The sequence below is a fragment of the Crinia signifera genome, chromosome 5 (assembly GCF_055691185.1).
Source record: "Crinia signifera chromosome 5, ASM5569118v1, whole genome shotgun sequence".
In the NCBI taxonomy this organism is placed as follows: domain Eukaryota; kingdom Metazoa; phylum Chordata; class Amphibia; order Anura; family Myobatrachidae; genus Crinia; species Crinia signifera.
Window position 1 is genome coordinate 86659267 of NC_139221.1, and position 288358 is coordinate 86947624.

The following is a 288358-nucleotide window of genomic DNA, read 5'->3' on the forward strand; positions in this document are numbered from 1 at the left end:
TACAGGACAGTGCTACCTATGAAAAACTCAAGGGAGATCCTACTCCCAAATTCAAGCGTACCCTGGACTCTATGTTGGCTACAGCTGTTAAAGATGGCATCATCACCGAGACTGTGAGCAAAAAATTACAGACAGCGTACCCGGTTACGCCGATCTTTTACACCATACCTAAAATACACAAGGACGCACAGCACCCCCCGGGCAGACCCATTATCTCTGCCAGGGGGTCGCTGTGCAAACCCATAGCGGTGTACTTGGATACTTATCTCCAACCCTGTATCCAATCCTTGCCCACTTACCTGCGAGACTCCACCTCACTGTTACAGCTCTTTGCCAACCAGAGTCCCCACATGGAGAATATCACGCTTGCTACTTTCGATGTAACCAGCCTGTACACCTGTATCCCTCACTTAGATGGGGTACAGGCAGTAGTCAGTCTCATCCATGATCACCCCTTGTACCAATGCCCCACGATTAATTTTTTTAGCAATTTATTGAGCTACACCCTAGCCCATAATTACTTTTACTTCGACGGAGGCTATTATTTACAAAAAACGGGGTGTGCCATGGGATCCCCGGTAGCTCCATCCCTAGCTAATGCCTACATGTGGTAGTGGGAGAAGAACCAGCTCCTTAACAACCCAGCAATTAACACCCAAATTAACACATACAAACGCTATATAGATGATCTCTTCATCTTATGGCAAGGTCCTGCTAGCCCACTGGAGGAGTTTGTAGCTGAGCAGAACAATTCCCATCATCCCATTAAATTAACGCTGTCCACCAGTACCACTTCGATCCCGTTCTTGGACTTGGCCATTTCAATCAGCAATGACACACTGCATACTACGCTATATGTCAAACCGACGGACCGCAACACAGTGCTGAGGCATGATAGCTATCATCCCCGCAACACTGTCAAAAGCCTCCCTTATTCCCAATTTTTAAGAGCCCGCAGGATTGCTGACCTCTATGCAGAGGCATCCGCCCAAATTGACATCATGATTGACAAATTCCTCCAACGTGGGTACCCCCTCAATGAACTACTCCAATCCAAAGCTAAAGCCATGGCTCAAAATCGCAAAGACCTGATTTCCAAAAAAACAGTTAGCCAAAAACAACCCAGTATTCCCTGGGTCAATGAATTCTGTACCACCAGCCAAAACACCACCCACAAAGCTAAAAGGTGGTGGGACATCGTACGCACTGACCCCGATCTACCCATCTTTAAGGACACCAAACTGATGCCTAGCTACACCCGTGGCCCTAACCTTAAAGATCTGTTAGTTAAAACAGAAATTACCAACTTCAGCACCCAGGCACGGCCTAGCCGCAATAACAGGGTTGGTTGCTTTAAATGTTTGGGCTGCACCACTTGCGGCTACTTGGTAGCCTGCAAAGATGTGGCTCACCCGTACACTGGCAAAAAATTCAAAATTAAATGGCCCCTAACATGTTCTACAGAGTTCGTTGTGTACATTATCCAATGTCCATGTGGACTCAATTATGTCGGCAAGACAGATTGCGAATTCAAAGTCCGCATGGCACAACACCGCAGTGCCATCAGAGCTGCTTTGGTGTCTGGCAAAAGTCAACAACCAGTGGCCAGGCACTTTGCCATGGCCAAACACAGCCTGGCGAGGCTGCGTTATAAAATCATTGACCACGTTCCCCCTTCCATCCGGGGTGGAGACCGGGCCAAGAAACTTCTCCAACTTGAATGTCAGTGGATATTCAGGTTGGACACACTGGCCCCAAAAGGGTTAAATGACAGCCTGGGTCTGCATGCCTTCCTATAAGGCCCATGCAATACTCCGTTTCACCCGTGGATCAGTCTGACACAGCAATGCAGTTTACTGCATGACTGATCGACACACGGTCGACTCCTGCTGCGTGCTGACATGACGGCCTTCCTACTTTCATGCTCCTCAGCGCAGTCTCCTGATGCACCAGTTACATGTGAGGCACAACTTCGTTTAGTGCTGCTTATTTAAGCATTTTTGTCATAACATGACGCTTTGCGGGTCCTCCGCAACCCCTAGAAGTACAGGGTTTTTAATTTCCCCTCCCATTTTTCCCATACATTATTCCACCTCATCCAATGTATTTCGCACCACTTGTTATTTGTTTTTTGCTCACACTGTTGTTTTTAGCATCCTCGTAAATGTATGCTGTATTATGGATGCGTTCGCATTTTTTACATTGTTGTCAATAGCCCGCTCATGTGTTTGTATTCACGTCACTGTTGCCATAGCACTAATTGTTTGTTTGCCTCCCCAGCAGCCAGCCTCACGTGACCCCAGGACGGAGCCGAAGTGATGCGCCTGCCAGACGGCGCTGTAAGCAGCGGTGACGTCACCAGTGTGCGATCGCACCCGGGGCGACCCCGAAACGTTGACATATCTATGACTGTGTAATAAACCAGTCCACTTGCTTTCACCTATCTGAAGACCCTGTGTGCCCTTTATTCGGCTGTATATATATATATATATATATATATATATATATATATATAGCTGATTTATTAAATTCAAGGACAGACATGCAAATCACTAACATGAAATTTTAATTTAATTTTATAAGTTCACTTCTTTACCCTTTTTAAATACTAGGTGATACTAGGAGGCTAACCCACTTGGCCAATACACTTTCTGTGATGTCATTTTTCTTCCGATTTTCCCTGAAGCTACCTCCTACCAGTCTCCATGTATGTCCTCATGTTCTAGTACTTCATTTCCTTTAAAGATTGTTCACCTGCTGTACTTTGCTAAAACCCTTGATATATTTAAAGTTTTCTATTATGACCCCCCTTTCTGCTCCAAAATATGTATTAGATCTTTTAGTCATTCCTGGTAAGCTTTATGGTGTAGGCCATGCACCATTTTATTTGCCCTTTTTTATCCACACTCCAATGTATTTATATTCTTATGGAGATACAGTATGGTCACCAGAACTGGGCAGAAAATTCTCGATGAGGTTGTACTAATGACAGTGTCATTATTACTTCTATTTTCTGCTACTGTTTGCTTTGTTACATTGCTTTGTCTGTTTTACCCTCTGTGGGGTGTATTCAATGCTTTCTGCGAGCTGTGACAGCGAGCAGTGCTGACTGCTCGCTGTCACAGCTCGCAGGGTCAGTATTTAACTACACGCCGTTTCCCCCCTCGCTAGGTTTTTGGAGCGAGGGAATCGGCGTATGTGGCCGCTGAAACAGCGAGGCTCGCGGCTAAATGCAGCGGCCCCCCTGCATTAGCCACGAGCCTCGTTGTTTGGGGGAATCCTCACTGTCCTCTGACAGCAAGGATTCTCCCGGAACGTTGAATAGGGTGAGCGGCCGGCACGGGGTTCAAACTGCGTAGATCGCTGGTTTTCAGTGATCCCCGCTGTTTAACCCCCTCGCTGGCCGCATTGAATACACCCGTATATATCTACAATGTTGCATATCTTTGGGTCATCTGCAAAAAAGGCTTGCCACTTACAATGTCACCAACAAAGAAATGAAAGAGACTGGACCAAGTACAGATCCCTGGGGTGCTCCACTGGTAACATTTTCCTTCATACAATGCACTCCATTTACTACAATTGTCTGTTTTCTTTCCTGCAACCAGGTTCTTATCCATTCAACTGTTGTATAATGCAATCCCACGCTTTTCATTTTATTTAGCAGTCTGTGATTTAGTACCATGTCAAATGCCTTACTTAAGTCTAGATAAGCTACACACAGTTTGATTTCATTGGTATGATCCATGCTGCTTTGGATGTAAGGTTTAGGATTTATGTTACTTTCCCTACTAATGATGTAGGGCTCACTGGTCTGTAGTTACTGGCTTCTTCCTTGCTTCATCCTTGCGCAGTGGTACCATATTCGCTCTTTTCCAGTCCTCTGGATTTACTCCTGTCGCTAGTGATTGGTTGACTAAATCTGTTAATGGTGCTTATAGAATATTTATAAGCTATATTAGTAACCTTGGATGTTTCCCACCTGGCCCCATTGATTTATCCACTTTAAGCTTTGAGATTTATGTTAGGACCTTTTCCCCTGTAAATGTACTTTTATCCACCTTATTTTACGAATGTCCTTGCAACGCAACTGTGATCTGTCCCCATCTCCCTCTCCCTCTGTAGTAAATACTAAGCTAAAATAATTATTTAGATGATCTGCTATTGTCTTGTATCCATCCACCAAGTCCTCACTCTCTGTCTTAAGTATTCCCTAAGATGGAATGTATGTAAAAGCTTATTATATATTATATAACAAACGAGTAGTAACCAAGCGCTGTTCTTTTATAAACGGTTGTGTACACAATCCTCAGCTTCAGAGATGGAGATACTGTATATCCCATAGATGGATATACAATTGAATTCAATTTGAAGTTCAGTATGTCCCTGTGGCACCACACTAACCTGAGTGTTGGTCCCTATGTACATATATATAGTGGTTCTTTTTTTTTCATATCCTTCACCATTAAACCAAGCTGAAATTCAGTGGCAACTTGTAGATGTGTACAGTGATAACATCACATCACTGAAACAGGTTTGATGTCAGCCAACTGCAACCATGAGTTGTTACGGCATTGCCATTGGGAGATACTAACTAGACCATCCTCCATACAGTCTGGGACAGAATGATTTCCATCTCTTTAGACCATTGAAGAAGCACCTGGGAGGAAGCACTTGGGAGGAAAGCAATTTGCAACTGGTGGGGATGTTCAGCAAGCCGTCCTGTCCTGTATTCAGGTGCTTGATGCTGAGTTCTTCTATGCCAGGATAGATGTCTTGGTGTACCCTTTGGACAAATACTTAGGATACATTTGAATGACAGGCGGTGGGGACGACAGCAGACAAAATACAGGTGCCTAACCCTAACACCCATCAGCCGAAACCTAACCCATCGGCACACAGCCTAACCACCCCTTCTAAGAGCCTAATCCTATCCCCCCTCCCTGCAGCCTAACCATAACCCCCCTCCCTGCAGCCTAACCCTAAATCCCCCTCCTAGTGCCTAAACCTAACCCCCCCACCCCTACTCCGGTCTTATGCTACCATTCACTACATACAGTACTTACTAAATACTTACGATTAAGATGCCAAAAGTTGGGATTCTGATCGGTACTGTGACTGTTGGCATCCAGGATGCCCTACACATTCCACTTACACATGTATGGCTACCCGATGGAAAACGAATCTGTGCCAACGCCATACTACTGATAATATGTGTATATAAACGAGTTGAACAAATGTACGTCATTTAGGAGCTGACTGGTTGGTATTGTATCTCTCCCCACACTCCAAGGCTCACGGAGTACATCTTCCCCTTCATCACTCAGGTAAAATACCTCTATTTTACCTTATCCAGTTTTGCCAAAAATAAAACATAGTCACGTAAAACCAATCTGGGATGTTTAATTGAATAAAAAAAATCATACACATTTGAGAAGTTGTAGAATGATTCACAGTAAACAAAATGATTCAAATACTGTCACTTATTCTGCGTCATCCAGCAAACAAATGAATGGTGGCAGTAAAAGAATATAATGTAATGCTAACATTATGGCACTGGAGGTAATTGTTGTGCACACATCTTTCAGTTAAACAGCTAATGGAAATTGTGTGAAATGTTTTTCCTGAGTTGGAAATGTGTTCCAATGTCTTTGTAACACACCTTTGGGTATACAGTAATATCATATAATGCTATGCTATTGTATGTGGTTGTTCCATCACAGAGCCTGTGTGAGGAAATCAATCACACAGCCTCACACAGCATGTACTGACGGTATCTCATGTCATACCATCACCTGTTTGCATAAATATACCTTTTCTCTACATGCATGGCCTAGATGCAGCAATATGTCTTGCTACAATTCTGGTGCTGGACAAGAATAAGGGAAGACTCCGCGCATGTCAAATGCTTTGCTGAAATCATTGGCTTCTGTCTGTGTCCCCTTCACCAGCTGCATGTTCTTTATGCATCCTCGGAATGACGTCTGGCTGGTCAGGCAGTTTTGCTTCACCTCAGCTACAAAAGATTAAAAAAAAATAAAGAACCAATTGTAAATGTCCTTGGAATGGATGTTTGTTTTAATTAGATTACAAGCAGCTATGTTCTTGCACAGGGACAGGCAATGCCCAATCATACTTCACACTCCACTTCCCTCAGTTAGCCAACAACTAGAAACCTCATCATTTATTTAAAGTTACTAAAATGTATGCATATATATATATATACACACACAAAATAAAGTATAACGAGAAGAAACGTTTACATCACAAATAGATTCTATTGCACAGTAAATTGAGTCACCTATATAATATGCTGGTGCTTTATATACATACGGTAATAATACATATACTGTACCACATATGAATGGACAATCTCTTGAACAATTGACAGATATAGATATTGCTGTTCACCTATTGACTACTTTGTTCCAACCCATGACCAGCAAAGCAGCCATGACAGTTTTCAGTTTCATGTATAAAATGAGTGCGGGGTACGCAATGCCACCAATCCCCTGAGTCAAGGGGGGCTCAAATTGCACATCCTGCACTCATTGCAATTATTCTCTCCGATGATATCTTTGGAATTATGGCACGGTGCATTGCTATCCATTCTACACATACTGGCGCTGTGGTTTCAAGCATGGCAGTGGCACATGAAAAATTTGGACACAGGCCTTCTACTGACTCAACATGTCTTTGACAGTAGTCTTGAATTACTTAAAGAAACTGCCAGAGGATTTAATGTCATATAAGGTGTAGAAATGTTATAATCAGATTCATTCAGCAGTGTAGTTAGCTGCATCTTACGAAGCTGACTATACATTACAAGTATGGGCTACTTGGCAGAGGGGGAGCTCAGGCTAAGAACACGGAGCTGAACAGTGTCATTAGTGATTCATCCTTTCTTCTCTGTGGTTACAGCAAGTTCCAGATCTGCTCTGATCAAGGCAAGTTCACCGAGGTCATTTATCTGAGTAGAACATCAGACATGCCACTGTCTGTGCCCAGGGAAATGATTTTAATATGCTTAAGATGAATTAGTTTGTTAGTTAAAATGATCCCAAGAAAAGTCAAATGAAAGCTATGCAGTGCACAGGATCAGCAGCCAGGCAGCGATTCGCAGAACAGTGATGTCTGAGGGGAAGGAATAGCCGGGAAATATCAATGCAGCTGCTGCAGATGTCGCTGGTTTTGTCATTTACAGGATAAACCAATAATATACAAATATGTCATTAATGTGCATGAAGCGGAAGGTGATAACGCACCAGTCATTCAGCTACTAAATGTGAAGTTACAGGCTGGGTTTGAAAAATGACAGGACTGGCTGCTACATTATTACATTCCCCTTTATCACTCCACCAGGTTTAATACATTTGCCCCAGTATCTATGTTTGAAGCCGTATAAAACAGATTAATAATTATCAGTGCTTATTTCAATACTAAACAAATAAATTAAAAACATCACTAAACAAAACAGAAGCAAAATATTAATAAATACTGTAATTCTACAAATATAAAATGTGAAATAGTCTGAGCTGTTCTTAAGGTGAGTACACACGGGTGCAATTTCATGTAAAATCGCTGGGAATATGGTCGCTGAGTGACCATATTGCCAGTGATTTGATGCGCAGCTGGTGATAAATCGCCAGCTGCGCGCTCCCGCTACCCACACTGGCCAGTTGCTGCATTCTAATCTGTGGTCCAAAGTGTGTAATTCCCAAGAGAAACTGGAAAAGGTCAGATTATTACTGCATATACCCAGTACTGTAGTGGGAAGACAACCATCATTATCCCATGTGTGTAGTCACCTGTCAGCCACACAGGTGACCGGCTTATCCACTTAGTGTTGCCAAGCTGGAAATAGCACTCAGACTATACAGAAGGACCTGTTTGTGCATGGCTAACTCATGTCTTCAGAATGGATAATAATCCCTGTGTCCAGATGGGCTCAGTATAACCTGGTCAAACAATGAAATTTGAGAAGTCATCGTTTCACAATTTCACACAATGAGTTGGAGCTGCTCGCTGCTGCTGCTGCTGGGCCAAGCACATATACACTTATTTCCTCACATATCTGACACTTCCCCAATTGCACCACAGTATGTGGACAATACTACACACCTAGCACAGGCCTTACCTGGATAACCACCAACAAAAACTGGATTATTTGTATCTGCCGAGGTTGACTGGACATAAGGACTCTCAGCCAGAACGGTGTTCCCATCCACTGTTAGGACGATCCTATGTTTAATCTTATTGGCGTGAACCAGGTGCCACTTCCCATCACACAGTGCGCTGGCGTCTTCTGGCTTGTAAATTGCTGTTATTCTTCCAGCACCATTGTTTACATGGAACAAAACCTGTCAGACATGAAAAAAGAAAACGTAGATATCCAAAGTTCTTTTTGCCGCCATGTTTAATAAGTATTGTCTTCACTATTTGGTGTGTTTGGTAGTGTAGTGTATTGGGATGCGGTCATTTGGTCTACAGCGCGATGGTCGACAGTCATTAGGTCGACACCATTAGGTCAACATGGGAAAAGGCCCTACCATACACCACCATGCCCTACCATACACCAGGGCGTGGTGGGAGAATAAAATAGTGTGCCCGACGCATTGCGAGCGAGGGATGCGAGGGACTGCGGTGCACTTTAAAATGTGTCCATGTCGACTGTGTTGACATTCAGGTAAAAAATGGTGAAAAACCCCATGGTGACCTTTTGACTGTCGACCTAGACATTGTCGAACTAACGATCTGTCGAACTAATGACCTGTCGAACTAATGACCTTTCAACCTAGAACCATGTTGGCCTTTTCCCATGTCTACCTAATGGTGTCAACCTGATGACTGTCGACCATCATGCTGTAGACCAAATGATCCCAACCCAGTGTATTAAAGGAAGCCTCTCATTCACATATTTTCTTGATATGCCACTATGAACATATTTGTATTTAAATGAAAGACAAAACAGAGAAAAATAGAGTATACTCTAGTGCAGGGGTAGCCAACTCCAGTCCTCGAGAGCTACCAACGGTTCACATTTTCCAGACAACCTAGCTGCTGCACAGGTGCATTCATTACTCACTAGCACATTTTAAATGATCAACAGGTGGAGCTAATTACTTCACTTGTGATTCTGTGAGGAATCTGGAAACCGTTGACTGTTGGTAGCTCTCGAAGACTGGAGTTGGCTACCCCAGGTCTAGTGTATAGGAGACATGTGGGGCTACTGAGTGTAAATTGCAGTAGAGAAAATAAATAACTTACCCTGCCATTTACTATCTCCAGGCCAATTGCATCCACCTTAGCACTACTTATTCCTAGGAGAACCCCGCTCTTGGCAGTAGTGCGGAATTCTAGCGTTATATTCAGATCTGATCGTACTTTGTAACCCTCTTTCACTAGAGAAAGTGTAAAAAGCACACATCATTGTATTAGTTACAATGCAAAAACAGCACCCATGCTTCCATTGCACTTATTATTATTATTATTATTATTTATATAGCGCACACATATCCCGCAGAGCATTACAGAGAATATTTGAACATTCACATCAGTCCCTGCCCCAGTAGAGCTTACAATCTATATTCCCTTAGCACATGCTGGGAGCCAAATAACCACCTAAGTACCTGAAAGAAACCTATGCAAGCATGGGGTGAATATGCAAACTCCACACAGTTAGGGCCATGGTGGGAATTAATCACATGACATCAGTACTTTGAGGCAGTAATGCTAACCATTACACCAGCCTTCTTCTAATATAGCAGCTCTGCTTCTTAAGGCATACACTGGTCTGATTTGTCCTAAGGACAAGTCAGACCAGTTTGCCCTTGAGAGCCCCCCCAAGCAGCTCCCCAGGAAGCTCACATGCGATTTGGCACTTGATGCGCCATTTTTACATGCAATAAATTGCATGCGATTTATTGCATGTAATACTCCCGGGGAGCTGCGGCAGCGGGGGGCGGGCAGTTTGGTCCGGCCAGCTGGTTTGGCTGAATTCTCTCAGCCAATCAACATCCGGCCAGTCAGTTCAAAATATTCAGAAGTCGCATCCCTCCGCCCGGCAAAATGCGGCTACATGCACCCAGCCGCCACCGCTTCTCAGACGGACCACACTGCCCGCCATTAGGAGCTGCCCGAACCACTCTGCCCGCCGCACAGGAAGGAAGGTCCGAGGTTGAGTGGTCAGAAGGCCAGAAGGTCTGACCATCCGCTCGGGTCCGATGCACACGGGACCATTCATCGGACCTGAGAGGATATCAAACTGAGCCGATTTGGGCCTATTTCATTTGGGCTCAGTGAATAGGCACCTTTAGCGTTTCATCCTGTACTACCATACATGCTAGAAAAATGAGCAAGAGAAACTTAATTTATGTGGCATATATCTATTAAACAGGGCTTAATTCGTTCCCATGGGTATAATCTGGGTGTAATACTGCCATAAACACAACACAACTAACAGCAAAGGGCATTTTATACAATGCCAATGAGAAAACCACAGGAGGATCATTAGTACAACCGCTCAGGTAGATTTCAGTGCAACTTACCTAAAGCAGCAAATCCAGTCCCATCAAAATAGGTTCCCTCTTGTGCAGAGGTATAACATTTATTCACAGCCAGTATGGACAGGGGCCCCTCCTTATCCACTTGCTTGCTGTTAATAGTAACGTTGCTGATGCATGCTGGGATGCTGTGTGTCACCTAAACACAAGAAAATTCTATTCAATAAAATTAATTCAACATGTTGTCCAACTGATACAGTATCAGGTGAATATCCAAAATGTGCAGCTATGGGGGTTATTGCAACCATGCTAATGGCTCCTGTTTAGTTATGTATTCAGTGGTATAGGTCATAAGTAATTGGATTACAGGGGGTAAGGGTCTGTCACAAGGAATTGGTATGCTGCGGTAAGGGTCAGTCAAAAGGAATTGGAAATCTGGGGTAAGGGTTAGTCACAAGGAATTGGATAATGGGGTAAGGGTCAGTCACAAGGCATTTGATTCCAGAAGTAAGGGTCAGTCACAAGGAATTGGAAATCTGGGGTAAGGGTCAGTCACAAGGAATTGGATTCCAGGACTATTTAGGATCACTTTGAGAACAATGCAAGTCATCATAAGAAGTGGGCATGGGTGTGCAGGAACAAAGCAGTTCCAAGAAGAATATACTGTAGCATACTGTACATATATAGCCTATATTCAAAAGTGCATTTATCAATACTGACAGAAATGTAATCCCTCTTCACTCACAGACAATCTAGACCAGGGGTGTCAAACACAAGGCCCGCGGACCAAATCCGGCCCGCCAGACCTCTTCATGTGGCCCGAGCAGCCGCCGTCAGCCTTCACCTTTTATTCTCGATTTTTTTTTAAACAAGAAAGCTGCCTCTTCAGCGCATGCGCGGCAGCCTACAAGCCAGAGAACGTCTGCCCTCTAGCGCAGTGCCGCCGGTCGTCAACCCCATCTCCGCTCCCACCTGCTGTATAGGAGCCAGAGAGAGGAAAGAGCAGGTCCGTCGTGGTGAATGGTGCTGCTGCTGCTGTGCACTCAAGGTCACTTACTGCTGAGTGCACTGCATAGTGACCGGGAGCACGCTGCCCCCCACTCCTGGATAGATAGTGCGAGGAGCGCTACTCACAGGAGGGAGGGGGAAATGCGCCTGTGTGAGAGCGCAGCTGTGTCCTTGGTGGTGGAGCAGCTCAGACTGGAGTGGACGCATCTGTGCGGGTAAGTGTCAAACTCTCTGCCTACAGTATGTGTGTGTGTGTGCACTGGCACATTGCAGCCCATCATTAATTGCTGTGTCCCATGATAATAAGCAGGACATATGCCCTAAGACTGAGTGCTGCCCCCCTGTGCAGGCAGCGTGTGCCCTAATGCACTGCAGTTCACAGCAATAGCAGGAGGGAAATGCTACTGCTGAGTATACAATAATTGAATGCAGTGACAATAATTTATGATAATAAAGAGTGGACACATAGTCCTACAGATACAACCGGCCCTTTGAGGGTGACCAAACTGCTGATGCGGCCCCCGATGAATTTGAGTTTGACACCCCTGATCTAGACAATGACATGGATCTGGGGCTTGCACGTGTTGATATAGTATATGAATTGCAGCATGGAAAGCCAATGATTTTGTTGTGCTAATGTGGATATGTAGAAAGTGGGATTACTCTGTGCATGTATTAGCAGATCAAAGTCAGACTTACATTTCCTATGTTCTTAGCTGTATAGGTTGGAGGCAGCCCGCCCAGGTATAACTTTCCCTCCACATCCAGAGTGTTACTCTCCCCAGGTGCAATGACGGAGGCAGATTCTTGACCATCTACCGTAATGGTGCTTTTTCTTTTGATGTATTCAGTGGCAATCTGGTCAATAAAAACATGACAAACATAACAATGTGAAACAAATTTCTACTGGTTCAAATGTTTCCATTACAAAGGACATGCCTGAAATTCAGAGGTAAATTAGTGCTTTAGAGGGCACTGGCACTTAAGATTGGTGTTCCCTAAAATCTAGTCTTTGCCCACCCAGTTATGTTTTCTGATCAGACCTATCGAGCAGCCGGTTGGTATAATTCAGTAGCTGTCTTTTCCAGCACCCCCTCACCAATGTGTACAATTTCCACTCTTGTTTTATTTATTCACAAGTGCATTGTTTACTAGTGCCCCCTCCCCCATCCCCATTCTAATTGCTTACACCTTTCATTCAATTCTAAATGAAAACAAAATAGTTCCCTGCAGTCCAGACTCCTGAGAGTCTTTCTCCCATTTATAAAATGTTGCTGTGTGGGCTTTATTATTAATTACATTTAATTATTTCAGTAGTTGGTCTTTGATGCTGGACAACAAACCTGCAGCCTCAGTGTGCCCCGCCCCCTTCTTCCCTATGCGGCCAGTGTCCATGGACAGCCACTGCCAGTGCAAGTCAGAGTGTGACTGCTGTGATAATCCTATCCACAGCAGCCGTCTGCCGATGCTGTGGATAGGATTAGTTATAAAGGTCTGATCTGTGGCGGGCAGCCGGTGGCCCTCTCAGAGAAGAGATTTGGCCCTCAGTGCCCCCACACCCCCTTAAGCTGGCCCTGCAGAAACTGAAACATGATGAACACATCTCCATTACCTAGAGCACAGCTACTATATTATTACCATAACATTGTATTGCTGGCATGTTAACTTAATAGACATCAGGGGCATTTGTGCTGAAACAACTAGAAGAGGGTACTTACATAAATGTCCTTGTAACTGTAACAGCTGCAGATATATTAACCCCTTCCCGACATTTGACGTACATTTACATCATGGTCGGGATGTACTTCCCGACACATGGCATAAATGTACGTCATGACTTGTAACTGTCACCGCGTCTATAGACGCGGTGACAGAGGGACGATGTCTGCTGTCCCTGACAGCAGACATCTTCCCTCATTGCCCAGGGGGGGCACCGATGCCCCCCCTCCCTCAGCGATCGCTGCGATTGGCTGTTCAAACGTGAACAGCCAAAAGCAGCGTTTACTGTGTTATGTGCATAATTTTGACTCTGCTGCCCCCTAGTGTCCAAAAAAATTAAAAGCAGGTTGAAATAATGATGTCATAATAAAGTAGACATATGGTCTATGTTAGTTATTAACTATTTTGAGTGGTATGATTATTTGTCTCACAAGCAGAAAATTTAACATTTTGCAAATTGCAAAATGTTCAATTTTTTTACGACATTTTGGTATTTTTCACAAAAAAAACAGACTGTATCGACCAAAATTTACCACTAACGTAAAGTACAATGTGTCACGAGAAAACAATCTCAAAATCACTGGGATAAGTAAAAGCAAAAAAAAGTTATCCCCACTTAAGTGATACATGTCAGATTTGAAAAAAAGGCCTCTGTCAGGAAGGCAAAAACAGGCTGCGTCGGTCGGTAAGGGGTTAAGCTGGGTGAAATGATAGTGTCTGTTACTTTTTCACCTGCCTATCTGCTCCTAACTGTTAAGTTACAGACAGTTAGGAGCTGATTGGTCGGTGATAAAGTACCAGCCACTTTATCACTTCACCTAGCTTAATAAATCTGCTCCAAAATCTGATTAATATAGGGTATAGATATATCTGAGCACCCATTGTCCTGGTTGAGGGGAGTTGCCCTGATATATAGTAGGTCTTTATCTAATTGGTGTGACGAAGGGCCCCTAATATTTCCTTGGTCAATTAACAAAATGGTAAAATCAAACGTACCCCATAGTCTTGCATATAGTAATATTGGACACATTACTGGCTATGACTGCACATGAATCCTATTCAGAGGACTGAATTAAGCTGGTACTGCTAATTAAGATCCTACTGTCACATAGCAAACAGCAGTTTATCCGGTAGTTCCTGATCTTTGCGGCCACCACTTATGCTACTGAACTTACGCACTGATCTTTACGCACCACCACCCTGGGTCCACGCCACCACTCTAGGTCCACGCCACCATATATTACCTTTCGTAAAGTTGAGACGAGCGAAGTGGAGCAAGCCACCAAGTTCGAATCGTGGCGAGTGAAGCAAGCTTGCAAGGGAACAATGGTGCTGCTAAGTAGCGGCTAACGTAACTGGCGTAGCGGTGGCTACAAAGATGAGGAAGTACCGCTTATTCCAGTGTAATGTAATGACGTAGCATATGCTAGCATAGAGTAGCAAGTTACCTGCAACCATAGAGTTTGGATGCTAAATATTCTCTGACTTTTTTTTAACCCAAATAAATACTCTTTCCATTCACAGTTAATCTATAAGCCCATAGGAAGACATAGTATGCCCTTAGGATATATGAAACATGCGCTTAAATCAATGTTTTAACATGACATAAATTATTGATACTTTTTATTTCCCTTTACACGTGGAAGCAATGCTTAAGAGGGCAGAACCGGTTCATCTGCAAATATTGCAGTAATGAGATAAACGGAACATGAGTGTCATTACTTAATATACATTTCTAATTAACTTTAATAGCAAATATTAACAGAATTCCCAGTTGTAGAATGTAAATGCTATAAATACTTGAGAATGTGAGCATTAATGAGTCAGACACATGTAAGTGTCACAGCTTAGTGCTTGCCAATCAGAATAGCAGTGTGTGTTACATACCGTGTGCCATTTGCCATCACTGATAACAGCCGGATGGACGGTCTCAGTCCGCCCCTTCCCCATATCAAACAAGAAATGCAGTTTCCCTTCATGTAGCTGAAGTGCAGCATAGTCCACCTGGTTCTGGTGAGCCATGTAGTAGATGAGACCGCTGGTGGCAAATGTCCTCAGGGTCAGCTGGACAGATAGCCTAGGAGAGACATCATTATTACACGCATTTTGTGTGGGGATTTATTACATGCTTGCTCCTGTCTTTTGAGAAACATCATCTGCTTTGTTGAACTACACATCCCAGCATGCTCTGCATCAGATTTAGCATGGCCAAAATAGCAAAACTGAAGCAGAGCATGCTGGGATGTGTAGTTTAAAAATATCTGTAGTGTCAAGGTTAGCAACAACTAGATATAAAGCTGGGAAGAGCAGATGGAATAAAATGTAGGCTTGATATATTAACGTGCAATCTTCCTACAAAATCTCCCAAACAATATTCCTAGAGAAATATGGTTTCTGGTAAATGTAAGTGTGGCACTCTAGAATTGGGGTACCTTATGCCCCGGAACGCCATGGATGGGCAGCCTGCCCTTTATCAAAATGGTGGCCAGGGACTCGGGGCTCAGCAGTAGCCCATTTGAACGAGGGACCACTTTGATTGGTGGCTCAGCAGGGCGCGAGATGGCGGGGGCCGGCCTAGCCTGTTGCCAGGCAGAAGATAATGTTACAAGTGGCGCGGGGCTGGAAGAAAGGAGGAGCGGAGTGCGAGGAAGGAGGGGTCGGAGAGGAGATCGAGGCAGAAGGGGTCTCCACGTGGAGAGCGCGACAGCAGAGCGGGAGGCTGAGACGTACCTACCCGGAGCGCAGTGAAGCTGAAGCAGGACGGAGGTGCGACATCGTGACAGCTAGCCGGCAACGCAGAGAGGAGAGAGAGCGAGAGCGGCGCGTGTCCGACTGCAGAGGACGCCGGCGGTGATTGACAGGACCTGACAGCGTGGGAGAATCGCAGCAGCACGCCGCCCAGCACCGAGCACAGCCGCAGGGTCCATCGCCAGCACTGAAGACGCCCAGGAACTGCAGCATCGCGACCAGCAGGCGCTGGCATCCTGTAAGAGAACTCAGGTACCTGGTGCCCCACAGCGATCCCTGACCCCTTGGGCAGCGTCCCTGCTAAAAGTACAGCCACTATACTCACAGGCTCTGCCGGGTGCCCTATCCTGCCCCAGGAACTGTGTATCAGTGCCCTATCCTGCCCCAGGAACTGTGTATCAGCGCCCTATCCTGCCCCAGGAACTGTGTATCAGTGCCCCAAGGCTACCCAAGAAACCGCCTGCCCAGGGCCGCTCCCCCCATCCGGAGCCCCTTTCTACCTAGGCCTGCACTGCCGTGTAGTGACGCATTGCCCCTTTCCTCACGTGAAGATACCCACACACACACCAGCGGGACATTTAAGTAAGAGCCTGGCCACCCTACAGTGAGAGAGACAGAGTGTTTTCCTAGGACCTTGTTTTAATGGAAAGTTAAGCCTCCAGTGTTCCAGGGACTTTCTGTTGTGGATCACAGGACCCCTATTAGTTTTTGACTTATCCACGGTGCACCTAGGCCAACGGGTACCCTACTACTTTAATGAACTGCGCAGTTCAGGGACTCAGTATCTTTTGACCTATGGACCTCTGTTATTGTTTGTGCTAGTGTACAGTGTTACAGTTTTATAGAAATTGATTTGCAAACCCTTGTTTTCTTTTATGTGGGATCCTCACGTTCCGCCGCGCACAGATTGCTGGCGGTACTGTTGAAACAAAGTATTGTGTGAGTTGTGGCCTACGGGTATTATAGTTGGCCCCATTGCGCACAATATTTCTACTGTAGAACATTTCCTATTACTCTAGCAATACTTGACAACTGTAGTGTACAGATTGTGTACCTGTTATTGATCTTCTGTTTTATTGTTATTACATCGATAAATTCCTCTGTGATAGCGGTGATTTTGCACTTCATAGCAATATAAATAAAATATTCTGATCACCGCCCTAGCGAGTGCTGACCGATTTGTGGGGTTGTTTTGAGGTATTGCTTTTCCCCGGGGAGCTTTGTCCCTCCACCCTCCGAACTGCAGGCGAGTGAAGTCGGCAAGACCCAGCAGAGCAGTGCCAGACGAGGAGTCCGGAGTCTCAGGTACCGGCCACATACACCTACCCGTGATTGGGTCCTATCACACTTGGCGTCCGCGAACAGGATTCAATGATGTCGGACTCGGACCAATCGGAGGCGCCCACATCAACCAGAAGGAGGAGACGACTTCCTGCATCACCTGGGGAAGGAAATCCAGCGGCACCAATCACCATGCCATACTACTTTGGCGCACCCTGGGTACCGACGTACTCGGGAAACAACACCCCAGGGACGCACACGCTGAAGGAATTCAAAAACCGGATACTTTCCATGACGCAGCTGTACCGGCTCGGCAACAAACAAGCGGTAGAAATATTGGTGGGGCAACTGAGAGGCCCAGCGCTACGGGAAGTAAGGACGTGGGAGGCCAACGAAAAAGAAACGGCAGAACAAATCTTTGAAAAACTGCGGGAGATCTTTGAATCAAAGACGATAGCCGATTTGAAGAGCCGCCTGAAAGCAGCGACCGAACGAGCCTCTGCGGGAATACGCGCTAAGCTTACAGGAAGCCATGAAGGCCATACAGCTGAGGGAAAAGACACCGAAGGAACTGGTGGATGAAACATTGACCAACCTCTTCATCAAAGGAGCGAGAGAGGAGGCAGTCAAGTCGCAATTGCGCATGTGGAGACGGCAACAACCGGACAGCTCCTTCGCCAAATTTAAAGAGACCGCCCTACAGATCCTGGGCATGAACCAGAGTGGCCGGGATGAAGATGAGGACTCGACGGAAGGAGAAGCCTGCTACCAGGCCCCAAAAGGGCAAATCACAGACACCCTATACCCGAACAGGGCCGTTACCCAACAGGCACAAGCCCCCGCGGAACCAAGCCCGCTCGAAGTGCTGACTCGCCAGATGTCCGAACTAACGAATAATGTGACGCGAATGTCGAAAAAAATAGAAGACTTAGACAGAAACCAAGGCAGAAGTCGACAAGGGGAATGGCGGCAAGACCGTGGCCCGAGGAATCGCCCAAGATGGGAAGTCACCCGCGAGTCCGGCCGAAGATCATCTGATCAATTCGACCAGCAGGGGCGACCAATCTGCCGAAGGTGCCGGCTGAGTGGACACATTGAGAGAAATTGCCCAGAAACGACTTTAAACGAGGGGACCCCGAGGCAAGGGACCGACCCTCGGGAAGAGATTCACTAACCGGTCCGGCACCACCAGCAGAATGGTGGCCCCGGTACGTCGGGGAGTGCCCCCACCTGAGCATCAGGGTGAACGGGGTACAGCTGACAGCCCTGTTGGACACAGGGTCACAGGTGTCCACCATCAGGATCGCAGACTTCCTACAGCACTGGGCACAGAAAGACATCGTGTCTCCCCCCGCAACCTGGTTACACCTACTAGCCAGCAACGGCCAGCCCATCACCTTCCAAGGATATTTTGAAACGGATGTACAAGTGGAAAAAGCCACCCTGGACCAACAGGGGTTCCTAGTCACCACTAACTCCAATGAATACCTACCGCCGGTAATACTGGGCATGAACGTGCTAAGAAATTGCCCGGGTGAAGTAGTAGAAGCATTACGGTGGGAAATGAGAACAGCCCCCCCCCCAAGAGAGGAAGGCTTTGCAGCAAACAGTGCGACTGATCACGGGTCAGCAGAAGTTCATCAACGAACAAGGAGAAGTGGGAAAGGCCCGAATCGCAGACCGCCGCCCGATTCTCCTGCGACCAAACTCAGAGCAAGTCGTCTGGTGCAAGGCCAGGACGGGCCCAGGAGGCAGGGACTACGAAGCCCTGGTAGAACCCTGCGATTCCGACGGTCGACAGCCATTCGCGGTTGCCAGAACCCTGGCGAAGGTGGTCCAAGGGAGAGTACCCGTGAGGCTGCTGAATCCACACCCATAGTCAAACTATACAAGTACTGTCAAGTGGCCAGGATTAGCTGGGTGGACTTCCAGGACATCTTGGGGCAAAGCGCCACGGCGGCTCAACAAGGGGTGATGGAAGGAGAGAGGGACGACAGCGAACCCCCCTGGCACGCAGCCATACAGATCGGAGATGGGGACACTCCGGCCGACAAGCGAGAGGGGGTCCTCCGCGTTGTGGAACGGAATGCTGCCGCGTTCAGTCAACACCCGAGCGACTTCGGCAAAGCCGAAAAGGTATACCACCATATCCCTACAGGATCAGCTCCCCCGGTCAAAGAAAGGCACTGACCCCTCCCACCAGCCATGTACCAGCCCGTCCGGAACATGATCACCGAAATGAAGGAGGCTGGTGTCATCAAAGAAAGCCATAGCCCCTGGGCGGCCCCCCTTGTGATCGTCAAAAAGAAGGACGGTAGTCTACGCTTCTGCGTGGATTACCGCAAACTGAACGCCATAACACACAAGGACGCCTACCCGCTCCCTAGGATCGAGGAATCGCTCACGGCCCTGAAAACAGCGGAATACTTCTCGACCCTTGACCTGACCAGCGGGTACTGGCAGGTCCAGATGGCCCCAGAAGATAGAGAGAAGACGGCCTTCACGACGCCAATGGGCCTGTTCGAGTTCGACAGGATGCCCTTCGGACTCTGTAACGCCCCTGCCACGTTCCAGCGTGTGATGGAGCACTGCCTTGGGCAGCACAACTTTGAGATGGTGCTCCTCTATCTAGACGACGTGATAATCTTCTCAAAGAGCTATGACGACCACCTGCGGCACCTGGACGAGGTCTTCAAACGACTGATACAGAGCGGTTTGAAGCTGAAGCCCAGCAAATGTCACCTGCTAAAGCCCAGAGTACAGTACCTCGGACATGTTGTTAGCGCGGAAGGCGTGATGCCCGATCCAGAGAAAATCACTGTCGTCAAAGACTGGCCAGCGCCCAAGACCGTCAGGGAGGTCCGCAGTTACCTGGGGTTCGTGGGCTACTACCGAAGATTCATTGAGAATTTTGCAAAGGTAGCGTCCCCCCTGCATGAGTTGTTGAGAGGCCAGTCGGGCCAGGAACGAAGGGGGTCGGCCTCCGTCGCCTGGGGAGAAGACCAGCAGCAGGCTTTCGACCAACTGAAAAGATCCCTGATAGACGCCCCATTATTGGCCTACCCCGATTACGACAAGCCGTTTCAGCTTTACACGGATGCCAGCAACCGCGGGCTCGGTGCTGTGCTCTCCCAGACCCAGAATGGGCGTGAACGTGTAATAGCATATGCCAGCAGAGGCCTTCGCAAGACCGAAAGGAACTGTGAAAACTATAGTGCTTTCAAGCTAGAGATGCTTGCCCTGGTGTGAGCCGTGACGGAAAAATTCAAGCACTACCTCGCTGCCACCCCGTTTGTGGTCATGACTGACAACAACCCGCTAGTCCACTTGCAAAATGCCAAACTTGGGGCCCTGGAACAGCGGTGGATGTCGCGCCTCGCTAACTACAGGTATACGACAAATTACCGCAGCGGCAAGGCCAACGCTAATGCCGATGCTCTCTCCAGATTGCCTATCATCGACGCCCCTGAAGAGGAAGGGGACCCGAGCGAAGAGGTGGAGATGCCCTCCTTCGGGACGTACAAAACAAGGAACGTGGTCACCTCCGACCCCCTGTCCGTCACAGAGCCACGTCTCCAGAGAGGTGGGCTGCTAGACACCCCTACAGTCGACTGGGGGAAGATTCAACGCCAAGACCCAGTATTGAAAGAGCTCCTGGTGCTACTACGCCAACGCCGTCAGCTAGACAGGCACCAACGCAAAGACGCTGACCCTGAGCTTGTGAAACTGCTGAGGCACCGCGACAGATTTCGTGAAGAGGAAGGTATCCTGATTCGGGACAGCGTAGATCCCGGCACGCACCACCCCGTGGTTCAAATAATTGTCCCCAGAAGACAGGCCCCAGTGCTCCTGACCGCATACCACGACAAGTCCGGCCATTTCGGGGTGCAGAAGACTGAAGCCATACTGCGCACCCGATATTTCTGGGTGGGTATGCGGGAGGATGTGGAGGCATGGTGCCGAGACTGCATCCCCTGCAGCTTAAAGAGGTCCCCTGACGCTTCCCAGAGGGACCCCTTGCACTCCATCACCACCCAACGCCCGTTACAGATCGTGGCCCTCGACCACGTCAAGCTCAAACCCAGCTCCAGTGGCCATCAATATGCCTTGACCATCACCGACCACTACAGTAAATTCCTGGTGGTCGTTCCAGTCCGAGATCTCACCGCCAGGACCACCGCGGAGCAATTCCTCAAGCATTTCGCCCGACCCTATGGCTACCCCGACTGCATTCTCACGGACCAGGGGCCCGCCTTCGAGTCCCAACTCTTCCACGAGCTATGCTCCTACTACGGCTGCCGAAAGATCCGGACGACAGCTTACCACCCCCAGGGGAACGGACTCTGCGAACGAGCTAACCAGACCATCATCGGCATGCTCCGCAGCCTGTCCGCTGAAGATCGAAATAAGTGGCCGACCTTGCTTCCAGAACTGGCGTACCTCTATAATAACGCCGAACATTGCTCCACCGGCTTCACTCCGTACTACCTAATGTTTGGCCGTAAGGGCCGGCTTCCACAAGATTTGGAACTATCCCCGATGGAGGGCCCCCCAATCCGGCCTCAGACCAACTGGGTCTGTGAACATCAGCAGAGGATTGATGCCGCTCGAGAAATCGTTACACAACGAATGGAGGGCGCCCAGCGCCGGCAAAGTAGGGATTACAACTCTGGCAATCGACCCGTATCACTGAAGGTGGGAGACCCTGTGTGGAAGAAGCGGAACCACCGTTCGAGCAAACTGGACGCCATGTGGGAAGCGGAACCGTACACCATCGTGAGAACCCCCACGGATGACCGCCACACCTACGAGATCCGGAAGACCCCCGAGGGGCCCATCAGCGTAGTGTCAAGGGAACAGCTCAAACTCTGCACTGCCGAAGTCCCAACAGCATCAAGAGTCTCGCCTGAGGTGGAGGGGCAGGGAACCTGGGGGGGCATGCCTTGGGATAGCCCTACTGATCTGTTAGTTTTCATGAGTGCTCCAGTACCTTTCCTTCCACGGGAGCCCCCTGCGCCGGTGGCTAGCCCCCCTGTAGCAGAAGAGCACTCACCGGTGCCGGACCACGGTTCCCCGGAGGTACCTCAGCCCGCGATCTGGACACGCAAGTCAGAGGTATAGACAGTAAAGTGCCTATCTTTATCGGTCATTGAAAGTTTTTTTTTTTTATGTGTTCGGACTGTTTCCATGTGAATGTACAGTTGTTCACCCTGCCATAGACATTTGTGGTACTGAACGTGCTGTTCAGTGGCCCGGAGACTATTAGACCTCCGCTATAATGCCCGCGGACTGGCATTCTTCAAGCGGGGGAGCGTGTGGCACTCTAGAATTGGGGTACCTTATGCCCCGGAACGCCATGGATGGGCAGCCTGCCCTTTATCAAAATGGTGGCCAGGGACTCGGGGCTCAGCAGTAGCCCATTTGAACGAGGGACCACTTTGATTGGTGGCTCAGCAGGGCGCGAGATGGCGGGGGCCGGCCTAGCCTGTTGCCAGGCAGAAGATAATGTTACAAGTGGCGCGGGGCTGGAAGAAAGGAGGAGCGGAGTGCGAGGAAGGAGGGGTCGGAGAGGAGATCGAGGCAGAAGGGGTCTCCACGTGGAGAGCGCGACAGCAGAGCGGGAGGCTGAGACGTACCTACCCGGAGCGCAGTGAAGCTGAAGCAGGACGGAGGTGCGGCATCGTGACAGCTAGCCGGCAACGCAGAGAGGAGAGAGAGCGAGAGCGGCGCGTGTCCGACTGCAGAGGACGCCGGCGGTGATTGACAGGACCTGACAGCGTGGGAGAATCGCAGCAGCACGCCGCCCAGCACCGAGCACAGCCGCAGGGTCCATGGCCAGCACTGAAGACGCCCAGGAACTGCAGCATCGCGACCAGCAGGCGCTGGCATCCTGTAAGAGAACTCAGGTACCTGGTGCCCCACAGCGATCCCTGACCCCTTGGGCAGCGTCCCTGCTAAAAGTACAGCCACTATACTCACAGGCTCTGCCGGGTGCCCTATCCTGCCCCAGGAACTGTGTATCAGTGCCCTATCCTGCCCCAGGAACTGTGTATCAGCGCCCTATCCTGCCCCAGGAACTGTGTATCAGTGCCCCAAGGCTACCCAAGAAACCGCCTGCCCAGGGCCGCTCCCCCCATCCGGAGCCCCTTTCTACCTAGGCCTGCACTGCCGTGTAGTGACGCATTGCCCCTTTCCTCACGTGAAGATACCCACACACACACCAGCGGGACATTTAAGTAAGAGCCTGGCCACCCTACAGTGAGAGAGACAGAGTGTTTTCCTAGGACCTTGTTTTAATGGAAAGTTAAGCCTCCAGTGTTCCAGGGACTTTCTGTTGTGGATCACAGGACCCCTATTAGTTTTTGACTTATCCACGGTGCACCTAGGCCAACGGGTACCCTACTACTTTAATGAACTGCGCAGTTCAGGGACTCAGTATCTTTTGACCTATGGACCTCTGTTATTGTTTGTGCTAGTGTACAGTGTTACAGTTTTATAGAAATTGATTTGCAAACCCTTGTTTTCTTTTATGTGGGATCCTCACGTTCCGCCGCGCACAGATTGCTGGCGGTATTGTTGAAACAAAGTATTGTGTGAGTTGTGGCCTATGGGTATTATAGTTGGCCCCATTGCGCACAATATTTCTACTGTAGAACATTTCCTATTACTCTAGCAATACTTGACAACTGTAGTGTACAGATTGTGTACCTGTTATTGATCTTCTGTTTTATTGTTATTACATCGATAAATTCCTCTGTGATAGCGGTGATTTTGCACTTCATAGCAATATAAATAAAATATTCTGATCACCGCCCTAGCGAGTGCTGACCGATTTGTGGGGTTGTTTTGAGGTATTGCTTTTCCCCGGGGAGCTTTGTCCCTCCACCCTCCGAACTGCAGGCGAGTGAAGTCGGCAAGACCCAGCAGAGCAGTGCCAGACGAGGAGTCCGGAGTCTCAGGTACCGGCCACATACACCTACCCGTGATTGGGTCCTATCACATAAGCATTTCCCCAAATCCACCATGCATATGATAGACATAATATTCTTCCCCTCTCTGCTTTCATGGCAGTCAACACTAGCCAGTTATCACTTGCATCCCGGCCAGGGACAAATTAAGCACTGGGCGACAGGGGTACAGGGTAGCGCTACTAGTTCCCATCCACCACAGGGACCTCACCGCTGACTGCCCATCTGCCGCAGGGACCCCACTGCCTCCCCAGTGCTGCACGGACCCCGCTGCCCGCATCCCTGCTGCCCAGATCCCAAGTACCACCTGCCTGTGTGTGTGTGTGTGTGGGGGGGGGGGGCAATTTTGTTGTCCAGGGCCCCCACAGACCTTAATCTGGTCCTGATTCCTGTGGGGAAATATTGGCACAGATTGAATAACCCCCTAAAACTCTGGCATCTAGTCACTGGGAGGCGGGCTGTCAGTATGATACAGTCATATGACTGTCTGCCTATCATCAATGCAGGTGAACACCTGCCGGAAAGTGATTGCCTCATTGCAGACATGGCCCTGTATACATACAAATTCCATAAAACTATACTTCCATTACAAATACTGTTCTAGCCTAATCTCCCATGCAAAGTTTTGCAAATATTGCCAATATGCAGCTGAATACTTTTAATGCTTATTTGATTCTTTTGACGTATTGTACTTACTTTCTTCTGACTGTAGATTGGTCAAATGGCAAAATGATATGGCTTCCAGTGGTAAGCCCGAACTGGTGAGCATTGGGCACATGGCCTGGCAGTACATCCTGGGCACACTGTAATGGCTACAACCAAAATCCCGTATTATTGTTTATATAAAGTTTAATATTTAATGAGCATATACTATACATTAAAATACATAATGCATTGTTTGCAATAATGAAATAAATAAATATATTATATATACATATATTTGTGTATATATTTATACTGTAGTTACACGGCCAGTTACTTGTGCATGAATAAAAACTTCCAGTTTAAATCATTTTCTTTGTTGCTAAGCTGGTTACATTTAGGTGCTGCTTGGATATATACAATTGGTGATCCTGAACCTTTAACTAAAATTATAGCAATTCCAAAAAAGATGGTTTGGGACAAAAGTACAAGTCTTGGCCAAGCTTGTATCAAGCTTCAAAAAGTGATAAAATGGGGAGTGATAAACAGGCAGCCAGTCAGCTCCTAACAGCCATGTTACAGGCTGGTTTTCAAAAATAACAGATAGGAGCTGATTGGTTGGTTGTTTATCACTTTTTGAAGCTTGATACATCTGGCCCATAGAACTTATGTCAGTGTTGTAATATTTGACAGTATCAATTTTTGCTATTACTGCACATTTGAGTCCCTCTGTATCTCAGTGGGTATTGATTATTCACAAAAATATTACACACTTCCAGGTACACTTTGGGTATACACAACAATTTAAGTTGCTTACTTTTGTGGCATGGGACCTTTGTATTGGTGTGGTCAGAACGGCGTTCTTTAATGTGATAGGTCCAGCAGGAACGGCTGACGGTTGTGCTTCCTGTTCCACAGTGCTCCCAGTGGGCTTAGCTCTCCCGGATAGCATGCAGCTGTCCATTTGTACTTTCTCATACTTTATAACAGTGGTGAAATTTATTTGCCTAATTATTATAAAACAGAAAGTACCGATTTACATACTTATACATACTGCTTACATGACAACGGGTAAAACATATAAAATCACCTAAAAGGCAAGTTAAAGATGATTACAAGGTATTTTCATTATTTGGATATGCATTATTCTAAAGGTATTCAGAAATCTTAGTTTTAATTCATAGATAGTTGTACCTTCCTGTAGTAGGCAAATGTCCTAGGGTGGCAGTAAAGTGACATGTAAAAACTCGCAGGGAGATTATTGGGCAGATGTATTAACCCTCTGAGTGCCAAGTAAATTTGTCAAAATTGGTGTGAAAATTGCCACGCACACATTGTTTTTCATCATGACCTGTAATGTTCACCTTATGTAGGAAATATCATCTTATTTGACTCAACATTTTTAATTTGAATTTATATAACAAATGCGATCGACGCTGGTATTTTTAGCAGATATTTTTCACATCTTTCATGGAGATGTTGGCACTGAAAGGGTTAATGTAGTGATGCAGAATTATAACAAAGGTCAAATAAAAACTGAATGAGTTTTCTAATGATATTAATTGCACGTCAGCAACATTTCACTTTATACACCATAAAAGGGGAGATGTCAGCAAGTCAGCAAATATTTCTGAGCTGAAAATCACCAGTGTATAACGCATGGTAGGGCAACCCTTCTGGTATCAGTTATATTCACACTTCACCATGTGCAGGTATATAATTATGGTTTGGTTACCATGTAATCCTAGTGAGGATGGCTGCACTCCAGCTGATGTTGTTTTCATGATTGTAGTGGCAACACTGGACTATGGGGGTGATTCTAGTTCACCCGCCACATTGCAAATTCGCAACAGGGATGGAGGTTGAAGATCTGCGCATGTGCATAATCACTTATGCGCATGCGCAGGTCTTTACTGAGGGCACCCTCTGAGACTTGCTTAGTCTCTGTGTCGCTCACAGTGGGGGGAGGGGGGCGTGTGGGGGGAGTGCTGGAGGCGGGTGCACGGGGAGCATCAGACAACACTAGATGTCAGCTGCCCGCCCTGTTCTCGGAGCAGGGCACCACTCATCTAGGTCACCACGGTGTGACACATTTGCGAGCGCTTCAGAACTCATTTGATGGCAGGCGATCATCGAATGATTTAGGCCACCCACGCAAGCCTGTGAATGGACGTTTATTCAAAAGATCCATTCGCAGGCCTGCAGGGAAAATCGGCGACTAGAGTGGGGGGCAGGCATTCGCATGCCCGGCGCGCGATGTTCATTGGCTCGCAAAGCAGCGAGTCAACCAGAATCAGAGATTATATACAGTGTTGTTCCCCTTGCGGTTATTTCTGGACTACAGCATTAGAAAGCTTTTATATTTGTATGTGTGCTTGCAGTGGTAATAATTAAATGCAGCTATGGGGACATAAGCAATCAAATAGTGACTAATTAGAAACACCCCCACATCTATCACACTGTCCCATCTGAGTACACTCTACACCAGTGGTTCCCAAACTGTGTGCCTAGGCACCCTGGGGTGCCTCAGGACACTTGCAGGGGTGCCTTGGGTTGGTGGACCAAGATCAATTCATATTATTTATGGTCAATGTAACAGGCAAAACCAGTGCTTGTGGCTGCCAATCATAACTGTGACATATACACACTATGCACTTCATTTAATTTTTTTTTTCTGAATTTCTCGATAAGAAGCATTTGGCCTAGGGTGCCTTGAAAATATTTTTATGCTCTAGGGCGCCGTGATTCAAAAAAGTTTTGGAACCACTGGGCTACACAATGTTCTGCTTGGCTGACACTGACCGTAAGGCTTACAGACACATATCATAAAGCCACAAGGAAAAGTTGGATAACTTTTCCCTGCCTTGTCTATTAAGCACAGGAAGTGTAAGATTTTTTACTGCTTGCCCCACAAATGTGGTTTGCCTGAGCTAGTTGGATCAGTTGTCAACCCTGGTTTTATCATTTGTTTATAAGTTGATATAATTTCATGTTTGCTATAACCCACGTTTAGCATTCTACCACTGTTTAAAGATTTTCAGAAAAGAAACTTCAGGTCCCAGAATTTTGATGTATAATTTCAAAATAACACTGCGTTACTCATTATAATGTTTTTCTGATAAACACAGAAATGATAACTCACTTATTGTTACAAAGGCCCTTTTGATACATATACTGTATTATTTACAGGAGTTTATACAGATGTGCCTTCATACAGTAAACTGCAGAAATGCCAAGCAACCCTTCTTGGTACGTTATGTCCTGTGCAACTTGTCTTGTGTCTTTTTGCTTGAATATGATGCAAAAAAAAAACACTTAACAAGAGTGAACTGATTAATGTGCCACTTGTATATCTACTGTACGTGCAACTGAGTCTGAATCTGTATATGAAGACTTACAATTCAGCAACTGCGTCTTTTTCTCATGCCAAGTTCTGCTGTGGTTTGTATCCAGATTCAGACACAGGGCGGGGTGTATTATGCCTGGGCAGTACATTCCGCCAAACATAGCGTACATGCTAAGCACATATGTACTATCATATGCATTGCAAAGTACAACTCTTTTCAATAAAGCTGCCTTTACAAAGCCAGGACTTCCAAGTTTCAGCCCTAAGAAAGCAAGGGGTGCTGGGGGGATTCAATTGGATCCATCTCCGGAAGAAAGCGGAAAGAAGCCCAAAGGCTTCTACCGGGTATGTTGGGAGGGATCCATATACGATCCCTCTCACTAAGATGCAAAAAGAACTTATGCGAAAAATAACCCATAGGCTTCTATAAGGTTCTGATGAAGCCGCTGACACCCCATAAGAGGCTTGCGCCCAGGGCTTAGTACACACAGAAAATGTGGCCAAAGCACCGAAATTTTTGTTTTTCTGCCACATTTTGCTTAAGTACATCCCGCCCTCAGTCTCACACAGATATATAAGTATCACACATCAAATCAATCACTGCAGTCTTGTGAAGTGTTTCTCACACTGCATTCTGATTAACATGTAACTGGATTTATTTTTACCTTAACCCACCATCTAATCTTAACTGTCCCTTCCTGAAGCCTATCCCTAACCGCCTTCCCCCATACCCTAACCCACAGCTTAATCCTAACCCTTCCCCTCATGCCTAACCCCAGTATTTACAGTTGGAATTTGTCAAGATTCTGAACATCGAGATTGATTCCAATGTCAGGATCCCGAATGACAGGATCCTGATCCCATCCCATCACACACAGCATGGCATATTGAGGCTAGGTTATGAGGACATACAGTATCTGTACATACATTGTAGATACATTGGCATCATTTGTGTAATACTGGGAATAAGAATACATTTTATGTGCTTTCATTTATGACACCTCTGCTCACTGCTCAGTGATATACTTACTTCATATTTAAAATCAAATTTCGAATGCATCCGTAGAAGGAATGACTTGTTCTCAGCATGGTGGCAGCCATTTTGTCAGGAACTCCACCAATGAAAAAACTAGTAGCATTTATGGGAATCAACTCAATAGATGGATTTAGCTTCAGTTCTGCTGGTTTCCCTTCATCAACCTGCACACTTAGAAGTCTAAGAAGGATAAATCAAAGATGTTAGTTCCCCCCTCAAGCCAGGAATATGACACATTGTGCAGACATACTACAGCATTCTACGTCAAAGGATATATGCAACAACATGGGGCCTGATTCTGTTTTTGCTACTGTGCATGTAAAACATCCTCAGAAACTCTTACTGTGCGCACGTGAACTGCATATGTGAATGAGCACACAGTTGTGTGGTATGCCCGCCCCTCTTTGCATGCCAGGTTAGTCCGCCCGGCATGCGGATGGATGTTTAACATAAACATCCATTCACATGCCAATGGAAACCTCCCCCATCTTTTGATGGTCGCCGACCATCGAATGATGCTGAAAGCGCACGCATATGTAAGGGTGGTCCAGACCACTCGTACATATGCGTGTAGAATTCCAGGGAATGGGAGCGGGCAGCTGGTATCTGGTTATGTCAGCAGTCCGTCCCCCGCATGTGCGTCACAAACGCATCAGCATGTGTACACCCAGCGTTTTCACGGGAACACCCATGAAATGCAGGGCGTTCACATATGCTAATGGTCCTGCCTGGCACCCAACGCCCCTCTCGATCCCCGCTTGAAAGGCAGGGAGCCTGCACTCGGCGAACAGATTTAGCACTGAGTTCACACGCTCCCATCGTATGAAAATATGCAGAAATGCTGCTGCGCATGCGCATAAGCAAAACATCGGTCCACCTTGCGCAAGAGCGAATCAACCAGAATAAGGCCCATGGTCCATACAGAGGATCTGGACAAAACACAGAAAATTAAAGTGGGTGGTTTCACTTTTAAACAGTCCATCTCACTCTGATATGTGCGGAGACTGAATACAATAGCATTTACCTACTTACTTTACTAGTACTTTAGCACTCTATCTGAGTTAGCGATCGCATCTGCAGCAGCATTAGTGCATACCTCCCAACAGTCCCGATTTTATCGGGACTGTCCCGCTGTCCCACCCGCGGGCGGCAGTGTCCCGCGGTGTGGGGGGGCTGTTGGGAGTCCCCCCTGTCAGCTGCTAAGCAGTGGGGAATAAACGCTGTGCGCATGCGCACAGCGTCTATTCCCGCAGCCAGGGGGCTGGGGGCATGGCTAGAGGCTCACAGAGCCTCTGGGTCATGCCCCCATAGCGGCAAAATGGGGGCGTGGCCTCGCGAAAGAGACGCAAGTGTAGGCCACGCCCCCAAATTAGGCCACCCCCCGAAAATTTTGGCGCGTCTCCGGCGCGCAGCAGCAGCGTCCTGCCTGCTGATGTGCCAAAGTTGGGAGGTATGTTAGTGTACAAGACAGAACCAGGCCCATAGTGAACGGAATAGTGTTTGTTACCAAGCAGAACACTTTACAAAAACTTCCAACTAGATATCTAATACCTCAAGAATGTTATGAATAATTTAATGACTTAGATTTGGATAAATAAGATATAATGGGGTTATTTTCTCAAACAGTGAAAATACTAAACCAATGGGCCAGTTGAGAAGCATAGCAACCAATCAGGTTTGAGGTAGTATTTATCAAGTGCACTCTATAAAATGATAATTGTGATTGGTTGCTACGGGCATCATCTCCACAGGTCCACTACTCCACTCTTTTCTACTACTTGATACATCAGCCCTAATGTATTGATATGCTATAAATATAATACAACCATATACCTCTTGTTACGGAGAAGAATAATAGAATGTTCTTGACCATCACTATATATTCCAGCAGGTGATTTAACAATTACTTTTTTTGTATTAACTCCATTCATAGCATTGATATGTAGTTCAATGTGGCCATTTACCAGCATTATAGCAAAGAATGGCTAAAAAAAAAGAAAGACAAGGTAATATAACATAGTCCAAACAGTTACATGGATGTGCTTAGCACAACGTAAAATGAAAGGCTTTCATACAACACTATAAAATAAGGAGTGGACAATTATTTTAGCTGCAGTAGGTGGCACATTCGAGTAAACTGTTAACGGCTACACACAAATATTTTCCTTTCCAGGACCACAGTTTCCTGGTGCCGCCATTACTTGCTGTCAGGGAACTCCTTTGTACCTAGGGAGTTTTGAAGCAGTGCAGACCCTTAGCAATGCTCTGCATACATAAGAACACAGCTGGCTGCATACAGAATCTGGAGCCATAAGAGGCAAAAGGCCACATTTGGAGGTACCCAGTTGACGGATCCACGATGTCTAGATCAACCATGTTATGGCCCACCACCCTTAGTTGAACCCATCTAGTTAGAAGCCTAAAGGTAGACTTTACCACATTTGGACTGCAAGGTGCATTTTGTCTACCCCAATTCTTACGCTACCAAAACATGAACAACACAGAAATTTCACAAAATTCTAAACCTCATATCAAAAATCTGCCAAATATGTTTTCTGATGATACCGTTTACACCAATATGCCACTCAGTTGAGTAATGAGTACTTCAGAGACCCTAATGAAGTAGGAAAACAAGTACGTTCTAGGTCTAAATCCTAAAACGAAGCTTACGAAGCTGGATATTACAGATTTATGTGCAGTAAATACATATGAATATTACCAGCACCAGATCTGCACACTATGCAGCAGCTACAACACAATGTATGTGGAATAGCGACTCTAAATAAAGAATAGGCTCACGGCTCTGTGACCTTATTACACAGAATGATTGTGCTTCAAGCTCTGCCTTGGGTTATTGAAGTCTGAAAATCTAATTTCCAAAAATGCCTGAGGCTTTGTCAGACAGCAGTAATTCTCTGACAACAGTGCTTTCAATGTGAAATCACACACATGCCGAGAGGCTGCTTTATATGCAAAATACTCAGGGAGCTATTGATTTTTTTTTTCTGGACAAGAATTCAACATGACAAACATACATGATCTATTTACTGTATTTTCCTGTTATATGCTACCTAGGTGTAATCACACATGTAACCAATCACCTTCAATGTGCCCAGTTAGCATCTCTGATACAAGGGTATATTCCATGGAGGGCAGACAACTAATATTGTTTTGAATCTAACTTAATTTGGGTGTGGATCAGTTGGTCACCAGCAAGTTGTTAGACAGTCATTAGGTCGACAACATTAGGTCGACATGAGTCTAGGTCGACAGGGTCATAAGGTCGACAGGGTCATTAGTTCGACAGGGGTAAGGGCGACAGGGTCATTAGTTCGACAGGGGTAAGGGCGACAGGGTCATTAGGTCGACATGGGTAAGGTCCACAGTGAAAAAGTCGATATGGTTTTTTTTTTGTTTGTTTTCTATTATTTGTTTTTTATTTTTGTATTTTTACTCTTATGTCGACACAGTCAACATAAACACTAAAACGTACCACCGCGTCCCCTCGCCACGGTTCGGGGCACGGTGCCTCGCTATGCTCGGCACACTATTCTATTCTCCCACCATGCCCTATTGGATGGTAGGGCATGAAATACCGCCTGTCGGCACATGTCGGCTCAAAAAACAGTAAAAAAAAAACATGTCGACCTAATGACCCTTTCGACCTAATGACCCCGTCGACCTAACCCATGTTGACCTAATGACCCTGTTGACCTCACCCATGTCAACCTAAACCCATGTTGCCCTAAACTCATGTTGACCTAGTGGTGTCGACCTAATGCTTGTCGACCTACTTGGTGGTGACCCAATGAATCTATACCAGTGGTTCCCAACCGGGGGTACTAGTACCCCTGGGGGTACTCTGCAGACAAGTTGGGGGTACTTGAAAATAATATTGGTAATGGCGGAAGATGAAAAAGTATTTTGATGGCAGAAGAAGAAGACCCATTGCTATGGAGAAGAACCATGTTGTGTCACTTATGGTTCTGTTTTCAGCGTCATCAGTGTCTCATTGTGCTTTTGCCTGACCAGCAATCCACTGGTAGCTACCCGTGCTGCCCTCAGACATCAGCGATCATCTGCCCCGCGCTGACGTGGAAGAAGCAGCGGCTACAGGTGTAAGTGGGAACCCTGGAGACAGTACACAGCCAGCGGCCAGACATGGAAGGGCACGATTCCTGTCCGCTACTCCTTAATTTAGGATACGCATACCGCTCACTTCCACTCCACTTTCTATATTTTAAATTGAGAGGAGGGGGTACTCATCAATGAAAAGCCTAATCAAGGGGTATGGGAGAAAAAAAAGGTTGGGAACCACTGCTCTATACCCTTATTTCATTTACAAAGAGCTGCAGTGGCTAGTGACTGGTAGGCCAGGCCCTGATAAAATAAATGGGGTGTGTCCTCTGGAGGGGGTGTGGTCACACCTGTTGGGTGGGGAACTGTAATTTAGCAAGGTGGTGGGCGAGTAACTCCTCGCACAGTCCCTTATTCAGGGCTGGAAGCGGCACAGATGTAACAAGTGCATATAAAGTTACATTTGTGTGTGTGTGTTGAAACTGAAATATAAATTGCAGTGTAAAAATAATGCAGCCATAATTTACCCTGCACAGAAATGTAATAGCTCACACAACTCTAACTCTCTATACATGTTACATCTGCCCCACCTGCAGTGCACATGGTTTTGCCCATTTTGAAAACAAATTTGTACTGCGATCAGATAGTATCCCTCTAAGTAGGGCCAGATGTATCAAGCTTCAAAAGTGATAAAATGGAGAGTGATAAACAACCAGCGAATCAGCTCCTACCTATCATTTTTTAAACCCAGCCTGTAGCATGGCAGGTAGGAGCTGATTGGCTGGCTGTTTATCACTCTCCATTTTATCACTTTTGAAGCTTGATACATCTGGCCCTCAATCAGTTATTTCCAACACAAAACAAGATTTTAAAACTGCCATTGGTCACGATATGAAAAAAAAAATAAAACAATAACACTAGTCCCCACTAGTAACAAATATAAAAAATATTGGCCCTTACATGAAAACAAGAGACCATTAAATAACAGTTTAGCTGGTGGTGATGGCTGTAAACTGGTGTGGACATCTCTAGCTCTGATGGAACACATGAGGGCAGCTCAAGGCACATTAGTGTACCATGGCGCAGTGTTTGAAAATGTAGCTCTAAAGAAACGCTGCATAAAGAGAAGCCCATAGAAATTAGGCCATGTCATCTATAGATGGCATTGTACTGGGTCCAAGCACCATAAAGGTTCACTTTCCAGAGCTTGGTACATATGGGGTACATGGTCAAACCTCCTAAAACAGCATTTATGGAGCTATAACCGCATTTTGCCTTTGAGGCATGCACCCTCAGTCCTAAATACATCACCTGCTATTACTATTGACACGGAAATTGAATCCACACAATGGTAAATATTACTTACAAATGACTTCATACTGTACACAATATTGTAGCAATGCTCACCAGTTGGGACTGTCGGCGACTGCGGGTCTTTGCAGCTTTGCCAAAACCGGCTAAGATAATTCCTGTGTCATTGAGTGTGGAAAAGGACACCATGAGTTCAGATTCAGGTGACAAGGACACAGGAAACATTTCCACATAGCCATCATTCAGGACAGTTACGCTCTGAGCAGGCTAGGTAGGAGAAAGAACATAAATACATTTCAATGCGAAATTTATTCTCTTGATTAAATTAAATATTACAGGGTACCATATTGTACCTTACCTCAATTTTGCAACCTTTTTGCACATCATAACCAAATTTTTGCAGGTCAAAGTTTGAGCGGGAAATCTCCAAGTTCTTAATGCAGCCAACATAGGATCTACTACTTAGTTGTCGTCTACAAAAAGCAAACAAGTGAATATTATGAATGTTACTTAGACAGTATCTTATGCTTTACACACTATGGAGCTGATGCAGAGGGGAGCTATCGCGTGTGTTTTCCCACTGGGCAACCATATAGTGTGTGCTGACAGAATTGTTGGCAATGCAGTGTTGGATTGCTTGCATTTGTAGATGAGATTTCACTTGCTGTGCAATTAGTACTCAGATGTCTTGTGCATAGTGACACCCACTGCCAGCATCTGACATCCACTACTTACATACAAAAGCAGACAGTATGGCTTTCCTTAGATGCAGGGGGATATCCAGCTGCAAGCGAATTTGCAGTGGCTTATATTGGCATGCCCAGAAAATGGTCCTTACACACCTATGTTTTTCAAGCTGCCCCTGTCTTATCTCCCAAAATGCTGACTACAGTACCTGTCACTTCTATTGCAAATAAAACCCCTTTGGGCCTTATTCAGACCTGACCAAAAGAGTTTGCAAAATAACCAATTATCGAACAACTATGCATGCGTACCATTTGTATCAAGCATGTGCGAGGGTGGATAGCAACACAAAATGCGTATGGAGTGTAAACTTGTATTTTGGGGTAGAAACCTGGCATTTTCTGAATGTGTCTGAAAAAACACAGGTGTACCCAGGCATTTTGAGGCGGGTCTCTAACATCAGTAATAACCACTTCCACCCTGTCTCTGTTGCAGATTAGTAGAAGCCTCAGAGTTACTCAAAATAGTACAGATGCCAAATATTGTTCGATGGTTCGGGAAGTGCAAATGGATTTGCAAGTGGACGCCGTTTAGCGAACCATTCGCCATTCTCTCACAATTTACCAAGGGGCGTTTACTCTTTCTGTCCGGGCAACAGCTTACACCTCGCAGTCCACTGCGAATTATCACTTTAGCGGTCAGGACTGAATTAGGTCCTGGGGTGTGCATTATTGCTAATCAATTTCTGTGCATCCACAATGCAGCATTGGTGCTCGTGCCGTGGCAAAATATCATTCCAAAACATGGACGGTGAATCAGGCCCTGCACCTGGATGATGATGGCTATAAAACTAAGCATATAAATAGGTGCATACGAATTTATGGCATATACGTATAGGAATGGCTAATAGGCGTACTCGTAGCTATTCGTATTTTAGTAAATTTCCCCAGTAGAGGCCAATTCAATTAACCCCCAAGTGCCACTAAAACGGATTTGTAGAATATTAATCCGTTTTAAGAGGTTAATATCTGCTTGTAGCCTTTGAAGGTATAAGCATAGATCAGCTTGCCATAATTATACTTGTAAGACTTTGGATGACTGATGCTAAGTCAATAACCTCCACAATACTTGCCACGTACTTGTGCGCGATTCTGGGTTTTACAACTAAAATAATCAACTTGATAAATGGTCTCATAAAAATACGATTGGTATAGCAAGTATTCACCCCTTAGACCTGAAAGTGAGCATCTAACTAACAGACTTGCAGTCTTCTTGCTAACAGAAATATGTAGAGTGATTTAGTCATAAACATAAGTGAAATTACATTTTACTATTAGTTATTTTGATCTATTCTTCTAATCTCAGCATAAGACCAATATAAGGTAACAGAGGATTACCTTTCCTTATTAACATAGCTATAAAGCCGGGTACAGCAAGTGTACAATGTATCACTGGAATTATCTACAGATTATTACAATAATAAGTACAGTAGTAATGACATACCTGATAACCCTGGAACTAGGAAGCCCACCAATATATATGGGATCCTTATCTGACCTGTTAAGGTCAGAAGCAATACCTGGGGCTTCTCCCTGTTTGCTTTCTCGCTGACTGGAGTTGTAGGAATCCATGACAATTAGAGTACCTTTGTAGCAATTAAAAAGTCAAATTATTATTTGAAATCTATAAAATACTTTAGTGTTACATTCATGCACCTGAGAACTATATGTACTGTACTACTATGTATATTATTGACTTTTGCTTTGCAGATCATCATAAATCACAGATGTAGATCCAATATTCACAGCAACGTCAATCACTCAATCACACAATGTGACATTACTAAGTGAGCCTCACCATATAAATATTTCTCGCTGACACATTTATGAACCAGTGCTGTCAACTAAAATGGTTAATTGACATTATAGTATGCAGGAAGAAGATTCCACAAGACTTTTACTGTACGTTTAGTTGCTGCAGTTAGAGCAAAGGTCTAAAGATTATTTAAGGGGTTTGCAATACTTTTCAGCACTGGTATGTCTACAAATCATTACAGGCTCCATGTTGAGAATCATTCTGGTATGCTATAACAGGGTTGCCGGCCCGGAGTCTCGCTGTCCCCCGGATCGCGGCATTAAAATGCCGCAATCCTCGGGTCTCAGAGGAGGGGGTGGAGCTAAAATGACACAATCGTGTCATTTTAGCCCCGCCCCCTCCACGGAGATCCCTGAATTTGATGGTTTAACATCATGGGGCGGGGCTTAGTGATGTCACGCTTAAGCCCCGCCCCTGAGCGACTGCTGAAACTCTCCTCCCCGGGCTTCTCTCGGAGAGGAGAATAATAAAGTCGGCAACCCTGTGCTATAAGTAGTAGGATATTTCTTACTGACTACAAATGTGCTATAAATGGAATATGCAAATATTGGTATCATTCTACAATATTTGGTACATAAACATTCTTTTTCTAAAGCAATGAAATGATTTCACAGCACATATTTCACAAATTTACAAGAATGTAATATTTACCCAGCTTTTTGTTTCGATTAAAGACAACTTTATACCACTCTCCATTATTGTAACGACCATCTGTTGTCAGGACCAGAGGACCGGAACCTAATTCCACCGATAGTCTCAACTTTCCATCCACTATCTCCAGAGACAGGAAATCTCTCTGACAAAGGAAATATACATTAATCACATTGGAAATGTGTCATTATTATAATTCTGGCAATGTGAGTCTTAGTTTATGTTTCTAAATTAAATTTAAAAGGAGGTATTCAATTAGCAGTGTAATGGGGCCTACACACACGGAGCGACTGTGCTGAGAGATCTGAGTGGTGCTAGAACATTTAGATCACTCAGCATACAGCACTGCACAGCTATGGGCCTTATTCAGATCTGAGCTCAGTACACATTTGTTTGGAAAATGGGCAAAACCATGTGCACTGCAGGTGGGGCAAATGTAACATGTATAGAGAGAGTTAGATTTGGGTGAGTTATTATGTTTCTGTGCAGGGTAAATACTGGCTGCATTATTTTTACACTGCAATTTAGATTTCAGTTTCAGCACACCCCACCCAAATCTACCTCTCTCTGCACAGGTTACATCTACCCCACCTACAGTGCACATGGTTTTGCCCATTTGCCAAACAAATTTGTACTGAGCTCAGATCTGAATAAGGCCCTATGTGTCAGCGTTGTGTACTGAGTGTTCTCCAGGGAGAACACTGGCCCTGAACGGCAATCTGAATAGATTTATCCTGCATGCAGGATATTAATCGCCCAGCGATATCGATGCGCGGGGCCACGCATCGCTATCGCTATGGCCCCTACACATGGAGCGATGTAGGGGCAATTTCTAAGCAATCTAGTCAGATTGCTTAGAAAATGGGCTGAAGTTGCCCTCTGTGTAGGCCCCATTAGATGATTATTCTGGTACGGCACAACCACTAAGAATGCACATTTCCCACACCACACGCAAGAAAATGTGGGCGATGTTGAGGTACAGTACTGTAACCAGTCCACAGCTGTGCATCACAAGCACGCAGCAGCAATTAAATACCCCTTATTAATCTAATGCAATGCTAAATATTGTGCACTCTAAACCTATTGTCAGGGGATCTACTGACCACAACAAAGTCTCAAATGCTGTACCTCATCAAAGGGCTATGCTATTGTTTTCCAAACACGTACATCAGTTTCCAATTGAAAGGAGCTTCTTTGGTCATATTTTAAACATATTGTGACAATTAATAAAAAAATCCCCATATATTTTATTATGGACACATCAAAAACAAGTTATTCTTTAGGTGTATGTAATAAAAATGCGATATGACTAGCACTCGATCTTACTGTTCCGTCGGAGGCAAGATAAAGCAGTAGACCATTTGGTGAGAATGTGCGGAAATGGATGATTATTTGTGTGGTGGTAGAGCGTAGGGATCGTTCTACTGTGGAATATGCGCTGCCATCAAAGTAGAAAGAAGGATCTTCATCCTGAGGGCTAGATAGAAAGTATTGTAGCATTAGCCATTTCATTTAACAGAAAACATTTCCACATGTTCAGTGTCAGAGTCAAGTAAATATAAAAATAACCTATATCATGATCAAATATAAAAAAACATAGGTCCCAGTTCCAGCAGAAGGGACAGTGAGTATAGACACAACAGGGGAGATGGAAGGGACCATAACCAAAAACAGCTCAAATGTGAATCCCTCCCTAATACAGGACGGATGTGGCATATTATATATATATATATATATATATATATATATATATATATATATATTATTTACACAGAGCTAAAATATGACATTCATTAAGTCAACATTACAATGTTGACAATGATCTGGTGTCAACAGTGTTGAAATGGCGACAATGTTTTTATTTTTTGCTTCTATATATTATCTAAACCATAACAAGGCAAATGTTGCAATTTCATGTCAACATTACGTTGTTGTCAACATTTCCAAGTGTCAACATTAATTATATCAACATTTCAACCGTAGTGGTATTATGAATGTCGATCTTCTTGTATGAACATTTGAATTTCTACATTGTCACTGCTGACTAAGGGCCTTATTCTAGTTCACTCTTTCTGACAAAATCATTCTTAGATGGACAAAACCATATGCACTGCAGGGGGGGCAGATGTAAAATGTGCAGAGAAAATTAGATTTGGGTGAGTTATTTTGTTTCTGTGCAGTAAAATACTTGTTTCTGTGAAGTAAATACTGACTGCTTTATTTTTACTTAAATATAGATCTCACTTTGAAGTAAAACCCCACCCAAAACTAATTCTCTCTGTACAAGTTACATCTGCCCCCCTGCAGTGCAACATGGTTTTGTCCGTCTAAGAAGGATTTTGTCAGAAATAGTGAACTAGAATAAGGCCCTTAGTGAGTAAACATTGCACATTCAGGAGGACTAAGTTGTATCATGTTTGGAGAAGGTTTTTTTTGTTGGCAGCTGAATAATAGCTACTATGATTTATAAGTAATGACACAAAGTAGGGGTGGCCATCGACCATCGATGAGTCAAAATCATTGATAGTTTATGGCCGATGCCAAATACTTTTGCCACCAATGGGGGAGATCCAGATGGTTTCCCTACATCGATGGCACAGCATAAACAATGTTTCTTTTTTTTCCCAAGTTGCTGGGACATGGAGCATAGATCTGCCCCCGATACCCAGGAAGGCCCACCCCCATGTTCTGTTTGGCCTATGTGCCATTCAGTCAAAGATAATGGATGATTATCGATAGCTAAAACTATCGATTGTTGTCCATCACATAGTTTGTAACTATTGATGGCTGGTTGCAGAATCAACATCTATGTCAACCAGCGATGGGGACTGCACCGATGGCCATCCCTAGCACAAAGACTGTCCACAACTTTGAAAATGGAAATAATCAGTGGAGGCTCCAGAGGGGGGCTGCAGCACAGTTCAAAATTCAGATAGGGTAGTCACACCAAGTTCCAGTGAGTCAGCTTCGAATGGCAGTTGGTGGAAGTTGGTGTGACTTACCTATTTGAATTTTGTTCTACCTCATAAACCAGTCCACCAAAACTTTCATCCACACATTCCCGTTTCCCACCCAGATTACTGTAACATTCTTATCCCTGAATTACCCCACTTTGGTCTCCTCCCACTTCAATATATATGTAACGCTAAAGCCCGACTCATTTTCCCCTCTCATCATATGGCATCAGACTCGCCCTCTGCAACCGGCTTCACTGGAGTGATCTAGTAATCCAGTGTGCGCTGATTACTAAGATTGCTAGAGGTGCAATGCTGTCATGTTAAAATTAAAAACATTTTGTAGGCAAGAATTAAAAAATCCAGCATAACGCACATTGCTAAAAAAATAACATACTTTAATACACTTTTACAGTATTGTTAGTTCATGTTTGTGGGTCTGGAATGATTTTGCAGTACATAAATATAGCTTACAATCAACAAATAGGTCAGCAACAGTGAGTTGGCACTAACTTCTGAATAATGTGAGGCTACACCAGCCAATCAGGTCAAAGTAATTGATGACTATCATATGTGGTTACAAGTCAATGCCATTTTAAAGGCCTTGAGAACTGCTTTCTGTGTGACCTTATGTTGCCATCCTATTTACATATTTCATTCTGTGACTTTATATATGACCTGCAGCAATAAAGTACAAATAAGCACACAAATACCTATATTATTAATATATTAAGAAAGTGTGCCAACTTATGTTGTGTTGAAAGACACATCTAGGCGCTGGCTTACAACTGCAGTGCATGAAGATGCAGTGAGTTATTGCACAGCACCATCTGCTGGCTAATATCTATATTACATGCTGAACTCTCCAAACTGGCATTTACACCATCAGTGCATTTCTGCAGATAATGTGCAGGTTTCAACAGTTATGTGCATTATTTCCTGGTGAGGTTATTTTACATTGCGCATAAATAGAAAATCTATTAGTACTTACTTATACTTTTGTGCCATAATTTCACATTAAACAGTAATAGATTTAATAGCAGATATGGAATAATCTTATTCATAAGGAAATTCCCCACAACAATACAGGAATACTATCAATAAATACCTTCCAGAGCACCCGGCACACTTCCCATGCCTCTGTGCATAGTTCCATAAGCCAAAAGATCTCCCATTCAGAGATGCTTCACCCATACAGCCTTTAAAATCAGTTGTTTGGACGGCTGGTGATTTCTAAAGGAAAAAAATATAAATTCACCTCAAAACAAAGAACTTCGATGAATAGATCAGTGGTTCTCAAACCCGGTCCTCAGGACCCCACACAGTTCATGTTTTCGAGGTCACCCGTCAGGTGCACTCATTACTGACTGACTCATTTTAAAAGATCCACAGGCGGAGCTAATTATTTCATTTGATTCTGTGAGGAGACCTGCAAAACATGCCCTGTGTCGGGACCTGAGGACCGACTTTGAGAACCTGTGGAATAGATCATGGAAAATATATATATTTATATGTGCTATATTTTAAATGAATCAGTGCAGTCTATTGTAAGAAGCTTGTCACATGCTAAGTGGCCCTGGACATGGTGCACAGAGAAAGGATGTTTGGCATGACTGCAGCCAATAGTATGACTGGACATATGAAATGTTTTTATATTTATACTTATATTTATAATTAAATTTATATGTATGTGTGTAGCTATACATGTATAATAATATTTTTTATATGTATTAAATAATTGTTAAATCAACTCAGTGCGCTCTCTCAAATGACAAATGTCTGTCTTCTCTGCCCCAAGGGCCTGATTCAGACTTGACAGCGCACTCCTACATTGCAGCTGACTGTGAGTAGATGGGCGCCACCAGACATAAAGAAAACCTGCGAATGAATTGCAAAATGATCACAGATTGATATTCATGCGCAATTCACCAACCATCAAATGATGTCTGTGCAAATGTGAGTAAGTCTGACTCTTCCACAACTCTGCAACACAGACAGGCTGATGGAGAACCCTCCCTTAAAATGCCTGGGCAAGCCTGTGTTTTCTCGGACACTCCCTGACAACAAAAGTTGTCCGCTGTCAAATGCCGGCTTCTTGTCAGTCAACCTCGCTATTTGGGCCAACCCGTGCACAAAACGATCATTATGAATGTGCTGTCTTTTGATCAACGCTAGATCTGTCAATTCACTGATCAGCGATCAACTCTGAATCAGGCTCAAAGCATTAGTGTTAAGGCCCATACACACTGGGCGACTTTGTGCTGAAAGTATATTTTGGGATTATTTTCAAATACTGATAATAATATTGTGGTCTGCGATGTGGGGTTTCTTGTTTGCAACTATATAGTCACTGTGAAATGTATTTTCTTCTCATTCAGCACAGTACACAATAAATACAATAAATTCCAAATGCAATTTAATCTTGTGTAAAGTCAGGCCGAAGCGTACAAGTATGTTTTCAGTGTATTAAATGTTATTTTATTGTAAACACTGGACTGTCTGTGTCTTGTGGGCACTACAGCATGTATATTTATTTACATTATAGCATTAGCCAAATCAATATGGACATACTCTTATTAAACAAATATGTTTAACTTGAGAAAAATTTCTAACAAAAATTAATGGTGCGTACACACGGAAAGATTTGGCAAAAGATCTGGGCGTTCCTGACAGATTGAAGCGACCAATCGTTCAAATCGTTCCGTGTGTATGAACGATATATCGGACGATGAGCGTACCCGCCGGTCGTTGGTAGAGGTTGCTGATCTTTCCTGCATACAGAAAGATCAACGACCAATCGTTAGCGATGTTTACCAATCGTTACATGTGTAGGCACGATGAACGATTTGGTAAGGCTGATTGACTGGCTCCCACTCCCGTCCACCATCGTTAAAGATCTGTCATTCATGTGTAATCGTTTGCTCAATCGTTCATCATTTGACACCAAATCGCTTGTGCAGGAGTTCAAAAGAAATTGTTAAAGACATTGAATCGTTGCCCAAATCTATCCGTGTGTATGCACCTTATGTCACTCACTACTATCAGCAGCATGCTATGAATGAAACAGCAATAACCAGAAGTGATTTTCCTGGCTGCAGCGCAGCCACTATCATGCAGTACCTGTATTCCACCACCAATTCCTCCAACAAACATTAGCGTGGAATTATCAACATGGAGAATGGATGATGTTCCTGGGGAAGCTGAAGATTTTGCTGAGGTTTTCTGAGATGAGATGACTTCTTCTACACTCAGTGTGCCTGATCTACCGAACCTGGTATAAGAAATAACAGATGGTAAGGAATGGCACAGAGCTAATTGTCTCTAGTTTGCTAATTAGGGCACAATGAGAGATCCTAACAAGAGAACAACATAGTCTTTGAGAAATCATAACTGTGAATGTAGGAACAATGAGTACTTTTACCTTGTTGCATGTATTTTATGCCATTTGTTGTTATTTATTTGGATATCTGGGTCTTCCAGCCTTGTTGCTCCACTGCCCATGTCCCACACTAGAGAAACTTTGCCCTGACGCATTTCCACAGCCATGAAATCAGCCTATCAAGCAGCAAAAAACAACACGATAAATCATGAACTCTTCTTTTATATATATATATATATATATATATATATATATATATATATATATATATATATATATATGTTTTATATACTAAGCAGTGTATGACACTAAATATTTGGGTATACGAGTTACCAATAAGGCGGAGGAGTTTATAAAAATGAATGTTGAACCACTCATTAAGACGTACCAGAGTAAGGTAAAAACATGGATCAGGTTACCCTTGACAGTAACAGGGAGGGTAAACCTGATAAAAATGGTAATATTACCTAAATTCTTATACATTTTTCAGAACTCACCAGTATACCTACCCATGAGTATACTCAAAAAGGTAGACAGTATCACAGCCTCATTTATATGGGGGGCAAAGCGGGTAAGAATAAAAAGGGATACCTTAATAAGACCAAAAAAACTGGGGGGCCTAGGCCTACCACACTTCCGCCTGTACTACGTGGCAGCCCAACTAATTCATAATCAAGCATGGATAAGGGGGCAAGAAAGGTCCCGGATAAATGAATTAGTCACACAGGAATGTGGGAATGTGGGAAAATGACTCCAAGACAAGCCATTTTAATAGGGAATAAAAAAAAAAAAAAAGAATCCACTAATCAAACAGGCCAAAATAGTATGGGAGAGTGCGAACAAAATAATGGCATATAAAGGCTTAGACCCAGAGACTCCAGTATGGATCAAAAGAGCAAAGGGAGGAAAGAATGAAATAAGCGTGAAGAAACTAGGACATCGTGGAAAAGAATAGGGATAGAAAAAATTGGCCAAATGTATCAAGACGGGGTATTGAAGACTTATAGCCAATTAGATCTGGAATATAAGCTACCTAGGGGCTATTTTTTCCGATACCTGCAATTGCGGGGTAACCTCAATCAGTTATATGGAGGAAGTAATGTAAATATAGAAGACTCCCCAATAAAGAAAATGTTAGATAAAGAGAGAAAGGTGAAGGTGGCAGAAATATATAAGAGATTAGTAAACGAGCTTGATAATCCCCAAATAGACAAAATTAAACAAGAGTGGGAGAAGGATGTGGGGGAAATCAGCGATCAACAATGGAACCGAGCAATAGCCTCACCAACAAGGGCCACAGAGTCTATCCGGTTCCAACAGATCCAGCTATACATTTTACACAGGGTATACATCACCCCTACAAAAATAAAAAAATTTGAGCCAAATAAAGAGGATGTATGTCCTAAGTGTAGGAGGGCCTTCTTCCATATGATTTGGCAGTGCGAGATGGTTAAAGGATTTTTGGACCAGATAATCCACATAATGGGTAACCTAGGGATGTCGGAAAGGCATTACAACGCTAAGACATGCCTATTAGGTATCATAGAGGAGGCAAGAGATGGGGAGCTAAATATCCAACTGATGGAAAAATTAACAGCTATGGCCAAGGTCATAATTGCCAGAAAGTGGACGCCACAAGAAAGACCCGAATTGGGAAGGTGGGTAAAATTAGTTAATGACACAGTAGAACATGAAAGACACATGTATATTAGAAAAAGAAAAAATATAGGCAAGTTTGAAAAAATATGGACACAGTGGATACATTCACAGCACTATAAGGTATAAAATAAAGAGTATGCGGAGTGAGTAGCACAAATAACAGGCATAGTGAGAAGGATAGAGGAGGGTAGCCTGGGGAATATATGCAACAGGGGGGTGGAGGGTGGGGGGTAGATGTCGGTAGGATGAATGGGACAGGTAGAAGAATGTATATAAAAATAATGAATGGTACAACCACAGGAAAAAAAAAAACACATGCGAAATAATACCAATTAAGTATTAACGGAGTATACTGATGCATACATGTACTGCGATGATTTTATGGTTGTATGGTGTTGGTTTGTCTTTTGTATATGAAAAAATAAATAAAGAAATACTAAATTTAAGCAGTGTATTAAATTAGTGCAAATTTTCCGCCTAGACAAAAATCGTCAATTTTGCTATTTTTTTGAGTACATTTTTCTCCCATGACTTTTTGCGCCCCCTGAAAAAAAAATTCCGAAAAGACATGGGCGAAAAATGACAAAAAATGCCCGCAATTGCATACACTGGCTGTGAAAAAAAACCCCAGGACTAATTAAATACCCCCTAAATGTTTAATAAATATATAGGTTATATATATGTTATAGGATATAGGTTACTCAGGAGCGAGCTTTATATATACAGCTTGGTTTTGTTTACTTTTAAAAATAATACAGTGATACAATTATATTTCATCTACCGGCTGTTATTCATACGTGCTCCTTGGGGTCAATCTTGTCTTTCCCGAAATATGTTCATGTTGCTATATATTATTAAATGAGCTATTTTCTGCACTGAAACAATGTCATTACAGCCTGGGAACTAATGATATCACATTCCCTGACATATAACACAGCACGGTATATTAGGGAGGATGATAGACATATGTTGCATACAATCACAGGAAACAGATGGGGAAGAAGGTCCGCTACACACAAGTTTACAGTCAAAGAGCTTAATGCTTAAGTCAGTGGATTAACAATTGTAGACGCTAGAGGGTGGCTATTGCAGACAGCAGCTTTATAAGCCTCCAATAGTGAAGCAGACATTGGTCTGTGCAGCTAGTGGTGGTATGGTGCGGTTTGAGTGAGATAGTAGAAGGCAGAGACATGAACCACGGAGCAGTCATTGGGGACATATCTGTGCGGGTAGTGGTGGCGTGGTTGGAATATTCAGTGGAAGGCAGAGACATGTACCACAGAGCAGTCATTGGGGACATGTCTGTGCAGGTAGTGATGGTGTGGTCCAGTTTGAGTAAGATAGTAGAAGGCAGAGACATGAACCATGGAGCAGTCATTGGGGACATGTCTGTGCGGGTAATGGTAGTGTGGTTGGAGTGAGACAGTGGAAGGCAGAGACATGAACCACAGAGCAGTCATTGGGGACATGTCTGTGCAGGTAGTGGTGGTGTGGTGCAGTTTGAGTGAGATAGCAGAAGGCAGAGACATGAACCATGGAGCAGTCATTGGGGACATGTCTGTGCGGGTAATGGTAGTGTGGTTGGAGTGAGACAGTGGAAGGCAGAGACATGAACCACAGAGCAGTCATTGGGGACATGTCTGTGCAGGTAGTGGTGGTGTGGTGCAGTTTGAGTGAGATAGCAGAAGGCAGAGACATGAACCACAGAGCAGTCATTGGGGACATGTCTGTGCAGGTAGTGGTGGTGTGGTGCAGTTTGAGTGAGATAGCAGAAGGCAGAGACATGAACCACAGAGCAGTCATTGGGGACATGTCTGTGCAGGTAGTGGTGGTGTGGTGCAGTTTGAGTGAGATAGTAGAAGGCAGAGACATGAACCAGGGAGCAGTCATTGGGGACATGTCTGTGCAGGTAGTGGTGGTGTGGTTGGAGTGAGACAGTGGAAGGCAGAGACATGAACCACAGAGCAGTCATTGGGGACATGTCTGTGCAGGTAGTGGTGGTGCGGTTGGAGTGAGACAGTGGAAGGCAGAGACATGAACCACAGAGCAGTCATTGGGGACATGTCTGTGCGGGTAGTGGTGGTGTGGTTGGAGTGAGACAGTGGAAGGCAGAGACATGAACCACAGAGCAGTCATGGGGACATGTCTGTGCGGGTAGTGGTGGTGTGGTGCAGTTTGAGTGAGATAGTAGAAGGCAGAGACATGAACCATGGAGCAGTCATTGGGGACATGTCTGTGTAGGTAGTGGTGGTGCGGTTGGAGTAAGATAGTGGAATGCGGAGACATGAACCACAGAGCAGTCATTGGGAACATGTCTGTGCGGGTAGTGGTGGTGTGGTTGGAGTGAGACAGTGGAAGGCAGAGACATGAACCACAGAGCAGTCATGGGGGACATGTCTGTGCGGGTAGTGGTGGTGTGGTGCAGTTTGAGTGAGATAGTGGAAGGCAGAGACATGAACCATGGCACAGCCATTGGGGACATGTCTGTGCGGGTAGTGGTGGCGTGGTTGGAGTGAGACAGTGGAAGGCAGAGACATGAACCACGGAGCAGTCACTGGGGACATGTCTATGTAGGTAGTGGTGGTTGTGGTTGGAGTGAGATAGTGGAAGGCAGAGACATGAACCATGGCACAGCCATTGGGGACATGTCTGTGCAGGTAGTGGTGGTGTGGTGCAGTTTGAGTGAGATAGTAGAAGGCAGAGACATGAACCATGGAGCAGTCATTGGGGACATGTCTGTGCGGGTAGTGGTGGCGTGGTTGGAGTGAGATAGTAGAAGGCAGAGACATGAACCATGGAGCAGTCATTGGGGACATGTCTGTGCAGGTAGTGGTGGCGTGGTTGGAAAGAGACAGTGGAAGGCAGAGACATGAACCATGGAGCAGTCATTGGGGACATGTCTGTGCGGGTAGTGGTGGTGTGGTTGGAGTGAGACAGTGGAAGGCAGAGACATGAACCATGGAGCAGTCATTAGGGACATGTCTGTGCAGGTAGTGGTGGTGTGGTTGGAGTTAGACAGTGGAAGGCAGATACATGAACCATGGAGCAGTCATCGGGGACATGTCTGTGCAGGTAGTGGTGGCGTGGATGGAGTGAGACAGTGGAAGGCAGAGACATGAACCATGGAGCAGTCATTGGGGACATGTCTGTGCAGGTAGTGGTGGTGTGGTGCAGTTTGAGTGAGATAGTAGAAGGCAGAGACATGAACCATGGAGCAGTCATTGGGGACATGTCTGTGCAGGTAGTGGTGGTGTGGTTGGAGTGAGACAGTGGAAGGCAGAGACATGAACCACAGAGCAGTCATTGGGGACATGTCTGTGCAGGTAGTGGTGGTGCGGTTGGAGTGAGACAGTGGAAGGCAGAGACATGAACCACAGAGCAGTCATTGGGGACATGTCTGTGCGGGTAGTGGTGGTGTGGTTGGAGTGAGACAGTGGAAGGCAGAGACATGAACCACAGAGCAGTCATGGGGACATGTCTGTGCGGGTAGTGGTGGTGTGGTGCAGTTTGAGTGAGATAGTAGAAGGCAGAGACATGAACCATGGAGCAGTCATTGGGGACATGTATGTGCAGGTATTGGTGGTGTGGTTGGAGTGAGACAGTGGAAGGCAGAGACATGAACCACGGAGCAGTCATTGGGGACATGTCTATGCAGGCAGTGGTGGCGTGGTTGGAGTGAGACAGTGGAAGGCAGAGACATGAACCATGGAGCAGTCATTGGGGACATGTCTATGCAGGTATTGGTGGTGTGGTTGGAATGAGACAGTGGAAGGCAGAGACATGAACCACGGAGCAGTCATTGGGGACATGTCTATGCAGGTAGTGGTGGTGTGGTTGGAGTGAGACAGTGGAAGGCAGAGACATGAACCACGGAGCAGTCATTGGGGACATATCTATGCAGGTTGTGGTGGTGCGATTGGAGTGAGACAGTGGAAGGCAGAGACTTGAACCACGGAGCAGTTATTGGTAACATGTCTGTGCTAGTAATGGTGGTTGTGGTTGGAGCCAGAACCAGTCAGTGTAGAAATCTTAAAACAGTAAGTGGCTGGCAACCGTTACATAGTTGCATAAATGAGGCATGAGGCATAACTTCATACTGAGGCTGCATATGCACTGTGCATAGCTAATAGATACACTTTAACCAAAGCACGAGAGTGCCAGGAAATAGTTATTTACAAAAAGGTGCACACTAACTGTGATGGCTCTGATGTGTGAATGCTTTATGATTTGCATCTGCTATTGGATTGTGGTAAACATGGGTATGCTATGCAACTGGGGTTTTGTAGACTGTACAAGCAGTTACAATTTTAGCAAGGGCTGCCATCACTTGCAATAAAGAACTGTGACACCCATGCATGCTTACATGAAATTTAGAAGAAAATCAAGCTAAATTCTTCAAAACGATGTAACCATTGGTTTCACATAGCAAGTGGGCAAACAAGTAGATATGGTTTTATGTTTATTAGTGTGTTACTGTCTCATTATAATGTATGTATAACTATTATAGTCATTTATACTTCAATGTCACTCACCATAGTGTTACTGCCCATGTAAAACAGAAGGTTGTCTGGCTCACTGGTCTTAACGTTTAATGTTAGAGTATTGAAGTTAGAAGAACGGATCTCAGGGTGGTAAGAGCGCACGCAATCCCTGTCTGCTGAAACAGCCACTTTAATCTGAAATAAAAAGAACAAACCACAATCACAAAGCAATATTATAAACTCATGGAACAGATAGAAAATATATAATACAGGGTAGCCAGGTTCCATAGTAGCATACCAAGCTATGTTTCCATGTGATGCATTGATAATGATCCCTTAGTGCAGTGGTTCCCAACCTGGGGTACTAGTACCCCTGGGGGTACTTTGCAGACCTGTTGGGGGTAATTGAAAATAATATTGATAATGGCGGAAACATAAAAAGAAGTTTCCAGATGGTGGAAAAAATCTCCCATTGCCGTTGAGACAAACCACGTTGCGTCATATTTGGTTTCGATGGCAGCATCATTAGCATCTCCTCCTGCTTTTGCCTGGGGATCTACCCGGCTGCCCTCAGACATCAGCGATCTGACACAGGTGGAGGAAACAGTGGCTTTAATTCTACAGGCGTTAGTGGGAACCTCGGACACAGCCAGTGGCCATACACAGAGGGAACGGATTCCTCCGCTACTCCTTAATATAAGTACACACATACCACTCACTTCCACTTCACTCAGAAGTTCTGTGGATATTTCAAATTGAGAGGAGGGGGTACTCATAAATGAAAAGCCTAATCAAGGGGTACGGGAGAGAAAAAAGGTTGGGAACCACTGCCTTAGTGGATTGAAACATGTTGGCAGCGTAGCAGGTGGATGTGGTCACCAACTTTTTAGCTATTTTATTCTATCTACCATACAACATCCAAGTCCGAGATTACAAACCTTTATACAGGTCCTACCGCGGCTAAAAGACGCTTTCACCACCAGACTGGAAGCCGGGACCACGGCTGCAGCCGGGACAGACGACTTTGTGCGGGCAATCCTCTGACTGCTAATCACATTGAGCAGAGGGCTGAGAAAGGGAGTGGAGGTACAAACTGTTTCTATTTCCCACCCCATATTTCATTAAGCGGAATATAGCCCTTGTCAGGATTTGGACAGTGTTATGGTTTTTTAAATATAGTTTTTTTTGGATACTCTGTGTCCTTTTAGGAAATAAATAATCCTATTCATCTTTTTAAGAAAGACTTTTATATTTTTTTTTTCCCAAGCGCCTTTTAATTACTCCGCTTAATTCTTTGTTAGATAACAGAAATGGACTCGGTGTATCAGTTCCCACAGGAGCCATAGCAAAAAATGCAAGAGTCCACAGAGAAAAGTTAAAAAAAATTAAAATTAAATTGACACATTTTCCACTGAAATGTAATTCTTCAAATTGATAATAAGATGATTAGAAATATATTATTATTAACTGTATATGTTGTTGTTTTCTGATGGGAAAATAAGCATAAAGATGTAACAATGTGACTTACAACTCCAATAAATGTGCAATATCATGGGTGCACAGTACTCCAGTAAGTTTATAATGTCATGTGTACAGTACTACAGTAAGTTTGTACTGCCATGTGTACAGTACTCCTGTAAGTTTATAGTGTCATGTGTACAGTACTACAGTAAGTTTGTACTGCCATGTGAACAATACTCCTGTAAGTTTATAATGTCATGTGTACAGTACTCCAGCAAGTGTGCAATGCCATGTGTGCAGTACTCCAGTAAGTTTGTAGTGTTATGTGTACAGTACTCCTGAAAGTTTGTAGTGTCATGTTTACAGTACTCCAGTAAGTTTGTAGTGTCATGTTTACAGTACTCCAGTAAGTTTCTAGTGTCATGTTTACAGTACTCCAGTAAGTTTCTAGTGTCATGTGTACAGTACTTCAGTAAGTGTGCAATGTCATGCATGCAGTACTCCAGTAAGTTTATGGTGTCATGTGTACAGAACTCCAGTAAGTTTGTAGTGTCATGTGTACAGTACTCCAATAAGTTTATAGTGTCATGTGTACAGTACTCCAGTAAGTTTGCAGTGTCATGTGTACAGTACAACAGTAAGTTTCTAGTGTCATGTGTACAGTACTCCTGTAAGTTTATAGTGCCATGTCTACAGTACTGCTGTAAGTTTATAATGTCATGTGTACAGTACTACAGTAAAATTATAGTGTCATGTGTACAGTACTCCTGTAATTTTATAGTGTCTTGTGTACATTACTCCTATAAGTTTATAGTGTCATGTGTACAATACTCCAGTAAGTTTGTAGTGTCATGTGCACAGTATTTCAGTACGTTCGTATTTTCATGTAAAAAGTACTTTAGTAAGTTCATAGTGTTATGTGTACAGTACTCCAGTAAGTTTGTAGTGTCATGTATACAGTACATTAGAAAGTTTGTAGCGCCATGTGTACAGTAATTTAGTAAGATCATAATGTCATGTGTACATTACTCCTATAAGTTTATAGTGTCATGTGTACAATACTCCAGTAAGTTTGTAGTGTCATGTGTACAGTATTTCAGTACGTTCGTATTTTCATGTAAAAAGTACTTTAGTAAGTTCAGAGTGTCATGTGTACAGTACTCCAGTAAGTTTGTGGTGTCACGTATACAGTTCTTTAGTAAGTTCACAATGTCATGTGTACAGTACTGCAGTAAGTTTGCATTGTCATGTATACTGTACTCCAGTAAGATTATAGTGTCATGTGTACAGTACTTCAGTAAGTTTGTATTGTCATGTATATATTAATTTAGTAAGTTTGTAGTGTCATGTGTACATTACTCCAGTAAGTTTGTAGTGTCATGTGTACAGTACTCCAGTAAGTTTCTAATGTCATGTATATGTTAGCATGGTACGCTCGGCACTTGTCCCCGCAGCCCGCATGTTCCCCGGCGCTCCCCGTCCTGTGTGTGGGTGTTCCCTGTCAGTGTCAGCATGCCAGAATAGTGACAGAGCCCGCGTGCCCAGCATAGTGCTGAGGAGATCCCGTGCTGTGCGCTTGGAGAGATGGAGACCGCTCAGCTTGCTGTGAGGCAGGACGCTGCTATAACCATGTAGCGCATCCTGAGCCCCGCTCTCTACTCCGCCGGAGGGAGAAAGTGGAACTGTCAATCACCGCCCAGCGTTCCTGTGTATATAGCACCTGCAGCGCTAGCCCAACTGTCAGCCATCATCACAGTCCAGCTTCCAGTCTGCACTGCTGTGCAGACTTCTACCTTCAAAGAGACCTCCAATACCGTCCATTGCAGTTACAGGAATGATAAGTACAGTACCTGCACCATACACCTGTGTATGCTTTCTGTTATTACATGTTATCAGTATCTACACCTGCCTGTTATATACTGCATACCTACAAGGTAACCCTGTGCATACCACAAATAAACTAAATTCCTGGTTAAGCTTCCAAAAAAGTGTGTCATCTAACAACACCACAAGCACCGCTATATACTCTGCCAACATTAAACAGTACTTTAGTAAGTGCGTAGTGTTATGTGTACAGTACTCCAGTAAGTCTGTACTATTATGTCTACAGTATCAGTGTGTGCAACTGAGTCTTTTAATAAGTATAAGAAGTGCTACAATATAGTAGCCACAGCTTCTACAGTTTGCATCTAAGATGACCCAGCAGTCTCCTGGTGAATCTTCCACGCCTACTAAGACAAGATGCCCTATGCTAGCAGGGTTCCAAAGGACCAGGTGGCTCACTAGCGCCAGGCAAATGACACTGTGTGTTGTATTGAGGATAGAAATATGAGGACACATCTGTAGCTGCTTCCATTGGCTCAGATACAGTAAATCATGCAGTCAATATTTTATCGTACTGTAACATCGCGTACTACTAGACACACGAATAAAAAGTGTATTCATATTTATGCAACTGTGTACATCCAGTAGACTTACCGACGCAGCTTGTTTCCGTACACGATTAATCAGCTCTTTTATTTCAGACAGGTTCCTGCTTAGGTTCTCCTCAAGCAATTTTAACGGTTTCAGTCTGTCCAGCAAAATATTAGCTTGTGTTTCCACTTCTTTAATTCGATTCCCTGCTGATATGGCTAAAACAATGAAAGCAAACAACATCAATAATAATCTTTAGCCACAGATGGACCTCACATTTACTTATAAAAGAGAAGTATAAAGGTGTAATCCAGGCCTGTCCAACCTGCGGCCTTCCAGCTGTTGTGAAACTACACATCCCAGCATGCCCTGCCACACTATTGCTGTTAAAAACTGCTAAAACTATGGCAGGGCATGCTGGGATGTGTAGTTTCACAACAGCTGGAGGGCCGCAGGTTGAACAGGCCTGGTGTAATTTATCATTTGTCCTGTTTAATGGGTTTCAATTTTTGACAATTGTTTTGCTGTATTTGGTGAAACTTTTTTTATATCATTTGAACTAACAGTACTGTGGACCTGAAGATTGTATATCCAAACCTGCACATCTCTAAAAATAATATACTTTATTGTGCAGAATGAAATGAACATCCGCATATATTAGTGCTCCTTTACATAAGTATAATTGAATGATATGTGTGTGTGTGTGTGTGTGTGTGTGTATGGATGTTCCATGATAACTCTTGAACGCTTTAACTAATTGTCTTTAAAGTTTTCACACTACCTTATCATTTTAAGGACAATCTAAATTCGAAGATGGGTTTAATCGGATGACCCCTTAAGGGCGCTGTCATAAGGGTCCATGCTATTTCTGTTGTTTTCATGCATTGTGATATGTGGTAGGAAAGCTTATGACTTCCTGATTACAACCAGGGCCGCTAAAAGCGCAGGCCGACCCCGGTAAAAAAATGGCACGGTCAACGGGAGGGTGTGGCCAATGAAAGGTGGCATGGCCATGACCCTGTGAAAACAATTTGCAGGGGGTGGAGGCTGTGTGCCGGCGCATAAGCTGCCTCTATCCACCGCTCAGCACATGGCACTTAGCAGCATGTGCTGATCGGGTGGAGATAGGATGTGCCGCTGCAGCAGCCTCTGCTCTCTACTCCTACTGCCCCATCTCTGCAGCAGACCCAAGCCGGATAAAAAGTACCCGCTCACCCTTCCTCCCCTCCCCCCTCTGGGCAGCACTGAATACAACACAGTAAACAGATTCCCTTAAGTAGCCCTTGAGTGGTGGGTTTTCCTGGGCCAGGACAAACCTACCAGGGCAGCGTGGCCCCGAGCGGCCCTGATCCTCCTGGAGTGGCCCTGATCCTCAGTGGGGAGGATCGGAAATGGGGAGGGGGGTGTGTGCCAGTGGTTCACCACTGGGGGCACCACCGGCGCACCCTTCTTTACAGTGGCATGCCTGGAAATTTCTCAAGAGAGAACGCTCCTGCAGCGCAGCTCAGCCTGAGAAAATTCCAGCCATTCCACAGAAGGGGTTAAAGGCCTATAAGGGTCCATTAAATGAAAAATATTTTCAGTTTACAAAACTTTTGAGAGTTGCATAAGCATAAACTTTTGCCTATCTGTCGCATGGGCCTTAAGACTAGGGTTTTATATTATTAAAGCGGGCTAAGCTGGCTAGCAATACAGTACAAAGATTAAAAATGTTCTACTGGTAGAATTATGGCATTATATGAACTGTCCAAAAAGTTCTGCACATATACATTACTTCAATATTGAAAGTATTTACTATGATGTTAGTTGTATGTATGTGCGGCAGGCTCATTACCAGTCTTTGATGAATCAAACAGAAGCTCGTTTGTCTTCCGAAGTGTATCATTAACCCTGGACAATGTAAATGTGTCTTTTGTCAGCTTTTGGTTGAAGTTCATGATATGGTTCAAGGTTCCGACTGCACTGGCATTGGCAGACAAAGCCAGAGCTTTAGCATCCTGGAGTTTAACACTTGTATCTGGGATTAAAAGAAACCAAAAATAAGACATTATTTATATAGTCAGTTGTGTGTTTAAATTCAACCCAAAAGGCAAATGGTATGTTCCACAGTGTCTCATAATTACTGGCATGCCTGTACGACTAACGAAAAAATAACGCATTAAGGTTTGGATGGAAGTGAGAATCCAAAATGCAGCTGCACCTTTACACAGCTCTTCCAGATGGAAGACCATACATAGATATATGTATCATCTCCCTGTCTTTGCTCTGCAAACACATGACCTTAACCCTTTGAGTGCCGAGTGAATTTGTCAAAATAGGTGTGAAAATTGTCAAGCAAACTTTTTTATTCATCATAATGACGTGTAATGTTAACCTTATATAGGAAATATTATATTTTTTTAGACAACAATTTTAAATTTATATAACAAACGTGAGCAATGCTAGCATTATTAGCAGAGATGTTGGCACTCAAATGGTTAATTAAAGTATAATTTTTAAGAAAAAGCTATAAGTAAAAGGAGAGCTTATATATAACTTACCACTTGGTAAGTTTCTCAGAGACTGCAGCTGCTTGTCTATCTGTCCAGTAAAAGTACGTGTATGGTTTTCTATCTTATCCACTTTTGTCTTCAGTCCTTTCAAATGAGACATAACTGCTATAGGATGCAAAAAAGGTGATGGGAGAGGATTGGAAACAAATAAAGTACCACAGCTTAGTCAATCACATAAAGCATCCTATAAAGATGGCTTTCTGTATCCATCCATACCCTCCAACATTGGCTGAAGATGAATCAGGACACTGCGAGAGCCTATGGTGCTCGCCTGAAATTTGGGGGCGTAGCCTAACGATGATGGGGGATGGCCTATACCCAAAGCCCTCCCATGAGGCCATGCCCTGTTTTTGCCGCTGTGGGGGTATGGCTAGTGGCTCTGTGAGCTGCTGACCATGCCCCCATCCCGACTAAAAGGGGGGGTCACGAGGTGACAGAACAAGGAAGAACATGCCCCCATCCCCTCTGGTTGCAGGAATAGATGCTGTGTGTCTATTCACGAGTGAGTGAGTGGGTGGGACATGGGAACATCCCAAAAAACTGGGACGGTCCCGCGAAAAGCGGGACAGTTGGGAGGTACACTATGTCTATCTACAACAAAAGAACTAAGCAAGATGGGTGTTTTAGAAATACTAAACTCTGAATGAAAAATAATGGATAAAAACAGTAGGGTTTACTCATGCTTGAAAAAAAAACATTTAAAGAAATACCTTCTGTGTTTCGGCTCAGATTTTTTGATTCATCTAGAAGCTGTGTGCTGATCCTCATGGAATTCTCAGAAGTGGGGTTTAAAGATCCCTCTGGTCCATGTACCTGTAGTTCGAAAATTGAAGACGACAAAAATGTATTCCAATTTAAATAACTGTTGTACACAGCCAAGATTTGCATTGCACAAGACACACAGAAAAAGCAAAAATAGGCGCGATTACCCTAATCATTTTTCCCTTTATTTTAGTTGTGTCTAATTCCCACATTAACAATAAATGTGCACTATAACTTATGTTACATGAGTTTTGCTTGTTCCTATAGAGGAAATGTGAAATCCACATGCAGACATTAAGGTGCTGTTAGGAACATTTACTGGTTTAATCAGGAAGTTTGCGATTGGTGCACGCTGCTTTATAGTGTAATACATGAGTGCTTGTCTTTTCTGTTGCTAGGCCTTTTGTTCTGCCCACTGTCTATGCACCCCAGTACTACTTAAATACTGATGCTTCGATTAGTTATTACCCATGCCCACCATATGTCATTTGGATTAACTGCTGCTCTCTGCTGTTTGATTGTGGTTATTCTTTGTAATACATCTTGGAACTACATTACATCCTGCCATTATCATCTGGTATTACCAAGAGTTACCACGTACTTAAAATATATCTGTAATGTTATAAACTTCTATAAATTATTACATTTTTACCATCTTCAATGTATAGATATAGATGTGTGTGTGTTTGTGTGTGTGTGTGTGTGAGATAGATCTGCTGTGGTACTCACCAATGCCAGAGATTCTGAGATGGTATAGTTAGACTGTTCAGCCATATTCTCAGCTTGTTCAACCATATGTTTAATACCAGAGTGAGCTTGTATAGCAGCTGTGGCATTTACTGAAGTGTCTCTTATATCTGAGAGAGAACTGGAAGATAAACATTTGGCATAAATAGCAGACACCAGCTTCTCTACAGAAGAATAAACTACAGAAGAATAAGAAAACCAAAGTAATCTTGCACACCGAGGGCTCTATTCAAAGCCAAGAGCAAATCCAGCATTACTACAGCGGAACATGATTTTACAATAGTGCTTAAGGTAAAGCGTGATAACCTACCTAGGCACAAAGAGGTAGCTCCAGCCAAACTGCACACCAACATACAGTACTAGGGTTGTCACCCACTCAGGATTGCTTCATTAAACATGGAGTCTATACCTTTAGAAATACCAGACTGCCAGCATCCAAAAATGATTGTTTTGCCTCTGGCCCTCTCTGCTAAAGACTACATTGGCTCCCGACTTTCCCTGTTCTATCTCTATTTCAGCCCTCCTGGCTCCACCTACTGAATCTCGATTCCCAGCCCTTTCTGCTTTGTCCTGGCAGTCAGCTATCCCAATTCGCCTCCGTTTCAGCCCTCCTCCTTAACATGTTGTCAATCTGTGTACATATATGGCCAACACATAAGCGGACCAGCTGTCACATGACCGAACAAGGAACATACATACCAATCGGATGCTCACTGTGTTTGGCCAGGACTCCCAGTTGGGCGGGCATCTGAATTTGCCTGCCCGACTGATGTCAGCCACCCACAGCAAGTGAACGGGTGGTTGACAGACTGGCTTGTACATACAGTCATTGCTCGATATATTTGCATATATATCGGCCATTGGGTGTGCTGCATTGTAATTCGAAGGTGTATCGGGGGTACACATCCACCAATAGGCTCAATAATAGTGCCCAGCATTAAGCTCCAATCTGTGGCCTGCCTTCTCTGTTATAGTGACAGCTGCCAGCATGCTGGGACTCTCTTTTCTCTCAGCATAATCTGCAGAATGTATATTCTGGGGCCACAAACATTACAAAATATCAACTTTACCACACAATAAATTATACTTATCTACACACAAAAGATAGGAGTGGGAAATAAATACACATACTGTATAGTGACTACATAGAGGATAGTTATAAAGTCTATGTGCAAACTGACACAATGGTGTTAATACCATCAATACCTGTTTTGGAAATCTGCCTGTCTCAGTAGACTGGCTGTATGGTTTTCAGCTTTGTAAACCAAGGCAAGTGCATCTCGCTTGGACATCTGCATAACCAGCTCATCTACGTGGTGCCTTAGCTTTGTGTTCCACATAATCAGCTCTTCTTTGTGCAGATCTAGTATCTGTAGAGAACATAAATAGCTAAATGAAAAGTCCATTGCAATCCACCACTATGCCCACTTGATTAATAATGCGATACATACAGATGTTGCATTAATCACGTCATCACTAAGCAGAGCTGCCTCTTCAGCCAACAAAAGTCCTTCCGCAATCAACACTTCAGAATGATTCTTGTTTTCTTGGAGAATTTTTTTTTTTACCTGCAAAAATGCCATTACATGAAATGTCAAATTTGGTCCTTAAATTTTCAAACTTTCAAAGATTTAATCTGTGCATAACGGTAACTGACCAATCAGATTTGGGAAAGAAGAGATGAAAAAGTTAACTAAAAATATATGCTTACGTTAAAATCTTCCAGGTTGTTTTGGATGATAATCAGCAGATTGTTGGTGCTATTGGTATTTGATGTGGATTCATCAATGAAGTATTTTGCTGCAAGTATTTTATTGTTGTGCTGTGAAAACATGTCCTGAAGACTCTTCTTCAACCTCCATAAGTCATGATGTGGCTTCTCGTAATTATTCTGGACGATGGTCAATAAGTCTTCTGCAACTCTATTGTAGGTACAAAGCAACATCAATCAATGTATAGCAAAGTAAGCACAGACAAGTGAAAGCAATTTTTAAAAGGCTGATTATAATTAAGTACCAACTGTGTTGAATATGATACTAGGAACGATAGAAACACTACAGATAATGGAAAAGAATATCCCTGTGACAAAAATAGAAAAAAAATAAAAACAGTGAAAATACTGGAAAGTATTTACGAATGGGATGAGGGAGATTGTTAACAAAGTGGCAAATATTTATATCTACACATTTGTGATATATAAATTTAGAAAGTGGAAATGTTGAACTAAGTCAGGTGTAAGGGAGGAGGGGATGATACCGGTATATACAATGAAGAAAGAACAGAATGGAAAGGAAATGCATGAAAGGTGACATGTAAACATTTATTATGTTGACATTATAATGTCAACACCAGACTGTTGACAGATATGATGTCAAAATAGCTAGAATTTCAATGTCTCGAAAATGTACTCATGGACAAATTGTCAAGAAAAGACTAGCCGATATAGTGAAAATGTTGACATTAGCCTTAGGTTTAGGGATTACTATTAGTGGTTAGGCATACCTCAAAACAAGATTGACAACATTGTGATTAGTCCATACTGTATTTCAGTAGTTTCAACATACTGATTGTCTACATGGTCAATGTCAACATGATAACTGTAGACCGGCCACTGTTGACCTAATACATAAAAACCGTAAGAATACATCCCCTGTAATATGAAAGCTTCTGCTAAACTTCAGGGTGAATCTAAGCTTTGGAAAATCAGTATGGTGAAAGGAAAGGCAGTTGTGCAGTTAGAGTCAAGTACGCAGAGAGGAGACTAGAAGAGACACGTTGCTAATATATTAACAATGGCTATTCTAAATTCTCAACAAAGTCTTTAGGAAAGTAAAGGTGGACACACGCATGGCAATTTCATTGTCCTGTACCGGACGAGCCCCCGTAGCTTACTGCCAGGAGTTGTCATTTTCCTAAATTTAGAAAAAGATGGTAGTGATTTAAAACTACCGCTCTTGGCGCTAATGAAGATGTAAAAGATTATGGGCAGCATTAAATTCCGGATTCTGACTGTCGGAACGTCCCGACTGTCTGAATCCCGTTTTCACCCAGCTTGACTGAAACGCGACAGCCAGAAATTCAATGTTCCAGCTGTCGAGTGTCATAAAGTGAGCGTGTCGGTGAAAATGCTGCGGGTTGACGAAAACGGACAAGAATTCGACATTGAATACCCCCATATATGTAATATTTCTTTAATAATTTCAAACAGCAGCAAGTAGTAGGGAGTTAGTGAAAGGAATGCCTATTTAAGATAAATGGACAAAAAGGAAAGAATGTAACTACTGTGCTGATACAATAAGTATATATAAGGAGCATAAACTCTAAACAGATATACTTATACTTTTATATACTTATTGTATCAGAGCAGTCTTTCCATTTCCCTAAATGTAGCAAAATTACAAATCAGGCCCATTGAACAATAATTAGATATACCTTAAAGGGCAAACAAAGCAATAAATGATGCAAAAGTGCAATTGACTGTCCTTCCAAAAGAGAAGAGAGAATACAAGAAACATTTTGAAAATGGTGGTGTCATACTTATTCAACTGACTGTAAATATACATTTTATTCAGTTTGTTCTATGGAACATGCCAGTTACATACAAGATACAAAATAGACATAAATCTTACTTAAGGTTTGTGGTAGAATTGTGATATTGTTTATTAAAGTCTCTTTTACTCATTGACTGAAGCTTGGATGAAACGTCTTCCTGATAATCCAGTACTGCGCTGTCAGACAGTGGGGGATCACTGCCAAGCGTCTCATTCAAACTCTCTGTGATTTCTATAATTACTAAAAGAAAGAGGAAACAATAGTGTATGACTTAACATGCCAGTCATTGTATCTGCATAGCAAGCCAAGTGAACTAGTGTATTCTAATTCATTGAAATACACATGAAAATAAGACAAAAAGAAATACTGTAACAGGGACCAAAGAAGCTGCAGTAGCCAATATTGATGCAGTTCCATACACTTAAAAAATGATATGGAGTGTCTGGCTTCATATAATGCTGCAGTCAAGACATAAGAAAATCGGAGAGAAGAGTTTTTCTCTCTCCAGGCTTCTAAACTATCATGGTGGAATATAACTGTCTGTGTCCCACCAATGCAGAGGGGAAATGTTAATATTCCATAACAGCTACAAATCTAAAGGCAGAAAAATTCTTTGAATATAAAAACCCCTCTAAAATATCATGATCTTTATAAAGAAAACTACAATGTAAAAAAAAAACAAAAACATATATCTAATCACTATATAGCTGTATTGTAGAGAACATTTCAAATCAAACATGAAACAGTAAAAATGAAAACACAAATTAATAATACCTTTAATTGTTGCATGCAGGTTGTCAATAAACCCTGTTAGTTCTTGGCTTTTATTCATGGTCTTAATGGTGGAGTTTTGCACTCTTTGGCCACGCTCTTTTATCTGTGCCATCTTCCAGACAGGAAAAATAAGATATATCAGACAGAGACCCAGAATTGCTGATATCCAACAAGTCACAGATGTTTACTCCTGTTTCCGCGATTACAACAAAGAACTCCTGGCCTTGGGGATTTATTTTTACTTAATAACACTTTTTTAGGTTAATTAACGGTCACTGGGGGCCAGATATATCAAGCTTCAAAAAGTAATAAAATCGAGAGTGATAAACAGCCAGCCAATCAGGTCCTACCTGCCATGTCACAGGCTGTGTTTGAAACATATCAGGCAGGAGCTGATTGGTTGGTTGTTTATCACTCTCCATTTTATCACTTTTGAAGCTTAGTGCATCTGGCCCCCATTGATATTTAATTAACCTAAAAAAAATGTTATTAAGTAAAATAATTCCCCAGGGCCAGGAGTTCTTTGGTGCAATCGCGTAAACAGGATTTTTTCAGGGGAAAAAAATGGAATGCAATTGAATTGCCAGATAAAGCTATTGTGCAAAAATCATGCTAATGCCCATTTTTTTCTCCCACATATATAAGGGGCACAATTGAATTTCCCAGGCATACAACCGCCACAACACTAAAATGTACATAAAAACAAACTTAAATAAGGAATGTAACATAATGTCATTAACCCTTTGAGTGCCAACACTGCTCACAGCAGTGTATATATATATATATATATATATATATATATATATATACACAACAATATCTCCGAAATTGCGCTTCAATAGGTATCAGGTCGCTATTTTGACACTTAGGTCCCCTACCAGTAGGAACCAATTTCTTTACCTAACCCACAATAGTGTCAGTAGCGCCCTATATATAATGTGTAACACATGTAATGTCCATTTGAATAAAAGAAAAAATGCTAGTGGCTTAGATTTCTTTCTTGGAATGATTCTCCGTTTATTTTGATCAGTACCCAACGCGTTTCGTTCCCGTTTCGTTCCCGTAATGTCAATGTTTATATGGATTTATGTTATTTCATAGATCAAAAAACCTCTGATGAAGTTAATAACGGGAACGAAACGCGTTGGGTACTGATCAAAATAAACGGAGAATCATTCCAAGAAAGAAATCGAAGCCACTTTTTTCTTTTATTCAAATGGACATTACATGTGTTACACATTATATATAGGGCGCTACTGACACTATTGTGGGTTATATATATATATATATATATATATATATATATATATATATATATATATATTTGTTTAATATTTGTATAATAACATTCAATGGAGTTACAGCTGATATTTAGTTTTTTTTTTTTTGTGACCAAGCGATACCTGGGGCAGAAATGCTGCTGCCTGCATCTGTCCAATACAGTACTATGGGCCTTATTTTGGTTCATTCTTTCTGACAAAATCCTTCTTAGATGGACAAAACCAAGTGCACTGCAGGGGGGGGCAGATGTAACATGTGCAGAGAGAATTAGATTTGGGTGAGTAATTTTGTTTCTGTGCAGGGAAAATACTGACTGCTTTATTTTTACACTGCAATATAGATCTCACTTTGAAGTAAAACCCAACCCAAATCTAATTCTCTCTGCACATTTTACATCTGCCCCACCTGCAGTGCACATGGTTTTGCCCATCTAAGAAGGATTTTGTCAGAAAGAATGAACCAATATAAGGCCCTTTACCAGGTCTACCACTTTCTTAGTAATTGAACAACAACAGTAATAATAATAATACAAAAATAAGTCTGTAATGTCATACAAGGGTACTTTATTAGGGTTGGGATCGTTTGGTCTACAGCTAGTTGGTCGACAATCATTAGGTCGACACCGTTAGGTCGACATGGGGAAAGGACGACAGGGTTTTAGGTTGACATGGGACAAGGTCAACATGGGTCTAGGTTGACATTGGTTTAGGGCGACAGGTCAATAGGTCGACACAAGCATTAGGTCGACAGTCAAAAGGTCGACATGGGGTTTTTCACTGGGATTTTTTCCCCCGGGATGTCGACACAGTCGACATGGACACAGTTTCCAGTGCACCACTTCGCTCGATCTAATGACCTGTCGACCTTGACCCATGTCGACCTGGAATCATGTCGACCTATCCCCATGTCGACCTAACGGCGTAGACCCAATGCTTGTCGACCAACATGCTGTAGACCAAATGACTGTATCCCCTTAATTATGGCTGTTATTTTTTATTTTATTTTATTTTCAATTGTTTTTCCGTCATATTAAAATGTTTTAGTTAACAACTTTTTTATTGTAAAAAAAAACAAAACATGTGACTATGCCAGGGGTTCCCAATCTTTTTTGATTCAGGGCACCCTAGAGAATCAGAATTTTTTTCACGGCACCCCTAGGTCCAAAAAAATATATTTAGATTGGGTTTATATGCGATTCTTAGCGGCAGTTATGTGGTAAAGGGCAGGATTTGTTTCTGTTTGTACACATTCTATCATTGGCAGCCACCAGCACTAGTTTTGCTCATAAATAATTAACCATTAATAATTTGAGTTGGTCCTGCACCACCAAGCCGCGGCACCCCTGCATGTGTCCTGAGGCACCCCAGGGAGCCACGGCACACAGTTTGGGAACCACTGGACTATGCTATCTCATATAGAATAATGTGGAGGTATCCAATTATCCGTGGTAATTTGTAGTACGGGAAAAAAAAGGTTTGAGCTATTTAATTATAGCCCCCTCTTTTTGGGGTAAATTACCCCCTTTCATGTAAAAAAAACATAGTGCCCGCAAAGAGCGCGGACCTATCTGTTTTTCCTCCAACTATTGGAGGTGATTACTTACCAGGGATTTTATTTTTTAATCCTGATGAGCGCTGGCATCTGTGTTAATAGGATAGCCCTGTCTGTGATAATTAGCCACAGCTGCTGATATGATACCACCCTATAGCCCCAACACTGTAATCTCTCCCTGTGCCACATTGCTGCCCTTTTCATATGAATTTACTCAAGTAGACTAGAACTTGAATTCAGTGTAACAACACATCACACTAACATATCTTCACGTTTTCTCCGAATCCTCTCTAAGACTTTGTAATGACAGTGTTCTGTAACTCACCCTCTTATTTAGTTGTTCTATGTCCTCAGACACAACAGCCAGTTGTGGCTCCACTGACTTGCCAAGAATCTGGAGAGCACCTGCATTTCTCTGGACAGGTTCCTATAGAACAATGCAGAGCAGCTTAGTTATAAATAAATTGTTATTTTACCTCTAACAAAAAACGATTATTATTATTATTTTTAAACATGATAATACATATTATATCAGGTATATATTTACAACAAATATAGGAATGACATCAATCCGGGGAGGAAATTTACTAAGATGGAAATTCTATTTCACACAGTATGTTGCTATGGGCAACTACTACCTACAGTATTATCTTCTAGAAGATGCTAAATAAATAAGAAGTCGATTCTGTTGGTTGCCCATAGCAGAATCCCATGTGCAATAGAACTCCCATCTTAGTTAAATTCCCCACAAATGTTGCCATTTATATATACACTGATTATTACCTGAAATGCATATTTATATTGTTTCCATGGTATCTGGAGAACAGCTTGACAGTGTCTACATAGGCAATAAGTCGACACCAAAAGGTCCACATTCATAATGTCGACATTTGTCAATGTTGCTTTTGTGCATGTTGGCCTCTTGGAGTCTATCTATTGACCGTCATTCTAGACACTGTCGACCCTTTGATCCATAACCGTTTCTCCAATGGCCAGATTTCATGTTATGGAGGTATTCAATTCCCGGCCGCTATTTCCGCCATCGCCTATTCACTGTTGTTTCCAACAGCATTGAAGGCCGCTTTCGAAACAAAACAAAACAGATCTTACTTTAAAGAAGTCGGATCTGTTTTGTCAGAAAAGGCCGCTGATTGTCGAATTCAAAGTAATTTTCGCCAATCCGAGGCCCTTTTCGTCCATCCTTGGACTTTCCAACACTCGGCAGTCAGAACATTGAATTCTAACTGTCTATTTGCAGTCGAGAGGACCAAAAACGGCCTGGGATTCCTACTGTCGGGACGTTCCAACCAGTCAGAATCCCAGATTGTATACCCCCCTATGCCGCTGGACACTTGGCATACGTCTAAGTGCGCTGCTATACAATGCTTATGAGTAAACTGAAAATTATTTATATATCTGGTAGTCGCAGAAGCATAATTAAGTCCCCCTTAATTGATACAACATTAGAGAGACATAATACTTGCGATATATTCATTAATTACTTTAAAAAACATCTTTTGTTCTGAATCTCTTTTCCTGATAAATAAAATAAGGAACTTCTGTTCCTGGAAAATGGTTTGATCAAAGTGTACAAGCAAAACAGTTTCTCTCATTTTAAGAATCCTAATTAGGCCCCTAGGGCTGTATTGTAGTGATGTTTATTGCTGTTATTACACTGTCTTGCCAGCCAAGGAAACAGCGTGATAGGGGATATTTATTTATATATAGAGGAAATAAAATCATTTGTTTCTATCAGTGCTTATATGCTCAGCAGCACATGTACAGCAGTTGCCAGATCAATGTTTTATAACGTGATGATATGAGTATGTCTTTATTGACTTGTCAATGATAGAGCTCATATCACACATTGTAATCAGCATTAGCCTGGGTCATAAAGGGCCCGCCATTGAAATTCAATGTTAGGGGCCCACGCTTATTGGGGGGAGGACTGCATTTGTTCTAAAAAAAAAGCGCTGAAATACATATTATTGTAAGAATTCAAATATCAAAGCTCTTATCACTGGGATGATTTCATTGTACATTAGTGAATGAATGCAGAGCTGCTCTGCCATTCCCATTACTGTAAGGAACTATGGGGTAGATGTATGAAGCGGTGATAAGGGAGTAGGAGTGAGCCAGTGGAGAAGTTGCCCTGTATAATTTTAAATTATGCAGGGCCGTCTTTTCGTATGGGCTTAATGGGCACTTACCCAGGGGCCCCAGGTGTATGAGGGCCCTATGCTGATAGCTGAGGATCCCCTTTTTCCAGGGATATCAGAATTTTGAAAATCGGCCCTGGGGAAATGGAGATATCCAACTTCAAAGCATCAGTCCACATCTGACCTGTTAATTGCAATTCCCAGTCATATTTCTCAGGTTCTCTCTGACAGAGTATATTCCAAAAGCTGGGACTCTCCCCTTTCTGTTGACACTAGCGGCTTGTCTCTATCATGCCCAGAACCAGAGATATTCGCCTTCCAGCAGCCGGTCCCTGCTCCAGCTCCAAACATCTGGTGTACAGTTTTATATTTTTGTCAATGGATTGCTCTGGCTCCTGATCTCTGATCCCCAAGTCCCCAGCACCTCCTGAAAGGTGGGACTCTAGGTTTTTATACTGTTGAAGGCTAATAAATCTATTTCCAGATAATGGCGATATCTGCAGTCAAACAAGCTTCCCTTCCACCGGAAAATGACGAATATTAGCCCACTCCATTATCCAGCCCTCCCCTGCGTATAAAACACCCCCTACCTCCCTGGAAGTCATTTACAAGGGACCCTTCATTCAGCTCAGTGCCCCCTTCCACATGCCCCTTTCAGACCGCACTTTGGAAACGGTATATTGCCTTTTTTTTTTACCGTTTTAAAACGGTAATCTGTGCGGTCTGAAAGGTGCAGATCCAATTAGCCGGTTTGAAAATACCGTTTTTTCAAACCAGTTAAAATGCAGGGTCCTACCCGTTTCAGACCCGGTATTTTGGGATCAAAATCTGGTCTGAAACGGTATTTAGGACCCAGCCAATGAGCTGGGTCCTAAATTCAGCGCAGTGAATATTTAATGAGCGCTCATTTAATGTTCATAGCACTGGAGCCGCCCGCCGCCGACCCCCCCGCGCGCGTTAACATTACCCGATCTCCCAGGGTAACATCCCCCGATCTCCCCAGTGCAGTCTTCAGCCCCCCCTCCCCTCCGTGCAGCCGGTACCTGAGTTCGGTTGCAGATCCCGGCAGTAGTAAGGACCGATGCGCTTATAAAAAAAAGTGACTTTCGGAAAATGTCTGCCCCATAGGAAAATCCATTTTAAAAAACTGTCTTTCGTGTGGGGGCAGCCATTTTCCGAAAGTCACTTTTCTTATAAGCAGCAGGAGGACCCGTGAGCTACCTGGTTGATCCTGCCAGTAGCATATGCTTGTCTCAAAGATTAAGCCATGCGCGTGTAAGTATACACGGCCGGTACAGTGAAACTGCGAATGGCTCATTAAATCATTAAATCAGAGTGAGCTGCGCCGAGCAGTGTAGCATATTTTGTGTCTTTTCCACTCAATGTGGTTATTAATGTCATGCAACAGAACCGCTACAGGAGACTGCATTGATTAATTTGATGACTGCATTGATTCATTTGATATGCAACACTTGTAAACCTGCATCTGCTGCATCATAGCATTTATTACACAATCAGACTCAGTCGCACACAGATGTACAAGTGTCACATATCATATTAATCAGTGTAGTCTCATAAAGCGAGTACTGCAACTAAGATGCACATTACAGGGGAAAAAATGTAAAAATTACGCTCTGTGCAATCTGAGTCACACATGACCTGGCACACTAAAGAAAGATGTTTGATGGGACTGCAGCTATAGAGGACACATCAGAGGCGTACCTAGATATTCCTAGGCCCCATAGCAAACGTTTGTAAGGGCCCCCTATTTAGCAACTGATGGGGATAAATGTATGTTTCAGCTCTGGGCCCCATAGCAGCTGCACCCCTTGCACCTATGGTAGTTACGCCCTTGGGACACATCTGTATTATGTGACTCAATAAATTGTTTTAACACTGTCTATGTCAGTGGTTCCCAATCTCAGTCCTCAAGTACCCCCAACAGTTCATGTTTTCCCGGTCCCCCGGTAGGTGCACAGGTGTACTCATTACTCATTGACACATTGAATTTGGACAGACTTCCACCTTAATCCGTTTTTCAGTTTCATGAGCTTTTTTTTATTTGAGCAATTTTTATTTGTATTATAATATTGACTACAATTCTATTTCTAAACAATTCTCAAGTTGATCCTTTAAATTGTGTTTTATCCAACTATAAAACTCAAAGTGCATATTAAAATGATATTTCCTTGTAGCCCGCAGCATATACACTCTGAAATAAGACATGATTAAAATGTAGCATACAGAGCACTTAACGGCTTCCTCTCTAGAAATCCAATTTAAGTGCTGACTCTGTCATCATAAATATCACAAATTAAATTTCTTCTAGTTTGTTCCATCTGGACATCGTCATCTACAGAGTATCTAGGAGGTTTAATTACATTTCTAGACAATATGATTGAGTGGAATATTAAGATTTTTTTTTGTGATTTAGAGAAAACAAAAACTGACCAGAAAAAAAATCTGAAAATTGTTTATTAGAACTCCATATGTGTATCGAGTAAATCGTATCACAAAATGCTTGCTGAAAATAAGCTCTGCATTTACTTACTTAACACGTTTGTATGTATCAATAAATAATACAAAATAATAATGTAATGTATTCTGTAGAAGAGTGGAGTTGTCCCTTGCTATAAATCAGACTCTAATGCTTCTTCTTCTACACAACCATTTGTGTTTTAAAAGCAGACGTCTGTACGTTGTACATAAATAATGCAGCTTAATGGATTACTTATTCCATAAATGTTGCAAGCTATCAGGCTGTAAAGACCTGTTTGCATAATTAGGAGCGTGCAACATCTACAATAATTTGTTAACCATTAAACAATCATTTACACGGAGCATTGTTTTTGACTATTAAATTGAGCCTGGACTTGTAGTACCTGTACTAACTAATATGGAAATCCACACTCTCAGCTGAGCTACAGTATATAAAAGATAAAAACAAAAGATAAAAACAATGGAGGATTTCAAGGCGCAATAAAGGTGCAGAAAAGCAGCTCAATATACCCACAGGACTTGTTCAACCAGAAAAACAAGTAGAAACAATGAAACACAATACAATTTTGGGGTATATCCAGAGCGTTGTCTGTAGATGATTCTCCATTCTCTGGTTGCTGCTCAACAATTCTTCCAAGTAAAAGAAACCCAGATGAGTTTGAAAACGCCTTTGTGAATTGTGAGTTATCGGTACGCCCACACTAAAGAAACCTTTATATGTGTGTTCCGTTTACCTCTGAGTGAGTGAAAACGTACGTCCAATACTCCTCGAACACGTGGTGTAATATGGTGAAGCCTTCCAACACCACCAGAAAAGAAACCTTTACAAATTTTTAACACACACACTATATGTAAGTGTGGTATGTCCTATTTAGAATTCACTTTCATCTAGAAGAAAAATATCTAAAGAATATATTTTCTACAATCCTACACATTGATTTATTCTCTCTTTATTCCATATAAAACATCTGGGAGAACGAGAGAAGAAGGAGAATCATCTACAGACAGTGCTCTGCATATACCCCAAAATTGTATTGAGCTACAGTATATATTCATCTGCTGCTGTTCCTATTTATAGTAAAAAAAAGCGGTATCAGACAAAGTGCGCGATGACATTAAAGTGCAGCTGAGGACTTGTGCAATCCAAGAGTAAACATCCAAAGATACTCCAAACATAGACAATAAAAACAAAATCGAAGCATAAACACAAAGCGCTCAATAATAACCAAGTGATGATACAGATGGAGCAGCTCTCATTTGTGCTGTCCTGGCAATTCTATCATCATTCGCCTCCTGCCGACAGAAGGGGGCGCACACGCAAGAGATGCGTGCGCGCCCCGTTCTGTCAGAGGCTGTAGCAGCCCTCCGACCCTCTCTGCCTTTCCGCCCGCTCTGCCCCAGCTCCCCATGTTCACCTGCCCGACTCCCTGAAGCGGGGATGGGCAGGGAAGCCTATCCCTGCCGCCTTGGTGATGGGGACGCATCTCCATCAGATGGAGCTGCCGTCCGCCAGAAGAAAGAAATATAGTGCAGATGAAAGGGGATTTTAATTAACAGTTGCACTTACAATAGGAAGACATACAGTAAAATAAGGAGCAAATACAAAGTCCCACTGGCAAGTCCAACAGTAGAGGTCCTTTCAGATGGGATCAGTGTGTAGCATCCATATCACACTTAACGCGTATCGGAACAAGTCCTTCATATGATTCCACTTGAAAGGACCTCTACTGTTGGACTTGCAGACACAGACCATCTACCCATTCTGGAGTGGGGACTGCTTCATCTGATCTGTCGCTGCCTTGCCAGTGGCACTTTGTATTTGCGCCTTATTTTATGTCTTCCTATTGTAAGTGCAACTGTAAATTAAAATCCTCTTTTATCATAAGGTCATCTGTACTACAGTATATTTATTTCGGTACTTGTTTCCTAGCACGGCCACCACGATTTCTATCGTGGTGGTCGTGTCGGAAAAAATCGTGTCGGTCGCGTCGGGTGCATACCAAAACGCACACGACGCGACCGACGCGATGTACCCGATTTCTCCATAGGCTTCAATGTTAAAATAATTTAACATTGAAGCCTATGGAGAAATCGGGTCCATCGTGTCCATAGGCTTCAATGTTAAATTATTTTAACATTGAAACTAAGTCTATTTAACATAGTAAAAAATGGTAAAAGGGCCAATATGGGCCATTTCTCATTGGGTATGGCCCCGTCATGTGTGTAAAAAATAATGGCCCCCCATTGTGGCCGCCACCCCCACGATTGACGCGAACCCGAAGCGTGGCGAGCGCAGCGAGCCCGCGAGGGGCGGCGGTGCGCGTCCTCCGACCTTTTCATTCCCCTACTATCCACGTCGGCGTGGAGTTGAGAATAGATTAGTGTGGCAAGCGCAGCGAGCCACCGAGCCCGAAGCGTGGCGAGCGCAGCGAGCCCCGCGAGGGGACGCTGATACCTTCACAGATCCCTGCGTCCCCTCGCGGGCTTCACAGGTATCAGCGTCCCCTCGCGGGGCTCGCTGCGCTCGCCACGCTTCGGGCTCGGTGGCTCGCTGCGCTCGCCACACTAATCTATTCTCAACTCCACGCCGACGTGGATAGTAGGGGAATGAAAAGGTCAGAGGACGCGCAACGCCGCCCCTCGCGGGCTCGCTGCGCTCGCCACGCTTCGGGTTCGCGTCAATCGTGGGGGTGGCGGCCACAATGGGGGGCCATTATTTTTTACACACATGACGGGGCCATACCCAATGAGAAATGGCCCTTATTCGGCCTTTTCCCATTTTTTCCTATGTTAAATGGACTCAGTTTCAATGTTAAAATAATTTAACATTGAAGCCTATGGACAAATCGGGTCCATCGCATAGGCTTCAATGTTAAATATTTTAACATTGAAGCCTATGGAGAAATCAGGGGCATCGCGTCGGGCGCGCATAGGCTTCAATGTTAAAATCTTTTAACATTGAAGCCTATGGGGAAATCGTGGGCATCGCGTCGGGACCAATGTTAATGGTCCCGACCGACGCGATGCCCCCGATTTTTTACCTTTGTCGGCAAAATGGACCTGATTTCAAAGGAAATCGGGTCCATCGTTGGGATCGTGTACCTTAACTTAAAGGTACACGATCCCAACGATTGTGGCCGTGCTAGGAAACAAGTACCTTTCTTTCTTCACTTTCTCCCTTAATTACACATGATTAATCCCATGTGATAAATGAGATCATCTTTTTCAGAATTGGCTATCACATATTTAGCCACCAGGAATCCAACACAGGAGGATTGTGATATAGAATTCATATATGGTGATATAATTCCAGTGACTATCACCGGGTTTATATCTCTTGGTTATTATTGAGCACTTTGTGTTTATACTTCCATTTTGTTTTTATTGTTCCTATTTATAGATAAGTGTTCATAGATCGCCAATCAAAGTCAGCTATTGCTTGAGTATATTTTGTTAACACAATTAACTATAAGACAGTGGTAGCCAACTCCAGTCCTCGAGAGCTACCAACAGTTCACATTTTCCAGACAACCTAGCTGCTGCAAAGGTGCACTCATTACTCATTAAAGGTACAAATACACGTTACAATTATTGTATACAACAGGGGTGGCCAACCAGAGGTAAAGAGCCAAAAAAATATCCGTAGTCAAGTTAAAGAGCCAACATAGGCCTGGTCTATTTGGAAGTAGGCCAAGCCCCATTTTTGTGTCTATGCCAAGCCAGATATACACAAAAAAACACTGAAAACTGGAAATAAATACTACTAACCAGCTGTAAGGTTACTAAGCTCTGACCACTACTGTACACAGTATTATTCCAGGTGCCTGGAAGGTGAAGCGGGTATTAGGGTCTAGTAAAAAGATGAATGTAAGCTCTGAGGCCAAGCTGTGGCGTCCCCCTAACAGAGGAGGTGTCAGTTCCATAGGCGGCAGGCCCGCTCCCCCCCCGCGCTGCCGCTCACTACCACTCGCTAACACACCCCCCCGCTGCTCTCTGCTGCGGCATGGACTTAAGAGGCAGAGGAATACTTACCATTCAATGGAGTCCTCAAGGCCCGCAACCGCGTCCTCTCCTCCCATCATGCGGCAGAACCTCCCCCCCTCTCATTCGCGATATGACACGCAGAGCGGAGCCGGCGTAATGGGCTGCTGCCGCTGCTGTGGGGAAGGCTGCTGGGAGCCTCATCAATGTATGAGATGGGAGTGGGAGCAGGAGCCGCACTTTAGCAGGGGGAGAGCCGCATGGGCCACCCCTGGTATACAATATCGCATCTCATCGCATCTCAGTTTTGCGATGAGATCAGATGAGATGAGATCTAGTACAAAAAGTATGTGCTGCACATACTTTTTGTACAAGATCTCATCTCATGTCATCTCATCACAAAACCAAGATGCGATGAGATGTGATATTGTATACAATATTGTATACAATAATTGTAACGTGTATGGGCACCTTAACACATTTTAAAAGATCCAGAGGTGGAACTTATTACTTCACTTGTGATTCTGTGAGGAGATCTAGAAAACATTAACTGTTGGTAGCTCTCGAGGGCTGGAGTTGGCTACACCACCTAAACGATATACACAAATCAGCTATATGCAAATATTTGAGTACACACCGAGTGACCCAGCAATTAAATGTATTAAACATCGCTCCCACCGTTCACACTAAGGAATCTGCATGTTATGACAGTACTCTGGCATCTCTGTGAGATTATCCCATTGGACATGCAGCACATCCAGAGGGATGATTCAGTGAACAAAGGCTGGATACGAAGGGGGTACACACTACATGATGTGTTTGATATATCCTCTAGTACAGTAATTCCCAACCCTGGTCCTCAAGGGGTGCCGGACGGGGTCCCGACAGTCATGATCCTGACAGTCGGGATCCCGACAGGCATTCACCCGACGTTGGGATCCCGACTGTCAAAACATCGTCAGCCGGGTTCCTGACGGCCACCCACTATTTTCCCTTGTGGGGCTCCACGACCCCCATAGAGGGAGAATAGAATAGGTGGCTCGCGTAGCAAGCCACCATGCCTGCAGCGTAGTGAGCGCAGCGAGCCCGCAAGGGGCTTAGTTGCGCTCGCCATGCTGTCTGGGTCCAGCCAGTCGGTAGCCCGACGTTGGGATAATGACTGTCAGGATCCCGACTATCGGACCCCTATACCACACCCGTCCTCAAGTATCACCAACAATGCATGTTTTCCAGGTCTCCACACAGAATCACAAGTGAAATAATTAGCTCCATCTGTGGATCTTTTAAAATGTGTCTGCAGTTTCAGTCAGTCTGTCTTTGCTGAGGCACAACTACCATGTTTGCATAGTCCTTCTATAACACAACAAATATCAGAATTTCATAGCTTCAATGGCAAAGCAGGACCTTATACATTTGGGAATAGGAATTATGGGCAGGGGAGAATAAGGCATAATCTCTAACTAGGGGGTACAACAGAAATAAGGCCCAGGGCCCGTGTTAGAAGATCTATTTAAGCAAGCCAGGAGTTTGGCATTACAGTCACCAACTACAATTACTGCAGTATAACTTCATTCCTCAAAATCCCTAGATTGAAAAAAGTGGGTACCTTTTCATGCAGTATCATGTTTTCTAGATTCACCATAAATCCATGAGGGACAGTGATGATTCCAGTGTAGTTTACAGAGAAAATGACACGGTGCAGATCATCCAAATCATCCAGTAGAGGTCCTGTGCAGTCATCATCGCATGCTAGCAATTATAGAATAATAATAATGATATATATATATATATAAGAACACAACTTCAATGCTATGGGATAGTGATAAGATACCCATTCCCCCATATTCCTTTCTCATGTGTAAAGACCACAGCAATTTGCATTGTAACAGGAGGTGTCACGTTACTGAAGCCCTGGGTAAAATTTCAATACAGGTTGTTGGTTTGTGCAGAATTTTAAACCTGCATGCACATGGGTTCCTCTCAGCTGTGCCTAAATGAATTTACAGTGCTGTGGATTATATTGGTGCAAAATAAAAAGTTGAGTGTCAACTATGCTATAGAGAGATCCTCAAAATATCCACTAAAAATGCCAGCGTCGCTCACAGTTTGAGGATCTCTCACAGCATAGTTGACACTCAAACAGTTAAGATGCAAAATATCATTTAAAAAATCTTACTGTGTGTGGGTATCTTTAAGCCCCATACACACTCAGCTATATTGTTAACAATATCTCTCAGAAAGGAGCTTCTGAGCAATATTGTTCACAATATTGTCTAGTGTGGACACTCAATATTGTTAAAGATGCGCGCTCCCATGCGTCATTAATGATGATTGATATCTACTGAACATACCGGTATATTTGACAATAAAGCCAAATGACCCACATGTTCGGAACAGTATCGGTGGCCAATACTGTTCAGTGTGTACCGACAATATCGGCTGCCTGCGATACAAGGGTCTGTGGAAGAGGGCAGTACAAATTTGTACCCAAAAAAAAATTGCATAGATTGATACAATTTACTCCCATTGATGCAAAGTGCCGGCCCCACTCCCATCATCGACCTACTGTAATGTAGAATTTCTGCCTCTCAAAGTAAGTTAAAGTGTGTTTGTTTCTTGGGTAGCTATATAATATATGTGTGCTATGCAGTATCTAGCTATTAATGTCTATCTATCTTCAGTATAAACATCCATACAAGAAAACTCCCTCTGGCTGCGAAGGCACGCACACTGGCATCATGATTCCTATCAAAGCGGCTGAGGCCCGGAATACGGGTCGGACATGCAAGCATTGTCTGGACCACGTCTGCAAAATGCTGCGTCCTTCATAGATGCAATCGCAATATGAAAGTCTGCACATTCGCTGTGCAAACGGGCGATTTTTGGAGTTTTGCAAGCGAAATGAAAGGCCTTAAATGTGAATTTTCTTATAAGTACAAACACAACGATTAAAACTTACATATGCACTGCTGGTCCAGAAGAATATGCCTTACTTCACATGTATCACAAAGACGTCCAGTCACCCCCGTCTTACATACGCATTGACCAGTTTCTCTATCACAGTGATTATTCAATGAGCCACTTGGATTGCAATCACATAATTGGCAGCTACCGTTAGGCTCATCTGGATTACCAAAGTAACCAAAAGAACATCTACGTGTAAAAAAATAAAATAAATAGTATTATAAAATAAAATATCACTGTTAACTACAGCATATGAATACCTATAACTGTATACATAGAACATTTTTAATAAATACATATAATTTTTACTCTACAAGTACATTAGCAAGTATATAAAAGGAAATGAGGTTAAATATAAATAAAAGGACAAAACAATACACGTTCTCCAAGTCTATGCCAAGAAATAAGTATCTAACCCTAAACATGCCAGTAATAATGTGTAATGGGTAATTTCTGTCAACAGTGAATCAAAATAAACATGGGCATGGCTCAGAGTTTTGTTAGCCTGTAGAACAATCCACTTTATGCTCCGGATTACTTTTCCAAATTTACAGTATCATTGAAACATACAGCAACTTCCTCAAGTGTATATACTGTAAAGACCCTCAAACACTTCTTGGAGGTACACATAGCTTAAGATTTCCCTTGAACGGCCTGCAAGCTTCCTGGGTGGCATTGATACATTGTATGTGGCCCTTTTACCTACAATGTATTCTATGCAAACCCAGCAGAGGCTGCAGGATTCAATAATTCTATAGTATAGCCCTTGTGTTCTCAGTCTCTGATCTGATGCGCACAGGTTAATGGTCAAAACAACAGTATTTACTAAAGCTAGTTAGCAGAGTTGCCAGGACCAGGTGATGTATCTCACGATACCTGGTATTATGAGGCTAGATGCATGAGGATGCATCTGTAGATACATACCTAGCAAGCTGTATTTACTATATTGTGAAGTGGATTATCAGGTGAATGTTGACCTCACCCAACAATGCCTAGAAGCCCAAAGTAACATCAATCTTTCAGTTTATTGTGGTGGTGCCATTGGTTACCAACAATTGTATAATTTTCGCAGATTTGGTTTCTGCATTGTAATATGATAGGGATAGAACAATATATTAGAATACCCTTCTATCAATATTAACATTATATATGGAAAGCATCACTTACTGTTCACAGTGTTTTCCCTCATATCCAGGCAGACAGGCATCACATCGGAAATCATTAACTCCTTCAAGTACACAAGAGGGACTAAAACTGAAAGAAAAGAGAATACAAGCATACAATAAAGTAACATATCTCTCAATATATAAATACTGTGCCACACGGAAAGCCACAGAGGGTAAGTACAAATGGTTGTCCCTATTTCATTCATAAACTGAATTCTGTGGGGGGGGGAGGGGACTCAGGGATCCAAGCAGTTTGGAGTGGGTGAAGTCTGAGTAATGGGGACTAAGCTCCTGCAGGCATCAGAAAGGATAGGATGGTGCAGCTGCAGTTCCCAGACACATAGCGACAACTATTTAAGTTGCATATCGAAAGGGATATTTGGTATGCCCTAGTCTACAGTATATCTCCGTGCGACCCTGTATGTGTGTACAGTACATGTCTGCATGATTCTGAGCATGTATGTGTGACTCGGTGTGTCTGGGTGGTTCATAGACCTCCTTGCTTTAAGTGCACAGACCACCACCCCCCCTCCTTCCCCAACCCTAAATCCAGATCCAGGAAACTGTAGATGTGTGTTATTTATACTGGGAACCACATCCCTGACATACGTGGAAGTGGTTAGTGTTCACGTTCACCCAACTGACAATTACATTCCAATGAGATGGCCTCAGCAGCCACTTTAATTATAAATATTTATAGAATGGGTTCAGAGCGTAGCCACAGCAAATATGAAACACCAAGCATAAAATAATAGGCACCACTCTTCTAATTGTAGGAAAGGTAGCTCCAAATATTGCAATATACAGGTTGAGTATCCCGCATCCGAATATACAAAAACAAAAATATTCCAAAACCGTTGTCCCCGCCACTTTTGTATACTTACCACATACCCCGGCGTACACGGTGGGCTTCAGAATCCTCTTCTGCTGCATCTCCGGTCCAAGGGGTGCAATGCGCGAGGGCGTGCCGGTGACGTCACCGACATGCCTGCAAACTTGAGTAATGCACCCCTGGGACTGCTGAAGAAGATCCTGAAGGCCGCTGTGGATGCCGTGGGACCATCGGGGGGACCAGGTGAGTGTGTTAAAATAAAATATTCCAAAAAACAAAAAAATCCCTTATCCGAAATGCGTCCGAGCATTTCGGATAAGGGATACTCAACCTGTACCTGTATTTCTTTCCATATGTAAATAAATAAGATGAGCATATGTATTAATATTTGAAATAAAACAAGTGGGCTTCTACATAACTGTATTTCATTACTAAATTGTGTTACTTCTAACAGACATAGAAGAGCTCTGACATGGACATTATGCTAATTCTTTTAACATTAAACTTATACAGACAATGGGTAAAATAACTCAGCGAAACATTATGCTAATTCTTAATAGCTAATGGTTATTCTATGACATAACTAGTTTGCAGGGAAGTGTCTGAACTACTGTATGCTTACTTTATGGAAACATAATGGAATTATAAAAGAGAAGTGTAAAAGTCTTTGGTGTTACCTTCTGGAATTGCCTTTGGGGCACGCACAGAGCGAGCAATCTGAAATTGACCCTTCCACTTTGCCGTAGTAACCAAGAGCACAAATATGGCAGTTGTGTCCAGCGGTATGATCTCTACAACCCTGCCAATACATAACACTTGTTAAAATCAATATTTTGACTAGGCGACCAATATAAAAAAAAAAAAAATGACAACTATATATAGTACAAATATAACTGCACATTCTCTCTGATATCAACAAATAGCAATGGACATTGAAAGTTATCTGGTATATCTATATATAACTGTATAGATATATAGATAGATAGATGGATAGCAGATATATATATATATTATCTATACCAGGGATGGGGAACCTTCGGCGCTCCAGATGTGGTTGAACTAGACACCCCAGAATGCTTTGCTACAGTTTTAGCATGTCCAAATAGCAAAACTGTGGCAGCGCATACTAGGATGTGTAGTTCCCCAAAGGTTCCCCATCCCTGATCTATACAAAAAAAGGAAGAATATTGGATTGTGCTAGTTTCTAGTACCACCCAAAAACAATGATATCAATTAAATTGATATTCTTCCTTCATATGCCCAGTATTCAGATAGAAATAAACTTCGAAATTCCTTGTATTATGTAGACAATTTATTTTAACAGAATACCCAATGTGTTTAGTCAGAAATGAATGACTTCATGAGTAGTGTGGCCAATCCCGGGATCGGGATCGGCGGGATCCCGGGATTTGGCCTAAAAAAGTCCGGGATTTCAATCCCGGGATTGGAGAATCCAATCCCGGGATTTCGGGATTAGACTGCGCATGCGCAGTCTAATGCCGGGCAGCGTCTGAGCACTATCTCAGATGCTGCCCGGCTGTTCCCGTAGCCTGACCCGGCGTGCGGCCTGCGTAGCGTGACAGTAGAGGTCACGCTGCGCAGGCCACACGTCACCAGTGACCGCCGGCCTGCCTCCGCCTGCCCGCCTCCCGACAGCACGCCGGCCTGACTCCGCCCGCCCGCCTCCCGACAGCACGCCGGCCTGACTCCGCCCGCCAGCCTCGTCTCCGCCGCCCGCCTGCCGTCTTCTATGGAGGTGCACTTGCCGGGAGGCACCGTGCACCTCCAAACCCACTCCCGGCCGCCCGCCCGCACCCTAATGTAAGTAGATGTGCGGGTCGGCCGGGGTGGGTTAGTATGCTAAAAATGGGTTTTTTTTTGCTGGGGATGCCAATCCCGGGATCCCGGGAATCCCGGGATTGAGCGTTTTTCAATCCCGGATCCCGGGATTGAAAAAATGCCCCGGGATTGGCATCCCTATTCATGAGGGCATAGCGGCGATAGGGATCTTATCACTAGATCCAAAGTGATCTTTTTGTAATATAAACAGATTCATAAAATCAGATGGACATGATGGGTGCATCCCTCTATATTCACTTTGTATATATATATAGTGATGATCACAATAGAGTTAATAAAGACCACTGTGCAGCAGGTAACCACAAATCTTATCAACAGCAGTTTCTCTGCCTGCCTGTTGATAAGATTGGTGGTTACTTTCTGCCACCCTGATTCTTATTTCAGGTCATTTGCTGATGTTGCTAAGTCTATGTTCCCTGTACTTGTCCTGTCTTGAACGTTTAAAAAGCAGAGTCCTACAAGTTTCAGAGCCGTTTTTTATGCAGTGAGAATGGCTCTGAAACGGTATTTAGTAAAAACAACAGATTACAGACCTGTGATAGGCTGTCCCCTGCATTCTGCCTTGAAACGTGTTCAGGGGATTAAACGGGTTGACTGATGTGAATGATACTAAACGGTATTTAAAACGGTAATCTACTGCAATGTGAAGGCTCAGACCCGTTTTAAATACCGTTTACAGTAGCGCACGCAGGGGGGGTTTCTGGGTACCCAGAAACCCCCGCAGGAGTCTAAGGGCCCTCAGCTGAAAGCTGAGGGTGTCCTCTTTCCATGGGTATAAGAATTGTAAAAATCGGCCCTTGGGAACCAGAGATATCTGACTTCAAAGCAGTGGTCCCCATCCAAGTCTGTTAATTGTTATTCCCAGTCAGATATTTCAGTTTCTGTCTGACAGAGTTTTTCTGAGGATATATTCCAAAAGCTGGGACTCTCCCCCTTTGATGGACACTAGTAGCTTGTCTCTACTGTTCCCAGAACCAGAGATATCAGCCTTCCAGCAGCTGGTTACTGCTCCAACTCCACACACCTGGTATGTAGTGTTATATACTCGTTGGCGAATTGCTCTGCCACCTGAAATCTGATCTCCTAGTCCCCAATACCATTTGGTAGGTGGGATTCTTTAGTTTTTAATTCCATTAAAATCTAAGAAATCTATTTCCGGGAATTGGAGATATCTGCAGTCAAGCAAGCTGTCCTCTCACCAGAAAATTATGAATAATAAGCCCACTCCCCTATACACCCCTCCTCTGCATATTAAATATCCTCTACCACCCTGGAAGTTATGTATCAGTGCCCCTTCATTCAGCCCAATGCCCCCTTCTCCCACCCCATCTCCCACCATCTGTGCAGTAAAGGGGTAATTAGTGGAAATTACTTATCCAGGCCCTACATGCTGAGCGGTTGATATAATACCCCCTACAACCCGCAGGACATCAAATCTTCCCCCACCCCTACCGCTGGAGGATCGGTAGGGGCCCCAATACATTGCTATGCCCACGGGTAATACACTGCTGTTGACGCCCCTGTATGTATGTATCTATGTATATATATATTTTTTTTATTATTATTTATATACATTTGGTCTATCTATAATACTTTAACTGACCCGGCATATACTGGGTCACCTAAGTGTCCATCTCCGTGCTTTGCTCCGCCCCTCTGGAAACCCCCTTCTGAAAATCCTGCGTTTGCCACTGGTTTAAAGATACCGGTTTTTGAATTGTTTTGGCAGTGTGAAAGTGGTATAACTCACTGTGTTCTTGTTTTGCCTATTTGTTTATGTATACTCTGTAATTGGATGCTGCTAAAATATTGTGTGGACATATTAAAGATAATAATAATACCAATTATAAGAAAGTTAATGTAACTACTTTAAAAAGTAATAAAAAGATGCCTAGCCACATAAAACATACCATGCATTCTCCAGTGTGTGGGTCACAAATGTCACTGTGGTTACTGCACTGGCAAGGTACGCAGGGGGCGAATAATGGTTGTGCCTCTCGGACGTTCACTTCTGTCAGTTTCTCTCTGTAGTAGCCAGTTGCGCAATCCTGATTATAAAGAGTACAGATGCTGTTATATGAGGTATATTCTTCCCCCCCTAAAAGAAACCCAAGCAATAAAGAAAGCCCTTCACATCACCTGACATGAGAGACCTGTATAGCCAGGAGGACAATCACACATCTCTATAAGGTGTGCTTCTTGTTGACCAGAATGCATGTCTGATGCTTCCACTGCTATGTCCATAGAGATATTGGATATCCTAAATATCATCAGAAACAGAATATAAATAAGTGCATGGCTTCTTGAAGACAAAGGTCCAGATGTACTAAGCTTGAAAAGTGATAAAAAGCAGAGTGATAATGCACCAACCAATCAGATCCTAACTGCCATGTTACAGACTGGGTTCTAATTTTATCACGTTCCAAGGCTCTCACCCAAAAGAATTTACAGCTTGTTTCTTAACACTGCATTGACCAAAAGCAGCCAGAAAGTTGCTTTCAAAATTTACACCGTCCAGTTATAAACTAAATTGTTGCTTATTGGTTGACGTGGTTCAGTGCAAATTTACCTTAACTCAAAGTTAGTAAATAAGCCATACGGAATGTGAACCTAAAACAGCATATACATCTAAAAATTGGCAATTTTTCATGGCTGTGTGCTGTAAAATTATTATTATTTTTTTTCCAAATTAAATTTTTATTGAAAATGTCAAAACATCATAATCACGTTAATGACATCGATCAATAGGTATGTTACAAAGCAATAAAATAAAAAAATAAATGGGATGGGGAGGAGTTAGGAAAAGAGGGCAGGGAATACACCAAGCATTTGTAATCAATAGTCAGATACAGTAGGTAGAATGATGCCATAGCTATCAGTTATACACTACATAAGAAATACATTTCACAGGCGAAACAGATTTCACAGGGGGGATTCACCAAACAAGAGGAAGAGCGATCCCAGGCACTGGAGTATATTACATATACTCGATACATATCAGCTTCCGAAACAATTGGACAGGTCTGGGAGTTGTGTTAATGTTGATTGGGCCCAGAAAGGAGAGTAGGCTTCTGGGATAGCAAATATTCAGACCATTGAAACCATTTTATCAAAGGGTTAGAAGCTGATGAGGAATAAGTAATCCCAGCTATTTCAAATGCATTTATAAATTTGATACAACCATATCTATGGTAGGGATAAAAGGTGTGCGCCAATGTTGTGCAAGAAGGAGCTTAGTGGTTACCAGGATATGACCTATCACATAACGATCATTGGCGGCCATGTTTCCAGGATAAATATAAATAAAGCTAATAATGGATTTGGTATTATTGGAGAGTCTGTTATTTTAGATATGACATTAGAATAGTTGTTTACATACAGACATACCTGCTCTGCTGTAATCCATAGCCATAGGAGGCTTTAATAAGAATGTAATCAATGCTGCTTAGAACAGACATGAAATCCATTCTTGTAACTGACTCGCTAGATACAGAGTTATAATATTTCCAGTTATTCTGCAATAGGAAATAGAAAAACACATTAATAGTCATAGACTTCTGTGATTGGACATTTAAAATAACCAGGCAATTCAATTAGAAGTTTTATAACAAGTGTAAATATATTTGATTAGAAAAAGTGACAAAATCACCAAACACATGAACAATGTTCAAATAACATAAATAGACTGGAAATATAATTACAACAAACCCTATGAAGACAAGCAGTTTATGGGGGCTATTCAATTGTTGCTTGGGTGCCTGAATGCAGCTATTTAATTGTTCTAATATTCAGGTGTGACTGCTGGCTCCATCATTTCTGCTTGCAGCCTCCAGAGGTAACTTCAATTTGACTCTAACACAGATGTTAGGTATAGTTACTGAGATTTACTAAAGCTTCTTAAACAGACAAGTGAAGGTGAGCTAGTACCTGTTAATTTAAGGTGGTGGATGGGACATTATTTCTGGTGCTTTGGGGTGCAATTCATTCATGTGGGATGGGTTTGGAAGGAAGTGTATTTAATATAGGAAAACACTAACGGCTATATTTACTAAAGAGCAGGTTCTTGCAAGTGAGATGCTTCCCATAGCAACCAATTCTACCTATTATCTTCTAGAAGTTGCTAGCTAAATGATAAGTTAAATCTGATTGAATGCATTGGACAACATATCCGCTTGTAAAAACCTACACTTTAGAAAATATAAATCTGCCTTGCCTGCAGTGCTCATGGTTTTGTCCATTTGAGAAGGAATTTGCCTTTGTTAGTGAACCAGAATAAGGGCCTTTGTGTCGAATGCATGGACAGTTAGGAGATATGTTTTGCTTCACACCATTCTTCTTGTGAAGTGTGATCTGGGTGCTTCCAATATTTGTACATGGCACTCGAATACATTTTTTTTATCTTAAATGTCAAGTAAAACATGTAAAAATAAGATTTTGACAGATGTACTAACTCTACGGCAGATTAATGTTCAAAGATAAACAATCTCTTTTTCAGATATGGTCTTCATGAAAGATTTAAAGGTCACTATTCAATTGTACATAAATATTACTTGCCTCTCTCAGGTTGATTTGCATCTCATTCTTCACTCCATTTGCAGGATTTAGCTTGTCCATGATAATAACACGCTTCCTGAGGTGTCCGCCCTTCATTATAATTTGCGGTGCCAAATCTGAAGAACTAGAATCTGCCAGTGCGTAATATGTAACAACAAACTTCATCATCCCTCCATAAGACAATGTCTGTCAATGGAAAAGAATATCTAAGAGTCTGATATAAAACACAAAACAACAACAAAAAACCCAAAGAGTAATATGTACATAGGATGACAAAACAGAAAAAAAGCAATACTATTTCTGTCACTATACAATATAATATTCTTCATACAATTGTTCATAGGATATAAAGTGAGATAAACCTACAAAATACTGTACTTATACAATAGGATGTACAATACCTAACAATAAGGCCATAACAAGGGAAATAATAAGGGGATTATGTAATCTCATTTCCAACTGTCGGAACTGTCGGAAATTCCGGCCAGTTCCACAGTCGGTGGTCAATCTTCCGACTATAAGAAACGTTCAGACAGTCGAAACGGCTCTGGATTATTGAAATGGCTGCAGAGAAAAACGGTGGCGGAATCAACAATCTAGCAGCCATTTTCAACAATTGAGTCAAATTTGTATGGCTTCAATGAGGCCACATTGAATAGGTGTGTGCCGATATTACCGACTGTCATAAATATCGGCCACATTAAAAACACTCCTAAATAGTAAATAAAGCTTATAGCTACATTAATATGCATGATGTGCAATATAATGAAGACCTCACTTTTAGAGTACCCAGCCCATATTGTACTTACCTTATCACCAAGGAACTGCGATGGTAACTGCCAATAAAATATGTCTGACAAAAGGTTTTGCCGAATCACCGATGCATCTAACAGCATATCTATAGCTTCAGAAAATACACCATCCGTAGTTCCCGTCATACCATCCAGAGATACAACACGGAGCAGTGACTGGTATGGAACCAAGGAGATCTAAAATAGATGTAGAGTTGTAATACTTCTTTATTTATGTGACAGTAATTCAAATGACACAATAAAAGAGACAGTAAAATAAAGCTTTTTATGTTAACATGAAGCTCTGGACCTACAGTATCAGTAGATCCTATTCAGTTGCTGACTAAGTATGTACTTATGAGAGGTGCATCTCCTATATCAAACCCAGATCTACTGAAAGGTCACAAGGCATTGGACACAAAGGGGGAAATTTAATTAAACACGCTATTGAATAATGAGTGATTGGAGTTATTCAATCAGCCGCACTTTAAATCTTTGCTTGCACCCACTTGACGTGTGAGCAAAAACCCGACAAAACGAATGTCGCAATGTGTGTTGTGGGCTTTCTGGAGAATGACATTTACTGATTCAACTGTATTCTAAAGTTGGCCATACACTGCTGCGATACTGGGATGAATCGCAGCAGTGTACGACTATCCGACCCACATTGAGCCGCCCGAGACCAACTCGGGCGGCAGGATCGGATGCGGTCCTTCCACATGCAATGTATCACATGCGACCCCGCTACCCGACCCCGGGAGGGGGTCCCATCCTATGCGCATGAGACCGTGCACTTTGTTATAGTCCAGAAGAAATACAAACCATACTCAGCTGGACTTACAGGTATGTAAACATAGTCTTCCATCTCCGTACACAGCTCGGAAACTCCAGAGCAGAAACATGGGGAACAACCGAGCGGGTTATCAGCACGAAGGGCAAAGGTGCCCCCTTTACATTCATTGCAATAACCTCCTACTGCATTGCCCTGTAACAGAAGGCATACATACATTAATAAATACTGAGTGGTCTGTTTATCAAATTCTATAAATAAAAAGAATACTAGTTACTCCTCAGCGGACAGCACATCTTAAACTTTACCACAATTTCTAAATCCATTTCCTATTCAGAAGGGTATTCAATAAGTTCCTAGACAAAAAAAATCGTCACTTTTCTCCATGTTTTTTTATGGCAAATGGGGAAGTTTAGATCGCTGGAGCACTTCCGGCCATCTAAACTTTAAAAAATATATATATATTTTATGTTTTTTTTATTTTTATTTTATTTATATTTGAAGTTAAATACTGCACCCAAAAAAAGAACAGTCGCTGTGAGCAACGCTGGCATTTTTAGCGGATATATTGAGGATCTCACTCCGTAACGTTGGTAATCAAAGGGATAAAGTTGCAGGTTAATTGATTAGGGGTGATGGATAAACCATAGTGCAGACTATTATGAAATATTTTCTCCTTAAATATGAGAAATATAAGAAAAAATAATGTATTAAATGTACTATATATGCCAGTAGGTGGCAGTGTCTGAGCAAACATTAATGTTAAAGTACAGATTATGAGAATATCATTCAATGTATGTTGGAACGCCAGTTCACAGACAGTATAACTATAACTCAAAACATTAAGTTATACAACATTAATTACTTTTATCACCCAGTCTAATAAAAAGCATTATATGTGAGGCTTATTAGCTTTACAGTCACCGATTCATTATATTATATTTAACAAAAAAATAACAGCCTATAACTATATATGATTCTTTTTTATTTATTGCTTTTGCGGTGTAATAAAGTATTATATTAAACTTTAATTTACCTTACAAGCACATGCACCAGTGTCTTCCTCACAGCTGCACATCTTTTGTTCATCGTCACACCATGCAGACTGAGTGCCTTTTACATCACAGTCACAGGCCATGCAGGCAGGGTATTTTCTGAATCCAAAGAGACAAGCGCCGCAGGTCTGCCCGCCATATTCCTCTTTGCATGAGCACTGGCCCGTCGTCAGGTCACACTGGAGACTGGATGACCCATCCTTGCTGCAATTGCAGGCCTAGAATCACATCAGTATATTGTTAATAACGACTGCTGTCAATTTTACAACAATCCCCAACTTGCTAATACTAATGCACCCCTTATTTCTAACAAGAAAGAAATTAAAATAATTTCTACTTAACCTACAGTTCATAAAATAGGCTGTTGGTCAATCGTTCTAATTCAAGATGCGAGGTGGGATCCATTTTGTAAGCCAAAGCCTGGACATTTTAGGATTTCATGAGTTTTTCAGATTTTTTTTTTATTTCTGGACTTTTTTCATACTTCACCATCCAGGTCGACTACAATTTGGAATTGTAAACTATGGCAAATGCAGTGTTATCGGAGCGAGGCACTTGGCCCGAAGCCTTGTGAGCGAAATGAGTCATGTGAGGAGACGTGGTACCTAATTGGGGTAGTGAAAATCTCAGGTTGATACTTTCAAGTGTCAATCTTTTCCCTGTGTCGACCATTTCTCACGTTGACCTTGTAATATCAACTTTTGGGGTAAACCTAGACACTAATTACTGTCAGGATTGAAAAATGCTCAATCCCGGGATTGGCATCCTTAATACAACCCCCCCCCCCCCCCCAAAAAAAAAGGGATCGGCAGAGCAGGGGGGGGGGGGGGTGTAAGCGGAAAGGCCGGCGGTGCGGGCTGCGCAGCTTGACATCTGACCACGTCACGCTGTGCAGAGCCGCACAGTTGGAAACGGGAGCAGCTGGGCAGCATCTGAGTAGGGGTTCAGGCACTGCCAGGCATTAGACTGCGCATATAATCCTAAACTCCCAGAATTGGTACTGTAACTCCAATCCCAAATTTCTAAACCCAGCAAATGTAAGGGCCAAATCCTGGGAGCCCATGATCCCAGGAACAAACTCAGAACAAATGAAGCTTGAACTTGTTAAACTTTTAAAACGAAGGTGACAAATATATAAGTATAATAAGACATTATTATAATTTGGGAAAGTTATATCAACATCCTTTCTAATACTGGTAATCCCAGATGTGGCAGTGCTTTTATAATACAATGTAGTACAGAAATAGATATGCGCCTCTTTGTAATAAATTTCTATGTGCTCTTTATACTAAATAATTAAATATTTGCATACAGTCCAACATAGACAAAGATGGTCCTGCCCAAATAATAAATCTAATTAGCTATTAAGGGGGAAATTTACTAAAGGAAATTTGTAAAAAAATAGGTGTATTTGTATCCAGAAATACACTTATTTTTGACATCTACTATCCCGAAAATACGGCAATTCGTAGTCGTATTGATGTGCTATCAATACGAATACGAATTGCCGTATTTTCGGGATAGTAAATGTCAAAAATAAGTGTATTTCTGGATACAAATACACCTATTTTTTACAAATTTCCTTTAGTAAATTTCCCCCTAAGTGTCTGCGAAGTTTACTACAAAAACCTTAAAGACATAGGAGGTATTCAATTAGTCCGTTTTATTCGGCTAGCCAAAAAAGAACTTTAGTATTCAATAAGGGCAGTTTTCGGTTGTTTTTTTTGTCACTTTTCGTCAGGGCAATATCACTTTTTTAAAGTCGAAAATGCATTAGCAAAAAATTACTAATAAACAGCTGCAATTTCGCCGAATACACATGGATCAGCAAGTCAAGTTTTTCGACCATAATTAATTTTTCAACTAGTCAAAAAAATCTGCACTTTAGTTGAATAAATCAAATCTAAATTTGACCTAAAAATGGCAAAAAGTGTAATTTTTTCAACTAGTTGAAAAATTGGCCTTTAATTGAATACCTCCTTAGGGAGAGATTTTTCAAAGCTTAAAAAGAGATAAAGTAGTAGTAATCAGCTTCTAGACATTTTACAGGCTGTGTTGAAAAATTACTGTTGGGAACTGACTGGTTGGTAATTTCTTTCTCTCCAAGCTTTGATAAAAGAGCACAGGAAAATAAATCCCCGCTCAATTACTTTATCTGAATAATCTTCAGTTCTGACAAGCTCCTGAAACTTTTGCATAGATATTTGCTAATGTTACTAATACAATAATTACTATATTTATGAAAATATTGTATTCCATTTCTTACCAAACACCCAAGTTCAGGATCATGGCCCCAGAAGCTGGCATCGCAGTGTTCACATTTTGGCCCATGCGTGTGGGGTGGGCAGATGCACTCTCCAGACTGGGGGTTGCAGTTATTCTGTGTGTGCTCACAGTCACAAGCTAGGGATAAACACAATGTAGATCAACAATGCAGATCAACCCAACCATGCAAAACAAACACTGAAGAGTAATATAAATGGAATGCTAATTTATGGGAAAATACTTTGATTCATTATTAATTTATTGTTCAATTTAACTACAAATCGGAGGGTATTCAATGTAGGGTCACAAATGTCGGGCTGGCCCGACAGCCGTGATCCTGTCCCGTTCTCGGCCGGCTCGACTGTGATTTTGCAGGTGGGATTCAATGTCCCGACTGCCGAGCGGTGAGAAAGGGGCGCAGCTGCGAGAAGCTCCCTTGTGAAGTCAGGCATGTTCTGCCGAGATCCCTGTTCAATGCTGTCAGGGAAGGCAGCATTGATTAGGGCCCCACCCCCCATTTCCCCCATAAGGAATGGTTGCGGGAGATTGGAGGGTGCCATTTTGTGGGCTGGATAAATACTCCTGACAATGTTGACTAAGGACTCACCAGGAACCAGTTACTCACTGAGATACACTTAGCTGTTTTATTAGACAACCCGTATTTCTACATAAAGCAACACAGATCAGCCCTCAATTTATGAACAAATTAGAGCAATCTTGTAATTGTTTGCTATGGAGGGTTATAGCACCTGGCACCAGCATAGTAAACATTCTCCATCTTAAAAATAATGTATTTTCTTTATTTTTTATGTATTTATTATTACCGCTCTACATGAATAAGGTCATATTCATATCTCCAAATATCTAAGGACAGCAAGACCGTAGAAGGTAGAACTATATCACTATACTGTAGTTGCTACAAGGAACTGAATCAGACAATGCAAAACTTACGTATGCAACCACCATTCTTGTATGAATAAAACCCATGAGCACAGATGTCACATTTATCCCCCGCCACTCCGATAACACATCGGCACTGTCCGCCATCATTGCACACTTCAGAGATTGAACCTGATTGGCTACAGTTACAGGGCTGGCAGCCATGTCCAGATGTCAAACCATAGAATCCAGGCTGGGGAGGAAACATTAACATCACAGTTAGAAGGATGGAAGAGCACAAACTATGTAAAAAGGTCTTTCCAGATTTCAAGTAGTAAATAAGTAGAAAAGTAAAGTAAAAAAGTAAGTAATAAACCTGTAAAATGAATTTAAGTGCAACTTCTTTGCTGGGTGTGCCTAATAATTCTGCTGAAACAAGAAGAAAAATTTCAGAGGCAGCGCTGATTCGAATAAACAATTTAAAATTTATTAAATGACACAATTAATACAATTGGTAATCTCTGAGTACCAATTGTATTAATTGTGTCATTTAATAAATTTTAAATTGTTTATTCGAATCAGCGCTGCCTCTGAAATTTTTCTTCTTGTTTCGGTATTTAAGGGGCTGGGGTGTCCCCTTATCAGAGACAGCAGCAGATTTGATCATATAGAATTGCGCTCTGCCACCTTTTTCTAATAATTCTGCTGCCTGAGGTGAGAACTGAGATTATGCTCTTCTTATGCTTTACACAAACGAGCAGAAACATTTATATATGAGATATGTGCCCCTTAAAACAAACATTGTACATCTGCATAAAACATATTGGGTGAGATTTAGTGATTTTACAGTTTTTGACAAATTGCGAATTTGTCCTAAATCGCCCTATACCGCACTTTTAAAAAATCGCACTTTTGCTGTGAATTCGCATATTTAATGAGATGCGAATTTGCGGCAAAAAAGTGCAGTAAAGTGCGAGTTTTAGGCATGAAAATGTGCGATTTTCAGTCCTGAAAATCGGCACATTTTCAGAACTGTGCGATTTGGTGTAAAAAAAAAGTGAAAAAATAAATGGCGTGGGGTCTCCCCTCATGAGCAGAACCAACCCCGGGCTCAAAGAGCCGGTCCTGGTTTCACAAAATCACGCGGCTAACAAATAGGGTTCCCCAGGATTTTATTAAACCAGCACCAAGCTCAAGGGCCGGTCCTGGTTCCCAAAATACGGGGGACAAAATGAGTAGGGGTCCCCCGTATTTCAAGAACCAGCACCGGGCCCACGCAGCCAGCAGGGTAATGCCACAGCCGGGGGGAGACTTTTTATACAAGTCCCCCCGGCCAAAGCATTCATCCCCCTGACCGGTCAGCATGGGCAGGGTTCCTGGGGGAGTGGGGACCCCCCTAAGAAGGGGTCCCCCCCCTCCAGAACTTACCTGCCCATGCTGAAGCCTGGGGCTGTCCTCGATGCCCCTGGGTCCCAGCAAGCCTCCTAGCTGGGACTCATAGTCTTCCCCCGGCTGTGGCATTACCCTGCTGGCTGGTTGGGTCTGGTGCTGGTTCTTGAAATACGGGGGAGCCCTACTCATTTTGTCCCCTGTATTTTGAGGACCAGGACCGGCCCTTGAGCCTGGTGCTGGTTTAATAAAAGGTCTGTCATATCTCGCAACCACTCCTGAGGAAGCCGCTGACAAGTATTGTGAGGCGGAGAAACGCGTAGAGAAACGAGGGGGAACTTTTGTGGCTACCACTTGACACCACCAACGATCAATTCTCGGATATGACCGTCTAACCAAACGAAACATCGGTCGGAGAACATCGCGGTATCTACAGCCTGATATACCCCACCACTATTCACAAGCCTGAATAACTTAAGTATAAAACCTAAAAACCTTGTATGTGCACAACAAGTGTTGGGACTGTTACTATACTAATTCCGCTACAATTACCACTAATCACCTTTCATGCATGCTATTAATTACTAACCAGCCCTGAGGGATGAGAATTGGACTAACTATCTATATGTTGTAAATCATGTTTGTCTAATGTTGGCCACATTATTGTTATATTTTATATTTTAAATAAATTTTCTATTATTCAGTACAGCGCTGCTCCATATCTCTTTTTTCTGGTTTAATAAAATCCTGGGGAACCCTATTTGTTCAGCCCCGTGATTTTTTTAAACCAGGACCATCTCTTTGAGTCTTTTGGTTATGCTCATGAGGGGGGACCCCACGCCGTTTTTTTTTTTTCACTTTTTTAATTTAACTCTTTTTTTAACAATGATCTGTGCATGTTTCTGACAAATTGGCCCGTCAGAACCTGGTCTATTTTTTTTGCACATTTTTTTGGGGGCGATTTCCAAATTCGCACCCCATTAAATTTGCGAATTGTATGTTTTCCAATAGGAAAACATCTGGATGCGAATTGAGACATCGCCACTTCAGACCTCATTAAGTTGGCGATTTCAGGAAAAACGGCCGAAATCGGCTGTTTTTGAGCTAAAAATCGCAAAAATCCTACAATCACTCCCTATTAAATGTCACCCATTATGTCATAACATGTCTCAAACTGTTATCATATTCTAGATTTTATATACTGTTCACATCATGGAGGTCATTCAGGTTCATCCTCCCCTTTGCAAATTTGAAATTGTTGAGTGATGTTTTGCGACTGCACATGCGCATAAACATTTATGCTCATGTACAGCTGCTTGTTGCAAGCAGTCACGGTGAATTGAATATTCGCCGGCCGCTTGCACACAGCACTGTGGGTGGGGGGCGTGGGGTGGCGGGCCGTCGTCGCACCCATCGGAACGCAAAGCGTTTCATGGCCGTTCCCTTAAAAACACTGGGCGTTCCCATGGTATTTGCCCATGACGTGGATGCAGGTAACTGACGACAGCGGATGTCAGCTGCCCACCTGCTTCCCGCACAGGGAGCTCAGAGATTTAAGACACCAGAGAGGTGTCTTAGATCTGCGAGTGCTGTTGAATAATTTCCTCCCCGCACGCAAACTGTGAATGGATGTTTATGCAAAACATCCATTCGCATGTGTGCGGGAAAACTCGGAAGAGGGGGGGCACACAGTCATGCGGGCGGCATTTGGTTGACACACAAAGCTGCAAATTTCGCAGTTTTGCGAATCAATCTGAATGACCTCCTATGTGTATTATACAAGGTGTGTCTATTAAATTCCAGGACTGTACGTGTAGTTAATGAATGAAAATGTGTAGGAACGCGTCATCATGTGGATGTGATAGCGTAACCAATGAGGTGGAACAAAGGCGCAGTGATTGCGTCAGCATTTCCGGTTTGGAGAAGGTAAACGCAGGTGGTTCATTAGAGCGGGTGTCACGGTCGGTGATGGAGCAAAGAGTGAATATCAAGTTTTGTTTCAAAATTGGGAAAACGCAGAGTGAAACCTACGAGTTACTGAAAATTGCATATGGAGGATGCTTGCGGACGAGTTAAATATGGGCAAGGACACGGTGCACAAAATTTCGAGGGAGAATTTGGGAAAGAGAAAGATTTGTTTGCGGTTTGTGCCGCATTTTTTGACAGCAATGCAGAATGGAAGCTTGTGGGGACTAAATCGACGCAGCTGACCGAGATCCGTCGTTTCTGCAATCGATCGTGACAGGCGACGAATCCTGGTGTTACTAGTTTGGCAAAACATGACATCGTAGAGGGTAATCATTCTCCGTATTCTCCTGATTTGTCACCTCCTGACTTTTACTTGTTCCCAAAACTTAAGACTGCTCTGAAAGGGCATCGATGTCAGGACGTAGAGGACATAAAGAAAAACGTAACCGCTCAACTTCGAAGCATATCTTCATAGGACTACGAAGCGTGTTTCCAGAATTTGTACCGCCGTGCAAAAAAGTGTGTGAGTGCCGGAGGTGATTATTTTGAGGACTATTAAACGTATGTTTGTTTTTTATTATTCATTCCGTTATATGAGCCCCAGTCCTGGAATTTAATAGACACACCTTGTATTATTTGAATCCTGTCAGAAAACTTTTGTGGGAAAAAAAAATAACAAACATTAAAACTGTTACACACTATTTCATCTCCTTATAATTATTCATGCATTATGACTTCTACAACTAGAGGTTATTCTAGTTGACTTGCAAAGCTGCAAATTTCACAGCTTTGGGAGTCCTCTAAATGACGCCGGCCGGCTGCCCCTTCTCGCACACTCAATATCCCCGCACGCATGCAAATGGATGCTTAGCATAACAGGGGAGCGAATGGACCAGAATAAGGCCCTTTATATATTCATAAATTTGTATTAAGACATTGTCTATTATTATGCCCCCAGAACAAATCTACATAAATCATATATAAATACATAGTCTGTATAGTATTCATTGTTTCTTACCTCACACTGGTCACATTGTTTTCCAAACACATTTGGTTTACAGTCACACAAGCCAGTTTCATGGTGGCAAAGGGCAGAGATGGAGCTATTCGGGTGACATTCACATGCTGCAAACGGATGAAAAAGTTACAATGACAGAATATAAATGTGGCCAAGCTGCCTCATCTGAGCTCCAGTACCAACAGTCATCTGTACATCATATATATGATATCATGTATATGATAAATATCTCTATGGGGGAGGGATTCAAGTGTTGTGCACACTGGCGGCCACTAGATGGCACTCAACTATGCAATGCAAGTGCTGCATCGTTTGGCCGCACGCAAACAGATATATCGGTACTTGTTTCCTAGCACGGCCACCATCGGGGGTAATCGTGTACCTTAACTTAAGGTACACGATTACCCCCGATGGACCCGATTTCCTTTGAAATCAGGTCCATTTTGCCGGCAAAGGCAAAATCGGGTCCATCGCATCGGTCGGGTGCATTAACATGGCACGCGACGCGACCGACGCGATGCACCCGATTTTCCCATAGGGTTCAATGTTAAAATATTTTTAACATTGTAATCGCGTTCATTGCGTCGGTCTTGTGCCATTATAATGGCACAAGATGCGATGGACGCGATTAAGCACATTTTACATAGCTAACAATGGGAAATGGGCCAATATGGCCCATTTCTCATTGTATATGCCCCCCCCCCATTGTGAACGTCACCCCACGATTCACGCCATCCCGAAGAGTGGCGAGCATAGCGAGCCCGCGAGGGGCGGCGGTACGCGTCCTCCGTCCTTTTCATACCCCTACTATCCACATCGGCGTGGAGTTGAGAATATAAAGTGTGGCGAGCACAGCGAGTCACCGAGCCCGAAGCGTGGCGAGCGGACGCGTATACCTGTGAAGTTATACGCGTGCGCTCGCTACGCTTCGGGCTCGGTGGCTCGCCACTCTATATTCTCAACTCCACGCCAACGTGGATAGTAAAGGTATGAAAAGGTCGGAGGACGCGTACCGCCACCCCGCGCGGGCTCGCTACGCTCGCCACGCTTCGGGTTGGCGTCAATCGTGGGGTGCCGTTGAGGGGGTTAAAATTGGGGTCTGGGGAGACTTTTACATTAAATCCAATGTAAAATAGTGTCCCAGGGACCCTATTTACATTTCAATCAATGTAAAAATCGGTGCGATGCGACCGACCCGATCAACATCGGTGTGGCCGTGCTAGGAAACAAGTACCGATATATCTATACAATACATCAAATTTGGATAGATAGATAGATAGATAGATAGATTCAACATCACTGTATGGTTAACAGAGCACAAAAAGTTATATAACTGAGAAAATGGGAATATAGGCATAATCTACTTGTGGTCATTCAAATAAAATGGATGACAGACCACGGAATGAGCAGACACAGAATACTTTTCTTCATTGATGACCTGTCATCTGTCAGCACCCCCTCATTATATCTCTAGGACAGTACCATTTTCTCTGCAAAAGTACACACAATGTAAGACAAGGTACAGGTGTACATGCTCTGTACCATACTCTAAAAGTGCAAAAACAGGTCCACAAAGTTGATGTGATCACAGAGGCTGCCAACTACAGTACCTCCTAACATTTCATGAGTGACTCAGAACTACTGTAGTGGATGAAAAGCAGGTGTCATCTGTTCCCAATCATACCTGTACGTGTACTTTATAAGTACAATATATTTATATATACAGTAGCTTTACTTGCTTTATACGGTACCATAATGAAGACAAAAAATAACAATATTAGATATAACCTAAAAAACATGCATTATGAATAAAACAGAATGACGTAATAATCACCACTGCGTACACTGATGTAGTAGAATTACAAAGACATAAACTCATAATGGAAGTGAGGGGGCAATTCAGACCTGATCGCATGTCCGCCACTTTTCACGGTGGCGATTATCGATAGACTTGCGTACAGCCGGTAGTACGCATGCATTACGGGGTAGTACGGGGACATTCTGCGATGAAGACTGCAACTTTTTTTAACCTCTGGCCATTCGCAGGGGATTGACAGGAAGTAGGCATATTAGGGGAGCGTGTGTGACGCCAGCTACAGGCCGGATATGCCCGTTTTGATTGCAGCCACCAAGTACAGTAATTCCCTGGCTACTCTGAGCCTGTGTGTTGCCCAGTGTAAAAATCACTCGACGGTGACGAAGGGTTGTGAATAGATTAGCAGCCGTACACATCTATCTGCACAGCTATCATGACCCGACAGTCGGATTCCAGATTGAATACCATATTCTCTGTTAACACTACAAGCCCCAAACCACTGAGCAGGTAAACACTTACCAGTACAATTCTTTGCTAAAATGGCATCCCCATAGAATCCCTCTGCGCATCTTTCACAGTATCGCCCAGCTGTATTATAAATACATTTAAGACATTCTCCTGTCATGGAGTCACAATGACCATCTTCAAAAGGGTCTATATTGCTGTTACAGTCACAAAGAACGCAAGAACCTCCGGGTACTGATGGATTTCCAAAGTAACCCTTTGCACACCTGCAACACAGCAAGAGTTCATCATACTGAAATGTGTTTCCAAAATTAGAATTCTAATGTTTAAACACTGTATAGAATTATGCATATAATTACAGTGGCTGTAACACACTATAACAATTCTATCACATCTCCTAACATGTATTACCTATCCAAATACTAAGGGTGAGATTTAATAGGATGAGAGATTCAGAAAGTGAGAGATTTGGGAAGAAATCTCCAGTTTTTTTAAAGCGGCAATCATTTACACAGCAAAACCAGTTTGATTTTGAAGTGTAAATGATTGCCGCTTTAAAAATACTGGAGATTTCTTACCAAATCTCTCACTTTCTGAATCTCTCATCCTATTAAATCTCACCTTAATTGTTGTTATTTATCCATCCTGTATAATGATTCTCTATTGTTAACATTAGGGTTAATTCAGCTTGGATCGCAAATCAGCAAATACGCATATTGAGCGATTATCGAATGACTGCACATGCGTTTTATACGCATCACACCTGTGCAAGGGCGATTTGCGAAAGAAAATGGATTGTAAATGCAATCCCCTCGCAATTTGACTGACAAGAAGCCGGGTGCTAACCTGCCATTTTCTGGGAGTGGATGAAAACAAATGCAGGCATGCCCGGGAGTTTTCACAGAGGATCTGTGACGCCAGCGATGACTACAAACCCCCTTTCTAAGTCGCAGACTAGTAGAAGGGTCAAAGCTACTCAGGCTCAGACTTTAAAAACCTTTTGATGGTTCTGGAATTGCGTACGGATTTGAGAGTCGACGCTGGTGAGCGATCCATTTGATAAATCTCCCTATATGGCCACATATGCTGCAATATCAGCAGCAAGATCTCACATTCGGCTCTTAAATTATCTGTACTGGCTAAATAATTAAGTAGTAAGTGGGTAAATAATTTCAGAAGATGAAGCCTTTTAGACATAACGAGGCTGCAAAGAAATGAACCCAGATCTAACTTTTTGTTAAGGTTTGCCAATTGCTAGAAATTATTCCAGCTTACATACCCCACCCCCATTTTAATGAGTTAAAATGCACTATGCCAATGCATATATGTCACATAGGGATATATTTATTAAGGTGTGGGTTTTACAGCTGGAGATGTTGCCTATAGCAACACATCAGATTCTAATCAGATTCTACTTATCATTATCTAGATCATTCTGGAAGATAATAGCTAAAATCTAATAGGTTGTTATTTTTTTAAAAACCAGCACCTTAGTAAATATACCCCATAGAGTAAAAAATCCCACAACTTTCACATGCCGCAGGCAAGAGCTATGTTGTGCTGTGTTCTGTAAATGAGGTTCCTGTATAGTATTTCTACTACAGGTTGAGTATCCCTTATGGGAAATGCTCTGGGCCACAAGCATTTTGGATAAGGGAGTTTTACGTATTTTGGAATATTTTTTTTTAATACTTACCTTACCTCGATGGTCCCCTGATGTCCACTGTGTCCCCTGGCATTCACAGTGGCCTTCGGAATCCTCTTCAGCGGCATCTCCGGTCCCAGGGGTACATTGCACGACATCACCGGCGTGCCCGCGCAATGCATCCTTGGGACCGGGGATGCCACTGATGAGGATTCCAATGGCCGCCGTGGACATCAGGTGATAAGGTAAGTATGAAAAGGAAAAAAACAAAAACTCAATAGTCTGAATAAGCACGGTTTTCTTAGTATTTTGGTTTTGGGAATATAAGGATAAGGGAGACTCGACCTGTATTGCAATAGTTTTTACCCAGCCAGAGAGCTCTAGAAAATACAATCCATTAATTAATTCAAGACATTAATATATTCTTAAAATATACATACTTGTCACACCGTCTTCCAGTATAGCCAGGTGGACACTGGTCACACACCACGTCCTGGTCAGTAGACAAGTAACATGTGGGGCTGAAACTAAAAGAGTGGAGACATGTAATTTACATATACATTCATGTGGAGATGTGCTAAGCCTTGGAGAGAGATGACATGGCTGGAGATAAAGGGGGAAATGTACAAAGATGTGTATTCTACTTCACATAGGCCCTTATTCTGATCGGAACGGTACGGCCCGCGTGCGGCCGTACCGCCGATGTTTTTACACTGCACATGCGCAGAGGTGAATCTGCGCATGTGCAGCCCCCTTCGCCGCAGACGTATTTCGTCCGCCGCAAAGGGGGCGTATAGGGGCGTGAGAGGCATCATGCCCTCATTTCCCTATGTGAACGCCCCGCGTTTCATGGGCGTTCCCATGCAAACGCGGGGCGTATGCATGGTAATGAGGCCATGACGCAACTCATGGGGGCGGAAAGCTGACGTCGCCGGATGTCAGCTTTCAGCCCCCATACAAGCTACCACACGGACGATTGTCCGTGTGGTCTCAGCTTGCGGGAGCTGCCGCGGCGTGCGGTCCTGCCTTCGATGGTCGACGACCATCGAATGCAGGGGGCAGCTCCCACCATGGTGGAGGCGTAGCCTCCACCATTTTTATGCGGATCGCCAGCCGTCCGTGTACGGACGGCCGTGGCGATCCGTAGGGTGGGCGGGGATTGGTTTGTGCGGCCAGAGCCCCGTGTGCGGCTCTGGCCGCACCAACCAGAATAAGGGCCATATACTGTTGCTATAGGAAACCAATCAGAATCTACTTATTTATTTAGCACCCTCTAGAAGATAGTAGACAGGATCTGATTGGTTGCCCCAAGCAACATCACAAGTGAAGTAGAATACACATCTTAGTAAATTTCCCCCAAAGTACCAGTGAATCCACTCCTAACTCAAATGTTACAGGCTGTGAAATGTCAGGAGCTGATTGGTTAGTACTTTGGGCCAGATGTATCAAGCTTCAAAAGTGATAAAAGTGGAGAGTGATAAACAAGCAGCCAATCAGCTCCTACTTGTCATTTGTCAAACCCCGGCTGTAACATGGCAGGTAGACGCTGATTGGCTGGTTGTTAATCACAAACCAACCAACCAATCAACTCCTATCTTTTATTTTGCAAACCCAGTCTGTGACATGACAGTTGAGAGCTGATTGGCTGGCTATTTATCACTCTCTATTTTATCACTTTTTGAAGCTTGATACATCTGGCCCTAATCTCCAACCACCTTATCTCTCTTCCAGGCTAAGTACATCTGCCCCACAGTAACAGACCATTAAGGAATGTTCCTGGAAAGGAAAAAAAGTATACTGCAGATTTTCCTGTACATATACAAAATAAACAAAAAAAAACAAGATTTTTTTTTTTAAGAGGGGCACACATTGTGTATCAAGCTTCAAAAACTGATAAAATGGAAAGTGATTAACAACCAGCCAATCAGCGTCTACCTGCCATGTTACAGCCAGGGTTTGACAAATGACAAGTAGGAGCTGATTGGCTGCTTGTTTATCACTCTCCACTTTTATCACTTTTGAAGCTTGATACATCTGGCCCATAAGCTGAAATGAATTAATATAACTAAAAATTGTAAAGTCTGTTTTTCCCTTATCAATAATATCATCTAATTGGAGAATACTAAAATCTAGGTTGAAAACAATAAGGAAAATATATGAAGAAGTTAAATTGATTAAAACAAAAGTCTATCAGACCAATTCATTATAATTTACTATGGTCAAATGTCAGGGAATGTATCTTGTAAAGGTTCAAATAAAAAAAATACATTCTGTTATATCGCAGTAATTTCCTTGTATTCCCTATTCCCAATACAGATTTGGAATAATTTGTTATAATAGTGCAGCCAATGAAATGGTAAGTCTATATTCTGTGCGACAGTAGCGGTTTTCTAGTAAAATACTTCAGTGTTGCATATCGCAGATACACCCACCATTACACGGAGAATATATCCATGCCACATATAGTTTTGTGAATAAGAGTTGCACAGAGAATCACGCCACAACATGGTGTGCATATGAAGGGGCGGTATAACACGCACAGAGATTAGCTGTATCTGGACACATCTGTAGCGGCTAGTGTTACTGCAGATAGGGATGCAGAGTAACTACATGCTGATGTAGCTGTGTGCGTCCCAGGCTAGCTATTTTCTACTGATCTATTTCTCACTGGTGGTGAGTCGGTTCCCCATAAAGTCCTCCTCCTATATAATGCACACTTTTTAAAAAATATTTTCTCAAAATAGTGGCCAGATCTGTTTTATAGTCTGTTACTCAAAGTACCCTATGACCTTTGCTCACATTAACACAAGTGTAGATTTTTCGAAGGGGCAAGTACCCTTATCAAAGAAACCCAGACGTACAGTTGTGGCATGCTCTGTATATCAATAATGGAAGACCCTTACTTGTTTGAAGAAATGCTTAAAGGACATGCACACAGCTGGCAGTCATGAGGTGTGCCATCAGAAGGGTCACCGTAGAAGCCTGGCAAACACTGGTCACAGTGTGGTCCTGTAGTATTGTGTTGACAACCCTGAAAAAGGCACATTTTAAACAAACATCAAAATTTGACATCCAAACACACTTCATAAAGAAAGCGGCGCCACTGTAATGGTGGTAGCCAGTAGCGGCTCCATATGTGGGGCAGCAGCACAGTACGAAATTCCAACAGGGGAACCACACTTACTGCCTGTGAGTCCCGGATGGAGATATTAACTTAAATTCATATGTTTTTTCTTTAAATGCATCCATTTTGCACTAGACAATATCTGGATAAAAGTGCTGCTTTTTGGGGGGGGGGGAGATCCTGCTTAGTGTGAGTTAGGCCTTGTTATATTTTTCAAAAGCAAAACACTATTTAAATCAAATCCAAATATTGGTCGAGTGTTCCCTGTTTAGCAACATGGGGTGGGGGGTGGTGGGGGCTTAGAGCAGTGGTTCCCAAACTTGGAGCTGGGAGGTGCCCCCCCCCCCCCCCCCCATCAACCTGCAGCCTAGAACGGAAGATGTGGTTTAAGGAATCCTTGCCAAACTATAACTTACTCTGAATCAGCCCCTTGGTTCCATGTTTGCACAATGAAAAGCTCTCTATATAAAACATTTCTTGTATAGAGTGATTTTAACAACCCATAAAAGTGAACCTGTTACTTACATAACATGCACCACTGGTGTCACATTCAGTCGCGTGGCCATTGCATTCACAAGGCTGGCAAATGCCACCAAAGAGGGTTCCACCAACACGGTAGTGTCCAGGGATACAAGACTATAGGAGAGATATTCAGACAGGAAGTCATTTTCCAATATAAGAGCTTGTGCTTTCATAGTCAAACTTTATTTGTTCCTTTTTAAAAGGGGTAAAACTGCTATATTTATACAGATTAGAGATACAGAGCTCTGTAAAAACTAGGAGAAATAATGGATACAATGATTTTAATGAACTAAACCTGAAACTAACAGGATTCTGGGTAACTCAAGAGGTTTCAAGGCTTATTGTATAAAGAAAACAATACGCAAAAAAAATCAGCAAGGCAGTCTGTGACTTGACAATGTATCTATTCATCTGATACACAATACTGATTATACACCATGTGAATTGTCTTTACAAATATGCCAAAATAATAAACTGCAGTGACTTATACAGTAATGTATTGTATTCCTGGCCCTGAACTTGTTACTAAGCTTCACTTGCTAGAATAGATAGCAGATAATGGTTTGCAGAAGTGGAAGCAACGACATAGGATGCTAATACCAGTCATTAGTGATAAACTTTAAATAACTGATTTGATACTGTGTGTGTGTGTGTGTATGTTTTATTAAACATTTTATGTGATGGGTTACATGACACCATTCCACTCAATTCAACACATGTTTCTTATCTGTATGCTGTGGTTGGCATTAAATGTGTCTCTCCAAGTCTTCTTAGAGAAGCTGAAAATATTTTGGAGTCTATGTACTAAGACTTGGCGAGAGATAAAATGAACAGAGATAGAGTACCAAGCAACAAGCTCATAACTGTTACATATCAAACACGGACAGATTTAATAATGAGTGATACTTTTATTAATTATGAATCTTAACCAGGGTTGCCTACCCTCCCGGCAAGGCCGGGAGAGTCACGGAAAATTGTCCCCCGGAAAGAGGGTCAACCCTCCCAGAAAGCCACCCGGCTCCCGCAACCCTCCCCCCCATTGGCAGGGGGGTCCGTGGGTCAAATTATGCAAATCATGCCATTTTAGCCCCGCCCACCGCAGTCCAATGCCTTAAAAATGGCATTGCACGTCAGGGCATGGCTAAAACAACTCTAGCGCTCTGGCCATGCCCCCAAACAAGTAGCCACTCATGTAGCTCCACCCAGTCGCTTTTCACTCCCAGCGCCCCCGTTCCCCCTGAGCTGGGTGGCCTCTCCCGGAAAGGACAGCAGAAAGTAGGTAAGTATGATCTTAACCAGTACTCCAACTAATCATCTCATGACTGTCATGTGTTTGAAGAATGAGAGGAGTTGACTGGTAGGAACACGATTTAGGATTTATAATGAGTGACAACAAGAATATTACTGCAGGTACTTTATCTATGTCCACTGTATCTCTCTCCATTGCTTAGCACAAAGGCCCCTTTGTTGTACAGAAGGGATGGTGGCATTTCACTTATTGGTGGAGACACTTGACTGTATAAACTGTTTGTTGAAGTCTGCCAAAATAGTCCTGAATGCAGACTTGAAACATAGTATACTATTGATAAAGAGTTGAGGAAGGTGGAAGAGATGGGATATACAGTATTTGGTGAAAAATTGTCCTGTGTACAAACCCTTTAATACCCCTTTCAGACATATGACCCAGGAATTTCTCTGCTCAGACCTGGTATTTCCTCTTCTACAGAATTCAAGGTTTTTGTTTGAGACCATATTTCACGCTATTCCACAGACCCCGGAAATTCCCGGGTTGGCCCCATTCAGATACAAGCTGTTTTTTCCATGCACAGCTCTGTTTGCCTCTCATGTGTAGCTTCTGTCCCTCTTCGGCTGCTACTGATGATGTCATCAGCAGGCATCAGGTGGCTTTTCCTGACCAATTAAAACTGTTTTCATGTATCCAGAGAGCAAATTCCCGGGTCGCATCATTTAGACATAACCAGGTCATGTTCCCAGGTTGGTGCCTTTCAGACATAACAAATTCAGGTGTTTACGCACGTTCATGTGCAAAAAAAAAAAGGGATTTGGGGGGATGTCAGGGGTATTAATAACTTTTTTATTTCCTTATTATAAGAATATGGAGTAATTAATTTGGGATGTAACCAATGTTCCCTCTAATTTTACGAAGTCTGTGTGCGGCAAAAGATTTTGGTTGTGCAACTTTGGAAGGAAAGTTGAATTTTTGTGCGTCACTTATATATAACTGGAAAATGACGTTCAGCATTTATGTTAACTTTACTTCAAAATTATATTAAACATTTAAACATTCAAAACACAGCACACAATGTAGTTAATGGGTGAAACACACATTAATTGAGTCCACAACTGCAAAAAGGGACCACTGCTGCTTTGTGCGCTCTGTTGTAATGTCTGTGCGCACGCTCATCGAGTTGTGTACGCACGCACGTGCGCACAGCTTAGAGGGAACACTGGATGTAACATGTTCATGCTTTTTTCTATTGAATTGAAATGCCCAATTCACTGTATCTATGCTACTCCAGTTCTTGAGCTCGTCTACATATACAGCACCGGTTCTCAAACTCAGTCCCCAGCACCCCACACAGTGCATGTTTTGTAGGTCTCCTCACAGAATCACAAGTGAAATAATTTGTTCCACCTGTGGATCTTTTAAAATGTGTCAATGAGTAATGAATGCACATGTGCACCTGCCAAGTGACCTGGAAAACGAGAACTGTGTGGGGTCGTGAGGACTGAGATTGGGAACCCCTGATATACAGTACCATAGTCGAAGGGTTTATGGATAAAAGGACATATCTGTTCCCTTGGACGATAATTATAAAACCAGGAAACCTGTTCTCTATCTGTTTACCAGACTTTCAGCAAATACCTCACAGGATGTTCCTGCATAACCAGGTGGACATTCACAATTTTCCACTTGTACTGCTGGCAAGAGGTCTATAACATTCGGGGTTGCCGTATCCAATGTTACGGAGCTTAATCTATGAAACAGAAAAACATTAGGACAAAATTGGGATATGCAATTAAAATCATTTTAATTTAATACAGGTTTATTATCTAAATTTTAGACACAAAAAAACATAATGTTCAGTAGTTCACTAGCGAAAATTTAGGATGGGATTGAATACGGGCCTAAGTAACCATGCATCTTGGTAAACCCACGTTGCACTGTGGGGGGAGGGGGAGAGCAGGCTGTAAGTGTACAAAGAGAGAAACTGAAATCTAAGAAATCTATTTATTTACCTCCATACCACTGGGGAACTATTAAGGCATGCTGATCTTTGTAGTGACACATTTCATTGAGTTGAGATTACAATGGATGATGGCCTTGCCATTTAGATCACTTCCTGCCCAATCTAGGAGATTTAAGCGATGAACAGGGTGGACGGTTCCACCAGGATATTCAGGTAATGGAAGAAAGATATCAATGAAGGTGGGATCACCACACGATGGCCGACTACTACTGGAGTCTGCCCGCAACAAGAATTAGGGCCGTAACTAGGGGGGGGGGGGGGGCACGCGCACCGGGCACTGGAGGGGGGGGGGGGGGCGCTGTCAGGTTCACGCACAATGGGAGGTAGTAGCCGCTCCCACCCCTCTCTCTATCTCCTGGTCTCTGGTTCCCAAAGTTTGCATACACTACTAGTACCACCATTGTGCTTCTATGAGGACCTTCTTGTCCACAGTCAATGGCTCTTGGCCACAGGACAATGTATCGGGAAATAGTACACAATAATTTACAAGACGTCATTGTCTTTTGGGCTGTGTGTCTCACCAGCCGATCCATCTCTCCTCCTATAGCGGTAGCACGCCCACCCTACGCCTACTACTATATAACACAAGCAATGACCGACACTATTAATGGGAGGTGGGAGGCAGGAAGCACAGCCCGCCCTCTCCCGCTGCTGCATACATGTGAGGAAGGAGGGCTGTGGCTTCGGGTTTGGGTGAAAGTCCAAATGGTCCGGACCGACTCCGTGCAGCTATAACTGCGACTGTTCATGTTTGCGCCCGCCTTGCGGTGTCTCTGTGTGGCAGCTGTCACCGGCCGGACGGGGAGCCTCTCCTAGGAGCGCAGCGGCGGGAAGCGCTGGTGCTGACTTTGAAAAGACTTGCCGGGACGCTGATTGGCTGAATTCAGCCAATCAGCGTTCGGCAAGTCTTACAGCCAATCAGCGTCCGGCAAGTCTTTTGAAAGTCATCACCAGCGCTTCCCGCCGCCACGCTAGTAGGAGTACAGACGGACGGACGGAGTCAAGCTGCCGCTACAGCGGCTACCCGGAACCCCGCTGCCTGGCTGCACACAGGAGGTAATTTATGTTGTCAGTGAGGCGGTGAACAGGGGTGGGGTCTCCGGCGCCAGGGCCAAGGTGGTCATTTGGTCTCCCCCCCCGCCCGGCCTGTCCCATCAGAGAGGGGGGGGGCACCAAATGACTGCCTTGACCCGGGCGCCGGAAACCCTAGTTTCGGCCCTGCAAGAATACAAAAGAAAAGTCTCTCTTATCTTTCTAACACAGTGCATAACCACAGCACTTCATGGATCCATCAATGTCCACTTATTGTTCCGACATGGTGAAGAGATGCATAAACAGGTTTAGCCCATAAATAAGAAACAAACATACATGAAAATCAGAGTTAGTACCTGCTGATTGATTTTTGGGCAGTGTTGTAACTAGCTCTTATCCAAATGTGATTTATATTAGCAAGAACAGTCATAATCCTGTCTCTGTCTACAGGTCTCTTGGTATAAAAGTCCAAAAAATTCTCCGGAAGCAGCTTTAACTCAGCTGTGTATTCCTCGTATGGCTGCAACAGTAACCCATCAGCCTTTGTGCCTATGGTAATGCCACTTCCCTGAAAGAAACAGAAATGTATATACTGTAAGACATTAATAATTTGATTCACATAGTAAATAGGGTACTTGTGTATTATCACGGCACCCGTTACGTAGTTAGCATAGTGTCCCTGTCAGAATCAACGTAGTGTTCCTGCGGCCAGCATAGTCAGCGTCCCTGTCAGTATCAGCATTGTATTCCCGCAGCCAGCATAGTTATCATAGTCAGCGTCCCTGTCAGTATCAGCGTCATGTTCCCTCAGCCAGCACGGCTAGCCGGAGCTTGCGTAGTTAGCGTAGTCAGTCAGCACTTATTACATTGTGTGGGAACCATTGATCATTTTTAACCTGCCTGACATGACAGGTGTGAATGTGTTCCTGAAACACCCCCACTAGCAACGTCAGCCCGAAGTGTGTTTTGGGAACTGCGCATGTGCATGGTCTATTATGCACAGGTGCAGCTCCCCTTTGCGAATGGCTTTGGCGACTTGCATAGTCACAAACATCAGGGCAGGCTGGGGGCGGACGGCGGGGGTAATGGGGCTCGCCCATGGGAAGGCCCAGTGTTTTATAGGCATCCCCATGAAAACGTAGGGTCTTACCATGGGTATGCGGGCGGGCCGATGTCTGCCAGGGAGCAGGCAGCTGACATCACAGGATATCAGCCGTCCGCCCCGTCTTTGGCCAGGCTTACACAAATACAAGTCAGATTCCACAAGGCAGGAGAAATCGTTCGATGGTCAGCGACTACAGCGGAGGCATATGAGGGGATGTGTTTACGTTACTCATCTCCTTGCATGGTACCGAGAGGAATAGGCAGCGGACGGGAAGGGGGGCACTCGGACGGGCAGTGGCTCAGGCGCTTGCTTCACTCGCCACGCTAGTAATTATTCCCAACTAGAAAGAAGACATATTTTCCCCCGGAACAACAAGGGGCATTAGCATTAAGATTTAGGAACCACATGGTAGCAGGTAATCCAGAGATCTTAGTAACATTTATTAGAAAGATATGGTTAGCCTCCAGGCCAATGTCAAGTTAATTATTCCCAATCGTATTCCACATGGATGGTAAATTAAAAGCTAAAAAATAAAAACCTCCTTGTGTCGACCATTTGCCATGTTGAACTTTTGGCCCTGTCTGTCAAACTTTAGAATGTCGACCTATTGACTATCTATCTTTTTTTACTGTAGATCTATCAACTGGATACCAGCCAACCTATGCTCCATCCTGTATCTGCATACCACTTATATTGGACATTTCCATAGCATTTCTGCTCCAAATGAAGATGTAGTAAACATTCTAACGATTGGACACAGAAGTTGCCCATAGCAACCAATCAGCTATAGCTATCATTTTATAGACTGTACCTGATAAATGAGAACTAGAGTTGATAGGTTGCTATAGGCAACTTCTTAACGTGCTCTATTTAGAGGGTTTGCTCCATCCAGAGCAAAATATAATTGCCCTATCATACATGAATAATTACCTCGCATAAAAATTAACTTCCTGATAGAAGGTGATTTTTTAATATAGTTTGTAAGCAGGGCCCTCCTACCTCTATGTCTGTCTGTAATTACCCAATTTGTCCTATCACTGTTGATTCCAATTGTAAAGCGCAAAGGAATATGCTGCGCTATATAAGAAACTACTGTAAATAAATAAATATCAATTGTGAAGTTCAGCTAAACTGATTAATTTTGTGTATCCTTTAAATACAAGAAAAGTATGGCTTACATGCTGTGCAAGAGACCGGCTCCAAGATGCGGGCTTATTGTGCCAAATCTGACGAGTCTCAGTCTGGGCATCAGAAGATTTGCCGTAATTTGCACAGTTTGCTAACCCTGCCTTTATATTCAATGCTACACGATGTGCGGCAGCAATGTTTGATTGTACACATCATGGTAGAATATGGTATGCCAACATGGCTAATTTTGCAGCGCAAGAGAAAATGATCATGGTTGCAAAGGATTACTGTTGTGATGTCTCCTTGAATTACATATCAATAAAGTAAAAATGTTATTGTTATATAGTATCTAAAGGTTTGCTAAAATACAGGAACCTACGGTAATCTCATCATATCCCTTCTTCCTACATTATAAATAGCAAACATAAGATAAAGTGGTGAGAGATAAAGTGCCAAGAAATCAGCCCCTGTCATTTTTCAAATACAGCCTGTAAAATGACAGAAGCTAATTGGCCTGGTACTTTATCTCTCTCTCATACATCTCCCGCACAGATTGGAGCTCTAGAGTAAGCAATCATATGCATTACCTGTATAACAATGTCAACATTAGAGATCATTTCACCATCTGTACTTTCCACAGGAATATCATAAGATACTGTATACCTCAAGAATCCACCGAAAGATGTCAACTGTAATAAGAAAATAGTTATTACTATTAAATAAATACACAAAACAATGACAAAACAAAAGGCAATCATATAAAGAAGCCAGAGATTATAAGTATATTAGTCTCTAACAAATATTAATGCCACAGTAGTAATAATTACTTGCAGATTATTCATTCTATAAGTGTGATGTACGGTAATACAATCGCATTTGTACGTGTGACATAAAGGGGGGCCCAGTTAATTCTGAAGTAGGTGTACCCTCCAATGGTGCCTTTGAAGGAATAATACGTCCCTTTAGACAAAGGGGCGATCCTCTTCTCCGAATGAAACAGATTTACACCACCATGTGAATACCGTACGTTCCTTATGAGTAAGGGGCGTATCCTCTTCTCCGTAAACAGACAGCATATGATAGAAATATCCTCAATCAGATGAAGTTAGACACTGGATCATCCGAAAAGTGGCTCAGAGTAATACCGGAAATAGATGAAAGAATGGTATATGGCGGGATAGGCCAACCTGTGGCTCTCCAGATGTTGTGAAACTACAAATCCCAGCATGCCTTGCCACAGTTTTAACACTCCCTTATAACAAAACTGTGGCAAGGCATGATGGGATTTGTAGTTTGACAACATCTGGAGAGCCACAGGTTTGCCTGTCCCGCCATATACCATTCTTTCATTTATTTTCGGTATTACTCTGAGCCACTTTTCGGATGATCCAGTGTCTAACTTCATCTGATTGAGGATATTTCTATCATATGCTGTCTGTTTACGGAGAAGAGGATACGCCCCTTACTCATAAGGAACGTACGGTATTCACATGGTGGTGTAAATCTGTTTCACTCGGAGAAGAGGATCGCCCCTTTGTCTAAAGGGACGTATTATTCCTTCAAAGGCACCATTGGAGGGAACACCTACACCTTTGTTTTACATAGACTATCTTTCTAGTGGTGTAGGGTCACCACAATAGGCTGTACCCAGCTCAGACTGCCAGGCACACTGACTGACCTATCATTCTCTTGCTGATTCTGGAGTAGGTGACTGATTGGCAGTTAGATTCCCAGTAAGTGGTTCCTTTTTACTCGCCTTTTCGGAGGAAAGCATTATTTGCCTCTCCTGACTTTAGAGTTAACAGTAACTTCCGTGATATCACACGGTAAACTTTATGGACTTTTTTAGCATATACCTATGCATGACTATTTTTGAATAAACCCTTCCCATTTTCCTCACAGATGAACATCTGAACATGAACAAGGCACAGAGAAATCTAATATTGCACAGCATATACTGTACTTTATTTCCAAGGTAAGATGATGGTGCATCCCAGTAGTAGACAGACTGCAGGGTCTTCCTGGCTTCTGTGTTGTTGATGCTTATTTGATGAGGACCATCAAACTGGTCTTGTTGTGGCTGAATTCCTTCGGACCCACGCAAGTCACTGACACGCCAGCCAGCTGAATCAGACATCTGTAGCAGGGAAAAGAACATATGGTGAGCTAGAATCATTTCAGCAGATCCTTTATGTCTCACTGATGAAGTCCGCACAGAGCACATAAACACGCACAGCTGCTCTTTCCTTCCCAAACTAGTGTTGCAAATTAGGGGTACATTTACTAAGATGGGCGTTCTATTGAAGTATAAATCTCCCAATTTAGTAAATGTACCCCTAGGTGTGAACAAAAGCAGGAGAATCTAAATTTGCGATCTATGCAACAGTGTATGGTTTGCTTCACTCACTTTACTGTTCCCAATCGGAGTTCACATGGATGGTAAAGTATGTATTTCCAAAAATTTCAAAAAAATCGGGAAAAACTCATGCCAAATTTTTCATGTCTTGACCATTGTCAACCTATTACTTGTGTTGACTGTTTGACCATATATATGTAGACCATATGGTGTCCACATATTAATTGTCGACCTAGACATTGTCTGTCAGCCACCCTGAAAACATGCCCAGTGTGTGAAAGTTACATTAACTCGAGTAAATTTGTAACATTATGGGAGTATCCATAGGCAAACACAGCGGGGTTTTCTGGTAGCACAGAAACCCCCCCTCCTCTTGACAAGTGCCTTAAATTATGACAACAATAGCAATGGTATATAATATCATCAATAGAGCTGCCATCACATCAGCTGTCACAAGGGACAAAGCAGAGCTGCTGCATGTGCCCTGTGGGAGATGCTTCTTCTACCACATTTACTGTGTGTGTGTGTGGATCTGAGCCCTCGAACATCGCAATAGACCAGCGAGTAGCTGCCAGGAGGAAGAGACAGGAGCCTTAACATGAAGTGGGAGAATGTGAGCTATTATTCTGTCTATTATGTCTGTGTATTTATTTATTATGATATGTTTAACCTTTTCCTGAACAGTTATCTTATTTAAATGTTTGAAACAGCTTATACTAGACATCTGTACTGTTAAATAGTAATACTGTACTCCATACAGTATCCTATGTATAAAAAGTCTAATTTTCAGGGCTGTTACCACTCCCCAGTCTCCCGTACTTACTCCAATGTGCTGCAGAGTGGGAGACTTTGGATTACATTTGGAAACCCCCTCTAAAAATACTGAGTTTGCCACTGAGTATCGGCCACTTTCTTATGAGTACTGATATGGTAATAAATTTTATGAATACCATCAACCTTATTCTTAAATACTGGAACCTATTTTCTGAGTACTAGTACCACTTTTGTAAGTAATGATACCTTTATGCAGAGAAAAAAAAGCACAGAAAATGGACAGTTAGTTAGCTGCTGGACAGGCAATAGTCCCTGACAATGCACATGAGAAATCTTGTTATACCGTACCTGAGTAGTGTGCCAAAACAGCTCATCGCAGACACCAGACACACCAAAGCAGAAACATTCTACACATCCCTCTGGATTCAGTTCCTGCAGGTTGTAGTATCCGGCCTTACACCGATCACAGTTTTCACCTTCCACGTGTTCCTGAAATGTGGGACAAATATATGATAATGAAGTCTCTATGATTAGATGAGAAAGCCTAATTTGTTATTTTTTCAACAAAATTGTCCGGAAAATGGCATAGATGCCATCCTCTCAAATATATTAATTTAATGAATGGAAAGTTATTAGTCAGTAGAGAAGGTTGGGTCAGTCAGTCACCACATTGAGCCATTGACTGACAGGTAAATGTATATACAGTAAGTTTCCTGTGTATCAGCCTCTTGTGATTAAACATGTATGAGAGATTTAGGGAATTGTTGGATTTGGGATCTCCACACTTGCCAACAATTTGGGCAGATAATCTGAAATAAGTGGTTTAAAGTGCTATATAATGTAATAGGAAGGGCATATAGTGAGTGCGGTTGCAGTAGTGAATTCAGTAATAAAACATATTGTTGCATCTAAGGAGCTATAACCATGCCAACTCCTGTCACACCTCAATGCTTTAATTCATAGCTTAGAACATAATAAAGCAAATAGCATAAGCTCACCTTACATATACACTGCTCTGCACAAGGATCATCATTCAGGCTTCCTATCAAACTGCAGTTACAGCGCTGGCAGTTTGGGTATACCTTATATCCAAATTCGCACTGATCACATTTTGGGCCTGTGTAACCCTCTTTGCACTGACACTGGCCTGGAAGAGCACCTTTAAAATACAGAGGGCATAAGTTATACTAACAAGGTGGCAAACTCTGATACAAAATTTTAAATGATCACAATCCGCATGCATCCCGTCAAGTGTGTGTAACACCTGGGATCCACTCAATATGGCCCCTACGGGCTGATATAGTAATCCTTGGGAAATGTTAACCCTATGTTGCATATTGTTACTAATTTGCTACATACCCAAACATCTCACTATAAAACACTTGAAACTAAATAAATCCTTTATTTTTTTGCCTGTGATTTCTTTCATTATTTTTTCTTGTCACTGCAATACACATGAAGCATGAAAATATTTTAAAAATAAAATAATTCATGCAATGAAGGTTTAAAGTTGACTAAACCGACAGGCTCCTAACTGTCATTGTTTGACCATAGCCTGTAACATGGCAGTTAAGAGCCAATTGGCTGGCACTTTATCTCTCTCGACCTTATCACTCAGCATGAGTTTGTACACCTCCCACATAGTCACTGTTTTTGTGGTCCATAAAGCAAGTTAAATGCAGCAAGTTACAACAAATCTAATATTATTTACACCCAAATAGTATGGTAGTATAGACCGCTCTACTGGGTTATATGCCCGATGCCTGCAGTTTCTAAATCACCAGTGTAATAAGCTTTCCATTTCTGTGTTTCTGAAAATTAGCCTCTCCCAAAGAAGAAGGTGCTTCTGGGTGAAACCATATACATACTTTCTGCATTATGGGGGGTATTTAATCTCCCACCGCTTTCCTGACAGCATTGAACAGGGAGCTCAGCAGAACGGACCCGACTTTAGAAGCATTCGGGCCCGTTCTGCCAAGAACGGCTGATTGTCGATCTCCTGGCCAGAGCTCGACGATACACTGCCGTATCTCGCGGCCACGCTCCCTTTTCGGCATTTGGCAGGCGGGACATTGAATCCCGCCTGCCGATTTAACGTTGAGCCAGCCGATAACGGGACAGGGTCACGGTTGTCGTGACCTTGGATTGAATATCCCCCTATATGTACTGATGTTCATGGCAGATGCAGGAAGATAAAAAATGTGGTCAAACCTCAGAAAATGCCATTTTAGAAGCTTTGTCTGCAGTAAGTCCTTGATTGTGATAGATTCCTGGGCTTGTATGTAGTGGGTATATAGATGATGTTGCCCAATAGAAGTCAACGGGCTTCTATCACACTGCCCCTCTGAGAGGGATCCAATCAGATCCCTAACCACAAACCCCTCATCAGCATGTGCTTTACTTGACCCATGCACAGATAGGATTCTGATTTTTAAACCCGGTAGTCCTATCGGTGCCATGACCAGTTCTTACCGCAAGAGCTACCCTTTGTGATTTTCTACGTGCATATGGCGTTAGCAAATGCAGATAATGCAGGTGTGAGTCTCGGGAAGCATTGCATGCAAAATACGATTAGTGTATCCCTCCCGAAGCATTAAAGCAAATAAGATATATGCAACAAATACTGTATAGGATGAAGATAAATACCTTGCTTAGAATGGCTATCATCAATTACACAGACCGGACTAAGAGACCCAAATGGATCACATTCACACGGAACGCATGGTGCTTCTGAATAGGGGGAGACCTGTACAAGTAAAACATTAAAACTTTTATGCAATATCCTAATATAATATAATTCATGCTGCATGCTATGACAGCTGGTACCGCTACAAATATTTGGGGAGGGGGTGGGTTATACCTTGTGAGGCCTGTAGTATCCTATAATACATGTTTCACAGTTTATTCCAGCTGTATATTGTGTGCAGTTCATGCAAACGCCTCCTCCAATATACTGATCATGAATATTCAAGCTCATGTTCCGATCCGCCACGATTTGGTCATAGTAGCAATCTTCTGCTTTGTTGTGGCAATTACATTCTATAACAAAAACATAAATATTTGTTGGTTTTATCCACTGCTAAGTAAATAAAATAAAAATGTTTAGTTATGGTGCATACACACTGTGAGATTTATTTTCTATTATACCACTATTAGGTCTGGGTCTGGATCTGGGTCTGGATCTGGGTTATGGTCACACGGTGAGACCTACTTTCTATTTGACCTCTATTCTAACTGTGTCTAGATCTGGATCTGTGTCTGGATCTGGATAGTCTTGCCTGCCAAGACTATTTTTCTATTAAATTTATATTAAATTTTGCTTGTATATGCAAAATCGAATAGAAAAATAGTGCATATCTCACCGTGTGTACCCTCAGATCCAGACCCAGATCTAATAGCGGTCTAATAGAAAATAAATCTCACAGTGTGTATGCACCATTACAGTATGTAGTACAACAGTGCCCAATGTAAACTATATCCCCACCAGATAAACGTATTAACGTGCATTCCCATATGCATTCGCCCCTTTCTCATCACAAGTGTATGACACAACTACTCTTTAGATGTGCTGTATCTCTTTAGGACACAAATCCACTTTTCCTACAAAACTTTTGTTTTAGTTTGGTTGAACTATATGTACTGTATAGTTGGCCAATGGTATTGGTGCATGGTTGAACGCAACACGGTTTCTTGGGTGGTTTAATGCCCATGATCTGGAGCCAAGCATATGCAGCCATGGGTTATGCAGAGTCATAGGCAAACAGTCACGTGTCCACTTGTGATTAACAGGTGGCAAATGGGCAGTGATGGGGTGTTGTGGCCTAAGCAGGGCTGTGCATTTATGTATTTACAATACAATACTGAATAATACTAGGGATGGGGTCGACTAGATGGGCAAGTGGTTTTTATCCTCTTTCAAATTCTATGTTTCAAACTTTATTATGGTAGAATTGTCCATTAATCATGATGATAGTTATGAAACCAAGGGTACCGATGGTGCAACCTGACCACAGAAATGCCTGAAATTCAGCATACAAGAGAATATGTGGATAAAGGGGGTTATTCAAACCTGATCGTAAAGCACATATTTTAGCAAATGTACAAACAGTGTTGCACTGCAGGTGAGGCAAATGTAATATGTACAGAGAGAGAGATAGATTTGGGTGGGGCGTGTTCGAACTGAAAATTCCCCCAAATCTAAACATCCATACACACTGGGCGATTTTGCTTAGCGTGTATGGACAACGATGATGTGAAAATCGCTGGGCTGAAAATCGCTCAGTGCATACACACTAAGCGATGTTCCCTCCTAGCCAGAAGGACGCTACTGCATGTCATTCAGTCTGCTGTAAAACCAGCAGACGAACAGCGGCCACCGGAGATGATGCTCATTGCCAGGCCATACACACTGGGCGGGTTGTGAGCAAATGGCAAAATTGAGCTGCTTTTAGCTCAAAATCCCCCAGTGTGTATGGGCCTTTACTCTCTGTGCACAGGTTACATTTGCCTCACCTGCAGTGCATCATGGTTTTGTCCATTTGCTTAAAAATGTGGTTTGTGATCAGGCCTGAATAACCCCCTTAGTTCCATGCACAGAATGTACTGACTTGCATTCAGCATAGCGATGGTCCCATTATATATAAACTCCTCCACCCTCCTAAAAATGTGTGTTTGTCAGATATGTAATTGCATACATCTTCTAAATACTGTACGTATGTGTTTTTATGTGAAGATGTATCAAAGACTTAAGAGACCTGAAGTTGCGCATAGCAACCAATCTGCTTCTGTCATTTCAGATTGTGCTAGATAAAGGACAGTTGATTGCTATGGGCAAGATCTCTTTGGGGTTTATTCTGGTTCACACGCAATGGCAAATTCATTCTCTAATTGATAAAACCATGTGCACTGTAGGTGGGGCTGAGAGAGTTTGATTTGGGTGTTATTTTATTTCTGTGCAGGGTAAATACTGGATGCTTTATTTTTACACCGCAATATAGATATCAGTTTGAAGTACACCCCCCACCCAAATCTAACTCTCTCTGCACATGTTACATCTGCCCCACCTGCAGTGCATATGGATTTGTCCATTGTGAATTTGCCTTTGCGAGTGAACCAGAATAACCCCCTTTGTCTTACTAAGGTATGACACACCTCCTAGGTGTTTTATGATGTATTTAGGTAGGTTACGTAGGTGTTTTTGTGACCATTTGTGTCCATATGTGTGCTGCAGCTTGGGCCTGTGTGTGTGTCTGTGGGTTGAATTACAAGTACCTATCAGAAGAAATCTTAGCTCTTTCTCTTTTGTAAATAGATAAATAAAACAGGCCCCAAAGCAGGAGTGTCAGGATGGGTGTCTGATTATTAACACAATTCATAAACACATCAGCTATAATTTATTAAAAAAGATTCACACGCAAAGCAGTTCTCTCTGTCTCTGTCACAGTACAAAAACATTTCATTACGTCAACACAAATATGTGAGTAAGCATGTGATCACTATAGTAATACTTCACTGAGGAGAGAGAAAAAAGACAAGAAATTCATTAGTAACAGCAGCAATTACAAGTCACCTTTGACTAACAGCATTAAAATCACTGACTACAGGAATAAATACATTGAAAAAGTTCAAAGTTTCAAAGAACAGAGACCCAACTTACTCTCACACTTATTGCCAATGGAAATGGTGCCAGGTCTCCATGGATTCTGGTGGTAACCAGGGCAACACTCATTGCAGCTCTCCCCACAAGTGTTACGCTCGCACTGACACTGGAATCTCTGCATTTAAAAACAAACAAAATAAACCCCCAAAATGGAGAGCTTTTAAATGTTACCGGCAATGTCACAAAAATTATGCTAATGTAATGTAATGTGTGCTCTGAAAGCGGTAATCCTTTGCTATTAGCTCTTTGGGCCAATGATTTCAATGTTAATGTTTTTTCCTTTCATTCCATGCTTTACTTTAATATGTTTTTGTTTCCACACTATTGTAAGCTGTATGAATAAAAGTATTCATTTCTAGGAAATGTGCAAATGATCTAATGAGAGCCAACACTTTTTGCAGAAGAATAACTAATAAGATAAAACCTAATAGGAAAACACTGCTTTGTACATAGCTGTAACTTACCATGGTAACTTCATCATACGGGCAACTGCGAGCATGTCCATAGCAAATGCACATTCCTCCTACTGATAGGTCTTTGATAGAGTAGTAGTACTGAAATAAGGATGAAGAAATATAATATATAGGAAGAGTGTAAAAGACACACGCATAATATAAAGGTTAGGCCAATGGCGTAACTACTGTAAGGCAGCCCCAGCTACCACTTGGGGGAGCAAGCCGCAGCAGGGTCTGTGTGGGCGCCGGCACCCGCTTAAACGCACTGACATGCTGCTGACTACCGCTGCTGCCCACTGGCTGAGCACCGGAGGTAAGCCGCAGCGCGGGTGCGGCCATGGCAGAGATGACAAATCCCCCCACTGATTCAATTGACTGTACACAGAGCCGGCTATTGGCTATTGTGTACAGGATGGGCGGGCGCATGTGCGTGCTAGGGTGGCCTGGGATGCGTCGGAGCTGAGGGAAGCAGAAGTCTCTGCTGGTCTCTCTTCCTCTATCCTGACACAAACATTTTTGCAGGGGGGGAGCAAAATTTATAGTTACGCCACTGGGTTAGTCATATCCCTATTAGCAACAAAATAATGCAAACTAAGGGCCTGATTCAGTACCGCTCACTAAGCAGCAAACGACCACCGGGCGAACATATGCCCGCTCCCCGGGAATGCACTCAGTACCATGCGAGGGGATGTACGAGAACGCATACCCTGGCATGCGGCCGAGGGTAAGAGAGAATTAATTTGTTGGTCGACAACCCCAACATAAATAAAAGTCACTGAAAACTGACTTTTATATCCGCCACTATCTGTCGAAGACAGGTAGTGGCGGGCAGAAAACGCCACCGCTGCGTTCCCTTGGAAATGCCCAGCGTTTTTATGGGGATGCCCATAAATTGTGGGAGTTTCCCTCCAGCCACCCGCCCCCCTCCCTCCCCTACTCATGTGAATGTCTCGGCAAGTGTGATACTCGCTGAAGGCGTTCGCATAGGGGGTATGCACATGTGCAAATACAGGTTGAGTATCCCTTATCCAAAATGCTCGGGACCAGGAGAATTTTGGATGACGGATTATTCCGTATTTCGGAATATTTTAATATTTCAATGATGTATTTTGAAGTATCTTGCATTTATGCTGTATAAACACATAATATACACACAAATATATTTTATTACCACATAAAATACACACAAATATATTTTATTTGTTCAAAAAACAAGGTTTCAAAACGTGAAACAAAATGTGTGTACTATCTCAGCACTGAATTTGAATGCCAAGCAATCATTGTCTTGCACATATATAGTGCCAGTTACATATCATGTCCCCAGTGATGCTGTTACAAATGTCCCCAGTGAGTTTTTAGCAAAAAAAAAATTTTTTTCACTTTCTGGAATGTCTGGTTTTTGGAATAATTCGGATAACGGATATTCGGATACGGGATACTCGACCTGTACAATGCATTATCTAGCATTTCCCATGTTTGGTAACAACACTTTTGACATTTGACTTTACTGCACTATCAGATGCTTTGCTGGTTATGCTGCATAAAGGAATGGCTGTGAATCAGTCTCTATAATCACCAATGGAGGAAGCACAACTTACTCTTCTTGTCACTATGGGATCCACATCCTTTAAATCTGTGTGGCTGAGGGTCATGAGATCTGCATTAAGGGTTCTGATACGTTGCAAGCGCAGACGGATGTATCTTGCAGAGGTAAAATCCAGCAATTTTGGAGTAAGATCATCAGCGCTCGGTCTTCCATTAATTAGTGAGGTGTGGATCTAGGTTGACAAAGAACAAAAGTATTATGACTTGATGGGTGTACACTATGGAATGGCTAGACAATTTAAACAAATTTCATTCAGTGACCTTAAACTCTACAGACAGAACTCCCACAGATCCCAAAGTCTGAATACCAACAGCAAAATCTGGATGGTCATAATCCCTATGGATCCAAACAATAAATTCTGGGGTTATGGTTAGGCACCAAGGGCATGGTTAAGGTTAGGCTGTGTGGGTGGAGGAAGTTAGATTTAGACTGCAAGGGGAGATAGGGGACGGTAAGGGTTATACTGCAAGAGGTGATGCTTTGGGTTAGGCTGTGAGAGGAATGGGTTAACGGTGGTAGTGGGCTTTAAATGCTTTCTGGGACCCATCAGGATTTTGACCCCCATAATGTTGTTGTCAGTATCTGGACTGTCTGGATTGCGACTGCTGGGATTTCACACCTAACCCCTTATGTTAAACATAGTGTTGAACGGTCCTTAATTTATAGTAAGTACAGATGTAGCCACGCTCATCATGGCTCTGATGCAGCTGCACGGGCATGTCTGGCAAGCCTAGTCGTACCTATGACTCAGCACACCAGGCTGCAGCTAATGTAAGGATAATGGCCAGGGGTGTGACAAAGATGCACATGCATATTGGTGTGCGCACACATGGCGGCATACGTTTCACATCCACATAATACTGGAGTCACGTTGAGAGTGGCGACATCTTTATAAATGGTTTTAAAGTAATGATGGTACTTTTGTATTATCACAGCGCCCTTCGCATCGCATACCACTAATTAAGGTATGCGATGGAATGCGATGGGACCCGATTTTCGGGTCAAAAGACCTGCGCTGTACAATAAAATATTGCATCGCATGCCATTAAAAATGGCATGCAATGCGATTTTAATTTGTACAAGCACCCTGATGGGGGATTACTATTTTAAATGCACCCCCATTGTTAACGCCACCCCCACTATCAACAACAACCCAAAGCGTGGCGAGCGCAGTGAGCCCGCGAGGGGTGGCAGTACGCGTCCTCCGACCTTTTCATACCCCCACTATCCACGTCGGCGTGGAGTTGATTTTAGATAGTGTGGCGAGCGCAGCGAGTCACCGAGCCCGAAGCGTGGTGAGCGCAGCGAGCCCCGTGAGGGGACGCGGATTACATGTGAAGTAATCCGCGTGCGCTCGCCACGCTTCAGGCTCGTATTCCACGCCGACGTGGATAGTAGGGGTATGAAAAGGTCGGAGGACATGTACCGCCGCCCCTCGTGGGCTCGCTGCGCTCGCCGCGTTTCGGGTTGAGTTGATAGTGGGGGGTGGCGTTAACAATGGGGGCATTTAACATAGTAATCAGCCATCAGGGTGCCTGTACAATTAAAAATCGGGTCAAATAACATTGCATCGCATGTGATCGGATCGCATGCGATGCGACCAACACGATATCTTATGATGGAAATCTTGGGCGAAGTGATAATACACAAGTACCGTAGTGATTATATATAGTTTATACGGTAGTTGGACCCAAAGGTACTAAAACATGCAAACTGAAAATAATCTAAGAAATGTATTCAAGTGGTTTTCTTGATAGATGATTTAAGAATTTGTTTAGTATATACAAATAAATGCTAAATACTTACTTCACCATGTTCCAACGGCACAAGCCTTGAATAATAAGATGTACAGATCACTTCATCATCTCTCTTGTATGTTGGTGGACCAAGTCTTGGTGTCACATTGTAGCGAGTCAGGCACTCTGTGTCACTAATTGCATAATATTGCCATGGCATAAACTCAACTCCATCCAAAGAACGCTCTAAAACCCAGTTACCAGGTCTTGGAGAATTTGCTGCCTTGATGATAATATAAGCAATCTGAAAAACCTAAATAAATATTTTATATTTTGAATTAGTTAATTCATATAAAGAAACACATATTAGAACTAGAACCACCTTTGATACTCACATAATCATTTAAAACTTTATAAGAGACATATAATGTATTCAGTATAGATAATGTCAAGGTTGTCTTTGTATATAAGGTAATAACTAACAATTTATGATCATCTATGTATATCTCTAGTGTCCGTGCGGCTCTGAAACACTGCCATCTGTTGACAGTGAATGAAACTACATCTACTTGCTTTGAGCGGACTTAAGGTCCATACACACTGGGCGATTATGCCCAGCGTGTACGGACAGCGATGACCGCTGTCATCGCTGGGGGGAAAGCCACTCAGTGCATAGACGGAGGGGGTGGATGGCTTTCCATAGCGCAGTGCTATAGGAAACCGTCCACAAAGCCGGTCATCTGCTGGTAATACAGCAGATGAGCGACAACTGGCAGCGATGATGCAGGAGCGCACAGCAGGTGCCATCTCTATTCTAGCTTGGTGACTTTTACCCGTGAATTGCACCTATTGGCTGCTAAAAAAGTTAAGAGCATTATAACTATAGTCAAAATAGTGGTGTGTTCCACAGTAGAAATAAACGCATAGGATTAGAAGGCGCAAAAGCGCTGTGAGTTGGAACGCAAAGTAACGCACTTCTGGTGCTATGAATCGTGTACAGGAAGTGATAGTTCTGGGAAATGCTCCCGGGACTGGTGGGTGCTTGCGTTGTATGCACCGGAGTTTGGTATGTATACTTTAGCGTGTTAGCATGCCTTTTGCACTATGTCTTGCAATAAGTTGAAAGTGATTTAGATCGCCCTTGTTTATTTGAATGCTGATTGGTGTTGTTACCGGTGGGAGTTACCTCTCTAAGAATAAGAGGTGGCCCTGTGGGTAGGGATCTGTTGGTCTGTTTGTTTGCTGTGGTCATGATTAAGGCCACGTTCTCTGGCCGAAATGTCGACCTGACCTGTATGTGATTGTATTCACTTTACTGATGGATTAAATATCCCGTTTGAAATATTACAAAGCCCTGGTGAGTGCCATTTCTACTTCTTGGATTTGTATATGTGGCTCCTACGTGGGACTTCTGAAGGGCGACCCCAGGCGTCTACATATTTGTAAGTGAGTGCCAACCTGTTCCAAGATATACATACATACATACATGCCACATGAACAGCCTCTGCACCAGTGCACCTTACTCTGTAGGACTGTAGGAGACCTCACAGGCTCAGTGCTGCTTCTGATTACAAACCCTCCCATGACTAGGCTGCTGCTGCTGTCCTCCATGGGCCTGAGAAGCATATGATGAGCTCCACCAAGCAGAGCTCTTCACAGGCCTCTCAGCCTCTGACCTCTTGTGAAAAGTCTCATGGGACTGAGGTCCAGATGTACTAAGCTTGAAAAGTGATAACATGGAGAGTGATAAAGAGCCAGTAAATCAGCTCCTAACTGATATGTTACAGACTGGGCGTGAAATATGACAGGTAGGAGCTGATTGCCTGGTTGGATGGATGGCTTTCCATAGCGCAGTGCTATAGGAAACCGTCACTCTCCACTTTATCACTTTTTGAAGTTTGATACTTTTGGCCCTTAATCAACTCCCAGTAATGTGTGCCTTGGCTCCCGATGCTCAGCACCATTAATCATGGTCACATACTATCCCACTCCCATGCACAACACCTTAAAAAAACCTAAACCTAAAAAAAAAAAGAAAAGTTTTTTTTTTTTTTTTTAAATACATGCCAACCACAGGGGGCCCCTAGCTAGAGGGGTCCCAGGGGTACTGACCCCCTTTGCCCCCCTTTAATCTGGCCCTGAGTGCAGAGTCCATATATTCAAGTGCTGTCAGAAAAGTACTCTGACACAGCTCTGGAGTATGAGACATGCCCCTAAGTAAGTGACAGAGAAGGATACAGCAGCAATTGGGGGGCCCGCTTTATCAAATCTAAATGCAGCAGCAGTAGGCCAAGGCTGCTTTTATAATACCCCATTCAGATTTTTTTTTTATGTGCAACTTCAAGATAATCTATTCAGGGCTGTGATGGGGTTTGGAGTGAAGTATAGCCATGCCAGTGCAGAATGTGCACAGCATGTGCAGATGTACAGTATGCTGTATGTGGATTGCAACATGCTATCCATTTGTCATACTGGAAGTATTTATTATACCGAAAATGCTGCAGCCATTGCTCAGTGTTACTTTCAGATACTAAAAAACACATGTCTGCAGCTCCCCAGAGTCCTGTGATTTGCAAATCACTACAGGACTCTAGAGAGCTGCAGGATTACAGTTTACTGAACACGCTTACAGTATGTTTCCTGCTCAGTTTGGGAATGGGAATGCTGCGCATACAGACATAGCCATGGCAGCATGGGAACGTCTGGCATGCATAGCCCCATCGGCAACTCATTAAGGTGGGCTGCACTATCTCCTATGCAATAAAATCTCAATGGCTGCGCACATGCAGGCGTGCATGCGCATCGCAGCAAACTAGTTGGAGGATTCTCCAGAACGGCGAGGCTCATGGCTAATGCAGCAAGGCCGTTGCATAAAGCTGCGAGCCTCGCCGTTTTGACGCCTGCACACACCGTTTCCACCACGCTTTTTAAGTGCAGGTCAGTTGAATACTGAGGACGGGCTATGACGGCGAGCAATAGGCACTGCTGACCATCATATCTCACCTGATCAGCATTGAAAATTCTCCTAACAGTCCAGGTTTTAGTGATATGAACAAATGGTTTTTATGAGGTCTTGCGCTCAGTAGGTTTAAATATAACAATATGCAAATGAAGCTGGACGTGATTGCAGGTGAATACAAGCACACTTTTATTGCTGCAGTGGGGAACAGAGTAAATCATGTGTCTTTAAACGCATGTAATAGACAATGTCCAGTGTATGCAGATCAATAAGCAAGTGCTGTGGTGCACAAAATAATGAGCCTGTGGCTCAAGTCTCTGGTGGGTGGGTAGCGGGATGAAAGCACAAGTGGTGGAGAAAGGCAGTCTGGAATGGGGGGGGAGGGAAAGTCTGAGTGGCACAGGACTGGTGGTGCGGGGGGCTGGCGTCCCGTCCCGACCGCAGTACACCTCTGACCTGTGTTTGCCGGACTGTGTCCTCCTCTGGTCCCACGTCGCGATCACCTTTCGATGCGCACCTCAGTCGTGCAGCCCGCCGGGCTCCACAGATTGTGTCTGGGGTGAGACTTCCGGGTACCGTTATCGCGAGATCCCGGCACCGGTGCCTCAGTCCCTTCACGCTCCGTGCGCTCTACTCCCAGCCGGGAGGAGACTTGGACTAGGTAGGATGTGGTGTCTCTCCAACGCGTTGCGACCCTTGAAGGGTCTTCTTCAGGGAGTAATGTTTGTGGAGTGGTCTGGACGTGGTTTTTAACTATTTTGCCGGTGGGAGGCGCTGAATGTCCGGTGGCCATCTTTGTTGAGGGCAAATAGCCCATTCTTGTTTTGTGCAGTTAAACTCAGGGAACTGTTTGTTTTCAGGTATCAGAACTGCAAATATAACGGCTGGCAAACTTGTATGAAAGCGCAAAAGATTGTAACAGGCTGATAATTTAACTACTTAACAGTGGGGGGCGCTGAATGTCCGGTGGCCATCTTTGTTGAGGGCAAATATCCCATTCTCGCTTTATGTAATTGGGATAAGGGAACTGTGTGTTTTCAGGTAACAGAACTGCAAGTTTATGGCAGGCAAGCTTATATGAACTGGCGAAAGACTGTAACAGGCTGATAGTAATTAAGTTATCATAATCATCTATGTGATGAAATGTGCGGAATTCAATGTGTCCGGTATTTTAAGGGATGGTAAATGTCCCTAATGGTTTTAGTAATTACTTATAGACCTAACCTCATTATCTGCGTTTAGGCCCCTTGGTACCATGGATCTGAGTGTAAAGATCCACTTTAATTCTTCCTTATTGATGGTTTGGATGAAGTCGCCCCCTCGCCAGTTTTTGTGCACTAGTTTAATCCCTATGATAGATAATCCTGTGGAGTTACTGTTATGCACGTCTTTAAAATGCTTTGAGAGGTTATGTGTTTCTGATCCTTTGTTAATATTTCTTATGTGTTCTGACGCTCTTATCTTTAATTTTCTGGTTGTTCTACCTACGTACTGCAGGCCACACGGGCAGGTGGCTAGGTATATGACTCCCGTGTGGTCGCAGGTGATGTGCTCTGAGATTTTGAACTCTTCTTTTGTTATGTGCGATCTGAATGAGTCTGTCTTCTTTGTTGTGTTTATGTGTGATTGTTTGCATAGTTTGCATCTACCACAGTAGTAGAAGCCTTTATTCTTGGTGTTTTTGTCTCTTGGTTTTATGTGGTTGTTGGTGAGTTGTTGTTTTAAGTCAGATGACTTTCTATATATCACTCTGGGTTTATCCGGCAGAATGTCGCCTAAGGTTTCATCTTCTAAAAGAATGTGCCAATGCTTTTTCATGATATTGTAAAAAAGTCTGTTATCTGTATTGTATTTGGTTATAAAAGTGAGTTTGAATTTGTCTGGGTCATTCATTGGTTGGTCTTTGTACCTAAGAAGGCTTTCTCTGTCTACTGTTTCTGCTCTGGTGTATGCCTTGTGTACTTTGGTGCTGTCATATCCTTTCTCTAGGAATTGTGTGCTCAGTTTGTCTGCTTGCGTCTGGAAGTCTTTTATGTCAGTGCAGTTGCGTCGTACTCTTTGAAATTGGCTTATGGGGATGCTGGACAACCAGTTGGGATGATGTCCACTGGTGGAAAGAATGTAACTGTTAGTATCGACTGGTTTTTGGTATATTTTGGTTTTGATGTGATTGTCCTCAATGAATACAGTGATGTCCAGGAAGTTTACTTTAGTTTTACTATATTCTGTCGAAAAAATGAGGTTGTTTTGGTTGTGGTTGATATGGTCCATGAATGTTATGAGACTGCTCTCTGTACCTCTCCAAATGAATATGATGTCATCTATATACCTACGCCAGAGCACCAGATTCTCCCCTAGCTCGTGATTAGACCAGATGTTACTGTCTTCCCAACAACTCATAAAGAGGTTGGCGTAGCTAGGGGCGAATCTGGTGCCCATAGCGGTGCCTGTGATCTGTCTGTAATAAGTGTCTCCAAACCAGAGGTAGTTATGTTCCAAAATGAATTTTATGCAATCTAGAATGAATTGTGTTTGATCAGTGGGTAGTGACGTGTCTTGTTTGAGATAATGTTGGACTGCTTCTATTCCCTGGTTGTGGTTAATGACTGAGTAGAGGGAAGTGATGTCACTGGTGCAGATCCAGAAGGAGTCTTGCCATTCTATGGTCTGGAGTGTCTTGATTATGTCTGTTGTGTCCTTTATGTATGCTTTCTGTGTTTTTACGTATGGCTGTAAAAATTTGTCTACGTATTGTGACATGTTTGATGTGAGGGATTGGATACCTGATACTATAGGTCGGCCGGGTGGATGTTCAGTGTTTTTGTGTATCTTAGGGAGGTAATAAAATACAGGGATGACAGGGTTGTGGTTATCGAGAAACTGGTGTTCTTTTTCATTAAGTATACCTTTGTCCTTGCCATCTTGGAGTAGATTTCTAAACTCTTTTTGGAATGTTGCTGTGGGATTTCTGGTGAGTGGTTCGTAAGTGTTTGTGTCGGATAATAATCTCATGGATTCTGTGATATAGTCTTTGGTATCAAGTAAAACAATCCCCCCCCCTTTATCTGCTGGTTTGATAGTTATGTCTGGGTTGTCTCTAAGTTCTTTCAATGTCTCTAATTCCTTTTTGGTAAGGTTCATGTGTGTCCGTGGTTTCTTAAGGTTAAGTTCTTCCAGGTCATGCGTTACTAATGTTTCAAATGTGTCCACTAGATGTCCTCTCATATATTGTGGGTAGAATCTAGAGGTAGGTTTAAGCTCGGAGTGTCTGTAGTTGTCTGTACTGTCTTTTTTGGGTTGGTATGGTAGAGGTTTGTGATGATATTTGGCGAGTGATAATTTTCTAGTGAATCAGCCTGTTACAATCTTTTGCGCTTTCATACAAGTTTGCCAGCCGTTATATTTGCAGTTCTGATACCTGAAAACAAACAGTTCCCTGAGTTTAACTGCACAAAACAAGAATGGGCTATTTGCCCTCAACAAAGATGGCCACCGGACATTCAGCGCCTCCCACCGGCAAAATAGTTAAAAACCACGTCCAGACCACTCCACAAACATTACTCCCTGAAGAAGACCCTTCAAGGGTCGCAACGCGTTGGAGAGACACCACATCCTACCTAGTCCAAGTCTCCTCCCGGCTGGGAGTAGAGCGCACGGAGCGTGAAGGGACTGAGGCACCGGTGCCGGGATCTCGCGATAACGGTACCCGGAAGTCTCACCCCAGACACAATCTGTGGAGCCCGGCGGGCTGCACGACTGAGGTGCGCATCGAAAGGTGATCGCGACGTGGGACCAGAGGAGGACACAGTCCGGCAAACACAGGTCAGAGGAGTACTGCGGTCGGGACGGGACGCCAGCCCCCCGCACCACCAGTTCTGTGCCACTCAGACTTTCCCTCCCCCCCCCATTCCAGACTGCCTTTCTCCACCACTTGTGCTTTCATCCCGCTACCCACCCACCAGAGACTTGAGCCACAGGCTCATTATTTTGTGCACCACAGCACTTGCTTATTGATCTGCATACACTGGACATTGTCTATTACATGCGTTTAAAGACACATGATTTACTCTGTTCCCCACTGCAGCAATAAAAGTGTGCTTATTCACCTGCAATCACGTCCAGCTTCATTTGCATATTGTTATATTTAAACCTACTGAGCGCAAGACCTCATAAAAACCATTTGTTCATATTATCTATTAGAGGGCAGCCCCCCCTCTTTGAGGACCTGCAGCTTGTAAGTTATCACTCCCCCAATCGGGTTAGCGCCAACCAACCTTTTTCAGGTTTTAGTGATATCCATGCTTCAGCACAGATTAGCTAATAAAATAAATTGAGGTAAAAAAATGAAAAAGTTGCCTGGCGCTAGTTATAGATATCCCTGAAGCCAGGACTGTTAGTGGACCACGGTTGGAAACCCCATGGCTGTATTTTTATTGCCCACTAGAACAAGTAGTAGGTGAACACTCGGTTTTTGAAGTTGGTGTGTTCCACCAAAGCAGCAGGCCTGGTGTGGTGTACCTGTAATGCAGTTGTTACTATGCACCAAAAGTGGGTGGAAGGACAACTGGTAACATTGCACCCAAGACCCATTGGTGGACATGGACAGCGTAGGCTAGTCTGTCCAGTCCTACCCCACATTACTGTAGCACAAACTACTGTACTGACTCTGATAGAACACACAGCGAGATGGATCCATGTAGCCGAGGACCAGTCAGATCTCTATCCATTTTAATGTTATGGCTGATGGGTGTACTATAAAATATATTAATGGTACAAAAAACCAATGTGCCTCTTGCATTATATTTATTTGCAATTATATTATATGTAATACAGTTGGCGGCTGTATTATTATTATTGTTATCATCCTCAATATCACCACCACCACATCCTAATTTTTATATTCACTGTAGTTCATTTTTAATGTAACCACTTATAGTATGTATCTTTACAATGCTGCTTGTTTCTCTACACAATACAACTGGAAAACCCTTACGGTTATGTATATATTCATCGTGAATAACATAGAATTTACTTTAAGGGTAACTGGAGGAGCTTTGCAGTATGTTACATGCAGGTATTGTGGATGAAGTATGCTATGCAGGCGTTAGAGAGGAACACTATGTTATTGGCCTGTATGATAAAACAATCTACAATATACAGTATCATGAAAGCACTTACCCCCTCTTACAGGAAAGGATTGGAACCAGCACACGGATATGAAGTGAAAGAAAAAACGTGGTTTATTGTACAAGCATTATTGCACAACAGACAGCTGTTCACCTGACAGCCGTTTCAACTGCATGGCAGCAGTTTTCATCAGAGGTCCTCTGATGAAAACTGCTGCCATGCAGTTGAAACGGCTGTCAGGTGAACAGCTGTCTGTTGTGCAATAATGCTTGTACAATAAACCACGTTTTTTCTTTCACTTCATATCCGTGTGCTGGTTCAAATCCTTTCCTGTAAGAGGGGGTAAGTGCTTTCATGTTTCTCATATGTACCTGGCACCGGACTATTAACAATTACCTGCATTGAGTGCCATCCTGTGACACATCATTCAATATACAGTATCTGCATACAAAATAACCTTTATTTGGTATACTTATTTGTTTTCCAGTTGTCCTGAAGGTCCACAGAACTTCATATCATATCCAAACAAACAATGGTTCTTTAATACGTTGTTACAGAACATCCACTGATTAAATGTATGCTTATAGCTGATTCAGCAGGACTGGAAACACATCTGTGCATTCCTAAGAATCATTTCCATAAAGCTTACAGTATGTTTATTTATTTTTTGCTGTACAAAGTGACAAAGGTTACAACCACAACCATTGATGTGTCCTAATGCCATTCAAAAACACTAGAACACTGAGCATGAAAAGTACGCAGTACACATTTGTTCTCAAAATGGGCAAAACCATGTGCACTGCAGGTGGGGCAGATGTAACATGTGCAGAGAGTTAAATTTGGGGAGTGTTAAAACTGAAATCAAAATTGCAGTGTAAAAATAATGCAGCCAGTATTTACCCTGCACAGAAACAAAATAACTCACACAAATCTACAGTAACTCTATACATGTTACATCCGCCCCATCTGCAGTGCACATGGTTTTGCCCATTTTGAGAACAAATTCGTACTGCGATCAGATCTGAATAAGGGCCTATTTCACCATTATTCACTTAATTGTTGGTCTCTGGTAATATAGGGGCAGATGTATGAAGCCTGGTGAAGAGATTTGGGTATAAAGTAGAAGGAGATAACTCACCAGCCAATAAGCTGTGTTTGAAATATGACAGTTAGGAATTGATTGGCTGGTGCGTTATCACCTTCCACTTTATCACCAGGCTTAATACATGTGTCCCATAGTCTATTAATTAAATATACTCTAGAACAGAAAACCCATGGAACATATATTTGCACAGTCATAAAAGCCATTGCACGCTTCCATACCCCAGATGCTGACAAGCATGGTTGGCTGAACAGCGGAAGAAGCTGTTTTCATTAAGCTGTTTCATTCAATGGCTGGGAATTTATCAGAGCGAACAATGCCAAAGCTGATCCAGCGAACTGTAAATCCACTCTCGCCAGGTTATCATGCAATGCATTCAGGAAGAGCAGTGCAAACAGCACATCCATGGTTTGTAGAAGGTACTGTAATGAATGTATGATGGGACTATGCATATAACATCATGGCAATGCATACTGATATGCACTCAGCTTTTGCAAATGTCAAGTATTGACATTAATGCAGGCCCTGTAGTCTTCATAGTCATTATATTGAAACATGAAAAATGCTCTCTGGAGCTGTCATACAACATGGGTTTTTCACATGCATGCCGACCTAGTGGTGTCAACCTAATGCTTGTAGACCTAGTGACCGTATCCCTTGCTACTTCTGCTCTCGGCACTATTCCCAGGTGTAGTCCACATGGATGGGTAAGTATGAAATAGTATTAAAAAAACACCCACACTTGCCTCAACCATACCTTTGCCAACCACTCTCATGTTGACCATTTGAAACGGGCAAAATAAAAAAAAGAAATGTTGACCTTAAGCACTGTGGACCTTTTAAACGTTTACCTTTTTGACCGCATGGACCTTTTTTTACCTTTTCTACCAAATGAATGTCGCCCATATGTGTTTAACCAATTCACTATCGACCTAATCACTGTCGGCATATGATCCAGATACCCTCCTATCACACATAAATAAGTGTTACATGTACGTTGAGCAAAGAGCTCTGTATGGAAGATCAAATGAATTATCATTAAATGTAAGGAGGTGTGTCGGGAGTGGGCAGCTGATGTCACATGACATCAGCCGCCCACCCTGTTTTCGGCGGAATGACCGCAAATAAAAGTCAGTCTCCATGGACTTATATTTTATGTGGCCTGAAGAAATCATTCGATGGTCGGCGACCATGGAATGATTTCGGGCCCGCATGCAAGGCTGCAAATGGATGTTTATGCAAAACATCCATTTGCAAGCCTGCAGGAAAAATCTGCCTTCGAGTGGGGGGTGGGCGTTTGTGCGGGTAGCGTTTAGTTGGCTCGCAAAGCAGCGAAATTCAACCAGAATGACCTCCAATATGTATATTACGGTCAGTCGTTCACTGGCTTGGAGCTGCGAGCATGGCGTTTACAGGTAAATAATGTCTCCTCCATTAATTAACACTCATCAAATATATTTTTCTGTGCTGAGCTCCTGTACACTTTGCAATTCCAATACCATATACTGTACAATGGTTCTATACAAATGAACATGCATTTTGCTTGAGATGTAAAGAACAGTGTATGACAGCGTTCTCTGGCTAATGCAATGAGTTCCGCCACACTAATAATGTGCATTCACCCTCACTGTCTAGAACTTGCACATCTCAATTGAGGAAAAGAGCGCTGAGAATAAAAGACCCAAAAGTAACCGTGGACACCACACAAACAGTCATGTGACCCAGGCAATGCTTTCTGAAGGAGATGCTTTCTGAAGGAATGTCTGTGAAAAGCACCATTGCACATAATGGGAGACAGAAAGTACATACTTTCAATGCATGCGGCTGCTAATTTTCTCAGAACACAGCTGTGAAGTCCTTAGAGTTTCCGTATTGTTAAAGACTTTAGAATTATATTTTATTTGAAAATCTACAACATAATTTACAGTGGTGAAATTTTCCTACACTTGCTTATATCTTATATATAACATTCATTTATCTGGGTTTTTTTTGCCTGTCGTTATGCATTTGGAAATTCCTGCACCAACTGGGGTGAAACCAACGCAATGTGGTCCATTTGGATCTTTGCCAGGTTATAGGTGGTAAGTGGAGGGGGTACTTTAAAACAAACATGCCCCCAAGCTCCACAAACAGCCCATCTCTCTCTTGCCTGGAATGGAATGCGGTACAGGCAGAGAGAGGATGCAGCTACTATACCACACTATGCGCTGGAGCTCCACCCCCGCCCACCATTTAAAATTACAGTAACTACAGTAGTTGCCAGCAGTTGTAATAAATACATGCTGCTGGCTAAGTAGTATCGGTTAAAAGGGGGAGTGAGGTGAAGGGGTCAATAATGTAGGCATTGAGGAGCAGAGGTCAGTGACAGAGTAACTTTTTTGGCAAGGGGGACCAAAATGTATAGTTACGCCACTGGGATCTCACAAGCGATCCATGCTGAATTAGCGCCATTATAGTGAAAAAAATATCTGTGAAACAACTTTGTTTTCTGAATGACTCCTCTTAAATCATTTAAATGTTGTTTTTACAGTAGCAAAGCACAATGTAAACAATTCGTTAGCCATTTTGGTACCAGAGTAGACATTGGATGATTAATGTACTCCAGATGTTTTGCCAAACTTTTAAAAGGCATGATCTTTGTCAGATTTGGCAATATATGTTTATACAGTTTTGGTCAAATCCAGAGAGGGTAGAAACTAAGGATTGGTATGCTGGGACATAGAAGGACATAATGGGTATGCTGGGAGATGCAGGGTACACCCTTCAGCCACTAAGAGAGGGAAGAAACTACAGTCGGATGGGTATGCTGGAGATGCAGGGTACACCGATCAGTCACTGGTAAAGGGCGGAAACTAACATAGACAGGCTGGATGGGTAGATGTAGGGTAAACCAATCAGTCACTAAAGGTGGCCATACACTACTGAGATGTATTGCAGCAGTACTGTATGACCATCCGAGAGAGAGAGTCAGATGGTAAGAGGGGGGAGAGAGAGAGGGAAGAAAAAAAGGAGGGGGGGGGGGGGGTGAGAAAGAGGGAAGAAAGAAAGGAGGGGGTGAGAGATGGTGTCAGTGATAGAGAGAGGGTTGAGATGTTGTAAGGAATAGAGAGAGAGGGGGGTAAGAAAGAGGGGGGTCAGATACAGAGAGAAAGAGGTGAGTTCAGGCCAAGCTAGAGGGGTGAGAGAGGGATCAGGTAGGGACAAAGGGGGGTCAGGTAGAGAGACAGGGGGAGGGGGTCAGACAAAAAGAGAGATGAGTGATGGAGAGTGGGGTCGGGAAGAGAGAGATAGTGAGTTGGGGGTCAGCCAGAAGGAGAGAGAGAGGGGGTTCAGCCAGAGAGAGGGGTAAGAGGGGGGTCAAGCAGAGAGAGAGAGGGGGGGTGTCAGGCAGAGAGAGGGGAGTCAGGCAAAGGGTGAGAGGAGTTCAGGCAAAGAGAGAGAGAGGGGGGGGGAGTCAGGCAGAGATAGAGGGGGGTGTCAGGCAGAGAGAAAAGGGTGAGAGAGGGGATTCGGGAAGAGAGAGGGGTTAAAGCAGAGAGAGAGGGGTAAGAAGTCAGGCATATAGAGAAAGGGTGAGGCAGAGAAGGTGGGGGGGGGTTCAGGCACAAAGGGATGAGAAAGGGGGATCAGGTATGTAACCTGCATGCATAACTCCTGGCCGCCAGCAGCCCCCTAACCTTAGCGGCACCACTGGAGCCGCAGTGCCGGAAGCCGCAGGACCTGCAGTGCCTCTGCTGCCTTCCAGACCTCTCGTCCGCTCCTTCCCTACCCTTCCTCCCACCATGGAGACTGGGGCTGCTCAACAGTCGCTAGCTCTGAAGCGCCGGCAGCTGTCTATCACCGCCTGCGATCCGCCGATCCACGGTGAGTGACAGTGGGATGGAGGGGGGGGAGGCTCTTGCTCACTGAGCTGGCCAGAATTGTGAAAGCAAGGCGCCTTTTCAGCCTAAGTTGTCTTCCAGAGTTCCACCACTGCTAACATAGATGGACAGGATGAGTATATTGGGAGACCAAAAAGTCACTAATAGAGGGTGGAAAATAACATTTCCCAATTTCTCTTGAACTTCCCGGCAGCTCGTTGGGGGAACTTCCATCCGGTGTGGCACTTGATGTGATTTATCGCATGTAAAAATAACACGGAAGGACTCCAGGGAGCTGCCGGGGAAGTTCAAGGGAAATCGGATGTGATTAATCGGATGCAGCCATATTGTGCACTGACAGTTGCGATTCCGATTTATCCTATGTGCAAGAGGTTCAATCTCCAGATCCGATGCGCACGAAGCCACGCATCGGTTCCGAACCTATGTCAAACACATGCGATTTACCCACTTTTCACCCAATTCTTTGGCCCGATCTGTCGGAATCAGGTGAAATCAGCCATAAGTGTATGGCCACCTTAACAAAGACATATAAGTTGAGTATGCTGGGAGAGTATGAAAGAAGATAACTCAGGAAGGAATAACTTAAGAATGGAGAAGGAGCCCCAAGAGGAGACAAGCTGCCAAGAGCCACACATTACATGGTATCATGACCACACATATTTGGGGGGGGGGGGGGTATTGGTGCTGGTCCACTGCCCTGCTGTAGTGCTGGGTAGATGGCACAGATTCGCAAGGTTATTGACAGGGAGTAGGCGTCTGAGCGTGGAAACCGGCCATTTAGTAGTGCTAAGAAAACGCAGGGAGTGTCTGGGAAAATGCTAGGCGTGCCTGAGCATTTTAGGGGAGGGTGTGTGACATCAGCTCAGGACCTGATATTTATTATTTATTTATTTATTAGCAGTTTCTTACACAGATTCCGCAGCGCTTTAATATGATATGCCTTTTTCCATTGCTGGCCACACATCAGACCAACTTTCATCCAACCATCCAACTAGTTGGTTGGATGGAATAAAAATCTGGTACTGGATGGAAGCAAATGTAATTTGTAATTCAGTAATTTGCTCCAAAAATCTGGAAACGGACAAAACCTGTCACTCAGACAAAGTAATGTAGTTTGATCTGTTTGATTTAAATAATTTCACTGAATGTTTTTGTCCATTTTCCTGGGTTTGTGAGCCAATTGTTCTTTGTCATTTGCCCCCATCCAGTACCAGATTTTTATTCCATCCAACCAACTAGTTGGATGGTTGGATGAAATTTGGTCTGATGTGTGGCCAGCATTAGTGTCTGGCTACTCTGAGCCTGTGATAAAGGGTGTCCAGCGCACGCACAGTGACCACAATCATTTTCAAGACAGGCTTTTACTCTAGTGGGGCGGCAGCTTAACTGAACGCTGGCTGTTTTGAATTTCTGGGCGATCAGGTCTGAATCGACCCAATGTCCATTGTGAATCTGAATGTGAAGATCATTAGAATAGCATTCACGCTGAAACTGTCTACCAGAAGCAGTAGTTGTAATACAGTCCAACTATTAGTAACACATTCATCTCCTTTAGCCAAGAAGTTCTGAGGAGAGTTCCTTCTCTCGGAGATCTGGGGAAGCCCCTGGGGCCCCTATGACCATTGTCCCTAAGGCATCAACTCGCTGTTTGCTTAACACAATGAGTCAAAACCACAGCGCAAAGAAAGCCCGCAGGACTCATTACCACATGAAAGCTGCATACTGCAATAGAGAGGCCTCCACATCACTTTATACAAGGATCACTCAGCGGCCCTTGTGAGTTGTGGTATTAGTTTCTTTACCAATAAACATGTGTAGTACACCAGATGTGTGTGACAAGCTTTATCCGTACAAATACAAAAAAACAAATATAAAAATCAAAGGTTGGGTGCACAGAATTGAGTTAGGGGTGTACATTTACCACTTTTTCCTTAGCCGCTCACTTTCCAAGGTCAAGTCCATTTTACTGTAATTGCTTTTGCAAAATTCATCCTCTGAGATTAAAATGTAAATGTGAAGAGGCTGGTTAAACAGTAACCAACAACCAAATGTAGTTGCTGTTAGAAAATGATCTGGCTGTGGTTAAATGACTCACTGTACTATTACTGCACTTTACAATGAATTCACAGTTCATTGATCATAAGCATTTAAATTAAAGCAAACAGAAAAAACAGTTATTGTTCAACCAAGATCACTGTGTGCAACCAAGATTACTGTGTGCAACCAAGATCACTGTGTGCAACCAAGATCACTGTATCTGTATTGGTTTGTAAGATGGATTTTTGGTAAGAGCATTTTGCTTCAACCTGAAATGCACAACTATATTTATACAGATGTGTCTACCTACCGATGGAGCGACGCTCGTTATTGCTGGGGCTGGCGCTTCCATCGCCAGCCCCCACCAGCCATCCGACCCCCCCCCTTCCTAACCCTGCCCGTCTTCCTGAAGCAGAGATGGGCAGGGTCCCTCCGCCCAGCCGCCGACAGACTGGGACGCGCGTGTGCGTAAGACGCACACGCGTCCCAGTCTGATGGAGTCCTTCTCTGCAGGCTCTCGCCAGATCGGACATTTTGGCAAGAGCCAAGCAAGAATGAGAGGGGCTCCATCTGTACATCTAGCCTCCCTGCATGTTAAACAGCCCTTCTGGTTGTCTGCAGATACAACCACAGGCACATACGCGTTTAAAATGATATGCGATCACTGGGTACACAATGGCGGTTATTCTGGTTGATTCGCAAGGCTTCGAATTCGCAGCCTTGCGAGTCCACCAAACCCAGCCTTGCGAATGATTGGTTGCCACCACCCATTCGCAAGCGGGATTCGCAAGCAGAGCATGTGAATGGATGTTACACAGTTATATATCTCAGGGTTGCCTACCTGACCCTCTCCTTCAGGGAGAAAATGCTCTGTTGCTGGACTTCCCTGGTAATGTATGATTGCCATCACCTGTGGGGAGCTAGGTAATTGATAAGAATGGTGTTTCACCATAAGTGGGTCAGGTAGGCAACCCTGCTTTTATTTATTAACAGCATACTTGCCTACCTGACCCTCTCCATGTGGGAGAAAATGCTCTGTTCCTGGACTTCCCTGGTAATGTATGATTGCCAGCACCTGTGGTGAAACACCTTTACCTAGCTCCCCACATGTGATGGCAATCATACATTACCAGGGAAGTCCAGAAACAGAGCATTTTCTCCCGCATGGAGAGGGTCAGGTAGGCAAGTATGATTAACAGTTCTTTATATAGCGCAGCAAATTCCGTTGCGCTTTACTTAGCAGTTAGATAATTCAGCTTGAATGCGTAAATTCCATTGATCAACAACTTTTAGTCCAATAAGTAAATGCTAGTCCAGTTGGTACAATCCCTACACTCCTTATACATATGATACAGTGTAGTTCAAACAACACTGTTTACATCAAAGCAGCCTTGCAAGTTAGGAATTGTTTAGAACTACCTTTATATTAAAAGATCAATATTCCATATTAAACTCTTTTTCCTTATCATATACTTGAAGTCTTTGCAGGTATGTTTCCGTATAAACAAAGCTGCTGTACCTAGACTATTACCACAATATGAAACAGAAGGTGCATCACCTGTGTTCTCACAGCAGTGTGACAAATCTTTAATCGGTCTGTTGAGTGATGTGATAAAGTTACTGAACTTTTTGAAAAACTAAATGCCTTCTGGCCCTAGAAAGAGAGCTAGCAAATCATCTGCTATAATTACAGAGTAACTATGCACCTTGTGGAGATTTCAAAATCTCTCCCATTTAACCTATTTTCCAGCTGGTAACACTCTCTCCCAGGCATGTTAAACTCATGTGACATTAATGACCACATCAGCTAAGAAAATTAACTGAGAGTCACTTTTCTTCCAGGAAATGCTAGAAATAGACCATTAAACGAAATGCTATGATATCATTTAACACACTTATAATTACCTTCTCGTGGATATTTTGGATCATTGTTAAATTAAACAAATAATGGCAAAAACACTTTCAACACCCAAGACTGAGAAGTACATTGCCACTAGGACTTTATTCATATTATTTATATTTTATTAGACTTATGATTAACATTGTATTTAACCCAGACTGTAAATTATACATTAAGGGAGATACGAATGCTGGCCACACATCAGACCAACTTTCCTCCAACCATCCAACTCGTTGCTCGGATGGAATAAAAACCTGGTACTGGATAGGAGCAAATGTAATTTGTAATTAAGTCATTTGTTTCCCAAATCTGAAAATAGACAACAGCTGTCACTCAGACAATGTACTGTAGTTGGACCTATTTGATTTAAACAATTTTATTGAATGTTTTTGTCCATTCTCCTGCGTTTGTGAGCGAATTGCTTATTGGCATTTGCCCCCATCCAGTACCAGATTTTCAGCCCAACCAAGTAACTAGTTGGATGGTTGGAGGAAAGTTGGTCTGATGTGTGGCCAGCATAAGAACCATAAACTAGGACAAGGACCACATTTAACCCCAAAAATAAGGAGGCTCAAATTTATTTATCTGTAAGCAGAGGCATAATTTGGTCTGGTGACACCCTGTGTACTCTCTGTATACCCTCAGCACGCACGCTGGAGGTGTGTGTCTAAAAAGGGGTTTGGTAACTTAATATGGGCGTGGTCTCATGGGGAATCCTGATTATATCAGTCTGGAGGCATGGGCAGCATCCCTGGAGACTGGTGCCTGCACTGAGGGCTCCTCCTCTGTGCCAGTAGCTGAATGCCGCAGGAGGCATCATTGGGTTGCGCATCGCTATCACTATGGTCCCTACTCACGGAGCGATGTATGGGCATTTTCAAAGCGATCTAGTGAGAGCACTAAGCAAATGCCCTGATATTGCCCGTGTGTGGGCCACATTAGTATAGCCCCTTAATCTCTCTCCACTGTTTATCTCTAAAGTGTGATAAATCTCCACCTTGATCTCTTGTGGGGCCAAGCCCTTGCTGAGAGAAAAACATAATGATAGTTGATGAGTATTACATTTCAAAAACAGTGGTATAATTACTTGTTTTAAATCCAGAGTTATGGTGACCCAGTGGTACAACCTCCCGTTCTGAATACTGGGACTCTGCCACCATTCGTTAGTGCCATCAATAGCGTTGGTGATTGGGTGCCGTTCTTGAAAATCAGAAAACATGTTATTTTTAGAAACATGTATGTAAAACAACAGGAGGAACAAATTACTATATTACCAAATATATATATATATATATATATATATACACACAACAATAACTGGGCGTCACTCAGAGTCTTGTAATCAGGAAAAACGTGTATTCAGTACACAGTGATACATCTACGTTTCGTGACGAAGGGGAGCACGTCCCCGAAACGTAGATGTATCACTGTGTACTGAATATGAATACACGTTTTTGCTGATTACAAGACTCTGAGTGACGCCCAGTTATTGTCGTGTGTGTATGGACGTGTCCGGTTGGGAGGGCACCTGAGCGCTGTATCCCCGTGGGGGAACCAGTTGAGCCGGGGCACCATTTGCTGTATATATATATATATATATATATATATATCAGTGCAAAAATCAGGCGTCACTCCGGGGCTTATGTGAACCAAATATTTAATGTGAGGCGGTCAACGCTGTTTCGGGTGTTACCCCGTCGTCAGGACCAAAGCTCAAACAATGTGACAAACCAAAGTGCATCAGCTTACGGCTGCAAGCGGCAGCCCCGGCTGGGTGATGGAACAGATCAGAGGGTCATCTAAATGTAAGTTTGTTATTTAAGCACTGCACTTTGGTTTGTCACATTGTTTGAGCTTTGGTCCTGACGACGGGGTAACACCCGAAACGGCGTTGACCGCCTCACATTAAATATTTGGTTCACATAAGCCCCGGAGTGACGCCTGATTTTTGCACTGTATATGTGGTGGATCCCCCACCTTGGTAGGCACCCGTGCAAATACCAGCAGGAGTGCGAGGAGTGCCGGACATCATTGGTTCATATATATATATATTTATATAGGGTATATATAGATAGATAAGGTGCTGGATAATACCATAAGGCTAGGAGAAGGTTGATAAAATTGGTACATCACGCCTGACCTAACTACCTATATATTACTTCAGTTCATCTTTTATCCTTTTAAATCACTGTTATTAGGGAGTCATACCTTATCATAATATAAAAGAAATGAGCATATATTATAACACTAGTTACCAGCCCATCCAAATGATAGAACAACATAACAGTAATTTCAGCGCTGGAGGCTGTACGGCATGCAAAACACTTGAATTCCCCCATAGAGGTGATCAGCAGTATTAGGTAACAACATGTGTTTTGGATTATAACTATGACCCACAGTCATTAAATAGGCTTCTCTGACTGAAAAAACACCAAAATGTAAATATAACTTGCTTATGTACTAAAGTAACTATTGACAACCATGTGTGAAAATTTTATATTTTATCAGTTTATCAGAAATAAAGATAATTAAATAAGGCTCCTTTTATTACCGGAAACACTTAATAAACAACATAAGAAATATAACTATACACATCTAAAAAAACGTAGAAAAATAATATAAACATAAACAAAATGAATAGGTTGTGTAATAATTTTTTTGGTGTTTGGATAAAATTGCATTATCTACACCTGAGATTTTATGTTAGAAAATATTTAATAGACTTGGAATCTAATTTATTTCGGTACTTGTTTCCTATCTGGGCGCCCGCTAAGTTAATTGCGCACCATGCTATTCTCCGTATAAAAATCGGATCGCATCGCATCGGATACCACAAATACACATACACGATATTGAACGATGCGATGCGATCCGATTCGATACTATCCACTAGGGCGTGGAGTGAGAATAGAATAGTGTGGCAAGCGCAGCGAGCCACCGAGCCCGAAGCGTGGCGAGAAGACGCGGATACCTTCACAGGTAAACGCGTCCCTTCGCGGGCTTCCCAGGTGTCCGCGTCGCCATGGACACCTGGGAAGCCCGCGAGGGGACGCGTATAACTGTGAAGGTATCCGCGTGCGCTCGCCACGCTTCGGGCTCGGTGGCTCGCTGCGCTCGCCACACTATTCTATTCTCACTCCACGCCCTAGTGGATAGTAGGGCATGAAAAGGTCGGAGGACGCGTACCGCCGCCCCTCGCGGGCTCGCTGCGCTCGCCACGCTTCGGGTTCACGTTGATGGCGGGGTGGCGTCAACTACTTTTGGGGGGACATTTCAATGTTCAGGGGTGTTTTTGGCCCATTTACTATTGTTCCTATGATAATTTGGCTAAATTGAGCCATTTCACATTGTTTCCTATGGGAAATCGAATCGAATCGCATCGCATCGTATACCATCGTACATCATCGAGTACCGAATCCGATGCGATGCGATCCGATTTCATTACGGTGCCGTACGTAGAAAACCTGGGCGCCCAGATAGGAAACAAGTACCTTTATTTCTATTTATATAAATTTTTTCAAATATTCTCTGTAAAGCGCTGCCAAATATGTGGGCGCTATATAAATAACTGGTAATAAATAATAAATAATTTTTAATATAGTTGTAAGCATATATTAGATCAAAATAGTAAATGTAGGTAGGAATAATTGATTCAATAGTATTCAATTAGGGATCTTGACTGTCGAAACGTCCTAACAGTTGGAATCCTGGAATACCCCTTTCACACCAGAAAATGCAAGGACCGACCCGGGAATATGGCCCAGGGATCATGCCAGGGCATTCCTGGGTTGGCCCCTTTCACACCAGAAAAGTCCCTGCATTTTCTGGTGTGGAGGAGGTGGGCAGGCGGTGGGATGTGGGCGGAATGGTGGGCGGAGGCGGGCAGGAGGTGGAGAGTACTCCCCTCCGGTTGCTGGTCCTCGGTGCAGGTCGGGGATCCACACAGGCTGCGGGCGCACATGAAGCAGCTCTCCGGCCGCAGTGAGGGCGCCGGAGAGCTGCATCATCTACATACGCGGCCTGTCCTGTCATCTGCTCCCGCCGCCTGTGTGGATCCCCGGCCTGACAACACACCGAGGACCGTCAACCCGGGTGAGTACCCCCTGCCCCTTTCACACCGTTGAACTCGGGAACAACCCTGCTTGGGCCCAACCCGGGAATTTAGGCTGGTGTGAAAGGGGTATAACTCAACAGTTGAAATACAATGTTCCGGCTATCGGAAAATCCGTGGATCAGGGAAAACGGACGCGGATTATAAAAAGAAAAAAAAATAGGTTTGACAATCCACAGCCGTATCCAACAAAACAGATCCGACTTTAAAAAAAGTCGGATCTGACAGCCTTCAATACTATCATTAACGATAGCATTGAATAGATGAGTGCCGATATTTCTCGCCAGAAAGTATCGACACAAATTAAATACCCCACCTCTATCTATCCCTCTCTCTCTATCTATGTATCTATCGATCTATCTATCCGTAAATTAGGACAATTTACCTTTTGGATTAACGCTGTTCTGGTCACAGGTAGGACATTGTGGATTTCGTACGATTCTTCCCGGCACATGTTCGACCAGTTTGCAATACATCTCTGGTCCCATTTCCCCACATGTAGCATTGGAGGTGATTTCTGAATTGCTGGCAAGGTTTAATATAGCGGGGAACAAGCCTAAACAGAAAGATACAATATTAAATTTGACAAACAATAAATGGTACTGCTTTCCTAGCACGGCGCCCACGATCTAGATTGTATGTGTGGGGCTGATATATCAAGCATCTCATGCATCTTATGTGTTTGTGCGGCATAAGATGCATGAGATGATGCAATCGACGCGATCGACGAGATTGACGAGATTTTTACATTGCAAGCATCTCATGCATCTTATGTGTTTGTACGGCATAAGATGCATGAGATGATGCAATCGACGTAATCTACGAGATTTTTACATTGGAATCAATGTAAAAAGGCCCCAATACCCCAATTTTAATTGCTAACCCCCCCTCATGGGTGAAATGGCCCCCCCATTGTTAACGCCACCCCACTATTGACGCCAACCCGAATACATGTAAAGTAGTCCGTGTCCCCTCGCGGGGCTCGCCACGATTCGGGCTCGGTGGCTCGCTGCGCTCGCCACACTATATAAAATCAGCTCCACGCCAACGTGGATAGTGGGGGTATGAAAAGGTCGGAGGACGCGCACCACCGCCCCTCGCGGGGTCGCTGCGCTCGCCACGCTTAGGGTTGGCGTTGATAGTGCTGGTGGCGTTAACAATGGTTATTGGGGGCTCACGATTTTGGATCTCATGGATCTCATGCATCTTATGGATGCATAAGATCCATGAGATTAAAAAATCGGGTCCATCGCGTTGATTGTATGCCTTAAGTACCTTAAACTTAAGGCATACAATCAATGAGACGGGCGCCGTGCTAGGAAACCAGTACCCTTTAAATGACTGTTCTTATTACAGTACAGTAGCTATTCATCTTGGTAATTATTTCATTATACCATATACTGTATTTGAAACTTATTTATAATAATAAATATATACTAAATATAATAATGATGGTTTCAAACATTAAATCACTTTTTTTAATTTGTCAAGATCACAAATTAATTTAAATGCAACATAAATTTTATATAAGAAACATACAGTAAGAAATGATGACATAATTAAAATGAAAACTAAACATTAAGTAAGCAGGGATCTGAAAAAAACAATACACTGAATGGTCTCTGCAGACAAAACAACTGAAATATGACAATAAGCACTAGAGATAAGATATCAGGGCATCGCTGGACTAGACACAGACACAGACATAACCCAGCAGACAGAGCTGTTCAAAATAATAAGAGGAATTTGCAAGACTGGCAATTTCTGAGCTCTTGAAACATGAACACAGATAACAGAATCCAAAAGCTGTTTTTGGCACCGGAACTGCTTCTGTAACTAGAGCACAAACTAGACAGACAGACAGGCAGGCAGACAGACAGGCAGTGTGGAGCAAAACAAATATGTTAGCCCATTGACTCCAGTCTAATGAAATAGGATGGCTAGATAAATAAAAAGGATGATTTGTGCCCAATTTGATTTAAATCAGTTAAAATGGAAAACCAATTTCGCAACAAGTTTTCAGTAAACTTGAGTGAGGAACAACAAATGGGAAATTGAAATCTCTTACGTTGGGGCAGATGTATTAAGCCTGGTGAAATGATGGAGAAAAAGTGGAGATAAAGTGGAAGGTGATAACGCACCAGCCAATCAACTCAGAATTGTAAGTTTTTAAACATAGCTGATTGGCTGGTGCGTTATCTCCTTCCTCTTTTTCTCTACTTTTTCTCCATTTTATCACCAGGTTTAATACATCTGCCCCATTGTGTTCCAATTTCCTACATAACGCATGACAGGGCTGATACCGATGGCGGGAGCGCTGCATATGCCCTGTGACAAGGCCACAACCCAGGTAGAAAAGCTCAGTCACTCTGATGGCCAATGCGTTTCGACAGCGACCTGCTGTCTTTTATTTGGACTCCTAAATGGAGTATTTTACTAATTTTATGGAAACCGGAAATGAAAGTCGTGATCCGGAAATAGCTTATCCAGCAGGGTATACAGACGGCCGCAGGTTCAGTCACTCTGTAGCCTTGAAAAAGACAGCAGGTCGCTGTCGAAACTCGTTGGCCATCAGTGACTGAGCTTTTCTACCTGGGTTGTGGCCTTGTCCACTCCCGGCCACTTCTCAGGTATTGTGTATTTTTATTCATGTTTTTACATTTTGTGTTTTTTTTATTGGACTAAATTAGTGTGAGACTAAGACGGTTCCCTCTTATTTATATACTACCCCATTTGCGAGTTCATCTAATATGGAGGAGTACAAATGAGGAATGATAAAGAAAGTCGTGCTGTAAGTAACGATACGCACTGCCACACTAAGAGCTTTCCACTTAAGGTGACATCCCATAAAGAAACCTTTTTTATACACTGTGTTTTACAATCTCCTGTGAGTTTGGTACGATATAGAGGTTTCCCATGTACCCTTGAATATTTGTGCACTCCTGAATTTTTGAGGACTTACACATTGTTTTTGCTTTTCAGTATCTAAACGTTGCCATATGGAGATTGGTGTATGAAATTCAAAGAAATTTGACAGATCCAAAGAAACCTTTATAGGAGTCTTTTTATCTATTCCTAAGTGAGTATGGTATGCTATCTATTCACATCCCCATGTCTACACAGACGTGACCCTTTAAAGAAACCTGGATGCACGGGATCTCACTATCTAATTTTGTGAGTTTGGTACGCCACCATTGTGCTTCTCCCATCACTTTTTGATTAATTTAATTATCTGAAAATAAATTGACACGTTCTTTTTTCTTTTATTTTTAAATATCACGATCCACCAATATTCATCACACGGAGTCAAGTGCCATCAATGTTATTCTTCAAGCAAAAACATTCCAGTGCTGTATGTAATGTTACAGTGCCACACCTAGCTCCCTGTCACTGAGGAGTCTACACTTTGGTGTCTCCCCTCAGAGGGTGACACTTGGGTCCTACCCACACCCCAAAATGATGCCACTTGTATACTCTTTGTATACACATACTGGGTGACTATCTCCAGCGTGTAAGGACAGCGAAGATCGTTTTTATTGCTGGGAGGGAAAGCCGCTCAGTGCATACACACTGAGCCGCTTTCCCCTTGCCCAGCGCTGTCAGTGGGGGGAGGGTGGCTTTGCATAGCACAGAGAAATCCATGGGCAAGTACCCCTGCATGCCTCCACCTGTGTCCGCACGCACCCAGCGTATGCACATGTGCAGAAATTCGCATGCACATTGAGAAAACATTGGCCCTGTGCGAACGAACGGGCCACTGCAAATGGACCTGAATAGGGTCCAGAGAGCTTTGTAGGGGCATTTTCTAAGCGATCTAGTGAGATAACTTAGAAAATGCCCTGAAATTGCCCCATGTGTAGGTATCTAAACTCAAAACTACAGGGAAATACCCTGTGAGACAAAGGGACTATTTATCATTTCCCCAAGACTTACCGCTAGATAAACAGGCCCCAAGGAATGTTTGCTTATGGCTAAAGAACTGTTAATTATGTTCATTGTCCTTCCTTCACAAATTCTGTTAGCAGTCACCCTTCTGTTTGCTTTTAGTGTAAATATATTCCCATCTGTTTGATTTTTTCCGATCTGTATTATCTGGACTCTTCGTGCTGTCCCACAACATGGGTTACAACTTGTTAAATCAAAAGTCATTCTTTGTCCTCTGTATTTGATGAGGGCTCATCAACAGGGAAAGAAGTGGAACAACAGGCACGGAGGAGCCACTGTTTTTTGTTTAACGGGCAGTGCAAAAATAGTGTTCGCCTGAAAACACCTGGACGAGAATAAGACTCCTTTTACTGAACAGGAAATGAGTGGGATTCAGAAACACCACCAGACATCTGGGAGCACCTCCTGGAGGCATCCATGGCTGGGTTACCAAGAAAAATGGCACAGGATGTTTACTTTCCTAGTCTCTGTATTTATGTCTTCCTGTGAGATGTTTTAGTTTGCTGTAGAAAGTTATGTGAAGTAGCTGACTATTATATACTGTTTGTATTGTCCTTAATGCATGCAATCATTCATTTCTGTGCTTAGTACCTCCAATAGCTCTGTACATTCACAAAACATGTCAATTAGTTTTATCTTTTTAAAATGTAATATAATTCTAATTTGGCAAACAACTGCTTGCAAATTAGATATATATTTTAACCAAATGATCTTCCTGCAACAACCCATATGTAAAATAAATGCAAATGTTGGAAAAACATCTTGCATAAATAACTTCTAGCAAATAAGAGATGCATTTTTTCTTTTTTTTAGCAATACAACACAGAATTTTAATTTAAATGGTCCTTTTATTTTATAACGACTCATCATTCTGATACAACACCGTAGGCGAATCTAGGGGGTGGTCCGGGTGTGCACAGGACCACCCATTATCCCCTTTAGCCCCATTAGCTGAGGGATGGGGCTTTCCAACGAGCCCAGCCCCGTGTCTCTAGCCCCCTGTGAACCGGAGATACGGGCAGGCAAAGCTGGAATGTTTTCCCTATAGGATAACATGGGACCCGCTAATTCTGACCCCCAACCAGTTCAATAGCTGCCAGTTTCCCCTTCAGCATCACTGAAGCTTGAGGTTGATCTCAGTCGAACCCAAATCGCTGGGCCTTCAATCTGATACCAGGCTGGATCCATATGGGTTAATTGGTTCCAGGGATATTGAGGTTAAACGTTTTTTTTATTTCTTAATTGTAATTTGATGGGTGCCGTTATAATACACAAGTACCAAATTTACAGTAAGTGGCACTTTTGGGAGCATTGCTTAAGGGACACTACAAGTGGCGGTATGTGGGGGCATTACGCATAATGTGTGGCTTAATGAGTAAGGGGCATTACGGTGTGCAGCATCATGTGTAAGCGGCATTATTTGTGCAGCATCATGTGTAATGGGTACTATGGTGCGCGGCATCATGCGTAATGGGTACTATGGTGAGCGGCATCATGTGTAATGGGTAATATGGTGTGCGGCATCATGTGTAATGGGTACTATAGTGCCATCAAGCAAGAACTCCCTAGCAATGAGCACGTAGGTAAGCAGCACTTATGTGGCAAATATGTAATGGGCCTTACGGTTTGTTACATAGTATGTAATGGGCATCATGATGTGTGGCACAATGTGTGAGCATTATGGTGTGAGGCCTTATGTGTAATTGGCAGTAGCGCACGCAGGGGGGGTTTCTGGGTACCCAGAAACCCCCCCAGGAGTCTAAGGGCCATAGGCTGAAAGCTGAGGGTCCCCTCTTTCCATGGGTACAAGAATTTAAAAAATCGGCACTTGGGAACCGAAGATATCTGAATTCAAAGCAGTGGTCCCCATCCAAGCCTGTTAATTGCTCTTCCAAGTCAGATATTTCAGGTTCTATCTGACTCAGAGTTTCTCTGAGGGTATATTCCAAAAGCTGGGACTCTCCCCCATTGGTGGACACTAGTAGCTTGTCTCTACTGTGCCCATAACCAGAGATATCAGCCTTCCAGCAGCTGGTTACTGCTCCAGCTCCACACACCTGGTATGTAGTTTTATATACTCATTGGCAGATTGCTCTGCCTCCTGAACTCTGATCCCCTAGTCCCCATTACCATTTGGTAGGTGGGATTCTCTAGTTTTTAAATCCATTAAAATCTAATAAATGGATTTCTGGGAACTGGAGATATCTGCAGTCAAGCAAGCTGTCTCCCACCAGAAAATTATGAATAATATGCCCACTCCACTATACACCCCTCCTCTGCGTATTAAACATCCTCTACCACCCTGGAAGTTATGTATCAGGGCCCCTTCATTCAGCCCAGTGCCCCATTCTCCCACCATCTGTGCAGTAAAGGGGTAATTAGTGGAAATTACTGATATAGGCCCTACATGCTGAGCGGTTGATATAATACCCCCTACCACCCGGGGACATCAAAGCTTCCCCCACCCCTAATGCTGGAGGATCGGTAGGTGCCCCAATACATTGCTATGCCCAGGAGTCTACACTGCTGTTGACGCCCCTGTATGTATATATATATATATATTGGTCTATCTATAATACTTTAACTGACCCGGCATATACTGGGTCACCTAAGTGTCCATCTCTGTGCTTTGCTCCGCCCCTCTGGAAACCCCCTTCTGAAAATCCTGCGTTTGCCACTGATTGGCATTACGGCATGTGGCTTTAGGTGTAATGGGTATTACGGAGTTTGCTAAAATGTGTAATGGGCATTACTGTGTATGGTCTAAAGTGTAATACCACACCCCTTTTTGTGATGCCACACCGCCTTCCCATGAGGTCATGCCCCTTTTTGCCACGCAAAGGTCTCCCTACTTTTATGTCTAGATCTGGGACCACCCATTGCTATAATTCTAGATTCGCCTATGTACAACACCTATCCACAAAATACTGATACAATGGAATGCTTCAATAGTTTTTGTTAATGGTCATCAATCATCCGTTAAATCAACAATCAGCCTGGGGCTACAACCTCTATCTTAATTAGAAGGCATTTGTGTAAACATGTACAAACCCATTGAAGAGATATGGTGTATCTTTTAACCCATGGGGATTTTAAATGGTTAATGATTAGAATCAAGAACACAAAGTTAAACGGGTATTTGCTGAACATTTCCCAGAGAAGTAAAATAAAGATGAGTAGAATCACTTGTCTATTTTAGATTTTTCAATGATTTATGTTTTGCTCTATACACGGGGCAATTTTAGCCCTATATCTAAGCCAGAGGTGTCCAAACTTTTTGCAATGAGGGCCAGATTTGGTGAAGTGTAAATGTGTGGGGGTCGACCATTCAGCCTGACATTCTTTGAATCATTAATCACTTCAGAATGGTCCCCCACTCTGCCCCCATTCATTCTATGTCCCCCAGCCTACCCATTCACTGTATATTCCCCACTATGCACCAGTGTTCCCTCTAAGCTGTGCGCACTTGCGCGCACACACAACTCGACGAGCGTGCACACAGACATTACAATAGAGCGCACAAAGCAGCAGTGGTCCCTTTATGCAGTTGTGGACTCAATTAATTTAAATTTCCTTCCAAAGTTGCACAGCCAAAATCTTTTGCCGCACACAGCCTTCGTAATATTAGAGGGAACATTGCTATGCACCCATTCACTCCCTCAGCCTGCCCCCCTTCTCTTAATGTCCATCAGTGCCTCCATTCATTGTATGTCCCCAAGCCTGACCCTCCTTCACTGTATGACTCCCATGCACTGTACTGTATGACCCCCATTCACTATATACCCCACTCTGCCCCCATTCGCTGTATGTCCCCCAGCCTGCCCCTGCTCCCCCTTCTCTGAATGCCCATCACTGCCTCCATTCACTGTATGTCCCCCAGCCTGACCGTCCTTCACTGTATGTCCCCCACTCTGCCCCCTCCCTTCTCTGTATGTTTCCCAGACCCTTGTGTGAGCCAGAAGAAGGAGAGGCAAAGAGGGCACTGCAAGGACAGGAGATGCTTGGGCTCCCGCTGCTGCCCTCCTCTGCTCTGAATGTTGCGGGAGCAAGCTTCCCCCTTGCTGCCCCCCTCCCCAAACACTGCTGTCACTGTGATTGTGGAGTAGGGTGATATACGATTGCAGCAGCAGGGGTAGGACGCCAAACACATCCGACTGTGGCAGCCGGCACCTCCTCACTGCAGCAGACAGCAAGGTAAAGGTGCGCTCGCCTGGACCACACCTTTAGTGTCCTGTGCTGTGCTTCCCACATCTGATGCTCTGCCCGCTTCCTGCTGGAGGCTGTGGGCCGCTTAAAATGACAGCACAGGCTGCAATTGCCCCCCGGGCCTGACTTTGGACATGCCTGATCTAAGCGATCTGTCTAGATCGCTTAGAAATTTACCACAGATCGCTCCATGTGTATGCCCCACAACTATGGCTTTACGTGGTACCCATCGCCTGACTAAATCGTGACGACATGTAGTCAAGGTCTAGTCAGATCGCCAGTGTTCTAACAAGAGAACACTGGTTAGCACAGATCACCCATACACACATTGCTACGTGTGTATGGGTGATCTAGCAAGCCATGTTTTCTGAGCGATCTGACTAGCTGAGATCGCTCAGCACACCAAGGCACATACACATTGCCCCGTGTGTATGAGCCTTACCCTCCCTACATACAGTATTTCTTAACTTTACTAATGTGTACTAAATAAATACAATTATTTATTGTAGTTTTAAAACAATTATTTAACACCGGTAACTCAATTTAGACAACAATAAATGGAAAAGAACATGGTGTAATGGGTGAAATGGGTCATTCAGCTACATACTGTATGTAATTGTAGGCCATATATATCTCAATATACATAAACACACTCATTCCCGTGCTACACTCGACGTCCACTCAATCACTTAAACTTTATTTTTAACAAAACCTGTTGTTATATCTAATTTGCATAATGTGGAAAATTAAAATGAAAAGATGGTAATGATAAAAGTAAGCAGGCGCTGCTTCTTCTTCTGTATGGAGGATCCCAAGGAATAAAAGGCTTCCTATTGTTTCATACTTTTGTTTATAGTCTTCATTCGGCACATCTGTCTGAAGATTTCAGATCAAAGCTTTAAAATGTTTAAGAACTTACAAAGAGCAGCATTATTTTGCTGAAAACACCAGTTCACAAAGCTGAGATCTCTACTATAAACTAAAAACCATGTGATAAAGTAAAAGCCACTTGTCATTTTATTAAAACCCAAAACCCAATATATACTGAAGAGATACCCACAGGAAAAATACATTAATAAAGCCTCCCTTGATATTACTTATTACAAGGTAATTATATAGCACATTATATAATATGATGTGTTATACAGAGAATTTTCAATATTTTACATTAGTATCTGCTCCACTGGGGCTAACAGTGTATATTCATACAAATTTATGGTATACACTATGGCAATAGTTTTGTCATTTTTATACACAAATGCTCTTTCGTTCACATAGGACGCCATACTCAGATGGAAAATCTGCTTCTGACATGGAGGTGATGGTGATGTTTGAAGACCAGGCGTCATTATAGTATCAAACGAATGCTCAATGTGGACATCTTGCCCCTGCACACCAGGGAAGGGCTTCATAGAGTCAAAAGTCAAATTATCCACCTCTGAATTAGGACCACAGGGTGTGGCAGAATCAGATACAAAAATGCAACGGTGTGTGTGTGTGAGTGTGGGGTGATGGATAGAGGGAAATAGGTGATGGATATGGGAGGAGGGAGTACTGTAAACATCATAGAAACCTGGTACTTCACTGAAAAGGCCTTTTCACTGAGCCAAAGTTCAGTGAGGGGGTTTAAAGAAAAGTTCAATTTTAACGAAACGTCAAAGTTTGATTTGGATTCCATCACATCCAGTCCATATTCTTGCACTGTATATCAGTCCCTTAGTTCATAGTTCACAAGGTGGAAAGAGTAAAGACATAATATTAATGTTCCACTCAAGGTCCATACATCCTGGACCTTTTTGCCCAGCGTGTATGGTGAGGGGTGATGGGGAAAATCACTGGGATAATAAAACACTCAGTGCATAAACCCTGAGAGTTTTTCGCCCGTTTTGACGATTTTCCCCAGGGTGGAAGACTTTCCATAGCAGGTCGCTATGGAAAGCTGTCCACTCCGCCGCTCATCTGCTGGTAACACCAGCAGATGAGTGGCCGGGCCAGCGATGATGCAGGAGTGCGCATCAGCTGTCATTGATCATCGCTTCCCCGAACACACTGGGCGGCTTTTGTGCTGGAAAGCAGCTTAGACGAGTAGACTGAGCTGCTTTCAGCTCAAAGTCACCCAGTGTGTTTGGAGCTGTACATTCCAAGCTCGTAACATCTTTTACATGATAAAAATTGGGAAGGCAACAGAAGATAGACAGCATTGTGACAGTTTTGTAAAACTCAGCATCTACAGATGCTGAGGTGTACACTTATGATCACCCCACATAAGCGCAATGGAATATGCTGTGCTATATATGAAACTTTTAATAAATACAATTTCCACATGAAGCCACAATGCGCTAAGTGCCTTGTGTCAGGAGATGTGACAATCCTGTCATGCAGATATATTTGCTTCACTACAGTCATCTGTTTTGTGGTCTTTCCATGTTCCTTATAACCCTTTATATTTATACACTTTACCAATGCAGTCTTTAAACCTTTATATTGAATGATGTGTTTGTAGTGTACACAAGGATAAATGGTTTATCCTTTCTGAGAAACAAAGTACAGTACTTTAGATAGACAAATGAAAAACTCCAAAGAATGTTGATTCTACACATAGAAAGTTAATGAACAATCAACAATAAAATGTTGTTCTTGGCTAGAATGTATAGAATGCCAGAGGGGTTAACTGGTGATGTCTCGGAGCTGCCTGCTGCGCTACAGGATCCAAATGTGGTTGGCTTAGTAGTCAGAGCTTCAGGGGTCAGACATTAGTATGCCGTGGACAAGACTGGAAAAGGATTCTGGGATTCTGCAGCTATCATGATTGTAATACAATGAGCTATACAGAAAGAATTATGGAACTAAGTTCTGAAGTTATGCGAGAGCAAGTAAATCCAAACAAAACATGTATTAATGCTTGGGTAAGCAGCAAAGATTAACTATAGATCTAGGAATAAAGGTATTAAGATATTAGTATTATTAATTATCGGATTGTAAATTCTGAAATAGCTACATTGAAGTAGCATTGATAATTATATAAACAATTAGAGCTCAAATACACAATGAATAGTGAAAAGTTAAGAAATATTACATGTAATTATGTTTTTATAGCACGGTCACCTGATTCATTCCAACATTATAAATATGTCCCCATCCACCTAGAATATACCATACTTACCTACTGTCCTGGAAGGTGCAGGAGAATCATGGATTTTTAGGTAGTGCCCTGAAGGAGTGGGTGGAGCTTCCAAATATTGCCTATTTATGTGTACGTTAAGGGGAGTGGGGGAGGTTTATAGCCCAAGGCAGACCAGCTTGGGTCTGGTTGCCATTATGGTTGCCCACACTGTGTGTCCCCCGCTATAATAGGGTCAGTAACATACTCTGGGCTTGATGTACTGAGCTTGAAAAGTGATAAAATGGAGAGTGATAAATCACCAGCCAATCAGCTCCGAACTGCCATGTTACAGGCTGTGTTTGAAAAATGACAGATAGTAACTGATTGGCTGGTTACCACTTTATCACTTTTTGCAGCTTGGTACATCTTGCCCTCTGTGTCCCCCTGTTAGACTCAGACCCACTGTTGGTTCAGCCTAGTGCTGGTTATTGTACAATTGGAGAGACCTCATGTCTGATCACAAGCCTTTAAGCTATAAAAATACATCAAACATTATTAGATAGCTTTGTACTCCTGTGAACTATAAATGCTTTATATATATATATATATATATATATATATATATATAGATAGATAGATATATATATATATCTATCTATCTATATATATATATATATATATATAGATAGATATAGATATGGGTGCCTGACGGGTTCCCGATAGTTGGGATCCCGATAGGCATTCACCCGACGTCGTGATCTCGACTGGCAAAACACTGACAGCTGGGTTCCCGACGGCCACCTGCTATTTTCCCTCGTGGGGGTCCACGACCCTCATAGAGGGAGAATAGAATAGGTGGCTCGTGTAGCAAGCCACCGTGCCCGCAAGGGACTTAGTTGCGCTCACCATGCTGTCTGGGTCCGGCCAGTCGGGATCCCCTATACCACACCCATATATATACCCAGAATTACCAGTAAAGTATGCACTAATTTGCTGCCTGCCCAGTGTACCCTCCTGGGACAGAAGTATTTGGAGGATCATTTTTTTAGAAGGCATAAAGACATCATCAAGCTCAAGAAATGTTCCTCTGATGATAGGAAAATTACTTTTTGATCACATTCTCTACACAATGTTTTGTTATATATATGATGTTGGGATTATGTGACAGTTACTTTTTCTAAACTATTTTGATCCATTAACTTAATTTAAGCATTTTGTAAGATTCAGTACTTACAATGATTTGTTATGACAAAGTTAAGTAATCCAAATACTTCCAAGATCATCCTTTTCGATTTGATGAGCAGTTCCCAATCTTGTGTTGCACACCAGGCACATTGTCATTTCTTTCCCATGAAATGATGATAAAAATCACCAAAATTCCTCTGTTCTGTTCTATGCCATCCAGCATAGCTGTACAGTTATTATTTACCTTTATAGTGCATATAAAAGTATAGAATGAATTTGCAATAAGTTCTTTGCAAACTGACATTAACGTATATATGAAATGCATATAGGGATCATAATTTATATTATACAGTAGTTCCCAATAGCATCAAACTTATCACTGTGATAAAATGCTCAACTGAGACAAGCTGTAAAACGCAATGGCTGCTCTTTAAGAATGCAATGTGTACTTAGTAGAGGGTAATCCAGGTTTCTTTTAAGCAACACTATCTCCATGAGTATGTAATTATGGCTTTGCACGCCAGTCTGGAAACACATGCAGGTTGTGAGACTCAACTTTGTGGCCATGAACACGCAGACCACAAATAGTTTGGAAAATTGCATGTGGGTCAGTTATTATACATGTAATGAATCATGGAGAACACATGCATATGATATGTTAATATAAAATTCATATTTCAAGTTTTTAGAGTCATTTGTATGCAAATTATTTTCATAATTAACCCACGTATACCTTAGAGGTCCGAATTTGCCCCTGGTTCCAATGGTGGGGCACTGCACGTGAACAAATATGTGCAAGCCCCAGGAGCGAACGCCTTTGGAAAGTTTCATTAAGCATTTACTCAATGGTGGGAAGGGGGTGACCATGGGACGAATGCAGAGGATCACCCAGTGTTTTATGGGCGTGCCCAAGCATCCTCAGGGCGGGCGGCTGATGTTACAGAAGGTAAGTGCCTGCCCCCAATTTTGCAGATAGTGGGCATCTGAAAAGTAAGTATGGACCATCAAATGATTTCTCCTCCGGGTATCCACATACCAGCGGATTCGGGCGCGGGGATGTGCGTTCCGCTCGGTGGCGTTCACATGCTTGGTAGGCAGCGAATATACACTACCAGAGGCGTAACTTTGGGAGGCAATGGAGTCATCTGCCACCAGGCTCCTGCTCCCAAGGGGGCACCTCTCCTCTGAGTTTGAATCCGTTAAATGAAAGCCATCAATATCGCTTCTGTGGCTGACCCTCCCCCCCCCCCCCCCCCAGCAGGACCATAGACATTACAGTTTCTTCAACGTTAACATGATTTTTGCCAAGTCTCACACGCTGTATTAGAATCCATGACCTGTTCCACTAGAAGCAGATATTGTACATACTGTACATACGGTACATACATACAAACACACATGCATACATATATTTATTTAAGGTGTGTGTGTGTGTGTGTGTGTGTGTGTATCTTGCTTCCGGGCAACTGGTACGAACTGATGCCATTGTACACTACCTAGTGAGCAGGTCTGCATCAGGCCCTTCATTTGCTCCTTAGAACATCCAAGAGGAAAGAGACGTGTGATGATATTATGTCACATAGCGGCCTATAATGGATAGATATTATGTCACATAGCCTATACATAGCCAATAAAAGGGCTAAATGTGCTCTTTACAAAAATCATATGTGCTACTACTGTGAGTACAAATGAGTTACCACTGTTATGCGAACAAGGTGGGCTATAATAGATGTGCACTAAATTAATATTTGCCCAACCCACAAGCCCTTGCACCTTTGATATCATTGGGTGTTTGGTAAAGACCAGGTGGCAATCTAACTACATTTGTTTTTGAATGTTACACTTGCATCCCAATAAAGAGACGCAGCATACAGCATAATTGTCCCACTGACAGACCAAGGTGTTACAGTACTTCTGTTTCCCTACGGGACCTTTAGTTTCACATGTTAAGCTCATAATTGCCATTATTCTAGGAGATGCCTCCACAACCTAGAAGAGCTTACTGTATATGTGACATGGAAAAATCTCTAGTGGGAAAAATCTCTAGTATCACTAGTTCTTCCCTTTTCAATAAACAAATCTATCCATTTTATCCTAAAGAACTGCTATTTAGCCTCATTTCGCAATCATAATGTGAGCAATGGCAATACTACTACTACAACTACTAGTACAACTAATAATAACAATAATAAGAGCAATGGGACACAGTGATTGCCAATATTGTAGTGTATTTTCGCAAACCAGCACAAAATAAGTGCACTTGTACAAAGCAAACTCAGCAACATCACCTTTTTGCCCTTTGCACTGCGAGGCCCCAAGCGGCATATTCCATATGTTACCGCATTGATACTCGTCACCACAAGGACATAAGTACAGTAATTTTAGCAAAAATGAGTTGACTATTTCCAGTTTAATAACCAATAGGAAGTAGGCTGTAAGGGCAGAATGAGCACATCATTTGATGTGTTGAATAACACTAGGCTTATTCATGAATTGTCTAGACGGCTTCAAACAAAAGGGAAGTACTGACGGCAAACAGCTGCAAATCCCAGAAAATGCTTTTTATCTCTAGCTGTTGCTTAGCTCTGCTGTACCACTAACTGCGTGAACATCTGAAGGCACTAACTTCTATAAACTCCACTGAGTATTCCACAGATCCTTTCCTGTGTCGTCCTCCAGGTCACAATACAAAGGATCAGCAATTATTTGCACCACATTGAGAAAGGAAAGTTCCAAAATTCAAGGCAAAATAGACCTGCAAACTTTGCAAGTATTGTAGTTAAAAAGTTTTGTATGATATATATCCATTATGTACCTATTTCCTTAATTTTTGTAAAATTAGTTAAAACACAGAGTTTATGTAAGATTTAATGATAGAGAGGAAGAGAGAGATAGATAGAGAGATAGAAAAATATATATAAAGCGCAACGGAATCTGCTGCGCTATATAAGAAACTGTAAATAAATAAATAAATATAGACAATTATCTGGTCAAATATATCCTTATAATTGGTAAATACTGTAGATATGTTGGGGGAAATATACTAAGGTCCTGATTACGGCAGATCCAGTGTACGAACAGGTATGACAGGGATCAGCCATAATCGGGCCGCAAATACGAACTGAGAATACGGCTAATTTAATAAACTGCTGTATTCTCAGGATTTGTATTTTCCAATGGTGAAGGGATTCGAATTGACCTAAATAACCTTTGTGGTTTAGGATACCACAAAGTTCCCATGCCTATTTAGAGCGGGGAATCCCTCCCCGTTATAAATAGAAAGAGCTCTGCTTGACTGACAGGTCAGTGGAGCTCAGCCAATCAGGAGCACTGCTGACGTGGTGCTCCCTGATGGGCTGCCAGCTCCTGCAGTAACATGAGTCACTCGAGGACCCAGAATTCAGTTCATATGGACCAGGTTTTTGCACGTTTTTTATTTTTAACCCCTGGATACAGTGTATCATCTGTGGTGCTAAATCTTCTTATTCTGTATAATGATAACAGAATTCCACCAGGATAAAAGTTAAAACGGATCCACCGGGTTGGGATTACCAGAGTGGATCCGTTTTTTACTTTTATTCGAATGGAAAATGAGAAGCATTTTCCATTTGTATTTTCTGCCAAATCTGTAGCTGAATTTACCAGTGCAAATGCTAGAAAGTCGGCTCCTGATTGGCCGCTAGGCGGCCAATAGAATCATTTGGATGAGAAACATCTCTGCGCCTCTCAAAGTCCGATGGGTACCGGCGGCTGACTACGGCGGAGACAGAGAAGATGAGGGGATCTTCGCCAGAGGACCTGGGTGAGTAGGATTTCCTTCCACAGGTCCCCCATGGATTTCTTCGGATCCAGGACCATGGATTCTTCAGCCCTGGAGCCCCGGAACCAAGGCACCGGAACCAAGGCACTGGCAGCGGACCCAGGGACCTACCGACGGACTCAAGATAGGTAAGTATCAGTATGTATGGGCTTTGGATGTATTAAAGTTTTATTTTCAGTATGTGTCAGTGTGTTTATTTGACTATTTTTTTTTCTGTGGATCTACAAGTGCCAGCGGGCCCTTTAATGCCCCGCATGCTGGGACTTGTGGTTCTCCAAGTCCCAGCATACGGGGAGGCTTGCTGGGACTCATAGTTCCACAGTAAAAGACAATAGTTTTTATTCTATTTTTTACACTTCAATCAGCCCGGTGACCACCGCACAGGGTCACCGGGGACAGCACCAGGCTTCAGCCTGGTCAGGTAAGTCCTGGAAGGGGGGTACTCCTTAATTGGGGGGGGTCCCCACTCCCCCAGGGCCCCTGGCCAGGCTGACCGGTCAGAGGGCTGAATGCTTTGACCGGGGGGACTTGTATAAAAAGTCTCCCCCCGGCTGTGGCATTACCCTGCTGGCTGGTTTCGCCTGGGGCTGGTTATTAAAATTCGGGGGACCCCTAGTAAGTTTGTCCACCGTATTTTGGGAACCAGCCCCGGACCTGGAGCCTGGGGCTGGTTTAAAAAAATCAGCGAAGCCCTATTTGTCGGGTTTCCTGATTTTTTAATACCAGCCCCGGCTCCTTCAGCCTGGTGCTGGTTACGGCAGTGGGGGGGACCCCACGCCGTTTTTTTTAAATTCCACCCCCCCTCATTTTTACTATAGTTTAAACAGGTTTTTAAACGGGTAAGTGTGAATGTGCCAAAAGCGGCTTTTAAACGGTAATTTACTATTTAAAAGCTGCAGTGGGAAAGGGTCTTTATGGCTCTTACCCGTTTAAAGACCCGTTTAAAAAAAATGAGTCTTTACCCATGTAGGCAGTGGGAAAGCAGCATGAGATTCTGTGTACATATTAGTAAATGTTCTACAATGCGAGCACGGAACTAAACATGGCCACATGCTGAGTACAAATCTCTGCAGCTAGACTAACTGTACACTTCACAGCCTATATCAGTGTGCACTTCCCTATTCAACTAGGTACAAACAACTTACCTTCAGGGAATCACCCCACTACTACCAGCCAGGCCTACACAGAGGTCACTACAGATCAGACTAAAATTTGAACAACATAGCATCACCCTTAGTTGTGTTTACCTAACATGTGCATTGTGTATATATGCAATATACTGTACGCTATGTGCGCCAAACCAATTTGTGTTGAACCCTGCATGAACCCCAAAATATTCATAGGTAAAGAGCAGTCCTGCATTTGGGACAGCTGTTCTTTCTCATTAATGTGGAAACAATTGACCTGTCGCTAATGGTGTCACAGGCTGGCTGCAGGAATGCCTGAAGAAGAGCAACTGTTTAGTTACGGTAAACAATGAGGAGGGACAGGAACAAAGCATCTAGCTAAGTGTGAAAGCAAACAGCAACTTGCTGTCAACAAATGCAAGGATTCCATTAGTCCACTTTCACTGGCCATCCAGTAATTCATATAAATACAATGCTGTTGCTCCTATGACTATGCATTGTACTGATGGGCAAACATAGTTGCTTTTTTTTTACAACTTGTTGGGAACACACCCTGGGATCAGCTATAGAAGGAAACTGAATGAATAGCGATTTGATAAAATGACTGATTTTAAAGTTTGGATTTAGAAATGATAAAAGGTTGATCATTACATTTCGTAAACAGAGTATTTCATTTCATTCAAACCAATTGGGGATTATTCCATAAGCATTCATGTTTGAACGATTAATAGGATATTATCAGTGAATTGCTCAGACATTAACCTGTGCCCCCAGATTTGACTAAGAATTGTTATGTAGTGGAGGGAAAAGACACCACTAGGCCCTCATGTCATGATAGTCATCTCCAGACAGTTGGTATGATGTTTGGCTTTGAAACAGCATCTAGTCAGGGATAGATTATACAGACAAAGGCCTGTTTAAATCAGAAGGCCACTCTGCATTAGTTCAAAGGTACATCTAGTGAGTAACCAAAAGCATGTTAATTAGGGCTTGTAAGAATAGAAGAGATAACAATAAAAAAAAATTCTAGGGCTTTCACAAAGTCTGAAGTAACTTCACACACTACATCATGGAAAGGAATGCACAAGTACTGTTAATAAATGGCCGACCACTGACTAAAACACCTTTGGCCCTTGGACAGTGGTTATGATATGGACTGTGATTCCACATGCCTTTTCATGATCATTCACTAAAACATCATTACATACAACAGCAAACCTCTGGCCCAAATATATCACAATATGTCAGAACAGGGCAGAAACCCTCTGGGCCAGCCCCTGAACATGTGAGGCATGAAGTCATGAGGAGACAGGACTAGGAACAAGTTCAGTGTCCCTAACATCTTATGGACACTACAAGATGCCATGAGGTAGCTCTCCCGGGAGAAACATTGAACAACTATGTTTTTGATATGTACATATAGGCCATTTACATTCCCAGGACTGCATGGGTTATAAACGAGCACATGCTTTTTTTATTCAACATCTATTTACCTGCCTATATCTTAGTACATTGAGAATCCAAAGCAAGCCCCGACATCTCCAAGAAAGTGGGCAAAAATAAATTGCCATCATACTAGCAACTGTGTGGTTGCATCTAGGCTTTCCCTGACGAGTTTACTCAAAACTCAGGGGAACTCAGCAGTGGCTTCTCTTATCCCTCAGGTCAGCTTCACAACAGGGGGTGGCTGCAATCACTGATGTGGATTGGATTGCCTGCCAGCAGTGCAGAAGCCTCCTCACCATGGTTTAATCAGGTGCCGGACGGGGTTCCTGACAGTCGGGATCCCGACAGTCATTAACCCGACGTCGGGATCCCGACTGTTAAAACACCGACGGCTGGGTTCCCAACGGCCATCAGCTATTCTCCCTTGTGGGGTCCATGACCCCCATAGAGGGTGAATAGAATAGGTGGCGAGCCACCGTGCCCGCAGTGTGCCAAGCGCAGCGGGCCCGCAAGGGGGTTTCTTGCTCTGGCCACGCAGTCTGAGTCCGGCCAGTCGGAATCCCGACGTCAGGCTAATAACTGTCAGGATCCCGACTGTCGGGACCCCGTCCGGCACCCGATTAAACCATGGATTAGACTGTCGGAACGGCATACCACAGCCAGTTTAATCCCATCTATTCCCCAATGATGGCTGCTTACTGCTTGTCTTGATTAAGTTTTGTTTTTCAGTTTTTAGGGCTTTTTCTTAAAGCAGCCCGGGAATTGGAATACTAGCAGACAGATGACTGACAGCAGCATGCAGATGCACAGAATACTGACACCCAGATGATAGACATCTAACCCTCCCCCCTAATTCTCCCTCTCTGCAGTTTCAGCCATTTGAATGAGAGATTAGGTACTGGTACCCATTGTGTCTTTTCTGGTGCCTGTTTATCTTTTGACAATATTTACCAATAGGCAAGATTAATTCATATCAGATTATATATGCAGTGGTTCCAAAACTGTAAACACTGGGGTGCCAAGAGGATCTTGCAGGGGTGAATTGGGTTCGTAGTCCAAGACCAAATCAAATTATGGTCAAAGTGATATGCAAAACCATTGCTAGTAGCTGTCAATCTTAAAGTGTGGACAATCGCAATCAAAATGGTCCACCACCACGTAAATTAACTTAAGGATGACAGTTAGGCACAATTCACTCAATTTAATTAAAAAAACTTAATCTAGGGGTGCCGTGAACAAAAATGCTGATACCCTAGGGGACCCTGATTCAAGAACATGTGGGAACCACTGCAATAATGCACATTTCAGTTTCTATATGCCCAAGGAGCAAAAGATTGCTGATACTGCAGGGTATGTGTTGCCTTATTAGCTCACACATACTAACTCTATCAGAGATTATGGTCCTTATTCTGGTTCACTCGCAAAGGCAAATTCTTTCTCAAATGGACAAAACCATGTACGCTGCAGGTGGGGCTGATGTACAATAACAGGTGCAGAGAGAATTAGATTTAAGTGGATTTTACTTCAAAGTGAGATCTATATTGCAGTGTAAAAATAAAGCAGTCAGTATTTTCCCTGCACAGAAACCAAATAACACCCAAATCTAAATCTCTCTGCAGTGCACATGGTTTTGTCCATTAGAGAAAAAATTTGCCTTTGCAAGTGAACCAGAATAAGGGCCATAATCTCTCATAAAGTTAGTATGTGTGAGCTAATGATGTAGCCAGGAGATTTTGACTAGAAGGTTAGACACAATCGCCCAGTGCGTACACTGTGGGTGATAGCGATGCACGGCACCTTGTTTGGGTGCCTGGTGTAGGTGTAACCAGATTGGAGGTTCTCCAGGACAGAAACTGATATGACTTGATATAGAGCTTCTAGAAAGGTTATCACTATATGGGATTGTATTATAGTAGTAATGAAGATAATATTCAATACTATTACTATACTATATAAATAAGAGTTTATCATTCATATACTCATCATTTCATGCTGCAAAGACAGATATATTGCTTTTTCAATTCTAGTATTCATAATAACATGTTGGTTTACATTGGGAATAGATTATAGGTTGTTAAATTAGCTTTCAGTGTGTGAGTAAAGCAATAGCAATATGTCGACATGGAAACTGGCAACATAAAAAGGGTTGACACAAGGATTTCTTGTGATTTATGTCAACATAGGTCAACATGGACACCGTATAAGTGTACTGCTTCCCCTTGCTTCAGGCACACAACTGTATTTTTCCTGTATTTTTATGTGTACTTATTGGGGTAGCATGGACGGTGTAACGGTTAGCATTACTGCCTCACAGCACTGAGGTCATGGGTTCGATCCCCACCATGGCTCTAACTGTGCGGAGTTTGTATATTCTCCCCGTGCTTGAATGGGTTTACTCCGGGTAATCCGGTTTCCTCCCACAATCCAAAGATATACTGGTAGGGTATATCTTCCAACAAAATTAACTCTGGAATGTCTGTGTGAGTGTGTGCTACATGTGGTAGGGAATATAGATTGTAAGCTCCGCTGGGGCCGGGACAGAAGTGAATGTTCAAATATTCTCTGTAAAACGCTGTGGAATATGTGTGCGTTATATAAGAAACTTTTAATAAATAAAAAAGTATGAAAAACCGCCTTTAAAAAAAAAAGCATTAAAATTTCACGTCGACCTTTTGACCATGTCAACCCTTTTCATTTGTTGACCTATTGCCTGTCGTCCAATAGTGGACGACCTATTGACTTTTATGTCGACCAGTGTGTCCTAATGTCTTGTGTGGCAACGACTTACAGTTAAATGACCATTATAAAAAAGACAATTAAAATGTCTATATCAGCCCAATGGCCGCTAGCTTCATCCTCGTCGTGACCTTTTACATTTTACAATACAATTCTAAACTGCATATACAGTATGAGCAGCATACAGTATATAAACAATGCCAGGAGAAAGGTTTCCATATTTAAATGTCCAAGACAGTATAAATGCAGCCTCACATAACGAAGTGTGAAAGGTATTGTTTGCAAAGTCTGTATAAGAACTCAAACAGACTCAATACTGAATGAAGTACCGGTTATTTATATAGGTAATGTGTTCTATCCGGAGTCTGTTTCCGAGTTGTTTAGCAGACAGGAGAAAATAGTCCCATAAGAACTTGTCGCAAAATACTAAAAGGTGTTGAACACTTCCGTATTTTTACTTGATGGCCAACCTAATAAACTGCTATGAGTGCTACTGGGCCATTACAGTGCTGCAGTCGTCTACGAAGGATGAGCAGTGGGATCGCAGACACATTAATGAAAAGCACACACACACCCCCAACATAAAAAAAGAGCCTGGGGCCATTCTTTTAAGCGTCATCTCCTATTGAGAACAAAGAACAGCTAATCCACAGCTGGTTTTCATTATATCTCATACTTTAATGCATTAGATCTAAACCTTCGTTCATCTTTCCACAGGGGATGGCGTTAGATAGGAATTGCCAGGTGACTAAATTCACTCTACAGAACTGTACAAGAAGATAATAAATTCACTACATTACTGTGATCTGAATCTTGCCTTATAATGTCAGTATATGCACTTTGGTCTATATTATCATTTATATCAATTAATCAACAGGAAAATATATTCTGCATCAAGATTCACTTCCATCACCAATTGTTACGTTCCATAGCGGTGTGGGGGGGGGGGGGGATGGGGCAGATTATGTGCCTGATTCTAATCTGATCGGGCCCCTGCGTGTTCGCATGGGGGACCGATGTTGAAGCACTACGCATGTGTATATTCGCTTCATCGCATGTGCAGGGCTTCTGTGCGGGAGCCTTTCGGAGACTTGCATAGTCTCCTTGGCGCTGGCACGGGGGTGATGAAGGGGGGCGTCCCCATGGGAACCTGGACATCAGCCGCCCACCCAGTTCTCGGACCGCAAGTCTACGTCTGCCCAGACTGACTAAGATTTGCGAGCACTGTAGAAATCCTTCGATGGTCGGCGACCATTGAATAATTTCGGACCCGCAAAACATCCATTTGCAGTGCAGCGGGGATATTCGCTGGGCGGAGGGGGCCAGGCATTCACTGCTTAGCGAGTCAACCAGAATCAGGCCCAATATCTTAAACCTGGAGGACATATATAAAAAGCCATGCAAAAAATAAGCTTATTTACATACAAAAGTGGTTCTAACTATGGCCCTTATTCTGATCGGTGCGGCTGGATCCGAATATGCGGCCAGCACCGTGCGTCCTAAACCCCGCCTTCCATACGGATCGCCAACTCCGTCCATACGCGGTAAGAAGCTGTCCGAACGGACCGCACGTGTATTTCTCAGGAATACACCTCCTCCATCTCAGGGAACCTCCACCATCATTCGATGGTCGCAGAACATCGAATGCAGGACCGAGTGGCCAGGCAGCTCCCGCAACCTCAGACCACACTGGCATTTCTCCGTGCAAAAGCAGGGATCTGGGCGGGCAGCTGACATCCGGCAATGTCATATGTCCGCCCCCCACACGTGCGTCACGGCCGCATTACCATACGTACGCCCAGCGTTTGCATGGGAACGCCCATGAAACGCGGGGTGTAAACATATGGTAATGAGCCCAAACAGCCCTTCACGCCCCTCTCCACCCCCTGTTCGTAGTGTACACATTTCATGCGGAATGTGGCCATGCGTCCCGCTCGCACATGCGCAGAGACGCCTATGCACATGCGCAGACACAAAACATCGGCGGCACGAACGCACGTGGATATTACCGCACCAACCAGAATAAGGGCCTATATCCATTATTTTAGGTAATAAGTAAATTACCCCCCCACCCAAAAAAAAGGAGAATTGATATATTTGAAAAGGTCAGCAATCAATTAGCCACCACCCCACCAGAGTGAACGCAGCCATGTGAAGATGAAAAAATAGTCTCCACCCCCCCCTCACAAATCAGGGCGTAGACGTATAGCACAGCTTTGCAGAGGTTGGCACCAGTATACCGGAAGAGTTGGGCATAATGAGGCCGTTTCTCACTGTGGAGTATGTGCAAGAGGATTTCATCTTTTGGAGCAGGAATATGAAATGCGTTAAAGGGATATAGAGGGAACATTTTGTGCATAGGACATTCAGGAACACATGGACATTTACATGTCACTAACAATTTTCTATCAACTCTGAGTTGGCAAAGATCAGAACTCCACATACACATATAATAGGTGCTATATCATTTATATATAATAGGATTTTACACCTTCCAGCTGCATTTCCGCAGAGAAGCACATTCCTTGCCACAATTTGCGCAATTTTATCTTTCTTCACAACAAAGTGCCACTTAATGTACTTAATACGGTTCCGATAACCCTACTCTCCCATGATTGATTGCAGCTTAGATCTAAACCTCCAGTTAGGAGACAGAACTCATAGGGGGTGTGGTATATTTCACCGACAGTCTGAATTCCGACAGTCATTACTCAGGCGTCGGAATCTCGACTGCACAGCGGGGGGAGCGCGATGAAGCCCCTTGCGGGAATATTTTATTCTCCCTCTATAGGGGTCGTGGACCCCCATGAGGGAGCAGTCGGGATTCCGACGTCGGAGTGCTGGACGGAGCCGTCTAGCACCCCTCATAAGGGTGTGCAGCAAATAAGCATTCCTGCTCTCCGGTAGTTATCCATGATGTGTGTACTACAGTAGTTTTTCCAGTGTGGTCTACACATAACATATAGGCCCTGATTCTGGTTTGCTCAGTAAGCTGCACACATCCCAGCTTACCGAGCACTAGAGACGCTGCCCATCTGAACGACCACCTCCCATCAGGTGCCAATTTCACTTGTTAACATGAGAGGGGCTGTGTAATGAAAACACATATCCTCGCATGTCTCCGCCAACCATCAAATGATTTTTCCTGCCTTCACAAATAAAAGTCAGTGGAAACTGACTTTTATTTGTGAGCGCCGGGACGAAGATGGGCATGTGATGTCCTGTGACGTCAGCCGTCCGCCCCCAGCATTTGCATGGGGTTGCCCATAAAACGATGGGAGTTCCTATGGCCCGCCCCATGCGGACAGCTCGGCTACTATGCAAGTCACCGAAGCCATTTGTAAAGGGGAGCTTTCTATGCGCATAAGAGATCATGGGCATGCTTAGTCCCCAAAACATCAGGACGGGGCCGAACTAGCATTAGTGCAAGTAGATAGGAATCACCCCCATAGTTATTGGATTCAAACTAGACTCATTGTATGTTCATCCCTCTATTGGCTGCTGGAAAAACTAAGCAAGGTTCTCCTTCCCGGATAACGCACACATGATGGACAGAACGTTGTAGCCAATGAAGCTCCTACTATGTGGGATGTTTACACTTTTCCCCATGCTCCTTTTATGGGATTTCCTTACACCTCTGCATACTCCTGGGCTCATTGCTAATTTGTATAAGAATCTGATGCTGGGCATACATTGACAGACACAATGTATGTCAGACCAACAGACATATCATCTAACAACCTAAAACCTACCACATTGTGAGATTGAGATATCAATGATATCAATGATCAGATTATACCCCTTTTACAACAAAACGACGGGTTGCACACAGGTTTTTTGGACCCATCTTCAACCCGGGTGCAACCCGTCGTTTGTTACCTTTTACACCGGCGCTTGGAGATGACATAATCTCCGAGCACCGGGACCGCCGATCACCACACCGGGGCAAGCCCAGCACCAAGGTACGCTGCTGGGCTGCCCCCATGCACCCCCCACCCCCAGCCCCTGTCCACGAGGTAAATGGATGCTGCTCACAGGCATCCATTCACCTCCTCCCTGTCTCCACTGCTGTCTGTAGAATACAGCAGACAGCAGCGGAGGCTGTGTGCCCCTTACCCCCCCCCCCGTCCAACCTATGGACGCTGCAGTCCGGAGGTTGGGTTTACCCTATTGATGTAAACGAGAGCCAGGTCAAATGACCCGGCGTAGCCGTTTACACTGCCCTCTACCCAGGTCCTGCCCATGTTCAACACAGGTCAGGACCTGGGTAGAAGTTCCGTGTAAATGGACACAGGTTGACCCATTTACACTGCTGCTGACCCAAGTCTGGAAGATTTTCCATACACGACCCTCCGATTATGCTGATTAGTCACAGACATACACTATGCAATTATCGTCCCGATCTGCCAAAAATCAGTGGATCTGGCTAAAAACAGAATGCATACAGATGCCTAGTGGATATAATGCCAGCGGTCAGAATACCAACTCCAACATTAATCTGCCCTGCATACTTGCATTCGAGATGCACGCAGTCAGGATACCGGCGCTGGCATCCTTATAAATGTTGTTCTTCCAGGATGCCAGAGTCGATAATCTGACTGCCGACATTTAGTCCACCAAGATTCTAACCACATACCCTATTATCTGCATACTGTAAACCCCGTATAAAGATGGGTACAACAGGTGTACAGTATGCTGGGGTCTATACTTATTTTGGACATAAAACGATCCTGAGAGCATCCGATTTAATTGTTGATACAAATGGCCACAACTGTGACGATATAACACGGACTGTCAGGAATCAGAACCTGGCAGTCAGAATTATGCACAAACTACGTTTCCAGCACAATAATTTACTTTAGTAATAATCTGTGCGTAGCACAACACAGTAATAATCTGAGCATAGTACCAGACAGAAATAATCTGAGCATAGTACCAGACAGAAATAATCTGTGCATAGTGCTATACAGTAATAATCTGTGAGTAGTACCAGACAGTAATAATCTGGGCATAGTACCAGACAGGAATAATCTGTGCATAGTACCAGACAGGAATAATCTGTGCGTAGCACAACACAGTAATAATCTGAGCATAGTACCAGACAGAAATAATCTGTGCATAGTGCTAGACAGTAATAATCTGTGAGTAGTACCAGACAGTAATAATCTGGGCATAGTACCAGACAGGAATAATCTGTGCATAGTACCAGACAGGAATAATCTGTGCATAGTACCACACAGTAATAATCTGTGCATAGTACCACACAGTAATAATCTGTGCATAGTACCAGACAGTAATAATCTGTGCATAGTACCAGACAGAAATAATCTGTGCATAGTGCTAGACAGTAATAATCTGTGAGTAGTACCACACAGTAATAATCTGTGCATAGTACCAGACAGGAATAATCTGTGCATAGTACCAGACAGAAATAATCTGTGCATAGTACCACACAGTAATAATCTGAGCATAGTACCACACAGTAATAATCTGAGTGTAGTACCAGACAGTAATAATCTGTGCGTAGTACAACACAGTAATAATCTGAGTGTAGTACCAGACAGTAATAATCTGTGCGTAGTACAACACAGTAATAATCTGAGTGTAGTACCAGACAGGAATAATCTGTGCATAGTACCAGACAGTAATAATCTGGGCATAGTACCAGACAGGAATAATCTGTGCATAGTACCAGACAGGAATAATCTGTGCATAGTACCACACAGTAATAATCTGTGCATAGTACCACACAGTAATAATCTGTGCATAGTACCAGACAGAAATAATCTGTGCATAGTGCTAGACAGTAATAATCTGTGAGTAGTACCACACAGTAATAATCTGTGCATAGTACCAGACAGGAATAATCTGTGCATAGTACCAGACAGAAATAATCTGTGCATAGTACCACACAGTAATAATCTGAGCATAGTACCACACAGTAATAATCTGTGCATAGTACCACACAGTAATAATCTGAGTGTAGTACCAGACAGTAATAATCTGTGAGTAGTACAACACAGTAATAATCTGAGTGTAGTACCAGACAGTAATAATCTGTGCGTAGTACAACACAGTAATAATCTGAGTGTAGTACCAGACAGGAATAATCTGTGCATAGTACCAGACAGTAATAATCTGAGCATAGTACCACACAGTAATAATCTCTGCAAAGTACAACACAGTAATAATCTGTGCATAGTACCACACAGTAATAATCTGTGCATAGTACCAGACAGTAATAATCTGTGCATAGTACCACATAGTAATAATCTCTGCAAAGTACCAGACAGTAATAATATGTGCAGAGTACCAGGGAGTAATAATATGTGTGCAGTAGCAGACAGTAATAATCTGTGAGTAGTACCACACAGTAATAATCTGGGCATAGTACCAGACAGTAATAATCTGGGCATAGTACCAGACAGTAATAATCTGGGCATAGTACCAGACAGTAATAATCTGGGCATAGTACCAGACAGTAATGATCTGTGAGCAGTACCACACAGTAATAATCTGGGCATAGTACCAGAAAGTAATAATCTGGGCATAGTACCAGGCAGTAATAATCTGGGCATAGTACCAGACAGTAATAATCTGGGCATAGTACCAGAAAGTAATCATCTGGGCATAGTACCAGACAGTAACAATCTGTGCATAGTACCAGGCACTAATAATCTGGGCATAGTGACACTATTTCATAATGATGCATTACATCTGTCTATATATCTATCCACTTTGTAAAAGTTTTAGCCCTCACATAGTCCTGCCAGTATGAAGTGATTAGCCGTCACTGTGCACAGGCCCATGGACTGTAACATTTGCCAGAGGGATGTAAATTCCTGTACAAGCCACAGTGCAGCAATGCTGGGAGTAACATCTGGCCAAATCTCATCTCCCCCACACACATAACGCAGCAGGATGTGTGCAGCTACAGTGGGATGCTCTGCAGTACCGGGCAGCTGGAATAGCAGTAAGCAGCAGTGAGGAACACCGTGCAGAGGGTGACCCAATGACACTTTCCGACAATGCTCATCAGGAGCCTCTGTACACTGTACATTCCCAACCACAACACACACCTTACTGTTAAGTGACATATTGCCTATCTATAACCCAAGTGCCCAGTCCCGATCATTCATTTCATTACAGTGCAGCTCATCACAATGGGGTAAACGTGTCTGCAAATACTATACATAGTAATTATTTCCCCCGAGTATCCGTGCTGTTATACCCAGGCTCTCACCTCTGAGCTGGCACTGCACACCAGTGCACAGCGCCAACACAACCAGCAGCCGGCATGGCATCTCCCACTGCTCCGATCTGATGCGGCAGAGTGTCGGGTACAGCACAGGACAGGGCAGGGTGGCTGTAACCTGCGCTCAGGCTTTGTAAGTGATGGGGGATCCTCCTCCTTGTATACAGCCCAGGCCGGCAGAAGCAGCAGCACCGACTCCTAGTTATTCTCATTCAGAATCTTCAACCATCCAAAGTCCTCCTGTAAAAGCCGCTTGGGGAGAGGGGGGAGAGGGCAGGGGAGAGACCACTGACTTACACATGGGTGGATCCTATAAGCACACAGCTATAGAATTACGTTTGTGCCTTCGCCCTCCCTGTATGAGCTGGAATCTTTACTATAGAAAGGTTTGTGGAGAGGAAGGACGAAGATGTGGTTTCAGCAAACTGAATAAGAAGGAATAAAGTGCAAATAATAAAATGGTAACCCCCCTATAGAATGTTGGTGTGGTCCACTAGTGTCTGGTATCTAGATGAGAAGCAACTTTTTATTGAGGATGAGTGAGGAATGTTGCTGTCCTACCAGGACTCATGAGGGGGGTGACTAAAAAAAATTGGAGACTGGACTATAGCAAGGGGCTAGCTGCTCGGTTTCTGAACTGCAGGATGCGATGTATCATGTATTTTATCTGCTGGATTATAAACTCTTGTGGACAGAGGGATCGCTTTATTGTAATCATTTTATTGTTATTACATAAAACAAATACTATATTATTCTATACAGGTTTTACGTGCACGTTTGCAACTTTGCACATGAAATACTTCAATAGGTAATTTAAAAAGTAGCTAATATAAAGTTTATTATTATGTTATGTTTATTATTAACTGGTAATAAATAATGTATGCAAACTGTTGGTACTCTTTACCTAGAAGGGCGCCCATCGCGGTGATCGCGGGCAGTACATTAACGGCCGCGACGCGATGCCCGCGATCACCGCGATTTCCCATAGGGTTCAATGTTAAATTTAGTGCTGACCGCGATTTAACATTCAATGCTTCAATGGCCGCGATTTGGCCATAGGAATCAATGTTAAATGGGCTACAGAGCCCAAATAGCCACAATTAACCCTTAAATGTCCCCCCAAATTTTTAACGCCACCCCACGATCCACGCCAACCCGAAGCGTGGCGAGCGCAGTGAGCCTGCGAGGGGCGGCGGTACGCGTCCTCCGACCTTTTCATGCCCTACTACCCACGTCGGCGTGGAGTTGAGAATAGAATAGTGTGCGGCGAGCGCAGCGAGCCACCGAGGCCCGAAGCGTGGCGAGCGCAGCGTGCCCCGCGAGGGGCCGCGGATACCTTCACAGTTATACGCGTCCCCTCGCGGGCTTCACAGGTGTCCGTGGCGACGCGGACACCTGTGAAGTCCGCGAAGGGACGCGTTTACCTGTGAAGGTATCCGCGGCCCCTCGCGGGGCTCGCTGCGCTCGCCGCGCTTCGGGCCTCGGTGGCTCGCTGCGCTCGCCACACTATTCTATTCTCAACTCCACGCCGACGTGGATAGTAGGGCATGAAAAGGTCGGAGGACGCGTACCGCCGCCCCTCGCGGGCTCGCTGCGCTCGCCATGCTTCGGGTTGGCGTGGATCGTGGGGTGGCGTTAAAAATTTGGGGGGACATTTAAGGGTTAATTGTGCCTATTTGGGCTCTGTAGCCCATTTAACATTGATTCCTATGGGAAAATCGCAGGCATTGAGGCATTTTACAGTGAAATCGCGGTCAATCTTCTTTTTTAACATTGCTCCCTATGGGAAAATCGCGGTCATCGCAGGCACCCGTTTTTTATGTACCCGCGATGCCCGCGATGACCGCGATTTTTTACTCCCGACGGCCGCGATTCCAATCGCGGGCGCCCTTCTAGGTAAAGAGTACCAAACTGTTTTATATAGTAATAGCAGCTTCAGGGCCAGATTCTCTATGCTTCAAAAGTGATAAAATGGAGAGTGATAAACAGCCAGCTAATCAGCTCCTTCCTGCCATGTCACAGACTGTGTTTGGAAAAAGTCAGGCAGGAGCTGATTGGCTGGCTGTTTATCACTCTCTATTTTATCACTTTTGAAATTTAGAGAATCTGGCCCCCAGTGTTGCAGCTTGTTTGTCAGTCAGCCATTGCTGTAACTATGAAGCTAAATGTTCAGGTACCATTAGAGGCCTTATATAGAGTTGGATGCCAATGTAATCACAAAATGCATTTTAATTATTCATATACACAAGTCAGCAGCTGCACCTCCTTTCCTTTCGCGTACCTGTATCAGATACGCAGCTATATGGCTGCAGATGTAAGTACACTAAATGCTAAAAATAGGCAGTTTGTATAGCAAACACATTGGAAGGTATTCAATTGTTTTCTTGTACCAGTGCGTGCACACCAGCCGCTATTCAATTGCTTCTGCCGGTGGGCACGCTGACATCATTTCAGTGGGGCACCTAGCTGAAATGCACAAAAAGTCATCAGTTTCAATGCTCAAATTGGACTTTTCACGTCGCACCCATTGTCTTGGTCATGTTTAGCCCCTATGCATTGCTAAAACCTGACATTATGAGCGTGATAGCCGCAGTAAACATGATCAATTGAATATCTCGCCATGATTTCCTTTCACTATAGATGGGAGATAGGGTGCGATATATCAATTGAATCACCCATTGTATTAATTGACCATACTGGGGGTGAATAAAAAGCAACTCTTAATAAGGACCAAATTGAGCATATTGTAACAATAAAGCATATGTTGTATCTTGGAATGGTACTTATGTAGTATCTGGGCGTCCGATTTAGAAATCGGATCGCATCGCATCGCATCGCATCGCATGCGACCAAATCGTATGCGATGCGATGGTCAAGATTTTTCCATAGGATTCAATGTTAAAATGGTCTGAGTCCATTTTAACATAAAATTCAATGGGAAAAAGGGGTCCTTTTCCTTTTCCCACTATCCAAGTGGGCATGGAGTTGGATATAAACCTGTGGCGACCGTAGCGAGCCACCTAGCCCGAAGCGTGGCGAGCGTAGCGAGCCCCGCGAGGGGACACAGAATACTTTTTAAGAAATATGCGTCCCCTCGCGGGGCTCGCTTCGCTCGCCACGCTTCGGGCTCGGTGGCTCGCTGCGCTCGCCACGCTATATAAAATCAACTCTATGCCCACTTGGATAGTGGGGAAATGAACAGGACCTTCTTAACATTGAATCCTATGCAAAATCGCATCGCATCGCATCTGATTGTATGCCTTAAGGTAAGGCATACAATCACAAAATCGGACGCCCAGATACTACATAAGTACCCTTGGAATATATCATGAGGTTCTATCATGCTGGGACTTGTAGTTCTAAAAAGTACAATGCTGATGCACAATCCATAATAATAAGCTCTGCTATCTCATATAGAGCAATAATCAAGGTCTTTGGCATATTTATTGCCAAGAATTATTAGCCCACCAATCAGCATCTAGGTCAGGACAGGCCAACCTGTGGCTCTCCAGATGTTGTGAAACTACAAATCCCAGCATGTCTTGCCACAGTTTTAACACTCCCTTATAGCAAAACTGTGGCAAGGCATGATGGGATTTGTAGTTTTACAACATCTGGAGAGCCACAGGTTGGCCAGGCCTGATCTAGGTGACCTTATCTCTCTGGTGGGTCCTAATACTAAATTTGAATCAGGGGTGAGGGACCCCAAAAACAGCCAGTGAAAGCCAGTTACTCCAGGGCAGCACACTAGTGAAAAACTAGTGTTGGGTCAAGATGTACTAAGATGCAAGATGTACTAATCCTTGAAAAGTGACAAAATGGACAGTGATATACCACCACCACTCAGCTTCTAAACAACTGTCTAAAAAACTGTCATTTTTCAAACACAGCCCATGACATGACAATTAGGAGCTAATTGGTTCGTACTTTATCACTACCCATTTTATTACTTTTCAAGCTTAGTACCTCTGGCCCTAAATGAGTTAATACGAAAGAAGCAAAAGCTAGGGGTTAAAAAGTGTTACATGAGTAACAAATACTAGAAAGTAGAATATTAGTAGAAAATAAATAGTGCTAAATAAATGTTATGGTGTGCCACCTCATGGCAACCAGGCCACACCAACCTGAGGGGAGCTGCACCCCAAATTCATCGCTACAATTTGCAAATTGTACAAACTTTTGCATTAGCACTGTATATTTTTCTCTAGCACCTCTTGATATATTTGTATAATTATGGTAGGCATTCCAAGATTCCTTTCCTGCATAAACTCAACATTGTGTGCATAGTGCACCTGAGATTGTCACTCCAACTTGGAGTAGCACCAGACCAGTAGCATAAGTTCGTCCCAATCGGCCAGAGGCAAGATACGTTTTGATGTCCCCTGTCCCATAGATAGATAGATAGATAGATAGATAGATAGATAGATAGATAGATAGATAGAGCGAGCAGTGAGGCAGCCCTTACAGCAATTTTAAGAATTTGGCTAGCTGGCTTTGGTGCAGAAACTGATAAGAGCTGTGCTGAGCGATCATGCAGAGCTTTGCCTATTGTTTTTATAGGCAAAGCCCCACACGATCTAGGTAAGATAGTGCAAGCACTGGCTTTCCTATCGGGCGATAGCGACACACAGGACCGCGCATCGCTATCGCTGCAGGAAAAACACATGGAGCAATCTGTGCTCCTTTTCTAGTCAGATCCCTTAGAAAAGGGGCTGAAATCCCCCATGTGTATGCCCTTAAGGCTGCAGGAGGGGAGGTTAGGTGAGAAGTTAGGGTAAGGCTGCAGGGGGTAAGGTTAAGGTTAGTGGAGAAGTTAGGGTAAGGCTGCAGGAGGTAAGGTTAAGGTTAGGGGAGAGGATATGGTAAGGCTGCAGGATGGGGTGTTAGAAGAGATAATAGGGTAAGGATGTGGGAGGGGAAAGGTTAGGGGATAGGTTAGGCTAAGGGGGAGATTCTCTAAGAATCTCCACCCCCCTTCGCCGCCCATCGCATACTTAATTATCGCATATGTTGTAACATATGCGATAATTAAGGCAAAGGACAGCTCTTGCGTTAAGAGTCCCAGCAGGTCCCGGCGACTCCCTCCTCCCTCACACACCCGGCGCTGCTGCTGCTGCGCCGGGCTCTCCTCCTCCCTGCACCCGGAAGAGGATCAGTGCAGGGAGGAGGTCACAGGTCCGGGCAGCACTGCGCTGTGCTGGCCGGACACAGGTTAGGGGGAAGGGGGCGATGCGGGGCGGCGGGGGGTCGGCGCGGGGCGGCGGAGGGATGCGGTAGAAGCCCATTGGCTTCTATGGGGCATCGCCAGATTTTTCTGGCGATGCCCCCCGCCGCGTTAACCCGGCGGTTGATGCTTACAGCATCCCAAAATGCGGTAAAAACCCCGATAACGGGTTTTTTACCGCATTCCTTGTTTAGAGAATCTCCCCCTAAGGCTGCAGAAGGGTAGCAGGTTATCTGTCTCTGGCTGTAACCCAATCCCTGCTTCTACCCTGCATTTTATAAGCTCCATTCATGTGTAATCTGACCTGCATGAGCCATAGGCAGGGGAAGTGATAGGGGAGAATCTCCTGACTGTGGCTGGCGGTAGCTGCTCACAGTGTGAGGCTCCTGTGCCTAGGCTGGATGCTGGCTCCTGGAAGCTGCATTGGAGCTGTGTGTGTGTGTGTGTGTGTGTGTGTGTGTGGGGGGGGGCTGGGCAGTCTCCTGCTGCTGGTGCTGCTGCTGATGATGATCGTCATCATCCCCAAAGGTCAGAGGACCATGTGCTGGGCTCTCCTCCAATCAGAGCCCAGCACATGCTCCTCTGATGCCACTACTGCATTGCCTCATGGGATTTTTTTTACTCAGTAGTGCACTGCAGAGTACTGTGTGCTGCCCAGACCCCCCTCCCCCGCATCAGAGTTAATCGGCGGCAGACAGGTCTCTCCTGCTCCTCTTCTCCGGGAGGGAGGAAGGGGCACTCTGGGTGGGGTGTGTGCACAGCGGAGCCGGAGGCAATGGAGGAGATGTGCCCCCTCTGGAGCTGATGCCCGGTGGCGGATGACTCCATTGCATCTGGCAGTTCCGCCCCTGAGTAGCACCCTGTCCACCTGTAAAATGAATAACTGCTGCTCCCGGGGAGCTCCCGGGCGGCTCACAGGAGAATTGGGTCCGACTTGTCTTAAGGACAAGTCGGCCTAATGTATGGGGGCCTTAAGGGGCCCTTTATTGTTCAACAAATTGGACCTGATTGACTCGAGATTTATCCTATGTGCAGGAGGATCAATCTCTTACAATCTCTTGGTTACTGTATATCCAATGACACAGGATTGTGGATTGTGTCCTACACATCAGGCACATAAGATTTTGTCAGACAGGCACACCAGATCTTGTCAGATAAATTGACTCAATCCACCTGAATTGGGTCAAATCGCACAAAATTTAAGGGTCCCATACACCAAAATGCACCTATACTTTAAACTACTACATTGAGATGTTCTTTTGATTTCCTTAAGATAAACATGGCCATTAAAAAAACAAATGGTTAGTTATATACCAAGGAGTGACCATAATCTTGCTCCTAATTAGGGTATATTTATTATTTATTTATTGATTTATTATTAACAGTTATTTATATAGCGCACACATACTGTATTCCACAGCATTTTACAAAGAATATTTGAACATTGACATCAGTTCCTGCCCCAGTGGAGCTTACAATCTATATTCCCTACCACATCTACACGCACACACAGACATTATAGAGCTAATTTTGTTGGGAGCCAATTAACCTGCCAGTATATTTTTGGATTGTGGAAGGAAACCTGAAGAACCCGAAGGAAACTCACTCAAGCAAGGGGAGAATATACAAACTCTACACAGTTAGGGCCATGGCGGGAATCAAACTAATGACCTCAGTGCTGGGAAGCAGTAATGCTGACCATCAAGCTGAAATATTGATAGACAATCAGGGACACAATTCAAAAACATTGTTAGTTACTTGCTGTTTGTGAGAGTGCTGCATGACATTTCTGCCTTTATTTTAGTCTAGTTAGGAACGTTTTCCGAGATGTTTTGGTATACAGTATCTCTATGATATATTGAAAATAAGAGTACTTTTTGGCATTCGTTGTATTTACACAGTATTTACAAAGTTTGTGCAAGATTTCCGCAGTACCATACGTTCTTTGCTGACCTATATAGGGACATTGTTGTGACTATTAGATCAGAAAACATCCTGCTCAAACCTTTTCCATTTCTATCCAGCCTGTCTGATTATGGCTTAGTGTCATAACAAAGAGCAAAATGACCTTAAACCAGATGTTTAAGTGCAGTTAATTACTATGAAGAACACTATTTCCTCTCTGGTTTCTTTTCTTTTAAAAAATAAAGCACACGTCCCATTTATTGACTTCACATTGAGATGAGTTTACTGCCACTGTGTATCTTTGTTTAATGAACATCACCAATGGTTAAAGTGAGGGGGAACGGGGTGGAACTGAGTTCTACCACCTCTCATGGTGGAACATTTTACCCTCCACATTGGCCCTGCGCAGTGATTCTCACAGAAAAGCATTCTAGTTTGCAGGGATGCCAAAAACCCTACCACTGGCCTTGTCTCTGCCTAATCGGGGGATTGAAGGGGCGTAATTAGGTGGCATAGGGAAAATTAGTTCCCCCACATCTGCATGACCACTTTAAGCCCTGAATGTCACCGAATGTAAAACTACAGTTTTCCTGGGTATGGGTTATTGGGTCGACCAATATTAGGTTGACATGCATTGGGTCGACTACTGAAGGTTGACATGGCTCAGGCTTAAGTCGACACTTGAAATGGGTCGACATAGCTAAGGTCTCCATGGTTGGAAGGTCTACACAACTATTAGGTCAACAATGTCAACAGTCAAAAGGTCAACATGGGTTTTTACACTTATTTTTTGTCCCAAATGTTGATACGAACGACATGGACACCATTAAAGTGCACCGCTGAGCTTGCCATGCTTCGGGCATGGTGCCTCACTATGATCGGCACACTATTATATTCTTCCTCCACGCCATAGCGGATGGTAGGGCATGAAATATCGCCTGTTGGCACATGTCGGCAAAATAAAAAAATTGAAAACCTAGCCATTGTCAACCCAATGATTTTGTCGACCTTCCAACCATGTCTACCTATTTCATGTGTCAACCTAAGCATGTCGACCTTCAGTGGTTGACGTAATGCATGGCGACTTACGTTTACGTTTAACGACTTACCGTTTTACTAGACACTGATACTTTTGTTCTATATTCTTTTTTTGTATTAATACTTTTATTATCTACTAGACAATAATACTTTTATACTTGACAGGAGTCACACAGTCTTTTAACTCTCCAGAGCCTTTTTATTGGTTTATTTAATGACATTTAAATCTGGTAATGCATACAATTAAACAAGATGCATACTTTGTCTTTTGTTTGAATTGTTTCTTTTTGAATGCCAGAAATACCATCCCACATGTAACTATACAGACCTCACTCATAAAATAATAATGACGGCCTACCCACAAGGAAAATGACAACTGCAGATGTATTATGTGTTGAATTAATTTGAATTCTATTTTATGGTTCTTGCTTCTTAAACGGGAACTGTTGCCTATACTCCTTGGAGACAGTTTTGTGGCATATTATAAATGAGAATGCAGCCTCTAAATTCATTAGGAATTACTGGAGGCATGACTTTTGTGTGAATTGATAGGTGGAACATTGGTTCAGTCTAGCAACATTTTAAAGTTCCATCCATTTTAGGAACAGTGAATTTGTACAGACCCACTCCAGGGGCAAACGCAAGATTCTCGTGAGGGGGTTTCTGCACACACACTCATCAATACTGTATTCTTAATACTGACCCCCAAATACCAGAAAGTCTCTGGGCCAGCATGATTTAATATAGATACGAACCCCTCATACATATGGCCAAATCACAGTGCAAAATCATTGGGCCGTTTATGTTTGTTCTGGCTTATGGATGGATTTGGCCAGATAGAATGTATTCCTTGTTAAACATAGGTCCGGTATGATATGCCGGTGGTCGAAATACCGACGTCAGAATCCCGACCGCCGCAATGCCGACAAGGGGGGCCGTGGACCGGTGCCTTGCTACTCTCAGCACACTTTTTTATTCTCCCTCTATGGGTGTCATGGACACCCATAGAGGGACAAAGTGCCGGCATTGCGTTGTTCGGGATTCCGGCATCGGTATTACGACCGCTGGGATTCCGACCGCCAGCATATTGACCGCATCCTGTTAAACATGTATTATGTACACTGATTTATCTACATTTGTGAAAATAGGCAAGAGCTAGACATTTTGTTGTGCGAGAATATTTAAAAAATTAAGCTTTTAAGTGAACATTTTTATTTACTACAAGTAGTGATAACGTGGTAGGATGTGCACTTGATCACATTCTCTCCACACAGCAAAGCATACTCCATGCTTCAGCAGGTATTTCCCAAGAGGGTAGAGTAGGTTGTAGGTGGCTACCATAATGTACCACTGCGAGAGTACTACTACAAGAGAGGGCTACTTCCACCACTTAATCTCCAAGCCCACATTAAGTACTTAGGACCTAATTTAGATTTTTATGCAAATCTGAAGTTTTACATACAAATCCAATGATTTGTGGTTTGTGGATTGTGCAGCACAAAATGGGTCTTGCAATTTTGCTTACAGCCCCCCTTCCTTAGCTGCAGCCTGATTGTAATGATGCAGTGTTTGGGGGCAGAGCCGGGGCAGCAACCGGCATTATGCTTCAAATTGGGTGTTTTGTAGACGTATGGGGCCCGGGTTCTGCATTGATGGACGTAGACCCTTGACCTGGCTGTATGTATACTACAGCCAGTATGAGTAAGCTTTGGCTTACACAGACTGACCAAGGTGGGCTACCATTACCAATCACGACCAATGGCCATGATGGTCACAACAGTGTTTCAAGGCTACATCCTTAGATGAAGCACTTGGATCTTGTAGATACATGAGGTGGCTTCTACTGTATCTCCTACACACACATCCTGCTGCATTTGAATTTTATTTGAACAGAAATTCCAGCCGATTCCCTGCGGCTGTGGAATTCTTTACAAATCCGAATCAGGCCCATAATGTGTGCATTATGTATAGGTTACTAAGGACACATTCTTAGGGCAGAACTGTTTTTTATTAGAAACTATAAGACAAAAGTCTGTTAGTTTTACAGTACTTCACCCGCCCCCTCTACTAAGCTGAACCAGCTGCCTATTTATCCGGTGAACTTTGTCATACTGTAAGCTGATGGGAAAGAAATAAATAAAAAATCACAAACAGCATATACTTAGCACAAAATGTATAGGAGCAAAATGTAGGGTACTTGTTTCCTAGCACGGCACCCACTAAGCAATTTGCTTACTGGGCTATTCTGCGTAGTGAAATCGCATCGCATCGCATGGCCCTTTTAAATCTCATGCAATCGCATGCGATTTTATAGGGTGTGCGATGCCATGACATTATGTATACAATAATATGATTGTGTGTCCCAAAAAATAGGTTTAACGCACCCCCCCCCCCCCACTAACCACACCACCCTGAAGCGTGGCGAGGGGCGGCAGAACGAGTTTTTCATTACCCCATTCTCCACGTCGACGTGGAGTTGAGTTTATATAGTGTGGCGCGCGTAGAGAGCCCGAAGCGTGGCGAGGGGACGCGGAATACACGTAAAGTAATCCGCGTCCCCTCGTGGGGCTCGCTGCGCTCGCCACGCTTCAGGCACGGTGGCTCGCTGCACTCGCCACACTATATAAAATCAACTCCACACCGACGTGGATAGTGGTCTAATGAAAAAGTTGGAGGACGCGTACCGCCGCTGCTCGCCACTCTTTGGGACATACAATCATATTATTGTATACCTAATGTCATGGCATCGCACACCCTATAAAATCGCATGCAATTTTGCGGGACATGCGATGCAATGCAATATGATATTGTGGTGTAAAATAAAAATAAAAAAATTACATGAAAAAATCGCATCGCATGCCGCTATAATGGCAAATGCAATGCGATTTCCCTACGGTGCCGTATGTAGAAAATCTGTGCGCCGTGCTAGGAAACAAGTGCCAAATGTAGTAGAGCAATGTGTCTCCTCAGAAATATGGACTTCATTCAGATACATGACACAAACTATTCACTTATGTAACGGGACACAGCTTTCTCTATTGAATTTAACTAATACCTACTTTAAATAAAACCACTTACTAATACTTTTAATTCTAAACCACAGTAAAGGAAGTCACAGCCTTCAAATTGCTATATAGAATGGAGTCCTCACAGGTAACAGTTGAACAGGTAATTGGATTTTATCTTTCCTTCCTGCAACTTTATCTCTTGCTCATGCAGCTGCCTTTACAGATCACTGTTAGGTAATTGGATTGTATCTCTCCTTCCTGCATGTGCATAGACAATAGCCGCAGCTCCCCTCCCTGCATGCTTCCATTGTTGTCTCCATCCATGCGCTGTCTGTAGTAGCTGCTCCATTGTCCCCGTTGCCTTCAGCCTGCTGCAGACCTGTCCCTCATGCGGTAACAGTCATAATACGGGCACCGTTGTGAGCTGCCCCCTCTGCAGGCCAATCTGCACCCGGCTCCTGCTTCCTCCCCTCTGTGACAATGCCCCCTGCTGCCTCTACAGCCCTGAGGTGGTGTCACTCTGGGGACCATGTAACAGGCACTTCCGGTGTTATGTGACTGAGCACCCGGCTACATGAGCGCTGACCCCGGCCATGCTGCGGCACCAACACTGACCCCCTCCCTCCTTTCTTCTCTGACAGTGATGATGATGGCAGTGGCATTTTTAACTGTTCGCACTGGGGATTAAATAGTCTATAAATGGCCCAGCTCGTGGCCCAGCAGCAAATCAGGAGCCACTGCTGCCTATTTGGCAGCCAGGCCGCAAGCTCCAATTGGCTTACGAGTCACGAGCTGGCCCGTAATTGAAATAGCCATGCCACAGATGGATGGACCTGCTCTGAGACCGCTCTGCCTGGCTGTTTTTTACTGCACAGTGCAGTGCACACAATAACTTCCCCCTGGCACCATGCATGTAACCGCTGTCATCGAGCATGTAACCCCTGGCATTGAGCATGTAACCACTGGCACCGAGCATGTAACCACTGGCACCACGCATGCAACCCCTGGCAAAGAGTATGCAACCCCTGACAAAGAACATGAAACCCTGGCCATCGAGCAAGAAAACCCAAGCAAAGAACATGTAGGTAATTGGCACTTATGTGGCATACTATGTAATGGACATAACCGTATGTCGCATATTGTGTAATAGGCATTACAGTGGGTCGCATATTGTGATTCCAACTGTAGAACAATTGTTCCTGATGAGATGGTAACAACACTTTATGGGGGAAAACTTTATGAATGTAGTAGCCGGAATGTGGTGAGAATTAGCTAGCTGAATTAAAGTAGGTCTAGTCGCCACTCCAGCCGATCACCGTAAGCGGCAGCCGTCACCTGATGACGGGCCGCCTGTGGAGGATACCTTGTGTCCATGAGCTAGCAACCCCCGTGGGTAGTGTGAATTGACAGTGATGAGGACCAGGGCTTGAGTGCGGCTCTAGCCCATCACCTAATGATGGGCTGCCCACAGGTGGTCCAGAATGGCCTGTATTGTGGCAGCAGTAAGCGTTTTAGCAGTGGTTGCAGTGGGTGAGAAATAACAGGCCCATTAAGAAATGCACTTGGACAATGGTGCAGATTAAAGGAAGAAGTGTTGTGAAACCCGTTTCCTTAACGCGTTTCTCCGTTATCTGGGTGTGCAGCGGTTTCATCATCTTCTTCTGATGAAACTGCTGCACCCAGCTATTGATTTTAAACAACTTTATACCTCTCTGCAACAACTGCTCTCACCCATTTCTACACTTGCCTGTCCTGAGACAGCTGTATATCACCTGAACCAGTCTCTACAAACAGTCCTTGATGAAGTTGCTCCAGTTACTCCTCAAATCCACGTAGGCTTAGATGCCAACCATGGCACTCTAAATTAACAAGACACCTGCAAAAACTATCACGTAGATTTGAACGTCAGTGGCGTAAATCTCGAAATCCAAGTGACTTCATCACATTTAAGACTACCTACCACTCCTATCGCAATGCTCTGGACAATGCTAAACAAACATATTTTAAATATTTAATCTTTTCTCATGCCACCAACCCCAAGCAACTTTTTAATACATTTAAATTACTTCTTTACCCTCCTGCATCGTCTCCACCAGCTACTATCAATGCACAGGAACTTGCTTCCTTCTTCAAGGACAAGATTGATAAAATCCAAGATGAAATGGCATGCTCTTCCTCTGCCAGTGACTAGCTTACTTCCTTTCCTGAGCCCTTTGCCACTTTCTCCTCATTTGACCCCACAAGTGAGGATTAAGTATCAACACTCTTCTCATCCTCTCACTCCACTAACTTTTGATTTTATACCCTTACAAGTCAGTAAAGCTCTGTCTCCTGTGCTTATCCTAAACTTAACCTAAATCTTTAACCTCTCTCTCTCCCTACTGGTATCTTTCCTTCTCTGTTCAAGCATGCACGTATTACTCCCATTCTAAAAAACTGTCTCTCTAACTACTGTCCTATATTTCAGCTCTTATGCCTCTCCAAGCTACTTGAGAGACTTACCTACACTCGCCTCACACACTTTCTTAACAACTTATTGGACCCACTTTGGTCAGGCTTTCGCTCTCAACACTCCACAGAGACAGCACTGACTAAAGTAGTAAATTATCTGGCCACTGTCTAAAGGCCATTTCTAAAGGCCACTGTCTAAATGCCATTTCTTACTTCTTATTCTTCTAGATCTCTTTGCTGCCTTTGACACTGTTGGCCACTCTCTTCTCATACAAACACTACAATTCTAGGTCTTCAGAACACAGCCCTTTCTTGATTCCCATCATACCTATCTAATCGCTAATCTATCCTACCCGGAATTGTCACCATCAGTATTGCTTTGTGTCTCTGAATGCCTTTCTGCCATTTCATCTTGGATATCATCTCACCACCTCAAACACAGCATGTACAAAACAATAAATTATATTCCCACCAGCCAAGAGTAGTTACCAACCTGATATCTCTATCACTGTTGAGAACACAACAATCCTACTCCACAAGCTCGCTACTTAGGGGTCATCCTCAACTCTGTCTGAACTGTCCTTCAATCCTCACATTCAATCTGTCTCTAATTCATGTTACATACATCTAAATAACATATCCAAAATGTGTCTGTACCTTACACAAGACAATGCAAAAACTCTAATCCATGCACTCATTATATCACACACTGATTATTGCAATAGCCTCCTAAGAAAAGACTCTCACCTCTATAATGCATTTTGAACGCAGCTGCGAGGCTGATCTTCCTGGCTAGACGTTCAACGTCTGCTGATCTGCTCTGTCAGTCCCTCCATTGGTTTCCTGTATATTACTGGATTCAATATGAAATACTTCTACTTACAAACAAAGCCATTGCTCTGACTACACCGACTTATATCTCTTTGCTTACTGTATCTTAAAATATATCCCCACCGACCTCTCCGTTCTGCACAAGATCTGTATCTCTCATCCACACTCATTACTCGCTCCCACTTACACTTGCAGGATTTTGTCGGGCAGCACCCACCCTATGGATTGCCCTTCCACATACATTAAGACTCTCCTCTAGCCGAAAACTTTCAAGGGTTCCCTGAAAACTCACCTCTTCAGACAAGCTTATCATATTCCGGAACCTCCAGTAGCATTCACATCTACCTGCATCCCATGAGGACTGTCTTGTAATAAATGTGTTGCGTAGCTGAGAGAGGCACAGATGGGTCAGCATTAGAAGGAATTGCTGACTTCAGAGTGCCATTAAAGAAGCCAGGGGTATCTCCAGGTAAGCTGGCTCTCAGATGCTGTAGGAGCCATTATCATGTGGCCTTACACTGAGCTATTAAACCCAGACATATTTGTTACCACTTATGGTGTGGGTTTGGTGGTGCGGTGCCCCCTGTGTTGGTATGGCTGGGCTGCTTCAGGTTGGCACACCCTAACACTTTATTAACACTTATGTTTTCCCTATCACATTGTATATATTTTGTATTATTTTAATCACACTTCTCACTTACTTACATAGCACTTATGTGCTCTTATTAACCTGTGAGTGGTCGAACTGTGCCGGCATGATGGGGGCCTGCACCCTGGACCCATACCCAGTATAAGGGACCCCAGTGACACAGAGACGCCTTGACGTACGGCCTGGGGGCTTAGTCCTATATCTGCAGATATATGCAACCAAGGTCTCTGTATTATCTGATTATTATGTAGTTAATTCTCACTCAGTGTGCAATTGGGATAGCATTTTTTTCTGTTTTGTAATCTGGTGGGACTGCCATGCTATGGAATCTCATATTTATGTATCCCGCCTATTATATCTATAGATTTGCACTTGTAGATAGTGATAAAACAAACTGGGTAACAACAGACAGACTTGGAGGTAAGAGGGCCCTGCTCCAAGCTTACCATCTATAGGAACATAGGAGGAAAACACAAGGACAGGCACCAGTAATAGCATAGCAGTCCCACCAAGTTACAAGTCCAGAAGGGAAGTTATATAATACATGAGTGCCTCTGAGGCTTGCCTGAAGAGGTGAGTTTTCAGGGAACGCTTGAATGTTTGGAGGCTAGTAGAGTGCGTGGAAGGGCATTCCATAGGGTGGGAGCAGCCACAAGCAGAGCTGACAACAGTGCCAATTTTTGAGGGATAATCCTTATTTTTGACACATAAAAACTAGAGATGTGCAGACTCGGATTCCAGAGATCCGAGCCCCCACGGACGTCATCATTCCGAGCCCGGTTCCGAGCAGCGTTCAGAGATTTCCGCCTGACTCGGGTCTGTCCGCATGGGCAGAACGTCATCGCCCGGCGCCGGATTTCGCGAGGCTTTAAAGAGCAGCTGCTGCGCCCTCCATCTTCACTCCAGTCTAGTTGTGGGTTGGGAGAGGGTGTGTTGGTGCTGCTGCTGGGGCTTAAACTTGAGCTTGACCTTGAACGCAATATTTTTTAATCGCTGGGGCTGTCTCTCAGTGCTGCTGTGTAGTCTAACTGTGTACTTGTAGTACTACTGTCTCCTCCGTGCGGTCTACCTCTGGTGTGCTGTGCTGTAATTATTTTATTCGCTGGGGCTGTCTCCCTCAGTGCTGCTGTGTACTCTGTTCTCCTCTCTGCTTAGGGTGGGATCTCACTAGCAAGGAGGACAGTCTAAAGGCCCCCATACACTAGCCGATTTTGGTCAGATTTCAGCCAGATCAGTCGGATCTGGCCGAAATCGGACCAAAATCGGCTAGTTTTGATGTCCCCTCAGATCCGATGCGCGGTCCCGTGCGCATCGGATCTGCGTCGGGTGGTCGGACCTGCTGCACGTCCGACCACCCGACTTGGGACCTAGTGGGGCGGCGCGGCGGTGGAGGGAGCAGGGGACGCTGGGGACGCTGCGGGGGACACGTCTGTGTCCCCCGCTGCTGGGGACGCTGCGGGGGACAGCGTCTGTGCGGCGAGAAGGTAGAGGGAGCAGGGGGGGCTGGAGACGCTGCGGGGGACACAGGCTGCATAGAGCCGGGCAGGGGGAGCCGGCCGGGAGCTGTCAGTAATGAATAAAAAAAAAAAAAAGCCCATACAATGAATGGGCGGCCTGTGATTGGCTGAGCGCTCTCTCAGCCAGTCAGCAATTGGCTGAGAGAGCGCTCAGCAGCCAATCACAGGCTGCCCATTTATTGTATGGGCTTTTTTTTTTTATTCATTACTGACAGCTCCCGGCCGGCTCCCCCTGCCCGGCTCTATGCAGCCTGTGTCCCCCGCAGCGTCTCCAGCCCCCCCTGCTCCCTCTACCTTCTCGCCGCACAGACGCTGTCCCCCGCAGCGTCCCCAGCAGCGGGGGACACAGACGTGTCCCCTGCAGCGTCCCCAGCCCCCCTGCTCCCACCAGCTCCCACCTCTTAGGCCCCCCCCCCCCCTGCTCCCCGGGTTTTTTACATGTGATAAATCGAGACGATTTATCACATGTAAAAAATGGCACATCAAGTGCCAATCTAATCAAGCTCCCCCGGGGAGCAGCCGGGGAAGCTCAGGGGGAAGTCGGGGGCGACTTGTCCTAAGGACAAGTCGCCCTAGTGTATGGGGGCCTTAACTGTGTACTTGTAGTACTACTGTCTCCTCTGTGCTGGGGCCTACCTCTGGTGGTGTGCTGTAATATATACCTACCTAGTAGTTTAGTTTCTCTACCTACTAGGCTGCTATATTATTATTAATACTTAATTAATTTAATTATATATAGTCCACTGGTGCTGTCTGCACTGAGTACTGTGAATAGAGGTTGCCAGTATTAGGGCTCTTCCATCTGCCACCTTAGAACTGATTAGCCCCCTCCTCTCCAGACATTAGGCAATGATTTAAGAGACGACTGGTAATAAATGAATAATAATCACAAAATTAAACAGTCAGATTACATTAATTAATTAATCATAATCACACAATCAAGACAGATAGGGGTCTTGTTGGATGTTAAAGTGATCAAAACAGTTACACACTTGCAGACAAACTCTGTGCTGCACAAAATGCTCACTGCTCCTTGTCTGCACATGGTAAACAGTGCACGATCAAGCCAGATAGGGGTCTTTTTGGGGCCTAGATTTTTAAACTGCCATCCTGTCTGCCGCTGCAGTGCCACTCTTACATGAGCCACGTGTTTGTGCCGCACACTTGTGTGGCTTAGCATAGTTATCCAGCTACCTTGATGCAACCTTTTGCCCTAAAAACAATATTGTGAGGTGTTCAGAATAGACTGGAAATGAGTGGAAATGAATGTTATTGAGGTTAGTATAGCGGAGGAGCAAAAAAAAACCCCCAAAATTCTGCGATTTTAGCAGTTTTTATGCTAAAACAAAAAGTTTTTATGCTTTTATGTTTATGCTTTTTATGCAAAAAGTTTTTATGCTTTTAACAAAAAAATCAGAACCCAAAACCCAAAAAATCCAAACACAAAACATTTAGGAGGTGTTTTGGCAAAACCCATTAGAACCCAAAACCTCAAGGTAATCAGAACCCAAAACCCGAAAAGTGGCCGGTGCACATCCCTAATAAAAACAAAATGGCCTCACCCTTTACTGTGTATAGTTTCAGTGTATTTAGGTGTGATGGAGAGACCTGGGTGTGGATTTGGTGGTTAATTGTATGATTTTCCAAACAGGAATGTTGGTAAGCAACTCATGAGACACACTCATATATTGCTTTGCAATAATGACTGAAATTGGAAGACAGAATATAAAATACTTTCCTCACTAAATGTAACAAAGGAGGATATAGTTCTAGCAGATAAACTACTGAAGCAAATTACGCATTGCAATCTTATTTGCAAAAGAAACATTCTCATTCTACAAATGTGCCCTGAAGGAAATATTTAACCCAGTGGAATGTCTGTCCTGCTTGTTCACACAACTATTTTAATGCAGGTGTCCACTATACTTATCACATTCCTACTATATCCCATGTTTAATGGATTTTCTTTGTTATCCTATATCAAGCAGATTGTCCATCAACTCAAATTAGGCTAAACTGAGTGATGGAAGCACTTGTGGAAGAGTTAACTATGAATCCACTAACATTTCAACATGTATATGATATACGATATTACTCAATTTAACTAGATCGCTCAGAAAATTTCTCTGGGGCAATAGTGATAGTGACCCGTGGCCCAACACATCAATATCGCCACCGATTAATATCCAGCATGCTGGATAAATCTAGTTAGATCGCCAGTAAGGGCCAGTGTTCTTCTGCACATGTGCACCATGACACAAGTGCCACTGGGGTTTTGAGAGGGATCTGATTGGATCCCTCTCAGGGAAATGCACAAAGAAGCCCATAGACATCTATTGGGTAATGCCACATGAAAATAGCTTGAACCCAATGGGTTCAAGCTACTGAATATTGCATATGGAAGATATAAAGCTCTGAATATTGCATTTTTAGAGTTTTGAGCCAATTTTTGGCTTTAGTACATACTGCCACTGCTGTTATCCGTGAATACATTCCCTCCTTCACTCCCTACATTAAGGTCATCTCTTAACCTTGCTGTTTCTAGCTGCATAACAACAGCAGAATTCAACCTAGGTATCTCTTCAGGTTGGCACAACATTAGGAGTGGCATCTGCATGGGGACATAATTGCCGATATCATGCCCCTGCACTTACTATACAATGCACATATTACTGCCATTGTAAAACAGGGGACAGGGCTATGATGACTGCCTGTCTTTCCTGAGACATATTGCTGCGTACTGTACAACTGTATTTACTTTTGTGGATGGCTGCAGTGGGGGTGTGATCCAACTTTTCTAGACTACTGAAAGGGCCACATGATTTTTGGGAGCTGTCCTGGGACAATAGACAAGTGTGTCACACATGCATGGTCAGCAGACCACACATGTACACCAGGAAGTGAAAATAAAGTTATCAGTATTGCGATCGATTCACTTACATAGCGCAGGGATGGTCTTCTGCCGGGCCCTGTACCTGGATGTGAGCAGTAGTTCTTCCCAGCAGTAGCTCGTTTCTTATTTCCACAATAGTTTTTAAAATAAATTATAATTATTGGATATAGAACCAAGGACCTCATCCTGGTCCACACGCAATGCTGTGAAATTCACAGCGTTGCGTGTGGATAAAACACCACTCGCACAGCCGTCCACCCCCCACGCTCTGCGAATGAATGTTTTGCAGGGGCCAAATCCTTTAATAGTCCCCAAGCATCTAATGATTTGTAAGGTACAGGCAAAAACTAAGACACTCTCTGGTGTCTTAGATTTGCATACTCCCTGTACGGGAAGAGGGTGGGCAGCTGACATTAGCTGACATCAGCTGCCCGCCCCCGGCACCCGCATCACTGACTAATTTCCATGGGCATGCCCAGCGTTGTCATTGGAATACCCATGAAATGCTGGGCATTCCCATGGGCAGTCCTTCACCACCGACCACACCCCCATGCCTACTCGCACCCAGCTTAGGAACATGTGTAGAAATGTGCATGCGCAGACAGAAAACATCGCTCCCCTGTACGAATGCGTGGGGGAACTGAACCAATCAGAATAAGGCCACAAGTGTATTTCACTTTTTCTTCACTATCACTTCTGTGTTGCAGTGTTAAGCGTAGCATGCATATAATTATTCTGTAATTCTAGTGTTGGGTTTTGAGTTAAGAGACTTCACATGATCACAACACTACTTATTAAGCTTTTAAGAAAAAGTGAATAAGATAAAAAGCAACTGATAGAAAGATAAATTGATTGACATTCCAGAGGCATTGTTGTTGTGCCCAGGCTTGTCCAACAATGAAGGCCTTATGGCTGCATTACTTTATCTTTTATTTCAGAAATAAAGCTCTATCAATCTAATAAAGTGTTATTTATTGGTAATTTCTTTGTATCGTATAATGTGTACAAAAACTGTACTCATTTCTTATTTATTTTATAGCAAGTTAATGTTTACATTTTAAAAATGTTCATATTTCGAATGTCTCTCTAACCTATTCAGTATAATATCAGAAACAAACTGGCGTCAGGGAATTTACCAGACAAATTAGTTCTAATCAAATGTTAAAAACATTGTCGAAGTGTTCTCAAAACAATATATTGTTATCATAGGATTACATTAATGATGTGCTCTGCGTGTACGTAATACTTATGCAAACAAATGTTTTGAAAGACCTCTTAACTACTATTTACTTTTGCTAGGAAATTCTATCTCAAAAAGGAGAGATGTATCAAACCTTCAAGAGATAAAGGGGAGATGTTCCCACGTAGCAAGCAATCAGCTTTTGTCATTTTAGAGACTGTGCTACCGTCAGTTAAATGAGAGCTAGAATCCGATTGACTACTATTGGTAACTTTATATACATACATATAATAACTCACATCCCATGTCATCCTTCAGTCCTCTTGTTCCGTAGAATCCATAGTGGTACCTGTCAAAAAAACAAAAACGTTGCTAATCCAGATTGTTCCTCTTTGATCCAAGAAGTCATCCAGGGAGTTAAAAATAAACAAACCGCTAAATCCTATACAATATGGACTGAAGAGAACTCATGTACATGGGCCGCAACGGCATATGCTGCACTGTATTAGAAACTGTAAATAAATAAATAATAAATATCTCCCCCAAACTAGGTCAATTAGGTCAAGCATATAGTTTTTCCCTTTGAACGGTATGATCTCCACTTGAGTGACATCTCACCGGAGCTCAGCCAATCAGGAAAGCGCTACTACCTCGCACTCCCTGATTGGCTTCTGGGTCTCCAAGAGACCCAGTCGTATGGTACTGGGGACCTAGGTTTTTTTTAACCCTTTGGATGCCTACTTTGACTGAAGAGGATCGTCTAAACTGGACTTCACTGGATTCTGGTGGACAAGAGGACAGAAGGGTGACGTTGGATGTACAGATGGAGCCGCTGCCATCCTTGGCCGGCGGTCGCCAGATCCCTTTCACTGGTGAGCGCCGGCGATAGAGACGTGCATCCCAGTATCACGGTGGCTGGGCAGCATCTCCCTGCCCGTCTCCGCTTCAGGTAGACGCTGCCCAGTTCGGAGGGCAGTTGGTGTGGCGAGGGGGACCGGGCGCGTTGGCGGGGGAAGCAGCGGGGACCTCCGACAAGCTCCGTTTCAACGGGACGCGTGAGCGTCTCGTGCGCGCGTGCCCCTGGCGGTAGCCGGTCGCTGGCAGGGGATGGTGGTAGAATCGCCATCCCCTGCAAAGATGAGCTCGGCTACATCTGTAGGTATGTACAGGGGCATAACTATACCTTTCCGGACACAATAGCAACATTTTGAAAGAACCCCCTGCACTGGGGATGGGGGTTTGAGGTCATGAGGGTCAGAATAGCAGAGAGGGAGCAGAGCCTGACCCTACCTAAGGTAGCCTGCTCCTATTTGACACCTGTGCTGACCAAGTGGCCAGTAGGAGAGCACTGATAGATAGGTGGCAGGGGACCTGGTGTGAGGAGCAGCAGGAAGGAGGTTTTTTTTTACTTATGTAACTCATATAACTAAACACATACATACACTCATATACTGTATATAGGCACATATATGTCAACAGAAATACAGTAGGTACTTACATACTTTCATACGTATTGTAAGTACACACAAATCCTTCATTGGTTGCTTGTATCTTACCGTATTCAATATATAACACTTCTACTTGCATATAAAGCTATTAACCATACTGCACCAGCATATATCTCTTTACTTATCACAAAATATCTCCCATCTCGACCACTCCGCTCTGCACAAGATCTGTGTCTCTCCTCTGCACGGATCACTAGTTCCCATTCACTATTACAGGACTTTAATCAGGCTGCTCCCATCCTATGGAATGCCCTTCCACGCACAATAAGACTCTCCACTAGCCTCCACACTTTCAAGCGTTCCCTGAAAACTCACCTCTTCAGGCAAGCCTATCATATTTAAGTTCCACACGCATAACCCTCTGAGGCACTTATGTATTATATACCTTCCCTTCTGGACTTGTAACTTGGCAGGACTGCTATGCTATTACTGGTGCCTGTCCTTGTGTTTCCCTCTGATGTCCCAATAGATTGTAAGCTTGCAGCAGGGCCCTCCTACCTCCAAGTCTGTCTGTTGTTACCCAGTTTATTTTATCACTGTCTACTATTGTAAAGTGCAACGGAATCTGCTGCGCTATATAAGAAACTGTAAATAAATAAATAATAAATATAGATACACCTATACAAAGGTACACAAATATACATATATATAGGTACATACATTCACATATAAATATACTGTATATCTACATGGGTAGATACATGCACTCATATTAAGATAAGCACTTATATACACACACATAGATAATCATATAGAGATACCAGCTACTCATGAATGTCTGTGTTCATGATACCGACACTGGCATCCTGACTACAGCCAGGAGACCAGCTTCGGAAACCCCCCAAAAATTAGAATGCCAGTGCCATAATCCCGACTGCCTGGTCACTGGGAAGAGCAAACATCAGGCTGGAAAAGGGGGGGGGGGTACAGTTTAGGCTGTAGGGGAGTGTTAGGATTAGGCCCCAGTGAAGAGTGTTAGGGTTAGGCTTTGTGGAGGGCAGGGTGATGGTGAAGATTTACAGTAAGTTTGGGGATAGCAGGTGTGTGCTGATATTAGAGCCAGCAGTCGCCGCTACTAACTTTGTACATGAGCCACAACAGGGAGAGGTGTGACGTAATGAGTCTCATGAACACCCCTAACTCTCTGTCTCATTGTAACATCATCTGTACATGTTAGCCCCCTCGCTGCCTCAGAAACATCACCACCAGATGTGCAGCAGGGTAGCCTGTACTACAGCGTGACTTGTTGCAAGAGAGCTGCCGGCCCTACAGGCATCATGGGCCCCATATCAATCGATGCACCGATGGTAGTTACGCTACTATATGAATGTATTTAAGTGTGCAATTATGTTTACATTGTACAACATTGTAATCCTGCTATTAACAACTTTTGCAGTTACTTTCTTTCATGGAATCCTGCATCCAATGTAGTCTTCTTACCACACTGGGTGACCTTCTGGTTACTAGATGAAGCTACAGACTGCTCTTCAGTCTCCAAACACTTCTGTCATTTCACAGGATTGTAATATAGCACAACACACCTGAAAATCAACAAGAACAGCACCACAACATTGTGCAGATCCAAAAATGGAAGGGAATATGGAAGAAGTAAAGAGACACATGACAAAGAGAAAAAGAATAAGAATCAGAATGGGGACTACTGCAAAGAGAGAAGGAAAGACATAAGGGGAGATTCTCTAAACTAAATATGCGGTTAAATCGGGGTTTTTAACGCATTTTGGGATGCTCTAAACATCCCCCGCAGGGTTACCGTGATGGGGGGCATCGCCAGAAAAATCTGGGGATGCCCCATATAAGCCTATGGGCTTCTACCATGACCCACCGCCGCCCCACTCCGTTCCCCACCGCACCGACCCTCCCCTCACCTGTGCTGCCCGGACCTGTGACCTCCTCCTCCCTGCACTATGATCCTCTTCCGGGTGCAGGGAGGAGGAGAGCCCGGCACAGCAGCAGCAGAAGAGCATATGCGATAATTATGTAGGCGATGGGCGGCGAAGGGGGGAAGGGGGGAGGAGCTGGGCTGCGGATGTTAGAACATACCGCCCAAGGAAAGAAAATCAGGCAACCTGGGGGACAACATCTGGTACTATCATATGATGGTACACAGGGGTTAAAGTGAGGGGGAACTGAGTTCCACCACCTCTAATGATGAGGTGGAACATTTCAACCTCCACATTGGCCCTGCACAGTAATTCTCACAGAAAAACATTCTAGTTTGCAGGGGATGCCTCCAGTGTTGCTTACCAGACCAGAGTGAATATCTGTCTGCCCTGTGGAGCTTTGTCCTGCAGTTCTTTGTGACATTAGGAATACAGAGGTAGGCTACAGGATAGTAAAGCTGGGTACACACTAGTCAACATTGCAAACAATTTCCCTTGAACTGCATTTAACTACTGGACAAACGGTATAGCGCATACACTGAGCAATTTTACAAATTTTATCGATAGTAGCCACATTCCAGTAGTATGCTGTCATTGACAATATCCTCAGAAAGAGCTCCATGTACACATACCCTCCAACATCTCAGAGTAAAAAATCGGTACTGGGGTGTGTGGCCATAGAGGGCGTGGTCATGTGCAAAGGGGGAGTGGCCATTACCACCCTTTACTATCCACTACATATGGTGACAGACTAGGGAGAGAAGGCTGGCCAGAGGGGAATGGAGGAGGCTGTGAGAATAAGGAGAGTGGCGGCAAGCCTTAGGGTCGGAGCACTTACAGATACCGGCTGTTCCCTTCCTTATTAATCTCCTGCTCAATGCAGCAGCATCCTCCACCAGGCCCCGATGTCACCAGCTGAGGGGGGAGCTGCACATACACAGGCACCAGCAGCAGCGTCTGGAAACTTCAAATGCGCATGCCCGAAATGGTCCGCAGCACTGCATCATGACGCAACGTATGCTGGCCGTGACCCGCAATGCAGCCACTGGGACCAATTGCCTGGATAAACTGAGAAACCACAAGATAAAAAACGGTACTGTACCTGCAAAATCGGTGCAGTTGGAGCGTATGTGTACAGATGATAGACGATGTCACTAAGTACCCATGGGAGTGTGCATTGTTAACGATATTGTGTGTACACACTGATTGATATACCAGAAAATGTTGTTATGACTGGTCATTATTATGCATATCGTTTCAAATATTGCCCAGTGCCTATACACCCTAAAGGTGCATGCACCAATATCATTGATTTGGACCCTTCTGAGCGATATCGGTCCAAAATATTGTTTAGTGTGTATGCTACGAATGACAAATGAATCATGATGCACGTACCCACGGGTCGTTCATCAAGGTTCTTTGTCGACTGTGCAGGCAGCTCAATTTAGGATATCTTTCAGAAAAAGCTATAGAGCAGAGGTTCCCAAATGCAGCCCACAAAGCACCCCAACGGTCCAGGTATTAAGTATATCCATGCTTGGCCACAGGTGAATTAATTAGTAACTCAGTCAGTCTGATTTAACCATCTGTGCTGAGCCATGGATATACCTAAAACCTGGACCATTTGGATGCCTTGAGGACCGCTTTCGGGAACCTCTGTTATAGAGTCTAACTAGATCATTTATCATTTATCATTCGTCGTTCGTCAAATTGCTCATTGTGTATGCACCAAATCTTTAATTCAGGTCACTGGGGAAGTTCAAGAGAAATTGGTCACCAATGTCTTTCAGTGCATACATCTTCCAGTATGTATGCGCCCTAAGGGACTGGGACTCGAGAGTGAGGGGGTGAGGTCAAATTCAGGGATATAAGGGAGTAACTGTATAGATAGACATGGTGGATGAGAGGAGGGGCGGGGACTGAGGAGGGGTGGGGACTCAATGAGAGAGAATACTCTGCAGTTCAGACACTGGAAAGACACTGGCAGCTGGTGGTTCATAGTAGGAAACAGCTGCTAGTAATTAACTTCCTGAGCAAGTGTGTTTGACCTATCCAGAACATGCTGGGCAGCGCAACCCCGCCCCCCCCCCAATTGTCGGGGGCCAAATTATTGCCTTGCTCCGGGTGACAAAAATCCTAGTTTTGGCCCTGGTGAAGGGGTGTTACATAAATATGACAGTTACTGTATGCCTGGATATTTGGGTTTGTCACAGTGGGCAAGACTGCTGCACAACCTACAGTACATTTGAACAAAGGGGGTTATTCTGATTTAATCGGTCCCTCACCCAATTTTTAGCATCTGCACATGTGCAGTTATGCGCATATGCAGATGCTTGGTGTGAGCGGGCATGGCGAACTGCATATTCATCTAGCAGAGCGGGCGGGGGGGTGTGAGGCGGCGGCGGGGGGCACAGCTCATGGGAATGCTCAGCTTCTAATGGGCGTTCCCATGAAAAAGCTGGGCATTTCCATGGTAATGGTCAGGTGTCAGCTGCCAGCACGCTTCTAAAGAATTGTCTCCGATCTGCGAGTGCTGGAGAAATCATTTGCATTCAAATTTCTCAGCCTTGCGATTCAACCAGAATAAGGTCCAAAGTAAGAGTCTACTCTGCTCAATTTCCTACTGGAGAGGACATTAGCCCTTTCCTCTCTTACAGAAGGTACACACGGTGAGATATGCACTATTTTTCAAATCGATTTTGCTTATAGATGCAAAATCGAATAGAAAATCGAATGGGCATCGAATGGCATTTCTACATTCGATGCAGATTCGATCCCGACGCACTCCATTTTGCATTCCATTCAAATTGGGATCGAATCGCAAGCAAAATCCCACTGTGTGTACCCACTATGACAATGCCCATGTCCACAGTGGATCTCCTACAGATATGCTGGCTTTGTGACACTCTTCCTGAAAATCAATGATTTACTTTAATTTTCATCCTCAAGTAATGGACTTCTGGATAATGTATGGGCCACCTGTATTACACGGCTTGTTTACAACTGGTTATATAAAGTGAGTTGGCCAACAATAAAATGAAGTGTTTTGTTCAGTGATGGCAACAGGTGGCCCTCTGAGGCTTCATCACCGAACTTGATGCTTTATTATTGCCAGATTTGTTTGTCATACCTTGTAGCACTTGCATGCTGATGTTGCTTCAGATAGCTGTCTTTATCTTTGAGTCAATGTATTATTTTAACATATTACTAAAGGCCCATACACACACAACGATGTCTTCTTAATGATGATGAACAACCCCATTATAAATCACCTCCTGAACAACCCAGAACGACTTCTTTCAGGGTCGTTTAGGAGGTGAATCTTTTAACATCTCTAGTGTTTATGCTGTGAATGACAGACGACTACCAACGGATGCGCGTACCAGCAGGTTTAAAGACCATAGCCATCGTCCATGCATGCAGGTCAATTTGGCTATGGTCGTTAACAATGTTTGTTTTTCAATAGAAAAAGGTCCTGCATCATTTGTGGCCGTTTGTCATCCGTCATGCACCAGTGATCACCTGTAATGATGAGGTCCTTCATTTTCACTTCAAGGGTGAACGATGGTCGTTAACATGTGTCGTTGGCAACACATCTTTTTGTGAGTACGGGACTTTAGTCTGAGGGTAATGTCACTATTTTTAGACGGTTAGTGGCCCACCCATCTATTATATGCATGGTATGCAGTCATTAGATCTACAGTGTCTAGGTTGACAAACAAAAGGTCGACATGGTCAAAAGGTCGACATGGACAAAGAGTCGACAGTCAAAAGGTCGAATTGGTCAAAAGGTTGACATGGTCAAAAGGTCGACATTCGAAATGTTGACATGAAACGTTCTACACGAAAAAGGTTAACATGGGTTGAATTTTTTTTAAGCCAACATGTGTCTACAGGCGGTATTTCATACCTATGGTGTGGTGGGAGAATAAAATTGTGTGCCAAGCGCAGTGAAGCACCGTGCCCAAAGTATGTCGAGCATCCATACTGGCCTATGTTGACATAGACACAAAAAAAACCATGAAAAACTCATGTCGACCATTTAAATTACCTTTTGAATGTCAACCTTGTGACCATTTTGACCATTTGAATGTCAACCTTTTGACCCAGTCAACCTTTTGACCATGCTCACCAATAGTGGTTGACCTAGTTTTAACTGTAGACCTCGACATTGTAGCTGTAATATACCGTAACCAATATGCACAATGTTCTCTCTATGCTATTGTGGCACATAGGGCCTTATTCTGGTTCACTCTCAGAGGCAAATTCCTTCTCAAATGGACAAAACCATGTGCACTGCAGGTGGGGCAGGTATAACGTGCAGAGAGAATTAGATTTGGGTGGGGTTTTTCTTCAAAGTGAGATCCATATTGCAGTATTTTCCCTGCACAGAAACAAAAAAACTCACCCAAATCTAATTCTATCTGCACATGATACATCTGCCCCACCAGCAGTGCACATGGTTTTGTCCATCTGAAGGAATTTGACTCTGAGAGTGAACCAGAATAAGGCCCCTATTAGGGGCAGATGTATTAAGTCTTAAGAAGAGATAAATGCAAGGGTGATAAAGAGAGATAAATGTCCAGCCAATCAGCTCCTTACTGACTTTTTTCAAACACAGCCTGTAACATGGCAGTTAGCAGGTGATTGGCTGGACGTTTATCTCTCTTTATCACCTTTGCATTTATCTCTTGTTAAGGTTTAATACATCTACCCCACAGTTTGGTATAGCCTTACATAAATGTAGGCTACTGTTGCCCTATACTTAGGAAGTATACATACAAATACAAAATAAGTATTATTGAGTGTACATGTTAAATAAATCAACCGGGTTTCATAGCAAAAGGGACGTGTTTCAGAAGAGAAGGCATAGAGATTGTTTGGATTCCACAAGCTTACAGAAGAATAACACAAAACATATGTGCATTTCAAAGAAAGAACATAATTTTAATACCTATGAATATGACTTTTCAAATACAAAAAATATGATACTGCTCCAGTTGTACAGTGGTTAATGACATCATATAAGTTACTCTGGGTGATTGTGAATGCAAGAGTTGACTCAGAACATTGTAAACAGGACTTTTCCAAACGTTAATCAGTTCCTCAATATAATACCTCTGGGCTACAAATCTTCGGAGTCCATTGATCAGGTAAACGCAGATGTATTAAACCTGACGAAGTGATAAAATGATAATGCACCAGCCAATCAACTCCAAACCAAGTCACAGTCTGGGTTTGAAAAATGACAGTTAAGGAGCTGATGGGCTGGTACGTTATCACTGGCCACTTTATCACTTCACCAAGTTTAATACATCTGCCACACAGCACCCTGGAATAGATGTGGCTATGAACAGTGTCAACAGATGTGACCATGAATAAAGGAGATTCCCACTAAGCTATGATAACTGATCAGAAATCTGCAGGGCCCTGGAATTTACTATATGAATATGACCATGCTTATTTAGCCTGATCCTGCAGATCTAGAGAGGTAGGAACAAAAAATGGACTCTTTAGACTTTGCTTGAACAGAGAACAACAATTTGTGAGCACTTCAGATTCCTGGATGTCCAGTGCTTGATGAACTACCATAACAAAACCACTAAACCACTGTGTGATGTGCTGACATCAAGTATCTTCCTCAAACTAATTAGACAAATGCTTAAAGTCATAATTAGTCACAAATTTGCACTCTTGATGGGACAATTGCACTTGCACAAAATAGCTGGGTTATTTAAAGATTTCTAAAAGATTTTCAACAAAGGCATCGATAATCATGTTCATTGAAGAGGCACAGCTAATCCAAACAAGCTCTGACTCCTGCCAAACAGACTTAGAAGACTAGAAAACCAACCTTATGCTCGCCATACATCTACAGATTGATTGTCGGATCTGACTGGTTGGAACAAAAACCTGGTAATATCTGAGTGACAGTTTTTGGCAGTTTTCCAGCATTTCAAAGTAAATTGTCAACTGTCATTTGCTCTCATCCATTACCAGGTTTTTGTTCCAACCATCCAGACCTGACGATAAATCTGTAGATGTATGGCAAGATTTATGGCTGAAGAAAGAACATCCACTGAACTACCAGAAGCAAGATAACAATTGAACAAGCTTGAAAAGTTGTCACATGAAAATTTCCCTGGCGCCTGCAAAACAGGATACCCCTGGGTGCAGACAATAACAGCTCCCAACTGTGGCGCTGGTAGATAGATGTGTGTGGTAGGTGATCATAGGCATGTGCACATTGAGTGTCCGGAGGGAGGGAACACCTCCAATGGGACTGGCATGGGTGACTGGCAGCTTGGACTTCCAATAGGAAGTCACTGCCAGTCACAGTGAATCCAGTGCAGTTTCACAGACTGCATCTGGCTTCACACAGTGGCGGATTTTACTTGGAGGAGCTGCAGCCCTGTAGCTTATAGGAAGACACCACCACTGTTGAATTGCATGATGCCAAGTGAAGTAGACATATGATTTTATATCACCTGTTTGACTGTTTGATCAATACATCTACCATATAATGCCCAAAATGCTAGCATTGAGTAAATGTTACAGAAGTGCTCTGTGCTGGTGAACTTTTTTCAGCCATTTTATCATGACCTTTTTTTTTTTTTTGTAGGAAGTAGAAGCTGAAACTCGGTGGCATACTGTACCTTTCAAGCTTGGTAGCGGTCGAAAGAAAAAGACACTAGTGATGTCAGAATAGAGCTTCTATGGGAAATAAGGACTTGAAAGCAGCTGTCTACTTTAGTGGCCTCTGTGCATGAAAGGGCTAAATACATAAAATGAATGTGCTTCATACATTGGGTCCAAATTAACTACAATTATTTTGTTATATTTGATATATTTTGCTTTTATATAATAAAAAGATCATTCCGCCCCCAGTGACATTGTAGGCTGCATTACCAGCTCTTACACAGTGACAGGAGCCGGGTGCTTCATGTAATGTTACAGTGCAGCATGTGGCTCATTCCACTGGATAGGAGCCAGGTTTTATATGTGCCATGCGTTTATGCATGGCACATATAAACGCATTGCCCCTTGCCCCTTGGGCAAGGGGCATGGCACATATAAATGCATTGTCACTTGCCCCTTGTGACGCCATTATATGAGTCCTAGGTTATGGCAACATAGTGGTTGACTCTCTCTCGGATGTTGTTGAAAGGATATTATATCAGTATTGTATCCCTCTTTGGACAGTGGCTGCCATATGGGGGGACAGAGTAAGTGGAATGGTTTCAGCTTTAATTGTCCTGTGAGTAGGTCACGAAGTATTCTCCATTTAGGTTAGAAAGTAGATTGACACAATAGCATATGGTTGCGAAGTATGGCCCCCGGAAATTAAGGCGACTGAGCCATATTTGCTGTTTACAGGATCGCAGTTGCAATCTGTGACACACCCATAAAATGGTGACAACATACCTCTGATGGAGCAACCACCCTCCATTACCTCCCACACACACTCCTGACTGTCACTATGCAAAATCTTAACTGTGACCGCTGTCGCAAAACTATTGCAGCACATACAATATGACTGTTATGATATGCGGGAGTCCTCGCCAACCCTAACTCCGTTGTCATCGAATGGGATTGATGGCTGCGTGCTAGTGCTAGGCTTCGCCTATAATAGCCGCGTTCGACAGAGCCCGTTAGTCAGGCTCCGCCCCCGATGCCACCAGGTCTTGAGAGTTGACAACGCTGCCACCAATGTCAAGGATGAACAAGGGGATGACTAACTACCCCAAGAAGGCGAGGTCACCCTTGCTCTGTAGCAAACTGGGTAAACGTAACAATACGTAGAGATGTAACACAAACCTATACCAAACGGGTGTAACAATACACAGAGGTGTTTCATAAGAATCAAGATACGAGTAAGGGCAGTCTGGGGATAAACCCCACTTATCTGTGCTCCGAGGAGACAACGGCAGCGGGAACCAGGGTAAAGACAGCTGGACGACGCACGGACACCAGGAGGACAGGAGACAGAACGGAGGACACGGCTGGGAATGAACGACAGGACACAGGACGACTGGGCACAGGAACCAGGAGCAGTGAGTAAGCGGGAACCAGGAACACTTGAGACCCTGAGGTGCAAAAGCTATAACCGGCGTCTGTCCTGGGCAGACGCCGGCTCTTTATTCAAAATCCCCGCTGACGCTGACGTGCGCCGCACTGCCGGGCGCATGACCTCAGCGCGCCGGCACGCCGACGGAGACGCTCGGGGACGTTGCCCAGCAACGCCCCGATGCCTGCTGACGATGCCGTGGGGACGGAAGCCAGGGGCGTTGCTGCGCGACGCCGCCAACGTCTCCCCCGGCACTCGTCTACACTGTCTGTCCCGGCGGGTCCGGGACAGAAGTGTAACAGTACCCCCCCCTTGAGGAGGGGTCACCGAACCCTTAGAACCCGGTTTCCAGGGAAATTTTCTAAAAAACTCCGCTCTTAGCCGGGGCGCATGCAAAAACTTTTCTGGGACCCAAGATCTTTCTTCATCTCCAAACCCCTTCCAGTGGACAAGAAACTTGAGCTGACCCCTGACTACCTTGGAATCCAAGATATGTTCCACCACATACTCCTTATGCCCTCGAACCAAGACAGGTCTTTGAGTACGTGTAGAGCTGGATGGAAGGGTTCCGATGACAGGTTTGAGCAGGGAACAATGAAAGACATTATTGATGCGCAGAGACCTGGGAAGCTGAAGTCTGAATGCCACAGGGTTAATTTGTCCGATAATCGGAAATGGACCGATAAACCTGGGACCCAACTTGGGACATTGCTGTCGAAGTCTAATATGGCGTGTGGATAACCATACTCTCTGACCCACTTTAAAGAGACACGGTCTTCTGTGCCTATCAAAGAAAATCTTAGACCGGGCTGAGGATTGTCTAAGGGCTATGTGTACATTCTTCCAGGCTTTCCTAAAAAACGAGACAGTGGAAGAGGATCTTGACGGATCAACCGGGGGCATGAATGAACTACATTTGGGGTGCAAACCTGAGTTGCAGAAAAAAGGAGAGCTCTTGATGGCTGAATGATAAGAGTTATTGTATGCAAACTCTGCTAATGGAATAAGCTCAGCCCAATTGTCCTGGCACTTTGAAACGAAACAGCGGAGGTATTGTTCCAAAGCCTGGTTGACCCTCTCGGTCTGTCCATTCGACTGCGGGTGATAGCCAGAGGAGAGACTGACCTGAATCCCTAAGGCAGCAATGACTAAGGTGGCTAAATCTTGGGTCAGGCCCGCCATGATTACTGAGCAAGGGACAATGGGAGATGCTTTCGCCTCAGACCCCTGGACAGTCTGAAAACTGCGGGAGAGGGCATCCGCCTTCACGTTCTTAGATCCCGGCCTAAAGGTGATAATAAACCGGAATCTGGTGAAGAATAGTGCCCACCGAGCCTGTCGTGGGTTGAGGCGTTTGGCGGACTCAATATAAGAGAGATTCTTGTGATCGGTGATCACGGTGATGGTATGCTGAGCTCCCTCAAGCCAGTGACGCCACTCCTCAAACGCCCATTTGATGGCCAACAACTCACGATTGCCTACATCATAATTTCTCTCGGCTGGAGAGAATTTGCGGGAGAAGTAAGCACATGGATGAATCTTTAGATCCAGTGGCCCCTTCTGAGACAGGACTGCTCCAGCACCCACATCAGAGGCGTCGACTTCGATTAAAAAGGGAAGCCTGGGATCTGGGTGGTGCAGAATTGGAGCTGAGCAAAACGCTTTCTTTAATTTTATGAAAGAATCCATCGCCCGTTGAGACCATTGTCCTGGGTCAGCCCCTTTCCGAGTCAAGTCCACTATGGGTGCCACGATGTCCGAAAAGGAGCGGATAAATTTGCGATAGTAGTTAGAAAAACCAAGAAATCGCTGAATGGCCTTGAGCGTGGTTGGGCGAGCCCAGGATTGAATGGCCTGAACCTTCGATGGATCCATGGAGAAACCTTGAGGGGAAATAATGTACCCTAAAAAAGTCACTTGTGACACTTCGAATTCACATTTTTCCAATTTGGCATATAGATGATTTTCCCGTAGCTTCTGCAACACCAGGCGGACGTGTTGCCGATGTTCGGGAAGAGATTTGGAAAAAATGAGAATGTCGTCCAAGTAAACTACGGCAAAACCCCCTAAAAACGGTCGAAGGACTTCATTGATAAAGTCTTGGAAGACTGCCGGGGCGTTAGCTAGACCAAAAGGCATCACAAGATACTCAAAATGCCCCGAGTGGGTATTAAACGCGGTCTTCCATTCATCACCACTTTTAATTCTGATTAAGTTGTAGGCCCCCCTGAGGTCTATTTTGGAAAAAATCACTGCCTCCCGAATCTGGTCAAATAATACGGAGATGAGGGGTAATGGGTAGGAATTTTTTACCGTAATTTTGTTAAGGGCTCTGTAATCAATACAGGGCCGTAAAGACCCATCTTTCTTCTCAACAAAGAAAAACCCCGCCCCCACCGGTGATTTAGAGGGCCGAATGAACCCCTTTTCAAGGCTTTCTTTAATGTAGAGGTCCACGGCTTGGGACTCAGGTGCGGATAACGCATATAAACGACCCTTAGGAAGTCTGGCATTAGACACTAAATCAATGGCACAATCAAAGGGGCGATGAGGAGGCAAGGTGTTGGCTTCCTTTTTAGAAAAAACATCTGAAAAATCACGGTACTGAGAAGGGAGAGCTTGAAAATCGGGGTGCATCACACGGAGAGGGAGAGTGAGACAAACATCCGAACAGGACCCTCCCCACCGAGTGATCTCACCAGTTTCCCAATTAAATTCAGGGTTGTGTTTTTTCAACCAGGGCAGCCCCAGGACTATAGGAGTGAGAGGACAGTGAAAAATAAGAAAGGTGATATCTTCGGAGTGAAGAGCCCCCACCGACAGCCGAAGGGAGGGAGTCCTAAAAGATATACCGCCTTTAGACAGTGGACGGCCATCCAACCCACAAACAGAAACGGGATTTTCCAAGGGTATGGGCATAAGGCCCAATTGTTGCACCAGGCCTTCATCTATAAAGTTACCGGCCGCCCCACAATCCACAAAGGCAGATCCGTTCCAAGAACGGTCGGTAACAGAGACTGATACCTGAATTAATACAGAATCTGAGGGAGAAAAGCTCGACAGGCCCAAGTGAACCCCCCAAGTATCACTTAGGCCCTGTCTTTTCCCGCCTTCAGCGGACAAGCAACAGCAAGATGACCGGGACCCCCACAATACAAACAGAGGCCCTTGAGACGTCGGCGGTTTTTTTCGGATGAAGATAGTCGAGTGGCCCCCAACTGCATAGGCTCGTCTCCGGGTACCTCGGTAGACTCGTCTACAGATGAGGAAGGCAACACTCCAGACCGTCTCTCTCTCTGCCGCTCCCGAAATCTCCTATCCACCTTAATGGCTAACTGCATGATCCCATCAATGTCTTTGGGAGTGGGGTACTGTACTAATGCATCCTTAAGGGATTCGGATAACCCAATCCGAAACTGACTACGAAGCGCTGGGTCGTTCCAGCCAGAATCAATAGCCCAACGTCTGAACTTAGTACAGTATGCCTCAGCTGTGTCCTGCCCCTGACGCAGGGCCCTAAGATTTGACTCGGCCGAGGCCGCCCGGTCCGGGTCATCATATAATAACCCCATTGCTGAGAAGAATGCATCCACTGAAGAGAGAGCCTCAGCACCATCTGGAAGGCCGAAGGCCCAAGACTGAGGATCTCCCTGCAGGAGTGATATAACCATTCCAACCCGTTGAGCCTCAGAACCAGAAGATCCTGGGCGCAGTTTGAAATAAAGCCTGCATGACTGTTTAAAATTAAAAAACAAAGACCGGTCACCAGAAAAACGGTCAGGGAGATTTAACCTGGGCTCCAGACTCCCACCGGAGGAGGAGCTAGACTCGTGTGAGTTTACCCGTAGGGTGAGCTCTTGCAATTTCTGTGTCAGTGTGTGCATCTGTCCTGCAAGAGAGTGGGCAGCAGCCTGCTGTGACGGATCCATGATTGGGTTTCCCCACGACTACCGAACCTCTGAGCTGTAGGGGCTACAACAGTCTCAGAGTATGGTCTGGCCGGTTATAATGTTATGATATGCGGGAGTCCTCGCCAACCCTAACTCCGTTGTCATCGAATGGGATTGATGGCTGCGTGCTAGTGCTAGGCTTCGCCTATAATAGCCGCGTTCGACAGAGCCCGTTAGTCAGGCTCCGCCCCCGATGCCACCAGGTCTTGAGAGTTGACAACGCTGCCACCAATGTCAAGGATGAACAAGGGGATGACTAACTACCCCAAGAAGGCGAGGTCACCCTTGCTCTGTAGCAAACTGGGTAAACGTAACAATACGTAGAGATGTAACACAAACCTATACCAAACGGGTGTAACAATACACAGAGGTGTTTCATAAGAATCAAGATACGAGTAAGGGCAGTCTGGGGATAAACCCCACTTATCTGTGCTCCGAGGAGACAACGGCAGCGGGAACCAGGGTAAAGACAGCTGGACGACGCACGGACACCAGGAGGACAGGAGACAGAACGGAGGACACGGCTGGGAATGAACGACAGGACACAGGACGACTGGGCACAGGAACCAGGAGCAGTGAGTAAGCGGGAACCAGGAACACTTGAGACCCTGAGGTGCAAAAGCTATAACCGGCGTCTGTCCTGGGCAGATGCCGGCTCTTTATTCAAAATCCCCGCTGACGCTGACGTGTGCCGCACTGCCGGGCGCATGACCTCAGCGCGCCGGCACGCCGACGGAGACGCTCGGGGACGTTGCCCGGCAACGCCCCGATGCCTGCTGACGATGCCGTGGGGACGGAAGCCAGGGGCGTTGCTGCGCGACGCCGCCAACGTCTCCCCCGGCACTCGTCTACACTGTCTGTCCCGGCGGGTCCGGGACAGAAGTGTAACAATGACTTAGATACATCAACACTGCATCCATTACTTCAAGACCCTTAGTACAGTATCAATGACAGTAACTAAAACTGAGAAGCAAATCTAACTCACCTGAACATTTATCTTTCTATATGGTGATTGGACATCTAAAAAACAAAACTTTTTAAAAAATAATATCTTTGATGTTATACATCAGTCAAAGTAACTGGGCCGATTTGCATGAATGTAGGGATTTCATTGTGACCTGTGTTGGTTTAGCCATTGGAATGTAATTTGACCTGAATGACCTTTGGTTTCACATTACTTTGCAAGAGCCAAGGCTTTTTTAGACAGGTTTCATGTTTAAACTTTTCAATTTGTGGTCAATTGTTACTTTATTATTTAGCAATATTACCATTGGTCATTTTGTGCACACTTTACCACTTAAGTTTTTATCCATTGAAAGTTTGGATAATAGGTCATATTTCCTCTTATATTACATATTTTATCTTATTTATTTCTGCTTGTAAGTTTGTTAAAATCCATAAATGACATCTTAAGCAACCTGATCTGTTTATGTTATATTAGGCTTACTGGTGATTAGCGATGAGACATTCCTATAAGGCTACAGAAAGTGACAGTGGCAGCTGGTTTAGTGCGTTCTCCTACAAGTGTCTCAGCATTTCCACAGTATCAGAAAACAACTTCAGCTCACTCCATTTGGGAAGCAGCATAAAGGGAAGCCAAAAGTCTTCCTCAATCTCCACATTCTGGCTAAACTCCTATGAAGGCCAGAATTTATTTTCATCCAAGAGACAACGACTTTTTCAAGCTCAACGATTCAACCTGAGAATGAAAGACAAAGAAGACTTGAACTTAAGATTTCCTAAAATATGGGAGCTAGAGTTTCAAACCAGTCCTCCAGAAATAAGAAGACCAAAGGGCAGATTGTGCCAGAAAACCAAATAGTGCTTAATTCATTATCAGAGGCTTATCCACCAGTGATAAAGGATGAGGTAAATGTAAACTTTGTTTTAAAGGATGCTCTTGAAGTCCCCAGTTTTCTCTGGGACATGGCAGCAATTGAAAAACTCAACCTCTCCCACAACAAACTGTCTGTACTCCCTCCGACAGTGGGCAAACTGCAACAAATAACGGTGTTGAACCTGTGTGGAAACTGTATTGTTCACCTTCCCAAAGAGATCGGGCTGCTGGGTAATCTGAAAGTGTTGTTTGTCAATATGAATTACTTGTGTGAAGTGCCAGCAGAACTGAGCTTATGTAGAAAGTTGGAGGTCCTCAGTTTGTCACACAATCTTATATCGGGACTTCCATCAACATACAGTGATTTATATAATCTGAGGAAGTTAAATTTAAGCAACAATCGGATAGTTAACATTCCGGCGTGTGTCTTTCAGATGAAAACTCTGGATTTTCTACACCTTGGATCAAACAAAATAAAAACAATTGCAGAGAACATTAAATATTTGGAATGTTTGAAAATATTGATCATTGACCATAATTGCATTAATGCTTTACCTTTCTCTCTTTGCTTATTGACCTCTTTGGAGTTGTTAAATGTGGATTACAATAATATACAAACACTTCCAACCAATCTCTTTTTGTTAAAGAGATTAAGAAGAATTGCATGGAGCCCAGTGGGCAAAGGTCTCCATGTTAAAAATAACCCCTTAGTTAAACCCTTGTCGGAGACGGTGGAAGGAGGGTTAGATGTGCTCTTTAGTTACCTTAAAGACATAAAAAAGTTAAATTGACTAGTGATAATCCAACCACCATAAAATGTATACAAATATATAAACAGCGCAATGTAATCTGATGTTTAGAAGAATTGAAGAACAATTATTTGATAATGTTTTATCAGTTTAAACTTTTCAATAAAAGTAAATTTAAAAATGATCTGTAGCATCTGCTAAATAAAATATATGTTTATATAATTAACATGTTAGAATGTGTAATGAATTTACTTTCATCTTAATATACAATATGACACTTTTAATATATGTTACTTAATTTATCATTTATATAATTTATTCATCTCCTAGTTATTCCAATCCTACTGCATTGATTTATAGCTAAGAAATAGTTTCAGGTAGGCAACCACAGTTTCATACAAAGTGCGTAAAATACCATACAATATAATGTTCAATATGAAGTATACGTAATTGTCAATCTGTTTGGTGCCATCTGCTGAAAAAATGTAGCATTACATTTATTTCCATGCCTCAACACATTGTAAAAGCAAGAAACTGCAAACTCCGCAAAATTGTCATTTGAAAGAGGCCAAAAAAATTAAGTAGCACGGATTGATTAAACGTAAAGGTGCCCATACACGGTACAATTGCTGGGTGCGATAAGATGCGCACTCCCATCACACATCTCATCGCACAACTCAAAAAGATATAGTCCAAATTGTATACAATAATTGGTACTTATATGTTAGTTGGGTGCCATTGTACCGTGTATGGGCACCGTTAGATTGATGTGCTAATGTAGGCACCAAATTGATAGACAAAAATACCTTCATTCCTGCATTCCTGTACTAGAAGTAGTATAATATGATAGCCTCTGTGGTATTCTTTAATAATAAACAATAGAGATGTGCAGACTCAGATTCCGGAGATCCGAGCCCCCACGTACGTCATCATTCCGAGCCCGATTCCGAGCAGCGCTCGGAGATTCCCGCCTTGACTCGGGTCCGTCCGCGTGGTCAGAATGTCATCTCCCGGCGCCGGATTTCGCGAGGCTTTAAAAGCAGCTGCCACGCCCGCCATCTTCACTCCAGTCAAGTAGTGGGTTGGGAGAGGGTGTGTTGGTGCTGCTGCTGGGGCTTGAACTTGAGCTTGACCTTGAGCTTGAGCGCAATATTTTTCAATCGCTGGTGCTGTCTCTCAGTGCTGCTGTGTAGTCTAACTGTGTACTTGTAGTACTACTGTCTCCTCTGTGCGGTCTACCTCTGGTGTGCTGTGCTGTAATTAATTATTTTATTCGCTGGGGCTGTCTCCCTCAGTGCTGCTGTGTACTCTGTTCTCCTCTCTGCTTAGGAGAACAGTCTAACTGTGTACCTTTAGTACTACTGTCTCCTCTGTGCTGGGGCCTACCTCTGGTGCTGTGCTGTGCCTGTAATATTATATTATATATTAATAATTAATTAATTATATTATATATATAGTCCACTGGTGCTGCCTGCACTGAATCTGCCAGTATTATTTAGTTACTCAGTCCACTGTTGCCACTGGCAGTGCTTCTGCCTACCTAGTGTACCTACCTAGTACATACTAGGCTGCTATATCTAATTTAATTAAAAAATAATACTTGCTGGTGCACTGCATAAAGCTACTGGTGGTGTGTAATATAACTACCTTTTGAGGTGACCACTGGTGCTACTGCCTGCCTGCCTGCCTGCCTACCTACCTAGTAGTTTATTTTCTCTACCTACTAGGCTGCTATATTAGTAATAATTAATTGAATTATATATAGTCCACTGGTGCTGCCTGCACTGAATACTGTGAATAGAGGTTGCCAGTATTATTTACTCAGTCCACTGTTCAGTGGCGTAAGTTCGTCCCAGTTGCCCGGAGGCAAGATGTGTATTGCCCCCCCCCCCCCCCCCCATACACACACAAAACCTTATATAAAGTTTATACTGTATGTCTGCTATTAAATATAACAGGAATATATACAGTATGTATACAGTATATCTATATCTAGAGAGAGAGATAGAGATAGAACACATATTTCAAAACTCCAGAAGTGATATCAATGGCCTTCAATTAATAAATTTAAAATTGCAGGGGAGGAGAGGTGCCCCCTTGAGAGCAGGAGCCCGGCGGCAGATGACTCTATTGCCTCCCAGAGTTCTGCCTCTGCCACTGTTGCCACTGGCAGTGCTACTGCCTAAGTGTACCTACCTAGTAGTACAACTACATACTAGGCTGCTATATCTAATTTAATTAAAAAATTATATTTGTGCTGTGTGGGACTGTAAAAAACAATTCCATGCTGCTGGTGCACTGACGTGTGCCACTGAGTGTCACTGCCAAGCAGTACCTAATAATAAAATTAATTATTATAAATTCTGCTGGTGCACATACTAGTATTGCTGACGTATCTACCTGTCTTGTGCCTAGTACTGCCGTATTTACCTGTCTGGTGCCTAGTACTGCCGTATCTACCTGTCTGGTTTGGGGCCCACTGCCTAATACTGTCGTATCTACTGTCTGGTGCCTAGTACTGCCGTATCTACCTGTCTGGTCTGGGGCCCACTGCCTAATACTGTCATATCTACTGTCTGGTGTCTAGTACTGCCGTATCTAGCTGTCTGGTGCCTAGTACTGCTGTATCTACCTGTCTGGTCTGGGGCCCACTGCCTAATACTGCCGTATCTACCTCTGCAGTGTCACTCTTACATGAGCCACGTGTTTGTGCCACACACTTGTGTGGCTTAGCATAGTTATCCAGCTACCTCGGTGCAACCTTTTGCCCTAAAAACAATATTGTGAGGTGTTCAGAATAGACTGGAAATGAGTGGAAATGAATGTTATTGAGGTTAATATAGCGTAGGAGCAAAAAAAACAAAATTCTGCGATTTTAGCAGTTTTTATGCTTTTTTAACAAAAAAATCAGAACCCAAAACCCAAGAAATCCAAACACAAAACACTTTGCCAAAACCCATTAGAACCCAAAACCTCAAGGTAATCAGAACCCAAAACCCAAAACCCGAAAAGTGGCCGGTGCACATCCCTAATAAACAATAGATTGTTATAGTTGCCAGGGTTTGATAGGAAGATGTAGGTGTAACTGTTAATTGATGGTGGGTCATACATACCGACTTTTATGTTCCCTCATGTGGGATTTGGCAGCCTGATTGGTGTATAAGGCGTGGCTGGGGGACAGATGGTCTGATCGGGGTAGTGGTTGTATGATTATGCGATTGTGGCTCTGCCCCTGCTATACAACACCTTAAATACAGGCATTGTATATCAGAGGGCTGGAAACAAGTACGCAATTCAACATGAATCACGCAATTAGGTCTCCCTCAGTCTGCACAATTATGGTCCGAAGCTGGGTGTGGGGTTCTGGGGAATGCGGGAGACTTGGGGCCAGGAGGGCCACCCGATATATGGGAGCCTCCCATCCAATTACTGGAGGGTAGGCAAGTATGTGTTTGGTCTGAGTTGTTCGCATTGCCGAATTTACAGAGTTGAACAATTATTGGTAAACTGCAGTGTGCATGTGACAATTTACCTTAGCAATGTCACTTACACTGAGGAGTTAGTGAGTGCCAGTGACAGTCAAGGACTGTTCGGGGAGGGTGATGGGGAGAAATGACAAAGTGCCTAATTAGTCATTAAGGGGCCCCTCCCTCCCAACGACTGGACCCATATGCATTTTTCTGCGGCACTCCCAGAAAATGCAGATTTTCCTATGTAATGTATTCACTGCTCTCTCAGCCCCGGGGGATCACATCGCATGGCATCGCACCTCCCGCAAAATCGCATGCAATCGCATACGATTTTATAGGGTGTGCGATGCCATGACATTACATTTACCATAAAATGATTGTATGACATACAATGATGTTTTAGAGCCCCCCCCCCCCCCACTATCAACGCCACCCCGAAGCGTGGCGAGCACAGCGAGTCCCGCGAGGGGCGGCGGTATGCGTCCTCAGACGTTTTCATTACCCTGCTATCCACGTCGATGTGGAGTTGATTTTATATAGTGTGGCGAACACAGCGAGCCACCAAGCCCGAAGCGTGGTGAGCGCAGCGCGCCCCGCAATGGTACGCGTAATACATGTAAAGTAATCCGCGTCCGCTCGCCACACTTCGCGCTCGGTGGCTCTCTGCGCTCGCCACACTATATAAAATCAACTCCCCGTCGAAGTGGATAGTGGGGGAATGAAAAGGTCGGAGGACGCGTACCGCCGCCGCTTGCCACGCTTCGGGGTGGCGTTGATGGGGGGGGGAGGGGCCCTAAAACATAATTGTCATACAATGATATTATGGTATAGCTAATGTCATGGCATCGCACACCCTATAAAATCACATGCGATCGCATGCGATTTTGCGGGACATGCGATGTGATGCCCCGGGGTTGAGAGAGCAGTGAGTAAATGATAGTAAAAAATTGCATCACATCACATGACCCTTAAATGGCGTATGCGATGCGATTTCCCTACGGTGCCGTACGTAGCAGAACTGGGCGCCATGATAATACACAAGTACCAATACAGCTGCTTTCAAGAATAGCAACTCCAATCCGCAAAGTATAGCAACTCCAACCTGCACCTGATTTAGCCTTGTAACCAGGGGAATACTTGAGGGTCAGGCCCAACTTTATTAACTGCCCCAATCATGTCACTGACCTCTTCATGTTGTGGTCTGCCAAAGGCTTACCATTGCCCCCTCCTCCCTCACCACTTTGACTTTTTTTGAAATAACTCATAAGGACAAAAACAAAAGCCTGGCCATGAGCCTCGCATGGATCTTGTGCAAGTGAGCATGCTCTACTCCATTCATCAAGTGTCACCCATAGGCACATGCCTTACGCACCTTAGGGGGAAATCCACTACTGTTTGTAGACCACAAATTGTGCAGTGGACATCCCGGGGGGGGGGGGGGGGGGGGAGTTGTCCCCCACCCCCATCTCTACCTCTCTCTGTCTCTCAGGGGAGGAGGGTATACAATAATGCTGTACCTAGGAGTGAAAAAAAGAATTGGGTATATTATCCCTAAGGATAATAATTAGGCTCCACTTTGGGCTTCTTTTCAACAGCAGCAGTTATGATTAAAGGGATAGTCAGTCCCTTGTATGTGTACAAAAGAAAAAAGAAGAAAAAACTGCGCTTTTGAGAAAAGATACAATTTCACACAGCGTGTCAAAAAATTGTAAACATTTATTTGCATTATCTAACACATAATTACTAACAATGTTAAAAGAAAAAAGGCTAATAATATTGATAAAAGGGATCTTGACTGTGAATCAATTCATTGTTGAGGGAATGGACAGCCCTAATTTTCCTCATTAGGTGGACCCCCGTTCCTGTATTGGACTTGTATTGTGGTACTGGCAGTTGTGGAAATACGGTAGGACAGTTTTATAAACCACTCACGATTCACGGAATAAGTGTTTCCTTTAAAAAAGCTGAGGACCCCTCAGCGAAATGCATCAGAGTCCAGACACCCCATTCCTCTCCAACCATCCACTGTGGATTACAAATATATTTATGGACACCTGAACTTGTGGACATACAATCTTTGGAGCAGAACATTGCCAGTATAAGACAACCAGCAGCTGTCACCACTCCAAAGGGCCATCATCTATCTAACACCTAAATCTGACAATACAAGTGCTACTTGTAGGCTCTGTACTCAGGAAAATAAAGTGGAAGGTGCACAAGCCAGACAGCTCCTAATGGTCATTTTTCAAACCCAGTCTGTAACTTGATAGTTATATGTGCGTGTTTGTTTTCTGCATAGCCCAATTATACCTGCCTATTAGGAGAATAAACAAAGGTAGCTGCTCTTCCCAAAGATTGTCTTCTGTTAGTGGGACAATAGTGGTTTTGTATGGTTGTGGGTGTTTTATTGGGAGGCACTATCAACCCTTTATTTGAGATGGTAAGTATTTGTTTAGGGTCGGCAACTTTGACTGTAAACTGGCAGAACTGCAAAAACACCTTTTAGGGGGCTATTAATTCAAGATGGAATAGTTTTCTGTGGGCATAATTGATGACCCATCAAAGCACCTATAAAAGGTTCGTTATCTACTGCTCATATGAGAAAATTGATTTGATAATACATACACTTCTTCGTGCTCAAATTAAGGTGATGAATAATTCCATACAGACGACCCTATCGTGGAAACGCTGGATGATCCATTAAAGTACAGTATCTATAAAGGCCTATTGCTAACTGCCACAATGGGAAACGTTGATCTGACTAACAATCATAATTCTTTGTGTCTCAATATCATTTTATGTCTCCAACAATAAGACAGAATTAAGGAACCCCTGAAGAAGTCTGTATAAGACTAAACGCATTGCAAATCAGATCCAGCACCTATAGGGTGGATCAATCTGTCAAAACAACCTCTTTCCCAACACATATATATCAAGAATTAATTGTGTCATATGACTGCTGACTCAGGGGTAGATGTATAATGCAGTGATAAGGGAGGAGAAGTGATAAAGTGTCTGGTAGTTTATCACCAGCCAAAGTTGATGATCGTAAAAAAAAAAAAAATACTTACCATCCACCCCACTATATATATATGGATAATAGCCTGGCACTCTCCTTGTTAAAGGTCTCTGTGGTCCGGTGCTCTCTGTCCCTTTGGGGGGGAGGTATATGCTGCAACGAATAGGCACTCTGGACACTTTCAACATTCAGTCAAATAGAAAATAAGACACAGCTCACACTACTGCAGCTAGTGTGAGCTGTGTCTTATTTTCTATTTGACTGAATGTTGAAAGTGTCCAGAGTGCCTATTCGTTGCAGCATATATATATATATATATATATATATATATATATAGCACAGCAGGGGGGAGGTATAGCACTCCAGGCGGCTTCTCAACAATAAAGAACACTCAGAATCATGTCTTTAACCCCTTCCCGACATTTGACGTATATATACGTCATGGCCGGGATGTACTTCCCGACACATGACGTATATATACGTCATGACTTAAAAGTGCCACCGCGTCTACAGACGCGGTGACAGAGGGAGGATGTCTGCTGTCCCTGACAGCAGACATCCTCCCTCATTGCCCAGGGGGGGGGGGCAGGGTTGCCCCCCGTCTTGGGCGATCGCTGCTATTGGCTGTTCAAAAGTGAACAGCCAAAACCAGCGTTAAACTCCGTATAGTGTAAAATTTAGACTCTGCTGCCCCCTAGTGCCCAAAAAAATTAAAGGCGGTTGTAATAATGATTTTAAAATAAAGTATAGATATGGTATATGTTAGTTATTAACTATTTTGAGTGGTATGATTATTTGTCTCACAAGCAGAAAATGTAACATTTTGCAAATAGCAAAATGTTCCATTTTTTTACGACATTTTGGTATTTTTCACAAAAAAAAAAAAATTGTATCGACCAAAATTCACCACTAATTTAAAGTACAATGTGTCACGTGAAAACAATCTCAAAATCACTGGGATAAGTAAAAGCAAAAAAAAGTTATCCCCACTTAAGTGATACATGTCAGATTTGAAAAAAAGGCCTCTGTCAGGAAGGCAAAAAGAGGCTGCGTCGGGAAGGGGTTAATATAGTTCACTACATGTTTTTTGCAAAGCTATATGTGCGCACTAATGACACTGTATGCCCTCCACAGCCCGCCCCACGTGACCGCAGGTCAGTCCCGCTCTAATGCGCCTGAGAGATGACACTGTCAGTTGCGGTGACGTCATCAAGGTGCGATTGTTCCTGGAAGCCAGCCCAGCGGTCCCCATGTGTGAGTGCAGACTGCAGGAGGCGGTAAGTACCTGAGCCTTTATATTTCACTATAAATGTATCACTTGTTGTTATACCACCATATCTGTCCTGACGAAGGGGGAGACCCCGAAACGTTGGCGCTTTGACTGAATAAACCAGTCCACCATTCACCCTACTGAGAGTCCCTGAGTGCCCATGCTTTCAATTTGTGTATATATATATATATATCAGGGCAGCACTAGCCGGTAAACCATCTGACCAACCCCTGGCAAGGCATTTTGCCGAATTGAATCATAGCTTGGCAAGCTTTAAGCATATCATAATTGACCACATACCTGAGAGTAAAAGAAGAGGTGATAGGCACAAGAGTCTTTTGCGCCTAGAGGCTAAATGGATCTTTATTTTACAAACAGTAAAGCCTAAAGGTCTTAATGATATGCTTAATTTTAATGTATTTATGTAAATTTATTTGCAGTTATATTTGGTCATTTGGTTTATGCTCCTTTAATATTTAAAGTTTTCAGATATACTATTGCGTATGATTATGGAAAGTGGAGCTAAGAATACCATACAAGGTTATGCTGTTATGTCTTGTAATTGTTCTATGTACTTGTAATTTGCTATTTAAGTGATTTGCCCTTTGCATGCATATTTATATGATTGCAATTGTGTTTATGTTCAGATGACGTCTCCATAGCAACCAGCCGAGCGTTGCCAGCAGCGGGGGACACCGGAAGTGGGACACCCGGAAGTTCCGGTGTGTGAGCACGCTACGGACGGACGCAGTGGAGGCGGGAGTCTGAAAGATGTCTGGTGCATTGGTATATAAGGTGAGCACTGTCTTTGTTATTTGTATATATGTTGCCTGACGAAGGGCTACAATAAAAGCCCGAAAGCTTGCTAAACTCTTGTTAGAGTGATTTATTGCTGGGATCAAGTCCGTGGGTGCCCGCCTCTGGAAATCTTTTGTATTTCAAACCTGCTGCTGCACCGCGGCAGCTGCAAGCCGCTGAGGAGTGTGCCCATCATCTGGATTCTTTTATATATATATATATACATATATATATATATATATATATACATAGAGATCCGAAACTGCCGGCACTCCAGTCGTATCAAGCAGCAGGCCCCGGTGCCCAGAGTAAAGCAATACACCTGATCCAAATAATGGCACTCGAGAGGCAGTTTGATGAAACAAAAAAGGATGTGTATTACATGCCAAGCTTTCGGGGTGTAACCCCCTTCGTCAGGACACAATCCTACAGCAAATAACCAATGCACCAAACAACATTTAAATACCTAACCAAGTGACACTTACCATGCCTCCACGCTGTAATCGGGCGGACCGCGCTGACTGGAAGCTGTCATCCGGCAATGCACATCCGGGAACGCAGTGCTTCAGGGTTGCTAGGCAACCACTGTGCTTGCGTTCCACTGCAGCCATTACACGGAAAATCCGTATCAGGCGCATCTAGCCCTACTACAACACCAGAACGGGAGGCCGATGCAGTGCGGCATATGGCAGGTCATCTACAACAGCCAGGCATACACCACTGCTTCAGACAGGCTCAAGTGCCGCAAGCGATCACATATAGCCTGAAATCTGCGGTGAGTGTAAAAGCACTTCCCCGCTTTTGACAGGCTCAAGTGTTGCTAGGCAACAACCTATAGCCTGTGTTCTACGGCGAGTGCAACCTAGCCAGTGTGTACCTCACCCAGCTGCACTCACAACAGCCTGTGGAGGGTCATCAACAAAATAACATGAAATATATACAACAAATATACAAAAAATGTATATAAAAAATAGAGACAAATACATATACAATAGCAGAATATTTACATAAGCGCATTCCAATTAGTTTTGTCGTTTAATCCTTTAGGATAAATGGTATCAAGGCGGTAAATCCACCTAGATTCCAAAAGTAAGAGACGCTTTGCTCTATCTTCTCCTCTAGGGGAATCCTGAACATGATCAATCATGAGGTATTTTAATGAGGACAAAGGGTGACCCATCGCTTTAAAATGACACGCCACAGGTTGATCTATGTCACGCCCGGACAGTGACAGATCAATGGCAGACCTGTGCTGCGCCATACGCTCACGGAATGTCCTAGTGGTTTGGCCCACATAGTAATATCCGCAAGGACAAATAATCACATAGATCACAAAGGACATTTTACATGTTAATACAAAGCGGATGGTGTATTCTTTGCTGCTATGAGGATGTTTAAAGCTCTTACAGGCCACAAGTGGCACAATTGAAGCAACTATAACAGCCAGGTGGCTTCACATGTACATTGGGGGCTTTCGGACAATCTAGACCAGTGACATCAGTCTTCATTAGACGGTCTTTAAGATTCTGTCCTCTTTTAAAGGCTGCCACTGGGCGTACAGTGTGAAAGACGGGCAAGTCAGGGTCACTTTTAACAATTGAAGAAAAACGGAATTTGCAGCGCTGAAAATAAAAAATAATAAAAACCAATTGGCAGTTGGATTGACTTCACAGATTTATATATAAAAAGATAATCACAATTTAATAGGCCACATGGCCACACATATACATAAAATATTAGAATAAAAAAGCATGGGTGTAGTAGCAGAGCTGGGATTAACTGGAGTGACTGTCAAAGTAAAGGCTGAAGCAAGTAGTCCAACAGCTGAGCTGTGGGTTGGTACAATGAATTACGGGCAGCTATTATCGGACGCCCGGGTGGTCTTAGAGGGTCCTTATGTACCTTAGGGAGCGTATAAAGGACTGGCACCACAGGGTACATTGGAAGTATCCGATCACGCACCTTAGTGGGTAAAATGCTTTCAGATACTGCAGCTTTAAGAATCTCAGATAACTCTTTCTGATATTTCATCATGGGATTGGCAGCTAGCTTACGGTATACTGCCATGTCAGATAACTGGTTATAGATCTCAGACCGGTAGTCACATGTATTTTGTATCACAAGGGCTCCGCCCTTATCAGCGGGCCTAATGATTATGTCCTCATAACTGCTCAGCTGTTTGAGGGCTATGGACTCCACAACAGATAAATTTTTAGAGACCTTACCCGGGCTGGCAATGAATCTATTCACCGAGTCATCCAACAGACGTCCAAACATCTTCAGAGAAGGGTTGACAGAGACTGGGTCAAACTTCGATCCCGAGGAAGTCGACATAAACCCATCCAAAGGATTTTGTGTATCTGTTTTAACACAATGTTGATAATGTTCTTTTAAGCGCAGTTTTCGCATAAATCTGTGGTGGTCTCGCTTCCAGTTGAAATGATCAAAAAAGATCGTAGGAACATAGGATAGCCCCTTGTTTAGTACTGTCCGTTCATCTGGAGACAGCACACGGTTGGACAGATTAATGATTACGGTTTCTTCAACTGCACTAACCACGGGGGATTTTTCCTTATTTCGTTTGTTTTGTTGGCCCCTGCGGGTGGCCGGCCTCTTATGCTTTGGCCAGTGGCAGGAGGTGCTGTGCCTAAAGGGCCGCCTTGATAATCAGTTGCTTCATCGGATTCTGAGACAGCAAAATCGCTATCACTGGTGGCATTCGTACGATTCTGTCGTGTACGATTTTTGTGTTTAGCCTGCCAGGGTTTGCGGCGATATTGGCTCTCAGCTCTCCTGTCAGAGCGGTCCCCGGTCAGCCAGCCGTACACTCTGTTCTCCTTGTAGTCTGTGTCGACCGTGTGTCGTTTATTCCTTTTGAACCTCAGCAAGTCGTTTTTATATGTCTCACACTATGTCCTGACGAAGGGGGTTACACCCCGAAAGCTTGGCATGTAATACACATCCTTTTTTGTTTCATCAAACTGCCTCTCGAGTGCCATTATTTGGATCAGGTATATATATACATATATATGTGTATATATAGGTATATATATAAGGAACCGGAGGTATCTGGAACCAGGCTGCAGCACCCTTACAGCATCTGTACTTTACGTGGCTGTGCTGCTCCAATTCAAGTGTATATATATATATATATATATATATATATATATATATATATATATAGAAGAAAAACCAGAAAGCGCACGATGTGAGTATAATGCAAAGAGTACTTTACTGTAATAATAAGATCACATACATGTAGGTTTAAAATAGCAGGTATGCAGGTATAATAACCCGGGGAAGCAGATCAGGCATCAACACGCTCACAGCGTATAGCACAGCAGCAGCTGAAGGCTCCAGACCGGGACCAGGACAGTTCACAGACGATCACAGCGTCAACACGTCATCAAGGACCGCCCCAACGCGTTTCGTCATTAGATGACTTCGTCAGGAGGCGTATCCCAGCTTAATATATATATATATATATAAGCAGGGGTACCCCCCTTCCCAAGATTGAGAAGGCGGAATGAGGCGGCACAGCACTTGCACCTACCTCTTTTTGTCCGTCCTGAGGAAGAGGCGAATGCCTCGAAACGTAGATTACTGGACAATCTTATGATGCACCTTCAATAAATCCATTTGCAAATATTTTCAACAAGTCCTGTGAGTGCCGCCTCATTCCGCCTTCTCAATCTTGGAAAGGGGGGTACCCCTGCTTATATTACGTCCCAGGAGGGCAACCAGGCAGCTAACCTAATTCATCAGAGTGCCGGGTTATACAGACCATATATATATATATATATATATATATATATATATATAATATAGGCCAATCACCTAGACTTCACGCTGGAAACCTCCACTATACTCTTACAGCAGTCACACAGTCAGCAGCCCCCGTGTCTCAGGCCTGAGACACGGGGGCTGCTGACTGTGTGACTGCTGTAAGAGTATAGTGGAGGTTTCCAGCGTGAAGTCTAGGTGATTGGCCTATATTATATATATATATATATTAAGCTGGGATACGCCTCCTGACGAAGTCATCTAATGACGAAACGCGTTGGGGCGGTCCTTGATGACGTGTTGACGCTGTGATCGTCTGTGAACTGTCCTGGTCCCGGTCTGGAGCCTTCAGCTGCTGCCGCGCTATACGCTGTAAGCGTGTTGATGCCTGATCTGCTTCCCCGGGTTATTATACCTGCATACCTGCTATTTTAAACCTACATGTATGTGATCTTATTATTACAGTAAAGTACTATTTGCATTATACTCACATCGTGCGCTTTCTGGTTTTTCTTCTGCATGTCCGTCTTCTTGAGGTTTTGGTGTTACCTCTCACCAGAAAAACAGCTGCACTGCATGAACCACCATCATATGGACTTTTCTTTTAAACAAGGAACCATTTGCGCATATTGACTGGACTACTCTGTATGTATATATATATATATATTCCAAAAGGTGGCACTCGGTTTCCCCAATAAACACTCAGAGGCAGTGGACCACTGCCTCTGAGTGTTTATTGGGGAAACCGAGTGCCACCTTTTGGAATCTGTATTGTGCCATCACTGGCTGGACAGGCACCGGTGCCAAGGTCTCACCATTAGAAGAGTGCCGACTCCTTGCCCTCTCTATATATATATATATATCACAAAGATGATTTTGTAGATGATATTGTTCATGGTAGCAAGTGTATTTTTTCCCCCTCTGGACACTACCGAAGCACGCTAGAGAAGACTGCTTCTCGATATATTTGGTTTATTTCTGCAATAATGTTGAATTATGATTTTACCACTTTTAGAGCATATAAGCTTTCATTCCTTCAAAGTTTTATGATACCAATTTTCTTTTATTGTGACCTTTTAGGAATATACTTACACTTAAATAATAGTAAAAAAAAAACTGAAGCAGCTTGAGAATCCATATTTTTCACTGCCAGTTTGCTAAGGTTAAATTTAATTGAGAGTATGACATTGTATGTGGAGAAAAAATATTGAGCCTATTGAATGGCAAAATTGCCAACCTCTTTTCCTCAGCTGTGTTATTTGTCAAAAGATGAAACCAATAACATGTGCAGTAATCAAGCACACTAGCAAATATATCTGACAAACTATACCCTTCTCTCATGCTAGTAATACAATGAATAATCACACTTTTAACAAATATTAAAACCCCAGGCTGCTTTCCTCATTAAGGGCCTTATTTTGGTTCACTCTTTCTGACAAATTTCTTCTTAGATGGACAAAACCATGTGCACTGCAGGTGAGGCAGATGTAACTTGTGCAGAGAGAATTAGATTTGGGTGGGGTTTTACTTCAAAGTGAGATCTATATTGCAGTGTAAAAATAAAGCAGCCAGTATTTACCCTGCACAGAAACAAAATAACTCACTCAAATCTAATTATCTCTGCACATTTGACATCTGCCCCCCTGCAGTGCACATGGTTTTGTCCATCTAAGAAGGATTTTGGAGGTTATTCTGATCGTAGCGGCCAAACGTGCGTACGTTCACTATTAACGTACGCTATCCGTACGCGGCCGTTGGGGTTAAGTCCACCCACAACTCAGCCGCATACGTACGGCCAGAAACAACGTCAAAGGGGAGTGGCGTACAATTGAGCGTACGCCAACATACACGGACGGCCCAGCCCTTACACTCCGACAACTGGCGTACAACAGAGCGTACGCCACCGTTTACGGACGTCTCTCGTCCGTCTTCTCACCGACTTCTTGCGGAAATCTGAGCGTACGCCTGCTTGCACGGACGGGTCGCTATTGTTTTCTATGGAAAACTCAGCTTATGTCACCGCTCGTGAGAGTGAGCGTACGTCCGTGTACGCTGGCATACCCTTCACATATATGGACCTGCAAATCTTGCCTTTCAACTAAAATGCTGACAATTAATTAATTATTCTAATTGTTATTCAATTATTGTTTTCTATTAACTCAATTGTCTACCTTAATAAAGACCCTAATAAAACAACATTTTAACCCTCATTACATGTATATTTGTTATGTTCTAATGTGGCATTTTAATCACTATCTATGTGTCCCCACATTGCTGTTACTTTTAAAACAAGTTATGTTGGTGTTTCTGTATATGTACTAAATTATGTCCATAATTATTTTGTCCAAAATGTGTAACATGTATACCTACCCTGATGTTATGTGTGATGTATTCATCTAACAACATTAAACATTCATGCATCTTCACTGTGTTATTTAACTCAAAAACACACACATTCACACAGCAATCGTTACCCCTCACATCAAAATACAAATATAACTTACATTACACCTCTGTATGTACCTTCCCTTACAAACCTGCAAACATATTTTTGATTAACAACACCGGCAACTTCTCTCTGTACCGAAATTTTTAATTTTTAAATACAAACATAAAAAAAAAAAAAAAACTTAAATGCGGGCCTCCAGTAGGCCAAAAAGGATCTGTAAATATAGGAGGGTCAGGAAGATCTCCCGAATAAGGGCTGCCACCTCCTCCTGGTGCTGTTCAGTGTCTGTAGTGAAGGGATAAAAAAATATATATATATAATATACACAAATGTTTGTTGTATTTGTACATAATAAGAAGTTGTGAGTTATGTGTGAAGGCCACATTCATTTTTTAACTACATTGAAGATGGGTCTGATGTAAACACAGTACTAAAAACTACACACATACTGTACATAGTAAATAACATTAATTAAATTACTCCTTCTTGGATGAATGTTTTCTGTATCCCAATTGGTAGTTTTGTTTTGGGGGACTCACCTCTAACCTCACAATTAGGCTGTGCTATTTAAGGGTTATGACATTGTTGTGGCTTAAGCACTCCTTACTATTTAAAATTTAGGACATTGCTGTACAAATTATAGGCCTAAAGCTATGTTTGTAAAGCATGCATCCGGGATGGCGAAATTTGGTGGGCCCCAGCTGGACCCATTGTCTCCTCCTCTTCCTCCTCCTCTTCCTCCTCCTCTTCCTCCTCCTCTTCCTCCTCGTCTGGCTGCTCCTGGGCTGCCTGCTCCCGGGCTGCCTGCTCCCGGGCTTCTATGCGTGCCCTTGCCCGTGCTGAAATGTTCATGTTGATGTCATAGGGGTGTGGGTGGGGGTTTGGGAGGGGGAGGGGGTGGGGGTTGGGGAGGGGGTGGGGGTAGGGGTGTGGGTGGGGGTAGGGGTGTGGGTGGGGGTTGGGGAGGGGGAGGGGGTGGGGGTTGGGGTGGGGGTTGGGGAGGGGGAGGGGGTGGGGGTTGGGGAGGGGGTGGGGGAGGGGGTGGGGGTTTGGGAGGGGGTGGGGGTAGGGGAGGGGGAGGGGGTGGGGGTAGGGGTGTGGGTGGGGGTAGGGGTGTGGGTGGGGGTTTGGGAGGGGGAGGGGGTGGGGGTTGGGGAGGGGGTGGGGGTAGGGGTGTGGGTTGGGGTAGGGGTGTGGGTGGGGGTTGGGGAGGGGGAGGGGGTGGGGGTTGGGGAGGGGGTGGGGGTTGGGGATGGCGAAATTTGGTGGGCCCCAGCTGGACCCATTGTCTCCTCCTCTTCCTCCTCCTCTTCCTCCTCCTCTTCCTCCTCCTCTTCCTCCTCCTCGTCTGGCTGCTCCTGGGCTGCCTGCTCCCGGGCTGCCTGCTCCCGGGCTTCTATGCGTGCCCTTGCCCGTGCTGAAATGTTCATGTTGATGTCATAGAAATCGAAGATTGGGTTTCATAAAAAAGGGGGAAAGAAAAATTCACATTAGTCATGCTCATAACCTTCCAAATTATCATTGTTGTTATATTTCACACATTTATCATGCAAACTAATTGATATGCTACACCCCAAAACTGAGCAACTACTTAAACCCCCCCTATACACCCCCTATACACCCCCTATACACCCCCTATACACCCCATATACACCCATATACACCCCCTATACACCCCCTATACACCCCCTATACACCCCATATACACCCATATACACCCCCTATACACCCCCTATACACCCCCTATACACCCCCTATACACCCCATATACACCCATATACACCCCATATACACCCCATATACACCCATATACACCCCATATACACCCCATATACACCCATATACACCCCCTATACACCCCATATACACCCCATATACACCCACATACTCAGGAACATATTTATAAAAAGTACAGAAAACATTGCAGACATACTAGTAAATAAAAACTTACATCGGGCAATATGGCGGCGAAGTGTAGAAAGTAACACTGGCTGCCGCCGGCGCAGGTCAGACCAGCGCCGCTCAACTTGGGCCAGGCTTCTGCGGACGCCGGTCCGGGTGTATATTAGGCGGCGGGCAGCATTATACGCCCGCCGCTTGTCCATGTTGGACACATATGGGCCCCTGGGCCCCAGGTGACGGTCCATGACCTCAACCAAGGCCAACAGCTCCTGTGTCGAAAACGCCCTAGCCCTGGTTGAAGTCATAGTGGCAATGGCGCAGTTAATAATTGCAGGTACATATATCACTTTTGGTGCTTGCTGATTGGTGTAAAAAATTGTTTGTTTAGTATTAACTTTATTAATCCTTCTTACATTAACAAACTGGATGCGAATAGAAACTTACGCGGACCGTTCCGATATACACACACCATAACCAACAGCATGCATTCAATGTATAGAGAGGAACTGTATATACAGTGTGCGTAAAAGAATACACGCAACCGTCTACTAATAAATACGCTGCTAAAAGGGGCACAATACACCGATTTCCATGGAGAGACGTACTGTATATACAGTGTGCGGAAAAGAATACACGCAACCGTCTACTAATAAATACGCTGCTAAAAGGGGCACAATGCAACATGTTGGTGTATGACAATTTCATACTCATTACATATGTAAGGAAAGCATTATAACGTGATGTTTTGAAATGTGACTCACAAAGCATACACGAACTCCAACAGATACCAGCTGACAACACTCATCATTGGAATGACAGGTGCACACATTTCACGATGTGGCACACAATGCTCCACAACCTGTGTATGTGCATATACAGGTGATTGATCAGGTGCGTTGAGACCTGCGTAATTTAAGCGGCAATTATCGGCGGGAAATATCGGCGTAAATTAGCAACTACATTGCGGGGAAAAATATACGCCCCCTTGTTCATGGCGGGAGATTAACATATAAATATTCAGTCAGATGCAGGCCAGAATTGCTGCAAACATGTCTAGCTCAGACGATTCCGCAGCTGAGGACGCTCTACAGAGAGCTACAGCAGAATCCCTGCTTCAAGCTTTACAGCAGAGGGAACAGGAGCGGAGAAGGAGGGCTCAAGAGAGAAGTAGCCTGCAAGACCAAGTGGGCCCCTCACTAACAGGCCCTGTTCAACCTCCACCAGCTCCACAAGGGCCAAGCAACCAGCCAGAACAAGAGGTTGCATCTCTCCAAACAGGTGTGACCCAGCAGGTGCATGGTGAGAGAACTGGGGCCACCAGAAAACGAGCTGCAACATCTAGGGTGAGGACTGAGCAGGATACCACCACCAAAAAGAGAAACCCTGCATTTGTAGAGGCAGAATTAAGAATTTTAGTGCCCAGAGTACGCGAATGGATCGAATTGCCAACCAGGAAGCCGGGTGCCAGTGCAAGGAGAAACCTTTGGGACAAGATCACAGAGGAAGTGAACCAGGTGTCACCAGTTGTCAGAGATTGGCTAGCGGTGAAGAAAAGGCAAGTGTGTTTGTCCCCCTGATAATGTCATATGTGTGTACATATGTTACATGTATGTTTGGAGAATAATAGAAAGGTGTGTTTGTAGATAGTGCTACACTTCAATGTCACATGTGAACACAACCATGTCTAATAACCCACATTGATATATGAAACATGCACCATTGGTGTGATGTGAGGTTATGGGCACAGTTCTGCTCATGTGAAGTATGTGAAGTATGTGATGGGACAAGAGAAAGTGTGTTTTTGAAAGAGTTGTTGTAACATGTTCCATATGATGCTACTGAAACAAGAATGACCAAACTGTGCACATGTAGCTGGTGAGAAACTACACATCCCAGTATGCCATCCCATAGTTAAATTACTCCATAATAACCACACTGTCAAGCTATGGTGGAGTGTGTAGTTTCACAACAGGTGGAGGTGCATAATTTGGCCATGGATGATGTCATTTCTGCATAGTGATCTATGTATGTGCATTTAGTGGCCTAATGAATGAGATGAGACACTGAAATGCCTCCTAATGGAGACATTAATGTGTGTGTGGGACACATATGGCACCCACACTAGGAAATGTCACGTAGCACAGTGGTGCACATATCTCATGGTGATATTTGTATTTTTAAACTTGTAGGTGGACAGACTTCAAAACGACACTGAAGAGGAAGATGACTGACCGGTACAACCACAGCATGTCCACCGGGAGAGGTCCTATGCCAGATAATTTGGAGTATACCCCCCTGGAGCAGGACGCCTTGGACGTCATTGATGTGGCCGAGGTCAGGGGGATATCCAATATGGATAGTGAGCTCCCGGCGGAGGTCTTTGCTGCTGCTTTTGATGGTAAGTCACAGTAATGCATTGTATTTTGAAAGATATTTTTTTGTGCGTATGTGATGGTGACATTGTTTTCAATTATTATCCTAGAAGAAGCAGAAACCCAGGATGAACCGGCAGCATCTTCCTCTGCAGAGCCACAGGTGGAGCGAATGGTCCAGCCTCCACCAAGACGACACCCCCAGCCACAGGAGACATGGGATGAGAGCGTGATGGTGATGCTGGAGAGGATCGAGCAGCAAGGGGTGGATGCTGCGATCCGTCAGCAGCAGGTTGGGGAATTTCTGGCGGAGTGGAAGGCCACAAACAGGCAGCAGTGTGAGGCCTTGAACCGCATGAATGACACTCTGGCGGCTGGCATGCAAAGCATTGGCCAACACCTCAGCCGCCAGAATGAACTTCTTGCGGAGCTGCTGACCACCGCCAGGTCCCTAAGGGACAATCCCCCATCTGCTGGCCCACCCCAAGCTGCTCCCCAACCTTCCACCTCTGCTGACCCTCCTGTGTCCACTAGGGGAAGACGCCGCAAGCCATCTGAGCCAAAGGCCCCTGTCCCCAAGGCCCCATCTAAAAGGGGGAAAAAAGGGCCCAAATAATGAGACCTGGTTCACTTCCTCTGTGGTTGGACCCCAAATGTTTAAATTGCACTGGACATCCACTTCCTGAGTTGGCCATCAAACCATTTTCGTGCCATGGGCATTAAAGTTCTTATTTTGACCTCTACAAATGCAGGATACATTTTTGGTGGTGTGTATCTTGCTTAGTATTCACCCTGGTTGTTGCAGTACGTATTCTGGTGTCCCCATTTCTTTCACCATTGCATTTGCAGGGTAACACATGTTTGGAGATATGCAACCTCTTGTTCTAGCTGTTTTTTTATTTTTGTGTCTATTTTATTTGTTTATTTGATTTCTGACATTAAAGTGGCAAATAAGCTGTGATGCTGAACAGCAAATAAATTTATTTGACCAATTAAAACAAAATTGTTGTATGTGTAATTTCTTGTGTGAAACAAATACTACATTTATGTGTACTTACTGACCAGGGTATTTTTGAACATTTGTTGAAGTGTGGTAGAAGTTTCCCATGTGTAACCCTCTCCATGGCCATTCCCATGTTCCTATCCAACTTTTCCCTGCTAATTAGTTTGTGTCAGCACATGTGCAGAGCAACTTAATAGGTGAGAAAGCAGTTTGTGTGCAGGTGAGGTAGCTCCTACAGTAGTAGGTAAAAGCAGGTCCAGAACAGTAGCGCACGCAGGGGGGGTTTCTGAGTACCCAGAAACCCCCCCAGGAGTCTAAGGTCCCCTCTTTCCATGGATATAAGAATTGTAAAAATCGGCCCTTGGGAACCAGAGATATCTGACTTCAAAGCAGTGGTCCCCATCCAAGCATGTTAATTGTTATTCCCAGACAGATATTTCAGGTTCTGTCTGACTTAGAGTTTTTCTGAGGGTATATTCCAAAAGCTGGGACTCTTCCCCCTTTGAGTGGCCCTAGGAGCTTGTCTCTACTGTTCCCAGAACCAGAGATATCAGTCTTCCAGCAGCTGGTATCTGCCTCCTGAACTCTGATCCCATAGTCCCCAATACCATTTGGTAGGTGGGATTCTCTAGTTTTTAATTCCATTAAAATCTAAGAAATCTATTTCCGGGAACTGGAGATATCTGCAGTCAAGCAAGCTGTCCTCCCACCAGAAAATTATGAATAATAAGCCCACTCCACTATACACCCCTCCTCTGCTTATCCTCTACCACCCTGGAAGTTATGTATCAGGGCCCCTTCATTCAGCCCAGTGCCTCCTTCTCCCACCTTGTCTCCCAACCTCTGTACAGTAAAGGGGTAATTAGTGGAAATGACTGATCCAGGCCCTTCATGCTGAGCGGTTGATATAATACCCCCTATCACCCGCGGGACATCAAAGCTTCCCCCACCCCTACCGCTGGAGGATCGGTAGGTGCCCCAATACATTGCTATGCCCAGGGGTCTACACTGCTGTTGACGCCCCTGTATGTATGTATATATATATATATATATATATATATATATATATTTTTTTTTTATTATTATTATTTATATACATTTGGTCTATCTATAATACTTTAATTGACCAGGCATATACTGGGTTACCTAAGTGTCCATCTCCGTGCTTTGCTCCGCCCCTCTGGAAACCCCCTTCTGAAAATCCTGCGTTTGCCACTGCAGAACAATGCTTTCCTCATGGAGTGGGTGAGGCAGACAAACAAGGGTGAAAAGGTACATTTGTGTAGGAATGCATATGTGTCCTCCCTAAAAAAAGATGTGTGAATCGGCCAAACATGAGAAAATTGCTTGTGAACAAACATGTATAACTTTTTAAATATATATGATTTTACAGTGTCATAAGCAGATGTAGGAATCCTTTGTTATAGAGATGTGAGTGCAATAATGTGATTGGTGGCATCTTACATCCAGAGTGTAGTAAAATCCAATTCATAGCAGATCAGATAGTGGTACAGTTCTGTATTTTGGGTACTATACAAAGATTGTGTGCAAAATAGTGGGCATGGGCTTAAAACATTGCTGAAACATCCTTTGTAGGTGTTAGATGTGGTTTATGTTATTGTATCATAAATACAAAACCTATGTTTGTATTAGAGTGAACACGTTGACACATGTCGACTTGTGTAGATTGAGTGTGCTACTGTGTAAAGTCTATGAAAGCACGTAGTGAATGTGTCTAACTGTTTAACAAATACCTACCTTAGCATATATAAGCAGGTCTTAAAAAGATTCTTACCTTAAATTAAACAAACCTTTAAATGTCGAGAAGTATAGAAAGATAAGCTTCCAATGTGTTTGAGTGCTGTGTGTGGCTTGCAGGTAGTGAAATCATGGTTTTGACTTAATAGACTGCAGCATTGCTTATTACATTCAGGTGTATGTGTTTGAGTAGTAAGCAGCGTAAATTAGCAAACCCAGGCGCACGCAGGCATGCGGTATCTGTAGGGGTGGTCTGAGCTGGCGGTTGGCGGCCGCCTGTTTTGTGTCCGAAATGAACGGTGCTTTAGGCGAACGTGCGGTAGTAGCACCGCTCATTTTTGGTGCACACCCCCGTGTACGCCCATATTTACGCCCATTTTCCCTCATTATTTCGGCCGCTCCCCTCAACGCGCCCCTATGCCGCCCCCAATGCCCGTACACTCGCGTACAGGTTTTTTCGCACGAAGAGACCCCGTCCGTAAGCGTTGTGGAGTGTTCGCGCCTGCGCATTAGCGAATGTACGCATGCGTAGATCATGAAAAACCCCGGAACGTACGCGTACGGCCCTGCCGCACCAACCAGAATAAGGCCCTTTGTCAGAAAGAGTGAACTAAAATAAGGCCCTAAGTTCCCTGGTAGTACAAACTAGAAAGAACAAATACAACAATGGGTTAGTGCCTCAACAACAATAGGGGTGATTCTGGTTGATTTGAAAAAGCAAACTCCTTCTTTAATGGGCAAACCCATGTGTACTGCAGGTGGGGCTGATGCAACATATGCAGAGATAGTTACATTACACATGGGGTGTGTTTAAACTGAAATCTACAGTAAATTGCAGTGTAAGATTAAATTAGCCAGTATTTACTCTGCACAGAAACAAAATAACTCACCCAACTGTAATTCTCTCTGCACATGTTACATTAGCCCCACCTGCAGTGCACAATGTTTTGGATCGAAAACCCGACCACCGGAACTCCGACAGGGGACTGGAATAATAAAATCCCCTGTGGGCTTGCTGTGCTCGCCATGCTGCGGGCACGGTGGCTCGCTGCGCTCACTCACAGGTTCCATTCTCCCTCTATGGGGGTCGTGGACCCCCATGAGGGAGAATAGCCCCTGTCAGTTGGGATCCTGACTGTCTGGCATTTAACCAGTCAAGATTCCGATGTTGGTGTAGTGACCTTCGGAATCACGACTGTCGGGTGGTCATGTGGCACCGTATTTGAAGACCTTCGATAAAGTGCATTAAAAGGTTCAGATCCCACCAAAACTATTTCCAATTTAATAGTATTGTCACCTGCAACACTAATTATGTTATTTAAATTGGAAAATGTGGCTGTAATTTAGCTTATAAAGCGAAAACAAAAAGGTGTCTGAAACTGAGGATTCAAGAACACCTCTGTAATATAAAGAATAAGGTAGAGAACCATAGCCTCCCTAGACATTTCCACACAATGCAGAGATGAAGGATTCTACCTAATGAAACATATTAAGGAATATAATAAAGTTGATAGGGATGTGACTCTGGCATGAAGGGAATGCTACTGGATTTATACCCTTAATACTTTAATTCTAACTGGGCTTAATGAGAGTATAGATTTTTTTTTCACAGTTGTTGTTATTTAATGTTTCATCTGAAAATATTGTAAATTGTGATCACATTTAGTAATATGTTTTGATTTGATTATTTTACTATATTACTTACTATTTTATTATTGGGTCGAGTAAGGGTTTGAGTGATTTTAGACATATTGTACTTTTTTTTTAATTTTGGGATAATTGGTGTTAATTTTTGTATTGTTAAATAGATAACCATCCCCATAAAAAAAGGAAAGTTAATATTGCCCCGTTTTACAGCTTTCTAATAGAAAAAAATTATTTACCAGTTCCAGCAGTTACAATGGCACTGGAACGAATTATGAGATTGAGTGAAGTGCAAACAAAAGTGAACAAATGGGGAGCAGCTTTAGCCTTTTATAATAGAGGATGAACTGACGTGAAGCCAGCATCGTCATGCCCTGCCATCGTCGTCCTGTTTAGCAGGACAAGTGAACCATTTTTCTCAGTCTCCTACTGTGTAAAGTGGTTCACCCCACATGAAAATCGCTGGGCCATGTGAATATTTGCTCAGTGTGTATGCATTGAGCAATTTATTGGCCAGCGATTTTCACATTATAATACACAGACTAAAACACCCAGTATGTGCTTTTTTGTGTACAACTTGTATATACCATAGTGACACCCAGTGCATACTTACCTGCAGTGATTTCATGCAGTGGCTCTCGTCATTGTTCTATTCAGCCTGAGCCGATTCATACTTGCCAGTTACTTCCTGCATCATCCAGCTCTCCAGAGACTCCATACTCCCCTGTGAGGGGTTCCTCCACAGACTGTTAGTACTCTCTATGCAGTCTAAGTTTATAAAAGAGCCCAGCTTCCGGTACACTCCAGATCCAGACCAGAGTCACCCCTCAGATGTGACATTTTGTTTCAATGTAAATTATTTCCCACTTTTACTTCTCACTACTTTACCCCTCACTACTTTCTCTCACCTTGTTACCTTTCACTAATTTACCCTTGCTATTTTCAGCAGCCTCTCTCACTAATCTAAATTTAATTTAGCAATACAAATACATTAATTAGGTGCAATAGTATGTACCGGCCGATACAACAAGAAAACAAAAAATAAATATATAAAAATAACAAAAATATAAAATGAAAATTCAACAATTTTTGGCAACAAAAGCCCAACTGATAATCAATTAGTCAGTAAGTGATAAGCAATTAATAGTTGTTTGATTAGCACACAGATAGTATGTTTAAGAATTGTATTAGTCAATGATGGTAACTATAGGGCAGTATTAATTGTGGGGAAAGGGGAATGGGAATATTTCTGCATCGGCTGGTGCTACAGCACCCGTATAAACCCCAAACGAGACAGTCCAAATCTTATAGATCTCAGTGGGGGGTGCAGCCAAAGAAACTGGGTAGTACAAAGTAGAAAGGAGAGAAAAGAATGTCTTCTTTGTTGGCGCACAGAGGTAGATGAAGAAATTATATTTGTAAATTTGTATTAAAATTTCAATATTTTTATTTATAGGGCAGACTTAATAATCTGTTCAGGTTACTAGTCCTTCAATATTAGATGGCTGGATCGCACATGCAGGGCAAATGGAACTAAATACTAGCTGTAGCAAGCTAAATAGATGCTTCTTTGATCTCAGAGCATCTCGATAGCACCTGGATAGTTAGAGACATCGTTATGGCATTAAAATGCCCCCCCCCCCCAGTTTCTTCCACTTCTCCTGCGCTGACACCCCCCCCCCCCCCCCCCCCAGTTTCTTCCACTTCTCCTGCACTGCCTTCATGGAGCCCAGTTCTCGTTTATATAATTTCCTAACAATTAAACTGATTGCTGTGGGGTGAAGAGACCACCATTGCTGCCGCCTCTGCTTAATTGCCACCAAGTAGCACCCGTTAAATTTAATTTACCTGTGCTCTACAAGCTGGAGGCCACCGCTACCCACAACCCCATAGTGGCTGGCCTTTAAATAGCATGACATAACACATCATGATGTTTTAACATTCCCTGTACAGACCCTGCCCTCTCAGAGGGAGGATAAATTAAGGTAAGCCTGTCCTGCACAAACACAAGTTTTAAAAAAAGAAAAAGTTATCTTTTTTATTTCAAAGTAACAACTGAAATACACAAAGAAGACACAATGCTTCTAATGTTGTTCTTTTAAATTACATGGAGGCGTTTCTCTCTCTTTCCCCCAATTAAGGCAGGTATTCAATGCTTTCTATGGGGAGCTGCAGCGAATCCTGTGTAGGATTCGCTGCACGTTCTCCCCAATTCTCCCTGTAGGGAGATTCGCTGGGCAGCCGCCCGTTCTCCCTATTCAACGACCCAGGGGCTCTCTGCCCCTGGCGGCGAATTTTAACCCCCCCGGCGAATGCCGCCGGGGAGCTGGGGGATGGCTGCAGGCAGGGAGATGGAAGCCTCAATGCCTGCGCCGGACACTGCGGGGGTGAAGGAGGGCTGTGGGGGACAGAGGGAGAGCCACCATGGGCTGGCAGGGGGCTGTGTTATGGAGCCGCTACACACTGGTCCCGATCGTGCATGTGTAATGATCGGGACGAGTGTGCAGTGAATATATGAATATTAATGAGCGGCTCCCGGCTCGGCCCCCTGCTGTTGAATGTGTAAAAAAAAATATATATTATATATTGTTAAAAAAAAAAAAAACTGAAAATATATTCATGTGCTGCAAGCACATGAATAAAAAGGATTCATTATTGAATCCCGGCGGTCGGGATCCCGGCGTTCAGAATCCCGACGCCGGAATCCCGACAGCCGAAATGCCGACAAGGGGGGGACGTGGATCGCCCCCCCTTGCGGGCTCGCTGCGCTCGCCACGCAGCGGGCCCGGTGCCTCGCTACGCTCGGCACGCTATTTTATTCTCCCTCCAGGGGTGTCGTGGACACTCCAGGAGGGAGAAAGTGTCGGCATTTCGGCGATCGGGATTCCGGCGTCGGGATTCTGAACGCCGGGATCCCGACCGCCGGGATCTTAACTGCATCCCGAATAAAAATAGCATGCCCCTTCACAGAAAAAAAAATCAGATTTTTTGACACCAAAATAAAAATAAAAAACGCTTTATTTTCAAAGATCACATTCCAGTTCTCCAGAAAAAGATGACGAATGTAAAATGGACAATCCCAGGAAAATCACTGGAGAAAGCAGTTCTCCACTTCAGCATTGAATACACTCTCTGCGAATTCCACTAAAAACCCCATTGAAAACCACTGGCGAATCGCGGAGAATCACAAACAGAGAATCGCCAGACATTCGCTCTTCATTTGCAGAGAATTGTGTCCATTGAATAGGGCGAATTGTTTTTCCAGTGAGAAAATTCCCTGTAAACCCGGGGAATTGACTGATTCCCCAGAAAATATGGAGAATAAGAGGCATTGATTACTGGCCTAATGCTGGCCACACATCAGACCAACTTTTCTCCAACCAACCAACTAGTTGGTTGGATGGAATAAAAACCTGGTACTGGATAGGAGCAAATGTAATTTGTAATGAAGTAATTTGTTTCTCAAATCTGAAAATGGACAACAACTGTCACTCAAACAATGTACTTTAGTTGGACCTATTTGATTTAAACAATTTCATTGAATGTTTTTGACCATTCTCCTGAGTTTGTAAGATAATTGCTTATTGGCATCTGCACCCATACAGTACCAGATTTTCAGTCCAACCAACCAACTAGTTGGATGGTTGGAGGAAAGTTGGTCTGATGTGTGGCCAGCATAAGTCTCTCTTCTATTTCTCCTGTGTATGTGTGCCGGGTTGCTACCTGGGTGGTCCTGGGGCTGAGGCTGGTTGTAAGGTACTCCTAGTTCCTTGTGCAGATTTCCGAGTGCACTGCTGCACCGGGCAGATCTGCCGTGTGACGTCATAATGCGGCAGACGTCAATGCACAGCGTGACTATGTTTCCTTGGCACGGCTCCTCTGGGAACGGACCCCGAAAAATGATGCCTGTTTCTGCAGCCTGCAGCCACCAGGTCAGTCAATAGCTGATGACTACGAAGCGGCGATAACTACCACGCTGGCTAACCTGCTATAGGCCCTGCCCCCTTTAAACAAGTGGGTGTGGTTATATCCCCCGGTACCCCAGCAAGCCAGTACGAGCCTGGTTATTCTATAAAGGGTGACTGTGAGAGGCAGAAGGTAATGAGCAGAGAGTGATAGGAAGAGGCAGATGGTTATGAGCAGAGAGCTACATAGGCAAAGGGTGAGAGGGAGAGGCAGATGGTGAATGAATTTGCAAATAAGGTTTTTGATATATTATATTAATATATATTACAGTGTATTTGTTATGTATCATACTATTTAATGCTTATGGGATCATCACCACACATCAACTCGCACCACCTCTCACACATGGTGGACGTACTTACATAACGTCACGTTACCCAGGTGCACGAGGTGGAATCACGTTAAAAAAGTATTGATAAAAGGACAGAGAAAAAAAGAGGGGGGTAGGGAGAAAATACATTGTTTTGGATGCACTCCTGTTGAACCCTTATTATAGGGTATCAATTGAAATGTATTTGTTTCTTAAAAATTGTGGGGGCTCCTTTTATCTTTATTAGGTATGACTGGGATACGGAGACACCCACAAAAAAGTAGTGAAATTAGGGGTTAAAATCACAGGTACTTGTTTCCTAGCACGGCGCCTGTCGTGGGTCATCGCATACCTTAACTTAAGGTATGCGATGGACGCGACCGACGCATTTTTAGTGCTATTTTTTGCCTTTTTCCCGACAATTAAAAAATCGCATCCATCGCTTGCCTTAAGTTAAGGCATGCGATGCGACCGACGCGACCGACGCGAATTAACATTGAATGCATTGTATTCAATGTTAAATTCCTAGGAAAGGTAGGAAACAAGTACCAAATCACATTAACATACATACACGTAGTGAACAAGAGAGGAGAAATTGTGTGATTTAGATTTAAAATGTAGGTAGAAACAGCTGAAAGAGGTGGTGCTTATTGTACTGGGAAGAGAATTCCCGCCAGGATACTGGGACCAATATTGAGTTTTATTGGTGGTGGATTAGGGATTTTCCAAGTCACAGTTTAATTTGTAGCCTAATTGGCTGTTTATTGTGTAATAAGGAAACTGGTCTCCACATAGAACTCGAGGGTGTGTGTGTGTGCGCAAAACATGCTCTTGCTCCAGGCACCGTGACACCTTGCTACACCACTGGCAGTAGCAGAATCCCAGGTGTGTAATCAGCAGCATCTACGATTTCCTGATATAAGGGTTTCTGGGGCAGAGTCCCCTTGCTCTTGATGGTGCAATAGCTACTCAAGTGATAGGTTGGGCTGTGTGGGTTAAACTAGGGACCATTGGAGACTATCAAGAATCTGCTATGCCTGTATGCTACTGGTTGTAATACCAACTATATATGAATTTAACCTGCTATGCTGGGGTATGGTATAATACCCCGACAGTGGGGATTCCGACAGTCATTAGCCCAACGTCGGAATCCTGACTGCCCGGACTCACACATCAGGGGGAGCACAATGAAGCCCCTTATGGGCTTGCTGCACTCGCCATGCTGCGTACGCCACTATTTTATTCTCCCACGAGGGAGAAAACCCACTGTCCGTGTGTCGAGCTTTTAACAGTCGGGATTCCGACGTGGGGGTAATGACCGTCAGAATACCGTCTGCCAGTGAGTCCTCCGGCACCGCTATGCTGAATCCTGCTGTTGCGAATAAACATCAAAGTCTTTATCTGAGTCCCCGTGTTTATGATCTCTCTCTCTCTCTCTCTCATACATTTTTAGGCCTATTTCACCACTTCATACAGTATACACCTTCTATACACACATCATCTACACACAAAGATCTACACATGTACATGCAAGCATACCATCTACACACAAAAAGCCTTCTTCTGTCTTCACTGGGCTTTGTGTCCACGGCACAAAATATAAATAATACTATCAACAGCAGAAGGCCAGGCTTGCTTGCTAGACAGTGGTGGTGAATTCGTGGGCATATACTCACTGTATTATTTGTGAAAAATACAGCCAGAAGGATTGCCATGGACAGAGCTTACTTCCAAGCCCTGCATTAGAAATGTGGACTTTAGTAAATAGGGGCCTGAAGCATATCCCTCAATTCTTCTTTATTTCACAGTGAAAAGGAGACAGCCTACTACACTGTGGAAAGAACTGGGTGAAAGAACATAGCCGGCCTTATCCAATTTGGTGCCCTAGGCAAGATTTTTGTTGGCGCCCCCTAGCAGATGATACCCCTACAAAAAGACACCTGGATGCCCTCCTAGGATGGCAGAAGCTGCAATCAATCAATAGCACTGCATAAGGTGCCACTCCCGGGCTTTCAAAAGTGGAGACAGACGTCCAGAACTGTTTTACAATGTTTCAATCGTGTAGCTCCGGTGATCACAGCACCCGACCGCCTTCCGGGTTTTAACATGTTGCATAGCATGTCGCATGCCATGGCTCAGGCATCGTCAGCTGGATATGTTGCCGGGCAACAGAAGTGCAGCTGGACGCTGCGTATATTATGGGCGAAGCGCTATTAAGCTTGTGTGTTGCTATGCAACCACATGAACCACTCTGTGCTAGAATAACTAAGAGCAAAGCTGCTCATAAGATTCATATGTATATGTATATATATATATATATATATATATATATATATATTATAGTGTAGGTATCTATAAGGCCCCTGACACAGACAGACCCCTGGCACTGCAGCGGTTAATCATAGAAAACAGTGTTTAGAGACTTTTATAACTCACAATGGCTGCAATCACAAACTGGAGCACGGTCACCGCACGCCTGGGATGCGATGATGGTGGGCACTGGGCCAGGCCTGGACCCTGGTGCAGGATTCAGGTGAACCACTTGCTGGCTGCATGGCATCCCTCCTCCACTTCTCCCGCCACACGCTGTGGCAGCTGGCGGGGGCGGGACACGCAATGGTGATATCCCTTCTAAAGTCCTTCTTATCCTCCAAATTGTGGAGGATAAGTAGGACTTTAGAAGGGATATCTTCTGTCCAAACAATATGCTCACAGCCTCCAGTGTGATATAAATAGGGAACTTGGCTAATTCTAAGCCTACATATATCGATTTAAAAGTATATTACTGTGAGAGGGCACACAAGTGTCAGACTTTGTCAGGAATTGTGATAGGTATTTTTTGCTAGTGTCATATATTATATCTCTTTCATCTGTGTCAAAACAATTGTATCTTGCACAGCACAATTCCAACTGCTGTTGTTATGTGTTGATGTGTATTTGCAAAATTGGAGAGATATAGATAGCAATAAGAGATGAATTTATAATTATACACTTTATGACACAGATTGCATTGAGCTGATAAGCGTGAATACCATAATGACTCTGTAATTCCTGTCACTATCATTCCTTTACTCTCGCTAAGGGACTCTCATTGCGGCCAGCTAGAGAGTGACCCCCTGCGCTGGTATTCCAACAGGGGTGATCCAGGAGCTGAGCCCCAAAAGCAGATCCCAGTTTTCTATCTTCGGTTGCCCCCATAAAAGGGGCCCCTTAATCTGTGTACCGTTTAGCCTGTTCACTGACTGTTGGCACACGGGCAAACAGGGAACAGTTGGGACCCTAGGGGTGCATACTAATTTTTCTATCCCCATAAGCTCAGATAATGTGTATATAGTCTTTGGTGCAATAAAGCACAAAGAGTAATCAATGATTTTGGGGCCTTTCTGTCAGTGGCTGACACCACCAAATAAGAACATTATCGCCACTCACTTATTATCTCTTAATTCACATGTTTTAACCAATGGTGAAACACCACATCTAGTAGGTTTTTTTTTCACAATCACGAAGCATTAAAAACCAAAAAAATTCAGCTCGAATGATCAATTGCCCAATGGGTTCTGCGGAGCACCATTTATGGAAAAATTGACTATAAAAAGCTGAAACATTGACCACTTTTAAGAGTGCACTGATTTGTTATAGTCATACGGTTCCATCATAAATGAGGCAGACATACTATGGGTGATAAGGCAGCTATAGGCCGATACATCTAAGTATAGCCTAGCTCTCGCATAAGAAATTCACCCACATCAACTTATTTCCACACTACAACACATAATCTCTTTTTTCTCTCTCGCCGTCTAATATTACTCTCTTCCCTATACTGACCTGCTCCGGGGTCATTATTACTTTTTGCTGTACAGCTCTTTGGATTATCCCTCACACTCTATTACTGTATAATATTTAACAATTTATATTAAAAAAGTTAGTGCCCCCAAAAATAGAGTTATCTTTTTTCTCCTTAAATTTATGGTTATCCATAACTCTGGAGAGCACCACCAACAACCAGATTTGAAGTATTTAGATCTATATTCAAATATATGTTGGTATATCTACTATCTCACAAAATTGATTTAATTGTCAGTGCAAGCCAAAAAAAACCCTTTCCCTAGTATGTTTCATAAGTTACATAGAATCCAATAGCTTGTGCCTAAATCACATACATTATATTATTTATAGCAGGAGACATCTAAATTCGTAGAAAGAAAGTTAGACATGTATTTGAAATAAAAAGAGACTGGGATCTTTAAATGTGTCCTTATTTCGAAGAAATAAAACGACTTTGTACATAAAAACCCCAATAAACTAATACATATTCACATATTCACACATATTCATAGTTTCTCAAGCATACTTGTCAATCTTTCCTCTTATTATTTCATACTATGCTACAAAACAAACTCTGACTCTTTCAATGTCATCAGGTCAATGCCGTGGAAGTTGCTGCAGAACAAAGGGAAATGAGGATAATGGTTCCCCTTCTGAATGCCTAGTAGTGGAAAGTTACTTGAATGTATTATTTCTCCTCAGCATAGTTCCCTGTTTAGTGAATGGAGCCTGTAATCCACTCGCTTGTTTGCTAGTCATTCCATTAGGACATCCAACGCTTTAGTCTCTCCGAGGGAAAAAAAGCTTTTATATTCAAAGAATGCTCTAAATTACATTCCTTCTTTTTTAAAATGCCAGGTTTGAACATAATAGCAAGAGATATATTCCAGTGTGATTAACTTATCATTCAGCTTGTATGTGCCTTGTGAAAAGGAGAAACAGACCATACAAATTGTCACAGAGGCATTTCTAACAGAGTTTAGTTTTAAAGGTATATTATGCTGAAAGCAATGTACTGTATAGCTATATTCTCTACTTCTAGCTCTGTTTTACTCTCTTGCCGAGATTCTGAGGAGTAGGAAAATGTGAGTAATCAGATTAAACATCAATTACTTGATATAATTGGTTTCTAGATAGACAATAGCGATATTGGTCTAATAGCCTAAATAAACAGTTATGTGGCTTTCTGTAACGCCACAGCAATAAACAGTAGTTTACACCAGTTGAGTAAATCAGCAAATTGTAATGCTAATTGCATTTGAAGAAATGTTTTTTGGATCAAAATAAAGGTACCCATACACGTTACAATTATTGTATACAATATTGTATACAATATCGCATCTCATCCGATCTCGGTTTTGCGATGAGATCAGATGAGATGAGATCTAGTACAAAAAGTATGTGCAGCACATACTTTTTGTACTAGATCTCATCTCATCTGATCTCATCGCAAAACCGAGATCGAATGAGATGCGATATTGTATACAATATTGTATACAATAATTGTAACGTGTATGGGCACCATAAGTCTTATGGGGCCTACACGCGTAGCGATTTAGGGGCATTTTCTAAGCGATCTTACGAGGCCCTTATTCTAGTTGAATCGGACGGATGCGTATTTTCGGACAGGAACCGAGTGTTCTTAGCCCCGCTTTCCGTACGGATTGCTCACACCGTCTGAATGCGGTAAGACGCCGACCGAACGGACCGCGAGTGGATTTTTCATGTGAACACCTCCTCCATCTGTAGGAACCTCCCCCATCATTCAATGGTCGCCAACCATCGAATGCTGGACCGAATGGTCAGGCAGCACCGAGTTCTCTAGACCACTCGGGCATTTCTCCGTGCAAAAGCAGGGATATGGGCAGGCATCTGGCATCCGGCTATGTCATATGTCCGCCCCCAACACGTGCGTCACGGCCAGATTACTATACGTACGTCCAGCGTTTTCATGAGAACGCCCATGAAACGCGGGGAGAACGCATATGGTAATGAGCAAAATCAGCCCTTCACCCCCCTCCCCACCCCCTGCTCGGATGGTTCCGTATGATCATTTTCTGAACGGACCTCACGCCGTGTTTCGGACGTGTGAGGCATTCGCACATGCGCAGGTAGGCCTCTGCACATGCGCAAACACCAACCATCGTCCGTCCGCATTCGGAGCCATCCGACTCAATCAGAATAAGGGCCTATAGTATATCACTTAGAAATGCCTACATTGCTCTGTGTTTAGGGGCCATAGTGATAGTGGTGAGTGGCCCTGATTGTCACAACTTGCTGGATATTAATCAGTCAGGGAAAGTGTTCTCACCAGAGCGCTGTGTGCTGAGCGATCTTGCTGAGATTTCTGAATGGCACTGACACATGACCCCATTTCTATCACTTGGGTGCATACCCAGAACTTCTGAAAAGGCTGGCCTGCCCTCTGGCTCTCCCTGCTCATGGCATCTATTTACCTGCTGCTCAGCTATGATAGAAGGTTAAGGCAATGATTCCCAAACTTTCTTGAATCACGGCACCCTAGAATACTAGCATTTTTTCACAGCACCCCAGGAATAAAAGTTTCTTATTGATACATTTGGGAAAAAATAGTGATACCCCTTTCAAATTTACAAAATAATCTGGGTTATTGCAGCGTCGACTCGAGTCAACAGTCCCGCCATCAGGGGGGGACTGCGGGGACTGTAGTATTGGGACCTGACACACTTAGGGCTTGGCAGCAGATCACAGTCCATCAGCTACTAATACGACTACACAAATCCAAAGCTGTCGCAGTGAGCAGAAAGCCAGTCTCCTCCGCTCTCTGTCCGTGTAGCAGCGGCTCGCACGTACAGTACTGCTCTGTCTAGCGCTGATCAGCCAGCGCTGCATTCTGTAATCTGCTGCCTGAAAGCCCTGTGCATACAGGAGAGCCCTCCCCTTTTTCATTATATCTCCCACTGCAACTGCTCTCCTGACCGGGCAAAGCTGGGACTGTATTTCCTGGACAGTGCAGAAGAAGAGGAAGCTGCCGGCATGCAATGAGAGCACTGGGCACCTCACACAGAGTTCTTCCATGTAAATGGGGTACTGTGTGTCTGGGGCAGCGCTGGAGCACGGATAAAGCTGTTGTCATGTAATGTAAGCACAGTGTTATTCTATGTAGGGGGGGTGCTGTACATATGGGACAGGACAGGAGCAGAGAATGGAAGGCAGCCCCAGTGTGATGTAAGGACTGAGAGATGAAATGGGAGCTGCAATGGGTGATTATAAAAGCATTTCTATCATGTGTCAAGTAATTCTTTCAGGACAGTGCAGACTTCAGTACCTGCGATCCCCCCAGCCCAGCCTTTCCAGTTCTGTGCATCCCATGTTTTGCCTTCACAGTCCTTTGCACCCCAGGTCAAGCCTTCCTTGCCCTGTGCATCCCAATTAAGGACCTGTCCAGCACTCCCTGCCTTGCATCCCCCCTTTTTTTTTTATTAAAGAAAATGGATCTTAATGCCTCGCCTATCCCCCCCCCCCCAGCTGTGCCTCCACCCAAAGTATTTACAACTCCACCCACCTTTTATTTTTATTTTAGGGGGCCCTGCCTACTTTGTCAGTCCTGGGTCCCACAAATTCTGGTGGCAGCTCTGCTTGATGATGTGCAGTGTGAAAGTGTCACAGTGAAATAACCCGGGTTATTGACTACCTGTCATCCTTAGGGTCAGCTACAGCATGTGGTGCTGTACAGTTCTGCTCCTCATTGTCCACATGGTTTATTTTTGCAGCCAGTAGTACTGGGTTTACCTATCTCTTTTACTATATGATCTGATTTGGTCCTGGACCTCCAACCAAACTCACCCCTGCTAAAGCCTTGTGGCACCTCAGGGTGTCTAGGTACACAGTCTTGGGAACCATTGGGTTAAGGGTCAAATATTGATGTGCACTACATACTATAACTCAGTATTATACTATTGTGATTATCCCACATTGGGGCAGATTTACTAAGCATTAAAAATATAACTGTGAGGGTGATAAAGAGTGATAAAGAGGTGACAGTGATTTGGCATCAGCAATGGTCAGCTATTTATTTATTTGTAAATCAATTAAAGAACTGTATAGTGGCAAAGCATGAAGATCCATAAGCCCTCAACCATCTGTGGGTGTCCCATGTATAGACCATATAATATATAGTATACCATATAATCACACACTCATAAGTAACCATAATATAAATAAAGACTCGGAGACATGTATTTGGCAGAATAAAAGGTGGTATTTATTTAAAACGCATTAAGGGGGGTATTCAATCACCGGCGACCATATCCTCATGGGTAGGTGGTCGCCTGAATATTCAAATATGTTTAATAAACTAAAGTTTGGTGGCAAAGGGGCCTATTCGGGAAGCAGTGAGAAGAGTGGAGGGGGGAGCCAGTGGAGATGTTACCCATGGCAACCACACTCCCCTCTATTCACGCCTTCATGAATAGCTCCCGAATAATTAAATATTAATAAAATTATGATCTGCCAAAAAAAATATATATATATATTTTGTTTAATTGAATGCCAATTAGCAAAATTAAAACAAGCTTCAGGGCCAATCAGAAGCAATATAGAGACACATGAGGGGATAGGGGGTGGGGGAGAGAAAGGATAACACAAGTAAAACTCGGCAAGAGGTGAAACCAAAATCCTGCTGAGGGACTGAGGAATTTGAATTGTTGCCAATTAGCCAAATTTCAATGAGCCAAATCAGTTCAGGTAAAAGGTAAAATCCCTCAAGACTGCTGACAACAGCAGCAAGTAGCTAGTCCCCGAGTAGGGTAGACAGGGGGAGACAAGAACACAACCAGATACAATAGTACTTACATTCTTGAATTGCACCCCTGGATGTTTGGGGGCAATGATGTTCTCGGTTTCCTCTAAAGATGACGCTGGGAAAATCTGTTCAGGTCAAAGCATCGGGCGCGGCACAGGGGGCAGATGCTGTTGATGTGCAGCCACTGTGTCAGGCATGAGATGTGGAAAACATGCCTGCAGGATGTGACAGCCACTTCCTCTCCAATCCGAAACTGGGAGATGCAGATGGTGCAGGACTCTACAGCGCCTCCTTTTGTAAAGGTGCACCTCCTGTAGGATGGAAGGCAGGCAAGGATGACTGCTGGTCTCCGTGCTCCCAAGAATGGTAGTGCCACTGCTGGTGCTCCTCCTGATGATGGGTCTGCTGCTGGTTGGGCTGCTTCAGATGGGACGCCTGAAGATGGTCTGCGGCGCCCTGACCGTAGCCAGGAGGTGTTTGGATATGGCCCAGTTCCAGTTAACTGGGCCAATTCCCTCCGGCTCATTGTTTGTGGTAAATTGCACCAAAGGTGCACAGAAAAAAAAAAAAAAAAAAAGAAAGAAAACACAGAAATTAATGTGCGCTGATCTCTCTGATCACTAATCTCCTGTAAAAAGTAGAGTTGTAAACAACTCACTCGCTATAGGGGGGTCTTTTTTTCTTGCGCTCTCCTCTCCCTTTGCTCAAGAAATGCCAGTGAGAGGCCAGTGCACTGAGGTTTTATACCTGGCATGTGGCATGCGGGCGGCAGTTGGAAATGGCAGTTGGTCTCTCTGCCCTATATCCAACATCATCTTCCCACTAATATTATACAGTAACACATTTGGGGAATCAGTGGAAAGTGCCATATTAGTGGATACCTCCCAACAGTCCCGATATGACAAATTAATGAGGGAGATCTGTCTAAAGAGAAATAAACTTAAATATAGGATATACATCAAATAAAAATGTAATAAAAACATATTGACTAATACCCCTTTTACACATGCATAAAAATCTTTTTTTTTTTTATGTTTGCGAACATGAATCAATCTGAAATTTCAGCATATGTGAAAGGAAATGACCCAAGATGAAGTCATGGGTCCCCCGACCCTTCTCAGGACCAGGACTGGCCTAAGACCTTGGAGTTTGCCAGCGTACTAGACCCGACAGGTTCCCGGGTCAAATCCTGAAGGGGTATTAATGAACATAAATAGTAGCACACGTTTACTGGCTAAATGACTAAACACTGCTGCAATTTAACACAGCAAAGAAAACACAGGGAGAAAACAAGTTCTAAAAATATAGAATAACATTTAGGCTTAGCTGCACTGAATGGACGTATTGACATGCATCACAGGCAATTAATAAGAGAGAAGAAGCACTGGGCCTTTGCATAAACTAAAGCCTATAAATTACTTTAAAATAGAATAATTGAGCCGAGTGAGACAGTATGAAAAATGCTACTAGCAGGGCCAAATAAATTACAGTTGTAAATTATTGAAGATCTTAAACAAGATATACTGATAATATGTCTGGGAATATAAAATGCTCACATTGGTTAATTTAAAGTTGCACTCATTAGGCTGCAGAAGAAGCACTCAGTGTGCCAGGAGGTTATGGTATAAATCTTCCAGTTTTCATGCGAGAAGGAATCAGAGATTTCCAAACTAATGATAACAGCATTGACGTCTTCCCAGCTGGGGAGAAGATTTACAGTCTCTTCCAGGCACTCTGCGTGCTGAGTCACTCTTCTGCCTCGTCAAAGATACCTCTAAATTAGGAGATGAGATATTTAGCAATTCTTGGAACCGTTATTATAACTTGTCTAATCTATCACTGGATCCAGGTGTAATTCTCCATTAATAGGGCTTGCTTCAGATAAAATGTTCTCATGAGTCTGCGAGGAATGTCGTTTTGTGGTTTCCAAGCTGAAATTTGTGTGGGTGAAAAATAATTGTTTTCACAATAATTATGAAAAGTTTTAAATAGAGCAGTGGCAGTGAGATGTGCAAGGATGCTGGAAGAACTTCTGTAAATTGGGACAATGCTAACCATACTCAAATTAGCACTTTTTATGGATAAATGACAGTGAAATATATTTGCATTTCATCTTGTCTGAGAGGAAATATAACAAATAAAGAATACACATGTTTATATCATTATCATATCATGTATATGGAAAATAGCTCCATCTTGCCCTGCCGGCTGTAATCTGCATGCAGGTTCCAGAACTCAAATTGAACACCCATCATTGACATTAACATTGAGACCACTGACAGGGGTAGTGAATAACTCTGAGTGGGAAATTTACTAAGTTGGGCTGTTGCTACGGGCAACCAATCAGATTGTACCGCTTATTTATTTAGCACCTTCGAGACGATAATAGATAGTATCTGATTGGTTACCCATAGCAACATCCCATGGGAAATAGAACTCTTACAGAGGGAGCAGCTCCCATAGGAGTTGGTCCTGGCAATAGAATCGCCATTCGCCAGCTGCCACCATCCGACGGAAGGGGGTGCGCGCGCACGAGATGCACTTGCCCGTTCCATCGGAGTCCTCCACCACCCATCTGCCGGCTCCCCGCTGCTCTCCCGTCGCCACCCGCAGCCGCCCCACCCCTGGCCATCTCCTTGAAGCAGGAAATCCACTACCCACCACCGTGCAGATGGGGACATACGAGCGTGTGAGATGCTTGTGCGCCCCCGTCAGATGATGCGCCTCTCCACCAGCCAGCACCAGCTCAGGGGATCTGGCGAATCTACAGGCTGGCTGGGAAGCGCTCCATCTGTATCTTACTAAATTTCCTCCTAAATATCTTGTTACAGGGGGTGGGATTTATTAGGTAGCAAGTCAGTTATGGAAGTTGTTGTGTTAGAAGCAGGAAAAATGTGCATGCATAAACCTGAGCGACATTGGCAAGGGCCAAATTGTGATGGCTGGGGGACAGGTCTTGTGGTATGATCTCGGTATGCAGTGGTTAGTGCCTTCCTAAGGTGGTCCAAAGTAGGACAACCTGTGAACTAGTGATGGGGTCATGGGCAGTGTTCCCTCTAAGCTGTGCGCGTGTGCGCGCGCACACAACTCGACGAGCATGCGCACAGACATTACAACAGAGCGCACAAAGCAGTAGTGGTCCCCTTTTTGCAGTTGTGAACTCAATTAATGTGTGTTTCACCCATTAACTACATTGTGATGTGTTTTGAATGTTTAATATCATTTTGAAGTAAAGTTAACACAAATGCTGAACATCATTTTCCAGTTATATATATGTGACGCACAAAAATTATAATTTCCTTCCAAAGTTGCACAGGCAATATCTTTTGCCACACACAGCCTTCGTAAAATTAGAGGGAACGTTGGTCATGGGCAACCAACTCATTGATGCTTGTGGCTAGCAAAGGCTATCCTGTTTGACCTAATCCCACAGAAGAGCTACTGGTGCAGGCAGTGTGATGCTATGGGCAATGTTCTTCTGAGAAACCTTGGGTCCTGGTATTGATGTGGATGTTTCTTTGAAACATACCACCACCACCCTAAACATTGTTATAAAGCAAGCAGACCCCTTATGGTAAGTTGTCCCTGATGGCAGTGACCTCGTTCAGCAGGATAATGTACCCTGACACACTCCAAACATTGTTCAGCAATGTTCTGAGGAACATGACAAAGAGTAATGGCTGGTGGTTTTATAATCCAAATTAAAATGCATTAGGTTATACACTCCAATTAACTGTAAACTAAAAAAGTTTGGCTAGTCGTGGAATAGAAAAATCAATATGATATGACTTACCAAAATTACATTTTGCTGTACAAAATCAATTCCGCAGTTTCAAAGCAGAATATTGTAACAAAATGATTTATAGAGAAAATATTTATTTTACAGTCTCCCTATTCTTCGTCTATCTTTTCAGTCATTGGGACAGATGTACTAAGCCTTGAAAAGTGATAAAATGGAGAGTGATAAAGTACCAACTAACTAGCCCCTAACTGCCACACATAAGTATATAGCTCGGTCCTATTTTTATAATTCATTTATAATTTTGTTTCTATGGTTATCTAACCACAGTTCTTAATTCATATTTTATGAGCTTTAATCGATTAATGCTATTTGTATATGTGCTAATATTTGTATTCCTGTAAATATATGAATAAATACGCCATCAAAAGAATACGACTTCTATTTTACATTAACTCCCATGTAGGGTGGCCAATCCCAGGATCGGCGCGATCCTGGGCTAAAATCACCGGAATTTCACTCCCGGGATTGGCTGTTCCAATCCCAGGATTTTGGGATTGGACAACTTTCAAACAAGACAATTTTCAAACAAATAAACCACTCAACAATCACTAGATAACTCACCAACCTCCAACCTCTACTGCACTCTCCACACCACAGCCTATCTAACCCACAAGATGCTAGGGAGCATGTGGGTGATTTTTTAATATGTCTGGGAGTTTATACTTTTAGCCAATCAAAAAGTTACTTACTGTTAAGTAGAATTCTTCAAAATACGTACGTATAAAACACACATATACAGTACAAGGCATAAAAACAGCAAAATACATACAGAAACCAAAGTATGAATACGAACATGTAAACAAAAATACGACTCCATACGACCAAATCAGCCATAGAAAATTAAGAATTGTAAAAATACGACAGGTTAGTAAATTTTGGGGAAAAATACGACTACCAAATACAAATACACCAATGCCAGTCGAATTCAGTCGTATCCAAAATACGACTATGACTGAGATGTAGTCGTATGCTTAGTAAATTTTGCCCCTCGTGTGTTACCATAGTGCAACTAAAAATGACCATGTTAGATCATTCAGCATTATTGTGATGATCCCAAGGTAGAAACTAATGCCATCACCATTGAATTTGTATGTAAAAGCTGTGAGAAAGCTTACAAAAGCTGTAAGAGGCATCTTGTGTAAAAAGATGTCCATTGCTGGCTTTTGTGATTCACTTTCTGTTACCAAAGACATAGCATTGGAACAACATGACAACTATCAGTTGTGAGTGACTCCATTTGTCCACCAAAACTATGATGTCACAGAGACATTGCTGCCGAAGATGCAGTCACTTGCCTAGGCATAATAAGAAAATGGATCGAAACCATTTATTACAATGCTCTCCCTTACTACCCTCAATTGGCTCTAGCCGTACTGCATTCAACAAGACAAGATGTGCACATGCGCCATGCAGTTCCTGTGTATATCTAAAAACAATAGTTACTTGTGACTGATTAGCTACTGTGTCCAAATGTAAATCAATCACCCCCCTTTATGCATAAAGAGAAAGCCACAGCAGATATTGGAGACACCTGATTCAGTCCCTCTATTCTCCATTCAAAAAGTAATTCTATAGAAATCTACGGGGAGTACATTATGGGAAAATGTACAAACCTACCAAAGGTTTACCTTTTTGCAGATTGCCTTCCGATAGCCAACTTAATTTTTCAATGGATTCAGCCATTTTATCCTTCAGGTTTAGAGCGGGATCCTCTAGTTTCTCTTTAGTAATGCCCAACTGCAAATGCAAAACCCGAGGGGGCCAAAATTCTGCTAGGTAAGCAAAGTTACTTTTTAGGCTTTGCAAATATGCTAAAATAAAGCAACGCTTGACACCTAGGTCCTAGAATCATTGTTTAGCAGCTACAAAGTGATGTTCCTAACACATTCTATTTGGCAAGAGCCCTCTTATGGAGAAATACACCTAGATCGAGAGATTATAATATTCCAAGACAGTCCTTACAAAAAAAACCATGGAATAAACAAATAATAAACATCTAAGATATGGGAGAGATTTACAGTACTTAGCCTCGAAAAGTGATAAAATGGAGAGTGATAAAGCCCCAAGACACCATCACCAGCCAATTATTTGGGAAGCCGATCATCTACCTGTGCATCTGTCAATCCATCTAACAGACAGCAAGTTCTGAGACACAGCGGCAGAAAGATCCCTGCATGGTTTATGGACACCCATATATCCGGATCCCCAATCACCAAAAGGGGAACTTCGTGATCTGGACTATTGGCAAGTGGGAGAACGCATAAGTATATAGCTCGGTCCTATTTTTATAATTCATTTATAATTTTGTTTCTATGGTTATCTAACCACTGTTCTTAATTCATATTTTATGAGCTTTAATCGATTAATGCTATTTGTATATGTGCTAATAAATGTGTATAATTTGTGATACCCAATTGACCACATCCAATCTTTTAGCCTAGCGCTCCACTTTTCTTTTTTCTTTTTACCATTGTACTTTCCTCAAGGAATTGACCTTCCTTGGTGTGAGCTGCTCGGGTCACTCACATCCCTCCTTTGGCGCCCCTTTCTTACCTTTGGTAAGAAATCCACCTTTTTCTTCAGGAATACAAATATGACTGGTAGTATCGTCTGTAAAATGGCAAAATACTAACCTACTTCCACATTATTTAAAAAATACAAATATGTGCCCGAATACGACTGAATAGTAAATTTTGTAATTTTCCCCTAAGCACTTTCTTCACAAAAATGTAAATTTGTACACCTAGAAAAAATTTGGTCTCACAAAATACACTTGTTTTGTTTGGAACAAGTATATGGGCCAGTATTCAATGCTCCCAATTCACCTTTTTTTCAGTGAATCGGGCTGTTTTCACTCCTTGCAGTGAATCTTTTTAACTGAAAATGTAATTCACGCTATTCAATGGGCAGTATTCAATGCTCACAATTCTCAATTTTTTTGGCGAATCGGGCTGTTTTCACTCCTTGGCCAGTATTCAATGCCTCAGATTCGCCGGTTTTTTTCAGTGAATCTGGCAATTCGCTGGGTTTACGGCGAATTTTCTGTTAGAAAAAACAATTCTCCCTATTCAATGGAGGCAATTCGCCACAAATGAATAGCGAATGTCTGCCGATTCGCCGTAAATTATTCTCCACAATTCGCCTGTGATTTTCAATGGGGTTTTTAGTGGAATTCGCCGACAGTGTATTCAATGCTCAAATGTAGAACTGCTTTCTCCATTGATTTTCGCCATGATTCTCCGTTTAGCATTCGTCATCTTTTTTAGGTGAACTGTAATGTGATCTTTTAAATTAAAGCGTGTTTCATTTTTTTTTTTGGTGTTAAAAAATCAGAATATTTTTCCTATGAAAGGGCATGCTATTTTTATTCATATACTTGCAGCACATGAATATATTTTTAATATATATATATTTTTTTAAACAATATATTTTTTTTTTTTACACATTCGCCAGCAGGGGGCCGGGAGCCGGAGCCGCTCATTAATATTCATATATTCACTGCACACTGATCCCGATGATCGGGACCAGTGAGTGCAGCGGCTCCGACCCCAGCAGCACCCTGCAAGCCCTTCTGCTGGGGGTGAGGTGAGGGGAGGGAGGTGAGGGGACAGGAGGGGGGAGAGATATGCGGGGGACAAGCTGACAGGGACGGCTCCAGCAGTAGCAGACCTCTGACTCCGGCAGCCACAGCACGGTGATGTCAGCGCTGGGACTGCTTGAGCCGGAGGCTCTGCTGCTGCTGGACCTGTCCCCAGGCTGTGCGGAGGCTCCCGCCTGCATCAGCGCGCCCCCCCCCGCCGCGACACCAGTCCCTCCCATCCCCCTGCAGACTCCAGACAGGCATGGAGCATCTGCGCAGGGGGATTCGTCACTCTTCACACTATTCGCCGTCAGGGGCAGCGAGCCCCTGACGCATTGAATAGTGTGGGCTGGCGTCTGGCAGCGAATTGAAGGGGAGTGAAAAATCATGGCGAGCGCACTGTGAATCAAAAACAGGATTCGCTGCCATGCGCTCGCCATGGCATTGAATACTCCCCCTTGTGGTGAATCTGTTTCACTGAAAATGTGATTCATCCTATTCAATGTTCACTGTTTGCAGAAAGCAAACAGTGAATGCCGGCTAGTTCTCCGTTTCATGTTCGCTGCAAGTCGCTGGAGTATTTCAATGGGGTTTTCACTGGGATTCGCCGAGAGTGTATTCAATGCTAGGATGGAGAACTGCTTTCTCCATGATTCTTGCCATGATACGCCGTTTTGCATTCAACATCTTTTTTAGGTGAACAGGAAAGTGATATTTTGAAATAAAGGGTTTTGGGGGGAAAGTTTAGTGTCAAAAAATCAGTTTTTTTTTTCTAAGAAGGGGCATGCTATTTGTAATCATGTGCTTAAAGCACATTAATATATATTTAATTTAATTTTATTTAGTTTTTAACATTTTTTTTAAACACTTTGGCCAGCAGGGGTCCGGGAGCCGAAAGCAGCTCATTAATATTAATTTATTCACTGCACTCTGGTCCCGATCATTACATATCCACGATCGGGACCAGGGAGTGCAGCGCCTGATGATCCGAGCCCCCTGCCAGCTCTGGGGGGAAGGGGGGGGGGGGCTCTGCCAGTGTCCTGGCAGCCCTCCTCAGTGTCAGGCGCAGGCAGGGAGACTTCCATCTCCCTGCCTGCCGGCGTCCCCCAGCAGTTCAAATTCGCCGCCAGGGGCTCGCTGCCCCTGACGAGTTGAATAGGGTGACACGGAGGGCGGGCAGCGAATGCTCCAGCCCTCCGGAACCCTGCGAATGTGCAGCGAATCCTAAACAGGATTCGCTGCACATTTCGTAAATGTGCATTGAACACTGCACAATGTTTAATGTTCGCCGAAAGTGAACAGTGAATGCCGGCCAGTTCGCCGTTTCATGCTCGCTGTAATTCGCTGGTGTATTTCAATGGTGTTTTCACTGGGATTCGCCAAGAGTGTATTCAATGCTAGAATGGCGAATTGCTTTCTCCCTGATTTTTGCCATGATTCACCGTTTTGCATTCGACATCTTTTTAAGGTGAACTTAAAGTGATCTTTTAAAATAAAGGGTTTTTTTTTGGTGTAAAAAAATCTGATATTTTTTTCTGTGAAGGGGCATGCTATTTTTATTCATGTGCTTGAAACACATTAATATATATTTAAGTTTTATTTAATTTTTTTTACATTTTATTTTTTTACACATTCGTCAGCAGGGGGCCGGGAGCCAGGAGCCGCTCATTAGATATTCATATATTCATTTCACTCTGGTCCCGGCTTGTTACGTGCTGGACCAGAGAATCAGCTTCCTACCCCTGTCCCGTGCCAGCATTCCCAGGGGGCAGCCTCTGCTGCCTGTGTCCCCGGGAGCCCTCCCCCACAAATTCTGGGGCAGGCAGGGAGGCTTACATCTCCCTGCCTGCCTCCGCCCCCCGGCTTCCTGTGGGGTTACAATTCGCCAGCAGGGGCAGCAAGCCCCTGCTGCGTATAATAGGGTGACAGGGAACCCTGCGAATGTGCAGCGAATCCTAAACAGGAATCGCTGCACATGGAGAATAAAAACATTGAATACTCCCCATGGAGGAATACATTTAATTCTGTTAAAAATATGACTCAATAACAAATGGTACAACAGTAGATACTGACTAATTATCTGCTGTAATTGTGTTGCTAACCTAATTGATTTAAAAAAAACATCAATTAATTAATTCATCAGATGTAACTGTAAGAGAACATTAAATAGAACTTTGGAAACAGAGCATTTTGTACTGGACAGCAGGCATCATGTTGAAGGGTCTGTGTCCTATTTCCGCTAAGTAATTGCTGCTAGCAAGGTCTCTCTGGTGTCCCCATAATTCTTGCTTTAGTGCAGACAGAATACAAAAGTAAATGTTTCCAGAAGTTCTCAAGGTGACTGGTATTATAGCAAGCATTCTTTGTTTTAAGTGTCTTAAATATCAATAGTTATTGTCATGAGTGAGCTTGCATTGGGCAACAACAAAGCTGTAAATGAAATTAAAATGAAGTAGACAGAGAAAAGAACAATGTCTGATTGACTTATTAGGCTGGTATGTATGAGTTTGCTTGTTTGTTGAAGTGTGAAATCAGACAGACACAGGGTTTGTGTCCACACAAGGGCATTTTAAGTAGGCCCATGTGCAGCCTCCTCTGGGAGCAGCGGTGGGAACAGGAGGTCTGAGCACTAGAGCGCTCAGACCCTACTATGCATGTGAAACTGTATGGAAAAATGGCGTGGCGAACATTTTTCTGGCAATTTCGTATCGCTTTTGCTGCCGGCAGCAGAGAAGCGTTGACGAGTCTGAGCACTAGAGTGCTCAAACTCCAATTCACATGTGCAGATCGCCATTTTCAGGTGATTATGACAGCACGTCTGCCACCGCCACTGGAAGGCTGAGGGTACATATTACAAAAATGGGTGCAGCGTGCACACTGTACCATTATAGATGTGCCACTGTTTCTACATACTGTACAATGCATGTCTGATTTGAAAACGAGGACTGTTTCCGACTCGTACACTAACTTGATGGTTAGCATACATGTCCAATATTAACAGTTTTTGTGTTTTTTTTTTTTTAGGAAGAATCTTGTATATTTCATGTTATGTGACCACCATCAGTACAAATGTGTACCCTTATGGGCATGCTTAACTTGCCATGCTTTTGGTTATGTGGCTCACTTCACTTGCCTCGGGTTGCTGTACCCAATAGAAATCCAGTTGGATAGTTAAGCAAATGTTAATAAAACATGTGAAAAGCCTAAAAACTGTGTTGATAATTCATGATAACAATTGTGGAATGTTTAAACCGGTCAACCTTTTGTTCCTGACGACCTAATGCATTTTGACCATATGGGGATGACCTATTATCGACCAATATAGTATTCACCTATCATTTGGTTTTAACAATTATACAGGGGATTTGGTCAGGATCCCAGCAGTCGGGATCCCAACAGAATGCCAACAGCAGGATTCTGATACCCAGAATCCTGACAAATAGCAGAGGTACTTTAAATACTGGGATTGGGGTCAGGCCCTAAAGGGAGAATTAGGGTTAGGCTGTGGGTGAGGGGGAGGATAAGATTAGGCTGCAAGGTTGGGGGGGGCAGGGTTATGCTACAGAATGTGGGGATTTGGTTTAGGGTGCAGGAGGGTTGGGTTAGGGGAATTTTTATGGGTAGGTTAAAAATACTTACCAGGATGTGTGTGGATTTCATACCCAACCCTGGTATGGTAGAAATAGGTAGGTACTGTTGCCACTCATGGGTGGATATCATGGAAACTGAACGATACTTTGGGATTGGCAGATACCCAGTGGCATTTACCAGTGACCTCTACATGGAGGTTTGTTCTTCAATGCACCTGAAAAACAGGTCATGAAACTGTTTGTCTGGGTTCCCAAGTACAGGGCAGGTAAACACTGGAGCCAGAACTGATATACAACATGGTGGGAATAGAGAACAAGACACAGGAGTGGCAGGAACCAGAAACAAAACAAAGGCATGGCATTGAACAGTCACAGGAGATTAAGGAATCAGGAATGCAATACTGTATGCTAGAAACACACTAGGAAACACAAAGCTTTGAATGCAGTACTAGAGTATGGAAGCCCCTGGATAGTGTTGAGACTTTCATATGGTGGAAACTTGAAATTGGTGCCAAATGTAACTTTTGCTTTAAATTATAGACAGACATATTATATTCAAGTAATTAATCCAGTGACCATCAAGTTAAAACTTCAGGCTACACTCAAAATTCCTAATGTTTACCCTATCTCTTCCCTCAAACCACTGATTCTTAATTGGTTTACAACATCCACAAGTCTTCCATCTTCCAGACCAGTTGACCACCATGAAGAATTTGAGGTGAGATACATTCAATACTCCAGGGTTCCTATAGAATATGTTTAGTACCTAAAGAATGTTCTTTGGATAAGGCTTCAGATAATCCTGCTCCCCAACTTCTTGAGAACAACAATTGCCATCTGGCCTGATGATAATGAGAAGTTTTGAAGTACATTCGGGTTTTTTGTTTTGTACCTGCCATGACAAGGAAATTATCTCTTTCATGCAAGTGATGATATTCTTGCAGAAACAATTTAATAATCAGAAGTTTTTCTCCTGGGATGAAAACTTGTGTGAAAAGATGTCAAAGGAATAATACTTTCTTGTTGCAACTTTCCTCAAGGGCACTGTCCATACTGTAGAAGCATCCACCTTTAGAAAAAAAAGGCCGATCAGGATTAGGTTGCCTAAGAATAGGTGCTGAAGTGGAACACTGTTTTAAGTAGGAGAACTCCTTTTCAGAGTCAGGAGGCAAAACCCTGGTATTTTATCTTTCCAGTTAAACATAGTGATTGGTGCCACTACTGAGAAATATTTTCTGATACTACATGTTACGGAATCATAGAAAGCATTGAACTGCTGTCAGTACAATCAGAGAAGCCCTGTTTTAAATGGCGAAAAGCTTCTCTGGATCCATATATAGACTAGGGCCAGGAAAAATGTATTCCAGAGAGAAATCTTTTTCTGCTTGAATGTGAACTACTACAACTTGCAATAAATCTAGTTTACTTGTAGTCAGGGCAAGACGTCCCATACATGCCCACTGTGAATTGCCATAGCCTTGGAAAATATCACAACATCATCCAAATAGACCACAACTTGTTTGTTAAGGCTGATCCCAGAAGATGTCATTCATGGATTTCTTGAAAACTGAAACCAAAAGGCATAGTTAGATACTTGTAATGTCCACACACATTAAAGGCTGCTTTCCATTCATCACTAGTTCCGATTCTGACTCATTTATATGTCCCGTGAAGATCCAGTCTAGTGAAAATCTTTTCCCCTTTAATGCTATCAAAAAGCTCAGAAATGAGGGGTAAGGGCAACTATCATTTATGGTGATGGCATGCAGACCATGGTAATCAATACATTACTGTAGCTACGATTCCCATGTTTCTTTTTAATGAAAAGGTATCCTGCACCAGCTGTTCACAGATGTCATACTCAAATAACATCAGAGGAAAACTCATCCTTAACCCCTTCCTGACACAGCATGTTTTTGCCTTCCTGACAGAGCCCTTTTTTTCAAATCTGACATGTATCACTTAAGTGGGGATAACTTTTTTTTGCTTTTACTTATCCCAGTGATTTTGAGATTGTTTTCTCGTGACACATTGTACTTCAAATTAGTGGTAAATTTGGGTCGATACAGTCTGTGTTTTTTTGTGAAAAATACCAAAATGTCGTAAAAAAATGGAAAATTTAGCAATTTGCAAAATGTTAAATTTTCTGCTTGTGAGACAAATAATCATACCACTCAAAATAGTTAATAACTAACATAGACCATATGTCTACTTTATGTTTCCATCATTATTTCAACTTCCTTTTAATTTTGTTGGACACTAGGAGGCTTACAATATGAATAGCAAATTTTCAAGAAAATTTCAAACACTGATTTTTTTAGGGACCAGTTCAGTTCTGATGTGACTTTGAGGGACTTGTATGTGAGACACCCCCATAAATGATGCCATTTCAAAAACTGCACCCCTCACAGTATTCAAAACAGCATTTTGGAAGTTTGTTAACCCTTTAGGTGTTTCACAGGAATTAAAACAAAGTGTAGGTGAAATTTCAAAATTTCATTTTTTTTGCAGATTTGCAATTTTAATACATTTTTCTAAGGAACACAGTAGATTTTACTAGAGAAATGTGACTAAAAATTTATTCCCCCAATTCTTTTGTTTTCATAAATATCCTATATGTGGCCCTAGTGTGCACGTTGACCAAACCACAGGCTTTATAATAGAAGGAGCACCTACTTGATTTTGGAGCCTCCTTTTTATGAGATTATTTTTTAGGCACCATGTAGGTTTCTAGGCACCATAAGATGCTAAAATTTAGGAACCCCCCCACAAGTGACCCCATTTTGCAAACTACACCCCTCAGGGAATTCATCTAGGGGTATAGTGTACATTTCAAACCCCCAGGGGTTTCACCAATTGTGGTACAACTGGGCAGTGAAAATGAAAAATTAAATTTTTTACACAAAAATGCAGTTCTGGCTCAAAATTTTTCATTTTCACAAGGAATGAAGGAGACAAAGCACCCCAAAATCTGTGCCCCAATTTCTCCCGAGTACGGCAATGCCTCACATGTGACCAAAAAATACCATTTGGGTGCATGGCAGGACTCAGAAGGGAAGGAGTGATTTTTGGATTTTGCAGCTCAGATTCTGGTGGAATGTTGGTGGGTGCTATGTCGCATTAGCAAGACCCCCCAAGCACCAATACAGTGGAACCTCCCCACAAGTGACCCCATTTTGCAAACTACACCCCTCAGGGAATTCATCTAGGGGTATAGTGTACATTTCAAACCCCCAGGGGTTTCACCAATTTTGATACAACTGGGCTGTGGAAATGAAAAATTACATTTTTTACACAAAAATGCAGTTCTGGCTCCAAATTTTTCATTTTCACAAGGAATGAAGGAGACAAAGCACCCCAAAATCTGTGCCCCAATTTCTCCCGAGTACGGCAATGCCTCACATGTGACCAAAAAATAGGATTTTGGGTACCTACCGGTAAATCCTTTTCTCGTAGTCCATATGGGATACTGGGCTTCACTACTATGGGGATTGAGACCTCCGCAGGAGAGACAGGCACATAAAAGAACTTTCAGTGTGGGTGCACTGGCTCCTCCCCTCAATCTCCCTCCACTAGTCAGTTAATGCAAAAACTGTGCCGGAGGAGAGCATGTGAGGAGTATGTGATAATGTATTGTGGTGAGATTCATCCAGCACACCCAACCGAACAACAACATATAAAAGAGGTGAATCCTAACAACTTAAGAGGACACCTGTAACTAGAAACACATCTATGGATATATCTATCCTATAGAAAAAACAAGGCAATAAGCCTAACCATGAAATAGTATCTGACAGCAGAAAAGCCGCACCGAGGTGGGCTCCCAGTATCCCATATGGACTACGAGAAAAGGATTTACCGGTAGGTACCCAAAATCCTATTTTCTCTACCGTCCAATGGGATACTGGGCTTCACTACTATGGGGAGGTCCCAAAGCTACCAGAACGGGTGGGAATGTGCGGATTCTGCTGTAGAACCGCATTCCCGAACTGGGAATCCTCCCTGGCCAGGGTGTCAAACTTGTAGAACTTCACAAATGTGTGTTGCCCTGACCAAGTTGCGGCCCTGCAGAGCTGCATTGCCGACACCCCTCGAGCAGCCGCCCAAGAGGTACCTACAGACCTGGTTGAATGAGCCTTTACTGAAAAAGGAAGCGATAAACCAGCTGATGCATAGGCCTGTTGGATAGTACATCTTATCCACCTGGCAATGGTACGCGTTGAAGCAGGTAACCCCTTCTTCTGTGCATCATAGAGCACAAAAAGGCTGTCCGTCTTCCGGATCCTCGCTGTGCGCTTGACATACCCTTTAAGGGTTAGGACCACATCTAAGGACTCAGGTATATCCGGATGTGCCGCGCTAGAAGGGACCACAATAGGTTGGTTTAGGTGGAACCCTGACACCACCTTTGGAAGGAATTGTGGTCTGGTCCTGAGCTCCGCCCTATCGTTGTGGAACACAAGGTAAGGGCTCCGACATGATAAGGCCCCAAGCTCGGATACCCTCCTGGCCGAAGCCAGAGCCAGCAGAACAACAGTCTTCCAAGTGAGGTGTCGCAGTTCAGACTCCTCCAGTGGAACAAACCGGGCAGATTTCAAGAAAGTGAGAACCACTTCCAAATCCCATGGTGCAGTGGGAGGCACAAAGGGGGGCTGGATCCTCAGAACCCCCTGTAAGAAGGTTTGCACTTCCGGCAAGGCCGCAATCTTCCTCTGGAAAAACACCGACAGCGCGGAGATTTGGACCTTTAAGGAACCCAATCTGAGCCCCTTATCCAAACCAGCCTGCAGGAAGCGTAGCAGGTTGTTTAGACGAAAGCTGGCCGGAGGCAAGTCATTTTTCTCACACCAGGCAATATATCTTCGCCATATGACGTGATAGTGGGAAGCCGTCACCGGTTTCCTGGCCTTGATCATTGTATTGACGACAGAGGGATGTAGACCCTTGTGGACTAGGATCTGCCGCTCAACCTCCAGGCCGTTAAACGTAGCCGCTGTAAGTCCTGAAAGACGAACGGGCCCTGGAGGAGCAGATCTTTTCTTATGGGCAGACGCCACGGGTCTTCCACTAGCATGGCCTGAATGTCCCTGTACCAGGCCCTTCTTGGCCAATCTGGTGCCACCAGAATGGCCTCCGTCCCCTGATGCCGGAGCCGCTTTAGCACCCGAGCCAACAATGGGAGAGGTGGGAACAGGTACACCAATTGGAAATCCCAGGTCCAGGTGAGAGCGTCCACCGCTATCGCCCCTGGGTCTCTGGTCCGTGCACAGTACATCGCTACCTTGTGGTTTAGTCGTGAAGCCATCAGGTCGATCTGAGGGAGCCCCCACAGATCCACTATGGCATCGAACACATGAGTGTGAAGGCCCCACTCTCCCGGGTGAAGGTCGTGACGACTCAGGAAGTCCGCCTCCCAATTGTCGATCCCCGGGATGAAAATGGCAGACAGGGCCTGGACATTCAGTTCCGCCCAAGACAGAATCTTTGATGCTTCTCTCATGCAGGGCATGCTCTTGGTACCACCCTGCCGGTTTATATAGGCCACAGTGGTAGCATTGTCCGATTGGACCTGGATCGCCTTGCCCTGTAACAATGGAGCTGCCTGTAACAGGGCATAGTAGACCGCCCGCAACTCCAGCTTGTTGATGTGCAGGCCTGACTCCAGTGGAGTCCATCGACCCTGGAGGCGGACTCCCTGTGTCACCGCCCCCCAGCCCCTCAGGCTGGCGTCCGTGGTTACCAGAGTCCAATCCTGGATCTGGAACCGTCTGCCTGCTAACAGATTGGATGAATCTAGCCACCACTGTAGCGAGATCCTGGTTCTTGGTGCAAGTCCAATCCTTCTGCGCATCTGCAGGGGGGAGCCGGACCACTTTGTCAGAATGTCCAATTGAAAAATCCTGGAATGGAAACGGCCAAATTGTATTGCTTCGAATGAAGCCACCATCTTGCCTAGGAGTCGGAGGCAAAGATGGATCTGTACCAGAGGAGACTCCAGAACCTCCCTGACCAGCTGCTGAAGTGCACTGACCTTTTCCATCGGCAGAAAGACTCTTTGTTCCGATGTATCCAGTATCATGCCCAAGAAAACCATCCTCTGGGTCGGAACCAGCGATGATTTGGACATGTTCAGAATCCACCCGTGGTCTCTTAGGACTCGTATGGACAGATTGAGAGCACTCCTCAAAGCCTCTGCCGACCCTGCCTTTATTAGCAGGTCGTCCAGGTATGGCACGACATTCACCCTTTGGAGTCTGAGTAGTGACATCATCTCCGCCATTATCTTTGTAAAAACCCTCGGGGCAGTCGACAGGCCGAAAGGCAAGGCCCGGAATTGGTAATTGTCGTTCCCCAAGGCAAATCTGAGATAGATTTGGTGTGGGGGCCAGATAGGGATGTGTAAATAGGCGTCCTTGACGTCTATGGAGGCCAAGAACTCCCCTCTCTCTAGGCTGGCGATCACTGAGCGCAAGGACTCCATCCTGAACTTGAACACACGCAGGAAGGGGTTCAGTGATTTTAAATTCAGGATGGGCCTTACTGAGCCGTCTGGCTTCGGTACCAGGAATAGGTTGGAATAATATCCCTGGCCCCGCTCCGTGCTTGGGACCGGTACAATTACCTGAGACTGAAGCAGCCTGGTAATGGCCCCCTGGAGGCGTACCTGGTCCTCCTGTGATGCTGGAAGAGCCGACCTGAAGTATCTTCTGGGAGGGGGTTTGTCGAATTCCAGCCTGTAACCTAGTGAAATGAGACCCCTGGCCCAGGAATCCAGACCCGAGGCGTCCCACACATGACTGAAATGCAACAATCGCGCTCCCACCGCGAGAGAGTCTCGTGGCGGGAAAACCCCGTCATGCTGCAGGCTTAGAGGACGCTGCGGCATTTGGACGGTCCTGGGTGCTGGAGGAGTTAGGCTTCCTAAACTTTCCTCTTGTGCCTCTGTTGGCATTAGAGGCGCCCCTGGCCTTGGGGCGAAACCTGTTCCCACGAAAGAACTGCTGGGAAGTACCTGCGAAGGTACGCTTTGCCACCGTGGGAGCTGATGGGAGGAAGGTAGATTTTCCTGCCGTGGCCTTGGAAATCCAACCGTCTAATTCACTCCCAAAAAGCCATTCTCCTGTAAAGGGAATACCCTCCACACTCTTCTTTGAATCTACGTCAGCAGACCACTGACGTAGCCACAAAGCCCGTCTGGCTGAAACCGCCATGGCTGAATTACGCGCGTTTATTGCGCCCAATTCCTTTTGCGCTTCACACAGGATCTTAGCGGTATCCTGAATGTGCCGCAGGCTGTCGCCTATCTGGGCCACAGTCATGTCACCTAGCAACCCTTCTTGAATCTGGGTTGACCAGGTATGAATGGCCTTAGCCATCCAGCAGCTGGCTAAAACTGGGCGTTGGGATGCCCCACTAGCCGTATATATGGACTTGAGGGTAGCTTTCAGCCTCCTGTCCGCCCCGTCTTTAAGGGTGGATACACCTGGGACCGGTAGCAACACCTTCTTAGAAAGGCGGGAGACAGATGAGTCCACTACCGGTGGCTCCTCCCACTTCTTCCTGCCCAAAGGTTCAAAAGGATAGGCATTTGTGAACCTTTTTGAAAGAGTAAATCTTTTATCAGGGTTTTGCCAAGCAGCCCTGAACACAGTTTCTAACTCCGCCTGCTCAGGGAAGTACACTGGCTGTTTCCTCTGAGTCATGAAGAAAGGATCTCCTTCTGCGGATGCCTCCACTGGGAGATCTAAAACATCCCTGATGGCCCTGATAAGCGGTTCAGGCCCATGCACTGCTGCCTCAGGGACTGGTTCCTGCAGAACCTGCTCCTCACCCTCCTCTAGTATGTCCTCATCATCATCGTCTGAATCAGGGGCCATCGCAGCAGCCGGTCTCTTTTGAGGCTGTGCGGGAGGAGGTACACTAAGAGTATGAAGAATATCCACCCTGGCAGCTAACATGGACAATTCTCTCTGAACCCTCTGCGTTTGCTGAGTGTTATTGGAAAGCTGTGAAGCCACAGAATCCAACAGGGTCTTTATGTTGGAGGCCCAAACAGGCTCCTGCTCGTCAGCCTGAGACGGCCCCACAAGCTGTGGGGGCACCCCACTGATCTGAGTGTCAGCACTACTGGGCTGTGGTGACATACAAGCCTCACAAGTAACCTGGGACTGTGATTTTGGCACAAACTTGGTGCTACACACCATACAAGTGAACTTTTTCACCATGATGAGACAGTACTACAATGTCTGCAGTACAACACAACCCCCACGCAGTCACACACGTGCACACCCCACACAGCTGGATTGTGAGTACCCGGATCCACCACGCCAGTGAGGAGCCCTCTGTAATGGAGTCTGGCAGCGTGTGAAGAAGCAGGAAGTGACAGCGCGTGCCCAGCAGAGCTTGGTCCCGCTCTGAGTGAAGCCCCGCCCCCTGTACACGGAGCTGGCGCTTCTATATATTTATACTGACATATAATAAAGGTGTAAAATATATATATAATACATTATAACCTGAGGGGTGTCCCTGGTAGTCCAGCGGCAGCACCCCTATGCCAGTTACCAGACGCGGTGTTCACGCAGTCCCTGCTGGAGAGCCACCATTACTAGCCGTCGTCTTGCCGCACTAGAAATGGCTGCGGGGACCCCTTGTGGGACCCCCAGCCTGTACTCACCACTGAAGTCTTCTGACCTGTCAGGGGTGTGCGGCGGCTAGGGGACTTGCTCGCCACAGCGCAATGCTGTGCGGTGACAAGTCCCACGCAGGACCGAATTGTCCTGTAGCAGGGTCAGCTCTGCACCTGAAGAGGTCGGGGACTGACCCTTCCCCTGACACCCACGAAGCAGGACAGCTGTGTGGTCACCACAGCGCCCCAAAATAACAAACTTTGAAAATAAATGTAGAAAACTCTGGAGCATCCAGAAGCACTGCCTCTCCTGAGGCACATTTTTCAAAACTGACTAGTGGAGGGAGATTGAGGGGAGGAGCCAGTGCACCCACACTGAAAGTTCTTTTATGTGCCTGTCTCTCCTGCGGAGGTCTCAATCCCCATAGTAGTGAAGCCCAGTATCCCATTGGACGGTAGAGAAAATACCATTTGGGTGCATGGCAGGACTCAGAAAGGAAGGAGTGATTTTTGGATTTTGCAGCTCAGATTCTGGTGGAATGTTGGTGGGTGCTATGTCGCATTAGCAAGACCCCCCAAGCACCAATACAGTGGAACCCCCCCACAAGTGACCCCATTTTGCAAACTACACCCCTCAGGGAATTCATCTAGGGGTATAGTGTACATTTCAAACCCCCAGGGGTTTCACCAATTTTGATACAACTGGGCTGTGGAAATGAAAAATTACATTTTTTACACAAAAATGCAGTTCTGGCTCCAAATTTTTCATTTTCACAAGGAATGAAGGAGACAAAGCACCCCAAAATCTGTGCCCCAATTTCTCCCGAGTACGGCAATGCCTCACATGTGACCAAAAAATACCATTTGGGTGCATGGCAGGACTCAGAAGGGAAGGAGTGATTTTTGGATTTTGCAGCTCAGATTCTGGTGGAATGTTGGTGGGTGCTATGTCGCATTAGCAAGACCCCCCAAGCACCAATACAGTGGAACCCCCCCACAAGTGACCCCATTTTGCAAACTACACCCCTCAGGGAATTCATCTAGGGGTATAGTGTACATTTCAAACCCCCAGGGGTTTCACCAATTTTGATACAACTGGGCTGTGGAAATGAAAAATTACATTTTTTACACAAAAATGCAGTTCTGGCTCCAAATTTTTCATTTTCACAAGGAATGAAGGAGACAAAGCACCCCAAAATCTGTGCCCCAATTTCTCCCGAGTACGGCAATGCCTCACATGTGACCAAAAAATACCATTTGGGTGCATGGCAGGACTCAGAAGGGAAGGAGTGATTTTTGGATTTTGCAGCTCAGATTCTGGTGGAATGTTGGTGGGTGCTATGTCGCATTAGCAAGACCCCCGAAGCACCAATACAGTGGAACCCCCCCACAAGTGACCCCATTTTGCAAACTACACCCCTCAGGGAATTCATCTAGGGGTATAGTGTACATTTCAAACCCCCAGGGGTTTCACCAATTTTGATACAACTGGGCTGTGCAAATGAAAAATTACATTTTTTACACAAAAATGCAGTTCTGGCTCAAAATTTTTCATTTTCACAAGGAATGAAGGAGACAAAGCACCCCAAAATCTGTGCCCCAATTTTTCCCGAGTACGGCAATGCCTCACATGTGACCAAAAAATACCATTTGGGTGCATGGCAGGACTCAGAAGGGAAGGAGTGATTTTTGGATTTTGCAGCTCAGATTCTGGTGGAATGTTGGTGGGTGCTATGTCGCATTAGCAAGACCCCCGAAGCACCAATACAGTGGAACCCCCCCACAAGTGACCCCATTTTGCAAACTACACCCCTCAGGGAATTCATCTAGGGGTATAGTGTACATTTCAAACCCCCAGGGGTTTCACCAATTTGGATACAACTGGGCTGTGCAAATGAAAAATTACAATTTTTACACAAAAATGCAGTTCTGGCTCAAAATTTTTCATTTTCACAAGGAATGAAGGAGACAAAGCACCCCAAAATCTGTGCCCCAATTTCTCCCGAGTACGGCAATGCCTCACATGTGACCAAAAAATACCATTTGGGTGCATGGCAGGACTCAGAAGGGAAGGAGTGATTTTTGGATTTTGCAGCTCAGATTCTGGTGGAATGTTGGTGGGTGCTATGTCGCATTAGCAAGACCCCCCAAGCACCAATACAGTGGAACCCCCCCACAAGTGACCCCATTTTGCAAACTACACCCCTCAGGGAATTCATCTAGGGGTATAGTGTACATTTCAAACCCCCAGGGGTTTCATCAATTGTGGTACAACTGGGCTGTGCAAATGAAAAATTACATTTTTTACACAAAAATGCAGTTCTGGCTCAAAATTTTTCATTTTCAGAAGGTATGAAGGAGAAAAAGCACCCCAAAATCTGTGCCCCAATTTCTACCGAGTACGGCAATGCCTCACATGTGACCAAAAAATACCATTTGGGTGCATGGCAGGACTCAGAAGGGAAGGAGTGATTTTTGGATTTAGCAGCTCAGATTCTGGTGGAATGTTGGTGGGTGCTATGTCGCATTAGCAAGACCCCCCAAGCACCAATACAGTGGAACCCCCCCACAAGTGACCCCATTTTGCAAACTACACCCCTCAGGGAATTCATCTAGGGGTATAGTGTACATTTCAAACCCCCAGGGGTTTCACCAATTTTGATACAACTGGGCTGTGGAAATGAAAAATTACATTTTTTACACAAAAATGCAGTTCTGGCTCCAAATTTTTCATTTTCACAAGGAATGAAGGAGACAAAGCACCCCAAAATCTGTGCCCCAATTTCTCCCGAGTACGGCAATGCCTCACATGTGACCAAAAAATACCATTTGGGTGCATGGCAGGACTCAGAAGGGAAGGAGTGATTTTTGGATTTTGCAGCTCAGATTCTGGTGGAATGTTGGTGGGTGCTATGTCGCATTAGCAAGACCCCCGAAGCACCAATACAGTGGAACCCCCCCACAAGTGACCCCATTTTGCAAACTACACCCCTCAGGGAATTCATCTAGGGGTATAGTGTACATTTCAAACCCCCAGGGGTTTCACCAATTTTGATACAACTGGGCTGTGCAAATGAAAAATTAAATTTTTTACACAAAAATGCAGTTCTGGCTCAAAATTTTTCATTTTCACAAGGAATGAAGGAGACAAAGCACCCCAAAATCTGTGCCCCAATTTCTCCCGAGTACGGCAATGCCTCACATGTGACCAAAAAATACCATTTGGGTGCATGGCAGGACTCAGAAGGGAAGGAGTGATTTTTGGATTTTGCAGCTCAGATTCTGGTGGAATGTTGGTGGGTGCTATGTCGCATTAGCAAGACCCCCAAAGCACCAATACAGTGGAACCCCCCCACAAGTGACCCCATTTTGCAAACTACACCCCTCAGGGAATTCATCTAGGGGTATAGTGTACATTTCAAACCCCCAGGGGTTTCACCAATTTTGATACAACTGGGCTGTGCAAATGAAAAATTACATTTTTTACACAAAAATGCAGTTCTGGCTCAAAATTTTTCATTTTCACAAGGAATGAAGGAGACAAAGCACCCCCAAAATCTGTGCCCCAATTTCTCCCGAGTACGGCAATGCCTCACATGTGACCAAAAAATACCATTTGGGTGCATGGCAGGACTCAGAAGGGAAGGAGTGATTTTTGGATTTTGCAGCTCAGATTCTGGTGGAATGTTGGTGGGTGCTATGTCGCATTAGCAAGACCCCCGAAGCACCAATACAGTGGAACCCCCCACAAGTGACCCCATTTTGCAAACTACACCCCTCAGGGAATTCATCTAGGGGTATAGTGTACATTTCAAACCCCCAGGGGTTTCACCAATTTTGATACAACTGGGCTGTGCAAATGAAAAATTACATTTTTTACACAAAAATGCAGTTCTGGCTCAAAATTTTTCATTTTCAGAAGGTATGAAGGAGAAAAAGCACCCCAAAATCTGTGCCCCAATTTCTCCCGAGTACGGCAATGCCTCACATGTGACCAAAAAATACCATTTGGGTGCATGGCAGGACTCAGAAGGGAAGGAGTGATTTTTGGATTTTGCAGCTCAGATTCTGGTGGAATGTTGGTGGGTGCTATGTCGCGTTAGCAAGACCCCCCAAGCACCAATACAGTGGAACCCCCCCACAAGTGACCCCATTTTGCAAACTACACCCCTCTGGGAATTCATCTAGGGGTATAGTGTACATTTCAAACCCCCAGGGTTTTCACCAATTGTGGTACAACTGGGCTGTGCAAATGAAAAATTACATTTTTTTACACAAAAATGCAGTTCTGGCTCAAAATTTTTCATTTTCAGAAGGTTTGAAGGAGACAAAGCACCCCAAAATCTGTGCCCCAATTTCTCCCGAGTACGGCAATGCCTCATGTGTGACCAAAAAGTGGCAGGACTCAGAAGGGAAGGAGTGATATTTGGATTTTGCAGCACAGATTCTGGTGGAATGTTGGTGGGTGCTATGTCGCATTAGCAAGACCCCCAAAGCACCAATACAGTGGAACCCCCCCACAAGTGACCCCATTTTGCAAACTACACCCCTCAGGGAATTCATCTAGGGGTATAGTGTACATTTCAAACCCCCAGGGGTTTCACCAATTTTGATACAACTGGGCAGTGAAAATGAAAAATTACATTTTTTTACACAAAAATGCAGTTCTGGCTCAAAATTTTTCATTTTCAGAAGGTATGAAGGAGAAAAAGCACCCCAAAATCTGTGCCCCAATTTCTCCCGAGTACGGCAATGCCTCACATGTGACCAAAAAATACCAGTTGGGTGCATGGCAGGACTCAGAAGGGAAGGAGTGATTTTTGGATTTTGCGGCTCAGATTCTGGTGGAATGAATGGTGGGTGCTATGTGGCATTAGCAAGACCCCCGAAGCACGGTGAAATTATGAACCTAATAATCCATAGATGTGTGGTATATTTTAAAACACTCCTTTATACATAGGCCGGGTTTGTCGGGGCAAGTGTCACACTGGAAAATAGTTTGCTTTCTTATTCCCTTTTTATAGCAAACTTTGCACCTTTTTTGTGTCCTGCCCTTTTTTCCAGTGGAGGGGATTTCATCAGGAAAATGCTGCCCTGGTACAATACGGGGGCCAGTACTAGAAGTACTGGGGCCCTCTGCCTGCTGGTTCCCAAATATTAGGCCCTTTATGACTTCCTCTTGAAAGTGCATAAATGTCCCCCTCTGGCTGGTAGAACGGAATAGCACGTAAGCGTTATACAGTGCCATCTGGATGATATACACGGCCAGCTTCTTGTACCAGATTTTTGTTTTCCGCAGGGCACTGTACGGCTTCAGTACCTGATCTGAAAGATCCACTCCGCCCATGTACCTATTGTAATCCAGGATACAATTAGGTTTTGAGGTGTGGGTACTGGTACCTCGTACAGGGACGGAGGTGGTACTGTCTCCGTGAATTGTTGTCAGTATAAGGACATCCCTCTTGTCCTTATATTTGACCAACAACATATTTTCGGTGCATATTCCCCTGCTTTCACCCCTTCTCATTACTTGGGCAATGTGCGTTTTTGGGAGGCCTCTTTGGTTCTTGCGCACAGTACCGCAAGCTGCTGTACCTCTTGAACCAAGGGCCTTAAACAGGGGGATGCTAGTGTAAAAGTTATCCACATAGAGGTGATAACCTTTATCCAGGAAGGGGTGCACTAAATCCCAGACAATTTTTCCACTAACACCTACGAGGGAGGGGGGGCATTCTGGCGGTTCAATTCTTGAATCCTTCCCTTCATATACCCTAAACCTGTGAGTGTACCCTGAGGTGCTTTCACACAGCTTATACATTTTTATGCCATACCTTGCCCTCTTACTGGGAAGGTACTGGCAGAATTTAACCCTTCCTTTAAAATGTATAAGGGACTCGTCTATGCAAATGAATTTATCTGGGATGTACATCTCTTCAAATTTGGCACTGAAATGATCAATGACCGGCCTGACTTTGAATAGCCGGTCAAAGGTGGGATCATCTCTGGGTGGGCACTGTGCATTATCGTTGTAATGCAAAAATTTAAGGATTAACTCAAAACGAGTCCGGGTCATGGCCATACGGTAAAGTGGGGTGCTGTACAGAACATCTGTACTCCAATATTGCCTAATTTCTGGCTTTTTTACTATGCCCATATGAAACACCAGACCCCAAAACGTCATCATCTCTACTGCATCTACAGGGGTCCACCTAGCAAATGATGACGTGGGGTTTTGAGCAATAAACTGCTGGGCATATAAATTAGTTTGGTCCACCATTAAATTTATAAAATCATCAGAGAAAAATAATTTGAAAAAGTCAATTTCTCTGAGACCTGTGGAATCAAATTGGATTCCTGGGATGGCCAAAAACTCAGGAACCTGGGGCTCAAAATTGTCTGGTGGTGGGGTCCATACGAGATCAATTATTGGGGGGGGTCTCAGCTGCTCTACGGGGGCGTCTTTGAGGGGGTCCCTCATCACTAGAGGAGGAAGAGGAGCTTAAGATGAATCCTTCAAATTCCCCGCTTGCCTCACTGGCTGTGTCAGAGTCAGAGGCAAGCATGGCATATGCCTCCTCCGCTGAATACATTCTTCTGGATGACTGGGATGACATTTGGGATGACATTTGGGATGCCATTTTTATTTTTGTGTTTCTGGTAGTGAAATGTTTCAACACGTGTATAGTGTAGGGGGGGTACAAACTTTATTTCAATGTAGTATGTAGTGTGTAGTGTGTATGTAGTGCAGAAAAAAAAAAAAAAAAGGTCCTGCGCCAAAAATTGAGCACAGATGTTGGTCAGTAACGTCCGTCACTGAACAGCGCTCAAAGGCAGCAGGAATTTGATAAAAAAAAAAATTAAAAAAAGACCCCACAGCACCCTCAAAAAAAAAAAAAAAAGGTGATCAGTGATGCGACACTGATTACCAGTGAGGGGCAGCAGGTGCACAACCTTTGGTGCAACTGACAGTGCAACTGGCAGCAACTGACAGGTATATATAAAAAAAAAACCTCTGCACCCCCAAAAAGTTGCTCATCACCTCAGATATAGTGATCAGCACAAAAGGGGGGGGGGGGGGGGCAGCAGACACAAAATATAGCACTCTCTATCACTCTCTGTCACTATCTCTCTCTATCTCTCTCTATCTCTCACTATCTCTCACTATCTATCACTCTATGATACTGCAGCAGCAGACCTGACAGTTATATATATCAAAAATAACCCCTGCACCCCCAAAAAGTTGCTGGGGGTGTGCACAAAAGGGGGGCAGCAGACACAAAATATAGCACTCTCTATCACTCTCTGTCACTATCTCTCTCTATCTCTCTCTATCTATCACTCTATGACACTGCAGCAGCAGCACTGACAGTTATATATATATAAAAATAACCCCTGCACCCCCAAAAAGTTGCTGGGGGTGCACAAAAGGGGGGCAGCAGACACAAAATATAGCACTTTCTATCACTATCTCTCTCTATCTCTCTATCTCTCACTATCTATCACTCTATGACACTGCAGCAGCAGCACTGACAGGTATATATATAAAAAAAAAAACCCTGCGCCCCCCAAAAGTTGCTGATCAGTTAATTTATACTGATCAGCACAAAAGGGGGGGGCAGCAGTCAGTTGCACACGCAGTACAGCTGTATATATATAAAAAATATATAGCACAATCTGTCACTATCTCTCTATCTCTCTCTATCTCTCTCTATCTCTCTCTATCTCTCTATCTATAACTCTATCACACTGCAGCAGCACAAAATATAGCACTCTCTGTCACTAGCTCTCTCTATCTCTCTCTATCTCTCTCTCTCTATCTCTCTATCTATAAATCTATCACACTGCAGCAGCACAACACAGCACAGCACAACACAGGAAGTCACAAGAAGTAACAAGATCCAGGAACGCTACAAGTAGTGATCAGGTAAGTATTTGCAAGGATCAGGTCAGTATATCGCGGCAGATAGGCACGGTGACCGCACTGCACGCAATTCCAGACCGGAATGGCGTCTGCAGTGCAGTCACCGTTAGTTTAAATCACCCTCCATGGCTGTGATTGGTTCGTCGGTCCGACGAACCAATCACGGCCTTTGGGGGCGGGTGGGGTGAGGTGGGGTGACACCAGTGTCACCCTTACACCCCGTGGTGATTGGTGCTGTACTTTACAGCACCAATCACCACCGATCCCTGTGTCACCGGCGAACGTTATTCGCCGGTACACAGGAAAATGCTGTGAATGGCTGTTCACACTGAACAGCCAATCACAGCGATCGCCGACGGGGGGCGGCATCGCAGCCCCCCCTGGGCATGCAGGGACATGTCTGCTGTCAGGGACAGCAGACATGTTTAAACTGTCACCGCGTCTTTAGACGCGGTGACAGTTTAAAGCCATGACGTACATTTATGCCATGTGTCGGGAAGTACATCCCGGCCATGACGTAAATGTACGTCAAATGTCGGGAAGGGGTTAAAGGAGGCACTTTCCAGGATAACAGGTCCATGGGGCACTCCCATTCCAAAGGAGTATGTAGTGTTTCAGCAGTTTTTTGCATCTTGGAAGGACTGATATGAAGCTGGCAGAGAGTCATCCTGAGAGATTGTACCACTCTGCATGACTCCCGGGCTGCAGATGCCCCTGGACTGCAGTGCTGATCAGGGATTAAAGTGAGGGGGAACGGGGTGGAACTGAGTTCCACCACCTCTAATGGCATTCTAGTTTGCAGGGTGGTGCCAAAAATCCCTACCTCTGGCCCTGTCTCTGGCTAATGGGGGTAGGATGTCAATGAGTTTCCCCCACCTCTGCATGACCACTTTAAGCCCTGGTGCCGACCAATCCATGCAGGGGGGAGTTGTTCAGCACATATAAACATAAATGTAAAGTTGTATGTAAATATATGTGCTGCTTTATCCGAGAATCAGCCTATCATTTCCTAGATGATTGGGACAACTGGTAAGAAGAAGACATGGATTATCACAATATAAACAGCTTGCTTTAAATAGTCTTTCTCTTTCCATAGCAGGAAGGCATGTTTTCCTGACCTGTATGTGTTTTTCAGGAGGTACAACAAGGAGCAGTGATTCAGGGAGATAATTTGAAACTGAAGCATTGAGACTGTTCTCTTTTCTGTGCTCTCTCCCTATGGTCGAGATTCACCCTGATGCACAAAGATATTAAATTATCCAGAAATGATGGCAATTTTTTGGGCATCAGTTCATCCTTGACTTGTTTCGAAAATATGTGCATGAATAATACAGCACCCAGAGCAAGATTGTGCCATCCAAACTTAAATGCTATATGGTATTTTCGGTTTCACATGGATTTAGCATTGGGATCGGTTTATGGTATGATTTGCAACGTTTATTCTATTGTCATCTGTTTTCACATTCACACAGGAATGTTTCTGCAATGAAATGTATGCTCCTGCCATGTGCCATGTGTACCTCATAGGCAAATGCAGGGGGGTGGGGGGTGTTCTGGTCACCTGAAAACCCCCCTCCTCGTGGCACATGCAGTGGGACAGAACAGAGCTGTTGCACATGCCAAGAGTACCAGCTTCTTCTACCACATTTACTGTATGTGTGGATCTGAGCACTCAAACATCGCAATGGACCAGAGAGTAGCTGCCAGGAGGAAGAGACAGGAGCCTAACCATGAAGTGGGAGATTGTGAGCTTAGAAAGTGCAGTACTGTTTGTATTACGTTTGTGTATTTATTTATTATATGTTTAACCTTTTCCTGACCACTTATCTTATTTAAATGTTTGAAAGAGCCTATACTATAGACCAGGGGTGGCAAAACCTGTCCTCAAGATCTACCAACGGTGCATGTTTTCCAGGCAACCTGTGGATCTATAGTAGGAATGACTGCAGCAGGTTTTAAAATGTGACAGTTAGTAATGACTATAACTGTGCACCAGCTAAGTAACCTGGAAAACGTGGACCGTTGGTAGATCTCGAGGACCAGTTTGGCGACCCCTGCTATAGACCATCTGTACTGTTAAATATGAATACTGTATTCCATCCAGTATCCAGTGTATAAAAATACAAATTTTTGGGCTGTTACCACTTCCCCAGACATTTCCATGGGTACAAGAATTTAAAAAATCGGCCCTTGGGAACCGGAGATATCTGACTTCAAAGCAGTGGTCCCCACCCAAGCCTGTTAATTGCTCTTCCCAGTCAGATATTTCAGGTTCTGTCTAACTTAGAGTTTTTCTGAGGATATTCCAAAAGCTGGGACTCTCCCCCTTTGATGGACACTAGTAGCTTGTCTCTACTCTTCCTAGAGCCAGAGATATCAGCCTTCCAGCAGCTGGTTACTGCTCCAGCTCCACACACCTGGTATGTAGTTTTATATACTCGTTGGCAGATTGCTCCGCCTCCTGAATTCTGATCCCCTAGTCCCCAATACTATTTGGTAGGTAGGATTCTCTAGTTTTTAATACCATTAAAATCTAAGAAATCTATTTCCGGGAACTCGAGATATCTTCAGTCAAGCAAGCTGTCCTCCCACCAGAAAATGATGAATAATAAGCCCACTCCACTATACACACCTCCTCTACGTATTAAACATCCTCTACCACCCTGGAAGTTATGTATCAGGGCCCCTTCATTCAGCCCAATGCCCCCTTCTCCCACCCCATCTCCCACCATCTGTGCAGTAAAGGGGTAATTAGTGGAAATTACTGATCCAGGCCCTACATGCTGAGCGGTTGATATAATATCCCCTACCACCCGCAGGACATCAAAGCTTCCCCCACCCCTACCGCTGGAGGATCGGTAGGGGCCCCAATTTTTTATTATTATTATTTATATACATTTGGTCTATCTATAATACTTTACTGACCCGGCATATACTGGGTCACCTAAGTGTCCATCTCCGTGCTCTGCTCCACCCCTCTGGAAACCCCCTTCTGAAAATCCTGCGCTTGCCCCTGACCCCGGCTGATATTTGGCATTTGCGCATGTGCAAACCCCTGGAGCGAACGCCTTCGGTGAGTTTCACACTCTAGGATGGGCGGGCAGGGGGTGGATGCAGGGGACCGTCCAGCAGTTTATGGTCGCACCCACAGAAACATTGGGCATAACCCTGCGAATGCAGACGCGTCCATGGCTGCTTGAGGCAGCTGATGTCACATGATGTCAGCACCCGCCCCCAATTTGCCGTATAGCGGGTATCTAACTATAGACTTTTCAGAGCGAAGGCTAGAGAATTCATTCAATGGTGAGTGACCATCAAATGATTTCTCCTCCTTGCAGCCCCATGCGAGTGAATGTGTAAGCGTGCACATCCACTCGCATGCTAGTGCGGGGGTTCGCTCGGAGGGGGGGGGGATGCGTTCGGCTTTTACCTGCTGGCTAGGCAAATAATATACTCTGATTAGTGAACAGGTCTCAATCCGGCCCAAAGTCCCATCACTGAGGAAAACAAGTATTTTAGTAAGTACTAGGGCTCTGTGTCATTCAATAAAAAGGGAATGTAAGTTTCTGATAAACACTGACAGTTTCTACATCTTTCAACTCTAAGGGGTAAAATTACTAAAATGGGAGTTTATTGTAGAGGGGATGTTGTCCATAGCAACCAATCAAATTCTACTTATTTATTTAGTACCTTCTAGAAGATAATAGATATAATCTGATTGGTTGCTATGGGCAACATCCCATTTTCAATAGAACTCCCATCTTAGTACAGCTACTCAAAAAGTTATATAGCACCAATACTGTATACCTTTGTTTTAAAGTCTTTAAATTTATCTTACTGAAGAACCACAATGACGTATTATTGAAAAATAGGTACTTGTTTCCTAGCACGGCGCCCGTCGGGTTGATCGATTTTCTGTCAATCCCCAGTTTATTTGCCGGTAAAAGAGAAAATAGCGTTGATCGGGTCCATCGCGGCCCATTATAATGGGCCGCGATGGACCCGATCAACGCGATTTTCCCATAGAGAATAATGTTAAATGATTTTTAAAGTTAAAATCGCGTTGATCGCGGGCCATTATAATGGGCCGCGATGCGATCGACGCGATCAACGCGATTTTACATAGGGAACAATGGGAAATGGGCCAATATGGCCAATTTCTCATTGTATATGGTTATAAACTATGGTTAATGCCCCCCATTGTTAACGCCACCCCACTATTGACGCCAACCCGAAGCGTGGCGAGCGCAGCGAGCCCACGAGGGGCGGTGGTACGCGTCCTCCGACCTTTTCATACCCGCACTATCCACGTCGGCGTGGAGTTGATTTTATATAGTGTGGCGAGCCCGAAGCATGGCGAGCGTAGCGAGCCCCGTGAGGGGACGCGTATACCTGTGAAGTTATGTGCGTCCCCTCGCGGGGCACGCTGCGCTCGCCACGCTTCGGGCTCGGTGGCTCGCTGCGCTCGCCACACTATATAAAATCAACTCCGCGCCGACGTGGATAGTGGGGGTATGAAAAGGTCGGAGGACGCGTACCGCCGCTCCTCGCGGGCTCGCTGCGCTCGCCATGCTTCGGGTTTGCATCAATAGTGGGGTGGCAATGGAGAGCCATTTCACCCATCAGGGGGGGTTTGCTATTAAAATGGGGGTTTGGGGGCTTTTTACATTGAAATCAATGTAAAATTGGGTCTCAGGGACCATTTTACATTGATTCCAATGTAAAAATCGTGTCGATCGCGTCGCATGCGATTTGGTTGGCATGCGATGCGATCGACGCAATTTTTCCGACCCGATCAATACAATCAAAATCGGGAGCACCCTGCTAGGAAACAAGTACCGAAAAATATTGTGTCAATTTCCGTGCGGAAATTGACACAATATTTTTCAATAATACGTCATTGTGGTTTTAATACACCTCTTTATTCAATTCGAGCACTATGTATGTGTGTATGTTTTATGTGTGTCTGTGATTTTTACTTCTCTATTTCACTGTTATTTCCCTTGGTATATTTAAAGGGAATTTGATTAAATCTCATTAAAAGTAATTTTTTTACAATTTGCAATAGTGTGCGTCCCATAGAACAGTCCCTTTTTCTCTTTGACATAATATGTATTTGGAATGCGCAAGATCTCGCTATTATCGCAGCATGGAACCAAAAGCAGGGCCAGCATTGTGGCTGCAGTGGGAATAGGACAACGCTAGTCCTGGGCTGGCGAAGTGGCCAGAGCGGCTTAACAGGCAATATATATCTGACAGCCAGTCATACATCGCCCGAGCCATAAACGGCTGGGTGGATTGAGAGGGACAATCGGCAGGCTGTCTCTAGCGCAAGTTAGTTTTACTAAACAACTTGAAACAACTACTATTGGTACTTGTTTCCTAGCACGGCGCCCGTCGGGTCCCATCGCATACCATTAGTTAAGGTATGCGATGGGACCCGATCTGACCCGATATTAGGGTTTTAAGAGCTTCCTATACAATTTTAACATTGCGTCGCATCGCATGACATTACACCCGATTTTACATTGTACAGACACCCTGATGGGTGATTACTATGTTAAAAGCACCCCCAGACCCCTCCCATTATCAATGCCAACCCAAAGCGAGCCCGCGAGGGGCGGCGGTACGCGTCCTCCAACCTTTTCATACCCCCACTATCCACGTCGGCGTGGAGTCGATTTTATATAGTGTGGCGAGCGCAGCGAGCCACCGAGCCCGAAGCATGCCGAGCACAGCGAGCCTCGCAAGGGGACGCGTATTACTTTACATTAATTACGCGTCCCCTCGTGGGGCTCGCTGCGCTCGCCACGCTTTGGGCTCGGTGGCTCGTTGCGCTCGCCACACTCAGGGCTATTTTTCAGCAGGCTCCAGCAGGAACTGAGGTCCTTATTCTAGTTCACTCTTTCTGACAAAATATTTCTTAGATGGACAAAACCATGTGCACTGCAGGTGAGGCAGGTGATACTTGTGCAGAGATAATTAGATTTGGGTGGGGTTTTACACCTGCCTCACCTGCAGTGCACATAGTTTTGTCCATCTAAGAAATATTTTGTCAGAAAGATTGAACTAGAATAAGGGCCTCAGTTCCTGCTGGAGCCTGCTGAAAAATAGCCCTGGCCACACTATATAAAATCGACTCTACGCCGACGTGGATAGTGGGGGTATGAAAAGGTACCGTCGCCCCTCGCTGGCTCGCTGCGCTCGCCACGCTTCGGGTTGGCGTTCATAGTGGCGGTGGCGTTAACAATGGGGGTGCATATAACATAGTAATCACCCATTAGGGTGCATGTACAATTAAAAGATTGTTTTGATCGCATCGATCGTATGCGATCTGGTCGCATGCAATGCGATCGATGCGATCAAAACTATGGCGTAAGATTAACATCATGGGCGCTGTGCTAGGAAAAAAGTACCCTACTATTTTACCCTGAAGTCTTAATAAAAAGATTCCGTAACAGAGAACAGAAACCATAGACATGAGAATTATATTGTGCACCAATGACTGTGTAAGTCTGTTGCTGATGCAGAATGGAACAGTGGGTGGTGCTCTTGCTTTAAATATTGAGCTCATCAGACTAAAGAGAAAGCATGCTTTGCCTCCTAATAAAAGTAAGCGCATTTCTTTTCAACTTACTCAAATAGATTCCTCGCTGAATGTCTGCCCTTTACTGCTTCTTGCAAACAATTATGCTTTTTTATGCCATATAAAATAGCTATTGCAAGAATAGTGAGATGTCGTATAGGTGTTCTAGTTAGACAAAACATTTCTTGCGGATTTGTGGGTAAATTTATTACTAATTTATTTTAATGGAAGTATAACAATCAGAATGATGGATTGTATCATGCCTGCTTTTTAAGACTTCTGCCTGACAAAAGGAGTATTCCATTAATCTCAATTTGAGCATTTGCTTTGAACTGCAGAAACGGAAGCCACACACCTTGTCTTGCTATTATGTTACTGTTTGGTTTTTATAATGATGATTTCTCTAATGTTGCATCTCATCTTTCTGTAAAGATTTATGAATCCTAGTCTGAAGTGCATTTATAGAGCTGTCACATTAACTAGTTTAAAATAAAGTTATTTTTCCACTGATGGATAAACCGATTTGCACAACTTTTACCTACACCCGGTTAGATTGTCACATCTCACCACCACTGATTTTACTTATTCATATTAACTAATTATAATAATGACTAATAATATATACTATTAATAATAATAATAATAATAATAACTTCTACAATGCTGTACATTTTGCAGGTGTGGGAGACATTAGTCAAGTATGAAGGAGGGCGGCAGGTATACTAATGCACCTGGACATGAAAAGAACTGTGGGTGAGCGCCACAGAACAAGCTGTTTGTGGACCTTAGTATGCATTTTACAATCCACATCCAGACAGGGATCCCCCTGAGCCAAACAGCTCTTTACAGGTTCTCCTTCCATAGATCCAGGAGCAACATGTCTGGCCTCACTCCCTGCCCACACCATTTTGCTGTGTGCCAAAATGCACAGGGATGTGACCACCCGGCCAGACAGTGACGTCACATTGTGAACTTGGATAAGACACTGATGTCCTGTGTTGTCTGGAAAGGCATGATATCACCAGGTGCCCCAGCTGGCGGTGACCTGTATAATGGGAGTCTGGGCTGAGGAGGTAACAGACAGGCAGAAAGGAGGCAGCCAGCCATTTCAGATTTGGCTCTGACTCACAAGCCAATTAGAGATCATGGTCCAGTAGCCATTGTAATGGTGGTGGCTGAACTGCTGTTATGGTATGGAGGCCCTTTTAAATGCACTTGCCTGAAGTGGGCCCTGTGTACATTGTATTTGACAAAATTATGGTGTCTATATTTTTAATGTCTATATTTTGTCTGTCTAACTAATATACCTAACCCTAGTAACAGAAGGTATATGGCACAGTGTGGGGCCTAAGGCGCAGCCTGGCGTCTCTCATGGGGTCAGATGTATCAAGCTTCAAAAAGTGATAACATGGAGAGTTTTAAACAACCAGCCAATCAGCTCCTACCTACCATGTTACAGGCTAGGTTTGAAAATTTACAGGTAGGAGCTGATTGGTTGGTTGTTCATCTCTCTCCACTATATCACTTTTTGAAGCTTGACACATCTAGCCCTATAATGAGAAATATACATAGGGTAATCTATTTGTAATACATGATTTAATAGAAATAATACAATGAATAGATACAAATAAGCACTGTATAACCAATGTTATGTTATATTACAAACACATCTACAGTTCACAGGTCAATACAGTCACTGTGGATGAATTATAATAGTAATTGCTGGTGGGAAGATGATGCATTTGTGTTATTTTATATTACATAGATACAAATCAGTACCGTAAAATAAATGACAAAACAATATTGAATCAAATTCACAATTGATAGCGGTGAGTAGATATAATGCATTTTCAAGCAGTCTCACAGTGCATATTAGCAGGAATATCCTCCCCAAAGTATAAGAACATTTTACAATAACAAATCATGATTACATTCCCAGAGCTACCATGCTTTACTATTACTTTCTAACAGGGGCAATTTGTTTTCTGAATTTGTTGACATTCTCTTGTTGGCACATTAGGGAACCCTTCTTATATATGAGTAGCAGATTTTTTTTTTACACTTTGTTTCCTTATAACTTGAATGTATTGAGTGGAAATCTATACTATATTTTGTTGTGTAGTGTGTATTCATGGTACCTGGTACCCCCCCCCCAACATGCACACACACACACACACACACACAAATGAACTGAAGTGTGCCTTAAGCTGCCCATACACGCTGCGATCCCGGCGTGCGTTCCGGGCTTAAATAGTATCCATCACATCACATTGCATGCCTTGTGCATGCCTTGTGCATGCAATGCGATACGATGTGATGAAAAGTAAGTACAAAAAGTATGTGCAGCACATACTTTTTGTACTGTGCGATGAGGTGCCGCGGAACGCGCACCTCAAAGCACACATCGCACCGCCGGGAATCGCAGCGTGTATGGGCGGCATTAGAGCTGGCATGTACAGCATTGGAGAAGTTAAAAGTGAAACGTTAGGGCATTAAGGTAGGTGTCAAAGATAAAAGGTAAAATAAAACATACATGTGCACACACACACTCACACCTATGCTGACACGTGGGCTTGGTCCATTTCTCCATGTAGAAATCCAATAGGGGTTTCTTTGAGAATAAAAATCACCTAAATCAAGTGTAAATCACATCCTCTTTGTCCCGATAGGCATCTAAGGGATTAAAAAATAAAACACATGTCCTTGACCGGTCAGACATAAGAGCAGCATGTGTTCCACATGCTACCGCAAGTAAATTACGGGAAGTCTGCTGACTTTTGTCAATGGGAATCCCCTCAGCCAATCACTTTATAGCTCCAGAGAAGCTCTACCTGTGATTGACTGTCTGCATCCCATAGAACTCAATGTCATGAAAATAACATTGAGTTCTATGATGGGAACCAGCAAATCAGCCTGACCATGAAATTGAAGGTATCCACAAGGGTGACCGCTATTAAGCTTGTGGATATCTTTAAATAATTTTGCACACACAGAAGCACTGCTCAAATCTCACTGGTCCATGTGGGCTCCTGCAAACACCAATGGCAAAAGGTGGTCTACTGTATTTGTTATTCATATTTTTAGCTTAATTAACGGCTGACTTTGAACATACAAATGATAGTAAATTACACATGTTGTACTTTTGCCTATTGAAAGTTCTGTCAAGTTTGACCAATAGCCTATTGATTCGAACTTGTGTTTTCTACCATGATTTTCATTCAGAAATGAGCAAAACAGGCAAATTTCAGTTTAGTAAATTTGCCAATGTGGGATTCCCAGCTGAGAATAGGACATTTGTATCCATTTGTGCTCATTTGATCTTAGTAAATTTCCCTGTTTCTCAGTAGGAAAACTAAAAAATCCACAACATGTTCTAAAATATTTGGTTGCACCCAAAAAAGGGATATTACCTCACTGAAGGAGGGTATGGCTTAGCTAAAATGGGCATGGCCTTGCAGACACCATAATGCCCCTTGAACCATATAATGTCCCACATACTAATGCACCATGTTATTCCTTACACAGTAATACCCCTGAAGCTATATTATGCCTCACACAGTAATGCCCATAACACATATTGGGGCAGATGTATTAAGCCTGGCGAAGAGATAAACTGGAGATAAAGTGGAAGGAGATAACGCACCAGCCAATCAGCTTCCAACTGTCATATTTCAAACACTGCTGATTGGCTGGTGTGTTATCTCCTTCCACTTTTTCTCCACTTTATCTCCAGTTTATCTCTTCGCCAGGCTTAATACATCTGCCCCAAAGTGCCACACATGATTATGGCTTTGACACCATATTATGCATAACATAGTAATACCCCCACAAATGATGCCACGCTACTTGCTTGTCAGGGCTTTCATGAAACTTTCATGAAACGGGGATTTCATGCTTGTTTTCAGGAATTTCTGCCAATGCTGCTTATACCAGCAGCACCTGAATCAGAATCATCAGAATCAGCTTTATTGCCAGGTATACTTGCGTATACTAGAAATTTGTTTTCGGTTTGCTGTGAAGCAGCCAGGTGGGTAACAAGTAAACAGCATACAGTATAAACAATAAACAATATAAACAGGTGGGGGGACATGTACAGTCATATAGAAAGTTATTCCGAGGGGACACAGTGTTAGATTATGTGCAAAGGTTTATGGAGCGACTAGACAGTGATGTGTTCATGAATTCACGTGTCAACAAGTAAACCGCTTGAGGAAAGAAACTTTTTAGGCTTCTGGAGGACCTGGTGGGAATATCCCTGTAGCGTCTGCATGATGGTAGCAGGTTAAACAAGCCATGGCCAGGATGTAGTTGGTCCTTGACTATCTTCGTTGCTTTTTTGCTCTGGACAGGCACAGGTCCTGGACAGAGGGAAGGTCCATCGCGATTATCTTCTCCACAGTTCTGACTACCTTTTAGAGTCTGCATTTGTCTCTCTCGCTGGTGGAGCGGTACCAGACCAGTATTGAGGAGCAAAGTACAGACTCCACAATTGCGGAGTAGAAGAGGAGCAGAAGCTTCTGTGGGATGTTGAACTTCCTCAGTTACCTAAGGAAGAATAGCCTCTGCTGTGCTTTTCCAACAATAGTATCAGTGTTGGACCCCCATTTAAGGTCCCAGGAGATTGTGGTTCCTAGGAACTTGAAGGAGTCCACTATCGACACCACACTGTCAGCAATTGTTAGCGGAGGACCACCAACAGCCTTCTTCCTAAAGTCCACTACAATCTCAACGGTTTTAAGTGGGTTGAGCTCTAGATGGTTGCTGCTGTACCACCAGGCCAATTGGTCCACTTCTTGTCTGTAGGCCGATTCGTCCCCGTCCTTGATAAGGCCAATGATGGAAGTGTCATCAGCGAATTTGATTATCTTTACTGATTGCACCTCTGAGGTGCAGTCATTGGTGTACAGGGAGAAGAGCAGGGGGTGAGAGTACACAGCCCTGGGGGGCTCCTGTGCTGATGGACCGCACATGGGAGGTGAATTCCCCCACTTTCACAACTTGTTTTCTATCAGTCAGAAAGTCCACTATCCAAGAACAAATAGCTTCAGGGACTCCTAGGCAGAGTAGTATGGGGTGGAGAATGTTGGGTATGATTGTGTTGAAAGCCTAGCTGAAGTCGACAAACAGAACCCTTGCATATACCAGGAATATCCAGGTGCTGCAGAATGTAATGCTGGCCCAGGTTGACTGCATCCTCAATGCATCGATTAGATCGGTAGGCAAACTGGAGGGGGTCTAGCTGGTGGCCAGTCACAGCTTTCAGGTGGTTCAGTACCAGAGCTATCGGCCGGTAGTCATTCAGATTTGTAATAGTTGATTTCTTGGGGACCAGAACAATAGTGGAGCTTTTGAGGCAGGAGGGAACCTTTCGTAGCTCTAGTGATTTGTTGAAGATCCTGGTGAATATGGGGGCAAGTTGACCCGCGCATACTCTCAGGGCAGATGGTGACACCCCGTCAGGACCGTGTGCTTTCCTTGGTTTGGCCCTCTTGAACATTTCCTCCACCTCTACTTGGATGACCTGGAGTGACTGGAGTTGGCTGTCGACATTTGGGGCAGCACAGAGGGTATGGTTTGGTTCACAGTGGACTACTTTTTTAAACCTGCAATAAAAGTTGTTCAGCTCATCAGCTAGGTATTGGTACATGGCAGTGGGTTTGGGTGTTTTCTTGTAGCTGGTTATAGATTACATTCCTTTACACACAGATACAGGGTCATTAGTGGACAGGCCATTTGTCAGCTTGTCAGAGAACTTCTTTTTTGCTACCCTGCCTTCTTTTGTTAGGGAGTTCCTGGCTCGGTTGTATTGTGCTCTGTCACCGCTGCTGTAGGCCTCCTCTTTGGCTCGGCGGAGTTGTCTGAGCTGAGCATTGAACCAGGGCTTGTTGTTGTTGAAGATGCAGTAGGTCTTGGTGGGTATACACATGTCCTCACAGTAACTTATATAGGATGTAACGGTGTCAGTCAGGTTATTCAGGTCAGTTGCCGAGGCTTCAAAGACCCCCAGTCCGTGCAGTCGAGGCACAGACTGGAGGGTATAAACCTGTTCTCATGGGTCATAGGTCCCGGCACTTCAAGAGGGTGTGGATCGTTTGGTCTACAACAACTAGGTCGACAAGCATTGGGTCGACACCACCAGGTCGACATGGGTCTAGGTCGACATGGGTCAAGGTTGATATGGGTCAAGGTCAACGGGACATTAGGTCAACACAAGCATAAGGTCGACATAGGGTTTTTCACTGTTTTTTAACCTGAATGTCGACACAATCAACATGGACACAGTTGAAGTGCACCACATCCCCTCGCATTGCTCGCTTCGCTCACAATCTTCAGGCGCAGTGCCTCGCTATGCTCGGCAGACAATTTTGTAGTCACCGCCATGCCCTAGTGGATGGTAGGGCATGAAATACCGCCTGTCAGCACATGTTGGCTCAAAAACAGTGAAAAACCTCATTTTGACCTTTTGACTGTCGACCTTGCCCATGTCGACCTAGACCCATGTCGACCTTGACCAGGTCGACCTGGACCCATGTCAACCTAGTGGTGTCGACCCAATGCTTATCAACCTAGTTGTTGTAGACCTAATGACCGTATCCCCTCTCAGGAACCACAGTTTGCTCCTGCCTCTCTCATTTCCAACAGTATTCCATGTGTACAGCTAAACCACATGGGATACTGTCTGAAGCAGACAGTGGCTGTGCCCATAAGTACACAATGCAGATTCACAGCTCACCAATCCTCAGAAATGGCCCTGCCCATACCTGTTTTTGTGTGTGTGTGTGTGTGTGTGTGTATAAAATAAGTACCCAGTAAATTAATATGTACAAAACAGAACAATAGAAAAATATATATTTTGATTATCACATGGGAAGAAGAGGAGCAGCATGATATTGTCATTATTGTAATATGATGCAAGTGGTGTTGTGTTTTTAGATAGAAACTGTAAGGAAGGGGCATGGAGGAGGCCTAAA

General features: G+C 43.8%; 2 protein-coding genes across 2 annotated transcripts; one reads left to right on the plus strand and one right to left on the minus strand.

The window, feature by feature from the left end:
- Nucleotides 1-5383: 5383 nt before the first annotated feature.
- LAMA1 (laminin subunit alpha 1) lies at nucleotides 5384-172610 on the minus strand. The gene is made up of 63 exons (XM_083187610.1): nucleotides 172210-172610; nucleotides 143784-143954; nucleotides 140375-140487; nucleotides 122352-122594; nucleotides 120538-120717; nucleotides 118949-119038; nucleotides 118482-118599; nucleotides 115686-115864; nucleotides 115472-115571; nucleotides 113824-113984; nucleotides 113174-113314; nucleotides 111659-111832; nucleotides 110283-110384; nucleotides 107819-108030; nucleotides 106046-106157; nucleotides 103162-103272; nucleotides 102416-102543; nucleotides 99953-100039; nucleotides 97922-98133; nucleotides 95587-95693; nucleotides 91284-91464; nucleotides 90334-90470; nucleotides 88049-88285; nucleotides 87064-87207; nucleotides 86241-86420; nucleotides 85432-85617; nucleotides 84265-84392; nucleotides 83017-83137; nucleotides 82788-82925; nucleotides 79695-79816; nucleotides 78187-78273; nucleotides 77015-77208; nucleotides 75662-75804; nucleotides 65742-65843; nucleotides 62585-62696; nucleotides 61888-62050; nucleotides 59970-60180; nucleotides 59710-59826; nucleotides 59465-59628; nucleotides 58241-58379; nucleotides 57460-57562; nucleotides 56738-56854; nucleotides 56032-56214; nucleotides 54261-54415; nucleotides 50373-50516; nucleotides 44224-44357; nucleotides 43923-44073; nucleotides 41911-42035; nucleotides 39175-39325; nucleotides 37849-37993; nucleotides 36826-36967; nucleotides 34997-35111; nucleotides 34735-34905; nucleotides 31084-31235; nucleotides 29245-29430; nucleotides 25686-25875; nucleotides 24923-25038; nucleotides 15117-15306; nucleotides 12210-12368; nucleotides 10548-10701; nucleotides 9268-9401; nucleotides 8138-8360; nucleotides 5384-6016 (listed from the first exon to the last, which is right to left on the minus strand). The coding sequence occupies exons 1-63, from the start codon at nucleotides 172268-172270 to the stop codon at nucleotides 5856-5858; spliced, it is 9309 nt and encodes a 3102-aa protein (XP_083043736.1). The 5' UTR covers nucleotides 172271-172610; the 3' UTR covers nucleotides 5384-5855.
- A 37480-nt stretch (nucleotides 172611-210090) lies between these two features.
- Nucleotides 210091-210972, plus strand: LRRC30 (leucine rich repeat containing 30). The gene has a single exon (XM_083186257.1). The coding sequence runs from the start codon at nucleotides 210091-210093 to the stop codon at nucleotides 210970-210972; it is 882 nt and encodes a 293-aa protein (XP_083042383.1).
- The last annotated feature ends 77386 nt before the right edge of the window (nucleotides 210973-288358 follow it).

Coding starts and splice junctions, on each gene's coding strand:
- LAMA1 (XM_083187610.1), bottom strand. CDS start 172,270: ATGCCATGCCGGCTGCTGGTTGTGTTGGCGCTGTGCACTGGTGTGCAG. Junction 91,465..95,586: donor AACAATGTGACCAGTGTGAG/GTAAGAAACAAT, acceptor TTTCCTCCCCAG/CCTGGATTCTATGGTTTGAC. Junction 56,215..56,737: donor TCTGAGAAACTTACCAAGTG/GTAAGTTATATA, acceptor TTTTAATCCCAG/ATACAAGTGTTAAACTCCAG.
- LRRC30 (XM_083186257.1), top strand. CDS start 210,091: ATGGGAGCTAGAGTTTCAAACCAGTCCTCCAGAAATAAGAAGACCAAA.